Here is a 235,846-nt window from a genome sequence, read left to right as displayed (position 1 = left end):
ATCGAAGGTTTCTAGTACCTTCTAGTTTCATGTTAATTGACAGTGTGTGCTACATCACCAGCTAACAAATTCATAAACCCTGGGAATCCCACTCCCAGCCTGAGAGCTCATGAAGCTGAATTGATATTGCGCTCCTCTTTGTTACATTGGAGATGATTCTGGGCTGTTGCCAGGCACAACTAACCAGACCCTTGGCTCCAATAATCTGAGCCTGATTCACAGTGAACCTGGCACAGGGTAAAACAAACCCCCATAGAAACCTCATAACCTTGACAAAGAAAAAAATCATGCTTGCCTTAATAGCAAACTATTGATAAAAGATTTATTCTCCTTGAGAGAAATAATTAAAAGGAGGTAGAAGTCAAATGGGAGCTGGGAAAGTAACTGAAATAGGTGCTGTAAAACCTGGGGAAGACCAACAGAAAAGATGAGAGAATAGCAACTCCCAGGGGCATGGATTGTTCATACTTTGCAATGTTAGAAAATGTTTGGCTGCCACGGTGGTTCTGTTTAGTTCTGGACTATGAATCTGGTGAAAATTGTGCAAATGGTTCATCATGTAAGATGCTTAATAAAGATGGTGATGCTTTGCATCCTCTTATTTATCTGTCCATATGGTAATTATTGATGTTTTTCGGATTTCTTCTCTGGCTTTTTTTTTTCTCTCTCTCTCTGTGTTCTTCCTGGGTGCATGTATCCTACCCATGGCATCGAATGCCACCTACGTCTTAAATCAATCCCAATTTTCTCACCTGAGCTTCAGATTATCTGTACTACTATCTACTTGACATCCCTGTTCAGATATTTCCAAGACTTCTTAAACTCAATGTAAATTTAAAAATTTATACTATAAATTAGTGTTTCTCAATGGGGCCAAGCTAGGACTGCTAAATGGATCCTTCATGTGATTACTCATTTCAGGAACTGGCAACCACTATCACCCTAGTTGCTCTCTATATAATCCTTGATGCTCTCTTTTCTCTCACTTCCACATTCACCAAATCAGGACTTTCTCTTCTCTATTAAACGTATTGGCTCCAAGTCTTTCTACCCACATACAACTTGTCTTGGTCAGGCTGCTATTATATTTTATATGGATCATTGTGACAGTCTTTCACCTGGCCTCCCTCTCTCCAGAATTACTCCCCTAATGACCATTCTTCTCACAGTAGACACATTAATCTTTCAAAACTGCAAATATGGTCATGTTCTTACTCTCAGCTGTCTCCCCATTCCTCCCAGGATAAAATTCAGACGTATTATAGCCTCCAGGGCTCAGCATAAATGTCCCCCTGTATATCTTTATAGTCTCATCTCATCATTGCCCACCTCCTTACAAAATATTATCCAATTCCTGAACTTCCTTCACCTCCTTGAATAGACTTGCCCTTTCTTGTTTTTGAGCCTTTTCTGGTTGTGTTTTTTTACCCATTCATCTCCTCCTAACCTTTTACCTGGTTAACTCCTAGTCCTCTTTTTAGGTTGTAGCTTAGAAGTTACTTTCTTGAGGATTCACAAGTGTAAGGTATTTCTAAAGGACCCTATACTATTTTTTTCATAACACGAATTACTCTGTGATTTCATTGACTGTAGGCTTTTGAAAATATGTGGAAGATTTTTCGTTGTTACAGACTTGGGGCAGGGTGTTGCTGACATCTGGTAGGTGAAGGTGAAAAACAATAAATCCCCACTGAAAGAAGCCACTCAGAGCAATCAGTTTCCTTAATTTATTAAGGCATCATATAACTGTAAAGCCATTTCAGATACCTTTGCATTTTAATTTGCTTTGATGATAATGATTATGTTAATATTATCATCCCTTTCAAATCATGGGTGGGTCTATTTGTGCATCAATAAAAGCAGTCTTTGATTTCCCTTTCCAAGGTCAATAGATAAATAAATAAATAAATAAATCCCCGCTGAGTCATACACCATACAGACAAAACTATTTCTAGCACACCAGTTGCACTCACATCTTGGCCTTACCATCACACTGCACACTTTGGACTTCCAACCGTCAGCCTCTCTTTGCCTGAAGGCTTTCTTTGACAGTGAAAACTCTCTTTGCTCATAATCACAGCAGCCCAGAAATGCCAGGAATTGTGACCCTCCTCACTTCCAGTCTCTTCAGCCAACCAATGACCCATGGGAGCTGATATATCAATAGGCTAGCTCGTTAGATTTTTGGATGGGATAATTTGGATGTGGATGTCTTCTACTGGCTCCCAGAATTCTACAAAGGGATTATATTCCAGTTATCCACTTGAGGAACTTGACTGATACTACATCTGTTATCAGCTGTCTTTCCTTCCCTGACTCATTTTCCTCCTGACAGGCATTAAATTCTTGTCACAGGTTCTGCTTCTATAGCAATCCAAACTAAGATTCCACTAGACTCCAATGTATCCTCAACACCTGTCACGGTGCCTAGCACATAGCAGAAATTATATATACATAAATATATATAATACTGTATAAATTTGCTATATATATAATTTTAATTATATATAATTGTACCATATATAATTAATTATATCATATATAATTGCTTGTTTTATATATATAAATAATTATATATAATTTCTGAACAGAGATGTCAATTTATGTATAACTATATACAATTAAAATTATACATAAAAACAAACAATTATGGCATATATATGGTATGATTATTTAATTCTGGCATATACAAATATTGCAGAATAGTACTGACATTTAAAAGCCATGGTACGAAGATGTGTTGAAGGTTGAGGTGGAGATAAGGGAAAGTTGTTACAGGCTTGGCTTGTATGTAATGCAGCTTTAGGTTATATTTGAACATTGGATAGTAATGCTAAAGAGACACATTCTTCTCTATCATTTTTTTCCTTCTTGGAGTTTGTGTGAAAATTTCCCCAAAACATGAGGGTGGGTAAAGAGCATCAGTATGAGTCTGAGCCAGCCCTGACTATCAACATCATTGTGTAACCATAGGTTTAGGTCATTTCATGGTTGACATTACAGGGGGCTGATAGGATCAGCTTTATGCTTCTAAAAGATTTATTCGACTGAGTGTTGAGAATGAATCAGGGAAAGGGGAAAGAGCCAGAAGAAGACATATTCTGAGGCTACTGCAGTATCAGAAGAAAAGATACTTGAAAAAATGATTGGATGGTCATAGCATCATTTAGACCATTCTTTTCCAGTTTGCTGAATTTGGAGCAGGGAGCAGAAACCACTCTAGGTATTTTAAAGAAAACTTCATACAAGGCACGAAGACCAAGAGTGTATACACATAGCTAGGGTCCCAGGATTGGGAAGCTAGAATCAGAAGCTACTGCCCTTGCTGCCATGGTTCCAAAATTAGGTACTAGAACCCTGTTGCAGAAAAATTATATCTTTATAATCTTCTTACCAGCAGGGTCCAAGAGGGCAGGAAGAGGGCTTCTGTGAATTTCTGTCTTCTAAATCTGTGTAAGGGCATTTCCAGGGTAGCCAGCAAGTCAGAAAGCATGAATAAATATATGATAAATCATTTAATATTACATTATAATGCATGGTAAAATAACATTGTGTTTCCAGACCTGTGACTCCCTGTATGTGGTGGAACATACTTCATCCAGGACCCTAGCTGCGAAGCAGTCTGGGAAATAAGAGTTGCTAGCATTTTAGGCTTTGAAGTGTAGGAAGTGTTCTAGTTACTATTGCTGTGTAACACACTACCCCAAAATGTAGTGTCTTAAAACAGTAGTCACTTATTTTGCTCATCAACCTATAATTTGGGCATGACTCAGTGCAAACAGCTGGTCTCTGGTCCATGTAGTGTCACTTGAGATGTGTTGATACAAAGTTGGAGAATCCATTTCATGACAGCTTGCCTACATAGCTGACAAAATGGTTCTGCCTGGAAGCTCATCTGGAGCCGTGGGCCAGGGCCTTGGTTTCTTTGATGTAGGTCTTTCCATGGCTATGCAGCTTTGACACAGCATGGTGGGGCTGCTCCAGGAGCAAACATTCCAAGAGAATCAGGCAGAAACTGATTCTTTTGTGACTTGGGCTTGGAAGTCACATAGCATCACTTTCACCATAGATCCAAGAGGAGGGACCATAGACCCTGCTTCTCAATGGGATGAGTTTCAAAGAGTCACATACAGGACAGAAGATAGATACTGTCTGGCTGTTTTTGGAAAATATAATTTGCTGCAGAAAGGTTCCCTAGAGGGTGAGTGGCTGTGAATACACAGAGATTTACCCTAGTTAATCTTTCTCATTGGCCTTGTCAATATTTCCTCAACGGCCTTAATAATTATTTTAACAGTTCATTTTCTTCTCTAGGTGTTTTATTGATTCTTTTTATGTATCCCCTTGGACATAAAACTAGAATGCCATGTAGACAAAATGTGGAACTTTTTTCATTTAACATTCTTTAAAAAGCCCAGGAAACATACAGTTTTAACTTCCTAAGTCTCTTAAGTTACTTCCTTGAAGGTGCTATAACAGACTTTGCTATTTTAATATTTTTCATAAAGAACTTTAATGCTGATAGTTTTCACTACAAGGCTTTATTAAATAAATTAGCAATGAGGATAACAATTACTTGCATCAGTTCATCTCTTTGTATGGATAATTCAGAACTAAAGCAACTCTCCTAGGATTGAAGCAAGATAATAGAAATCTGAGAGATACTGGGAATGGCTCATGCAAAAGTAAAATATTTCAAATTAGCGTATTTGGAGCAGTTCTCTAAGGTCAGTCTGTGCTTCTTGTGGCCTGCTTAGAATGTGTCACAGCTGATGGACTGATAATTTTCTGTATGTAACAAGAAGTTTCAATTTAACACCTACAGTTTTTCTTACTCCCACTTCCAAATCTTATTTTTTTAAAAATGTTTTTCTTAAAAAAAAAAACAAAAAACCCTTGGTAACTACAATTTAATGTCAAGGATGTTTAGATTCTTAAAACTGGTGCAGTGTCTTACATTTATATGTCTTAACATTTAATGCCACCCTAACACACCCATATCATACTAATGAGGAAGAGATCTCTAATGTACCAGAATATGTTGCAATTAGCAAATGAATGATAATAATCAATCATGGTTTATAATATTAAAAAGCATGTTTTGTTTATCTTGACAAATGTGCAGATTTTCCATTTTCCCTAAAGAGTTAAGTTCAATTCAATAAATGCTTAATATTTCTGATGCGCTATTTGTAAGCAGAATTCAATTCTAATATCACATTTTTAAATTTATCTGCTAGTAAAGAGATTATAGTTTCCAAGTTTTGTGTATTAGAGAAATAGCCTGTCATAATAGGTACTAAGAGATTTGAGGCTTTCAGATAAGAAATACTAAAATTCAGTAAGATTTTCACTGTATAATTTGAGCAGAACATGCATCTGTTAAATGTTTGCATTGATTTTACATGAAGAAGCTGCTGTCACAGTATCTCAAGAAGTATCATATTGGAACTATGATGGACTCTGTAGTCCTTATGGAGGTAGCTAAAGGGATGGATTATGCTCCTGATTAATACTACTTTTGAGGTTTCAAAACTGCTCTCCATGATTTAAAACTGGAGATGCATTAGAACTTCCTTTTTCAACTGGAGTAATTTACAAAGGTGTTACCAAAGAAAAAAACTAAGAACAGATATTTTGCCAAAACTAGTAAATTTATTATGTTAAGTAACATCGCCTATAAAGTGTCAGGTTTACAAGGAAAGGACTATTAAAAAGAGTATTTTCCTTTTAGGTAAAAATCAATGCATTCCTTTTTTCATTCACCTAAAATACTGTGACTGCTGTTAGTGTGCCAGGCACCGTTCTACATGTGGGGATATGAGGTTAACAAAAGAATCAAGACTCCTCTTCTCATGGAGCTTATATACGAATGAAAGGGAAAAATAACAAACAAATATAATGTCAGAAAACAAGGAGTGTTATGGATAAAGATAAAGCATGATAAAGAGACAAAGAGGGCCTGATGGGAGTGGCGGAGAGACAGGCTGACATTCTGCTGGTGCGGATGACTCAGTCTCTTCTGATGGTTACTGCTAAATATTTTGAATCTCCTTCGTGAGAGGAGGGAATGCCACTTCAGACAGGCTGATCAGAGAATGCTTCTCTGAGGAGATATTTGAGCAGAGACCTGAACCCATGAGTGGAACAATAGGACTCTAATACCCTGCCAGTGGAGGTCTCAACAGCCTAACTCTTTTGGAAAGTGAAAGAGTAGTAAGGTAAAAATGTTCATACTATCTGCTCCCCCAAATAACACAACAATTGGTCCTGAGGAATAATCCTAAACCTGATGAAAAGCTTTTCTGCACAAATAAATGTTTATCATTGTATTGTAATAGGAAGGATTCGAAAGAGCCAATATTAGGGGCCGGGCGCGGTGGCTCATGCCTGTAATCCCAGCACTTTGGGAGGCTGAGGCAGGCAGATCACGATATCAAGAGATCAAGACCATCCTGGCCAACATGGTGAAACCCCATCTCTACTAAAAATACAAAAATTAGCCGGGCATGGTGGCCCGCGCACCTGTTGTCCCAGCTACTCGGGAGGCTGAGGCAGGAGAATGGCATGAACCCGGGAGGCGGAGGTTGCAGTGAGCTGAGATTGCACAACTGCACTCCAGCCTGGCAACACAGTGAAACTCCGTCTCCCAAAAAAAAAAAAAAAAAAAAGAAAAAAACAACAAAACAAAACAAAAAACAACAACAACAAAAAAACAAACAACAACAAAAAACCAATATTAGGAAAATGATTATAAGACCCATAGTGTAAGAACAGGGTTTCTCTGTCTTGGCACTATTGACATTGTGTTCTGGGTGATTCTTTGTTGTGAGGACTGTCCTATGCATTGTTGAATGTTTGGTGGCATCTCTGGCTTCTACCCAGTAGTTGCCAGTAGCACCCCTCACCCTCTGGCCAGTTGTAATCATCAAAAATATCTCCAGACATTGCCAGACAGTGTCAAATGTCCCCTTCTTTGAAACTGCTATACTGAATGAAATATTATATAGCCTTGGCAAAGGTAGGCTTATAGATTATGTGTAATAAAAAATGCCTATATCACTATAAAAAGAAGCATAAAAACATATTCACAATGAGAACACAATTATAAAAATAAAACAATATATGGAAAAAAGCTGTGAGTGTGTTAAACACAAGGAATGAAATTTTGGTGTTGGATGGAAAAATCGAGTGATACTTACCTGACCGACTTACCTGGCTTCATTTATTTTCATTTGTCTCATAGCTGATTATTGCCTCAGAGTTAAGGATCAAGGAAAGAGAAAATGTTGCTGTATCTGACAGGAATTTTCTTTTTAATCTGTTTCAGAATATATTTATTAACATTTATATAAGAATGCATAACTGATATGATATACATGTTACTGCATAATTATTTTCTGTTGGACAAGACTCTGTAAGTCACATTACTAAATAAATAACCTTAAAGGGTAAAAAAATTCTGTATCTCCTCAAAGGCTGCTTGTTCCTGGGACAAAGGCTAAGGGAAAAATAGACAAAATAATTGAGGTGATATGTATTACTGATTCAGATCAGCTCATGATTAGACATTGTGGGTGGTGATAAAACAAAACTGTAAAACAAGAGGACAAGGAGATAAGGTTAGAAAAGCAACAAAGGAATTCAAAATTAACCTTGTGTCCTTCCTCTCTGGGAGGAGAAATAAGAAGTACATTAATTCTTTTTGTACCTTGTAGAGTGGTGCTTATCACCATTTGGGGATTTGTCACACTACTATTTATGAGATTTTTTTGTGTGTGCCTATTTCTATTTCATATCTCCCATGACTATTGCTTTAAAAGAAAAGCTCCCATAAAAAGGAAAGCTAATTAATTTTAGCTCTATTTTAAAGACATTGTGAAAATTTCTTGATATTGCTTGAGGTAACTGGAGGCTCCCTGAAGTGTTGTTGCTATAGAGCAATGGTTCTGAAACTTTAGCATTCATTAGATTGTTGGGCCCTAGCCCCCAGAGTTTCTGACAGATGGGAATCTGAGAATTCCATTTCTAACAAGTTCCCTGATTTTGTCCATGCTACAAATCTGGGAATCATATTTTGAGAGCCACTGGTTTAAACAAAACTTCTCTAGCTTCCTGTTCTGGGCCCTGAGCTGAGCATTCTTAGGGAACAGTGAGCTCCTTTGTAGGTAGTATTATAAAACACTCCTGGCAGAGGCAGGGGACTGCTGCAAGCATCAAAGTCTGCTTGATACTAATGATTCCATTTTCCTGAATTTCAGTTCCATGTGGCTCTTGGATCTTGATGATTTGCTCAACATGGGACCTCTTCTCTTTTTCCATTCTGGAATTTTTTTTTACCTCGTAGTCCTTGTCTGTCTATGCCTTTTCCAATCCCCTCCTTGACCTTTGCTTATATTGGAGTCTCTGACTAGCAAATCTGCCTACTTCTAACTTCCAGCTAGTTTCTAAATCGGAAGTTCCCAACATTTCTTGGTACATGATGCTCTTAATTCATCAGTAACATTTTCAGAATTCTGTGTCTTGGTCCATTCAGACTGCTGTAACAAAATACCATAAATATGGTGGCTTATAAACAAACATAGATTTATTTCTCACACTTCTGGAGGCTAAGTTCCGAGATCAAGGTGCCCGCAGATTCGATGTCTGGTGAAGGCTTGCTTTCTTATAGACAGCTGTCTTCTCATCATAATCTCACACATCGAAAGGGGTGAGGGGTCTCGCTCAGGCCTCTTTTATAAGGACACTAATCTCATTTATGAGAGCTCTGCCCTTATGAACTAATCACCTCCCAAAGGTCCTACTTCCTAATATTATCACCTTGAGGGTGAGGGGATAAATTGTCGGGAGACATAAACATTCAGATCATAGCACTCCCCAAGCCAAAAGAAATACATAATTGTTCTGTTCATTAAGTAGTAAAGTTCAAATAATTTAATAGTAAAAGTTTGTGCAGTGTCTGCACATGTTGCTGTGTTTTCCTCACAAATGGAAAGTTTTGTACTTCCCTGTGCACCTCAATGCACAGTTTGGGACCCACCACTCTAAATCCTGTCCCATCCTACTAGCTGTTTTTTGTGTGTGTGTGTGCCATCATCATAGGGGGACCCACATCCACAATTTTCTGCCACACACGCTTCAGCACAATGCTCCACAAGCAAACACAAATTAATGGCAATATTTATATTTATTTTTGCAATTCCTTGGATAAAAACCATTTGAACAATGTTTGGTAAGGTGTTATTCTCATAAAAACTTCTTTCAAAATGAAGGTATTTCTATTTTCCACAAAAGTTAAAATTACATGCTGAAACAAAGTTAATGACTTAGGTAACACAATACAATGTCAGAAAACTGGTAGAGTAAGACCAGCTAATGAACTACGTCATTAAACTAAACAATTACACAGAACTAGAAAACTTGACTCAGTAGTAAAATATAAAAATCTACAATTATAAATATAAATTTGGTCCATGGAGACACTAGGGCAGTATTTACAATAAGTAACAGATTATTTCTACTTTAGGTGAATACTGCAGTTGTAAAATGTTGAATATCATATGGAAGAGTGTTTTATTTACAGGCTACTGTATTAAAAGTTATATTTCTAGCAAACCTGATAATTGCTACAAATACAGCTAAAAATTTGACACTAAAAACAAACATTTTCTGTAGTTTGGAATTCCTAACCTCTATAAATTGAAATTTTCTGTTAAAATCAATACAGAAAAAAATACCACAATTCCATTCTTAGAAATACTGTAAAATTCAATCATTTTAGTTCAAACATAATAAGTAAATTACAAGTCTTGCAAAAAGGCACACATTGTTAATGATATAAATTTGGCGGCAGAATCCTATGTCATGAAAGTTACTGTCAGGTGATGGGAAATCAACAGATAACAGAACTAGACTGATTTTCCTGCCTAATTTTAGGAAGAGGAAAACAATGCTCAGATGTGAGTTCCCCCACCCCTTTCTGTGTTAAACTAAAGACTCTAAGCTCTCAGCTATATTTCCATCAGGCAATGCTGCACCATTACTGTCCAGAGAGGTGGATGGATTCTCTTCCTGCCTTGTGCTCACAAGGCTGAGGATCACTTTGTAGAGAAACTGATACTGCTCCTAGAGAACAGAAGATGGGAGGTAATAAATGCGAAGCTCAGTGAAGACATACATTTGTAAAAAGAAGAAATATTTTTAGACACACTTCAGCACTGTTCATGAAAGGGCAATGTGTTAAGGGCACTGTTATACTCAGCAGATGCACACAACCTATACTGATGTCTCTTCTGATTAAATTAACGTTGCAATCGGCAGACCATTCACTGACCTAGAAAATTAACCTACATACATTTGCCAATAAGTACTTAATTCTTATTCATGAAATCAGAAGGTGATGAGACAGGGTTCTGTTAACTTGTGGGCGAAACCGTTTGGCACTGGACATCTGTAACTCACTCAGAAACAAGTTTCTTCTTTCTCTACTTGTTAGAAAATCCATTGGGTCTGCCTCTTTACGGAAAGATCTCAGGAATGACTGTACTGTTAGCCCAGGAACCCATGTAGAATGCAATCCTTCACTGTTCACCAATAAGAAGAATTTCACATTCTATCAGCCCAACTGGTCCTATGCCCTGCTATGAGCAAAGGTAAGTACCTTCTCTGCTGTGGTCTCAGAGCAGTGGCACATAGAAGCATGAAACAGTTTTTCTCTTACAGATGCCATCTCAGGCAGTTTGGGGAGAGGTAGCTACAGAGAACCTGAACCAGTGAGCAGCATCATAGCCGAAAACCATGAGGCCTACATGTGACGCAGTGCATAATTAAATGCTTTCGCGAACTGTGCATCTCCAGAAAGGAGTTTCATGCAGCACAAGCTTGATACAACTCAGCGGCCCCGAATAAGACTTATTAGGGGCTCCTCTGCAGTGCATGTGCATGAAGATAACTTTGACCTCCTGCCAACTGGTCTAGGCTGGAGCTTTGAAGAAGGTCCCTTTATAAGGCCCTTAAACAGACCAAAGAGCTGAAGGTGAGCCTATGACTTCTACATTCACCTAAGCTTATTTGCATTGTTTACTATTGTGCACAAAGGCAAACATGAGATTTAAAAGTTTTTATCCATAAATTTTCTGAAGTATAAATTTTAAATGTTGTTGTTCTATGGATTGTGGACTTGTAATTCAGCTTGAAAACTACATACTAATGTTATCAGTTAATAAGATCTTTCTTGATACATAAGATTTCAGCAGCCTCTAGGAAGTTAGTTGTACTCTATCAGTGAAAAATTTCGTTCACTGCCTTGTTACTTACAATGTCAGCAAAGACTCCTGGCCTCATCAGATTGATCATCTTGGCTACCTGGTAAACATCCACGGAATTTTCTTTTTCTAGTTGGTGCATAAGGGTTGTCAGAGCACAGAAAGTTCCTGCCGTCACTCCTCCATGCCTTGTAAAAAAAAAAAAGAAAAGGAACAAAGACTCCATTGAGATGCACCACTCACATTTAGAACTCACAAAGCATATAGCCTTGACAACTTTGCAGTGAAAACACTGAAACTTTTAATGAATTGTCTCTCTTCGCTTTTTGCACAAAGAACTATGATTTAATCTGAAATATTGCCAAGTGTTCATGATATCAATAGTGGAATACTTTACAGAAGTTTAGTATTTGCTTATGGTTTATTATTTGTATACTATGAAAGGAGTTGGCAATAATAAAAAAAACCTGAGAGTATCATATAAAGACATGTATAATACACATATAATATAATGTATAAATACATATATAACAAACTGTATTTTATATATTTATAACATAAGTTCAGCATATGCATTTTTTATTTGTCTATGATGGAATCCTAGGAAGATTTATTGGATGGTTTCTTGTTCCTGAAAAATAAAAATCATATCAATTTCACTTCTATGCCAGGAAATCAATGACTGAAAATGCCTCTCTGGTTGGCTCCTGAAAATTTCACTGCTAAAACACCGACTTAGTATACAAAGTGTTCTCAGCATCAAATGCAAGAGAAGATATTTGTGATCATGACCCCATTCTCTGTCTTCAACAGGGACTTCAAGTGAAGTAAAAAAAAAAAAAATGTTCTGTGTTAACTTTATTGATAAGATGCAGATAATCCACCATGGCTGAATCATCACAGTGGGTCCAAAGCATTAGGTTTGTCTGAAGACAACAGAAATATACATATGCCCAGAAAATGTGCAGGTGTGAAACCATCTAACACATGGAACTTACTCATCATGAACAATCATAGGCCCATCCCTATTGGCAGCTTCTTCTTTTATAACACTTATAAGTTCAAAAGTTTTACTAATGGGGCTATCTGGATTTGGCCATTTAGGACACTGAAAGTGCCTCACTTCAAGTACATAATCATCCTATAACAAGAAAACACAAAGTAATGTTAGTTAGTGACAGTTTACCAGGAGTGGAATCATTGAGGAAAATCAGGAATTACAGTAAGGTAATAAAACCCAATGGCAGGCATGAGTGAGCAGCAGTAGTTGCAGCACATTCTTCATCATAGAAGGAAGAAACAGTTGTGATGCCACATTTAACATGCATAGATTTACTAGTAGAATCAAAAAACATAATTTCTTTTTTTATTCTAAAAATAAACTCTATCTGTGGGTGAAATATGCCAATGCTTACAAACCATGAAACTATGTATCAAAGATGTATTTGCACGGCTAAATTCAAATTTATAAAAGGAAATCATTGGTGTTAAAATCTGTTTTGAAAATAGCATACACTTTCTTCACTTATCAGTAATCCTCAGGCTTAAGTAAAAGATTGCATGACACAGTGGAGAAAACGCCGACAAGGAGGTAGAGATCTAGGTTCAACTCGGATCCCAATTCTGATTCTTACTTAAGTGACCAACAAGACTGTGACTTGATAAATCCCTTAAACTTCTCGCCTCCAGCTTCCAAAAGTGTACTTTTTTAAAAAAATGATACCTTTTTTAAAAACAAGTAGCAGAACCTAAATTTTACATAAAAGTGCAAAGGGCCAAAATAGCCAAGATACTGGTAAATAAGAAAAACAATAGAGGAAATTAACTCATCAGATATCAAGAATTACTCTAAGCTATAAGAAGTAAAACACTGCCATTGTGGCTGAGGGATGAACAAAGTGACCAATGGAATAAAATAAATGTCCTAGAACAAGCACACATATATATATGTATATATATATGTATATATATACACACACACACACACACACACTATATGAATGACTGAACTGATATTGCTAATTCATAAATAATGGTGGGACAATGGGTATCACATGGAAAATAATGAAACCGAACCCTTGTCTCACAAAATATAATACAAAAAGTCAATTTCAGGTGGTACGTTTGGAAAACAGTGTAAGAGAGCATCTTCATGATTTCAGGGTAAAAGGTATTTTTTTAAGATACTAAATGATGGTTTCCTTTTAAAGGCCAGGAATAAAAAGATCAATACATTCATATAGATTAAACTTCAAAACTTTTCTTTCACAAAAAAAAAGACAAAAAAAAAAAAAAGAATCACAAAGAAAGTAAAAAATTCAAATCCCAAACTGGGAGAAAGTATTTGCAATATATGCAGCTGACAAAGGATTAGTATCCACAATACGAGACCTCTGATAAATCAGTAAATGATAAATAACCTAACAGAAAAATGGGCAAAAATCATGAACAGACACAGTACAAAAGATAAAATCTGAATGGTCAATTAATTTATATAAAAATATGTTTATGTAAAAATAATATGTATAAAACATATTGTATGTAAAAATATTATTTATGTAAATAATTATGTAAAAATGTAAAGTTATGTTGAAAACTTCATTTTCAACAAGAGAAATGCAAATTAAAACCAACAAGAGATGCCGTTTCATTCCCAGCACAAGCACTGATGAGGATGTAGTGCACTCATACATTCCTGATGAGAGGATACCTTTGTAGGATGACTTTGGAAAACAATTGAATTCATTTAGTAAAGTTAAAGAAAGTTGAAGATGATCCAACACAATAACACAGCAGGGGAATTCCCAGGATATCCCCAAGAGGAAATTTTGCATGTGACTAAAAATATTCATATCAGCACTGTTCGTAATAGCAACATCAAACCAAGACAAAACACAACAAACAAGTAATAATTTGCATGTAAAATAGAAAAAAGGATATGTATTATCTGGAATGCTAAGCAGCAGCAGTAAATGAATTTGAACTATACCCAAATACATAGATAAATCTGAGTAGCATAATACACATAATTTATATAAAGTTCACAGATATTTAAAAGTAAGCAGCACGCGTGTGAAGGAAAACAAAGACAAGGGTTAACTGATAAAATAAGTCAAGAGAACAATAAACACTAATTCAGGAAGAGGCTACTTCTGAAGTGAGGAGAGGATGAAGGGGATAGGGAGCAAATGAAAGACTTGATGGTCAAGGCCATGTTCTATTTCTTAAAGTCAATGGTGGGTAAAAGTAATTTAACATAATTGTCAAACCTTGCACATATAATATAAACATCTTAAATATATTCAATATTTAATAAATTCTTAAAAATAGTCCTCATAACAAATACATAAATAAAAGGCCCCTAGCTTTTGAGCTCAGTAGCATAGACCTTCACTTGTCTACTAACCTCAAATGTGATATTTGGTTAAAGTGCCTAAAAATGTCTGAAGTTAATGAAACTGTCCAGTTTAGTCTTTCCTTCTTTTTTGATCTTTGTTATAGAAATACTGTTTATCCCTGGGTTGGGCTCCTGGATTATCAAGTTGTCCATAATAGCTGATTTACATAGATGAGACATACTGAATTAGGATCAATCAGGAACCTGTATTATCTAGTTTATTTTCTGAATAATACTAGGAGAAAAACAGTGCTAATTTCCCAGTGCTGAGCAAGATATTAAACATGATCAGTGATCAGGATAATGGGTGTGACAAGATAATAGGTATATAATGATTATTACTCTTGTAATAGGCTTTCTTACTAACTAGGAATAATGAGAAGGCATGAGAGATGGCAGATCTAAATGGATGCTACTAAAGTGATCAGGGAGTAATCAGAGATAGAAATTAGCATGGAACATTAAGAGCTCTCAGGGACCTTACGAGCCTTCTAGTTTCTGCCCTTCATTTTACAAATAAAGACCTAAGTCTTTTTTGTTTTAATGAGATAGGATACTATTCCACTGCTATGCTGTTTACACTATTAGTTATTTGTATTATCAAGTTTATATGTATTGGTCATTTAAATATTCTAGAGGATAGAGAATCTTCTTGTATACCATATATGTACTAGTTTTCAGAACTAGAGAAAAGTGAAACATTCAAATTATTTGGAACATGATTTAATCTTTGTCATATTGAGAAGGTACTCTGAATCTCACATTCCTTAGACATCATTGTTAGTATCTTTTAGTATTTTACTATAGTTCTATGTAAATAATCATTGACAAATAATTCAATAATAGATATTTGCATATAATTAAGTTTAGTAAAACAATGTATTATCTTGTAGATAACAACAGTATCTTGTGTAATAGATAACCAAGACTTTAGTAAAATATTCTTAGTTTATTGTCCTGTGTGTTTTCAAAGCACTTCATTTATCAACTTACTACATCACTATCACTCATCAACTTTCTACATTGGTAGAGAATAGTAAGTTTCGGTAGGTAGTATTTTTCCCATTTTACTTAGGAGAGTTTAGGTAGGTAGTATTTTTCCCATTTTACTTACAAGGTAAGGGATTACATTAAAACATGAGAATTAAAATTAATAAATTTATTCTTTTACTGTGTTTATTTTTCACCTAAGTTCTGTCAACCACTAATCTGGAGTAAATGAGCTTTGATTTCCTGTGTGTGTAAAATTCAGGAATGACGTAGTGATGACTAATTGTTTAATGATTCTATATCATTTTGAAAATGAAAGTGACAAGGTAATTTGATTATTTGTGTATTTGTCTCAATGGGGAAAAAATCAGAATCATGCTTTTCATTTCTAGGACAGATCCTTAGGTCAGAATATGTTTAACATGTGTTTAAGATAAAAAGTTTGTCATTTAACTTATATCCTTACCTGTGTAGCTTCTAAGATAAAGTCCTGAATTATAAGTTTTTCCTCATTAGATAGACATTTGTGTTCTTCAGCCATAAGAGTGACCTTAAAGCTCTCACAATTTATAGGCTCATCTTTATTTGGCCAGTAAACAAATTCATCTTCTGCCTGCAGAATTGCAAATGAAAGAAGAGTCTAGATTTTAATAAAATGACCAATAAGTCAGATTGTGAAATAAAGTTAATTGGTTGGCACAGAAATTTCAACTCCAATTTTTCTTTGAATCTGAATATTTACTCTTAACATCTTTCTCGTGCCTTCAACTAGATTGATGTGCTGAATAAAATATCACACTTAGGAACCCAAACTATTGCTTTATTATTTTATGCTCTTAGCTTATCAACAATGATAAGCTTATTGCTTCTGTAATTGACAACTGAGTACAGAAGATTCAAGTGATTTTAAGAGCTCAGAAATTTCCAGCCTCATGTGTAATGGTCACACAATAACTTTATAGATAAGAACTGAATATCAAAGCTAAGTAAACATGTAAAGCCTAAATGAAATATTTATTTTACTTGTTGGGTTCTCCAAACATATATAAAGAGGGGGATGGGATATCGCTGCTTTTCTTATACTAAAAAAGTCCTTCCTATACTAGGAAATCACTTAATTCTAACTAGGTCTTTTTTTTAAAGAAAAAATTAGAGACCTCCTTAAACTCAGGGAATCTCTAAATATTCTAACACATTTTATTTTAAAAATGTAAATAGAAGCATATAGACTGATTTCTTTCATGGCTGTGATTCTAATTTTCTTAAGCAATGTCACAAAACACATACATTTAAGTTCATTTATATCTACTTTCATTTAAAACTTTTATTCATCACTTTGACCTAGGAGATTGTATAATGAAACCAAGCCCAACAGCAGAAGAGTATGCCTTCAATGACATTAGTTTATTAGTTGAAAACAAAATTACTTTGCTTGTTTGTATGCTGGACTTTTTGCTGTTTGTAACCTGATATTCCTCTGTAAAGGAAGTCCCAAAAGTGGTCTAAGGGACTTACCATGTTTTGGCCATCAGGAATCATAACCACCAGTTGGGCATTATGGTCCCATATCATCCTCCAGAAATCCTTGATGGTATGAAGGAGAGGGTGCTGGGTAATGATGAATTCATTGCTCTGGTAATAGCCCTACAAAACCAAAGAGAAGACAAAAACAGCACTGGCGTATGCCTTTAAACATTCAGATAAGCATTTATACATCAATGGACCTTAAGTCAAAATAGTCTTTTGAATTGCAGATTGTGTCTATATGTAGTAATATGATTATTATAGCCAATGCTTACTGGGCACTTTGTATGTTAGGTGTGACACTATGTGTTTTTTTTTCTCTTAAATCGTTTGTTCCTCACAGCAATACTGTGAGATAGGAACTGTGACCCCCATTTTACAGATGATTAAACTGAGGCTTTAGAAATTAAGCATTGTGCCCAAGTTTGCCTTAAGAAGTCAGATGTAGTATTCAAGGTTACCTATCATCTTGTAGTGAATGTTTATGATTTTTATGTTGCCTTGGCATTCCTTTTAAATATAAGTTGGACTTTGTCATGCCAGAAGCAGGGTTCAGTCACCTTGATACAGTTTCCAGTTCTACATCGTCCCATCCACCAGTTCCTTAAAGTGATCGATCCAGTTGTCTAACTTACAAAACTGCTCCATAGTGACCATTTCACTACAGAACAGCCTGCTTGGCTGGCCTCGCTGACCCTCACACCTACATGGACTTTGCAGATATGCCATAGTAAATACCTCTCAGTCACTACATAACCTCCTGGGACTTGTGCCTGCTTGCTTTAAACTCATCAAGTAAAACTCCCCATGGAAAACCTACTTGGATAATGCCCTGGACTCAGTGGGGGCATTGGTCCATGGGTCCTTTTCTCTCTTTCCCTGCTTGCTCTGCCTAAGCTCTATGCATGTGGCCTCCAGTGCCATGAACCCTTCAGGGTCCATAAATACTAAAAACTCTGAATTTTCACACTGTGGTTTTTCATTGAAGACTTTAGGTGAGACTGCTCAATGGAACCCATGCAGGTGAATCCCTTATTGGTGCTCTTTCATCTGGGCATCTGGTGGTCACTGAGAATGGTAGCTATCAGCTAAGCTGATAGAGAAACTTGAACAGTTTCATTAAAAACACACCTCTAGCTGTAGACTTACCAAACTGCTTTGTGGATACTGTCTCTTACTCCACAGAGAGTGGGAAATCTACAGGAGAGTTTACATTTCCCACTTTGGTGTCCAGACACCTTGGTTGCCTCTACAAGAGAGGAACCAGGGAGACATCTTGCATATTTTGCTACAGATACCTAGAAGCTAGAGCTATTGTATTAACTGTGATATTTATACTGTTACTAAAGTCCTGGCTCTTCTAGCCCCTTCTGCTTTCAGATCCCATTCCTATCACCCAGTGGCTCATTTGAAATGTGAATGTATTTAGATGCCACTACCACACATCCCTGTGTTTCCTGCATAGATATTCCTTAATATTTTCTTTGCTGGATAAATAGAACAGAGGTTTTGGAATAAGAATTAGGTTTTCATCAGAAGCCAAGCTCCGTGATTGATTGACCTTAAATGTTAATGAAGGTCACACAACAGCTACTAAAACACTCATCCCTCACACAAAAGATGTAAATGCAGAAGAAAAGCATTGTATCTTTAGAAATCCAGGTCCTAAAATGAGCCCAGTTTGCAGGCTAAAAATCATGCTGCAAACCTGAAGTAGTGATGTCAGTGAGGTTAGGCTTTGCTGAAGCCAGTGAATCCCGGGTTTGCTCAGGGGTTCTGCCTTAGTGAAGGAAATAAAGCCTTTTAGATAAGCAGGTATAAGTTTTATATCTACTCATCAGCCCTAAATGGTGAGTTTGTGTTCCTGCATCTGCTAATTGGTCTTGCTTGAGGTTTCTTCAGTCCCAGCACACATAAAAGCATGCCATTATTACAACTGTTGCTGTGGACTGTGGGCTTGCAGTCAACAGATTTAACTTAAATTTACCACTCATTTGCCCATGCCTGTAGTCTTTGCTTCTGGCAGCCCATTCTGGTTTTGATCCCTGTAACACAAGCTGGCAGTCTCCTCAGTGACTTCTCTGACTTACCATGATATAGGAGGCATTGATGTAGTCTGTGCCTTCTCCACTCAGGGATGAAATGCCAACCCTTGATCTTTCCACTGGAACACAGAACATTCATTGTAAAACAAAACAAAACAAAACAAAACAAAACAACTCATGCTCACAGCACTGTACCATCTTTTCCCCATGCCAGATGTAAAATATAGCTACATTTTTCAAGTTGAAGTGTCTCTGATCTGTAAGCTAATTTTTCTATACATTTTGCATATTTAGATAAGACTTCAAGGATTTATGAGTCCTTTGGAACAGTTACATATTGGACAAAATTAAAAATATTTGAATGTGCTCCATTTGCTCCAAAGGTATACAAATATTGCCAAATTTCCTACAAGGCTTTTATTATTTTAAAAAAGTTGTTTTTTCAAGGATCAACACAACTTACCAGGGATGATAGAAGAAGTTCGATTCTTTTCCCTGTTGCATTGCTTTAGGGCTGCAGAATAGTCACTCTGCTGTATATTTGACTGGCTCAGGAGCTGGGCAAGAAAGTAAAAAAATATATAGGTTATTTCATTTAAGTCCCCCAAATACACACACACACACATACATACAGACACACACACACACACCAATCAAGATAAGATACTGACTAAAAATATATATGAAATGTTTTCCAACAATTCCTTGAATTTAACCTTGTTTTAGTGAACTTCCTGGAGCTTCTGTGTTTTACACCAGGGGAGTTACAAGAAGCAAAGAAATCTCTAGTAATTCTTTTAGCATTGAGATAATCTTCCTCACGGCTTCCACTATAGATGTGCAACCTCCATTTCCTCTATTTAAATCTCACACAGACGTTTGGAGGTAAATTACATCGTGTGTGTGTATATACATATATATGTATATAATTCAATTTTATTTATTCCTTCTGTTACTACTCCATTACATGAATAATCTACATTCTGTTTATCTACTCCTCAGCTAGTGAATATTTGGGTATTTGCAGTGTTTTGCAATTGTATAGCTTTATAGATATGAGCATCTCCTGTATGTCTCTTAATGTGCACATGTGTGACGGTTTCCATAGAGCATTAGGAGTATTCAGTTATTCAGTGTTTTATTTTTGACAGTCGGGTAAATGAAAAATAGTATATCATGGTTTTGATTTGCATCGTCTTAATTTCTGTGAAATTGTGAATTTTGGTGCTCATTAGTCATTAAGATATCTTCTTTGATGATTGCCTTTTCATATTTTTACTTCATTTCCACTTATTAATTTGTAGGGGGTTCTTGCTGTCTTGAATGTAAATCTATAGTGTGTAAAAAGTTGGAAACATCTTCAGTTTCTTTAATCACACAGAGATTTACAGCCAATTTATTTTTCTTATTTAAGTTTTCTGCAAATTATCATTTTACGTAAGAAGTCCTTCTCTATCCTGAAGTTATTAAGAAATACTTTCCAATATATGCCCTGCTGTGCATTTTCCTCCCCTCCCCTCCTCTCCTTTTCCCTCCCCTCTCCTCCCCTTCAATTCTTTTTTGAGACAGGTGTCCACTCTGTCACCCAGGCTGGAGTGCATGCAGCTTCAATCTCCTGTGCTCATGAGTTCCTCCTGCCTCAGCCTCCCGAGTGGCTGGCACTACAGGCATGCACCACCACACCTGGCTAATTTTGGTATTTTTTATAGAGAAGGGGTTTCACCATATTACCCAGGCTGGTCTCGAACTCCTGGGCTCAAGCAATCCCCCTGCCTTGGCCTCCCAAAGTATTGGGATTACTGGTGTGAGCTACTGTGCCCAACCCAATATTTTCTTTTCTAAAATGATCTTACAATAGTTATAAAGGTTTGCTTTCACCTTTAGGTAGTTAATCCATCTTGAATACATTTTAGTGTTTGAGGAGTGGTAGAGATACAATGTTACTTTTTTTGACATGAAAATTTTCCCAATGTTATTTATAGATTAATCTGCTGTTTCTTCACTGATACGTAATGTTAACTCTACCACATAACAGATTTCCTCAAATGCATCATTCCTCTGCTAGATTCCTCCGTTTTCCAATACTATTATATCACATCATAAGTCTTCCATATACAGTACAACAGAATTCTTCTATTATTATTTCCTTTTCAGTATAGGTGAGATATTTTGGCTGTTTAATTTTCCATGCTAAATTAAAATCTGTTCTACATTTTCCATGAAAAATCCTGCCATAAATTCGATTGATACTGCATTGACTTCTATAGTCAATGTAAGGAGAAGCAATATCTTAATATTTCCATGTATCAACATTATATTTTATTTGGGCCTAATTTTATGCTCTTCAATTCACTTTTATAAATTTCTCTATATTTACTGCACATTTTGTTAAGTGTCTTTTTTGAGATGATGAAGTTTTTGCTACTGTTTTGTTATTGTTTTTGTTAATGATTGGGTTCTTTTTTGTTCTAAAACATTTTCTAATCACTCAAAGCTAACAAATAACAATGCTATTGATTTTTATGTATGTTTATTAAACTCTAACTAAAGAAAATTATTTTCTCTTTTGCTTCTCTTGATATTCTTTGCAGGTAGTTATATTATCTATCTGCAAATCCTTTTCTACCTTTATACATCTATCTAGTTTAATTCTATTTCCAGAATAATGTTGAATAGCAGGGCCAATAATTGACATTCCTTATCTTTTCTGGAATCTACTATGAGCATTTCCAATTTTAATTTTTATGTATGATGTTTATTGTAGTTTTATGACAGATACTTTCTAGAAGGCTAAGAAAGCTTTCTTCTATTTCTGGTTTACTAAGAGTTCTTTTTTTAAATGAACAATATAGAATTTGATTGACTACTTTTCCTGTATTAATTGACAGGGTCATAATGTTTCTTTATGTAAATCTATTCATATTTTCCAGTGTTAAACCATCATTTCATTTTTGGAATAAACCCTATAAACTCTACTTGCTCATGATATTAAAGAAATACACTGCTGGATTTGAGTTGCTGATATTTTAAATAAGATTATTGATACTGGCCTATAAGTGTCTTATTCTGTCTTTGTTCAGTTTTGGTATCAAAGTTATATTTGTCCAATAAAATAGCTGGGTTAGTTTTCCACCTGGATTTTTTATGCTAACATTTGGAATTTTCTGTGCCTTAAAAATTGGTAAAATGTGACATTAAATTATTTTGGGCCTGGTTATATTTTGAAGGTGGGATTTTAGGCAGCTGATTTGATTTCCTTAATGGCTATTGGCCTAGTTAAATTTTCTATATATTTTTAGTGTATTTTCATTATATTTTTCCTTTAAAAATTCTTTTTAGTTTTCATTTCTTTGGGTACATAAAAGGTGTAATATTTATGGAAAACATGAGCTATCTGATGCAGGCATACAATGCATAATAATCACAGGAGGGTAAATGGGGCATCCATCACCTCAAGCATTTAACCTTTCTTTGTGTTACAAACAATCCAATGATATGCTTTTAGTTATTTTAGAACATACAATAAATTATTCATTTCATATAGGTTTTCAAATGTATTGTCACAAATATATTCAAAGTATGCTTTTGTGTTTAAAAATGTTTCTAAATTATATCTCTTTTTTTAATCTCAATATTATTTACTCACATTCTTTCCTCCCTTCATCAATCTGGACACAGGTTTGTCTATTTTAATAGTCTTTTGATAGAACCTGCATTAGGTTTTGTTAAATCTTTATTTAATCATTTTAATTTTCTATTTAATTTTAAAAACTTTAAAAATGTTATGTAGTGCTTCTTTTGACCTTTAATTCTAAAGATTTTATAATTTCCTCTTAAATATGTATATTATTTAAAAGGGTATTTTTAATGCCCAAATATCAAAATTTTTATGGAAACCTTTCACTGTCAATTTCCAATTTTTACTGTATTATACTCTGAGAAAATGACTGATATGATATAGATTCCTTAAAATTATCTCCCTTTTCCCTCTGCATCTATTAACAGTTTTATTTTAGAGTATGTGTGCAATGGGCCAGGTGCAGTGGCTCATGGCTATAATTCCAGCACTTTGTGAGGCCACAGCAGGCAGATCGATTGAGCTCAGGAGTTCGAAACCATCTGGGCAACATGGCGAAACCCCATCTCTACAAAAAACATTTAAAAAATTAACCAGGCGTGGTTGTGTACACTTACTATAGTCCTAGCCACTCGGGAGGCTGAGGTAGGAGGATCAGTTAAGCCAGGGAGAGGAAGGTTGCAGTGAGCCGAGATTGTGCCTCTGCACTCCAGCCTGGGTGACAGAGTGAGACCCTGTCTCAGAGAAAAAAAAAAAAAAAGGAATATATGTAGCAACACACCACACACACACACTCACACACACCCACCTTCTCTTCACAGATAATAGAAACCGTAGAGTACTTCCTCAGCCTCCAGCCTTAGAGCCTATATGTGTACTACTGTAAACATGCACATAGGTTTTACTGATTTTGAACACTAATTCCTTTACCTGTGTCCTGAATCCCGCCTCTTTGTACCACCCAGGGTCTCTGTACTCTCCAATTATCTCCCTTCCCATTAGTTTTTAAAGAAGCTCTCATGTCTCATATTAAAACATAAGCAAAGAAACCCCAAATAAACAACCCCCAAATCTTACTAACTCAAAGTTTTCTTATAGTTATCTTAATCATTCTATCCAGAGTAAACAATTTTTAAGAGTTATATAATTGTCTTTAATTCCTCAAATCCATTTACTCCTTAACTCCCTGTAATCTGGTGTCAATGCTATACTTTTCAAATAGCTCTTAGACAAAGGTCATCAATGACTTCTGTCTAAATCCAACGGCCTCCTCCATTCCCAACATACTTGATTTGTCATTAGCACTTGCCATCTCTGTTCACTTCCTCTTTCAAGAAACATTATTTACTTTGGATCCTAGTATATTCCGCTGTCCCGAATTTTCTCCTACCTTCTGATGCCACTTTCCCCCCTTTCCTTTGTGGGCTGGCCATTCATAGGTTAATTAAAATGTTTTCTTAAGTAATCCTTTCTAACCTTTCTTAGACATTTCATTTTTAATTGGCTATTTTATCCAATTCCGAGGCTTCAAGGAACCATCTCTACGCTGATCACTCCCAAATCCATTTCTTCAGGCCAGACCTCTCTTATGCTTCAGAACCAGTATCCAACTGCCAAATATACATGTTTATTGGGACATCTCCCAGTAACCTAAAAATAAGGTAGATTTGGAAATATCTCACGTCTTCTCCCTCACCACACCTCTCAAGCATGTACCACCTCCTCTTCCTGAATTCTCGATCATGGTGAATGACATCACTACTTTCCCAGTGCCCAAACAGAATCTGAGTAGTTATGCTTGTGTCTTTTCTCTCCTCTCTCTCTGCAATGTCCAATGAATCACCAAATCCTGTGTTCAACTCTTAAATATATCTTACGCAATTCTCCTCTGGTAAGTTGCATCCTTACCTGTACTCCTACAGCATCCTGTTTTACCTCTATAATGGCATTTTTCACACTATTTTGTTTATCTGTTTCTTTCTTTCTTTTTTATTTTTTTAGAGACAAGGTCTCACTCTATCTCCCAGACTGGAGTGCAGTGGCACAATCATAGCTCACTGTAATCTTGAACTTCTGAGCTCAGGCAATTCTCTCACCTCAGCCTCTGAAGTAGCTAGGACTACAGGCTCATGCCACCCACCCAGCTAATTTTTTTATAGAGACAGGGTCTTGCTCTGTTGCCCAAGCTGGTCTCAAATTCTTGACCATGGTCCCCCAAAACAGAGGAATTACAGGTGTGACCCACTGCACCTGGCCTGTTTGTGTTTTCTTACCTGTATCTTCTAATAGACTGCAGGCACCATAAGACTAGGAGCTGGGTGTGCTTTATTTATTTATTTTACAAATTCTTGTTTGCGCCCTAATAACACAAAAGCCTGGCATCTGGCAGGTGTCTGATAAGTACTTGCTGAATACACAGATATTCAACTTATTTCAAGGAAATTTTCTACAGACAAACTCGAATAGATATCTTTTTATGGGATGGTACACACACATACACACAAATACATTTCCCTATTTATGATGTTAACAGGAAAGAGAGTAAAATATCTCTCTTTTCAATTGAATTCTGACCTTATAGTTAATATTTTCATTTTGATCCTGGATTATTTAGCTTACCATATCAATGTTTTTATGCAACTACACAGGGGCAAATCATATTTAAATGAGAGTTTTTTTGAAATGGGTAATATTGTGTGTGTGTGTGTGTGTGTGTGTGTGTGTAATTTATTTAGGGAAAAGATATCTTTACAACTTAATTACATTTTAACATTTCTTTATTATCTGAAAACCAACTGCATACTCTTTTCCCCCCTAAGGCATTCCTTTATGACTGAGATAAGCTTGGATGAGTAAAACATGTATGACTTTCTGACAACAGGTTCTAAACTCAGTATTGATCCCAATCTTTCTCTTACACCTCCAAAGGCACACCGTGCAGTAATTTAAAAGGCAAATGGCCCAAAGGAATTCATGGTGGCTAACATCCTATGCTGTAGACTGGGGAGCAAAGCAGGAGAAATAAGTGAAATCTCAACATTTGTTAACTCTCCTGGGTTTTTCTAAGGTCTTCCAAATTCTTCCCAGATATTCATTCTTCAAAATTTGGCCCTATTTCTCCAGGAACTCTGAGAAGCAAGCAGATAGCACAGGAACAATGTGGAGTGAAATAATATAGCCCCCATTCCTGTGGAAAGCTACGATTCTGCACATGCTTTGGTCTCAGCTGGCAGGTCCGGTAACACCTGCTTTCTGAATTCTTTGCCTACTGATTTCTGAAAGTCAGAGAGCTGGTATTGTGGGAAGTACAATATGGACAAAACATGCTCTTGTCTCTGGCTTATGGCCTTGAGACAGGGTGAGGGGGAGAAACTGGGGTTGAAGAAGCTATTATTCCAGTGTGTACTACTTTGGTCCAGGGGTTTCAAGTGAGACACAGATTTTTTCCAAAGAGTATCAGGAACAGCCTGAGCCACCGCACTCATGTTTAAGTGGTCTGTTTTTTTTTTTCAAAGTAAAAAGAGCACTTATATAGTATGTTTTACAAGTTCTTTCTGTTCATTCTGTTATGCTCTGTGCCCTTCTTTTCTCGACCAAGTTTGCATTTATAAAAGTTAGTTTAAGGTTTCTGAGAACTTTTCCTCTTGCTGCTCAGAATTATGTTTCTCCTTGAAATTTACCATGTGGCACTGTAGCCCACAGTAAGGAACAACGATGGCTCAAATACAAAGTCATTGTACCCATACTGCCCACTCAACGTGACCCTGTCAACTCAAATGAGAAGATGCAGGGACATTCAGTTCTGTAGTGACATCCAAGAGGCTTCCAAGAGGACTCACCTGGAATTGTTTCTCTAGCTTTGTTTTGCCTGCTGGTCCAGGAATGAGGAGTGCATTAACATAGGCATGAATATGACTGTCCAGCACCTCAGTTTCTTTACTAAGTATGGCCTCAACCAGTGTATCATGAATGAAGACATATTGCTCCTGGCAAAACAATGACAATAAGCAACATTAGTTCAAGTTTTCCTCATATGTATCTACCTACAAACATAGTACCTTCCATTGACAGACAAGGAGAGTTTTACAGAATGGGGGAAGACCCACACAAGATTGCTTACAAAACCTGGAAGGAAGTCAGACAGAGGAAAGGAAGTGGTCACAGAAGAAAGAACCTCTTCTCATTCCTTACCTCTTCATTTATTATGTATTGTTGGCAATACACAATAGGTTAGGAGGCAGGAAGAGTTGGCAAGGCAAAGGAATGTCCTCTCTGCCTATCCTTCAAACTTGACACCTCTATACTTCATGAGAGGGCTTTCTTGACTTCTACACTTCTGGTGGGCCTACCCCTTCTGGCAACGCCAACTCTCCTTTTCGCTTGTCATATACAATTTAACTCAATTTTATATATAGTTAATAGTTCTCTGATATTTCACATACGGGACTCTTTCTTGGTCTTATATGACCAGAATGTTATTTTTTAATGTTTATTTTAAGTTCAGGGGTACATGTGCAGGTTTGTTACACAGGTCAACTTGTGTCATGGGGGTTTGTTGTATAGACTATTTCATCACCCAGGTATTAAGGCTCATACCCATTAGTCCATTAGTTATTTTTCCTGATTCTCTCCCTCCTGCCATCCTCCACCCTCTGAAAGGCCCCAGTGTGTGTTGTTCCCCTCTATGTCTCCATGTGTTCTCATCATTTAGCTCCCACTTATAAGTGAGAACATGTGGTATTTGGTTTTCTGTTCCTGTGTAAGTTTGCTTAGGATAATGGATGGAAGGATGTTTGGTGTGGTTTCGTTTTGAAGCCCACTCAGCCATGTGTTTCTGATTGCTTTCAAGCTGCCATTCATAGGTTTCCATTTAAGTTCATTTTTATTTAGAAACAGTGAAGATAAAATGCAGATTTGCTGACACTGTTCTGTCACTTACGGGTAAACTATATGGGCTTAAAATGGATATAATTTAAGCATAATTCATATTTTTTTAAAAAATGAATTGATTCATCCACTATGTATATGAAGAACTTGAGATTTTTGCTAGCAAGGATGTGTGTGGACCACTCTACTTAGACTTTTGCTGTATCTTCTCTGTGACCAGTGTCATTTTAAAGGATATTCCCTATTTGGGGTCACAAAACAGATAAAATTTATCTGGCTCATTCATGACATAGCTGCAGTTACTGGTGTCATGGGTTGAATGGTGTCCCCCCACAAAGATATATTAAAGCTCTAACCGCCTGATAACTCAGAGTGTGATTTTATTTGCATAAAAGTTTGTTACAGATGTAATCAGTTAAGATGAGATCAACTGGAGGAGGAGGATAACTGGTATGCTTATAAGAGGAGGAAAATTTGGATACAGACACAGACACAGAGGGAAACAGCCAAGTGAAGACTGAGACTGGAATTGTGCTGCCACAAGCCACGCAATGCATGGGGCTACCAGGAGATGAAAGAGGCAAGGAAGAATCTTCTAGAGGCTTCTGGAAGGGCATGGGCCTACAGACATCAGAACTATGAGACAATAAACTTCTGTTGTTCTAACCCACCCAGTTTGTATTACTTTGTTTTGCAGTCCTAGGAGATGAATACACCTACATTTTAGTGACATTTCCATACCTTAGATGAATAAAATCATCTTTTTAAAAATCATACCTCAGTTTGTACCAAATAATTTCTTTGTGAACGGATGTGTTTTAAGAAGCCAAATATGTTGACAGTTCCTTCGTGTTGAATCTGCTGCAACATACTGTCTAGCACAATATATGTGCCTGTTCTTCCAACTCCAGCACTGAAGAGAAGACCAAGAAATAAATATTTCAATGTTAAGCATAAAATAAATTTGAAAAATAGATCACTACTGGTTGTCATGTTGATTAAAATAACTTCCTTCTTCAAGCGAGTGAGCCACACAATACATTTGGCAATTCAATATTGTAAACAGTTTAGTAATTAAGCGTAATGCTTTACACAACAAATTTAGAAGTACCCTTTCTAATGTTTTGTCATGTGTCTAATTGCAAAACAACCTCACTATATCTGTTGGAGATTTTAAAACTTTCAAAAACCATATTTATTATTCATTGTATATTGTACAATGAAAATATTATGTATCAGAGTGTGGCAAATAGACATTTAATCTGACAAAAGTGAAAGCTTTAACTTCACCAAATTCTGAAAAGAAAAAGTCCCTAGGTCTATGTTTCCAGGTAGACATGTTTGTAAAGATTTCTGCGTTAATGGGAAAAAGAATTTGATAAAGCTTTCTGCTGAAAATATCATTTCAGTGAGATTGTGAGGAATAAAGCATGACTTCAGTTATTTCTAAAGGGCCATTATCTATCGACTTCTTCAAAGCCTCTAGCAGAGGGACAGAATTCACGGACAGGGATTCTTTTCAAATGTTCCGACAAGTAGGAAGTGCTAGAGTGGAAAATTAGCACCTGCTCTGCACAATAGCCTGGTCCTTCTCCGTTTGCTAGGAAACAATCCCTGACCTTCAGCACTATTTTTCTTGCATCTTCCTGTTTTCCTCAGTTTATAATCAGGCTAACAGATTAAAAAGCCTCAAGATGGGTCTCTCAAATTTAACTCCTGAGATGGTAATTAGAATGTGTTAGATAAGCTATATATCAAAGGCAAACACTTGATTCTCTAAAAACACACTGCTTTGATAACAATACTTCACATAGAAACAAATTTGATTTTTGTGATCTAAGGCTTGGCACACAGTCAGCACTCAATAAATATTAACTGCTATTATTATTTTAACTGAAAACATTAAATAAGGATTTTCAACATTTTTCCTCTTTCATTGAAACATCATTATTTCTATTTATCAACCTAGTCTTGGAAATTAAAAAATCTTGGCAACAATGAATTGACAATACATTCAATGTAATGTATTAAAACTCAAGAAAATGAAAAAGGGATTCTGGTCCCAAAATGTTTAAAAACAACTTAAATATATTTTGCCAAATTTCTCACAATCTGTGTGCTTTGGCTTCTGTGATACAAGCCTGGCATAATAATTCTAAAACAGAATTTTAACTCCTAGGGACAGGGGTTGTAGCTCAAGCATTTTTATCCCATGGTATTATATGTTGAGGTAAATATTTGTTTAACAACAAAAACATTGTTCCACCTGCCTCAAATAGTTAATAAGCTGAAATGCAGTTGAACAATCAAATAAAATAATCAACATCAAAAAATATGTGGTGCTTAGAAATATTCAGCAATCCAATTCTGAGTCTGGCATGTTCATTTCCTAGTGATCAATACTTATGAAAATGAACATATAATTTCATCACCCTCATTTCAAGAAATCATTCCCATTTGGGCAAAAGCTTTGTTCCATTGATTTCCTTTTTGCAAGTATAAGCAATTCTATGGGTTTAGAGGCACATCTCTGAGACTCACCTGCAGTGGACGACAACAGGCCCCACTGCATGGCGCTTGGCATAGGCTGCCTTTCTCACAAAGGTCAGCACTGGCAGGGAGTACTCTGGTACTCCCATGTCAGGCCACTGCGTGTAGTGATACTGTGTGACCACACGTCCACTGGGTCTTCCTTTCTGGGAGCCCTGGAAAAGTTCAGACAGTTAATAACAGTCAAACACACACACACACACACACACACACACACACACACACACACACACACACACACGGTTCTTCAACAGCAAGTCAGGAATCATAGCTTGATTTGATGTTGAGGGTCCATAATGAATGAAAGAAAGTAGAGTGTCATTTGTGATGGTTAATTTTGTGTCCACTTGGCTATACTATGGTGGCCCATTGTTTGGTCAACACTAATCACACAAAATGTTGCTGTAAAGGTATTTTGTTTAGATGTGATTAACATGTAAGTCAGCAGACTTTGAGTAAAGCAAATCATAGTCCATAATGTGGGTGAGCTCCATTCAACCACTTGAAGGCTGTAAGAACAAAGACTGATAGGATAGGTTACCTGAAGAATAAAGAATTCTTCTCAACAGTGCAACGTAAAGATCCTACCAGAATTTCTAGGCTGCCAGCCTGTCCTACAGGTTTAAGATTTGCTAATCCCCATGATCATGTGAGTCAATTCTTAAAAATGTAAACCTCTCTATCTCTCTATTCTGTTGGTTCTGTTTCTTTGAAGAACCTGAGTAATACGTTATTCTTCGTGTTTCCTTTCTTTTTCTTGTTTCACTCTCCACTCTTTTTAGTTGAATATTGGGATTGTGTCAGGGCCATCCTATGCAGTTGCCACACAAGGTAGGAATTTCTGTTCATGTATCACATTCACTTTAAACATCAGCAACAAAACCAGTCTGGCTCCAAAGCCACAACAGGCATCTAGAGACCTGAAAGAAACCTTTAGGACTGACGGCAGCTGTGATAAGAATTCTTTTTTTTTTTCTTTTCTTTTTTTTTTGACAGAGTCTCACTCTGTTGCCCAGGCTGGAGTGCAGTGGCATGATCTTAGCTCACTGCAACCTCTGCCTCCTGGGTACATGTGATTCCTGTGCTTCAGCCTCCCAAGTGTGCACCACCACACTCAGCAAATTTTTGCATTTTTAGTAGATATGGGGTTTCACCATGTTGGCCAGGCTAGTCTCGACCTCCTGACCTCAAGTAATTCACCCACCTTGGCCTCCCAATGTCCTGGGATTACAGGCATAAGCCATGCACCTGGCCTGGTTACAAGAATTTTTAATGCCTTTAGTTATATGCTTTTTACCCTTTCTTGGTTCTATCGCTTATTCACTTAAAAAATGACCAAATGCATTGTTCACTTGATTATGCCCATCATTTTGTTGACTCACCTTTTTTATTTTTGTGTTTCTTAGAGTAAAATTCCTCACAGTATAATAGGCAAGCACTTGCACACTCTTCTGAGTGACCAGAAAGTTCCCGTACTCCTCACTCCCATCGGCAGGCCAGTACTGATCACATTTTCTCTGCAAAAGAAAATGTAGATGTTACTTCTGTATTTCAAATGCTCCATGTAAAAGTCATTCCCTGAAATCAGTAAAGGTCTGAGATGGTGACAGGAATGGACTCCTTCACTCTTCTAAATGTTTTATTTTCTTTATAAGTGACTGAAATTAGTTGTGGAGGAGGCTAGGGATAGAATCTGAGAGCTGAACGAGACTGAGATGAGGTACCCTAAAATTTCCCCTTTCAGATAAGGCAAGTGAGTCAGAAGATTCAGGTTACAGAGCCAAGACTAAAATCCATGTCCTGTGAATTAAAATCGATTTCACTCTACATTGCTTTTCAATGAGTCCCATTTACTTCTCCCACAGTATGAAGAATGCGTTTAAAAGGCAGATAGCATGATTCATAATGAAACTTTTTGACTAACAGTATTAACAGTTTCCCTTTAGCTGTCATATTTACTAAAAAAGAATCCCAAATAACTCTCAAAACTTTGGCTCCTTCCTAATGCTGACTCTATTAAAACTAATTTAAAGTACCTCTAATTACTTTTTTGGGGGTGACATAACAGATTATCTACATACCCTTCCTTTCTCCACGAGGTTTGTTATCATGACAATAACTTCCACATTATGTTCCCATATCATTCTCCAGAAATCTTCAGCTGTGGATTTCAGTGGGCCTTGGGCAGCAATATAAGCTTTTGGTCTGTTGTAGCCCTGAAGAATTAAATGACAAATGTTTCCTACTAACTGATTTATATGTCATCTTTAACTGTACAATGCCTAAGTTTTTAAGGTCAGCATAATTTTTCGTAAAAGAAAACCATAAAAAATAAACTTGCAAAGTTGGAGAAATTTGATGGTACCAACTAAGATAGCTACTCTTGGTTAGAAAATACTCTTGGTTAGGAAGCAGAAGGATCCCTATCATTTTTGTAAAAAAAAAAAAAAAAAAAAAAAAAGAATAGCTCTCTTTGCTTTGACACAACTATAATTCTGTGCATTTGTATTCCAAGTGTATTTAATCCATTTGCGGTCTACTTGCTATGCTTAAAATCAAGTCTTTAATAGCACTGCTTTGAAATGTATTTTAGGCACTGGGCTCAGATGTCTACAACAGCTTAAAAAAGCATCTGGAGTGTAACCTCCTTACTCTACTTCAACGTGCTGAGAAGTGCTAATCATTATTAGCAATTCGTCACTGTGTCCCATTTTGTACAAGATGTTTTATGGGCATAATATGGATTGGCTGTTTTCCCACCCAAATCTCATCTTAAATTGTAGTTTCCATAATTCCTGTGTGTTGTGGGAGGAACCAGGTGGAAATAATGGAATCATGAGGGTGATTTCCCCCACGCTGTTCTCGTGAGAGTGAGTGAGTTCTCATGAGATCTGATGGTTATAAAAAGGGCTTTCCTCCTTACTGGGCACTCATTCTCTCTCCTGCCATTCTGTGAAGAGGTGCCTTTCACCATGACTGTAAGTTTCCCGAGACCTCCCTAGCCATGCAGAACTATGAGAAAATTAAACCTCTTTTCTTTATAAATTACCCAGTCTTGGGTATTCCTTCATAGCAGTGTCCTTCATAGACTAATACAGAACGTGAACCTTAATCTTTCATCTATGCAAAATGGAAGCATCAACCCTGATGTGGAGATGAGGAACCTAAAGCTCAGAGGAGTTAAGTGGCTTTCCAAAGTCCCACAGCTAGCCAGTGGCAGAGATGGGATTCAAAATCAGTTCTAACTCCAGATCTCATGTTCATTCTGACATGCATATTTCCTCCTCAGGAAGCATGAAACAGTTGCCTGTAACAAACCCACTTTATACTTATGTACTCATTTATTTGAATTCAGTATTCCACACAGTATTAACCTGAAGCCAGCTAGACTGAGAGGTGCATCTTAGGGAAGTAATTGAGTTCTGCTGACATTCAGGTGATCACAGTGAAAAACCAATTTAGTTAGTGAGCGGTCTACAGTCTCTGGAGAGTCCCAGTAAGTTCCACAAAGCTGGGTATCCTGAGGAATACCCAAAATTATAAAGGTTGATAACTGGATTAATAATCATGTTTGCCTTTTAATCAGTACTACTATGGAAATTTTTTGTTCATCAGCTAAATGCACATCCTTGTGCCAGGAGCTATGGGAAACTTAAAATAAGCCTTGGCCCTGCCCTTCACATTTTTTTTTTTTCTGAGACGGAGTCTCACTCTGTTGCCCAGGCTGGAGTGCAGAAGTGCGATCTCGGCTCACTGCAAACTCTGCCTCCCGGGTTCACGCCATTCTCCTGCCTCAGCCTCCCGAGTAGCTGGGACTACAGGCGCCCGCCACAACGCCCAGCTAATTTTTTTTTGTATTTTTAGTAGAGATGGGGTTTCACCGTGTTAGCTAGGATGGTCTCGATCTTCTGACCTCGTGATCCGCCTGCCTCAGCCTCCCAAAGTTCTGGGATTACAGGCGTGAGCCACCGCGCCCAGCCCTGCCCTTCACATCTAAAGAGTTAGAAACCTATCTGAATCTACCTATTCCACCCTGAAGGTACACTCCCATCATGAATTCCTTTCCTCACTCAGGAGATAAACCAAGTAAAATAGCTTGAATGTCATTTAATATGAAAATTTTTAGTCATAGGCTCTCTTAAAAATTATTTACTGTTACTTTACCATTTTTATTCTCTATCGAATAACATGACATTAAGCACTAGTATATGTATGCATGTATGGCATTATGGTATAATAATTCAGTCTAATATGATTTCTATAAAATTTTCAATTAAAACATGCTTACATCAACATAATTGGCATTGATATAATCAGTCAGTTTGCCATCCTTTTCAGCAAGCTGTGCTAGCTTAACCCTGCTATGATCATCTGTAATATAAAGAGAATATATTTCATTGTAGCACAGACTACTTTTCAGCACAAAGATAATTCATATTTGCATAATAATTTATTTCATTCAATTAAAATCAACACAAGCAATCATTTACTTTCATAGGCTTTTTGGGGATACAGAGACAGCAAAGAAAACAAAGACAAATATAAAAAGAATCTCCACCCTCAGGAACATTTCTAAGGTAATAGGTGAAACTAGGGTATATACACAGGTGTCAAGTGAGAGGTGCAATGTAGTGGAGGGATATGAAAACAGAAATTGTTTTAGTTTGAGATAAAAGTTTCTATAGAGGTTGACATCTGAAGTTGGTCTTTTAAATGGAATTTTAAGGTTGGTTACAAGGGCTGTGAACAGTGGAGAGCTTCTCGAAGAGATAAAAATGTGATGGGTGGGGAGGCTCACAAAGCTAGGTAAGGATGAACAGGAGGCTGATGAAGGAAGAAGAGATAGAGAAGAAAGCCAAAGGTTCCCTAGGAAGTTTCTGTGAATGGTTACAGCAAACAGCTCTTTCAGGAGGAGCCTCAAAGAGAAACTGCTTCAAAAGGAGGCAGGAGAACAGCTGCTCAAGCACAGAGGAGGTAGATAGCACACTGCCAGTGAAAACAGGATGGATGCAAAATCTGGTAAATGATATAAGGTATAACTATGGTAATTCAAAGTATGATTACAGGAGTTTGAGATTAAATTCAGTTCTACAGAAAAACTATTTATTTGGAGAAAATACATATGAGAAATAAAGTATTACTTGAAGGAAACATGGCAGTTTCACTGAGAAGATTATTCTTTTCAAGGATGAAGAAGTGAATACAGACCAAACCAAAACAAGTTAAAGAGATACTCTGGGATATGAATACTTCTGTGATGGTAACAGGTCACACTGATACAGGAATGTATGTGCAAATGGAAGTATGGCAACTGACAGATGGGTCTCAATGTCAGGGTGACCTATTTTTGTAGTTTGGTTTTAATAGTTTTAGAATTTCTGGATTGTTTTTCTTTATCTCTAAAATTGGACAATTTCCTATCTTGCCTGGTTGTTTCAGGGATTAAATGAAATAACTTATTTACAGTGCCAGCCACATAGTAGGTAGGTGTTCATCAAATGTTAATCTCTGTCTCCTTCTTAATTACCTGATGCGTATGTTCTATTTAGCTTGTAGAGGAAAGTCTAATAATTTTATCTCAAGAAGCAAGTGAGTTTTATGTGTAGCCAGGATAGACGCAGTTCAGGAAGACAAACATAAAGCCCTCTACTAAAAAATAAAAATTAGTGTAAACTCTGTGGAAAGAATGGCAACATCTATACAAACTATATAAGAGATCATGATAGTAACAGGGAGAAGAGTGCAGCTCCATTGGCTTTCAGAACTAGAATGAAACCAGAATTTAAATAACCTCGTTGGTAATACCATGGTCCTATGAAGCCAGGAAGGGCCACACCACTGAATATATAGAAAGGGTATAAGTAGAATGTTTATTTGTTTGTTTGTTTGTTTTTGGAGTGGGGAGGGAGCACGAAGATGAATTTTAGGAGATGAAGGGGAATATAAACAAAAATAAGAGGGAACAAATGCAACCAGAAGTGCTATAAGAAGACAGAAGAAAGACAATAATTTCATAGAGAAATATTACGTAAAATTGCACTAATGAAAAAAGCCAGATAGCTGCTCATTGAGGAGAAAGGGAGAGAGAAAGGCTAAGAAAACAAAGAGAAAGAAAGAATTAAAAGAAAGAATCCAACTAATTCTTTATAAGACCCCAGGAAGAATGCCAAGAAAGGGAGGAAACAGGTAAAGGTAGAAGAAAAAAGAGAAAGTTTAAAGAAAATGTAATTCGGTTGGTAAATTCACATAAGAGTAAGCAAATCCTAGGTGAAAATAGGACCAAGTCATATAAATAATGACAAAAACCACCAAGGGAGATGAACAGTCTATGAAAGAAAGAACAAAAGAAAGAATTGGATTAAAATTCTAAGTTTGTTTTGTTTAAATAAAACAGATGTTATTAATTGCAGAAGGTATTTAAGTCAGAGTGATATAATGCTACATATTATCTAACACAAGTCTTATTATTCCCTGATAAAAAGGCCCCAAACAGCCACACTAAGGTCAGCTCTCAGATGACTTCAGGACACTTTTAAAAGGCACCAAAATGGCAATGATATTGAAGTCAGAGCTGATTTAAGAATATACTTACAGGCAACGATATTTATGTATCGATTCTTGTGCTTGTTGTCTGGGTGGTTGGAGCTGTCTGCTGTAATACCTAAGTCAACAGTACAGCTCTGCACTTCCTGTAAAAAATTATATGTAAATCATTTTAACACACATTCTTTCAAACAACGTGCCTTAAAATATAATAACGAAGACAAAACAAACAAAATAATCTATCAAATGAAATTTTTTAAAAGTTACAACTACTTCTTGGCTAAAAGAAAATGCAGTGAAATAATGCCTTACCTGGTAAAACTCTTTCAGTGTCTAATGAGGGAATGAATGCCAAAAAAGTAAAGAAATCAAATTCCACAGCACACGACAAATGAGAAAAAAAAGCGTTCATATTAGGTTTACAATGGAAAACTATGATCATGCAATAAATACATTTGTCAAATACTAACACAACAGAATGTTTCAAACAGTTGCATGCAAATCAAAATGTCTAATAATTTGGAACTTTAAAATTATGTAAAAGAAAACATAACACTTTTAAAAGGAGATAGTGATGTCATAATATGATGATTTTAAAAATGCAGATGAGAGGAACCACATATTCCATGATACATTTTGTCATATTAGTCAGATTGGCTAATATCCAAATTTTATTTTATTTGACCATAGTAGCACTATTTGAAACTCTGAATTAGTGATGTGCTTTTTTGTTTTTATTTTTTGGGGGGTTACTTTAAAAAGTAAACAGCTTCCTATTAGGTGGTTTGTAACAGATTTAAGGCTATCAAAACATTAATCATTTCCTAAAAATTTTAAAAATCATACACATTACATCATTTTGAAACAAAATTTAGATAGCATAACACTCTAAATATTTAATTAGCAGACCTCTTTTTGTTTAAACTTCAGTAAGTAAAGAAAATTTATTTCTGCCCATTTTTTTATTAAAAATGAGTTAATATGCTTTCAGAAATATTTTCTATCTGTTTAGAATTTATAATTATTTAGTATTATATAATAAAATAAAAGCCTTATAATTTCTGAGAAAGTAGATAACCAAAATAAAAATCTGATTCATCAGCAAATGGCCCAATCTCCCTCCACATAACCTTTTAAGGCTTCTTTTGCAGCAAGTCATTCTGAACAATTAAAAGCAATTTGATGTAAGAACCACTTAAAAGGTATAACGCTATTAGTTACTAAGCTAATTATTCAGTTAATGTAAAATTTTCTTGAATCAGGCAGTGAGTTAAAAGAGATAGAATTAAGAAAAAACTTTAAAAGTGAAAACATGAAGTTATTTTATTAATTTAATTATTTTGGACTGCTTAATAATATTCAAAATGATTTTATAGTTATGAAAACCATGAATTTGTATATGTTGTCAGTAATTTATATTATAAATTGTCTATTTTTTCTTATTTTGTTAGATGTTAGCCTGATAATTTCTATCAGTTAACACTAAAATTAACATTGAGTTAACACTATAGCATGCGTAACCTCTAGCCTGTCAAAATAATAAAAAATAATTTGATGTTTTAGACATGTAATTATTTATATTATTCCACCCTACTTAGTACTGCCTCACACTGCTTTCTTATTCAATGTAGCTATGATTTAGATTTCTTTTAGAATTAAATAAATTGGCTTCTATTATTTTTAAATTAGTAAAAACATATCATACCTCTCTTTCTTTTGATTTCTTAAAGCTTTCTAATCTATAACATTTTGCCTCCCTAAATAAATAATGATGGGTGTGAGTCCTGGGAAGCAACTGCTGGGTGCAGTGGGGAAAGAAAATCAGGAGAGAGTGGATTTTGTGATTAGGCTTACAGCTCAAAGTACTTCAAAGAGGGAGGTCCGCAGAGCCACTGGGGTTAGGGGAGAGAGAAGCAAAAATGCAATATGAAGCTCTCTAGTGGGGAATGGCCAGCGGGGAGGCTGAAGACAGCCTTCCTGCTTACAGCTACAGTGGAAAGGACATGAGTTTTTAAATCACAGACTTAGGTTTGAATGGAACTCTGTTATTTATCAGTTGTTAATTAAATTCTATGAAGTTTGATTTCATCAATAATATGAATAGAAATAATAACAAGTAATTCCCAGAGATGGGTGAAAGTTGAATGTGAAAGCATGTAGTCCACTGACATGTAAGAAGGTGTTCACAAAGGGTAGCTTTTATTTTTTGTGGTTTTTATTGTTACCTTTGTGCTTACAGCTCTCTATTTTGAAAAATCTACTTAGCTGATAGTTCAGTGGGCCATGATAAATTTGCAGTAAATTTCTCTGCCCTTCTGTCTAAGAGTATTTTAACAGAATATCATTGGAAAAAACTTACTGATTTTGAAGTTCAAATTTTTTTTAGAAATGCATATTTTCTTGAAAAGAAGATACATTTTTACCTGGTATAATGTAAGTGTTATCTAAATGCTTTTGCATTAACACTGGTGTACAAATCACAGTTAAGAATTTTTATGTAATTTGGCTGGAAATCATGAAATTTAGTAGTTTAGTATAATTTATAGAATTTAGAAAATTAAAAAGAATCATTGTTATTAATTCAGATTTTAAAAAAGAATATTAAAGATTTGTACTTTATGGAAGAAAATGAACAATGTTTTTTATGTTTCCACCAGTACAACTTGGCTTTTAAAATAGAAAACCAATTGTCTAAATTATATAGTAACTATAACACATCTCCTAAACACATATGTAATTATGGAACTCATATTTTTACTAGAAGTGCAAATGGTTGCACTGTCTTTAGGTCAAGAAATAGCCTATTGCTGAATCTTTTAAATTTTACTATTTTCTATATTATTTAAAATAGACATATTAAAATCATACCTCAAATTCTTCAGTAAACCCACTACTTGCATGTAAATCTGCAACATGCTTTGGAAAGTGCTTTATTGGAATTGCTCCGACATCATCTACGTGAATAAAAAAATTGTGTTAGAGAGCATAATTTAACAGAAATAAACGTACCTATCACTTATAAAGTAGCTTCTGAAACAACTTCAATTATTTGTATAATTCTAACTAAATCTCAGCATTCAATTGTTAAGCAACAATTACCAATTTTCTCTACATTTATTATCAATCAAAACCTGTATTTCAGAAATCTGATTTGTTCAGCAATCTCTTTTCCATCTATACCTAAAGATAAAATCACTTATTTTCAATGTTAATTTATAAATACCACCATAGCCCCACTCCTTATCAGTGGACTGCATCTTTTGATGGACAACTTTCTTTAACATGCCTGGATGTTGCATGTAAATTCTGAGAAAAAATGTAGAAATAATATAGTTTCAATTTTAGTGTGGACCAAGCATAATAAATAGTGTAATTTCGGTTTTGTAAAACTGTACAATTTAATGTCTTACAGTCAAATAGATGTTTACATTTGAAAACATTTTTTCCTTCTCTCTGTAAATAATAGAAAACATTTATATGGAGAATTTCATTAAGGATAATGTCAAAAGCCTTTGGGACTTTTAATCTGTAAAATTTCAAGAATTCTAACTTGAAAATATGCTATGTAAACAAAGTCATTGGATCTGTTAATTAATTGTGAAGGGGCCAAATTATTTTAACTGGTTCTGATTTTTTTTTCTTTTCCTGGAAAGACTTTCTTAGACTGAATATATTACTAGTTCACAGTATGCAATTTTACAAGTGATTTCTCTGACAAGGAAACATCAAACACATTTCACTAGAAACAGTTATTTATAGCAACAGATGTTCAGCATTTAGGCCATCTAATATTTTAAAGCTTCAGTTACCAAGAATTTGCTGATAAAAAAAAACTGGAATCCATCTGTTCTCTCTCTTAGATGAGTGGATCTGAATACTAAAATTGAATTAGTCAGTCAAGCTTAAGAAACACTAGACAAAGGTGTAATTCTACCTTCACACTTATAGAAGGATCTTGCTTAGAAGCTTTTATAATTAGATAAGAAAACAGAAATGATTTGTCACATGTAAGTCATTAGTCCTAGTAAATGTCCTTCAAACCCCTTGATGTTATCCTGCACAGCCAACCTCCTTTCATAAGTAGACTAGTACCTTTTATTGACAGTCAGGTATTTTGGTAATTTCTTTTATTAATTGGTCTGCAAGTAAGTGAGACTAACATTCATTTTGCTTTCTGATTTTTACACGAAAACATGCATATTCAGGTGATCAAGAGGGAATCTTTGAGAACTGAACAAGTGAAATAAGGAGATGCCCTTGAATCACCACTCTTTTGACACTCAAAACAGGGGAGTTTGGATCTCCTGGACTAGGTCTGATTTTGTATTATTTTATTTGTTAAAAATAAACCATGTTGGACTTTGGATAAAATTTTAGTTAATCTGCATACCCATGCTGATGGGGTATGCAGAAGAGACATGTTTGGAAGTGAAGGGAATCAAAATGTAACAGATAACTGAGAGCTGTTGGTCTAAAAATTCTGAATATGGCAATGAGACACTGTGGTACTAAAATAATAGTATTTTAATGTAAACTAGAAAAACAAATAAAACAGTGGTGCTTAAAGACACAGACTTGACAAAAGAGGAAAAATAGCAAACACAATTCCTAAGTTTATAAGGCACAAAAAGAAAATATCATAGTTAAATATATATAAATAATATATATAACATATGACATAAACATATAACAAACATCAACATATAAATGTAAAATATAAATAAAATGTTTGACTTTTTTTCTGTTTTTTAAGTCATGAGATTTCAGAAGATAACATCCTGTAGAACTTGAGCCTCTAGCAATGGAATATGGAGCATCAGTCAGAGAATTTAAAAAGTGCCATCTGTGAAATGATCCCATAGATGACTTTCTCCTTTTGTATCCCTACTTTCTTAACTTCTCTTTCCTTTTATTGTCCTCTATTTCCCAGATCACACAATTCTAGACCACTATTTTTTGTTGCCACTTTTCAATCCAAGATGTTATAAAATGTTAATTAAATAAGTGGCTTGAATATGCAACATGTCCATGTAGCAAACCTGCACATGCACCCCTTGAATTTATATTAAAAATGAGTGGTTATGATTTTACTTATAGTGTAAACTCTAGGATTAATGGATGTCTCTATCAAAATGACCCTGGCTACCTTTGAATACTGTTATTCAGATAAATTATGATAAAAATAGCTAAAGTCTTCCCAAATATTCAACTGTTCAACATTTTGAGAGATTATTTCAAGCAACCATATATTGTTTGTGTTCATGGCTTTTCCTGCTATTACCACCACAATTTTATAGATCTTTTCTTCTAATGTAGGTTAAAAAAAAAAAACCCTTTTCTCACATAAACTCAAGTAATCAGAAAGGAACAAGACTTTATCCTTATTTTTGTCATTTTTTTCCCATCCACATTTTCTGCATTGACTTAATCTGACTTTTGTTGCTTGGGTTTCCATTAACATAATAGGAATAAGTAAAAGTCACCATTATTCTTAACTAATATTTTATTGCTATAAATGTTTATGTTTTTAACATAATACACCTGAACAATTATAAACTATTTTTGCAATATCATCTGTATGATTAAGAACGTTTAAAATTAATGAGGACAGAATATAAACCTGAGTACCTGGAACATAATGTAATAAATATTTGGGGCAACACAAAAATTTACTAATCTACATTATAGCAATTTGCATAGTGTCCCGATAAAAACAAACCTTTCAACATTGTGCTTTTTGTTCAACATCTACCAGCTACTCATGGTCACACTTTAAGCCATTACCTGAAATTGGAAAGATAGGTGTTGGAGGTGTGGATATAACTCTAGGGGATGTACTGTCCTCTAAGTAAAAGTGTGCAGTCTGGAAGCATTTCCTGGAAATAAAAGAACACAATTTATACTACTAGTTGCTATGGAAAATAAGACAATTTCTGAGCTGCTTGAAAATTTTGATAGAAATCTCCAGAATTAAAACAAAAGCAGGTATATACCCAGAAGAGGGATTGCTGGATCTACATCCATTTTAACAAGTCACAAGATGTTAAATTATAAAATTTATCTCAGTTTTACCTGTAGCAGATGCAGAAGAGCAAGTAGATATCAGGCATGCTAAAAGCACAGACAGAATTTGAAGTTGTAGCTGGGTTCAAAGTGATACTTTGTTAATATAGGAAACCTCAATGCCCTACATATTCTTCCACTGTGGCTATAATACCCAAAATGTCCTGCCATCTTGGATAGAGCCAGAGAAGAAAAGAAATAATGTCCAAAGCCATTTTCACTCAACATTCACTCAAATGACCATGTTCTTCTTAGCATATACAGCTGCTAGCAAAAAGCAGCAAGCTATGTAGAAATGAACTATGTAGAAATTACCTACACAGTCCATAGTACATAGAAATGAACTATGAACTACGTAGAAATGAAACTACACCGTGGTAACATTTTGATGAAAAAAGAAAGTGGCTTCATGCTGTAATAATGCAGGAGTGACAGAACTTAAATGAGAAAATAATGAGCATACAACCAAAAATAGGGGCGATTTTCTTCCCAACAGATGCTAGTCTTGTTGATGAGGGTTTCGAGAATGAATATATTCAGATTCAGTGACAACTATGATCTACAATATCACCTGAATCTATTTTCATTCGGATAATAAGAGTAGCATCTGGTAAGAGCACACCACAAACTATCGACAAGAGCAAAGAACCAACTACTGCTATAAAGTAAAGCCAACCATCTTTAATTTTAAAAATTGAATAATTAAAACTGCTAATGACACTCTTTGATGTAGGTCATTTAATTTATTTGGAGCAATATTCATGAGTGGTTAAATTGAAACACTTGAATTCTGTTTGACTGAAAACGACAATCTCACTTTCCATCTAAACCTTCAAGCTACAAGGCATTTATCCTAATGAGTTTTAATGTAACATTTGTTCTTATATAGTGACACACCTAAATCTTTATTTTTTTCTAGTAAATTAGTTCCTTTAGATAAAATTCTTGAATGGCTTCTCGCTGCAATTAGAATTACATTCAGTTATGTTAGCAAGGGCTTTAAGACCTTTTTAATCCCTGACCTGGCCCCCAACCTACTTCAGTAGCTTCCTTTCCTGCAACTCTCTCCCTCACCCACCAGGATCCAGCCCACACTGGTCCTCTCCTTCACCTCTGAAGAAGCCCTGTCAGTAGCTTTTCAGGGCCTTGACTCTTGCCATTCCCCCTGGCTTCCTGCCTCCTTCCCATCACTTTTGCATTGGCCCAAATGCCGCTCCCTCTGAGTTTTCCCCTGATCATGACAGCTAAGTGTCAGGCTATCTCACTAAGTCACTACTCTTTGCCTTTTTGTTTGCTCTGTGGCACATCACTATTTGAAATACTATTATGTTTTTATTTGTTTTATATGTTTATAATTGGTCTCTTCTTATCAGAATATAAGCCCCACAAGGCAAACTACTTTGTCTCAATCATTGCAGTGTTAGTCTTTAGTGCTCGGGAGCATGTGTGTCATGTTGGAGGTAACCCCGAAGCATTTCTCTGATGAATGAACTTCTATAAGTAGGAGTGGTGTAAAATTATATAGTTTACTTATAACCTTGATGTCACAAGCAAATAAACAAAAAACTTAAAGCAATGACGTACATAGCAAAATTAGTCATCTACTGTGGTAGTATAAGCCTTTGATAATCACACCTGAGAGAAGATATATTGAGAGAACACAGAAATATCTTCAAGAGAGAGCAGGTCGAATAAGAGAAAGGTGAGTGGATACAGAAACAAGTGTCAAAGGGACCCTCCTAACTAGGTTAATATCCTGGAAAATGGAGAGTATGGTAGACTGATGAGGAATGAGAGACATGAGGGCCACAGAAACTATCCTACAGAAGGCCCACATGAGCAGAAATGAAACCAGATTGTGGCAGAAACTATACAGAAAGTTTGGCTTATCTGTGCAACTATGAATGGAGCATATTCTGACATATTGATATGGAAACACTGGACTTGATACATGCTTTTAAGGTCACAGAATTAAAATCCCTTTGATTTCTCCAAAATACAGTTATACAAGCTGGTGAAATGTTTTAAAAAATATTTCAACGAATCTTAACGTTGTAAAATGCCTTTAAAAAGCTAGTGCAGTATCACAGCTGATACAAGAATCCCTTCAACAGCATCTCTAACCTATGGTTAAGAAGGTCCAGTTTGAATACCTTCAGTGAGAAGGAGATCACTCCTTTTGAATCCTCCTTATTTCCTAGATTTTATTTTTTCTTCTACTAACTCAAAACTCATTCCCTTCTAAGTATTTACAAATGGTACTCAAAGAATAGGTCTTCTTGATCCACTGTTAACAGCTCTAACGGGTTCATATCTATCCCCCTTTTACTTTTGCCCATATATTCTAGTTATATATTTTACAGATATTTAGATTATAATATCCAAGGCTTTTCAATACTTAAACCCTACCTGTCTGTGGTCCACACCCTGTTAGACTTTTCTTATTGAAGTTTATACTCTAACAATATAATCACATTGTAGATAAATAAACCTGCCTTTTCTCTCCTGACTCAGTATTTATCTATTCTGCTTTAAACATTCCTCTACTTCTAACCAAAATATCTCACTGGCCAATATGCCAGACAAACACTGCCTTCTTTCAAGACAGCTCAGAGGTATCTTCTCTGTGAAATGGCCTTTCATTTCCTAATCAGCCTTTAGCACCACAGCTTCTCCTTTTCCACTGCACCTAACCCAAATTTCTATTCACAAAAGCCTACATAAAGACTGTTTTGGCTGGGCGTGGTGGCTCATGCCTGTAATCCCAGCACTTTGGGAGGCCTAGGCAGGCAGATCACCAGAGGTCGGGAGTTCAAGACCAGTCTGACCAACATGGAGAAACCCTGTCTCTACTAAAAATACAAAAAATTAGCCGGGCATGGTGGCACATGCCTGTAATCCAAGCTACTCAAGAGGCTGAGGCAGAAGAATTGCTTGAACCAGGGAGGTGGAGGTTGCGGTGAGCTGAGATCGCACCATTGCACTCCAGCCTGGGCAACAGCAGTGAAACTCTGTCTCAAAAAAAAAAAAAAAAGAAAAAAAAAGAAAAGACTGTTTTGAAAAATACACCTAATCAATCTAAGAGTAATCTTCATTTCCTGGACATTATTCTACATTATTTATTTTAAGTATTTTTCTTAATTGGTGGTTAGTGTAATTGTTTTGTATTATATTTGTTTTGTGCTTATATCTTTATTACATTTTTAAAAGATGGGGCCGTATCTCTTGATTTTATGTAAACCCAACTCTTAATACTGTGCCAGGAGTAGAATAGGTGTTCAATATTTGTTGAATGATTAGATGGATTTCTAATAGCAAGTAAATCCCACCAATCATATGTTGTTCAGCTGCATCCTGGATTCCCTTACCTACCTTAGCCTCAATTGGGATAACTTGAAATCTCAAAACATTTTGGAAGGAGAGATAAGATATATAGGTAGAGAAGGATGGACGAATGGGTGGCTGGATGGGCAGATGGATCGATAGAGGATGTACCAATAACTATGACTGAATGGGAAGAAGGCAGCATCTCATAGAATATAAAATGGTAAATTAAAACATGTTGGCATTGAGGTTGAATATGTTGCTAGTGTTCACAGTAGTGTGGGTAAACACCAATTCTACTCTTGTCACAAACAAATAAACAAATCTGTAATCAAATCTTTGTTGGTTCTAGAAAATAAGTAGCCCAATAACCCTATTTGGCATTAATTTCCCTAAAAGACCTTATAAATAATACCAAAAAGCTTGTAAGTAAAAAAAAAAAATTAAAATAGTATAGGCTAAATTATGGATGAAGGTCATTTGCATATTGGTTAGGTATACTTTGTAGTGCAGTTTTATATAGCAAGTGACACTACACTTAAAAGGCAATCTGGTACCAGAAGACCTCCATTCTGGGTTAGTAGACATCTTCAATGATCCACAAATTCAAGTTTAAGATCAAGAGAGAATTCATATTGCTTTTCATCTCCCTACCCCCAGCCAAAACAATTGTGTTTATGTGAAGTCCTTTTCTATATTGCTTTTGATAGTGTGCCATTTGGTTGGGTATACCTTTGGTACTTTTTAGGTTCCAACTCTTAAAAAAGCTTTCAAAAATTTGCCTTAAAAAAAAAAAAACTTTTGAAAATCTTCCCTGTTGAAGTCATTTTTGCATCTTAGAAACTTATGGTATGGCCCATGTAAATTATACCATAAAACATCTGGAAAATGATTTCAAGGCATATTATTTAATGTATGACAAGATTCAGTATCTGTAGTCCATCTGTTCAGTATAAGCAGTGAATGTCTTCACGTCTATGTGCTAAGTGTTGATAACTACGTCACCTGCTAATTATCCATCAGGCATGATGAAAAAAGTGATGACTGTCTTAAACTTGTAGACATAGGTCCTATCAATCAATGGTAATCTGATTATTTGGTTTACGCCTTTTCATCACAGTATTTATAATGAAAACCTAGAAATGTGTATTATTCTATTCCTGGGTCTGGCTACAATCTTTTTTTTTTTTATATATATATAATTATATATAAAATTATACATATAATATATAATTATATATAAAATTATACATATAATATATATTATATATAAAATTATACATTATATATATAATTATATATAAAATTATACATATAATATATATAATTATATATAAAATTATACATATAATATATAAAATTATATATAAAATTATACATATAATATATATAATTATATATAAAATTATACATATAATATATATAATTATATATAAAATTATACATATAATATATATAATTATATATAAAATTATACATATAATATATATAATTATATATAAAATTATATATATATAATTATATATAAAATTATACATATATATAATTATATATAAAATTATATATATATATAAATCCCAAAGTTTTGGGATTACAGGCATGAGCCACCATGCCTCGCTGGCTACAATCTTAAAGATGATCTAGTGAACCTACCCAAATGGTAAACAGGAGAAACCAAGTCCTAGGTGGGTAATTGACATGCCCAAGGCCATATAGCAAATGCCGGGCAGAACTAGGAAAGAGATCTGGATTTTCTCACTTTGAATTTGTTCTGTCTTTTGGCTAAAATCTGCTTCCTCTGAAAGTTTATACAAAAAATAAGGGGAATATCTTGAGTTAGGTAAATTAGGTGAAATAGCAGATTTATTATAAAACTTTGAGATTAATTTCTCATTAAAATAGGTTAGAAACATACTTAAATATTTTCTTCTAAGAATTTTATAGTTCTTACACTGATGTCTATGGTCCCTATGAGTTCATTTTTGTGTATAGTGTTAGAAAAAGGTTTAATTTGACTTTTTGTATGTGAATATTCAATTGTCCTAGCACCATCTGTTGGAAGGACTATTCTTTGCCCATTGAAAAGTCTTTGGATCCTTGTCTAAAATCCACTGATCGTAAACATAAGATTTCTGGGTTCTCAGTTCGATTCCATTGATCTATATGTCTATTCTTATGGCAGTACCAGACTCTCTTGATTCCTGTAGCTTTCAATTAAAGTTTTGCAACTGGGAAGCATGAGTCCTTTAATTTTGTTAAATTCTTAGACAAAAATCTAGGAGTAAATCCATGTGGTGCTGGGTTAGGCAATGCCTTCTTAGATATGATACTGAAGGTGCAAGCAATAAGAGAAAAAATAGATGAATTTGGCCTCATCAAAATTAAAAACTTTTCTACTTTAAAAAAGATACCATCATGAAAGTGAGAAGATAACTCACAGAATGGGAAAAAATAATTGCAAATCAGATATCTGATAAGGGACTTGTATCTAGAATATATAAAAACACACAACTCAGGTTCTCCTCTTTCAGCTTTGGAGGCCCCCTCCCTCTGTCTCTGTACGGGGAGCTTCTTCCTTCTGCCTTCTCCCATCTTTCTTACCTATTAAACTCTCTGCTCCTTAAAACAAAACAAACAAACAAAACCACAACTCAATAATAGAAAGACAAATAACCCAATTAAAAAATAGGCAGCAAAGGATTTGAATACACATTTATCAAAAAAAGATATACAACTGTCCAACAAGCACATGAAAAAACACTTAACATCATTAGTCATTATGGAAATAGTAGAACACTTTAAAAACCATTGAATCATACACTTTAAAAAGGTGAGTTTTATGATATTTCAATATTACCTAATTAAGCTGTTTAAAAAAGTTTAAATATATAAACTTGGAAAAATTCTTAAGGACTTCATTACCATTAGGACTGTTATTGGTACGACATTAGATTTTTAAACCTTTTCTCAAGCTGTAGCTTTTACAAAGGTCTAAAATGTTTATATATTGGCTAGTGAAATCATATTGTTTACAAATGTAGCTTCACTGGAATTTGAATAATTCACATAAACCTTGAAGAATTAACTAAAACTATCATCTTGTGATTCAGCACATAATACCCCTAGCATATGATGATATGAAAATTTATATTTTTTAGTGAATTAACTTCAAACAGATGTTAGTAGGTCAGATATCTAACACTACTTAACATTTCAAAATAAGTAAAGATTGACAATTTTTATCAGAACATTTAATAGATATAAAACATATACATAAAACCATCAAAGTGATTTTTTTTTTGAGACAGTGTCTTACTTTGTCGCCCAGGCTGGAGTGCAGTGGCATAATCACAGCTCACTGTAACCTTGACTCCTGGGCTCAAGTGATCCTCCAGCCTCAGCCTCCTGGGAAGCTGGGAGTATGACATGCCCTACCATGCCCAGCTAAATTGTTTATTTTTATTGTTTTTGTAGAGATGGAGGTCTCACTATGTTTCCTGGGCTGGTCTCAAACTCACGGCCTCAAGTGATCTACTTACTTCACCTTTGCAAATTGCTGGGATTACAGGTGTGAGCCACTGTGCCTGGCCAAAATACTCATATATATTTTACACTATGACACTCTGCATTCAAGGTACCTAAAGTGTTATTTGTGAAGAAAAAAGAAATATCTTATTGAAGGTCAAATTAATATATTTTTGACTGGTAATTTTATCTTTTCCCCATATAATGCAGATGAAATGACACATTATTAATAGAAGATAGAAACCTCTCTAAATTTTAATTTTCCATGAAATATCAAATTGTATTAAATAAGATACTGATTTCCAAATTTTCAGAAAATATACTTGAAAAGTAACACAGATTAAGAAACGAATTTCAATCTTATAATTATAAACCATCTGACATCTTTATTGGAACTTTGTACTAGCACTATTTACTATGAAGCAGAATTGGTCATATTCTCCATCTTATTTTCAATTCTTAACACTGACTCCCATTAATTAAAAAGGTAGTTTGGTAGGGAAAATCAGATTAGATAGAAACCTGTAATCTGAATACACATATCAATGTGGTAAAAAATTTGGTCAACAAGTTCAGTGGGGAACGGGGAGAAAAGCAATATTTATTTTTGTTGAACACACATTTATGGATTATGGATTAGGTTCAAAGCACTCTGCTAAGCATGAACCCTTTAGCAAAAAAAAAAAAGAATCTTTGGCAATTATTGGAATCACCGGGATACAGACTAAAGAAACCAGGTTTGTTTGTTTCTTATTATAACAAAATAGACTCCTGACCCATGTGGGGTAACAAAAGCATGATCTGTTCTCCATAGTGTGCAGTCTACTCTGTTCTAGTAAAGGAAGTCAGATATGAAATACAGTTGATCATGAAGACATTCTACCCTAGCCAACCAATGTCCAACTACATGCAACTATTAATACATGCTCCAGACCTCACTGTGTCCGAAACATCCAATAGCTTTTACTCAAAAGACAGCTCATTTCTACTTCCCGATCTTTGCACCTGCTGTGTCCCTGCCTGGAATGCCCTTTTCCTTTCCTTTCTGACTCCCACAGAGCTTGAGTCCTACATTTTAGTTTACACTTGCCCTGAGCATTCTGGCCTACCAAGCTTCTTTGTTCTCTGACTACTTTTAGCACTAGATTTCAACTGCTACGCATACACTTTTGTGTAATATTTTATACATTTTTATAACAAATTCTTCCCCCTCAATAAGCATATATTTCTTCAAATCACTGACTCTTTTTTCATTCATTTGTTCATTTTTGATATTTCCTGATGGTTAACACAGTACTAGGTATGTGGGAAACAATCAATAACAATGGTAAATATTTCAGAAAAAAACACGAGAATATATTTTGAGAGAACACATAAAGAGTGCTGATACAAAGTTACAGAATGATGTTGCTAAACAAAAAAATTATGTATCTTCTGAACAAAATTCTTTTTTAAAATAAAAGTATGCTATACTTTATAAAAGTACTATGCTATGCCCTTTCTTGGTTTACACATATGATTCCTTATATCATCATAAAGCCTTTGTTTTCTAACAGACACAGTTATACTGACCTATGTTCCTCATAAATACACTAATTTGCTGTGTGTTCTGCTTTCCACAGGATGGAAATTTTATGATGGGTACAATTATTCTTGTCTTTAGGGACTTAATAGATTATTGACAGCGAAGCTATATTTCATCCCCAAAGCAAATTATATGTATCTTAAATGCCTGTGCATCTTAAGATAGTCATTAGCTGTAGTCTCTAATTATATTTATAGTTTAATTGCTTGATTTTACTTTTATGCACAGGTTATCATTTTTATCAGTATGTGCAGTTAATACACATCTTGTACAAACTCTTCTGTCATTGAAAAACAATACTTGTTATTATATAAAAAATGTTTTCTTAATTTTTGGAATTATAACAACTAACGAGAAGCTTAGACTTATGTTAAATGCTATGATGATATCTATTAATTAGATTAACATGAAAGTACAACTGTCAAAATACTGTGTTAAATAGTAACGGGTAAAAGTTTCTCCATTTTATCTTTAATTGATGTATGAAGAACAATTAACTCCTTCATTATTGTGCCTTTGGATTCACAAATTTACCTTGAATAAATTAATGGCAGCTCTCAGGTAAAATACATTTTGAATATGCTTTGAAGACCTTTCAGATGAAATATGGGCAAAATCTGAGTTTTATGAATTAAATTTTCCAAAACAAATACTCAACTTACCTCCAGTAGATGAGAATACCCACAAGAACCACTAGACAGATAAAAGTCAGGGCTGACACGATCACAAGGGGTATAACTGCCTTCTTCTCGGATTCCAACCCCTCAGCTAGACCAATACGAGACTCATGGCTACTATTACTGGCCTCTGTAGTCAGAGAAAATTGAGAGAATTGATATTTAAGGTGAAGGAAAAGTCACAGCATTTTTCAACTGATTAATTGCAACCTTCATTGCTGTTACTTACCTTTAAAATTTTGACTCTTTGATGCAAAGAATGTCTACAATTATAAGCCAATTTAATTAAAACAAAGTTTAAAATGTAAGGCAGGCTATTAGACAAGAAGAACTACAACATCCCAGCAGAGATTGGCACCCAGATAGGGGTGCCTTGGCAACAGGTAAGCATAATATTGCCTTGAAAAGCCTTGCTAAATAAGAAAAATCAAAGTAGTGTAATTTAAAAATCACTACTGATTTAAAATAGAATGGTCAGGAAAAACAGCGCTACTTACTGAATCACCATATATATTAATTTTCTAAAATAAATTTAAATAGGATTATTTTTAACCCTGCATTAGGTAAATAGTTAGAAGCAATTAATAATTTCATGAAGAAAAAAATCTTGGGATAACTCTTCTTATATTAGGATAACCTTTCAATCCAGTAATCGATTTCAATTTTAAATATAGATTGGTTTTAAATGTTATTTTGAATGTTCTTCTTACCCATTGTTTTATTCTACAAAAAAAAAAAAATGCAATTTCAGGTGAATTGGAGGAATATGTAGATCTAAGAAATTCTTCTGAAATATGCAAGTGTAAATAATTAAAAATCCGAATTTGGTCCTTGAGTTAATTTTAAAAGATGACACATGATTATTTTGGGGGCCAGTCAGGTACATTACTGTACTAGCACTTTGAAAATCACTTTAACTAGAGATTACCTTCCAAGTTGTTAAAAAAAGAGTTTCAGAACAGTGAGTGTTTGTGGCCAATAACAATCCTTCCTCTTTGCTTTGAGGTGTGTTCAGTGGGAAACCAAGATGACTGAGCATGAGAACGGTTTCTAACATTACAGCATGCTGACAGTGCTACAAAAAGCCCTTATATCTACCTGCAGACATTCTGAAAGAACCACATTTGAGTTTCCCATCAAAATCTACATGCCTTCTTATGCACTTGGCACTTCTGATGCTTAAGTAATAGGAGACAGAGAAACTTCACTTAACTTAAATATGTATTTAAGAAAATTGAGACTAATATAAGTGCACATATATAGCATTAAAATATATCTAATTGGAGAGAACTTAAGATTTAAAATAATAGCTTTCTTCTGTTGATCAAGGGTGATAGCAGAAAGGGACAGGAATTTAATCCATTAATAAAGGGAATGTATCAGGCTGGGCGTGGTGGCTCATGCCTGTAATCCCAGCACTTTGAGAGGCTGAGGCAGGCGGATCACTTGAGGTCAGGAGTTCAAGACCAGCCTGGCCAACATGGTGAAACCCCATCTCTACTAAAAAAAATAAAAAATACAAAAATTAGCCAGGCGTGGTGGTGCACACTTGTAATCCCAGCTACTTGGGAAGCTGAGTCAGGAGAATGGCCTGAACCCGGGAAGTAGAGGTTGCAGTGAGCTGAGATCACGCCACTGCACTACAGCCTGGGCAACAGAGTGAGACTCTATCTCAAAATAAATAAATAAATAAATAAATAAATAAATAAATAAATGTAATGTATCACAGGAATATAAATGGCACACACACTTCCCAAGATGTTTGGTCTTATAACTATAAATGCATTTACTAGGAAAAATGGAATTCAAAGGTGTGATTAAAAATCATAAAACTGTATAAAAAGTGAAAATGTTCTAAGCCAACTCAGCCCTGAGTTGTAGCTAATATTCTTGTGAGAAAAGCCCAAGACTCCATTTTTTAAAATGTTAATCCTAAGCTCTGGCCATTATTTTGTGGAGACTCATTTAGAATCATCTAGTCACCTAAATAACCTGATGGTGAATGCAATGAGCATTTCCTTATAAAATTTAGAAAAACATCTTATTTTATACATGGTTGTCTTCACAGTTTTTTCTATTGTAACTATTGTTACCTAGATGGAAAGTAAGTGTGTCAGTAATAAATGAAAACATTCACTTAGCAAAGTCCTTGGTACCTCATTTAGTACAAATGGTGGTTAATATTATTATCTATATCAGATTTTCTTGACGTTTGATCCCCAGAATAGCAGCATCAACATCATCATAACTTAGAAATGCAAATTTTAGGCTTCGCTCAAACCATACAAAATCTTCTGAACCAGAAACTCTGTGTGTAAGGGTCAGCAATTTGTGTTTTGACGAGTCCTCCAGTTGATTTTGATCTATGTTAAAGTTTGAGAACCAGTGATGTAGATTAATATATGTACGAAGTAAGCTTATATAATTATGCAGGTCTTCAATAGCCACAAATTTTCAAAGCAACATGTATATGGGTATATATATATATAATTACATATTTCATTTATATATGTATAGCATACATATATATGAGATATGTCCTATCATATATGTCATATATGTAAGATATATAATGCATTATATATGTAAATATACCATATACACATATTTATATACAGACACTGTATACACACATGCACACACATATAGTCTTGTGTATAAACTTTTCTCAAAAGTGCTCTGGGATATTTGATCTTAAATCCTTTAATTAAGGAGTCAGAATGATCAAACTATGGCATGAAACCTAGCTCTTTTACACAAAATAGGATATCTTATGAAAGCACAGACAATCAGTTGGTTGCTTTGTGTACTATAATGAGGAATTAATTTTACTGATTTTATTTTTATTTATTTGAGACTAAAATATCTCCTTGAGATGGCTCAGTAGTATATATGAGTTACCTAAATTAAAATATTTAATTAATAGGTAATTAAGAAATAAAAAACTAAGATTAACATTTTAAAAGATGTTTTGAGAATAAGATAGTATAATTTTGGTATTACAATTTAAGCATTACATTTATTTAATTGGCCCCTAACATGAAAGCATAATCTTTAAGAGATAGACATTTCCAGGCTCAGTTTTGTATTTACTCATGTGACCTGGATCAAATAATCTAGTATCTTTGGGTGTCAGTGTACTCATTTATAAATTGTGGATACTAATATTTGCCTTATCTATAGTATTTTAAAGAACACATCCTGTAAATTGTTCTGCATTCTAGAAATACACCATAAAATCTTAAGTTTCAGAGCTAGTCTGCATGCATTTGATAAAGGGATATATTCAATTATTGGATAAGACAGATTACATATGATTTTATAGATACAGTTTTAAAAATAGGCCAGAATTTTCCCCTAATCTTGTTTGATCTTATTTACTTCACTAATTATGTTACTTGATAATGTTGGATGTCATATTCATATTGTTTTATCCTAATTAGTGGGAGAACACACTCTTGATAATTAAATAAAACTAATTAGTGCACTGAAGAGAAATTTGCTAAGCTTTAGTCAATAATTTTAGGTTTAGCATCTCATTATATATATCCTTCTATAATAGCATAGTCTAGCAAGAACGTATCAATGTCACTACCTGGTAAGACAGATAGATGGATTCCTGATATTTTCTTTTAACATAAATCTAATGAAAACTAAAAAGCAGCTACTATAATTGAGAACAGATAACAGTTCATATATATGACAGCACTAATGACTATAGTGACCTATGGATTCATTATTCATTCTCACATATCAGCATTTAAGTGTTTAAAATGCAATGTTAAATAGGTATCAATTCAGAATACAGAAAAAGTTTTCTATCAAAATGTACAAACTTTTAATTGCTGCTGCACTGAAGAAAAAATATACAACTAATTAAAAAGATGAAATCGCAAAGAGGAAAAATATTCTAATGAGACTGATGTCTATGTTCTGGATTACAAATATTCACTTTTATACAATGAGTGCATTTTGTTACATTAGCCTATCATTTAACTTGATGTTAAGATTTAAATAGTTTCATTATTAAACTTTAAGATACGTTCACATTTAATAAAAGCAAATTATAAAATTCTTATGACCAATTCAATGAAAGTATTACTTTTCTATACTTAATAGGATTGAACTTCCCTCTTCTTTCCATTGGCATTTAAAGCAGACATCTGTATTATAAACACTGCACATAATCTGCTCTAAGAAACATCTGGTCAGTAAGCTAATTTGCATAAAATACATTCACAAATGAAATTCATTTCTACAGAAAAATGTTTAGTGTTTTACATCTTGTGATACAATACCTATACATACTGTACATATTAATGCCCATTATTTAACTTAAAAAAGTGTGTAACAGCAGGCATAAAGTAAAATGTATTTTGATGGTTTACACTGCCCTCTTTAGGCAACATTAAGATAAAGAAAGACAAAAAAATTAAAATTTTTTTTAACTTCATTATTAACTCTCAAAACTTAGTAATAAAACTAAATAAATAAATAAATACATAAATACCTCCCTGGCCTGGTGCAGTGGCTCACGCCTGTAATCCCAACATTTTGGGAGGCCGAGGCGGGTGGATCACGAGGTCAGGAGATCAAGACCATCCTGGCTAACATGGTGAAACCCCGTCTTTACTAAAAATACACAAAATTAGCCTGGCGTGGTGGTGGGCGCCTGTAGTCTCAGCTACTCGGGAGGCTGAGGCAGGAGAATGGCGTGAACCTGGGAGGCGGAGCTTGTAGTAAGCCGAGATTGCACCACTGCACTCCAGCCTGGGCGACAGAGCGAGACTCCGTCTCAAAATTAATTAATTAATTAATTAAATAATAATAATAAATAAAGCTCCCCAAGCTGATATGAATGTGGAAATTAACTAATTCCTTTCTACAGGGGTGTGTCAGAGAGAAGTGCTTATGTCACATTACTCTCAGATTTAATAATTCATTTTATAATTAAATAGAATTAGTTTACAACTTATTTTAGAACAAAAGTATGAAAATTAAAATCATCTAAAATAGCATACTCTGATCTTGCTTTAAAAGCAGTGTACTAAAAATGTATTATGCAAACAGAATTGCCCCCACCCATAAAAGACATCCTGTAGAGTATGAAATATTGACAATAAATAAAAATTGTTTTGTCTATTTTGGAGAGAATTAAATTAAAAACCAAAATGTGTTAAATAATTGTTTGAAATAATAAATAAAATTATACTTCAGAAACTGGAGACTGATTTGTTGAATGTTTTGATTTTAAAAATGATGATGTACCATTTTACCAAATTTCTATCTTTCTATAATTTTCATTTTACTTTTAGAGCAAGCAAACCACCACACCTCAATCTGTCCTTCTGATCCGTAACTAACCTGCCTCTGAAACGTGGAACACTTCTGAGTTCTCGCTAGTAACAGATGATGTTGGGGACTGTGGGAATCCAGGAGTTATTTCTGAGTCACCTGCTGCCAGGATCCCATCAGCATCTTTTTCATTAGTGTCTGCAAAACTGAAATCTGTGGAAGTCTCATTCTCATTAAGGCTATCTGAGGTACCTTGCCCTGATCCACTTTCTTCATCACTTGTCAGAACTGCCCATGCTTTAGATTCAGGGCTGAGAGGAAGCAGAGCACTACCAGTCTGAATGTCATTTTCCTCTTTTCCATCATTGTGCTTTTGGGATAGCCCATTTGCTGATGGTGATTTACCAGGACTTCTGTCCATACCAGTTTGACTGTCTGAGGATACACTTGTGACTCTATTATCTTCTTCAGAATTCTCAGATAGTGAGTATGAGATTGGATTATTCTGATCCATAAGACTGTTTTCGTGGGTGTCTGAATCATTCATTACCTTTTCCTGTGATTCTCTATAGGATGAGCATGACATACACTTATGAATGGATAAGCCATCACTACCTCTGTCATCATCATCATCATCACCATCATCATCAGTGTCACCATCTTCACCACCACCCACTAAACCGGCATCAGATTTGGCACTATGACTCAGCTCAGAAGTTGCCTTAGAAGGAAACAGCAACTTTGTTGAGGTTACAGAACCATCTCTGTGGGGAGAAACAGCTGTAATGGCAACATGCCCATTTCCTATAGGAACAGAATGATCAGTAGATACAAATGTATCAGAAGCAACTGTTGGAATACCAGCAAATACCTTACCAGTAACAGAACTTTTGGTGGAGGTTAAAATTTCATCGGAATGTATAAGCTTATTTATTAGTGTATTTAATGGTTCATCAATTGATAAAACAGGTGTAGCAAATACATGCCTTCCTTTTGGGGGATGGGCCTGGTTAATCTCCAAATTGGCCGTTTGGAACAACTCATCATTACTGTACAAAGAAGGTACCACTTGGTGGGAACTTTCACTTTTTAACAAAACTGGTTCATATTTCTCACTTGCATAGGAAATGGTCAAACCTTGAAGTGAAGCAGAGTGCATATGAGAAGTAGGCGACACATCAAAAACTGGTACAGATGTAGAGTGCAGCATGTTTTCACTTGAAGCAGAATTTGATACAATGAGATGCAACATTGTAGAACTAATTTTATCAACTTTGGGGGTTTCAACCAATATTGGATCACTGGGCACAGCTGGAAGAACAGTTTTAAGCAAGGTGTCAACATCAGAAGCCTGAAAGGAAGGTTGTAGCAATACTTCAGTACTAAAAGAAGCTGAGGTCTCATAAAATAAGAGCTGAGTTGAAGGAGATAACATTTCACTAGAAGCAGGGTCAGAGGATGCTGGCTCTGAGTTTGCACTAAGCACAGGTTTAAGCGAAGTGTCACCAGATGCTTGAGAGACAGTATGTGTAGGTTGAACTGAAAAGTTATTTTCTGGAACTTGACTAATCTCATGATCAAAAACCTTAGTGGTGGTATGAGCAAGGGACCCTGGAAACATGCCCTTGGTGCTAGAAATGGAAACAGAGGTTTCTTGTAAAGACGCATTCAACTTATTTACATTATCATACATGTTGGGCATGACTGTGCTTTCAGAAGGGTAAACCATCTCATTGAAAGAAGGAATTTGCAGTTCAGTCTCATTTCCATATATTATTTCACTTTTAGAAAGCGCCTTATTATCATCACCAAACACAGATGTTGTATATGTAAATTCAGCTACAGAAACAGGTGAAGAAATGTTAAGGGCTGTCAGCCCATCTGTGTCAGGTAAAAGAAATTCACTATCAGAAGAGGCTCCAGACCATTCCCCATCACCAGAGAGGGCATGAGTAGGCTGCAGTAATGATGCAGTTGGGGTTATTAACGAAGACTTAGGTATTGGTATATGGCTAGGGCCGCTAAATAAGGAACCCTGATAAGTTACACCCACAGAATCATGCACAGGTATTGCAGAACTGTAAGAAACAGTGAAGATGTGTTGGGAGCCCTCATTATCAGACAAGGCATAAGAAGGTTCAGGCCCTGAAGAACGTGCATGCATCATGGCATCACTGCTGGGTGGTTCAACTTGAGAAAACATAAGCGTTTTATAAAGAACACCAGATTCACTACCAAATTCCAGCGTCTCTGAAGCAGCATGAGTAGTGGACAGCACATCAGAATACTGAGCAAGGCTGGGCTCTAATAGCAAATCACCCCCAGCCACTGGCAGAGAAGCATGCAAGGGCACCTTATCACTCTCGGTAGCTGAAGTAACTTGTGGAAGGATTTGAGAAACTGTATGCAGATGGCGAAACAATTCACTACTGAAGGAAGCAGAGGAAAATGGAAGCAAAGGTGCACCATCATAGGAAGACAGGATGGATTCAAATGACACATCGACACTGGGAAATACAGGCGTAGCATGCAAGGCCGAATCACTACTTGAAGCAGCAGGGGTAGTGTTGAGGATCTGATTGTCAAGCAACAAAGGGGTGACTAGAGGAAAGACTTCACTACTGTAGGAAGGTTGAAGAGGTGTCTCACCATTGTATACCGGTTGGGTTGTCTGCGAGTATACCACGTTGACCGTGGAGACCAAATCCTGTTGTCTGGAGGATGGGGTAAAAGCATGAGGTGTTACCTCAGTTGGGAAGTAGGCAAAGGTAGAATAATGTGGCATTTCCAGATCTGTAACTGAGGGACCCTGTGACATCACTGGGCCTGCAGAAAAGGACTTGGTTGTCTTCTCAGATTCATCAACACGTATCTCAGTGTAATTAGTCTGGAGAAAGCTCTCTCTGCCTGATCCAACATCGGGCTGTGCTGTTATGTCTGTAGAGCTAGGAAACCACACATTTCCCTCCATAGAAGGATCCTTTAGTGATTCTTCTGAACCTGATGAAGTTGAATCTTCGGAAGCATTTCTAGCAGATTCTGGTATAAGGACATCATATGTTATTGTCTCTGGGTTTTCGGAGGAAAATATATACCCTTGGGATATGTTCTCAGAGATGAATGGGATAGCAGAAGTTGCGGGACTGGAGCCTGAAGAATCTTCAGCTCCAGTATCAAGCTTGAAACTGGTCAATAAACTCTCCTCCTCATATTCTGTTATAGAAACTGTATTTAAGGATTCTGCAGTCCCCGACAAGTTCATATGTGGAGATCTAAGAACAGTTTTAGAGCCATCATTTAAAGAGGCTGAAGTACCTTCCACAGTGTGAGGTGGCAGTTCAGTCACAGTCTGAGAAGTCAAGGAAATATCTTTTTCTGTGGCTAATTTAGTGACTGGTTGGGAAGTGGAATTTAAAGATGTATTGGGAACATCACCCTTTCCAGAGAATTCACTTCCTCTTGTTGGGGATCGGTTAGTCTTGGCTTCATTGTATTTCGTCCCTATGCGATTGTAGTGTGTTGTGGTAGAAATCTGGGGTTCCTTTTTCCTGATTTGGTTTGTAGCACTGTCTCTACCAGGATTCACAATAGCGCCTTCTTCAATGTCTTTTCCCTCTTCCTCCTCCTTTGAAAAGCAAACAAGATTTAATGAGTCATAAGGAAATAAGAGAAAAAGAAAATCTTCATATCTTACACTGCCAATCATCACTTGTGGTATCTTGGGAACTTCTCATCCTCATAAAACACCATTCTGTACAATGCATACCTCTAACCTACAACCTTTACCATCCGCTCTACAGGGGAGTAATTAAACGTAATGAAAACACCTAATTTATGGCCGCCTTTATTTTAATGCTATGGAAAGAAGTGGTTAAATGAATAGATACCACATATTTAAAAGGAAGACACACTGTAGTTATTTATTGACAGTGTTATTTAACATGGCATTTATTTTATTGTTTTTATATTTCTTTGTTCATCAGGCATCAAGGTAAATAGCCATTAGCTTATTGTAATAAGAATTGGCGATGAAACTATTTTAAAGACCAAAGTAGTTGAACATTCAGAATATTTAATTATATCTATTTAGAGCAAATCATAATTTTAAGGTCATAATAAGGGGAAGATTTAGAACTAAAAGAGGTGTTTGGTTTTCTTTTCCTTTTGTTTTTTAATATTTTCCACTTAAGACTTAGGCAGATATTTCAAAGGCAACTTGTCAATATATGATTCTACTCCTAGTTTTTTAATTTTGTGTTTCCCTTAGAATCACCATTCAGGAGGCTGAATCTTCCATGCAATGACCCAGGAGGAGACGTCTAGTCTTCTAGCTAGAAGTTAACCAAGACCTATGCTTTAAGCATAATCTTCATTGCATGGAAGATTCAATATATGTATATATATACATATACGTATATATACATAAAACTGGGTATATTATATCTAATTATATACTTAGAAAACTCAATTGCCAAAGTTATCAAGTTTTTTTTTTTTTTTTAGTTCATGTGGGACATGATTTTGTCAGTATCTTTGTACCCAACAGCTTGTTAGAATTGTCATTTATTTGATCATCTATTAGATATTTTAAGGCCATGTTCCTTAAAAGAAAAAAATTACTGAGTACAGCCATTGAGAACTTGACCAGTATCAGTAGAAAGAATCTGAATCTTAAGCTGTGTGTGCTCATGAGCATGTGTCATACACACGGAAATCTGCACTGTATGAAACACACGATTCCAAGCTTAATGGCTGCCTCATTATTTACAGCTTAATTATTTGGCTGGTCGTGAGTATCTTCTGAAGCATAAGTGACAACTTTAGGAAGTTAGTGCACTTGATCTGAATTATATTGAGTGCTAAAAATGGCTACTCTCTCAGATTCCCTTGAAAAATTTCCTTACAAGTAGTCAGTATTCTTTATGAAGTTTTACATTCTGTGTGATACCTTGTTCACAAGGACCACCTGAGAGATTTTCCCAAATAATTTCCTAAATAAAATATTCCTATAATCTACAAACCTAAAAACTTAATGCAAAAGGAAATGAGAATAATTTGCCTTGACTTGCTTTTAGGGAAAATTGGTTGGTGCCAATTATCTCTTCTTTCCTTAGAAGTTCTCATAAATATTTGTTTTATAATGTGATGCAGAGTTTTGCTGGGGATCAATGTTAAGCTTGGCAGTGTGGAGTTTCTAAACTCTTCCTTGTTTTTGCAAACCTAAATATTTGCCTAGTTTTCTGGTATCACTCCACACTCCTTCTCTCTACCAAAACTCTGTCAAACCTTCATTTTCCTATCCTTTCCTCCCATTCTCAGCAGATGGCCTTCCTGTTTTCAGGGAAAATAGAAGCCACCAAAGACACACTTCTTCTTAACATAAAAACAGGGACCAACCAAGTTATCTCTGCCCCTCCTGTCCTGTTATAACTAAAGAGTTGTTTTCCTTCCTTTCTAAAGCTAATTCGCACTTCTGTGTTTTAGATCTAGTCCCTATCATGAACCTGGGAATTGAACATAATTGAGTAGTTCAGTCTATTTTGTGTTTCTGATTTGTTTTCTCAAATTCTCAAACAGATAATTCTCATCAGCTTAAATCAACTCTGATCTCTCTTATTTAAAGGAAACACAAAGGAAAACCTCTAATTCACCTTCTAGTTATCATTCTACTTCTCGTCTCTCCTTCACAGCAAAAGTTCCCCAAAGATATGTCATCCATTTTCTCTATATGATCTAACAATGTCTATTGACTTCCACAATAATATTACATTTCTTTCTCTTTGCTTATATTTCCACATAAACATCCTTTATCATATCCTCCTATAAGCAATGTAAATTTTCATAAAATTTTTATTGTAACATAATGCTACACACCTCTTCTTATTACATAGTTGGGAAAAAACTATGCACACATCAGATACATATGCGTTCTATAAACTTTATGAGGTTCAGAACCTCTCAGAACCCAGTGAGGGTGATTAGACCTTCATTAATCCTACCCTACCATATCTTGTTGATCGCTGTAAGGTCACATTGGCTATGTCAACATTTTAAGAAGAACATATCATTCATACCCTATGATTACTTTATTCATATCTGACTACAAATATTTTAACAAATACTCTTTCCTACAATTTCTTTATAGAGTTATTGTGACTCTTCCACTGTAGTTTTGATCTGTGTCATATGTTATCCTTCACAACTTCATTTTTAAAAGTTAGTGTAAAGCCATGATCATGCTACAGATACTTTGTCTTGCAAAGTCATACATTTCTGTTTGGAGAGGATCTAAGAAATATCCTTCAAACTCTTTATTTCTATATTCAGGGATTAAAAGTCATTATGAATATATTCCATGCATTTTCCAGCCTGTCATTCATTCCTGCATGAAGCAAAGGAAGTGAATAGTGGATTGGTTAAGAAGTGTTTTCATCCCATCTCATAATCATGCTCCAGGAAGACATATTGTGACATGGGTCTCTTTCGATTTGACAATATATTATTAATACAATAGTTAATTTCAATAGCAAGAACTACTACCAATTTACCAAGCCAAGCTTACCAATCACTGCTCCTGTATCCTTTATTTTAAATCCCCATCTGTGTGGTGGTAGCTGGTTCCCTCCCCCTTGGCAGTGCCAAGGATTCTTCCAGCTCAAAGAATTAGAGCTGCTGTTTCTTTGGGTACTACCACCATGGGTAAAGCCCCACAAACCAAATAAGCCTAATGTCATAAGAATTCTTTCTCCTCCTCATTTTCCTCTAGATCATAGCCTTCTACCAACAAGTAATGACATTGATTTTTAATTCTACTCTGCTTTCTCAGGTGACTCCTTCCTCAGTGTGTTGTATATTCTCATTTTGCTTTCCACAGCCTCTCTCCACCTGTCTCCATTCATTCTAGGCGGGTGGCCAGATAATGTGGTTATTCCTTGGGAGGTTCCTTACCTAACTGGTCACCACAGGATGGTGCTGTCTCATTACAGAGGCCACAGCATCTGCTGTGCCATTCTCTCTGCACCTTCTCCTTGCCCTCTTGCCTTTCAGTTTAGATGTAACAACGAGTCCCTGATATAATTCATACCAAATGTACAATGCCACCCCTTGTTTGTTTGCATTAAGACTTCCCACACCTGTGAATCATCCTTTTTGATTAAATTAACCTCCATGACTCCACTTGAGTGTGGCATCTGTTTCCTGTTGAGACCTGGGCTGATGCACTGAGGCTTTTTTTTTCCTCCTATCTAGGAACTTTTCTCTGACTACAACAAGCCAGCCTGCTCACATATCTTCACATTCTTCTCTAACAGGAAGATCTGCTTGTGTTTGTCATATATGTACATGGCAAGACCAGAGGCACCATGACAGGAATAGCTTTAGGTATCTCTATTGTAGAGTGTATGACAAAAATAAAGATATACCTCCATTATGTAAGTGGAATAAGCCAGGAACAGAAAGATAAATACTGCATGTTCTCACTCTTATGTGGAAGCTAAAAAAGTTGATCTAATAGAAGTAGAGTGTAGAATAGTGGTTATTAGAGGCTGAGAAATGTAGTGGCGAGGGGGCGACAGGCAGAGATTGGTTAAATGATACAAAATTACAGCTAGATAGGAATAATAAGTTCTAGTGTTTGATAGCACTATAGGATGACTACAGTTAGCAATAATATATATTTTCAGATAGGTAGAAAAAAGGATCTCAAATGTTTCCAACACAGAAAAATGGTAAATGTTTGAGATAATGGATATGCAAACTACTCTGATTTGATCACTATATACCTCATAAATATGTAGAAGTATTATATGTCCATTAAAAAATGGAAAATATTTTAAAATGCATATAAAGTCACATGTGTAGCCTATTCACACAGCTAAATATTATACTAAATACAATATTATAGTTTTATGTAGAAATTTACTAGTAATTAACATTGGAAGATTTTAAATAACTTTTGTAGGCTTATGGTAAAAGTTGCCTTAGGGTTAATGGCAATAGAGAAGAAAAATAACTAAACATGGATCTTGTAACTAAAGTAACTAAGCATGGATCGTGAATCATGGTAATGGGAATTACTATGAAAAATAATTGATTGTTCCTTGGTCCTTTCTAAAAAGTCTGTGATGTGTAATACTTATATAAAAGACAGAACTTAAACAGAATATCATTTAATACATGGCACCAATTACTGAAAAAAGGGCTTACATCAGTATGTCAGACCCATTATTTGAATTAACAACTCAGCACAAATATAATTTCTTTTTTGACTTAATTCTGTTGATCGCTTGTATGTGTGTGTATATATACATATATATATATATCTCCATATGCATGTGAGCATGTATGTACATATACAAATAAAGTTATTCTTAGCTGAAATCTATAAACTCCTGTTACAAAGTAGACTGGTCATTTTGGTAAAATAGTCCCTTGTAAGAGAGACTAGCCATAAGATACATAAAATATCAAGATAGTTTATACCTATGAAAGACCTAATTGTTATTTATTGCTAGATAACAGCACTAGTTGTCACACTTTTATCAGCTCCTACACAATCTATACACATGTACACATTCGTATTATCATCAACAATAGCACCTGAACTGAATATATAATTTCAGTTATGATGAACAGCACATTAGGGCATATGATGAAATATAAAAGATATTAAACAATCATTTTCTCTCTATTTAAAAAAATAAAATAATGTTAAAATTTATAGTCTCAAATACCTATACATTTTATCTTTAAAAAGTATAGACTACTCGTAGTATAAGTGCCTGTTGTCAGCACAATGTTCTTTGAGTAAATTAATATTTATCAACTTAAATAATAAACAATTTAAATGGGCAAAAAATATATATACAATTTATATTTTGGGCCACATTTAGCGTTAATCTATCAATCGTTGGTTATTTATATATAAACTGTAGAATGTTAAGAACTGGTTAAATATAATTTTAGTTTTTCAGAAAAATTTGGAGACTAAAAAAATTCCAGTTTATAGCTGTAGTGCATAGCTATAATTATTTTTAAAGTTCATTGTTTTTTTCTTCATCACCATTTATATTTCTTGTTTTTTAGTACTATACCAATCAAAACATCTTTCAACTTCTTCATAAGAGAATCATGTATATAAATTATGTGACTATCTATATATAAAGCTTAGCAACTAACCCCACAAACAGTGAATCATACACACAACTTCTATTCATGTGGCAATACCTAACACCCAAGCAACAATTCAAAATAGACCATTTAATATTAAAACATTTGAATATAAAAATGGCTATGATACCTTGATTATTTCTTCAGTTCCAATTAATTCAGGGAAAAGATCAAGTTCTACAAAATTAAAAACAAAATTATTAAAGTTTTTATTCAACTATTTCGGCCTTTGTGGATTTACCTTTGGGTGAAAGAGAAAAAATTAAAAAGAATAAAAAAGTTAATGTCAGCTTTGAAAATACAGACTTTCTCACAATAAAAATTCCAAATTTTAGTTTTCAACATTACTGAACACTACAACACAACACTACATGAGCTTATATGTAACTCTACCCAAATCTTGATCTCTACCTCCCACTCCACTCCCTTCCCCATTTCCCCTGCCCCTAAGTCTGATTGAAGCTAAGAACGGAGAGGAGGTCAGTGAAACTGATAAAACTGAGTGTAAAGAAACGCAAATAATTTTTCATCAGTACAGAGTTATTTCATCCTTAGCAGGGCTGATAAAAGCATGGTTGGGGAAATGCCAGGGATTTTCTGGAGAATTGGTAGAATTTATTTTCTTATTTAGCAACCTCTTCCTTAAGTTTCTATTTTGACTGAGGGACAAATAATTATCTTTACTCCTCAAATCTGGCCTCATACCTATTTCTATACTGGGTGCTGCACCAGGTAAAATGAAGAGTGTTTTCCAGCAGGTTCCAGCCTTGCTGTCAGCAAGAAGAACTAACAGAGTGAATCTTGTGCATTCTCCCCAGGGAAACTCAGCTAATGCTGTCTACTTAAAGAATCTGATGACCACAATCATTCACGTCTGTTTGTCCCAACAAATCAGAATCAACATATATCTCAGTTCTAAAACAGGACCTGTCAGGGAATGTCAGGAAAGACTAAGCTGGTTCTTTCTCTCCTAAGAAGGAATCTAGCCACTCTACCACGTTACTGAGCGGCCAGAGAATTTTTCTTTAGTCTTGGTCTGAGCTGCCTGGGTCATTAGGAAAATGGTAGACAAAGTAACTGTGAGGTTTGAGCATTATTATAATGATGTTCTTCAAACTCCCATGCCTTTATGGAATCTCAGGCTATCGCCAAAATTTATGCTCTGCACTATCCTAATGCTGCTTATGTTCTATGTTTTATGTCCTCAAAGGAAATGCATACTCTATAGAAATTTCAAGGTATAACTGAACCAACATTAAATGTTGATCATACCCAGGTCTGTTTTCCAATACAAAGTTTCTTGCGTTTATTTTTTACCAAGACTGCTGGGTATTAATATATTGAAAACCATAAAATGAGAATTTATGTAAAATCTATTAAGCATGCCTAGCTTCCAAGAAGATTCAGATAAAGTTCATACTCTTGACAACTTAGCTGTTTCAAAATTACTTACCCTAAACAACTCCTGTAATTTAAAAAGGAAAGTACTCACTAGAAACAATCACAATCTTACTTTTAATTCTCACTTTTTTTCTCGTTAAAACTAACCATGAAGGACTTTGGAAATTTTATTTTGATCATTAGTGGTCTCCCAGTTCTATTTCTCTTCCTATGAAATCCTTTCCTCACTGTCTGTTCTTCATGCTCTTTATTCTTTACGTTTCCAAACTAAAGTGATTTCAATCATCTCAAACACTTGTGTCTTTGTAATCGCCATGCAAATTAATACATTTGAATTTAAAAATGAGATGCAACTAAACTGTGACAGACAAATGACCTTCCTTATGATTTTCTAAAAGCTATGACTAAAGAAGTTCATGCATATAAAAAATCTTCAAATTAAGCCCATTAGACAATACCTAGTTTTATTGAAAATAATTTGAAGTGTAGCCACTCTTTTTCATAGACTGTTGAAATATTTAATGCTCATAATGGCAAATCATAATCAAATACTTATTAGTGGTACACATACTGTAGGCTTTTCCTCTGCCAAGAGGCTATACAAAAATATCAAGTATTTTCCATTTGTTTCAACATGCCTAAGAAGGTGTTCAAAATTTTTAAAAAATGGTCTAACTCCACCTAACTTCATACTTTTAATGGGCAAATATAATTTTCTTATTTAATCGTAATAAGGGTTGGGGAAGGGTATGTATAACTATCACATTGAGGATTTATTTCCCTTTTTCTTTAATATTTTTAGTGTGTATTGCATTAGACTTATTTTTATCATTTTACCAGAGCATCAACTAACTATAGGGATTATGGTTTCTATTCTAGTAAATTACAATACAGGGTTTTAATCCAATCACATCCCCTAAAGAATATTAATGACTTATAATTGGATTGCTGTTTACTGTAATAAAAGCAAGACTTTTTCTTTGGGCCTCCTTGGCTCTGGGAAAACATGTGTAGGCCTAGGCACGTCTCCTTGGCACTCTCATGGGTGAGCACCCCCAAGTGTTAGCACATTCATATTACTGCATATAAAACCACCTTGAAGGCTCTTTATTCTGGTTTCCAACTGGACTGAGATCATTTGAACTGACTGAAATTCCCAGGAATACTTCAATACCTCTATTTCTTAGAATCCAGAAGTCTTTTGCTGAGTCTCTTCATAACAATTTTGAAATAAAATAATTTGGAAGATTGTTTCTATCTTCCTAAAGATTTTGAAGCCATAATTCTGGAACTGTGAATTCAACATCCTGAACTCAAAGTTTAGCTCTGCTGATGGGCACAAGCTCTCATATTGGGTACCCCTAAACCTGCTGCTTTCTCACAAGTAATAACTGATATTTTAGTAACCACTGGTTTGAGTCAGGCACTACCAATATATTAAATAGTTCAAAAATTATACTGGCTTATAGAATCATCTCCCTTCATCAAAATAGACTCCATAAAGGCTAGAAAAAAGTCAGATAGTGAAGAACTATCAGTATTTTTTGTTTTGAGTGAACACTTAGAATTCACATTTTTGTAATAACTGAACAAAAACTGTTGACTCATTCTGGTTTTGTTTTGGGACACATGTAATGTTAAATTAAAAAAAACACATTAGGAACACATTAATTTTCTATAACACAAAAAAGCAACACTGATGTAGGTGAGCAAGCAAGGCTTATTTAATTGTTTGAAGATAAGCCAAGTTTCACAGTGCACGAAATAAAAGCAATGTAGACCGCAACTGCTTCAAACTATAATTCTGCATATAATAATGTAATAACACTAATAGGAAGGATGGTACAGGTAGAGTGAGGACAGATGTATGGTGACTTAAGACAATTGTTATACAACTGAAAGCACACAGTAACAAGAAAACTGTGGATTTAATTCATCATGCATTTAAATCTAACACATATAATTATCAAGGCCCTAAAACATGTACTTAAATAATCCCTCCAGAGCTGTATGTTAATTAGCTTTATCTTTATATGAGAAATAAACATAATTATCTTAGTAACAATAAGATAAATATATTTATGAAATTATTTATTCATAAATGTAACTAAGAAGTCTTTTAAAAGAATATACATTCCTTTTTAACATTAAAAAGGCTCCTTGATAAATTTAAATTAATTTCTGAACGCAAACTTACACATTTTTTTAAACGACAATTTGAAATAATACTTAATGAGCATAGTTTATGGTGATACTTTTGTACACAAGTGTAATTAAAAGGTACAAAGAATAATGTAAGCAAATTATTAATTTAAATGCATAGTTTTATCACATTTAGGAAGTTAAAGGCACTATTTGGAAGACTGAGTTTTTCTTCAGGGAAACTGATTTAAATATTTGAAATCTGGCCAGGTGCGGTGGCTCACGCCTGTGATCCCAGCACTTTGGGAGGCTGAGGTGGGTGGATCACGAGGTCAGGAGTTCGAGACCAGCCTGGCCCACATGGTGAAACCCCGTCTCTACTAAAAATACAAAATTAGCTGGGTGTGGTGGCGCATGCCTGTAATCTCAGCTACTCAGGAGGCTGAGGCAGGAGAATCGCTTGAACCCAGGAGGTGGAGGGTGCAGCAGGCCAAGATTGCACCACTGCATTCCAGCCTGGGTGACAGAGCAAGACTCCACCTCAAATATATATATATATATATATATATATATATATATATATATATATATATATATATATGAAATCTATCAAAGAATGACAGCAATTATAAATTATCTTTTTCATTTCTTTTTAACAAAAGCAAAAAGCAATACAATATTTAGTAAACAGTTTATCCTAAATAATAATAGAATTATTAAATAGGCTACATTACAGTTACCAAGCTAATAAAATAACATGATTAACAGAATGAAGTGGTATTAATAAAAACCATGAAATAAGCAGCAAACTCAAAAGCCACTTACATCTATATTAGTCACACAAATAATAAAATTCACTAATCTTGTAGGCACCAAATCTGTTTTACCAAGCCACAAGATAGTATTATTGTCAAGACTTTCATTGGGATATATTTACCAAAGAAACAATATTTAAGACAATGTAATTTCAATACTAAATTGTAAATCTGTGGATAAAAATGCCATTGCAGCCTTTCAGATCAGAAAGAGTAACTCCTAAGAGAACCAATCTTTTCTTTATAAAAAATAGGATAATCCCAAACTTTGGAGGAACAGGTTTTTGATGCAGGAATTTTTGGTAGAAATAATAGGGAATAATCTACCTAAGTTTGTAACCCTTAGTTTTTAAGAGGCATAGCATATCAAAACATCAAATCAAATACCATCTTTTACTAACACATCATTACTATACAAAATGCCTTAAGAGACTGAGGCATCCATGGAGATTTAATGGTGTATCCAAACAAGCATCTCATTATTACAACGTTCAATAGTGTCCCGGTCCTTTAAATAAATAGAAATTTTAAGTTTTAATAATATTTATTATTTAGTACAAATGTGAAAATACAACAAATGATAGAAGAATATTATACTTTGTGCCAATATAGAGTCAGTCTAACAGGATCACTCAGAAATCACTTATGGAGAAAATACATATTTAATCTGTTTCTTTCATATGCAATAAGTTTCTCCAAAATAAAAAAGAACAAAAAAATTCAGAAAGTTTAAAGCTTTGGCATAGCGAATAAAATAGGAAACAGTGTAAAAATAAATGGGTAAAAGTAATAATTTTTTGCAAACTCCTGAGAAATTGTTTTAGGTACGAAATTAGAGTAGCATAATTAAACCAAGGTAACAAAATTAAGTGAATGTGTTCAATATACTTCATACTCAAAATGCATAAATAAAGGTAGAAGAGATTTTTTTATATGCCATATTTCAATCAATTCACATATGGTGTTGGCCAACATGATCAATGTTGTATGGCTAAAGGTGTCATTTTCTGGGTAGCTCATTGTGAGGAACTTTGGTGATGGTTGCCATGCAATGGTGTAGCGTGATATGGCATAGTTAAAATCATGGTCAGTTACTTTGATACTCGCCTTTCTATAAGACTTAGAGCTCACATTCCATTAAAAAATAACCTGATTTTGAAAAACAATGCTAAATAAAGGCAATAAGAAAGATGATTATACCCAGGCCATGAGGCAGGTCATAAGAAATACTAAATAATGATATTGCCATCATGGTAGTAGTAATATTCATTAGTCGTTAATATCAAGTTGGGAGATACCTTGGCAAGTTTTGTAGCCTGTAGTTTGGAATGATGCATACTATAATATCTGATGCTCTCACATATAATCTTTAACTTAAAAAGTCAACTAGTAAGAACAGCTATGGTAAGGTGATCAATGAGCAAGTACTTTATTTAAGCTCATGTTGGATTAAAGTCCCTGCTACAGCATTTAGACAACAATGCAAACCGTGCACATCAGTTTTCCTGCCATAGGTAAAACTAAAATAGGCTATAATTAATATAATTTGTAACCACTCACTTACATTAAAATTTGTAAAAGTTTCAATGAGTAGGCTCCTAATATGGATGACCAAAGAATATATATATTTACGTATGTATTTATGCAGATGTATGTGATTATACATATGTATATATACATATATGCACGTCTATTCTATTATTTAAAACTGCTTACACTAACAAGAGGAAAACTAACTTAATTATGTAAACTTGTAAATTGTCAAATTATGATGGTCAGCATTTGATTCAGTTATTGCATATGCTCTAAGATCAAAAGATTTTCCCATACATTTAGAGAAGGTACATGCAAATAAAACACAAGTAGAAACAACTTTTGTTTGTCTTATTTTTGGGAAGAGTAAGGGCAATCAACCAAGAGGAAAACACCCCACTCCCCATAACCAAATTATAAAAAGTAGAAAAATAGATCTAAGACAAACTCTTGAGATGCTTTGTATAGATATTTGAAAGTACCTCACATGGTCTTAGGATCATGTATACACTTACTACATAATGCTTTGGGGGCTGAAAAGAGGAAATAAATACAAATTAAACCAACTCTTAATTATCCAAAATAACAGTCTCAACATTTACATAGCAATTTTCATTTAATGATTATTACAATGTTATAAATATGTTTAGTCACTCTTATTTTACAAATGGTAAACTCCAATATTAAGGATAAGTTTACTTATTGTCTGGCACCAGACCTGCTGAATGAGAAATGGGTCCCATGCCCCAAAAAATTACCCGGCAATCCAGACTTAAGAGAAAATCACTTTGCCTTTTGGCCAAAAGAATATAGAGAGAAAGCATCAATGCATACAGTAATTAAACTAACCTCATTTATTGAGTTAATATATAGATGTATCTGGTGGCACTTACCAGGATTATCAGTAGGCATGTCGACAATCAGTTGGTCGCTGTATTTTCCATATAAGCCATTAGTGCATATGGCTACTATCTGAAGAACATAACTCATATTGGGTAGCAAATTATTGAGAATAGCACCCTAAAAGAAAGATGTTAGTAATTATACAAATGTTATTCTCATAGGACTACCAACACACTAGGTATCTTTCCTAGAAAACTTTTTCTCCCTGGTCCGTGGAAAATACTTCTATTTTATTAACCTAAGGAAAAGTTTATGCAATGTTGCTTAGTTAAACTTGTGGTATTTGTGAATTATGAAGAACTGGAAAGCTAGGCTTTTTTTTTTTTTTTGCTTTTTAAAAATCAGATTTAGTTTCAGGAAGTTTCATTTTTAGCCAGAACTCATCAAATTCATAAATTAGTACTACAAACTAAAAATTAATATTTTAGACAAATAAATGGGGGGCATTTGCAAACAAGGAGCAATGTGAAAAAGTGAACAACTAAGTTATCTCTTTTTCTTGACAATATATATGCAAGAACAGTAATAGAATTATCTTCTTCACGTAATTATGAAATAAACATTTTTATTACTATTTATTTCACGATTTTCCCAGGTCATTGTGTCTCCATATTCCAGGCAACTGAATTAAAAGGTTACTAAAATTTTATCCATTTTGTCCACATGATATGAAACATAATTAATAGTGCATTTTTATTTAAATGCAGGTTCCCAGGACTTGCAGGACTCTAGGTGCCTGAGTGCAGAGTCCAGTGTCCTTTAACCTGCAGTGGGGACTTTCTGGACCTACATCCAGATGAAGGTTTGTCAACTACACCCTAATCTATGGCCAACACTTCCCTACCAGAGCAAAGTTTAATACTGACATGCTCAGGCCACAAAGGGAATCTGTACTTTATTCGCATGCGCTGGTGGAGGGAGGCAGGGGTGGATCTTTTTGTAAGAAATGTTTTCTTACATCCCCAAAGTTCTGACCCAATCATGACTTCCCAGCTGTTATCTGAAAATTTTTTGGTGCAACAAAGAGGACTTGTATGTCCCCTACTCTACTTTTCCTGTGCTGATATAGCGTAATGGAAGACACAATATAAAATGTATCAGGGCACTGAGATTCTGGCACTATTCTACAACTGAAATCTTAAGAAAGGCCACACTAAATGATCTCCAGTTCATAAGTCATATGTATCTACTCTATAGTGTTATTGTTGGCAAAGTTATGATATCCATTTAATTAAATGTAACTTTAAACATAATTTAGTATAGCTTCTAATTTAAAATTTTTTTTTAAATTTAAAAATACTCAGCCTACCCCACCTTCACATAAAGTCTAAAAGTAATGGAGGAAAATAATATACAACCATTTGTAAGTTCTTACCTTGGAAATTAAATTATAATGTTACCCTATGTAAAACAACTGATCATATAGTTACCAAGTCTTGATAGCCATCTGTCAAAAATTCATGCTTGGTTTGGTCCTCTCCATCCAACTGCTGGTACAAAACTGCAAACTTCTCAATCATGGTATCATAAACGACTCGAGGTCTTTCCCATGTAACAAGAAGGCTGGTATAATTCTCTGGGTCAGCCTGAACATTTTCTGGTTCTGAACTACAAACTTCAGAGAGAAAAAAGTACAGTTGTTGATAGAACTTAGCCTTGAGGACTTGAATAAATAAAACATATTCTATAAAAATTTTATTGTGTTTTATTTCAATGTAAAGTAAAAAGTTACACTTTCCCACTGTGGAGCTTTTGCTTATTCCATTTCCTATATCTAAAATACTCTTTCCACCCCTCTTAACTCTATCTGTTCAAATCCCAGCTTTCCATTCTGGAAAGGTCTTGGTCAAATGCTACCTCCTTCATTACTCACATTAATCTCTACTGAAGTGATCTCTGTCATTGTCAATTGCCTATTTTATCATTATTACTGCATTATTTGCATACTTTCGTATTGTATTTTTCCTGAATGAATCTTGACTCCTCTAGTGGATTATAAACATAAGAACCATAGCTCTGTAGTTCTATATTGCCTAGAACATTGTTTTGAATATACCTGGCATACAGATTCATTTTTAGAAATAAATGAACAAAGAATATCTGCAAGCTCATGATGACTTAATTTCTCTTGTTTGGTACCTGAAAATATATTCAGTTCAGGATGAGGATAATTTCAATTATGAAAGACATACTATTATCGGAACATTTTGTTATTAGACAATCCTTGAACTAATTTAAAATTCCCAACCAGAGAAAACCAAAGAAAACCTAAAATTGCCATTTCAGTATTTTTCAGACGTGCTGACAAAAATCCCATTTTGTTATCATAAGTAAATTAAGAAAATAATTTTAGGGAATTAAGAGACTTGTTTGTCTCATCTGAAAAAGTAGTATTATGAAAAATCATTCAGAGACTTCTTAAAATGAATTCAGGCCCATGCTGGGAATCATGCCCCAAATTTAGTCCCATCAGAGAGTGCCCTGGTACTTTCCAAAATGCACTTATAATGTGATAGTTTGGACTAATTTGGAAAAGAAAAACTATAACATTTTATGATATTTTACTAACGAAGCAGAGTAATAAATATCTCTTCATGGGCCAGATTTGCAAAGCAGAGGGAGAGAAAGATCTCTCAGGCTGAATATTAATTAATATACTTACTTGTTTTCAGGTGACACCTGAAGTTACAAAGCCACTCAATGAGAGCATGCAGTAGACTTAGGTAAATCAGTCATCACTGATACAACAATTACAAGGACTCAAAAATATGTTAACAACTGCCGCCGATTGTGACCAAAATGACTTGTCTCTGCTAGTTTGCAGTTCACCTCATGAACACCGGAGGGCACCCACAACTAACAATTGGTCTTACAAATGGAAACAAATTTTACATATAATACTTAGTAGTCACAATTTTAGCATATGTACAATATGATAGCAATGGCATAGCATATGTACAGTATGCTAGCAGTGGTACAGAAATTATTTAGGAAATATGAATATATATATATACCTTTTACAAATAAATACATGTATAGCTTTATATCAGTTAGAAATTATTTTTCACTTCAAACCTTTGATGTTATTTTTTGTTTAGGGAGGGCTTAGGTTGGGGTGTTCCTTTAGAAATAAAAGAAAAATTATTTCATTGTCAAAAAACATGAATTCAGAATAAGAAAATATATTTTAATTTAGGTGTATACTACATGATGTTACTCTACTGAGTGAGACTTCTACTGATGTCCACCAGATGGCAGAAGACCTTCAAATTGTCTCAAGTGAGCTATTCACGTTTCTATCATTGGAGCAACAAGCTCGTTCTTGCTTCTAATGAATCCCAAGTTCACTTTTAGAAAAGTTGGAAGTGACTCTGGACAATATCATTTGTAGACTTCGTCCTCCAAAAATCAATTCCACTTTTTACAGAATGGGAATGATTTAAAGTGAACTATACACTTCAAGATGAAACTGTTTGGAAATGCATTAATTTTGGCTAACACGGTGAAACCCTGTCTCTACTAAAAATACAAAAAATTAGCCAGGCGTGGTGGCGGGCGCCTGTAATCCCAGCTACTCGGGAGGCTGAGGCAGGAGAATGGCGTGAACCCGGGATGCGGAGCTTGCAGTGAGCCCAGATTGCGCCACTGCACTCCAGCCGGGGCAACAGAGCAAGACTCCGTCTCAAAAAAAAAAAAAAAAAAAAAAAGAAATGCATTAATTTTATGCATACATACAAAGCATAACAATCTCTTAAGAAAAAAATAAAGGATTCATTGCAAAACATCCAAAGGACTACTGCCTAAGCAGCAGAAACGACTTTGGTTGGATGTCTATGTTTGTCTCGCCTTAGTAGTAGCAATCAGTAGACGTGTCAAAATTTATGAATCAACATTAATATAAAGTAGAGCTCCAAAAAGAAAGTTATATTTTCTTGCCCATAAGTTTTCACTTCTTTGTTCTCCTCCTTGTAAATCTGTAAGAGTTTGTTAGTTATTTGTTTAATAGCTTGAGTTTATATTTTAATTAGAAATTTACTTTTTAAATACCTGTGTTTATTGTTAATCAACAATATAGTTGTATGCTATCAAGCTTCAGGTAAATCTTTTATTTTAGATGTGGAGACACAGGCTCTTATGGTGAAAAAAACATACATACTTTAGAATGTTATTAACAGAAAAGCCTATATTTCTATATGTAGTTTATGATCTTGCCAAAGGGTTTCCTTTCTATAAGATAGAGCTGAATCTTTTAAATAACAATTTAGTTAATTCCATACACACTATTTGGTGTTCAAACCATGGAATGACCATAGAAGAAGTGATTAATAGACACTAAATTTCCCAGGTTTTGCATATATTTCCTATTGAAATCAGCCCAATTATCTTTGTTTTTTGTTTTGTGTTTTTTTTTTTTTTTTTTTTTTGAGACAGTCTCGCTCTGTCATCCAGGTTGGAGTGCAGTGCCACAATCTCGCCTTACTGCAAACTCCGCCTCCTGGGTTCACACCATTCTCCTGCCTCAGCCTCCCGAGCAGCTGGGATTACAGGTGTCCACCACCATGCCCGGCTGTTTTTTTTTTGTATTTTTAGTAGAGATGAGGTTTCACTGTGTTAGCCGGGATGGTCACCGTGTTAGCCAGGATGGTCTCGATCTCCTGACCTCGTGATCCTCTCACCTCAGCCTCCCCAAGTGCTGGGATTACAGGCATGAGTCACCGCACCCGGCCAGCCCAATTATCTTATTAGAAGCATACCTACTCTGTAAAGTACATTTTCTGGATTGAAAATCAATAACATTTTTCCAGATCAATATGTACTCAGACATCAAATACAAGCTACTATAAAGTAAAATAGTAACAAAAATATAATTTTCCTGATCATGAGGAGTTCGAAACTGTTGAAGCTTCATTCTCTCCCTCAGGCCTATATCTCACATACTGATTCCTTTCCATGTCTACATGTGATCTGGGTCATAGTTACTGATTCTTCAGGGCACACTGGCTAAGAAGGAGAACCTAGTTACTGGTTAGTGCAGGCTTCTGGCTGTGAGTCTGGGGCCCACGTCAAGTCACGTAGAGTACAAGTAAATGGCACTGCACCATACATGAGCAGTGAGCAAAGAATCCTCACTATAAAGAATGAGAATGTAGTCTCCTTTATCAGGGAGCTATACATGTTCTTGCTTTAAAAACTTATTTTTGGCATTCCACTCTCATCTGCTTGGTTCTAGGCACTCTAGACATACAGAAGAAGAAGATAGTGTCTCAGCCTTTAGGATGCTCATTCCTGTGATAGCTTTCAAACACTTAGATTTAGTAAGCTCTCAGATGTAACGAGTGGTTTTAGATTCTAAATTCTGCACTCCATTGATAGAGGAATGTATAAAAAACTTATGAAAAATTCTGCCATTTAGGCCAAATTCTTTTCAAATTTATACACATTTCCTACTAAAAATGGTATAAGCTTCTTAAACTTTTAGCTGACACAAAGTCCTGTGCTTTATCATTCATCCTCTCATTACTTAAATGAAGAGTGAACACCTAGTACGTAGGAATGGATGTGATCTGTGGAACCGGTGCTAAAATATTAATAAGCAAAGCACTGAATGATGAAGAAAAAAAGAAAAGAGACAGAGAAATGCAAATGCATTCCTTGGCTGTGACAAATCTTTGTTAATCAAGAAAGTTGATGCAGATGACCAAGGGGAGATAGGAGATTCTTTCCACTTCTGTTCCTCTCTAGCCTGCCTTGGAAGAAGCACAATCTGCCCTGAGGGAAAAGGCGCAGTCTTAGCTTCAGGTATTCTGAGTAAAATATGGATTGATACGAAATGGCAGGGAGGTGATTCTTAGGGAGTGGCAGAGAAAATGTCATAATTACCTGAGACTACACTAGGTCTCACTCAGTTATTTCCCACTAATTTGAAGTTCTGTACAGTATAACACAGCTCATGCCAAAAGTGCTTCGTAAATACATGCTAATAAGTCCACCACTTCCTTATTTGAAGTTTATGAGCCTCATTTTTAAAAGTAGTAAGACAATGACTGCTGAGAGAAAAGCTGAATGACTTACAGACCCAGAAGGTAACCAATGAGGTTGTGACTTCTCCTCAGGCAGTAGCAGATCCTAAAACAACTAATGTAAACATTGACACAAATGCTGAATGTAATTGGAAAAGATCTATCCCTGTTTTGTACTTCTGAATGATTACATATTCACTTTAGATTAATAGCCAAAAGAAGTCTTTCTAATTCTACCTCTTTCACTCAGTCTTTAGGGACCCAGAGTGACTTCATCAACAGTTCAATTTGTAGTATATAATCTTCCAAGAAGTAAATAATATTCATTTCACTTTTTAAAACATAGGTGCAGTACAGTGTTTACATACATGTGACCTTAACAAATGCTAGTAACAACCCACTGACCTTCAAGAAGGTAAGTCTACTAATGTATAATTCATTATGACGTTTTTTCAGGAAATTGTACAAAATTTCTCATAGGTCAAAATATTATGCTACAAAGACACTCCCTTTATGCTACTCTGTCCTGACAACTATTTTATCTTTTATTGTTTTTGTTTTTTTAAGTTTGTATTAAATATATTACAATGCTAGCAAATGAGATTTGAAGTGCATCCATAATTCTATTCAACAATTATTTAAGAACACCTTAATCATGAAAAACTTGAATAGTATACCATACTCACTGTGATATCTTGGCTGTCCATATATACACATGACAATGATACTAGTTATGAGTCAGTAGCACGTTACATTCAAGGGACTGTACTGCTTTGCAAATTTTAGGTCATTTAAACCTCACCACAACCCTATAGGGTGACCATTTTTAACTTTTCCATTCTATAGGTGAAGAAACTGAAGCTTGGGGAGTTTAAGTAAGTTGACAATTTTTATATGACTAATAAGTATTGGTGCTGGAGTTTAAAATCAAGTCTACTGAACTTTAAGGTCTGATTTTCCCCCCTGTGCTTTAGCAGGTCCCCGCTTCTTAGCAGAAAAACCTTGTAAGGTGGTAAGAAGGCAGCATGAAAGCATCTGATGCCTGGAAGGCGTGCATACAGTTGAACTTAATCTACTTCATACTTTTGCTATGTTTGTACTGTTATTCACATGTAGTACTCATTATTTAAAAAACAAACAAACAAACAGTTTTTATTGGCCAAGCACGATGGCTCACGCCTGTAATCTCAGCACTTTGGGAGGTGAGGGCAGGCGGATCACCTGAGGTCAGGAGTTCGAGACCAGTCTGGCCAACATGGTGAAACCCCGTCTCTGCTAAAAATACAAAAATTAGTCGGGCGTGGTAGCATGCGCCTGTAGTCCCAGCTACTAGGGAGGCTGACGCAGGAGAATCGCTTGAACCCAGGAGGTAGAGGCTGCAGTAAGCAGAGATCGATACACTGTGCTCAAGCCTGGGTGACAAAGAGAGACTCTGTCAAAAAAAAAAAAAAAAAAAAAAAAAAAGACAGTTTTCACTAACTCTTTCAGGACCAGATGGTTCTATTAAATTCTGTGATCCTTAGAAGAGCCAGTGTCCATTCCATGATGCCAAAAAGAAATGCCTTCCTAATAAATGGCACTCTCCATACAAATGGAAATACAGATAAAATATGCATTAATTCACAAATAATCTATTGAGCGCCTGCTGTGAATGCAAAAAATGAATAAGGCCTGGTCTCTAACCTTACAGAGTTTATATGAATATATAAATCTCACATGGTTTTTGCGATTATTTATAATGTATTTCTAAAAATACATTTTCCTACAATGCATTTATTGAGAGCAAGATTTTGACAATTTTTATGCTAGCTTTTACTTCTCCTCTTGGTCAAAATGAGGATGTTAGATATTTATAATGGCAAAAAATATATGAACTGAAGGTCCAAAATTGAGGAACTGGTTAAGGTTTAATATACAGTTATAACTATATGATGGAATACAACATAAAATTAAGAATGATGTATTAAAGGTATAATATGAAGTAAAAAAAATCAGTAAACAGACATGTGGTATACTCTCATTTTTTGTGAAGTATAATAACATTTTTAAAAAATTTCAGAGAAAGATCTGGATGGATATTTACCAAAATCTTCATAATAGTTATCTCTGGGTAGTGTAATTACAGGGTATTTTTATTTTCTTCTGTGTGCTTATCTATATTTTCTACGCTTTATAATTTCATGTAATAAAAATTTTCAGATTGAATTTAATAAAAATCAAAACTGAATATAAATACAATCCTCAATTCTTATTCTCAAATTCAGTTCCGAAGGAGATAGTATATCCATTAAGAAAAAACTTTCGGTGGAGCGTGGTGGCTCATGCCTGTAGTCCCAGCACTTTGGGAGGCCGAGGTGGGCGGATCACCTGAGTTCGGGAGTTCAAGACCAGCCTGACTAACATGGCGAAACCCTGTCTCTACTAAAAATACAAAATTAGCTGGGTGTGGTGGCGCATGCCAGTAATCTCAGCTACTTGGGAGGCTGAGGCAGGAGAATCACTCGAACCCAGGAGGCGGAGGTTGCGGTGAGCCGATATCGTGCCATTGCACTCCAGCCTGGGCAACAAGAGTGAAACTCCAACTCAAAAAAAAAAAAAAAACTTTCATAGGAACACAGTATTTCTATGCACAGGACAAATGATAATAAATGCTTATTGAGTGTAAAGACTCGTGATGGAAACAGCAAGTCCTAGTTTGTGAAGAAAGAAACAACTAATTTCTGTGGGTCTAATCAGATTCATTTCTCCTCTTTTTTAACTGCAAAAATAAAAGCAAGTAGCTCACTTCTTTATAATGATTTCAGTAAATGCAGACTGTTATACAATGGACATCTATAAAAATTATTACATAATAAATCTTGATATGCTAGGTGTTCATTATTGTTAAGTACAATAATTTTACAGAGGATCAACAGAGTCAAAATGAAGAATGTAAATTATTTGCTATTTTTTTCAGTCACAGAGGAAACTATTTCATAACAATTCTGTCATAATACTGATACTATCTTTTTAAAATTAGAATCTTTCTTTTCCTGGAATGATCTTTAATTTTGAACATGAACTGTACACACATGCTAATCCTACTGTACTGTATTCTTCTGAAGGCTTTGCAAATTTTAAATTATTTAAAGGATGTTCAGCAAGAAGAACTTGGCTCCAACCTGTCTGGAAATCTAAAGCCAGTCATTCCTTCTGTGTTTGTTGCCAATAACACATATGCTCTTTTTAACCCCAGAGGCTTAGACATGAGTAAGCTTTGGCCAATGTTTTAATTCATTCACTTATTCACCATTCATCAAGGAATCAAAGGGCTCTTACTACCTGCCAGGTACTTTATCAGATGTTACAGGTAACACTGAGATCAATTAGACAGGGATCTACTAAGAAACTAAGGCATGCACATAAACACCCCTGAAGCAAGGCAAGAAAGGCAAAGTGCCACAGCTGCAGGTCAGGGATTATGATGGTTCAGAAGAAAGAGGAATCAGAAAGGCCCTATACGCATAAGGGCATATTAATTATTTGACAGTGGTTTGTATTAAATCCAAAAAAGAATCGACTGAATATGTAACTGTATGGATGAGACTCATCCAACCAACATGACCTGACTTTTCTATTTCATTGCTGTCTCAAAATGATATATTTTGACAATGATTGAAACTTTAAAATCATAAATGTGCATATTAGTCTATGTAACCAGAAAAAAAAAGTTCTGTATCATCTCTGATCCCCCCTAGAAGGGGATATGTTTTGGCAAACGAAGGGCCCCTTTTAAAAAATATTTATGTATTTATTTATTTTTACTTCAACTTTTATTTTAGATAGAAGAGCACATATGCAGGTTTGTTACATGAGAATACTAAAAGATGCTGAGGTTTAGAGTACAAATCCCATCACTCAGCTAGTGAGCATTATATTTGATAGGGAGACTTTTTAACTCACCCACCTCTCCACTCTCTCGTACACCACAGTGTCTACTGTTCCCATGTTTATGTCTATGTGTAATTAATGTTTAGCTCCCACTTATAAGTGAGAACATGAGGTACTTGGTTTTCTGTCCCTGCATTAGTTCACTTAGGATTATGACCTGCAGCTCCATCCATCTTGCTGCAAAAAAACATGATTTCATTTTTTATGACTGTGTAGTGTTCCATAGTGTATATGTACTACATTTTTTTAATCTACCACTGAGCACATGGGTTGATTCCATATCTTTGCTATTGTGACTAGCACAGCAATGAACATATAAGTGCATATGTCACTTCTTAGAAGAAGGCATACAACTGCTAAGAAACATATGAAAAACTACTCACCATCACTAATCATCGGAGAAATACAAACCAAAACCACAATGAGATACCATCTCATACCATTCAGAATGGCTATTATTAAAAAGCCAACAAACATTGCATCTAGTGAGGCTGCAGGGAAAAGGGAATGCTTATACACTGTTGGTGGGAATATAAATTAGTCCAGCCATTGTGGAAAGCAATCTGGAGATTTCTCAAGAACTTAAAACAGAGCTACCGTTTGACCCAGCAATCCCATTACTGGGTATACACCCAAAAGAAAATAAATCATTCTACCAAAAAGGGCCTTTTTTGATTGCTGAGCTCATTAGGATGAGCACGGGCAGGCAAGTTTGAAGGACCTGGGACAAAGCTAATTTTCCTGCCTTAAGAAGACGTGAAGACTTGGGTGGGATGAGGGTAGCAGCTGAGACTCTGTGAGGGGAACTGACCAAAGAGGAGGGTCAAACAATCTGAAGGCAAAGACTCTAAGGCCCAGCAAGGGAGACTGCAGAAGAGATGTGTTTCTGCTAACATAATTTTAGAATAAAAACTGATGGCCATAAAGATACAAAACACTAATAAAAACTAGGATTGTCTTTTGAGCACTTTTATTTATCCTAAGGATATACAATATAAGCGGATAACACTATATAAGCAATATTGTCTAAGCTGTAGGCAGATATTTTGATGAGATGCTGAGTTTTGTAGCCTCTCCCCATCACTCCATAAATATTTAGTCAAAAATACAAACATAACAAAGTAGTTGGTGTGACTGGATTTTCTTGAGGAAGCTGGGGAAGGCACACATATAGGATAAGTAGACAACAAAAACAGCCTGTAAATGTGCATTTTTATTGTTAAACTTTCTAGTTTTTCCTTAAGTATTGCATATTTAAGTCCCTTCAATTTAAATGAGTGAGTCTATTTTGAGTTGCTGTTTTTCTAGTTAGTTCTGCCATTTATTTTGGAACCAAACCACAGACAAATAGGTGATAAATAAATTATTATTACTATGGCAGTCATAATAGTATTGCAGCAGGGATGTGAAATTCTGTGACAATATACACACATAGTCTAAGGGAATAAAATCGATTCCTACAAGCTCCATTCAAGAAAATTATTTTCCTTACTTTATAGGTCCTATCATGTATTTCTAGAACCCAAAACACCAAGTAGTTAAGAAAGTGTTGTTTCTGTGTTTGACCTTAGGATAAACAAAACACTCAAAATCCATTACTATTTTTTTGAAGCTTCATGTCTTTAAAGTCATCAGTTTTTTATGTAAGCAGAAATTATGTTCCTGTATAAATGTCAAGTACAGTGGACAGAAGTTTGCAAAGCTTTAGATTCAGGGAGACTTGGGTTCAAATACTGACTCCATTCCTTTCTAGTTGTGTAAACTTGGGCAAGCCATTTAATATCAGCTTCCCAAACTGTAAAATGAAGACAATGAGGCCAACTTCATAAGAGTGAAGTGAGGTCTACGTCAAATATTGTCTGGTTCCAATGCCTGGTAGAGTCACACAATACACAGTAGCTATTACTGTTTTTGTTATTATGGATTATTACTTTGGGCCTTTAACACTTAACTGTGAAAGCAATGTTCTACATTAAATCAGAATTATATACAGATCTACACATTAAACAGTGCAGGAAGCACCCATTAAGTATAACTTGCTATGTTTTTATTATGTGGAAATGGAGTCTTTCAGCCATGCAGTGAATATTTAGTGAAAGAGAGCTTTACTTTAGTTTGGCCATGGAGATAAAGAGATAAAAGACTTATTTACTTCCATTATGGGGCTCAGAGATTGCTGGCAGAGACACAAAAGTAAATAGACAATTACCATAATGTGGTAACTGCTATGAAGTCTGGAGAAGCTGAGCACATCGTACAACCTCCAGAGGAGCACCATTTACCATCTATGGGTATGGTGTCTCCTTGAGTGTGCAGTCCTGTGGCCATTGCCAGGGCCAGACTTAGGGGGACAGAAGCAGAGTCAGAGATGGCCTCCTAGTGGATGCAATGCTCAACTTGAGTCTTGAAGAATGAGGAGGCAGGGAAATGAAGACAGTGGAGAGGAATATGCCATCAATGGGGAAGCCAAATGTACAAATGCAACCTGGAAGAATGTGGTCTTGCATCTTCAGGGGACTTCATGGAGTTCAATGTAAGGGAAGGATGCTAGTTGGGGAGGCTTAAGCACTAAGACTAGTAAACCTACACAGAGCCTGCCATGCAATAACAAGCAGTTTGAACTTTATTCCAAAAGTGATGCAGAACCAGTGAAGGGTTTTAATAAAACAGAATTGATAAAACTGTGTGACAAAAAAATCATATTTATTTAATTAGTAATTTGGTCTATTATATTTAAGAAGAGGGGATGGTTAAATCCACTTTCTTTTTTCTAATCGATTGTCTATTATTTACTGGACAGTATGCTATAGTATTTAGTACTACTGATAGAAATGTAATTAAATTTCCTCACTTTGGGGCAATTTAGTTTAAAATTTAGTGTCATAGTAAATATAGCTATTCATCACTGTTGTCTTGAATTCTATTTTTTTGTTAAAGGATAAACGATTCTTGGAAATATCACATTAAAACAATAAAAGCTTGTTGTTTTAATGCCTAATCTTCAAAAGCAGATGATTATTAAATTAATATTATACATGGCAAAAAAAAATCATTGAATTCATTGCAGGACTGATATCAAAGAGGTCCATCTACTTGGAAAGGTTAGAAGTCCTTTCCAGTGCAAAGGTCACTTCAACGACTTCTTTAATGAACAAGTGACAACCTCAGTAAAAACTGAAAAGGACAAGTCAGCAGATGTATCTGATTGTGTTCTCTGGACATTTAAAAATGCTTTTAACTACTGTGTCAGCTTCAAAAAACAGACGGCATTCTAGAGACACCCCTCTGGTGTCATTTCCCTTGGCTGTACCTAAAAAGAGCAAATTTCTTTTCCTCCAAAGAAGGAAACTGGGAAGAAGATTCACTTCTTATTCATTAATAACTCAGTGCATTTATTTTCAGTACTGATAAGGTGCTAGGCTCCTTCTTGGGGGCTGCCAACACAAAGATGAGCACTTTAAAACCCAAATACTGTGTCAAGACTCAGTTCAAAGGCGGTTCTCCCATAAAGTTTTCCTTATTATCCCAACCAGAAATGATCTCCCAAGCTCTGAACACCTCAGCCTCTTATTCATTCCTTTCTCATACCTCTCAGCCCAGGCAAATACCAGAAAGTGAACTTGGAGGTGTGTACTTTGCTTTGCTACTTATTACTGTGTATTCTGGAAAAATGATTTTCCTTATTAAATCTCAGTTTTTCTCATCTGTAAAATGGGGTTATTCTTATGGGAAGAATAGATTTTTTTAGTTGCCATTTTATAGATGTGGTATCTGATATTCAGAAAATTAGACAGCTTATCTAAAGCTACAAAATTAATAATTAAAACATTTCTAAAGCTCTAAGTCCTCTATATTTGTCAGTTTACCAAAATTACCTCCTATAACACTGCATCTATGAGAGTTGTAGAAGATTATATTTAAATACATACCTGCTTCATGAATCTCTTCCTTTCCAGTGTATGAGGAAAACACCTGTCTAGAGAACTTGTACTGTTGCTCTCGAAAATTGTTTTGTAAGTAGTCCATCAGCATGACATAACCAGATTGTTGCATTGTAAGAACTTCACAAAAAACAGCCAACTGAAAAAAAGATCAAATAATTTAACATATCTGCTTCAAAGGCATTGGTAAATGCTTTAAAATGGATATTTTATAGCAAACTTAGAACATAATGTTTTTTAAATGGCTTTGAATTACTTGATTTGTTTGAATTTCTAAGATTACCTGGCTTTCAGAGATGCTAACTGTATCTTTAAAAACAATCCAGTCAACTGTGTCTGTGCAGGGAGGAGATGTCAATGAGCCATTGTAAATGTAATACTTGTCAGTTGAGTTTGGCAGAAGGTTCAACAGTATGAATGGATCTAAAGCAGCCTGCTTCCCTAAAAAGGAATAATATACATCTCAGCTGGAATCTCAACACTGGAACTTAGCTGTTCAAAACTTCTATGAAACAGAGACACATGCTTTGTTATGTATTTAATCAAAACTGAGATTTTGAAACATTTTAGATATATTTTTAAATGGTAATAAAGCTGGCATGCCCCAAATTGTATTACACATGTCACTATACAGTGTTAGATGACTTATCTTTACATCAAGATGGTGAACAGAATATTTTACATATAAAAATACTCAGAAATCAGATGATCATCTCAATAGATATAGTTATATCATTTCATAAGACTCAATACCAGTTCATGGAAAATAAAAACACAACCTTATTCTGGTGAAGATGATCATCAAAGCCTGTACTAGTCATCATATTTAAGAATGACTTATTGAAAGTGTTTCCCCTAGAGATCAAGAATGACACCAGGATTTCCTGCCATCACCACTTCTATTTAACATTGAATTGGAAGACTGAGCCAGTGCAATAAAGAAAAAAGAAACGAAAATCTTAAGATTGTATAGGAAAAAATAATACCATCACAGTGTGCAAATAACATGATTGTGCATGTAAAACATTGAAAATTATTTACAGGCCGGGCGTGGTGGCTCACGCCTGTAAAGAAGCCAAGGTGGGTGGATCACGAAGTCAGGAGTTCGAGACCATCCTGGCTAACACGGTGAAACCCCATCTCTGCTAAAAATACAAAAAATTAGCTGGGCATGGTGGCACGTGTCTGTAGTTCCAGCTACTCAAGAGTCTGAGGCAGGAGAGTGAGTCGCTTGAACCTGGGAGGCGGAGGTTGCAGTGAGCCAAGATGGCGCCACCGCACTCCAGCCTGGGTGACAGAGCGAGACTGCATCTCAAAAAAAAAAGAAAGAAAGAAAATCATCTACAGAGAATGAGAAATAATAAGTGAAATTAGCAAAGTCACTGCACGTAGATCAATATACAAAAATCAATTGTATTTCTGTGTACCAGCATCAAACAACAGAAAATAAAATTTAAAGCAATATGATTTAAAATAGGAAAACATTATCAAATACAAATAAATCTAACAAATAATGTGTAGAATATCTACACTGAAAATTACAAAACATTCTGGAGAGAATTAAATAAATATTAAAATGGCAGAAAGATTATGTTCATGGGTTGGAAGAGTCAGTATTGTGAAGGTGTTGATTTTCCCCAAATTGATTCATAGATTCAATGAAATCCTAATTAAAATCCCAGAAGGTTGTGTGTGTAATTGACATATTGATTCTAAAATCTCAATAAAAATCCAAAGAAAAGTTAAGACAATCTTGAAAAATAATAAAGCTGGAAAACTTTCACTACCAGATAGGAAGAGCTGTCATACTGTTACATATAAAGCTGTAGAAATTATGATAGTGAGGTATTTGTGCAAAGATCGATGAAGAGAACAATGGAAGAGAAAATAAAAGAGAAAAATATGATCATTTGATCTATGATAGAAAAAATTATTATGGAATGTGGAATGGATGGTCTTTTCAATAAACAGTGCTATATCAATTGAATATCCTCATGGAAAAAAGTGAATCTTGATTCCCTACTTCACATCATAAGCACAAATCAGTTCTAAACTGATTGCAGATTTAAATGAACATATTCATAATGCTTTTAAATGAAAACATTAAAAAATTATCATCATAACCTAATGGTAGGTTGAGGTTTCTGAAATGGCACACAAAAAATATTACTTATAAAAGGAAAAATGATAAAATTTAGTATATGACAATCAAGATCTATTCATCAATAGTCATTAAGAGAGTTAAAAGGAAAGCCAAAGAGTGGAAAAAAATATTTTTGATACAATATACACAGATGTGTTTGTGTGTGTACACACACACACACACACACACACCAATAAATATGGGTTTATTCTTATATATAAACTTGTATACAGATTATAGAATTTCTATCCAAAAACTGGTAGAGTTTTCTTAGGTGGGCCATCTGGCCTTCAAACCCTGAAACAATCCAAATATATCTGTCTCCTTGAATAGTCTCATTTGTATCTGTCCAATAGCACTTACCAATAGCAATACCTTGGTCATTTAGCTATTTGTGAACCAGCCCTCACTCATGTAGGCAGCAATCTACTTACCAGTGAGATCTGTGTCTAATTTGTTTTCCTATCTCCTGAACTACCCAGCCCAGTGCAAGTCCTCTGCCCTCTCTATGAGATTAAGGCCATTAAGAAATAGTCCCTGAAGCCAATCCGTGTAGTCTAAGTGAGGTGGCGGAGTGTAGAGCAGTGGTGTTAATCCTTATGTGAATAATCCAGGGAGTTTTAGAAAAATACCAATGCCTCAGGCCCCACGCTAGACCATTTGCATTAAGATCTCTAGTGGTCAGGCCTGGGCATCTAGATTTTTAAAAAGCATCCCCAGGTGATGCAAACATGCAGGGTAGTAGGCTAGTGTAGAAAATCCCAAGTAAAGTGAAGCCTTTTCAAGGTTTTAGTCTTTCTTTTCTTTCTTTTTTTTTTTTTTGAGACGGAGTCTCGCTGCCGCCCAGGCTGGAGTGCAGTGGCGCTATCTCGGCTCACTGCAGGCTCCGCCCCCCAGGGTTCACGCCATTCTCCTGCCTCAGCCTCCCGAGTAGCTGGGACTATAGGCGCCTGCCACCACGCCTGGCTAATTTTTTGTGTTTTTAGTAGAGACGGGGTTTCACCGTGTTAGCCAAGATGGTCTCGATCTCCTGACCTCGTGATCCGCCCGCCTCGGCCTCCCAAAGTGCTGGGATCACAGGCGTGAGACACCACGCCCGGCCTAGTCTTTCTTAACCACACTTTCCACATTAGAATACGAAATGACTAGACTATCTGATCTTAAAAGTCTATTCCAGCTGTAAACTCTATGAAGACTGAACATACTCAGAAAGCCTCAAAGAAAAATAAGTTATTTAAAAGTTAAATTAGTAAATGTTAACTTTTCTGTAACAGAAACTTCTGAAGGGAAAAGGAGTACTGTTATTAACTAAAGTTACAGACAACTGCTTCAGTCTGAATTAACAACTGAATCTTAGAAATAAAAACCTTTTCTTAACTGAATTGATAGTCACGTCAATATGTCCTACATGTAGTTTTAATCCATTAGAAAGTTCAAGTTTTCTTTGATTTAACGGATTCATTAGTAACTTCTAAAAGTATGTCCTCCTCTTCTCCAATGCCAAGATAACATGATCAGAATTCAGATTAGATTCAAGTTCTCAGGAACTAAGAAGAATATTTTTTTTTAATCTGTGAATGTTTTTTAGATTTATGTTTTCAATACTAGAAAAGTGTTGTAGTTAAATTACCTCCTTAACTGACAAGTGGACTGTAATTGTTCCTTTTCCCACTGAAGACTAAATTTATCTTACAAATATTTCATGAAAAATGTGTGTGTTGAGAATACTAATTAGGTAAAGAGCCAGAAATTGACTCGCTGCTAAGTTAGGTGGAAATGAATTGACCCCAGGAGAGCCAGGGGCCCGGAAGGGAAAGCAGAGGTGAGACCTGAGTAAGGAGAGTGAGACAGAGAATTTTCCTATTATTGGGAAAGAAATTAAAGGGGAAAAAATTTAAAAAGAAGCAAAAGAATCAGAAGAAGATTTTTTTTTTTTCATTTTCCTCTCCCTATCCCCAATGTGGAATCCATTCTTCTGCCTCTGGACCTCAATAGCAGTCACCTGGTCTCTCTTACGGATGTGGTAACTAGATATCACAAGATTTTTAAATTACAGAAGTGCTTTTCAGTTACATTTTCTTCTAACAAAATTTCACTACAGTGTTTTCCTTTGTTTGTGTTTGTGGTTTTCATTTTGTTTTGTTGGCTTGAGAAAAAAACACCTGCTTCATCCAAGTAACCTCACTATTGTTAACACAAGAGAGAAGCACAGCAGAGCCAGTGCTGCTCTATTTGGGGTCAGTCATTCATTTTTGCAATCATTATTTGCTTGAACATGTAATGATGATCAACCAACCAACTAATCAGATCCGTCCATGAGAAGGCTAATGGTGGAAGAAAAAAGATGGGGAGGAACAAAGATGAAGAAACCACAATAGGGCCAAGCACTAGAGAAAGGCTGGTAACTACATAAAACCAGCTCCTATTACTTAGGACAATGATATTTAGCATGGGGTCACACCAATGCCTATGAGGACTTTTCAGTACAGAAATTTCTGGGCTGAAATTGTGATTAAGAAAGCACTATAAATCAGTCTGATGAGAATTTCCATCAGATAATCACTGATGATGTTACCTGGGATGTGTCTCTTCCCTGCAACTCGAAAGATTGCAACTAACGTCTTTTGTGGGCTCTGCTTGGAAAATATTAATTCATTATCTCAGTATTGCTGCAACATCATGCTCTCTCTCTCTCCACTCCATGGATAGGATAATGCCTAACATAGAGTAGGTATGGTGGATGGGAGGGAAAGAAAGAAAGAGGGGTTGAGGGGAGGAATGAGAAATGGGCTTTGTCCTTTAGAGAGGAAACAGGAAATGAGCAACCAGCCCACAGCATAGTAAGATAGATCTTATAATCTGAATAATGGTTGAAAAGGTGTTTTTTTTTTTAATAACTTACATTATATGGTGAATACAGAGCCAAATTTGGGGATTTAGCTGTGGTTCCAGAATCACTGCCTAAAGACAAGTCCCACCTTTGATCCTCAAGGTTGCCAGCAGCAATGTCTGATTGCCAATATGGGGGAGCCTTCAGTTTATTGGGCAGTAGGGGATTTTCTAGAGTCAGAAATAGACTGGATTTAATTCAAGAACTCTCAAAATGGAAACGTTTGACTTTAGAAAGACTTAACTTATTTGGTTTGGGTAGTTGTCCTTGCTGAGTATATTGAAATACTAAGTATCCAGATGAATGAGTGGATAGGCATGAAGGATTTTGGTTTTTGGTAAATGAGGAAGTTGGTGCACAAATAGTGGTGATATGGTTTAGCTCTGTGTCCCTGCCCAAATCTCATCTTGAATTGTAATCCAAATTGTAATCCCCATGTGTTGAGGAGGGACCAAGTGGGAAGTGATTGGATCATGGGGGCAGTTTCCCCCATGCTGTTCTCATGATAGTGAGTGAGTTCTCACGAGATTTGATGGCTTTATAAGTGTTCCGCAGTTTCTCCTTTGCTCACACTCTCATTCTCTCTCTCATGCTGCCATGTAATACATGCCTTGCTTACCCTTTGCTTTCCACTATGATTGTAAGATTCCTGAGGCCTCTCCACCTATGCAGAACTGTGAGTCAATTCAATCTCTTTCTTTTACACATCACTTACTCTCAGTGTGAAAATGGACTAATACAAGTGAGGTAGAGAGACAGAGAGAGAGGGGGTAAAGGACTAGAATCCGTCCTCAGCTAATCCAAGAACTGTTCTGCTTTCAAATTAAGAGCCAGAATATAGGCAGAATAATGCTGTTAGGGAATCCATATTCTCAGAAAGGGAGAGAATATGTAGTCACAGTGTATCTGACAAAGTATCTTCCTGAATGGCTTTCAGACAGTAGATATTAGAAAGGAAATTTTAAAGAACATGAGCAAGTTTATTCTCAAGCTCGTATGAGTGCCTTCCAAGGCACCCCCAAAAAGTAAAGTACCTGGGAAAGTAAAGAGGCCTTAAGAGAAAGTCTCAAAGGTCCCATAGTTGCACAAGTCAGGGTTAACAACCCAGTGTTAACATCTCTTTCATTGTCCCCACAGGCTGGTGCAAGGTCTGGAACATTCAGAATTCATATCTTACACATTTTTTTAAGTATAGGAATTCAAACAAGTTGTTTTATTTCAGTCTGGATAGAATCTACTTTGTGACTCAAGTGGGGAAAATTAAATGTGACTTATCGCATTCAATGTAGAATTTTGCAATCTGGGTTGATGGAGGGAGGTAACAGCTTCATCTTGTGCTGTGTCTCTAAAAAAAAAAAAAAAATAAAAGCTACCCTGCAGGAGTTCACATATTCCTGACTTCTGAAAAGTTGGGTCAATTCAGATCCTCACATGTAATTGACAATGATAAATCAATCCTAGGCCAGGCTTCTGCTTTCAAGAAAAGGATCTACATGAGTTTTGTTTCTGATTTCAAATTTTGCAGCTTCCAGAGAGGAATAATCCTCATTTTATTGGTAACTCAGGGCAGCATTAAGATCCTGTGTGTGAGTGCTTAATAAAAATAAAATAGTAAAATTAATAGGCTTACACTCCTCTGCCCATGTTGTTAAAAGCATTTGTTGTGACAAATTACAAGATCCATGAGATAGCAGGCAGAACAATGTCAAAGCATATTGCATCTTCTTCTATGTAAGTGTTGACCTTCTTCCAAAAATCTCATCTCCTCATGTTGATAAAGCAAAGGATTTATCAAGGAAACCACCAGGGAATAAATTTTAACTTGAGTAACAATTCCTTTTCTACTTTAAAATATGATATTTATAAAATTAGCTGGTTTCAGATTAGGAATTAGTCTTTAACGGATGTATAATGCAGAGACATAATAGATAAATAGGCTTTAATTGCATGATATAATTAGATTATTTTCAAGAATTTTAAAAACTTCAATTTCCTACTTACATTAATGTTTCATGCTTTTGATGTAACAAAATTTTCTGATAAATTGTTATTTATTTGGTGAGAAATGTATAAATTATCAAGTGTGGAAAGTGAGAGATTGCTCCTCTTTAAAAATGTAGTACTTTCCACCTTTTGGAACAAGTGACTTTTGTCGTATTGTCAACATTCTTATCCATCCAAAGCAGAATCCTGAAGAAAGATAGTTCCCCAAGTAGCTTACCAAAACGACTAACACTTTCGACTCCATCAATAATCGCTTTGAAATCCAAATTTTCTTCTGTCCCAACCTGTTAAAAAAGAATCACATTCTAAAAAAAGAATAAAACATTTGGATAACTATTCAATAAAAATGTGAAGATTAATGAATTCCATTTTAAATATGTGCATTAAAAAATAGTAAGTTCCAAAAACACTTTTTTTATAGCTAGGTGAAAACAAATAAAGCAAACAAAAACCAGGTAACTTACATATTTCACTAAGAAAAGTAAATTTTAAAATTTTATGATTCATAGTTACTGATAATAATACATAATTATTAATATGATGCTTTTATGTACTATAAGCAAATCTGTGTACTTAATAGAACACTTTGCCCCAGCTAGAAAAGATTCACCCAATTAACAAACACAAGAGTCTCCTTTTAAAAATACCAGGCAAGGGTCATCTTTTTTTGAAAATGACCACCAGTTTTAATTTTACTTGTGAGCTCCTCTCTTTGTTAGAAACTATGTCTTGATATTTCACGTCAATATTTAATGTGACTTAAAAAGGAATTACATTAGTGTAAAGTGTATATATATTACCTCAAACAAAATGGATAAAGCTCTTAACTTCCCTTTTCCTTTGACTGCTTCCTCAAAACTTGAAAATCGGTCCGCATCAAAGCAGTAGATTTGCATCTATAAAAGTAACAATGATAGTTTTATGATACACAAAGACTTCATAAAAATCAGCAAAGAGAATTCTACATTCTAAGTATTTCCAAAATCTTTTATAAATTACATGTATACAACTACATTTGCTATCATTTACCATCCTTCAATAAGGAAGGGAATAGAAAGTTAGACATATCTAAAACCAAAATGACCATTTTGAGATTACCAGGGGACTGTGCCGTAAAATTTATTAGAACAATTACATAAAATAAATAATCATATATTACTTTAACTGCTTTATGGAATTATTTTAAATATAATTTTCTGTCTTTCTCAAGAGTGCATGCCTTTCTTGAGAGTCCAGAGTTACCATTCTTTGATATTCCCATATTGTGGTCTATTAATATTGAAACTCTCAAGGACTCTCAGCTTCTACCTAAAAAATACCAAAAGAGTTTTAAGTTTCATATTTTGATTCTCCTTTCCAGCTGTGAGGCTATCCCTTGTTAATTTCTGCTTCAGTCCATATATGTATCTCTCTGTAACAGCCTCTATATAATTTGGTGCTTCTCCTGTCTGGGTTTGGAAATCAGGTGTCTCAGGCTAGATAGAAGTAGACTTAAGGTAAGAGTAGGAAGCCTCTGAGAGCATAAAGCATAGTCAGTGCTCTGATGGGAGAAACAGAGGGTGTGCAACAGAGGATAGCAGTGGCTCCTGCTTTGGGCGAGTCACCAAAACCTTTTCAGAGACAGGATTTCTAAACTGACCCTTCAAGAATGAGCAGCTTTTAGCCAGGTGAAAGGCAGAAGAGAAGGGCATGTGTTCAAGTCAGAAGTACCACCTGGCAAAGGCCTATTAGGCAAGACAGTATGACAAGCATGGGAAATCGAAAGAAATATGATTTAAAACTTAATAATTATTAATTTAATAATCCAAGTAAGCAAACTTTTTTCTGACCTCCCATATGGTATTTAGGAGAAAAACTGATAAGGCTTTTGTTTGTTTGTTTTGAGAGGGGGTCTCACTCTGTCACTCAGGCTGGAATGCAGTGGCATGATCATGGCTCATTGCAGCGTTGACCTCATGGGCTTAAGTGATCCTCCTACCTCAGCCTCTGGAGTAGTTGGGACAACAGGTGCATGCCACCGTCTTCAGCTATTTTCTCTTATTTTTTGTAGAAATGGGATCTCACTATGTTGCCCAGACTAGTCTCAAACTCCTGGGCTTAAGTGATCCTCCAGCCTCAGCCTCCTAAAGTGCTGGGATGACAGTTTGAGCCACCATGCCTGGTGAATTGAGAAGACTTGATTGTGAGATGTAGGAGATAAGAAATACGGAGCAAGCCAGGGATGATCCTTGGGTTTCCTGCTTACACAATTACATAGAGAGTGTTTTAAAACAACAAAGAAGACTGGGCATGGTGGCTGATGCCTGTAATCCCAGCACTTTGGGAGACTGAGGTGGGTGGATCACGAGGTCAGGAGTTCAAGACCAGCCTGGCCAACATAGTGAAACTCCGTCTCTACTTAAAGATAGAAAAAATTAGCTGGGCATGGTGGCATGCACCTGTAATCCCAGCAACTCGAGAGGCTGAGGCAGGAGAATTGCTTGAACACAGGAGGTGGAGGTTGCAGTGAGCCGAGATCATGCCATTGCACTCCAGCCTGGGCGACAGGGCGAGACTCTGTCTCAAAGCAACAACAACAACAACAACAAAACCCCAATACCACTGAGAGACAATTTGAGAGGCTTTTGCATTAAAATAATTGTATTAGGTTTAGTGCATGGATTCTGTACCATGTATTTTGATTGCTCAGGGCTCTTGTTGATAGAATTTTTCTTGAACTTCATCTTTGTTCTAAATAGGTAATATTGTGAGTAAGCTAAACTCTCAGAAGTGATATGTTGCTTAATGAATTGACTTTGACTACTTTGACAAAGCAAATTTGATAAATGTGCTTTTCTTTAAAAATATTGAATAAAGAAAAAATCCATAGTATAAGCTGTAAATGAATGTCGATATCCATCTTTTAAAAAAAGCTTTTTAGTCTTTTAAGAGGTAATTCACCCTATCTTATTTTTATTATTAATAACTTTTGAATTATAAAATGAATAGTTTCATTCTAGGTATTTTAGAAAACATGGGAACTTGAAAGGAGAAAATAAGAGGCACCTATAATGCCATCACCCAGAGAAAATCATTACTAGCATTTTCTTGAATTCCATCAATTGCTTTTTTTTTTTTTTTTTTTTTTTCTTTTTTGAGACAGCGTCTCACTCCATTACCCAGTCTGGAGTGCAGTGGTGTGATCTTGGCTCACTGCAACCTCCACCTCCTGAGTTCAAGTGATTCCCATGCCTCAGCCTCCTGAGTAGGTGAAATTACAGGTGAGTGCTACCATGACCAGCTAATTTTTGTGTTTTTAGTAGAGGTGGCATTTCACCATGTTGGCCAGGCTGGTCTGGAACTCCTGACCTCTAGTGATCTGCCCATCTCGGCCTCCCGAAGTGCTGGGATTACAGGCATGAGCCACCGCGCCTGGCTCCTCAATTACTTTTATGAGTAATAAGTCAATCCCTCATTTAATTTCCATAGTAATGTTATAAGGCAGGTGCAGCTACTATGTCAATTTCACGGAAGAAAAATGGAAGCATTGGTAAGTTAAATAATTTATATATTGTATGTCATGTAACCAATAACCAAATGGTGGAGTCAAGATTCAAACCTAGTCCATTTGATTCAGACTCCACTCTCAGTCAATATTTAATTAATTTTAATGTATTAAAAAATTGCAAAAATAATACTGGTTATACCACTTAACATGTTTCTTTTTAAAACCATTAATACCTTATCATGAGCCTTTTATATGTATATATATCATTCAAAAACATGATTTTTGTGAAATCTATAATATCCATCATAATGTATTTAAATAATCATTGCCTTTTGGTTCAATATTATATTTTAAATAAATTTTTGCAATTTTTAAATTTTTAGACTAAATGGCTTTAAATTTAAATGTTGGGTATTTAGTGTAAATCATTTAAAATTCTTAATAAAAACAAGCAAACTGCTTCCCAGAAAGTCTACCAATTTAGACTTTCTCTAGACATGTAAGAAAACATTTCACTACACACTCATTTTTTATAATTATTTACTTTGCCAATTTTAAAGCTGAAAATTTTTCTCATTTTAATCAAAAGATTTAAATCAAAGGATTCTCCAGTATGTTAATGAAATTGTCCCCCTTTTCCTTCCTTCATTAATTCATCAGCATTTATTGATTACCATTTTGTGGCACTTTGGGTTGCTACTTACCAGCAAGTGGCAAATCAAAGATAAGTCTTACATTAATTTAGCTTAGTCTAGTATATTAATCAAGTAATCAAAATATCACTTTATAAATTTTAATATTGGATTTTAAAATTAATCAAATTATATGCTAAATAAAAACATCAATTATTTAGAAAATAAAATAGTACACAGCAGATCTCCTGACTTACCTCAAGTGGAAATTTTTGTCCTTCTAAACTATGCTCTGATCCATCAGATGACATATTGCATTTTCCCCAGTGAAAAGTTATCTTGCTTGCTTTAAACACCATTTCTGAAACTCCTCCGCTGACACGGTAGTCATTAGTGAGATTAATTTCCACTAAAAAAAGAAATACAATTGCACCTAAGCTTCTGAAAATCAAAATTTTAAATTTCAACTAAATTTCCATCTACTTAAGGTACATTAAGAAAAATCATTTATTTGATAAATTTACAAAATATGAAGTCGCCATTTTGGAAGCCAAACTTTGTAGGTCTGCACAATATACTTATATCTTATTGCCACAAATGCAAACTAAGCTGAAGATATTGACTAGTGTATGACTTCAAGGGCAGAAGACAGCCAGTCCACCTGCTCTGTTTGTTTGGTGTCCTAAGATAGCTGTTACTTGAAAGCTCTGCTTCCCTAAGATGTCAGATGGTAATAAGAAGACAGAGCAAAGGGGGAAGGAACTGAAGGGTTAAAAGAAAAAAAAAAATAAGTCTTCTCCTCAGAGTTCTCTCACCTTCCTATTTTCAGCCCATTTCTACTCCTTATCAGGCTGCTGCTTATCCCTCCATGTATCACCCAGGCTTCATTAGCAAGGTCCAGAACCTGGGTCCCTGGCTGTGGCAGGAAAGGCAGGAAACTCATTCTTATGGAGGAGTTTTGGCCATCTCATGTTTGAACCCTGAGTGGCAGAAGCTTAAACTCCCCTGTATGAGTTCCACAGCAGATATTATCTGACTATATTTTAACAGTCTTCTGGAGAGCTCTCTTGAGAGCCCAGTGAAAGATTTGGATGTCCCTCAATAAAGTTTAAATAGTCTCTGTTCCATTAGGGATAAATCACTTTGGCATCAGGGACTGAATACAACATATTGGCCAGCCAGCTAGGGATACAAACTCCAGCTAATAATAATAATAACAAGCACAATAACAACGACAGCCAACATTTACATATCACTTACGATGTACCATGAACTATACTAGTTACTTTACATATATTATCCATTTGATCTTCGCACAACCTTGGTAAGTAGATACTGTATAAACCTTATTTTACAGATGAGGAAATTGAGTCACAGAAAGGCTAAGTAGGTTGCTCAAAGGTTCCCCACTGTCATTTCAAGAGCCAGTGGTGAACCCAAGTAATGTGGCTCTATTAGCTCAATAATCTAATAACCACTCTCCCCTAAGAAAAACAAAACCCTCAACACTCCCCATAAAAATAGCCGCCTTCAGACCTACTGTCACCCTCTGTCATTGAATGATTTGGTTTAATTTCCATCTGTTTGGGATCTTATTTATAAAAACATAATCATCAGGCTATCCTTGAAATACCTCCTTCCCATTTTTCTCTGGTTATAAAGCCTAGCACATTTTATTGTTTAACAATAAGAAAAGGAAAACAGGGATTTCTATAAAGATTTTTGCTTACAATATATAATAAAGCAGAGGTTCCCAAAACAGTATGGTACTGGTACCAAAACAGAGGTAGAGACCAATGGAACAGAACAGAGCCCTCAGAAATAATACCACACATCTACAGCTATCTGATCTTTGACAAACCTGAAAAAAACAAGAAATGGGGAAACGATTCCCTATTTAAGAAATGGTGCTGGGAAAACTGGCTAGCCATATGTAGAAAGCTGAAACTGGAGCCCTTCCTTACACCTTATACAAAAATTAATTCAAGATGGATTAAATATTAAAATGTTAGACCTAAAACCATAAAAACCCTAGAAGAAAACCTAGGCAATACCATTCAGGACATAGGCATGGGCAAGGACTTGATGTCTAAAACACCAAAAGCAATGGTAACAAAAGCCAAAATTGACAAATGGGATCTAATTAAACTAAAGAGCTTCTGCACAGCAAAAGAAACTACCATCAGAGTGAACAGGCAACCTACAGAATAGGAGAAAATTTTTGCAATCTACTCATCTGACAAAGGGCTAATATCCAGAATCTAGAAAGAACTTAAACAAATTTACAAGAAAAAAACAAACAACCCCATCAAAAAGTGGGCAAAGGATATAAACAGACACTTCTCAAAAGAAGACATTTATGCAGCCAACAGACACATGAAAAAATGCTCACCATCACTGGCCATCAGAGAAATGCAAATCAAAACCACAATGAGATATCATCTCACACCAGTTAGAATGGTGATCATTAAAAAGTCAGGAAACAACAGGTGCTGGAGAGGATGTGGAGAAATAGAAACACTTTTACACTGTTGGTGGGACTGTAAACTAGTTCAACCATTGTGGAAGACAGTGTGGCGATTCCTCAGAGATCTAGAACTGGAAATACCATTTGACCCAGCCATCCCATTACTGGGTATATACCCAAAGGAATATAAATCATGCTGCTATAAAAACACATGCACATGCATGTTTATTGTGGCACTACTCACAATAGCAAAGACTTGGAACCAATCCAAATGTCCAACAACAATAGACTGGATTAAGAAAATGTGGCACACATACACCATGGAATACTATGCAGCCATAAAAAATGATGAGTTCATGTCCTTTGTAGGGACATGGATGAAGCTGGAAACCATCATTCTCAGCAAACTATCGCAAGGACAAAAAACCAAACACCGCATGTTCTCACTCATAGGTGGGATTTGAACAATGAGAACACTTGGACACAGGAAGGGGAACATCACACACCTGGGCCTGTTGCGGGGTGGGGGGAGGGGGGAGGGATAGCATTAGGAGATATGCCTAATGTAAATGACAAGTTAATGGGTGCAGCACACCAACATGGCACATGTATACATATGTAACAAACCTGCATGTTGTGCACATGTACCCTAGAACTTAAAGTATAATAAAAATATATATATAAAAAGAATAAAAATAAAAAAACCAAAGCAGAGGTTCCATGCCCTACTGCTTTCTAACACCCTTCAAAACTGAAAATAATAATGTCAAGATTTGGGACAATATACTTTTAGGTAATTATTACATGTAACATAATAATTTTAAAAATTATTCATTCAAGAAATACTTAGTGTTTATTACATATCAGGCACTGATGTAGAAAAATCTCTACTTTCATGAGATTTTTTTTTTTTTTTTTTTTGAGACAGAGTTTCGCTCTTGTTGCCCAGGCTGGAGTGCAATGGCACAATCTCAGCTCACTCAACCTCCGACTCCTGGGTTCAATCAATTCTCCTGCCTCAGCCTCCCGAGTAGCTGGGATTACAGGCATGCACCACCATGCCTGGCTAATTTTTTTATTTTTAGTAGAGGTGGGGTTTTGCCATGTTGACCAAGCTGGTCTTGAACTCCTGACCTCAGGTGATCCACCCACCTTGGCCTCCCAAAATGCTGGGATTACAGGCGTGAGCCACTGCGCCCAGCAGGAGTTGTTTTTTGTTTGTTTGTTTGTTTTGATTTGATTTTTTGGATAGGATCTCACTCTGTTGTCCAGGCTGGAGTGCAGTGGCATGATCTTGGCTCACTGCAGCCTCCAACTCTTGAGTTCAAGTGATTCTTGTGTCTCAGCCTCCTGAGTATCTGGAATTACAGGAGTGTGCCACCACACCCAGCTAATTTTTGTATTTTTAGTAGAGATGGGTTTTTGCCATATTGGCCAGGCTAGTCTGGTACTCTTGACCTCAAGTGATCCAGCCACTTCGGCCTCCCGAAGTGCTGGGATCACAGGCGTGAGCCACAGTGCCTGACTACTACTCTCTTGAGTTTTGAAATTAAATTATTATGTTCAAATAATTACATTACCTAAATATAGAAAATATAAAAAAAATTCACCAATGATAAAGCTTATCCCCATAGAGCTACTATTATAATTTTGAATATTTTTCTAATCTTTGTCTTACGTGTATATTTGCCTTTACATAATTTCCCAAAATACAATTTTTAAAAAAACTAGAATATCAAAAAAGAAAAGGTGTCACTTTTTGGAAATTATTTATCTATGTATAGCTTATTAGAATTTGTACTTAAATTTTAATGTATTATATTTTGCTTTTTTTTAAAAAAAAAAAAAGATAGGCTCAATAAAAAGACACTTAGAGAGGGTTTCCTAAGGATGGGATACAACTTTAAACCTTCTATATAGAAGAGCTAGGAATTTATTTTCTTAAATTTCAATTATAGCCAATTGCTTTTTTCATATCCAAATACTGACTATAACATGAGGCTAGGCAGAAAAGATCAAACTATAATGCTCAAGAAAAAGAAATCCTGATTGACTAAGTAATTGACTAAATTATATTAGCTGTAAATCACATTATCACATCTTCTAGAGGCAGCATCATTATTGTTACCTTGTAGGAAAACATGACATGATGACATTGGTCATTTTTTTTTTGTACAAATTGTCAAAATATTGTCTAAATTTCCCATTTTCTCTGCTCCATTTGGTTTCTTCTACATGTAACTTCTATCTAGTTCATAGTACACTATTCAAAGGAAAATGAGATGAAACTAGTCTAAACATACTCCAGGTCTGAAAAATATATTAAAGGCAAACAGAATGCAAATATTTTACCTGTTTTCCCAGTGTTATGAATGAATGTGTTTTCCAATGATGTTTTATCCCAACCCTGAAATTTAAGTTTCTTAAGATTCACATTTACTTGTGTAAGATCTTCATCAATATTGATAGGAGATTGTTTTGGGCTATTACATGTTGGATATTTCTTTCCCCAATTTTTTTGATTCAGTGCTCCTAGGGAAAAGAAGGAGTAAGAAATTTAGTTTCTTAAATTACCATGCAAAAATTAAACTTTACATTATAGTTAATACATTACATAAAAATAGATGCAATAGTAGAAAAATGTTTGACATCTTTGAACTAATGCATGAAATAATTATGCCTGTATTTAGATTCTGGATTTCAATACGAAACACTACAAAAGGTCTGTAGAACAACCATGCCACTATAAAAAAACAAGTCTATAGAACAACAACCAAGGTTTGGTACAACTTTAGTCTACAACATCTTCTTTTTGTGATCAGGGAGTCAATGAGAACTAACTTTTATGCAAGCTTGATCTAATGGCCACCTCTCATAATGTGACAAGTTCAGGGTTCAGCAATGGCTTTGTCCAGTCATCACAATTCTTTCAAATCAACAAAAAGCTTAATTGTCCTGTAAGGTAGTTAGTCCTAGCCCAGGATTCCAGATTGAAAGGAATCCAGATATAGGAGTAAAGTTCTGACTTCCTCAACACTCTCCATAAAAGTAGCTGCCTTCAGACCTACTGTCACCCTCTGTCATTGAAAGATTTGGTTTAATTTCCATCTGTTTGGGATCTTATTTACAAAAACATAATCATCAGGCTGTCCTTAAAATATCTCCTTCCCATTTTTCTCTGGTCGTAAAGCCTAGCACATTTTATTGTTTAACAATAAGAAAAGCAAAACAGGGATTTCTATAAAGATTTTTGCTTAAAATAAACTAAATTTTCACATGTTCCACAGTATGAAGCGTCCTCTAAACCCAAACTGCCCTTTGTTGCCTTTATTTCACCCCTACCTGAAACCATGAATCACCTCCCGTAATCTTATTTCACTGCATGTTAACTTAGCACCCAAGCAGTGCTAAGCACAGGTATATTCTACTTAAAGTTCTTTTAAAACATTTGAAATATTGAGAGTCCAAGTCTCTGGTTAAACGCTAGCATTTCCATGGCCATCACAAGGAAGAAAGGAGTGGCAGTGTAGTTTTCATTTTATATTCTTCTGAATGCTTTTCTTTCTGAAAATGAGAACGGGTAAGGCCAAGATTTTACATGATTGAGGTTTAGGGGATTATAAGTAAATTTATCTTTGATAAAATCCTAGTCTACACTGTCTTCTTTTGTGATAAGTGAGTCAGTGAGAACTAACTTTTATGCAAGCTCTATCTAATGGCCACCTCTCACAATGTGATGAAAATAACATTGCATAATTTTGCCCTGAAAATAAATAATAATTAGTCACACCATGAAGCCGTCTATACAGTCATGGAAAATCTGGTAATACATCTCATAGTGAGGCATCAACCAGAATCAATAGGTACTGAAAATCATCTTAAAGTCTAGGTCTGTACCCAAAGAGTGTTTGAATACATTGTGTTTTAAATATGCACAGTGATGTGTATTTTGGATTCTAGGAACAGTTTTAATGATTTGAGTAATGATGTTTATTTCACTGTAAGGAACTCTGGCATAGGGACAAGAAAACACTGCTTATTTTACTAATGTCAGTGCAAGAGAATGAAAGAGAATCTGCAGCACAAATCAGTTAGGTCCTCTTCATTGCTCACATTTTTAATACAATATAATAAATTCTAAGCACACTTAGAAAGAGTTACATAGTTGTGGTGCACAGAAACAAAATTTTAAATCTTCAATAACACTGAATATAATGTATAAACCTGCTATTTTCCATCGCATTTTGTGATTCTCTCTACTGGGAACCTAAAAGGCATCTTATACTTAGCATATCACAAACTGAACTCTTTTCTGCTCTGAAATAAGCTCCTTCCACACAGTCTTTGACATCCCCTGAAGTAAGAAGTTATCCTGATGCCTTTGTTTCTCCTTCAGCAAGCTCTTTAGGGTCTGCCTTCAAAATATTTCCCTAATCAGACCTCTTCTTATCTCTACTATTACCACCCTAACCCAAGTCACTGTCATCATTTGCCTGTACCTTGCTACTCTGCAAGCAATATCGCCATCACCTAGGAGTTTGTTGGGAGATTCAGGCCACTATTATAGCCTTATGAAGTCTGAATCTACATTTTAACAAAATGCCTAGGATATTGATATACACATTAAACTTGGGGAAACACTGGCTTAGACTCCACTAGTGCCTTCTATCTGGTTTTCAGAATCTTCTCTTGCTCCTTTCACAATTCTGTAGTAGTACCACCTATGTAGTAAGTGGAATTATGACTTGGCTCCCAAAATTTCCACCCTATGATGTAATCATCCTGTACAATTCCCTCCAATTGGGCATGAACAGGACTTATGAATATGAAGAGAGAGTCGCTTCCTTGATTAGGTTAAATTTGTTGGCAAAGAGGATGGTGGATTACTGCTGTGATTGATTACATTATGTTATAGAAAGCTCCATTTCAGCAAATTGGAGAAAGACTCAAAATGTAGGAGATTTCCTTGCTAGTTTTGGAGAAGTGACCTACCAGGTTGTGAGCTGGCGTGTGGCTAAGAACTGAGACCTGCCTCTGGGAGCTGAGAGCATAACCAGGCTTATAATCACAAAAACAAAAAACAAAAAACACCCAACCAGTGAAACAAACAAACAAACAAACAAACAAACCACAACAACAAAAATCAGGGACTTTAGTCCTACAACTTCCAGGAAGTGAATTCTGCCAACAACCTAAGTGAATTTGGAAGAGGACCCCAGGCTTCAAATGAGACACCTTAATTTCAGATTTGTGAGACCCTAAGCAGAAAAGCCAGCTAAGCAGCCCTTCCTCCTCAGCTCCTGACCCACAGAAACTGTGTGATAACACATATGCAGTATTATAAGGTGGTAAATTTGTAGTAATTTGTTATGCAGCAAAAGAAAACCAATTCAACTCAGTAACTAAAGTACACTTTAAAAATATATGCCAGATCACATTACTCCTTGGCTACAATGCTATTTCATCTCACTCAAAATAAAACATGAGCTCCTTGTTATGGCCAACAGATCCTATATGATGTCCCCGCTCATGTCCTCTCTGCTCCGGTTCTCTACCATTCTGCTTTGATCACTCTGCTCCAGCCACACTGGCTTCCATTCTGTCCCTTGAGCATGCAAAAGCTTGACACTGGCTATCACCTATTCCCGCAATACTCTCCACAGATGTCTGTAAGGCTCAAATGACTTGCTTTCTAACTTCAATCAAATCTCTCCTCAAAAGCATCTACAGGAGAGACTTTCGCTGAACCACCCTGTTAAATAGTATACTTCCTCCCTTGGTAACTCTCCTTGCCCTCTCCCTGCTTCATTTTTCTTCTTTTAACATATTAATTATGCTCATTCATTGTTTCTACATCCCAGTACTTCAGAAAAAAAAAAGACTAGCACATAGTCGGTGTTTGATATGGTTTGGCTGTGTCCCCACCCAAATCTCATCTTGAATTGTAGTCCCCATAATCCCCACATGTCATGGGAGGGACCACGTGGAGACAATTGAATCATTGAGGCGGTTTCCCCCATCCTGTACTCATGACAGTGAGTTAGTTCTCATGAGATCTTCTGGTTTTATAAGGGGCTTCCCCCTTCGCTTGACTCTGATTCTTCTCTCTCCTGCTGTCTTGTGAAGAAAGACATATTTGCTTCCCTTTATACCATGATTGTAAGTTTCCCGAGGCCTCCCCAGCCCTGCGGAATTGTGAGTCAATTAAACTTCTTTCCTTTATAAATTACCCAGTCTCAGGTATGTCCTTATAGCAGCATGAGAATGAACTTATACAGTGTTCAATAAACATTTGTTGAATAACTGAATCAAACCAACAAGAAGTGGTGGCCTTTTGTTTTATGAGTTTGAGCTCGTAAGGATCAAATATAACATGGCATGAAAATGAAAAAATAACCAAAAAAATTTGATCAATAAGAGAAGCATTTCTTTACTCAGCTGTAGGTCTCATTTGATTGTTACATGATAATTTAGTTGAGTAGTCCCTACTAAACTTTTATGGCTAGGTATCAGAGATACCTGAAGTCTGAACTACACGAGGTTAGGACAACATATAGCGCAATGACACCAGGTAACTAGATTATGTTTAAAGTGCATGGAATGATTACACTGAGTGTGGACCAAATTTAAATCACCTACTAGATCATAGTGAGGCAGGATAGGCAGTCAAGGAAGTGACCATGTTCTTGGGATGGGGCAACCATGGTGATCATACAGTCAGCACAATAAACCTCAGTATTTGCATTGTAATTGAGCTCATTCAAGCAAAGCTATCTTCAATAGGGCCTTTCCCTTCTAGAGAGCATGCATATTTTGATTTTACCTGTCCCCAAACTGACCCTATGCTCATTATAATAGTAAAAACCACACCCCTGGGTGGAGTTTTAAGATGCTAATGAAACATGCAACATATGAACAAGCATGTACAGTTACTGCACATGTGCACCAGAAGACCACCCAGAACATGCTTACTAGTAACACCTCTTCCCACCTCCTTATGAATCATCTTTTAAAACTCCCAAAAAGGGAGTCTTATGCTTATTCATTATTTCAACATCCAAGCACTGAAGAAAAAACGAATGACACATAGTAGGTGTCTGATATGGTTTGGCTGTGTCCCCACCTAAAACTCCCTAAAAGGGTGTCTCCCTAGTGCCAGTTTTTGCTGTCTCACCCTTACAAGCAGCCTGTCCTGACTTCTTTCTCTCTCAGGGTATACTGTTTATTCTGCACCTAACTTTCAAAATATCTTTATCCATTGTAATAAATTACTCTATGCTACACCTCCTTTGCTGTGTAGCTCTTGTTTAAACTATTTTAAACCAAGAAGAACTGAGGTATCACTTCAGCTGTCAACAATAGTACTTAGTACCTTGTGGGCTCAACATGCTTTCTTAATTTTCATGATTAAAAAGCAAAATAAAAGAGGCCAAAATAAAACTTAAAAAATGATTTTTTTTTTAGTGGAAAAACCAACAAACAGAAAAATAAACAGAAGTTGAAAAAATAAGAACTTGAGATTCTTCATGCAAAGCACTCTAAAAGAAAGACTGTTTCAAATCACCACGAGTAGAAAAACAAAGGAAATAAACTAGTGAAGTGTTAATATTGTGCACAGGAGCTGGGTGTGGTGACTCACACCTGTAATCCCAGCACTTTGGGAGGCCGAGGTGGGCGGATCACGAGGTCAGGAGTTCGAGACCAGCCTGGCCAATATGGTGAAACCCCATCTCTACTAAAAAATACAAAAATTAGCTGGGTATGGTGATGCGTGCCTGTAATCCCAGCTACTCAGGAGGCTGAGACAGAAGAATTGCTTGAACCTGAGAGGTGGAGGTTGCAGTGAGCCAAGATTGCACCACTGCACTCCAGCCTGGGCAACAGAGCAAGACTGTCTCAAAAAAAAAATTGTGCACAGGAATAAAACAAAGACAAAAGAACCATTAAATACATTTTATCTGCTTTAATAATGAAACATTAGACTAATCTTATTCTAAAACATTATTATTATTATTATTATTATTATTATTATTTTGAGACAGAGCATCTCTCTATTGCCCAGGCTGGAGTGCAGTGGTGCAATCTCTGCTCACTCTAACCTCTGCCTCCTGGGTTCAAGTGATTCTCCTGTCTCAGCCTCCTGAGTAGCTGGGATTACAGGCAAGTGCCACCACGCCCAGCTAACTTTTTGTATTTTTAGTAGAAACAGGGTTTCACCATGTTGGCCAGGCTGGTCTTGAACTCCTGACCTTGTGATCCTCCCGCCTCAGCCTCCCAAATGCTGGGATTACAGGTGTGAACCACTGTGCCTGGCCTTAAACATTACTTTTTTGAATTCCCAAATTAATATGTTTAATGTGGCAACTGGAGACATCAGTTCATATAGTGGTTAAAGGCCAGGATGATGCATCTGAGAAAGCAGGTATACAGAATTCACTATATTGTAGCCACCTGAGTGTTATTAGGAACTATTGTGAAGGAAGAAATTAGGACACTGCCTGTAGTTGCAGCAGATTATCAGGCTGATTAACACATAAAGAGGACAGCAGAATACTAAATAGGAGCTCCAGAGAATTAACCTAAGTTATTCATTTACATATTTATCCATGCTTTCATCCACTCATTGACTTACCTGAATTAGTAACACTCCTATAAATTTCCCATGCTTACCTCCACTGAAGCACTTAACATACTGTATTTTGTCTGTTAACTTGCCTATTTCATCTACATGCCATTGCCAAACTCTGAGTCTGGCATATGTTAGAAATTAAATGCTTGTGAAATAGACTTTGTGCATCAAATGAATGTCTTCAATATTTGCATACGTATGCATCCTCTATTCCAAGCGGAATGGAAAGCAATTCTAGGCTCCGCAGGGGATACGCATGAGTTCAAGTTTGTTAGCTTGCCTGTGTGTTTATTATTACATTCCAGAAGGGTGGGGGTCTGTTAAATAAATAGACAAATGCTAAAAAGGAGTAGATGCAATGAAGGAAAGTAAACATGGATAACAAGACACACTAATGCAGGCCTTGAAGGATGGACAGAATTATGACAGGCAGAGGAGAAACCAAGCACATATCTTGCTGAATGATGAGCCTGAGCAAACTCATGGTGGCAGAAAAGTTCAGGCAATGCTGACAGCAGTGAGCAGGCCAGCTTAGTCCAATGAGCAGAGTGAATGCAGGGGTATTCTACAGAGGGAGACAGAAAGGCAGATTATGATCCATGTGCCTGGGGAGACCAGTGAGAGGCAGGGAGGCTTTGGAAGAGGAAGGAGCTCATAGATGTCTCATCAGAGAAACTAAGCAGGCAGGAATGCAGGATAGGCAGGAAGGGAGAGGCTGCGTAATGACCATTTTCATAGACATCTCCTATTTGTCTTAATTTGATTTTTACAGCATCACTGTACTTATTTAAACTACAATATGTCTGTCTCTTATTTATGTTTCTTTAATGGAAGAAAATGTTTCAGTACCTTTCTTAGAGCCTGGCACTTAAGAATTAAATCAACGTTTGCTGAACGACAAAAAAAAAAAATGCTTCAGTGAGATAACCGTAGTTAGCACCCTTTAATGTTCATGTGCTATACATATTTGACCAATTAGTGTTCCAGATAGAAACATACCTTAAAAAACATTGTGTGTGAGGAAACGTTACTCCACCAGCCATTAACACAAGAATATGAACTAAGAAAAACTAAAGTCTAACAGGGGAAATGTGTCAGAAAAAAATACCAATGCAGGTTTTTGAATATTTGAAGGAAAAAATGATTAAATTATGCAGATGAAATAAAAGTCAAAGAAAAAAATTAATGTTTCCCTCTTATTTTCTCTCATTTTTGCATTGTTCTTGTTGAGTCTTACCTTCAAATATCAGATTAATGGAAAAATAATTATAATTGTTTGTAAGTTATTCAGCAGAGATCCACTGAAAATTAATAGATATATAATAAAAATCTCAATGTTGATTTCTTTTAAAGATTCCTATAAATTGCTATTTAATCAGATTTTAATAACAGTATACATAGAACTGATTCTTTAAAGATCAAGATATTGTTAAGAAAAAATATATATTACTTTCATTCTTAATGAATTTCTTGTGTAGTCCAGGTTTTGAGGTAAGAAAATGTTTGTGTCTCAGCTAGGCGTGGGTGGCTCACACCTGTAATCCCAGCACTTTGGGAGGCCAAGATGGGCAGATCACCTGAGGTCAGGAGTTTGAGACGAGCCTGGCCAACATAGTGAAACCCCATCTGTACTAAAAATACAAAAAAATTAGCCAGGCGTGTTGGCGCACGCCCGTAATTACAGCTAATCGGGAGGCTGAGGCAGGAGAATCCCTGGAACCTGGGAGGCGGAGGTTGCAGTGAGCCGAGAGCATGCCACTGTACCCCAGCCTGGGTGACAGAGCAAGACACCGCCTCAAAAAGAATGTGTCTCCACATATTCACATATAAAAATATTCTGAAAAGGCAAAATAAGTGTAATATTGAAGTGAAGACTACAGTAATCTTCATAGCATCTAGCACCAGTTGCCTTGAATAAACTCTACTTAGTGCTCCATACACTGTAAGTCATAGCTTTATAAATTACCTTGGGCTTGCTTTCTACATGCTAACAAACATACCCAAACACCAAAATTAAAAAGTCATTTAAACAGTATAAAGCTATCAGTGGTGAGTGACTTGGATTCAAATTTTAGTTTAATAAAATACAAAAATGAAGTAATTCAGTATTTTTTCAATGATAAGTAGCATAAAATTTAGAATTCCAGCAAAATGGAAAGATGATATACTTAAGAAGACACTTTTTAGATGCAAGAGTTAGCTGTTTGAAAAAAGGGGCTTCCTCAAAGATAAGAAACTAAAACCAAAAGCTGCTGAATAACAATCACTAACAGATTATATGTCTTAATGATAAATGCCATCACATAAACTGACTCAAAGCAAAGGAAGAGGGATGTCTGTGACAACTTCTCATGTTGAAAATAAGAATGAGGATGTGTTTCCATGCACAAATCAGTGTGCCTTTTTGTGTTTTTGGCCAGAGGTTTCTGCAGCTAGAAAGAGCAAAGCAGTTGCCCAACGTTGATTATAGCTGCTATTAAAACTGAAATAAAGGCAGATCAAATGCAAACAATTTCAGAATGAGAACCTGTTTCGTCAAACTACATTTTCCTTTGTTTTCTGTACTAATGGGACAATCACATCAGGACAGCAAAAAATCTTTTCAAGTCTGGCTGATATATGCTATTGGCAGGGGGTTACAGGTCAGAGAAGGTAGTTATCAATTTATTTAGGAAAATTCTAGCACAAATTCCTTTTAGCATTATGATATTTAAGAAAGTCATTAACTAGGGGCCGGGCGTGGTGGCTCATGCCTGTAATCCCAGCACTTTGGGAGGCCGAGACGGGCGGATCACGAGGTCAGGAGATTGAGACCATCCTGGCTAACATGGTGAAACCCCGCCTCTACTAAAAATACAAAAAATTAGCCAGCCATGGTGGTGGGCACCTGTAGTCCCAGCTACTCAGGAGGCTGAGGCAGGAGAATGGCTTGAACCTGGGAGGCGGAGGTTGCAGTGAGCTGAGATTGTGCCACTGCACTCCAGCCTGGGCAACAGAGTGAGACTCTGTCTCAAAAACAACAACAACAACAACAAAAGATGTCATTTTGAAGGTTAGGAATGTTCCAGAGGATTCTTATTTGGGAGTGAGGAAGGGAGAATGGCAAAGGATGACTTCTAAAATCCCGACGGGGACATACCTGAGTGTATCATGGTACCAGTCACGTTGGTAGAGATTATGAATAGAAAGACTTTGAATTTCGTTTTGAACCTGCAGACTTGGAAATTTCAATGGAAGTTCATTAAACAACAAAAAATATGGGTCTGGGAGGCACTGGTCTGGGGAACATCAGTGTACAGATAGCATACATTTATAACCACAGATATGGGTGAAATACTTCAATCAAAGTTGACAAGCAAGAAGAGGATCAGTGATAAGATGGTGGAAAGCACTAACATTTAGGCAGCATAAAGGGGAGCAGTGGCACCAAATGGACTTAAGAATGAGTGGCCTGAAAGGGAATTGCAAACCCAGGAGAAAATGGTATCATGAAAGTCATAGAAACATGGTTTCAACAATGAGTATCCCAAAGTGGGTATCATACACAGCAGAGACCGTCTAAGTGTCATGAGTGAAGAATGAGTTTGGATTTGGTTATTTCCCAACTCCAAACCCCACATTCATAGAATAAATCAATTTCCGTGAAATGATAGACTTGCAATTCAGACTACAGAGTGAATTAGAGGGAACCAGTAGAATTAAAGCACTTTTTAAAAACAGTTTGCTGTGAACGAAAGAAGGATGATAAGGTGGCACACAGAGACAGACGCAAGGATGAGAAATGGATTTTTTTAAGACAGAGGGAAACATAAGTATGTGTATATATTGAGAGGAAAGAATTATTAAAAGAAAGAGTTTGAAGTTATGGAAAGTTGATGATCAAATATCCCAAAAGAGAAAAAACAAAGCATGAATAGACTATTATTAGCCTAACGGAGGAAAGAAGCACAAGAGAGTCATGGAATATGTATTCATATGGATTTAGCTATATTTAGAATAGGGAAGTGAGAAATCTGATGTTCATGCCCTAGTATTTCTGTTTTACAGCTGCATCCCATCACATGGGAGGAGAAGTTTGGCAGTTGAACTAACATGAGCTCAGTCTCAGCACCACCACTTACATGAGCCTCAGTTACCTTATCTGTAAAAGAAAGAATAATCTCCACATCTCAGACTGTGCAAATTAAATCAGATAATATATGTAAATGGGCAGGCAGACAGTACAATCTTTTCAGCGCCTTTCCCTATTTTCTCAGAAAAACTGGAATCAGTATCATTCACTGCAAGGGAGGAGCAGGTGTGAGAATAGGCTTGAGGAAATAGTGAAGAATAAAATCGTGGACTTTTAGGCTGAGGGAAAGCACTGAGGGCTCTCCTGATGTGGGAGACCATAGAAGCACCATTTAAAAGTGTGTATTGGAAGAAGCAGTGGTGAGAATGACCCCTGGACAGACCAAAGCTCGTGCAACGCTGCATTCCGTGCCCAGCTGCATCCCACACCCAGCACCTACATCCCACCACCATCGCCGCCACCATGCCCAAGAGAAAGGCTGAAGGGGATGCGAAAGGAGATACAGCCAAAGTGAAGGATGAACCACAGAGAAGATCCGCGAGATTGTCTGCTAAACCTGCTCCTCCAAAGCCAGAGCCCAGGCCTAAAAAGGCCCTGCAAAGAAGGGACAGAAGGTACCCAGAGGGAAAAAGGGAAAAGATGATACTGGCAAGGAGGGGAATAACCCTGCAGAAATGGAGACCAGGCACAGAAAGCTGAAGGTGCTGGAAATGCCAAGCGAAGTGTGCGCATTTTTGATAACTGTGCACTGGTGACCGTACAGTTTGAAATATTTTTATCAAGTTTTATAAAAATGCAGAATTTTGTTTTACTTTTTTTTTAAGCTATGTTGTTAAGACACAACATTTCATTATTGTTTTTTGGGGGGGAAGGAGCATATGTCACTAATAAATGTCTCCAAATCTGGATTGATGTGTGAAACACCTTTCCCTTCTAGTTTTGAGAGACTTCCTCTTGGTTCCCAGGAGGAAAGATTTCCTGACTTTGACATACATGGCCACCTTGGTGCAAAAGCCTTGTGGTATGGAAAACAAATTAGTTCTTATGTTTTCTTCTCCCTTTCCACCTTCCAGCATAGACTTAACTCCCTTAAACCCAGACATCTGTTGGGACCGGAATCCCATTAATTGGTCACCAATGCATCAGGCAATCTGGACTTTCCAGTGGTGCCACTGAGATGGCGTGCCTCAAAAGAGCAGTGGTTATGTTTCTAGATTGTGAATCTTCAAATAAATTCTGCCATTTTCATTTCATTTCTGAAAGTCAGGGTCGGTTGTGAAAAGTTGTTAAAAACATGCTAAATGTGAAATGTCAACCCTCACTCAAAACTTTCCCTGCTCAGTGCATCAGATGAAGACTTCATTGAGTTTTATAGTGGCTTTCTGATTTTTGGTAGTCCATTAGAGAAGGATTTTTGAAAGTTGTTGTATACTGTTAATAATTGTCTGCCCATGTCCTGACTGAAATTCCAGGATTGTTTATGGAAAGTGTCTTTAATAAAGCTGGATACAGTTTGGCTTAGAAAAAATAAAAATAAGAAAATAAAAGTGTGTATTTTTGGTTTAACTTTTCAATTTTTAAGAAATGTTTGGGAAAGTCAATATTCCTGATGGACAAGCAGAGAGGACGGGTAGTTGCAGTCCTAAGTGGAAATCAGTAGGACGAGTGTGAGTAGGATGTATAAAAAGCTAGAGAACCGGAAGTTCTGGCGAGAGGATGCTGAAGCTCTCTCCCCACCACCCCCATCTCTAATCTGGTATGGGGAAAGAAAGGTAATTTTTAAAAAGCTATCAAACCGTCAGAACCCCAAAGTCCTCCTATCTTTCACTTTAAATTATAAGATGATAGAGTGATAGTGCTGAAACCCAATACAGCAGTGTTTCTGTTGCTGCAGCCTGGTATCAAGTATTTAATTAAAATTGGAAAAATCGCAGATAAAATTTAACAAACTCCCATAACAACAGAGAGTTCTTGTTGCTCTATCACCCCACTGACAAGACACCACTTCAGAAGAAAGAAAAGGCTCAGAAATAAGGTGACACTGTGACTAATGTTATGACCTTTATATTTGCCTGATTCTGTCTAATTGCACCTACTGAATTTTAATACTCAGATTCAGACTGAAGGCAATGCAGGTTGATTAATTACAGGACTTTTCTGTAGCTCTTGCTGTTAACTAGCTGCCCTCAATGTTAACTAACTGCCCTCAATGAAAGGCAGGCAAACTATTTATGGAATTATGAGAGAAATGGAGTGAGATTTCTTTCCTTTGTTGCTGCAGTCTTGTTATTACCAATGAGACGGCAAATGCAGAACAAAACAAACAAACAAACAAACAAACAAACAAACAAAGCCCTGGTGGAAATTACCCCCTGGTTTGGGAAATAAAAATCTCTCTTCTTGCAGAATAGCTCTGAAAGTTGCCTTAGGGTCATCATAAGCCCTCTTGTGGTCATTAACTTTCCCCCTTCTTCAATAACTGATGAGCTAAGTTCTCATAGCACAGAAATAGCAGTGCAATGGAAAACAACACAAGTCTCTGACAGTGACACTACCATCAGGGCTGTACTCGATGCTTATTATCCACATACTTATTATAGATATGGGGCATGACTACAGCTCTGTTTCCTACCTTTGGTAAAAGGGTCAATGACACAGAGTTGCAGTCTGAGACACAGTGGCAACCTGGTATCCTTCTATTCATGGTAGGACCTCTGCTAAACCACAGCACTGTTTCATTGTTTTGGTTGAAGTCCATGCTGCCCATATGGCAGAAGCTTCTGGCTTGATTCCTATTTGAGTCATCGGTTCCTCCTTTCTGTATACACTTATCACAGAATACTCTTACATCAGATCTCCTAGGTGCATTGTTACTGGTCACATTCAAGGAACAAGAAAGAAGCTGTGGATCCATTATGATAGCAATAAATCTGCTGCCACAGCTGGGAATTCTGTATTTTATATTATCCACAGATCCCATGAAAACTTAACGCTGCTGATTGCAGCTTTTATTTGTTCATTTGTTTACTAATTTATCAAATATTTATGATGTGTCTAGTGTGAGACAGAATATCTACCTGGTACAAAAGATTCAAAGATGAATAAAAGTGCCATCATCAAAGAACTCATGTTCTAGTGAGAACCAAAGATATAAAAACTGTCAATTATAATATAATCTAATGAATATAATAGCAGAAATATGCATAGGGTATTCCAGGGACACCAAAGAGAGATACCTAACCCAGATGGGATATGAGACAAGTAAGGCTTTCTAGATAAAAAAGGTACTTGAAATAAGTCTCAATAAACAGGTATCCAACTGAAGGTAAGGAAGAAATTCATGGCTGAAGGCATCTAGGAAGACAGAGTGCATGGCTGTTTGGGAAGAATAGTAGGAGGTTCTATGTGCTCAGACATGGAATGCAAGGCAGTGAGTGGAGGGGCTGTAAGAATAAATGGAAAAATTTGGGGGCTTTGCATGCCAGAACAAGGGCTTTAAAATTTTTCCAGTAAGCTATTGAAGGTGTTTAAGATGCAAGTGTCACGGTCATATTTAAATTTTATGGAAGTAACTGTGGTTACAGAGTTAAGGAAGACAAAACTGAAGGAGATAGGTCAGTTAGAAGGTTCTACCAATTGGTAAGGTGAAGATTATTACGGATCTAAACTAGGGCAGAGATAAGAAGAAAGATAGATTTGAGAAAGATTTAAAAGTTAAGATTTAATATTTGAGAAAAAATTCAGAACTGGTTAGTTGATTAGCTGTGGGGTGGAGACAGAGGAGGGAGTGAATGGATGAATGATCACTTTGATGACTCTGACTGATGACTGAGGATGATGGTGCCACCAGCCAAAAGCCACAGCATCATTTCCTCCAGGAACTGATTGCTGAGTCCCTTGTCATCCTTTACGGCCATTGTACAATGATGCATTAGGTTCAGATGGTGGGTGGCTGGGAAGAAGGGGAACAATCACCGAATCACCGTTTTCTTTGATCTACACCGTTTTCTTTGATCTACACTGAGCTCTCCTCAATGGCACTGACAACCAATGAGTAGCAAAAAATAGCTGAAGTGAACTATTCCTTAGGTGAATTATTTGTTGTCAGTGTGGCCAGAGAGGCACCACTGGCATCCCGGAATCTCTCAGATGTCTCCAAGGACTGAAATAATGCCAAAAATTTAGCCTGATGATTCTGTACAAGAGAAAAGTTAGTCTTCACCTTGCTTTCTTTGTATTGCAAAGTGATAATAAAGGCTGACATAAAAAATAATTTAATGACAATGGATCTTTTCAAGTATGTACATAGCTGAATAATAATAAACATTATGTGACACCAGAGATCATCTGCATTGTTTTTCATAAAGACCTGTTTGCCTTTTCCATTCATCTACCTTTTCCCAGTCTGACTATTGCATCATTGTCTTTTCAAACCAAGTGAAAGTTTGATAGACACTCATACAGATATCATTTGAGGAAAATTATGACACCTAAAATGTATTTCTTCACAAGCAATTTGTAACAAACAGTCTAATGAGAGCAATACAACCTGTGAAATATAAAATAGATGAAAAATTAATACCCAAATTAAAGACCTAAAATGAGAAAGTAAAAAAGTGCTTAAGTGATAATTAAACCAAACTCCTATTTAAAGATAGCAAATTTATGGCTTGACTTTTTAAAATCTTAAAAGTGACTTCAAGAATTAGAGATAATTTTTTCAAATGTGACATTAAACAGCTTGCCTATTGCTGCCTCTAACCTCTTTCCTGAATTTCCACTTATTTTTTTTTTAATTAGTGTCAATCAAGAGACTCATAAGCAGGGCAGAAGCCTGAATACTGACCCTTTTCCTTTTTTCTATCTCATTTCTTAAGGATGATGTTTAAATTATGTGTTTTAGTATAAGTAATTCTGGTACATGGCAATTTATAAATCAGCTAAAACAAGCTGATCATCAGCTTACATTGCAAATAGACTCATTGCAATAGTTCATTATATTAGCATGTGCCTCTGCTCTTTAAATGTATACATAAAAAGGCTAAGAGAAAAGCTTTAAACTAAAATGTTAGGAGTCATTGCCAAGGGATTATTAATCTCAAAGTAAATTATTAAACTCATTATGAAAGCCAACTATATTTGATTTTTAATAAATTGATTCTTCAAAACTTTTCTTTTCTTTTCTTTTCTTTTTTTTGAGACAGTGCTCATTCTGTCACACAGGCTGGAATGCAGTGGAGTGACTGTAGCTCACTGAAGCCTTGAACTCCTGGGCTCAAGTGATTCTACTGCCTCAGTCTCCCAAGTAGCTGAGACTACAGGCATGTGCCACCACGCCTAGCTAATTTTTAAAATTCTTTTGTAGATATAGAGTCTCTCTATGTTGCCCAGGATGGTCTTCTACTTCTGGCCTCAAGCAATCTTCCTGTCTTGGTCTCCCAAAGCACTGGAATTACAGGTGCCAGCTACCTTCAAGTCTTTATTATGCTAAAAAAAACCAAAAACAAACAAAAAAAAAAACACTCACCGGGCGCGGTGACTCACGCCTGTAATCCCAGCACTTTGGGAGGCCGAGGCCGGCCAATCACGAGGTCAGGAGATACAGACCATGCTCGCTAACACGGTGAAACCCTGTCTCTACTAAAAATACAAAAGATTAGCCAGGCATGGTGGTGGGCGCCTGTAGTCCCAGCTACTCGGGAGGCTGAGGCAGGAGAATGGCGTGAACCCGGGAGGCGGAGCTTGCAGTGAGCCGAGATCGCGTCACTGCACTCCAGCCTGGGCGACAGAGCGAGACTCCGTCTCAAAAAAAAAAAAATAAATAAATAAATACACTCGCATGGATTTAAAGGTATCTAAACTTGTGTCTACTTTTTCAGCCCAGGGGAAGATTCTCTAACAGTCTATTCAGTAACAGTATATTTAAGTAGTTTCTCTTTTTGGATGAGGAGGTTCCTTGCCTTTGTTTAACTGGACAGAGAAGGTTTATCAGGAAGCTGGGGCAAAGGAAGTGAAGCAGGCACTAAGAAGTGAAAACCCCTGAGAAGTCACAGAAATTCTAAGGAGGGCTTAGGACTTCTACAGGTAGTGGAATTTGAGGAGATGAAGAGGCAGGCTGGCTTTTGAGCATAACTCACATCTTTGAAAGGTTGAGAACCCCAGCTGACACCTGTTTGAGACATTTTTAACTCATTAATACTGAGGAAGGGTCAAAGTTAAGGACAAGGTAAAAGTCAACAATGCACTTACAGGTCAGCAAATTCTCTGTTCGCTATAGTTTAGTGAATGCAATGCCTATGTTTTCACATTTGCCACTACCAAATAATAAACACCACACTTCTGAAAGGTGTTCACATCAGAGTCATATTAGGACATTTCTTCAAATAAATCACTCTTTTTCACTACTCAAAATAAAACTTTTAAAAGTGATACTAGTAATATCAAAAATTATTACAAAGTATTTTTTCTTCTGTGGTAAAGGTAATGCTAGTAGCAATGAGGTTGTATCTCTCTCAGCTCCAAGAAGACAGCAGTATCCTTTGTTTAAGAAATTGAACTAAAATTTTGGAAGTTTCAAATAAGTTGATTCTAGATCATATCTCTATAAAAACTGACAAACTGATTTGGAATAAAACATTTATTCTCAATTAATTCATTGTGATTTCACTTGGTAGAACTCTAGAACATAAAATGGAAGAAATCTTCCAGATCTAAAATCTAATTTGATCATAATTCCTCATGCCTTGTATTGACTCATTTGGATCTTATAATCTTCTAAATCAAAATTATATTTTATGACTTAGTCTTCTGATACCATATTCAAAGCATACATATCTATAACTTTGATGGGTAATTAGAAAATAAATTATGGCCACAAATACGTTCTGTTTCTAAATTTGACTTTGTTTGAACTTCTCTTATTCCCTGGATATTCAACAGTCTGCTACTTGTTGTATTAGTTATTACATATTTTCTAGTAACACTCCTAAGTCTGAAAATACAAATATGAATTTTCTTTCAGTGAGACTAAGGGCTAAAAGAAGAAGACATACAGATAAACAAATCAATGCAACGAGAATTACAGGTAATCTAATAAGGATTGTGCACATGATCACTTCCCTGGGGTCTCAGTATAGGTTTTGAAGAGGAGATAATATTCAGTGTAGAAATTTGCATACATACTTACTAAGGCAGGGCAGGGCTACTCCCGCTTTCTAGTCTGAGCCAGATCACCAGTCCCCTTGATAACTAGAGAAGACATGGCAGTTTCTGTATTTCATTGCAAGCCTACTATCTTGGATTTTACTTTGCTTCTTTATCACTATCTGGCATCAGGTTTCTATTCCATGCTCTGTCAAATCAAGTATGTTGAATTCTGATTATCCTGTCTTCTGATGATAACTTGTCCATCAAAGAATTTCAGGATTGGGAAAAACCACATTAGTTCCTGACATGGTTTGTCTGTGTCCCCACCCAAGTCTCATCTTGAATTCCCATGTGTTGTGGAAGAGACCTGGTGGCAGGTAATTTAATCATGGGGGCAAGTCTTTCCTATGCTGTTCTAGTGATAGTGAATAAGTCTCATGAGACCTGATGGTTTTAAAAGCAGGCATTCTCCTGCACAAGCTCTCTCATTTTTTGCCTGCCACCATCCATGTAAGATGTGACTTGGTCATCCTTGCCTTCCGCCATAATTGTGAGGCTTCCCCAGCCATGTGGAACTGTAAGTCCAATTAAACCTCTTTCGTTTGTAAATTGCTTAGTCGCGGGTATGTCTTTATCAGCAGCATGAAAATGGGCTAATACAGTTCAATTACCCATTATTGCTTGAATTCACTATAGGACACTCTCAATAACAGGTTTTTCTACTTATATTTAAATACCTTTGATATTGGAGTCTCTATCTCTCCCAGAATACTTTATTCCAATTTTGGATTTTTCAATGTGAAAAAAAATATTTCCTCTATCAAAGTAGGTTTCTGTAGCTTTTATATTTCTCTCCAAATTGTACCTACTGGGGGCCATCCAAAATGCTTAGTTATTTTTCCATATGAAGGCCCCATAAATATATCAATACTGGCATTGATGTCCCATGTCTCCCTAGAATGTATAAAGCCAAACTGTGCTCTGACCACCTTGTAGTTTCCTGAGCCTTATCTTTTTCATGATACAGTCAAAACTGCTCCTCATATGTCAAGATTCTACCAATCAAGGGGCCTTCTGCCAAATACTCTCCGATTTGTCCATAATCTTTTTAAAGTTTAGCACCTAGAGTTGGGCACAGTATTTTGAATGGAGCAAAATATGATAATATAGATGAGTTTTCTAGGCTATAAAACATGCCTTCAACTTTATCATTATAACAACAGTAATTCATATGTGCGTGGTACTTTCTTTGGGAAATGTGAAAGGAAAAAAAACTTGGGGCCCCCAAATCACTAAACTAAAGGGAAAAGTCAAGCTGGGAACTGCTTAGGGCCAACCTACCTCCCCTTCTAATTAAAGTCACCCCTCTGCTCACTGAGATAAATGCATATCTGATTGTCTCCTTTGGGGAGGCTAATAAGAAACTCACAATAATGCAGCCATTTGTCTCTTTTCTACCTATGACCTAGAAGCCCCCTCCTTGCTTCCAGTCTTCCCACCTTTGCTTCGAGTTGTCCCACCTTTCCAGACAGAACCAATGTTCATCTTGTGTGTGTTGACTGATGTCCTATGTCTCCCTAGAATGTATAAAGCCAGACTGTGCTCTGACCACCTTGGGCACATCGGGACCTCCTGAGGCTGTGTTATGGGCTTGCATCCTCAACCCTGGCAAGATAAACTTTTTAAATTAACTGAGACCTGTCTCACATTTTTAGGGTTCACAGGAAGTAACACTATATAATGTTCAGAATGCATGGGTTCTGAAGTCACACTTTCTGGGTGAAAACACTGTCTCTACCATTTATCAACAAATAACCTTGAGTAAGTCTCTTCACTTCTCTATTCCTCAGGAATATTACCTAAAAAAAAAAAAAATGGATTGTATGAGGACCAACCTCACAGCATCACTGTGAGGTTTAAATAACAAAATAATGGCTGCTGGACTCTCCATTTTATCACACTCTGCTTTCTCTTCCATAAGCAGCCACTTTTCTTATCTCAGTGCCTTCGCACTTTCCCTGCCCTTGCCTGAAACATTCATCCTCTACTTGTCACCAGATGGCTACTTTTCTTTCTTCATACCTCAGATGAAATGTCTCCCATTTGGAAAGGTCCTCCCCACCTTTGCTAAGCTATTGTCTATCATATCAACATGTTTATTCTTATTTATTTATATTTCTAAAATAGACATGGGGTTTCACTGCATTGCCCAGGCTAGTCTTGAACTACTGGGCTCAAGAGATCCCGCTGCCTCAGCCTCCCAGAGCGCTAGGATAACAGGCATGAGCCACCATGTTTGGCCAGGTTTATTCTTTTCACAATAGCTATCATACTCTGCAATTATTTATTTATTTGCTTTTTTTGGTCTTTTTCTTTCTAATAGAATGTAAGCTTAATTAGAGCAGGTACTTACTTACCTGTTCTGTTAACAGACAGGTGATACTCACCAATTTATTCATTCAATATTAGTCCCTGTAGTTAGTATTGAATGAATAAATTAGTGAATATCACCTGTATTTGTTGTTGTTATTGTGCTTATCATCATTTCCCTTAGCTCTCATGCCTGTTCTCTGAACAGGCAGGTAAATGAATTCACATTTTCAGAATAACTAAAATAACAGCAAAATGCATTTCACAAATGTGAGGGGAAATATGGTCACTAAAATGGATAAATCCACTAAAACTCCCCAAACATTTCACAGCAGCTACCGAGAATTCAGTTCAATAGTGCGTGAAATTCCATTTCATGTGTCCCAGTTTGTCATGTGAGAAAATTTCAGTATGCACATTAAAAGGAATCACTTATTTAGAACCCAAAATGATATGTTACCATGCCAGATCTATTTAATTTAGTCTGGATTTGGCCTCATAAAAAAAAAATCTTCAAATAGAGGCTAATAAACTGGTAAAGAGCTACAAAGCAAATCCTCAGTGCAACATCCTGCTTCCATTTATTTTAGTTAGAACCGCTGGCAGACATGAATAAAGGGAAGCCCATATTAAATGATATATTTCTTAGACTTTTGTATTGTTTTATAAGCCAAATAATTTTTATGGAAAAATCATTAAACTGGATATAGAATTACTAATTGATTTATCTTTGTTTTTCAATTTAAACTACAGGGTAATTCAATAGTTGAAACTAGTATAATCTAATTTCTGCTTTGGTAGGCTCATATTTGTGAGCTCTATGATATTATCTTTCCCTTTCTTTCTTATTAAGCAATTAAAATTTTCATGCATCGTCAGCATAGCAGAGCAACACATAGGACTATGGAGTTAAATATTAAAAGGCTTCATTTTAACCTTCTTCAACTTGTACTTCTCTTTTAAAATGCAAGTCCTATTAAGTAATTGTTGTATATCTTTTTTTTTTTTATAATTTTAAACTTAGAGAAAAGGTTCAAGTACAGAACAGACTTTTTTTTCTTGAACCACTGGAGTGAATAGTGCCAACATCCCACTGACACTGAGTACTTCAGCCTGAGCTTCTTAAGGACAAGAATATTTTCCTATATAATCACAATATACTCTTCAAAATAAGGAAATTAACATTGATAACATTAGTACCATGGAGTCCTTATGCTTCGTTCAGATATTGCCAATATAATAACCTTTAGGGAATAAGTTTCCATTCAGTAACACATGTTGCCTTTACTTGTCCTCTCTCGTTCAATCTGACACAGTTCCTCCATCTCTTCTCGACTTTCGTAATCTCAATCCTTTTGAAGACTACAGTTATTTTATAGAATGTCCCTCAATTTGAGTTTGTCTGATGTCTCTTCAGGTTATGCATTTTTATTAGAAACGTCACAAAAAATATGCTCTTTTCTTCTCACTGTATCTTAGTCAGTGGTACAGGATCTCTGTAAAGGTAATTTTTGCTGACGTTTACTTTGATCACTTGATTAAAGTATCTGTCAGGCTTTCCACTGCAATATTATTCTCTGTCTTGTAATTAGAAAGTATTTTGAGGGGAGGTATTTTGAAGTTATAGCAATATCTCATTCTTCATTAAATTTATTTTTTTCAATTCTCAATTTATATTAATTTGAACTCAAGGTTTCCTATTTTGTTCAACAGGATACAAAATATTACTACCACTGTTTATTGGAGCTCTATGGGACCTTCTCGCTACTTTGTTGTCAGTTGTCTCTTTTCCAGGAAATGAATTAAGAGTGATGACAACTGTTTTTAGGATTAGTATAGGGAGTAAACCAGTTTTTTACATTTCTCAGGCTCCCAGAGGAACAATTTGAATTCCCTCTCTGACTTATATTCTCTCTCATTATATTCACTGGGGTACAGGTCTTAGGATTCAAAAGCTGTTCCCATGTCTGTGGTTATTACCACATACAGGAATACCTAGGGATGTGTTAAGATCCTCCATGCGGCCAAACAGTGGCTCTATATAGTTGAACAGTTCCTTAGGTTTTTACAGGCAATCACTAAATCCTTTCCCATTTCTCTGGTTGAAAGAAAATTCTTGTTTCAATTTCAAGAGCACTGAACAACTATTTCCCACTCAGATCAGAGCATGAGTACTTCTCAGGCTTCTCTTACTAGCAGCCAAGACTCCTGAGCAACTTCCAATACTATATACAGTGTGGGTGTGGTGCAGAACTTTTAATGAGTGAAGGAGATTTACACTTAGGGAATGGTGCCTACTGAATTCTACTCTGAAGGTAACTTCCTGTACTTAATGGTAATAATATGACCAAAATGACAAGCTGCTTTTTTACAAACTTTTGAGAAAATTACCCCATCACTAAGTCTAACATTCTTCCTAGGGAGGTGGAGAAGAGGCTGTCTTTAAACTACGAGGAGTTTTCCATGGCTTTAAAAAGAGAGAGAATTCCTTCTTGCATTGGGCATAGATTAAGATGTTATGCTTGGCACACTGTCTCTAGGGTGTGTATAAGAAGAGGTACAGAATTTAAAGGAGAAGTAGGTATGACTGGTTGCAAATATCTGTGAGAACTGGGATGAGCTCAGTCATTTTTCAGGAGTTCCCCACATGAACTAGCTCATTATTAGGCATGGCTTGATTGGAGCTACTCATGTAACCTGGAGGTATACTGTGAATCCTCCTAAGCCAAGGGGGAATATTGAGTCTGAGGAAATGAAAAATAAAAAAATGAATTTGCAAAACTTACAACTTTGAAAATGTACCAAAAAAATTACCTACTTAAAAAAAGACAATGGCTTGATCTTCAAAATTTAGTAGCTGTTGATCTACATGTATCAATGGTTTTAATCTCTATAATTCTAGAATATCTCCAGAGAATAATAGTCTAAAATGACTGTACTCAATATTCATGAATGAGACTGCATCTTACACAGTATAGTTTAATGTGTCACTGTGAGTCATTTCCTTTACCTATAGATATTTGTTCTCTGTTATTTTAGAATTCAAGCTCCATCTGGGGCACTTAGTCTTTTTTATTTTCTGCTGGCAGATAGGAGTGCTTAATTAAGATGTGTTGAATATATGAATAAGTGAATGAAATTATTACACAACAAATGCAGGCTCTACCATTCATTATGAGATTTTCAAATAAATCCTCTGCTAGAGTAATGGGAACTGACAGATAACATTTTTTTGGACAACTATTAAAACTTTCAAACATACTCCCCAGGGTTACAGACTAAATTTCAAGAAAAATGGAGCCCAATGACAAAAAATGTAATCTGGGCCGGGTATGGTGGCTTGCGCTGTAATTCCAGCGCTAAAGGAGGCCGAATCAGGTGGATTACCTGAGGTCAGGAGTGAGAAACCAGCCTGGCCAACATGTTGAAACCCCGTCTCTACTAAAAATATAAAAATTAGCTGGACATGGTGGTGCCTGCCTGTAGTCCCAGCTACTCGGGAGGCTGAGGCAGGAGAATTGCTTGAACCTGAAAGGCAGAGGTTGCAGTGAGCTGAGATCACCCCACTGCACTCCAGCCTGGGAGACAGAGCAAGACAAGACTGTCTTTAAAAAAAAAATGTAATCTGTAAGTATGGCACTAAAATAATTTGTCCTGTGGGGTTTACATTATTGACTTGAAAAGTGACAATTACATGAGTTGTTTAACTCCAAACAGCTACTGAAGCAAAGAATGAATAACAACTTTTACTGAATAGAAATCCAGAAATATTCAGATCCTATTTTAAAAATTTTGGATATACCCATAAATTACATTACCAACAGCCAAAAATATTAGAAGGAAATTATTATTATTAGGATTATTAACAACACAATTTAAAAGGACTCTACTACCAGGCTTTAAAAACTTAAAAATATATATATAAGAATGAAAAACACAATCTTAATATTTTCAGGACCCAGGATCTTCTGGAGTCAGGTAAATACAAAGATTATAAAAAAGGAAATTTCCTTGGAAATTGCTAGGGATAAATGTGTCAAGAGTAGTGTAAGGTAAAGATAACTTACAGCCAGATTCAGTAATGAAGGATTTGCTGGATCCACCTAGGCCAGGAATTTCCCTATGTAGGTAAAGAGGCCCCATCCAGATGGGGAAATTAATGCAAGTTGCATTAAAAATTGTCCAAAAACTTAACTCATCTCTATTGATGCAGATAGCAGCTTTTGAAAATAGCATTTTCAATGTTGTTACATGTTACACTGAGGCAATACTGCTACTTTTTAAATGTCAATATACCTCATCCAGAGAGCTGAAGCACTTTTACACAAATAAATATATTCATGCATGTGCTTTCTCTTCTTCACTCCATCATTCATTCATTCCCCAAATTAAGATAACATAAGCTGAGATTGACCTAGAGTCTAGACACTGCAACGTTTGGCTCCTCAGATCTGCAGTATCAGGAACACCTGAGAATTTGTTAGACATTAAATTTGTGGCTTCTATCTCAGATTTACTGAATCAGAAACTCTGAAAATCAGGACCAGTAATCTTTTTTCAGTAAGCCCTCCAGGTAATTCTGATGGTCTCTAAAATTTAGGAACCACTGCTTTAAATTCTCCATTATTGGCCGGGCGCAGTGGCTCACGCCTGTAATCCCAGCACGTTGGGAGGCCGAGGCGGGAGGATCACGAGGTCAGGAGATCGAGACCATCCTGGCTAACACGGTAAAGCCCCATCTCTACTAAAAATACAAAAAAAAATTAGCCGGGCATGGTGGCGGGCACCTGTAGTCCCAGCTACTTGGGAGGCTGAGGCAGGAGAATGGCGTGAACCCGGGAGGTGGAGCTTGCAGTGAGCCGAGATCGCGCCACTGCACTCCAGCCTGGGCGATAGAGACTCCATCTCAAAAAAATAAATAAATACATAAATACATTCTACACTACTTATGGTTTCATTCTTTATCATTGTGATTGCTCATTTGACAATTTCACTGTCAAAAAAAGAACATACTGTAAAAGTTTAAGAATATTCCAAATAAGGAAATAAAGTTCCTCACTAACACAATATTTAATTATCTTTAATGTTATTTAAATACAAAGCACGCTTGTAAAGATAGTCATAGGAGTTTTTATTTGATGTGTCTTCACATACTATGAGCCGGCATGCATAGATAGTATACAACTATCCATGATATTTTAGCATGAGTTTTAACAATACCAAACAGATAATAAATAATTGTTCAGTATGAACCTGTAACATACAATCTTCTAAAGTATATGATGTCAACACATTTTGTAATCTATTCTAATATAGTCCAAATATGGTTAAAAAACTTGCATATATCTACTTGGCAAAGTTTAATATTTATCTGGCCAACAGCTGCTAGCTGTTTAATTGCTTAAAATTAGGAAATTGGAAAGTGGTGTGACTATCTATTTAAGGCCAAATATTAATTAGGATCAAATAAATATAGTTCCTTAGATCTCTGTGGTATCTAATCTATATAAACACCTTGCAGTGATAACTCCAAAATCATTAAATGAAGGCCAGATAAAGTAGAGGAATTTGCATTATATGCCAAAATTAGCTTTCTACTAAATTTACTTTTTAAAATGATGGTGGCATAAAAACTCATCAATGAGACTTACGTTTTAAATCAAGCTTTCTCTCTTGTGCTCAAGCATGAACAAGCAATCACCATAAATGAAAGTAAAACAGTTATTGCAATTTACCTAAACATGTACGTTTTGAAGCTAAAGAATCATATTTAAAAGTTATAGAATTTTCTCCCCAAATATACTCTGAAACCTCATAAATATATCCTAAACTGGCTTTCTTCATTATCTCCACAGAAATTAAAGATGTAATTATTCTGCTAAAAAGCAAACAATTGAGGCTGCTCTCTAAAGATGAACTTTTCTTTCAAAAGAGAATGAACTCTTTCATGTCAATAGAGACTCACTTAGAAAATGGTGAATTGAAATGGGGAATCCTTTGATTTACAGGTCAGTAACATTGTCAATCAATTTGCAGAAGACTTTGAGTTTCAGGGGTGGGTGACCCCTCTGAAGAATATTTTGAGGGCATATTCAGGTTCTGGGTTACCTGCACAATTGTTCTGACTTTTTAAAAACTATACTTCCTGGTAAATGATGTAAAAAATGTGGCTGAGCTGGCAGTGATTCAGGCAATCATCTATGAGAAATTGATTCTCACTGAGCTTGGATAATGATCCCAGATTGTGAAACGAATGCAAAGTGAGGCTATTGTGTCACAGCAGAGAAGAAAATCAAGTTGTGTGATCCTTTAAGTGCCCTCAGTGGAATCCTGGCTAGATGAAGTCCAGATAAAATGCAAATGTATAATATGACCGTTTTCCTAAGAGAATATATTTTCACACTAATTACTATTTATTATCACTCCTTAAGGACATAGGTGATTAATATACCATTTCTGACTTTATTGCTTGGTAAAGAAGTTCACCTGGTACAGTGAAGTAGAAATAGGCCCAGACACAGGCCCCTCAGATACATAAAAGGACCATTATAAAATGAGGAAATATCAAAAGGCAGAAGACATTCCATGATGCAAAAACAATCTCTTAATAATCCTGGAATAAAAATTAATTTAGACATTTAAGCTCCCTTTTCCCACACCTGATTATAAAACAAATATATGTTTAGTCTAGAAAAACTAGAAGATGCTGGACAAGCAAACAGATGAAAATAAAGGGCACTTGCAATTCCACTTTCCAGAAATGACTGCTCTTACAAATTTCCTAAGAAGACATGCATAAAGGCTAAGAAGACCATACACAAGGCTTTGGAACCAGAAGTTTTTATATTTACACAAGAACTCAAAGCCTAACAGCTTTATATCTTATATTATTTCCCACATCACTTAAACAACACAAAAACAAACAAACAAAAAATCAGATGTGGCCACAGAAATTCTCTGGCCAGGGCCCTAGGAGTCAAAACCCAGGTCCAAGTTTCCAGTCTTCTGCTTACTTTGTGACTCTAGGCAAATGACTACGTCTCTTTATTTCTCCATTTGTAAAACAAAAGCTCAATCCACGTAGCTTTGTCCATTCATGCCATACACACTTCCTGAGCACACATGAGGTACTACATTCTGAACAAGGGAAGATGAGTGAGACATGCAACCTGTTATGCTGCTGCACTGCAACAAAGAGAGAGGGACAGGGACAGTGTATGAAAGCAAGGGATGTGCTCTGGCCTGCAGAAAAGAAGAGTCAGGAAAGAAGGCTTCACTTGAAGAAGGTGCATAGTCTGCTATTCAGGCAGGATTATAAACAGAATCGGAGAGACCTGCTTTTGAAAAGGCTGGTATAGCAGCAGGCAGGGGGAAGGTAATCATGAGGAATGAAACAGGATAGGTGGGCCAGCTCATTAAAGCCATTATATGCCAAGCTAAAGAGCCCTTTTTTTTTTTTCATTTGGCAGGTGATGGGGAGAATCATATAATTATATCTGTACTATTGAAAGATAATTGCGTGATGGACATAAACCTGTCAGAAGTCCTGAATATGACAGAAGATTTATCTGACTTTAAATAATAATTTTATTGAGCACTTTATATGCACCAGACACTATTCTAACTGCTTTGTATATACTTACACATGTAATCATTGCAGCACCTGCTGAGCTTGGTACTAACATTAGTTCTTTTTACAGGTGAAAAACTTTGGGACAAAAAAGATGACATGTAAGATGGAGCCCAGATTAGAAGGAAAGAGTAGGACTGTCTCTGGAGCTTGTATTCCCATCAGACAAACTAACAAAAGAATCCCCACTACAACCTGCTTCATTAAAATACATCCAAGTCCATAGTCTTTATCTCACTATGAACTCCCCAGAACTATGTGTGACAATGTTGATTAATCCTATCAACTTGAAGCTGTACCCCTCTTGGAGTAGGTAAAGCTCCTTTTCTCATACCCCTCTCTTTTGGACTCTTTTACTAGTCCCTTTTCCTTTCGTTTCCTAACTAGTGTGCTGATGTAAAATCATGCCTAACATCTCTTAAATGCAAAGAAGTCAACAGTTAAAATGTAAGCCATTGCCAATCAAACTATGGCATAAATCTTGTTATCCAGAATTTTCAATAGGGTAAGTGTATGGGAATTAATTCAGTGGGCCCCAAGAAGCTTGTCTCATCACATTCCTAATTTTCTGTCCAAAAGCAGGAAGAATGCGGTAGAGGCTGGAGCACAGTGATTTCTCCTTCACCTACAGATCTTAGGATAGCTGCTCCCTTTGCCTGGCACAATTTTTCACCCATGTTGATTTAACTCCTATTTATGCTTTATCTGAATCTAAAGTCGCTTTCTCTGGTAAGCCTTCCCTGAAACTCTTAGGCCAATTAGGGTTCCGTACCTTACATTAACACCATCTCCATGAGGTATTTACCATGCTTTAAAAAAAAAATCACGCTTAATCACTATTGTTTGCATACTTGTGATTACTTACACTCATCACTGCATCTCTGATGCCTAGTACAGTGTCTGGCTTACGCTGTACAATCCAATGAGTATTGATTAAACTAATAATATCCACACTTTAAATTTTCCTTTGTCAGTAAGTTTAAAATATCATTAAGGTAGAAGGCAAGCTAGGGAGTTGATGAGAAGTTTACTCCTTCATATTCTAACACAAGTTGACTGAACATAAAAATCTGAATGATATATGAGTATGTTATATGCATAAATACAACTGATCTTCAAGAACAAACTTTTAGGGTCTTGGAAAAGAAAAACTACATGTCATTTATTTATTTTTTTCAAAGTGCTGCAAATAGATCTTACTTCCTAGATATGCTAATGAAGTATGAAAGAATGGAAACTACAGAGTTTAGAGGTAATATATTTTGGCATATGCCAAGTTTTGGATTTGCTTTGGCACTGGTTCTAGGTGGCTCTGCCTTTGTTTCAATTTCCAGGTGGCAAAGCACTATAAAATGCAGCCTTCCCTGTTTTCCAATTCATTACGATTTTTAGCTACTTCTTATATGCTAAGCCTTGCTCTGAACTCACTCCACAGTGTTTATCTTTTGTATAATCTATTTGTTGCAAGAAGGATTTGGGATGATCCCCTGAAATTATGTTATTACTAGTCACAATTCCTCTCAGGCAAAATTATTTCTGTTCCCCATGAGACTGGAAATAAAGTAACAACTATCAAATATATATTGGGCTCCTACTATGTGTGAGTCTCTGCCTCAGACACATGGATAGTCAAAGTTTTGCCCTGGTAGAAGCTTATTTTTTCTGTTGCCCTCACACTGATTTAGTTACATTTACTTAGAAAGATATTCACAAACTACTATTGAGATAAAAGCAGGTACTACTATTGAGATAAAAGCAGTACATCTAGTAAGAGGCCATCAGAATTCAGGATGCATAATTAGGAAGTGTAAGGACAAATAAAAAGTAAAAGTAAGAGGCTTAATTCTCCCCATTGAAAACCAGGAAGACACTTTTCTCTCCACCCCCACCCCGTCCTTTTTTAAAGAGCATTTGCTTTAGAAAAGAGATCGTTGTAAATACTTTCTCCTTGTTTTGCAATGTATATCAATCCTTTTGAAAGCTAGATAGGCCCTTTGTCAGCTTTATGATCCAGGATGTTTTTCTCAAGGACCCGGGGGCCATCCTTATGAAATGCAAACATCGAGGAAGATGGTGCTCCACTCTCCCAATTTCTATGGGAAGGCAGGAGCTTAACTTCCATGAGCCTCTGGCTCCAACTTGTAAAGCTACCTCTTGTCTCAAAAATATGAAGTTTATTTTCCCTCTGGATGAAGCCAATAGGGTAACACAAATAGTCACTCCAATTACCAGTTAAAGTTTAGCTGAACCATGTGTGACAAAGTTGCTGCCAAGTCCTTCTACTTAAAGACAAGTTATTGTTTATCTTGAAAACATGCAATGGGTTGTACCTATTTGGCTATATGGGGGGGTGAGATTTCTTCCTATCTTCGCAATCTTTCAGTGATTGCCTATGATGTGTATTACATTCTGGTTTAATGCTTGTTTGATAATAAAACTGCTTTTTGTTGTTGTTGTTATTACATTTATGGAGAGGATTTCTGAGGTGGGAGATTTTGTTTTTAATTATATTTCCCCAACAGAAGACATTAAGAGTAGTTATCTCTGGAAGGTGAAATTATATAGATAAATAGATAGATATTAATAGATAGGTAGATAAATATATATAAACATATGAAATATGAAATATATGATACATACATGATTTTCTTAGATGAACACACTTTTATAATGATAAATAAAAAAGTGTTTTCCTTGTGGGAAAAAAATATCAGATTGGCACTTACAATACTTGTGAAGATAATGGCTCAGATCTCTACACTTTAAGGATCTCGGCATTAATGGAATCCGATCAGAAGGCATCTACCATCTTATCACACTAAGTCTCCTCAGCCTGTGTGTATATAGGCTCCTTTTTATTGGTCATCAGAAGTTATTCTACTAAATTAGGGAGCTGAATAGCATCCCCTAAGGGAATGAAGTTTAGCTTGCATGGACCAGAATCTGATTTTGTTGAAGGTTGCTGCTTCTTCCTCCAGACCATCAGTCTCCACCCTGACTCTGGGTGCCTGTTTAATTGGACTGAATGCCTGCACCACATGCACCTCGGCTGCTGAACCCCCAGCATCTTCCTCTTCTCATTTCTGCCTCTTTCAGAAGAGGAGCCCCACTATGGAGTTGCTGGGGCTCTGTTGTTTCCAGGACAAAGCATGTAGGCATTTGAGAAAGAGGAACACTCTGGGTGGGGAAGGCCCCAGGGGAGCCGCCAGGTGCATCACAATGAACTGGGAACCTGCTCCTCCTGGTGCCAGGCTCCACTCTGCCCTCAGTCTCTGCTGCCATATTTCTTCCTCAGTCCCCCAACTGTCTCCTGTCTCTCAGGGGCTCCTCCTTGCCTCTCCCTTGATTCTGGCTTCCAACAGGCCCACTGTCCTGAGGTTATCAAACACGGCTCTTCTGGTCTGGACCCTACCTCTCAATAGGGTTCAAGTTTCCCTCTCTTCCAAAGAAACTTGTGCAATTGTGCAATTGCACAATTATGCAATTGAAGAATGAATACGTGCAGCTGTTGTAAGCATACCAGAATATTCTGTGGTAGTTAGAAGCTCTATAACAGTCTATAACAGTTTGGATGCTGGTGTAGTAAGGGCCACAGACGATCTCCAAGATCCTCTGCATCCAGCCAAGAGAAGGCCCAGCTCTGGTTCAGTCAAGCGGTTATCTCATCTGAACAAAACACTATGTGGCTTAAGCAGAAAAAGGTATGAGACAAAGTGGTAAATGTAGGAAGGCATGTTTGCTCGTTTCTGTTTGCCACTGTAATTTCACAAGCTCCTGACTCTGCGACAATGTGCAACTCTCTGGAGGGAGGCTTTGAAGACAAAAGAGGATACAGCACAAAGCCCCCACGTCTCTTGCCTAAGTCACTGTATTCCCTAGAAGACAAATGACCCCAATCTTTGCCTTTTCTTACAGATAAGATAACATCTGATGGGGTTAGTGTTTATGCTTCTGTAATCTATAACCAATGTACTTTAGTCATCTGTAGTTAGATAGACTCTCACACCCAAACCTCGATGTGTTTCTACTTTAACGTAACTTTTGAGTGAATCTGATGTGATTTTGCACATACTGAACCTCCACAACCTGTGTAAAAGCCGTGGCTGCAACAGTGTGCAGCAGCAGTGCTCCCGGCTATAGGCCTCAGTCTATAGTCCTCAGTCAGGCTTCGGAATAAAACTAACTTTAATTCTTTAATAGTTTGATATTTTTATTCTTTAGTTGTCACATGGTATTCACAGATAACAGGATAAACAGCCATATACACATTCCTCCTAAGGGATAAAGGAAATAAAATCCCTAAGTCAAAATGTGTCTCACTATATTTCAAAATAATTTTTGTGATTCTGTGCCTCAGTCATTAAAATATGCTTCACTTAATAAAAATTTGTCTGAATAATAGAAATGATTTTTCTATCTTTTTGCTCCTTGATAATGATTTTTTATCTTTTTGCTCCTTGAAAATTCTTGGTTTAAAGAGTCAGAATTACCATACAGAAAACAAAGGAAATTGAAACTAAATAAGCCTTCCACTAGGCCCTTACTGATGCATGAAATTGGAGGGCAACACAGGTCAACATAAAATTATTATAATGGCATTTTGCCTAAAAGTGTAACACATTTAAGTGAATTTTGTGTGACAATGCAAACTGCAGCCTAGACTTAGATTTCTTTTAATTAGCCATGTAATTTTCTCTTCCCTTTTTCTTTTATGAAATGTGTCTATTTCACGAACTAGAGCCCTACTGAGTAAAGAACACAGAGAGTAGGCTCTGCGAGGTGGCTCATACCTGTAATCCCAGCACTTGGGGAGGCTGAGGTGGGCAGATCACGAGGTCAGGAGATTGAGACCATCCTGGCTAACACGGTGAAACCCCATCTCTACTAAAAATACAAAAAATTAGCCGGGATGTGGTGGCGGGCGCCTGTAGTCCCAGCTACTCAGGAGGCTGAGGCAGGAGAATCACTTGAACCTGGGAGGCGGAGATTGCAGCAGCAAGCCGAGATTGCGCCACTGCACTCCAGCCTGGGCGACTGAGTGAGACACTCCTTCTCAAAACAAACAAACAAACAAACAAACAAACAAACAAAAAAAACCCCAAAAAACAAAAACAAAAACAAACGAACAAACGAACAAACAAAAACCACAGAGATTGAAGTAAAGGAGGCCCAGCAAGGGGAAGAAGCACAATGCGTCCTACACAAAGCCCAGACAGTTCCAGCTCAGACAGAAGAAGAAGGGGCCAAGTTTCCTCATTCTGAGCTGCTAGGACTTGCCCATCCCATTGAAGCTTCTACTAGATGCTACCAGCAATGATACTTGTGAAGCTGGACTCAGGAAAGAATCTATGCAATTTTAACTTTTTTTTTAATAGGGGAGACACATTAGCATTTAGTTTTACTAGCAGAGAAAATAAACAATGATTATCTAATTGCGATGCTATTCTGTAGCCACATCTTAATTTTTTTAAGTCCATACTACATAAGAGTTGCGACCAAATAAAATTGTTAAGCATATTTATTTATCTTTTGATCAACAAACACACATTGTATATATTTATTGTATACACATGTGGTTGTGAAATATGGATACACGGTGGAATGACTAAATTGAGCTAATTCAAATATACGTTACCTCACATCCTTATCTGTTTTGTGTGTGTGTGGTGAGAACACCTAAAATCTACTCTTAGCAATTTTCATGAATAGAGTCAATACACATAGGTTCTGAGTTTCAGATCACTTAACTGAACCCTGTTCAGCCTCCACAACGAGGCTTGCTTTAGTCACCATTATCTAGCATAGAAAAAGTTTGACCAGAATATAAATCTTAGCTAAACTTTAAAAAAAATCTACAGATGATAGGAAATATCTGTCTATAATATCCATTCAAGCAAATCAACCACTTCTAAATCCTCTTGTGAGATTATCGGATGGGCCCAGGCTTGTTCAATCTGTTTGGGATCAAGTTAAGACACTGTTCAATAATAATTACTTGGATTCATAATGTACTTGCTCAAAGAGCTTTTCTGCAACAATGTGAAGCATCTATTTGATCTGCACACAATTAAGTTGGGCATTATTAAGAAGTATTTTACAAACGGGAAAATCGAAATGCAGAGCTTTTTTTTTTTTTTTTTTTTTTTTTGAGACGGAGTCTCGCTTTGTTGCCCAGGCTAGAGTGCAGTGGCGCGATCTCGGCTCACTGCAAGCTCGAAATGCAGAGCTCTTAAGCAGCCTAGTCAGTCTGTAGGTTAATGATGATCAGAAAACCTGCACTGAGCACTGTCCATGCTCTTGTTAGGGTCTGTGATATCCTCTCACTGAGATTCAGCCAAGCAGAGGCCCTACATTTTGACAGGTGACTACACGAAGCTACGGTTCTTGTCCAACTACCTTTGCCCTTCTTGCTAAAATTAATTCACGTTAAGTTGAAAATATTTTGTGTCAACATATTTGTCAAAAATTATTTTTTCCTCCAGTATGAATAGTATACAGTGAGAAGTGAAGCTCCTGCCTCCTATGGTTTCATCCACATCTAGAGACTCACTCTCCAGGGGTAACCATGGTCAACAGGGTAGAGTATATATCATTCCAGCCTTTCATCTATGTCCATATAAATACATATTTTTTAACAGAAATGAGATAATTCTATAGTTAGAGTTCTGGAACTCTCTTTTCTACTGCTCAATTGGAAATTAGAAAGGAACAGTCTGTTTATATAAGAAGTGGTGAATCAAAGAGGAAAATATAATATGTTAAAAGGATATTCTAGATTATAGAAGTTAAAGAAAGGCCAAAAATCCGTCATTATTCTACATGGATTCAAATTTTCTTTCTGAGTAAAATTTGGCTTACTTTCTCCTGGGCCAAAAGAAATAAAACACTAAACCAAAAATAAAAGCCAAACACCAAACTATACTATACACAACCTTAAATTATGGCCTTTTTGTTTTCTATAAGTAGCATTTTCTACATACAGTTATCAAAATGGAAAGACTATTTAGACAGGATATTCTATTTACAGAAATAGAATCAATTCGATATTTAAAGACTCTCTCATTCTAGCATATCCAGCGAGGTATAACAGACTTGTGTGTGACCAGAACAGCCATACTTTCTTATTTGAATCGAATGCATTCTTTAACTAAAATTTTAAAGGTGTTAAGGTTTTAAGAATACCTGAGAACATATCAATATAAAATTTTCAATTTCAAGCTGCTTTAAAGATTGGTGAAAAAGAAATAATATAATATTTTTAAAGTCCAGAAAATAAAGATTATATTTCTGTCGTACTACTTCTAAGAATAAAGCAGTTAAAGTACTCCCATTTCTGATGATCTTATCATTGCTTGAGGTTGCAATCAAAGATCTAACAACTCGAAAAGAAGATTTTTAACATCTCCTAGGATAATCTTGGGCTATGTGTTCATGAGATTAAAAAAAATAAAATGACTTCACTTTATCTTTTTTTTTTTTTTTCACTGAACTGTCTTTGTTTAGGAATTGTCATAGAAAACTTAAGGTTACTAGGAAGAGTGACATTTATTTTCTGAAACCCTTAAATGAAATGAAGTTGTTACAGAAAGAGTCAGATTCTTAGTGCTGACATTCCCAGATTTACAATTCACTCTTTCATCACAAAGTGACAAGCAAGCCTTGCTCAACCTCCTATATTAACTTTTAAAAATGGGACTGTCAACTGTATTTACCAACCCTGTCATTTCTTAGCATAATTGTAGCATACATCCTGAATAGAAAGTTTTTCTTAACCTATGCATAAAACACAACTAAAAGAGTATTACCTCTCCTCCCTTTCTCCACCCATCTGGTAGCCAGCGGGGATTTACATTGTTACTTCATATATCATAATTGTGTAATTTTTTTCATAATTACTTTAGCTCAAGTGATTGCATTTAAATAATGTTTGATGTGTAATGTAATATTTCTAAATGGCTTATTAGTTCTTTTACAGACAAGCCTTATAATGTACTTAGTAATTTTTATTAATAGAATCCTATATGTTCAGACACTCAAGGGCAAGCCATTTCTTCCGTGATTGCCACTAATTTGATAAATTTAAATGATGAGACAATATGGGAAGGAATACAAACATACAGCTCAACAAGATAAACTGTTAAGGTGAAACTAGAACTGAATGTGGTCAAGTCCAATTTCCTCAAGCCATTCACAAAATTAGTTACATTTAAGAATGATAAGACTAACATTTCATTATTTTCATACAGTTATTTCAAGCAGTTAGCATAGTCGTTCATTTTCTAAATGGAAAAATAGCATAGAAATTAAAAAATACTACCAAACTTTAAATATTTGTATTAAAAATAAAAAGTGATAATTCACTTTATAGTGAATAATCCACGTTAAAGGTTTGGTTTTAATGTAATTTGCTTGGGTGAAATACATTTATTTGGATAAAGAATTTCATTTATTTGTTTTCTCTTTGATAGTCTAGTAATTCAGACAAAATAATTATGTCATCTCAGTTTTGAGCTAAACGAAGGGTTGTAAAATGTACTCATCTTTAGTTTCTTCCTAGGATCCTCAAATATTCTAGGAATAATTTTCCAAACCAATGGGAAGCACTAATATAAATAAAGCAATTCACTCTTTAAAAAACTTTGGTAAGCTTCCATCCTCACCCTGACTCTGGAACATCCCTTTTTGAGATCTGCCACCCCACCCCCCTACAACAAATACCACGCTTTAATGAGTCTATCCCTTTGATCACTAGACTTTCCTGAAAGAAGCTAAAGCCAATAGGCCTTAGGTTATGAGCAAGATGATTCAACTTGATTTTAAAGCAAAGAACTACACATTGTTTCTTCAAAGACCCATCTGTCAAAGCCTAGCCACTCTATAGGTGCTGTGTCTATACTCAGCCCATTAAAAGGAGCAGCTCTGTGGTTGCCTCCTAAGATAATAAGATATTGCACAATGGTATGTGCTGTTGCTATCATATCTGCTGAAACCCTGGTAAAACTGTTGTCTTCTCCTGACCTTATGAGGCACACCCAAGATGCATAGGGTCCCTGGGCTGCTGGGAAACACACACCACCATCACTCCATTAGTCAACATACATCCACCCTTGCTTGGAGCTGAGAACTATAATTTTCTTATTCCCTAGGCAGTAGGTCCTCTGTTTTCTAACTCTGGGTTTAGGGAGAGTGGAGGGTGCATTAAAGTTTGTTTTTCATTTTACTCATACATACTTGGTAAATATCTGAGTTCTCTGTTTGAAAATTGATTGGTTAGAGGAAAATAACCTCCTTCTAGTTTCACTTCTGAAACTAGAAAGTTAGCTGTTGACAAAACTAAACCAGGCTGACTTTTATTCTGTGATAACATCTCTATGTATCACGTTTTTAAAGCAGTTATATATTACTCTTAATGGAGCAAACATTATCTTAAAAACAACACAATAGTGAATTTTTAAAAGATGGCTTGTGATATTCTTAGGAATTAAAAATAAAAATATAAACATAAAAGGCCCAAACATGTAGAACTTTAATACTCATAAAGAACCTCTTGGGGAAAAGCTTATCCTGGAAGTAGCATTCCGAAACCACAACTAGCAATATTTAAATGAATCATTTAAAAAGATGTCCTGCATTAAATATTGCCCAGATGGTGACACTGGCAGATATTTTCCAGGAAAACTAAGGATTTCACCTTGTAATGTCATCTTCCATGGTTAGGGATGCACTCTAAGCATTCTTAGTCCCTCCTGACATGTTTCTCATAATTATTAGGGGCATTAAAAAACAGTCATGATTTTTATAAAATACTAGGATTTCTCTTTCGTAGGAAAAGAAGACAAAATGAGTTACAATTGTCAGATGTAAAGTTATAAAGTATATAAAATTATAAAGTTTTTTAAAAGACAATACTACATTATTTAATAAACATATACCCAATTGGTAGTACATACAAAAACATAATAGAAAAATTTGTAGGTAATCAGGGAAATACAAATTAAAATTTAGACTCCATTTTTGACTAATCAAATTGACTAGATTTTTAGAGTCAGTGTTAGTGAAAATGTGGGGAAATAGATAATTTTAACACAATTTTCTGAAATTAATTTGAACATATCTGTTAATATTATAAATAGGTAGGCCCTTTGGTCCAACAACCTTTTTGATTAAACTTCATGTTTTCTGAAAAAAGAAATTCCTCAAGTAAATAGAGTTTGCTGATGTTTATTAAATTGGGTATAATTTGTTTACATAGAAAAATAAAAAAGAAAATTCCATTTAATTCAAAATGGAGTCAAATTATGAATAATTTTTGCTTTTATGTATTTTTTAGGATTTAAAATATCAAAAGTAGTATTTTATAGATGTATGGGTCCTTATTATAAATGAGTAAATTAATAGTAGGTCTTTCTGTACAATATTACAGAGGTCTACCTCATACCCATCTGCAGAGTACTCCACAGTCGAGATGTGCCTTAATTTGTTCACTCTTCCTGCTCTGATAAACATCTTGATTGTTTTCCAGGTTCTAATTTAACTTATTGCACTGAAGAGGTATAGTGCAAATGGCTAATAAAAAATTAAAATCATGACTTCAGTGGTAATAAAAAAAAAGCAAATTAAAGTAACAAAACATGATTTTTAAAAATCTGTTGAATTCATAAAGATTTTCAATATGACAATCATCAATCTTGGGTAGTATACAGTGGGGTAGTCATTTATATGACAGATGAGTGTAACCCATCTAGGAAGCATTTAGGCAGTGTGCATCACAAATCTATTTATTTATTTATTTATTTATTTATTTATTTTTTATTTTTATTTTTTTTTTGAGATGGAGTCTTGCTCTGTCACCCAGGCTGGAGTGCAGTGGCGTGATCTCGGCTCACTGCAACCTCCGCCTCCTGGGTTCAAGCAATTCTCCTGCCTCAGCCTCCTAAGTAGCTGGGATTAGAAGCATGCGCCAACATGCCTGGCTAATTTTTTTGTATTTTTAGTAGAGATGGGTTTTCACCATGTTGGCCAGGCTGATCTCGAACTCCTGACCTTGTGATCTACCCACCTCAGCCTCCCAAAGTGCTGGGATTACAGGCTTGAGCCACCACACCTGGCTTGAAAGTTTTTTTTTTTTTTTTCCTACTCGGTAATTGCATATCAATAATTCTATAGCACAGAAGTAATAAAAATAAAAACACATCTATCTGTCAATTCATCTGTCATTGCTTATAGAAGCTTAAATATACAAAAATAAGGAAGTGGTTACATAATAAAAAAATTATTCAATGGATTAGTAAGCAGATTAACTATCATGATCAGCAGGAATATTAAAATGAGGAAATAAATATAATTTTAAGAGTAAACTGCATGCATAACTCTATAAATAAAATATATAAATTTTGGATAATAAAAACTGTCTAAAAGGACTATAGCAGTTTTTTAAGTGGCTATTCCTGAGGGAAATAAAATAATGATTTTATGTTTTTCTTTGTACTTGAACCTATTTCTAAATTTTCTACAATGAATATTTACTACTTTTAAAATAGCAATTAAAAAGAAGAAAGAAAATACATCCTTATCTACAAAATTCAGCATGCTTCTGCACTTCATCTATTAAGTAAAATTGGCCAGGCTCATGGTAAAGCCCTTGTAATCTGACTTTATCTTATCAACCCAAGTTTACTGCTAATGAGTACCCAACTCTAATGCTCAACTCCATCCCACATGGTTACTAGGCATGTCATGGTTCACCCAAATTCCACTCATATTCTTCCACTCAGGGCTAGAACTTTCTCTCCCAGAGTTTCTGCTGATGATTTTTGGTTGTAACTATTTCAAGCCAACTTCAGATGTTCATAATGTTCTAGGCAAAGTCTAGTAATGTGACAAAATCATTTTTTACTCTAACACCAATAAATTAACAACAGTAATTCAGAAGAATGCCCCTTCTGAGAGCAAGAATCCCATCAATATTTGTTAAATGAACAAAAATAATCATTAGCATGATCATAACAACTCCAGCAGCTAACATTTGTTGAGAGCTTTCTGTTTAGAAGCAGGCTCTGTGACAAGTGCTTCACACTTTATTTATCTCATTTAATGCTCAGAACAGCCCCCCATTTCACCGTTGAAAAAAACAGAGCCCCAGGTTATGTTATTTCTTGAAGGTATATAGACAGCTTGGGCCTGAGCTTCAAATACAGTTTGGGTGGATGTCAATAAGCCCTACATTACCAAATTTGTTTATGGAAAGCCCATAAGATATCGTTTTATATTTTATATATCTATTAATTAATCTAACTATCCATTTAGCTAAGTTGACATGATGTGTTGTGCTACAAAGCTTCCTTTTATATATAAAAATAGATACAAAACAATAAAAGTTTCTGCTAAATCTCATTATATAAGTAATATGTTTACCTGTATAGGACCAGCCAATCTCTTCAACAAGTTTTCTCTGTTGTCTGTAGTATCCATTAGCCCAATCTATAAAAAAGAAAAACCAAGTAATCAGTATGTAGAAAAATATATGTCCAAAAATAAAAGATGCCCAAATTATTCATACCATAAATAGTTCTTGATTACTCCTTTCCATGTCATCTTCTCAATGTGTTCTCTCAACCTCAACCACCACCATTATATTATACACTCCAATGCCCTAGTTCTGGTAGCTAGTGCAAATTTTAGAGGGTGTGTTTAAAGGATGCTGACATTCAGGCAGAAACAAAGTACATATTTAGGTAATGAAAGAGCAGCTTAGAGGGGTTCAGCCCCAAAGAGGGACTGGAGTCAGAAAGGACAGCTTGTCATGCCTCCAAATTTTTGTTACCATTCCCTAAGTCTAATGCCTGAAATCTTATTAATTAAAGATACCTTTATGTTTACAATCCAAGTTTTATCTGAAAATGCTTCTAGTGTACCCAGAGTTTATCACGCTTTCAAAATTTGCTTCCTTCCTAATGCAAAACAAAATTAGCTGCGGTCAGAAAGTAGAATTTAAATGTTCATATGTTGTTTCGGAGAAATGTTACGTCAGATAGCGTGAGTGAATTTGTCACTTGGAGGAACAGAGATGCTTGAGTTAGGTAATGCAATGGGAAACTTAGGGCCATAAAAATAGTCAATGCCCCATGACCCAGAGAGAGTCTCTAGATCTAGAACATGGGGCAAGGGATAGACAAAAGAAGATGGGTGAAAACCAGTCTCACTCTGCATAATTCAAAATTTTGCCAGGAGCCATGCCTGCTTCCAATAAATGGGAGTGTTCAGATTCATTCTCCTCCTTCCTGTATGATTGTCCCTTAATCCCTGACTGTACTAACATTAATACTTCATTTCAGCTACACTGTGGGTAAAATAAATCTTTGCAGGATAGGTTTGGAACCTGATTGCGGATGGCAGAACTGTTTCTGTAGAGAAAGCTACAAATAGCTAGTTTACAAATGTACTTGTAGAACATTATTCATTCATACATTGGCACTCTGTTTATATAGTATGAAATTACTTCTTATTCTCTTTATACATTTGTTTTCTCTATTGGATGCAAATATCTCAAGGACATTTCAGAATTTATTTTTCTTTCTTTCATGTTATATACTATCTGATTATTACAACATGGTAATAAGTTACTATTTTATAAAAACTAAAAGGCAGGCCAGCTATCAGAAATGCACACTTAAAATTCACAGGTTATCCAAAGCCAAAACGTACTTTGGAAAAATAAAGGTTTTGGTTGTGTTTAAATTTGTAAAAATCTATATATTAAGTAAATATTCTATTGGCTATATAAGACATTTCAACATAAATCTATATTTTACAATAGTTTTATTAAAATATAATCTACGTATCACACAATTCATCCATTAAAGTGTACAAGTCAATGGCTTTTAGAATATTTACGAAGTTTTGTAATCATTCCTGCAAACAATTTTAGAACATTTTCATCACTCTAAAAAGAAATTCCATACCCTTAGCTGCCACCCCACACCCACGCCCATCCCCCAGCCCTAGGAAAACACTAATATTTTTGACTATATAGATTTGACTATTCTAGACATTTCCATATAAACAGAATGATACAATACATGGCCTTTTGCGACCACCTTCTTTCACGTCACATAATGCTTTTGAGGTTTATACATGGCATAGCATGTATCAATACATCATCCTCCTTCACTGTCCAAGAATATTCTATCATATGGTGACCAGGACAGCCTGAAAGTTCCCCTTGGTTTGACTAAACTTTAGAAAGGGTTGTTCTTGACCATAGGCCCTTGATTTCCCTTTATTATAGAATTTACTTTAAGAATATTGTAATTGTAATCCTTTTTTTTTTTTTTGACAGAATCTTGCTCTGTAGCCCAGGCTGGAGTGCAATGGCATGATCTCAGCTCACTGCAACCTCCACCTCTCCGGTTCAAGCGATTCTTCTGCCTCAGCCTCCTGAGTAACTGCGATTACAGGCGCATGCCACCACGCCTGGCTAATTTTTTTGAATTTTTAGTAGAGACGGGGTTTCACTATGTTGGTCAGGCTGGTCTCGAACTCCAGACCTCGTGATCCGCCCGCCTTGGCCTCCCAAAGTGCTGGAATTACAGGCGTGAGCCACTGTGCCCGGCTTGTAATTCTTTCTCTACTCCTGTGAGGCGTAAATCTTTTTAGTAGCCACTTGGTAACTTTATAATCCAGAAATGTACCTCTCAAGGACCTGGGAACTACCTCTTTGAAAAGTAATCAACAAGAGAGACAGCACCTTTATCTTCCAGTTTAGGTGGGAGGGTAGGAGCCTAACTTCAGTGGGGCACCTTGCTCCAAGTTGTAAAAGCTACTTCTTGTCATAAAGATATGAATTTATTTAGATTTATTTAGATAAACTTAAATTTATTTAGATAAACTCATATCTTTATGACAAGAGGTAGTTTAGATAAAGCCAATCAGCAAATACAGATAGCTTATGGCCCTGAATGTCCTGCAGTTCTTTTCCACAAGCTCACTCCAGCACTTAAAAACCTGACCCAGTTTGCTTCATGTGTGTTGAGTTCAGACTCGGATCCAGCTTCTCTCCCCTACTGCAACAGCCTTGAGTAAAGTATTTCCTTCCTGTTTAACTTTGGTGCAATTTTTGTTTTGACAATTGAATATACCATATTTTATTCATCCATTCATCAAGTAATAGACACTTGTGTTGTTTCTAATTTTTGGCTATTATGAACAATGCTGTTATGAATATTCATACATTTTTGTTTCACTTTCTACTTACAAATGAAATCTTAGGCTCACAATTTATTTTTCAAATATGGTTGTTCCATAAAATGCTAGTTATTTAAGACTAAACTGATTTAAGTTAAATTCCGGGGTTAAGAGTTTCTTTATTACAAATGAATATATACAACTGGATATTAGAAAGGGCCATAAAAGGTTACTGACTGAGACTTAACAGTCTAGAAAAAAGTAATTCTTATTTTAGAGATAAGAAGATTTATGCCAAAAAACATAAGTGGTTTGTACAGGCAGCAAGTGATAAAAAATGGAAACCATAATGCGGGGTCCCTGCCTTCCACTTCATTTATCCTCCCTCAATATCAACGATTCCTAAGAATCCTGAGCTACTGGTTACTCTCCTAAGGTGCTCCGCCTCAGCAGGAGCCTCTATAGCATGCTTGCCTTCAAGAGACACAAAATAGTGCAAAACAATAGAGCGGGCTACAGATTCATTAGCAGGAATTACTTGGACAAATAAATTATAAAGAATTGACTATATACGTGATTTAACCTGGCAATCAATTGAAATTTTCTCTGAAACTGCACTGGCCATAGGAAGAAGATTCCTTGACATTTTATATACATTTTAAATATGAATATTTTAGAAATGTAAGACATTTTTGTTATGCATTGTGGTGACTTCAGGAGATCAGATACCATGCAAAACCTGTATTTAACAAGCATTTTATTGAAATAAATAAAAAAGTAAGCTCTTGTTTTAATGATTCCTTCTAAAGGATAACAGCAAAACATCAGCAGAATTTTAGCTTTCCTTGTAGAGTTTTATCCCTACACAATGAACATTTATCCTTGGTTTTTAATTACTTACATTAAGAAAGCTTTTTCAATACAAGATTCCCAGGTGTTGGTAGCTCTCTTCAGTTCCTTTATGTATTGTTCCCTTAATTGTTACTTCAAACAATCCGTTACACATTCATATGCTAATTACATAGTGCTTGGGCGTGAGAGAGTACCCCACTTTAAAAATTCTACTTAGAGGTCTGATAGATGAGATGTGATAGCTCCAATGAACAAGAAAAAAAGAAGCTGGGTTCACTTTTTTGTTGCATTATATACTTTGAAAACCAGGAAATCCTATATAAAAAAGAATCTATCAAAGTGCTTACGCATTTTAGGATCCATTAAAATAATGAAATATAGAATTTTTTTTCTGTTTCTGTGGATTTCAGTTTCTTTGTAGTTTTTATATTTTGTTTCTTTCCATTTAAAATCTTTGACAAGGCGGTTATGGTGTGACTATTTTGTAGTGATAAAACTAAGAAATTTCAGGAAGTGATTGTTCACATGATATACAAGAAAATACATATTAGCAAATCTTTTTTAAGGTTACCTTAAAATTTGTCCCAAAAATATTCTTCATGAAGTAGCTTTCTAACCTCCTAACTAAATTGAGAGGAATTTGGTTTATATTATTTCAGATAACCTAAACATTCTCCTTTCAACCCATTCCACCTTGAACTTACCTCAAGCACTTACAAATATGCAAACAGGTATGTATACAAGCATATATAAAAATACATATATTTATTTAGTATATGTATTATAAAGACATATTTCTTCATTTCTGTTTACACTTATGTAAAGGAAATCAAAGTTTTGTTTTCCTTGATAACTCCCTATCAAGGAAACCAATTTTTCTCAAAATTTTTACCACCCCCCCACCAAGTTAAAATCAGGGTGCTGATTTTCTACTAAAAAAAATCATTATAAATATTTTGAATTCTAAAAATGCTTCTGATTGTGGTCTTACCCTAAAGAAAGTCTCTGTTTCATATTGATTAACAATTTATCAACTGCATTCTACTAAAAATTCTAGCAGCAGTGCTCTGACAAAATACACACACAAACACATACACACGTTATTGCCATAAGTGGCCAAAATATTACTGTAATAGGGAGAAATACAGTGCTCCTAAGAAAAATAACTTTCAGATAGAAAATAACCACAGATCTAAGTTTGAATTCTAGGATTCCATATCTCTTAAAGTGAATTTGTTCAAGGTAGATGATACTTCTTGCATATTTCACGTCCTTTAAAGAAGTTACTAAAGAATATCCGAGGACATAAAAAGGAGATCAGTTGATAGCAGAAGTCTAGAAATGTGGCAAAGAAATGATAGAATTAGAGATGAACCATTAAAGACCTTGAAGAAGACTGACAAAGAAGAGACCTGAGAAAAGGGACTGAATGTTCCAGGTAGAAGAAAAGGCATGAGGATCAAGAGGTGAGAAATCACAGAACTCAAGATTTGACAGTCCAGGGAGCGCTCATGTAGGATCTTCATAGATCACTAGGAACTTATTTTTGGTGACAGATCACTATCCATCTTCACACTTTTAACTTTCATCCTACTCTCTCTTCTTACCTAGATTTCTTTTAAAAGTGAGGAGGTAGTCTACTGAGTTGACTGAATGGCATTGAATGTATTTCATATGTTGCATATATTTTGAGGAAAAATTTCAAAGAAGAGTATGAAATAATCCAAAAAATATTTTAACTGAAATGAAAGGGTTGGATGTGTGCTTGTGAAGAAATATAGGTAGTTTGTGAAGGCTTGAAGAAGGACTTAGAACCCTCTGGAGATAGTATACTGTCATCAGAGTGGTTATCATCCACCAAAGAATTTGAAGCAAGACATGCTTAAGACTGAAGTGGCATTGATAAACAACGGTTGATAGTGACAGCAGTCACAATCATCTGTCACTGGAAACAAAATAAGTCTTTTCTCTGAGAATAAAATAAAAAATAGGAATTCCTTTAAGAAAAGAATCAACTTTTTTTTTTGAGGCGGAGTCCCGCTCTGTCACCCAGGCTGGAATGCAGTGGCATGATCTTGGCTTACTGCAACCTCTGCACCTCACCCCACGCCTACGCCCTGGGTTCAAGCAATCCTTCTGCCTCAGCCTCCCGAGTAGCTGGGATTACAGGCATGCACTACCATGCCCAGCTAATTTTTTTATTTTTAGTAGAGACAGGGTTTCACCATGTTGGCCAGGCTGGTCTCGAATATCTGACCTCAAGTGATCTGCCCGCCTTGGCATCCCAAAATGTTGGGATTACAGGCATGAGCCACCGTGCCCAGCCAGAATCAACTTTTGATTAAAGAACACCTATGAACACATCACCTGGTTATTAAATACTTTGTATCTTCAGATGTTCTATTTTTGTTGTCTTTCTCCATTTGATAAGAAAGCTGAGTTTATGACCCAAATGATCTAACCCAAAACCTTGATTTGCTAAGACAAACTTTCCAAGTAAAATTAAATTTGCCCACGAGTACAGAGTCTACAAAATTATACATGGCAAATTTTCTCTGTGGATCTTCCTGTCATTCAATGTTAAGGATTGGCTTGCTGTGAAGTTAAATTATCATACAGCCTATCTTTACCCATCTGGAATTTAAACTTTTATTCAGTATACATGCAACGACATTTATGAAACCTAATTTAGCTAATTATGGTAATTCAGATAGTATGGTTTGTTTAGGCTATAATACTAGCTCAAACATTGCACTTACTGTTAACCACTTCAGGTGTAACCAAAAGACCTAAAAAATACCACTTTTTATAGTATATATATCAAGCCATTTGTTTTCCAATTTCAACTACCTTCCAGTGTTAGGAAGCAGAGTTTTGGTTTCCTCCTCTCTTCAAAGGCTTCAAAATAAAAGTACTTTTGAATGTCTCAAAACTTAAATAGAAACTTTATGCAAAATAAGAGGATATTTTAATTCATATCATTAAAAAGAGGTAATTCTGGAAAAATATGAGTTATAAGAGTCCAGGTAACCTCTTTATTTAAGAATAAGTTTAAAGAGATAAAAAGTAGATGCCTGAGGCACTATATAATCAAAATGGTAAAATCATTCAAGGAGATGGAAAGTTTGAACATAAGGATAATGGAAAAGAACAAAGGGAGTCATTTCTTACATATGCTTATTTTGGTAGTGAGACATCCAATTAAATGCATATGTCTCACAGGACCAAGGAGAGTCTCAAAGGTGAGCAATTAGATTTTATGTTTCTTAGACACTGGACATGCTTTCAGAGAGAGAATTTCTATGTTGGTAATTTGTTTACTATTCAAACTTTTCAATGAAAGCTCAAAATATTCACAGGCTAATCTTGATAAGTAGTTAGTATATTTTCCTATACTTAGATGCATTTAAGCTAATGTAATTTATCTATCTTTCTAAAGTTGAGTTATTTTTTGTTAAAACATATTAATAATTTTGATCTTTATGACATAATAATGCATGCCTATTTCAAATAAATTAGAAAAAATACAGGTAGGCAAAAATACTTTAAAAATCACTTGTAATCCTATGCCCTACAAATAACTGCTATTAACAGTTTTGCCCATGCATGTATGTTTCTCTAGATGTTATATATTTATATATAATAAATTTGGACTTTACTTAAATTCAATGACACTGTTTGGTAACCTATTTCTTTACATGATAATGAATCACTGACATATTCTCAATTTAATAAATATTATTTTACAGCATCATAACAGTTCACTTAAAGCATTCTCTACTTTTTGGGTGCTAAAATTAAAAGTTGACAATGTCAGAAGATTTATTTCTTGAGCTTAAACGATATGCATGAGGATAGCTTCTATTAAACTAGCTTTACTTGAGCTTCAGGTATAAAATAAAATCTGTGGATGAAGTACCACATTTTTTTCCTGTCAACCTTCTATAATTTCAACAAAACACTAAGCACAAACTCATTGTTATTGTACTACAATCATTATAGTTACCTAGTTTTATGTCTATAACAGTGAATTTGTTCCATCATAAGAGAAAAACCCAATGTTGACTGCTCAGTGATAATAGGAACAGAGACAAAAATATCAACGTATATACAAATAACAATTAAAGGAACGAGCTAAAAATAATATTAGAAGTGAGAAGAAAACCCAATCTGTGTAAGAAAAAGTATATAAAAGGGAGTAGCAAACACAATTCATCAAATGACAAAAATAATGTGTTATTATATTTATGTATTATGTTATTATATGCTACTAACTTATCTTACCATAATAGTATTATTTAGCAATGATAAGATTGCTGTTTTGAAATCTTATGCCCACGTACTTTCACTGAAAGCTGACGCAGAGCAAGAACATCTGCTGTGCCCCTTTCTGATTGGGGTCACTCAGGAAGTTCTGGACAACTGGCACACTCAAATAACCAATTAGAGGATACAATGGGATTCCATTCACATTTACCGTGAAAAGCACAAAACACCAAGCAAGTTCATAAAGGAACAAAGATATGAACTATTTTTAATATAAAAGAAAATGTGAATAAATGAAGAGATCTACTACATTCTTCAATGGAAACAGTGAATTTGGGGAAGTTGTGATTTTTTTTTCCATATTAATGAATAGGTCAAATCTCACTGGGATGTTTCTAACTGGAGAATTTTTTTGAAAATTTATATAGAATAATAAATGGAGAGTAAAAATTGACTAGAACATTTAGAAGAAGTGTGAATTAATAAAGGCTTGGTTAATCAATTACTAAAAAAATGAATTGATAGACAGATCAATAGAAAAAAGCAAACAGCACTAACATAGAACCTACTATAGATGCAAATTTAATATATGTTAAAGGAAACATCACAATTAGATAAGGAAAAGTATGAAGGTTCAAAGGTTGGGAACACTATTTGTGAAAAAAATTAAATTGTACTTGACACATACATAAAAATAAATTACAAGTGGAATAAAGAATGTTTTTAAAAAGATGCATAAAAACTATTTACAAAGTGAACATTAAATTAATCATAAGATGGGGGATGCATTTCTATGTATGAAGAAAAGGATATTATGAAGAAACATTTATAGCTTTGATTATATAGCATTTAAAACTTGTATAGAGAAATGTATAATGAAATACAAATTGTAAAATTAAGCTATTGATAAATGTTAAAATACATTAAACAAATATTACAATATATTCCACACATACAAAATTATCACAAATCAATAAGGGCAAAATATGAGCACAGAAGTTTTAAGAATGCAAATACAATTAATAAATTTATAAAGAACTGTGAGACTTTACTGGTGTCAAAGAAACAGAAACTAAAATAATGTGAAGATAGCAGTTTTCCAGCTAACCAGTTGTCAAAGGTTTATTATTACTTTTTAAATATTCAATGATGATCCAGAAATCTTGATATGTTTCTTTATATACAGGTAGAAGAATGAACTACTATAAACTTTCTGGGAAGTGAGTTGACAAGGGTTATCAAGATCCTTAAAACTCTTCATATCTTGGACACAATAATTCTATTCCAAAGAACATATTTTAAAAGATTAACAGAGATTAACATGATGTACCAAGATGTTTACAACATTGAAAAAATGTTGAATAACTATAAAATATGTTAATATACAAAAAGTGGGGAAGTTTAAATAAATTATATAAGGTTCCTAATATGAAATGACGTGAAGCCATTATAAGTATATTTTCAAATATATTTATTGATTTTTTTTGAAATATACATGATATAAAATATCAACAGTTATGATACTATTTTATAAATAGTACATATATACAGAAATGTAAATTTATGTGGTGCCATTGGGAGTGATTTTTATTTTTTCATATGTTTTCAGGTTTTCCAAATATTTGATGAGTTTTTGTTAAATATTCAAAAAATTTAAAGTGTCTATGCACTTTAAAGAATGTCTGAAAGAATGTATCTGATTCTACAACTAGATAAATTAAAGATAGATTGTAAATATGTTTTAAGACTGTAAAGAAACATTTGAAATCCATTTTAAAATCTTCTTCCAAGAGACTGCATGATAGATGCAGCATTAACAGCATTTTAAAGTTAAGCTTATGAAATAATAGCCAAGTTGACACATAGTAGGCAAGTTAAGTACTTCAGCTACCAAGATAATGAAAAACAAGAACCATAGCAAAACAGGAAACGCAACAAACTCACAGATCATCTTATTGGCCATGATGATCAGATGCACTGGGTCTGCATTTTGTGGGTAAACCTTGAAATAGTCTTATTTTAATTTTTATCTTATTTCTAAAACAGCACATTTTGCTTAGATAAAATTAAACCCAAATGTCACTGTCTATCCATTAAGCAGGACAATCTGGCAGCTTTATGTGTTAACAACCTGTTCTAAAATAGGTGCGGGTCATGTTAAGTTGCTGTCAGGATGCTGACTGATTCACTGTGCACTTATGTCTGGACAAGGCAGAGTTTCTTGACTCCTTTCCCAGTATATTGACTGAAAATTCATTTTTGGCATGAATTCCTTTTTTTTTTTTTTTTAGCCGGTCTAGAAATAAGAAACCTTTATTCCCAAGAAGCACATTTACTATAATAAATTGATAATTTTTCAATGGATCTTCAATGATTTAAGACATTTTCAATTTGCCAGTATCTTTTATAAGCCACTTGCTATTGCTCATTAAAACTACTTAAGCTTGGGCAATATTACAAAAAGAAACCAGGATGAGCAAGGGAGATCTGACTAATTTTAACTATAAACACATATTTTTTTATGCCTCTTTTCACTTTATTTTTAAGATCGGAATCTTACATTCTGCCTTTAAGTGATGACCTTGGACAAGTCACATCTCTTTGCTTGTATTTCCACAATTTAAAAATAGGGATATATATTTTTACTGTAAGTAAACTCCTGTTTACTTACAATAATACCGTAACAAGAGATAGGGCATGTGTAAAACCATTTTGAACTCTTTGTAAAAAATGTGCTTATAACGACAATTATCATTTCCTGAATTTTATTTTTCAGGCATTTGGGTTTTTTCTTTCAATAGTGAAGCAATTTCGTTTTAAATGCAACAGCAATGTGACATTTATCTAATGTGCCCTGCATGTTTTTTTGGTCATAAATTATTCACTTGTTTTCTGATGCTATCTGATTCTTAGTCTGAAGTGCTCTTTAGTTTTAAGGGTAAGTATGGACACTCACTGCACATTGAAAATACAAATCCTGATATTCAAGGGTGAACCATTTCCCCACTAGCAATTTAAAAAAATTAAACACTTTGATGACATCTCTAATTAGTAGGCTTTTCATTGTTAACGAGCACCTAGCTATATTCATCACTGATTTTGCTCATAACTGTACAAAAAAGATTACATCTACTGCTTTATCGGTACATAAAAATCTTTCATTGCCAGTAGACTATGAAGTGATAATTACTAGTTATCATTTTATTTCCTTGTATTGTACAGTTTATTTGAAGTGAGCGGAAACTGTGCAAATCCTATTGTCTCAATTAGTACAGCTTAAGTACGGTCTAGCTGGCTAGCAGAATCATTTTAGTGGCTTCACATTCCTCTGCTGGATACTTTTAGTCCCCATCTCATGCCTCTACTCTTTGCCTAACATCTCACTTGTACTTTCTTTTCTTTCTCAATTTAATAGTTGCATTCTCCATGGAACTTGGGGCCTCCACAATGCCCATTCTGTGAATCCCCAAAGTGAGGCCTTAAGGAGAGGGGATTCACTTCAACCACCAATCACAACATGCTTATCTTCAAGTCTTGTAATTGGTGACCTATCTTGACCAATGACAGCACTGGGTCTTACTGGGCCACTGCTGCAACAGCATTTCCCAAATTTTGCCTGAAATTTGAATGTACTCTGCAGTGGCAGATGCTCAAAGATGCTCATTAGGTAGCCTAGATTACACAGGTTTATTGCACTCAGAGGAACAACATTTAAAAAGCATTCCTGTTCAGTACATAATTAATAGTCTTGGAGAATACATCCCATTAGTTACTTTTTATACACAATTACAAATTCTTGGCCAGGGGTTAGATATTATTTATTTTGGAATAGTTAACTCATTTGGAACAAACATGTTTTCTCTCCAGGTTTACTGTTCTGTTTGTGAGGATGTCAAGAGACTGAACAAGTTAATGTAGTGTTTTTGGCCAGGACTCTGCTGGCATTTTGCCCTGGACTTACTAGGCCACTGGGACACCTAGAGATAATTAACATACTCCTGCACTGTCTAATGTGATAATGGTAACGGTTAAATAAAAATGAACTTTTTTTTTTTTTTTTTTGAGATGGAGTCCCACTCTGTCGCCAGTCAGGAGTGCAGTGGCACGATCTCGGCTCACTGCAACCTCCGGCTCCCAGGTTCAAGTGATTCTCCTGCCTCGGATTTCCAAGTAGCTGGGATTATAGGCGCACACCATGACGCCCAGTTAATTTTTGTATTTTTAGTAGAGACGGGGTTTTACCATGTTGGCCAGGATGGTCTCAATCTCTTGACTTCATGATCTGCCCGCCTCGGCCTCCCAAAGTGCTGGGATTACAGGCATGAGCCACTGCGCCTGGCCAAAAAAGAGCATCTTAAAACAGACCACAGGTAGCATTATTGCACATCAAAGGAGCTAGCTCTGTGGGCAAGTCAATGTTTCTCTCTAAGTCTAGGAAAAAGAAAAAAATGTTTTTATGAAAGGATTTACACCTTGGAATTTACATATCATAGAACACAAAGACAAAGATATTGAAATGTAACCTGTTTTCCTTAATAGATTTTTTAGCATCTAAGTGATCATATCTTTCTGAAGTTTATACTTCTGCCATTAATTTCATTAATGGCAAATATTATTTTGACAGAAGATGTTTATCTGATAAGCTATTATAGATCTAGCCAAGGATACACTGATTTAACCTTGGAAATAAGATCACATAATATGCATTTTGTGTTCAAGCGGATCACAAACCAGAGTATAATGCCTAAAGTTCTTTAATATGTCATTCAAGTTCATTGGTAAATTAAGAAAATAGTGACTGCTGAAATACAATTTATTTTAAACTACCTTGTTTTTTAACTTCAGAAATGGCTTGCAGAAACTGTCATCTCCTGCCATTTTAAATGATATGCACCTCTAACTAACTTAAATGTCTTGCTTCACATACTATTTAAATGAAATGAATGTTTCTTGTGAGGATAAAATTCCCAGAAGCCTCTCCGGTCTCAGAGCAAGGGGCATTAGTAGGCAAAGAAGTTCTGCATTTCCCAAGAGGACCTCCACCAGACCCCTTGAGGCTATGCACTCACTTCCTACCTGAACCTCCCAAATAATACAGTAGCTGGAGAATGTGCTGTTCCCTCCTGATCAGGGAGTGTCTGGTGATTTGGGATGGTGATCCATTCCAAGGAATCATGATAATACCATCAGCCTGACACAGCTTTCTCATCTCACACAAAGCTCCTGTCATTCAGAAGTATGTGTGCAGTATACGGCGGTGCTCTAGTGGGTCTTGATTAGCAGGGAGAAAGACTACCCCCATCTCCCTGACACATCCAAAAAGAATTGATGCAGTTTTCTAAGCCCTTCATGTAATTTTGCCCTCGTTTCCAGTCCCCCAAATTACTTACGGGAAACTTAGCAGTAATTGTAGACGTAACAAGAAAACCTTGGAAACTTTTCACATGTAATGTCAGCATGGTGCCTGGCACATGAGTGAATAAATGAAAGTTACACATCTCACATCATGTTCAGTTCTGTAGTTAGGAGAGGTATAGGTAGAGCAAGTATCCAGTAAAAACCCTCAAGAAGAAAAGGCATTGAGGATATTATTTCACGGTCCTCAACAATCCCATTATGTTGTTACTTTAACTACATTTTTTACAATTTTGGTCTTTAAAATACCATGGACCACCAAGGATATTTCAACAAAATAAGATTAATAGATGATTTATGATTTTAATGAACTTGATTCTTTAAATTCAAGGCACGTCCCAAGGATTTTTCACAAAAACAATTGATCCTTTTCATGGCTTAATGCCACTGTAACTTCCTCCACACAGCTAGCGGATTGCCATGGACACACACTCGGACGCCTTTCATTCTCTCCAGGTCTCCAGAAGTTTACGTTTGAGGACAAAAAGAAAGAGCAGAGGAACCTTTTCTATACATAAAGCTTACTTGGGACCTTAAACAATATGCACCTTTGTAATACAAATTATTACCAGAAATTTATAGTATGCTAAAACGTTACTTCTACACCACTTAAAAAAAGAAGTAATGTTTTAAAAATCCAGAAAATATCAAGTAATCATAAACCAGTGATTTAAGACAGTGGTAAACACCTATGATTTCACAGAGGTGTAGCAACCCACAGCTAAAAACAGAAATGTCTGGTTTCTGTTTCTTTCTTTTACATATTTATTTAGAGACAGGGTTTCACCATGTTGCCCAGGCTGCTCTTGAACTCCTGGGTTCAAGGGATCTGCTCGCCTCGGCCTCCAAAAGTGCTGGGATCAGAGGCATGAGCCACCACACCAGGCCAGGTTTCTGTTTCTTTTAAATAGGTGCTATACACAGAGATAAAAAGGATAAGGTATGCAATTAAAAAATGAATACAGACTGTGTAGCTGGATAATTCTAGGCAGAGTTCCAGTTTTTTTCCCGGGAATTAGGTTAGACGGTTTTTGTCTGAACTTTATTAATGATTTTCTGAATTCTTTACTTAATATATATGTGTGAATAAGTTGAGAATTCTTTTGGTTGAACATTAAATAATTTGAAATTTCACTCAATCTTATTCTATTTTACTGACAATACTCAATGGAAAAGAAATGAGAGAAAACTTTCCCCCATACCTGCTAAGGTAAGATAATTTTTTAAATCTTTTCATAAAAAACCCCAAGATAAACTTCCATATTGTGGACCGTCTCTGTGTCAATTTGTAATATTTATAAAACTAGCCAGGTTAAATGCAGTGTCATTTTATCAACTACCTATTTGCTGAATAAACCAATTAATTCAATGACTATAAACACACAAGAAGGGCCAAATTAATAAAACATCCAGATATTTTATTTATTCCATGCACCTTGCTGGTGCTACAGATGAAAACTTTCTGAGGTCACTTCCCCTAATGCAAAGCTTCTCAAACTATTTCATATTATGGCTCAGTTAGAAAGTGATAATGTTCTTTGTGCCTTGGAATAACACATAAGAGCTGAGCGGATGAATATTTGACACACGTGTAATTCACGAGTGGCACCAGAGCACACTGAGTGGGAAGCCTTGCCTCCCTCAAGCACCTGGTCTCAGGGCCTTTGCTCAGCCATTTCTCCAACTGGGTATCTCTACTTTCTCCTTTCTCTGCCTCCTCACCCAATCCCAAGCCTTCTCATGCATCATATGGTATCTTAATACCATTTCTTTAACTTTTACGGTCTTTCTCACAATTATAATTGAGTAATAATTTTTTAATATTTGTTTACTGTGTCATGAAGGCATGAACTGCTTAAGAATTCAAAATGTGCCTATCTTGCTCCCTGCTGCATATTCAACACCTAACCTAGGCAAACGTGCTCTGTAAATATTCATTACATGAATAAATGACAAATTTAGGATTTATAATCTTAGAGGAATGTTCCCTGACACCCATAATTCATTTACCCGTCTCTGTTCCCCAACCTTTTTCAGATCAGTGACTGCTAAATCCTTCCTTTTATGATCAGGAGCAGACTGAACATTCTGTTCTCACCAAGAAAACAGAAAACGGGAAATTTTGCAAGTTCCCTCCTCTTCACCTTTTAACTAAGTTCTATTTTCATCATCGTCTTTCTCATTGTATCTCATAGAGACAGATGCCACCACTCTTTTCCCATCCTCCTACCTTCTCCAGGATTTTCTGGACTTCAATCTCTCCTTCACTGAACTGTTCTTTTAAGCCCCTGTAACATACTTAAGCACTGCTACCCTAAAAATTCCCCTTCCCTTAGTCTCACCCGCTTCTTTACCAAATGCACTAAGCATCTATATTTCCATGCATTTTTCAAATGGTAGCTGTCATATTTCAATGAACATACACCTGTATGTCTCTCTTCTGCCTATGGATTACTTTAAGAGCAGAAACTAGTACACTCTTCGATCCTCTACATCATAGTATCAGACACAGAGTAAGTGCTCATGAATATTTAACACAATGAATAAAAAGAGATTCCTGGATACAGAATGAGTACAAACCAGTGCTAAACACGTTATCAACTTCATAACCATCTCTTATATTGTTTCCCATACTTGACTGCTATCAAAGAACAGTGGATAGGGACACTATATTGATAATGAAATGTAAGCTTTGCCTTGTTATAATTTTCATATAAAATGGTTGCAGTTAACAATAAATATATGAACTTTATTTCTAATTCCCTCTAGGATTTACTGGGCTTTCTTGAATTTATCTAATACTTCCTGCTGTTCAATTACGGACATCTTCAACTACACATTAGTCCCTTATGGATAAAAGAATCTTAGTTTCATACACTGGAAAATGCTTCATCATAATTTTTTATTTCAAATATAACAAGGAAACAGACACTTCTGTTTTCAAAACAGGTCTACTTTTATTAGAAACTCATTAACAGAACTTAAATTTTTCCCCGTTAAGTTCTTACACTGAAATAAATGTAATGACTGACCTTTAGTTATCTAGGTGCCTGTAATATTGAATAGCTTATTGAGATATTGAATAGCTTAATAAAGTGAAATGTATTTCATATGAACATATTTCATATATATGTGTATAAAATTAAAGTTTCCAAAATATAATGCATTTTCTTATATGATATGTGATAGATCATATGACAGATGTAATGCTTTTACAACCATACCTTCCTATCTCCCATCTAAGTTTCAGAAAAGGAAGAGGCTCTGAAAGGATAAGAAAAGGAAAGAAGATAAGATAAGGAAAGGATAAGAGAAGGAAGAAGTTAAGAATCAGAGACAGTGGCAAGGTTGCTGTTCATATTTGCTAAAGATGTGCATCAGAATTAGACATGAAAAGTTATTTTAAATGTACGCAATCTAGAAACATTTATATGGAAGAAAACCACAATATACACGTAACTAGTTATGACTACTGAGACAAGAAAAAAGGACTTTATTTCACAAAAATGGCCAGTTACAGTGCAATCAGATTACTCTGTCATCAGTATTTTCAAATATACAGTCAAAATGAAGATATGGATTTTTAAATTATGCGAAAGCTTAAATCCATGCAGGTCATAACTGTGCATATAATTATTAAGAAATATAATTTATTTTCAAATCAAACTTTATAAATGTTAGTGAAATTGGTTTCCATAAAATTATAAATAAGAATAGAATACTATGTTTTTAATAGAAGAAAGCACTATTAAATAAGTACAATATTAAACCTTTCATTACTCTTAGGTATGAGCTTTTATAGTTCAAAGCACAAAAATCCTCGTATTTGTAACTTACAGGCAAGCTAAACTGTAAAACTTGTAGGAAAACTCTACAAAAGCTTTTATTGTTGTCATTAGCTAAGTTATTGTATCATTCTTATTTTTATTCGATGTCTAGAACTTCTGTGGCTTTAAATAGCATTTAATAATTTAACTTTATTTTCCATGACTATGAATGCCATTCACTTCTAATAACATATACTAGAATCTTGACATTCCTTATTTTCAGGTATTTCCTGCTTATAAAACAGATGAAACATTGGTTTTAGAAATAATCATATTTTTCATTATAATGCCAAATTTATGTTCAAGCCTATTTCAAATTCATTCACTTCTCTCCATTTATCGTGCCTCTACCCAAACTCAAACCACCACCATCTTATGAAATAATGCATTTGCCTCCTAACTTGTGTCCCTTGTTTTGTCCCACCTTCTCTTTTTTCTTCCCTTCCTTTTTTAGTCTTTTCTTTCTTCATTTAGTTAATTGATACCTTCAACTAATATATACTGATTACATACTGTATGCCAAGCACCATTTAATAGCTTACTGAAATACTGAATAGCTCATTAAAATAAAAAGTGTTCCATATATATGTTTCATATATATATATAGGCACTTGAGATGCACTGGTGGACCCCCCAGCCATCCAAACCACAAACATGTTGTCCTTGTGTAGTTCACATTGTAGCAAGGGGAGATAGAAAGTTAACAAAAACCATAATAAATGACTTAATCATGCAGTATTTAAGAAGGTGATAAACACTATGGAGAAAAGCATTAGAGCGGAATAAGGCAGATGCATGAGCAGGTGCAATTTTAGACTGAGTGGTCAAGGGGAACCTTGCTGAGAAGTGACATTCAAGCAAAGCCTTGAAAGAGATCAGCGAAGAAGTCTGCAGACACCTGAGGGAAGAGCAGTGCTGGCACAGGCGCAGAGTTCCTAAGACAAGACCAAGCCCCATGTGTTGGAAAAACAGCAAAAAGGCCAGAATGGCTGAAGCTGAGAGCAGGCAGGGGAGATTACCAGGAAATGAGCTTCAAAAGATGAAGACAGCCTCTTCCATTCTTTTCTACATTGCAAACTGTCAAGAGTTATCACAGTATTTTTTGCCCTTTTAAAAATATTTACTTTTTTGTTAGACATGCATGTAGTTTAAAACTTCAAGGACTACTGCCAGACTCATAATGGAAAGCAGCTGTACCCTGCTTCATTTCACTCCACCTCTCCAGTCCAGTGTCCCACAGGTCACATTTTCAATTCTTTCAGCTATCTCTTCTGTAATTTAACTCCATATTTTCAGATAACATACTCTTATTGTAATTTTTGACTTCTAAATTTTAGATACTATATATTACCTTTTTACTTTCATGTATAAGTATTTATGCTAACTTAAATAGTTCTATTCTCTCCAAACCTAGAGTATAAATATCATATTTTAGAGGTATTCAACGTTATCATTATGTAAATATTCATGACTGTTGAGCAAAGTAGTGTATTATGATTATACTTTCTACTCGACTTTTTCTTGCAGTTAATTAAGGTCTTTTAAATTTGATTATTTTCTCAGGACCAATTGCTAATTTTCTCCAAATCTGTAAAACACTTCTAGATTTTCAAAACACATATGGATTAATATATTGTCTGATGCAGTCAATGAATAAGTAATATAGAATTTCCACTTTCCTCCCCGAAATCCTCTCATTCCAGTTGGACTGGAACTCGTTCCAGTTGGACTGAGGGCAGCAGGCTCTGCCTAGCTTGTGTGCTCAGGTCATTTTGATTGCTGTTTCACTGGCTGCAACTCTGGTTTCCTGAATCCCATGAATCCCCTTTATTGGTTTATTCCCTTATTTTGGTGAGCACTGGAGCATATACTCCAGCAGCTTCTGAAAAAAGAGTCACAAGATAAAAGTTTTTAGATTGTCTTGTTCTATCTTCACAATTCTAGGCTAAAAATAACTTTGTCCTCCAGTTTTTTAAGGCATGTATTGTGTTGTGCCATTATACTCTAATTTTAAGTTTAATTTGAAGGTAGAAGAGAGCAAGCAAATTGATTCCAAAATTACATTAGCACATATATCTAATACATCGAATAATCAGAAATAATCCAAAATGTGACAATACTAAAGTCTAACATGTCTGCTAAATATTCTGCAAATCCTAAATGAATTCCCATGAGATATTCAGGCACCAATGAATATTCAATAAAAAATTCCACACTATATATTTTATATATATTTCCATATACAAAACTATATTTGGACTTTCCCATTCCTTATCCAAGAGTATCTCACATTTATCCCAGAAAGATGAGTAGCACTATTAATAAAGTGTCATTAGTAATGTTATTCTAGCCTGAAATGTACTTATTGAAAACATTTTTAGATTAAAATTATTCAATAACCCATTTTGAATAGCAATTTATTCAAGTTTTTAATTTTTAAAAGCTGCTTACTTGAAGTATGGTTACTTGTAATTAAAGGGTAATGGAAATAAAGAGAACATTACAGACGTAAAAGATACCATTCTAGAGGAGAGGACCTGTAAGACTGGAGTATGAACATCTGAAACCCCATTAGAAAGGCTAGGTAAAAAACAAATCTTATGCAGAAACTAAAATATAACACAAACAAAAAGGAATATAAAAGTTGGATACATTAGTATTCTTAAAAGAAAGAGAAAAAATAGGATAAAATTAAGAAATACAGATGATGTATAGTTGATATTCTTTTCCAAAGGGATTGATCTACACATTTTATAAAATCTGCTACTTACAATGCATATAGCTGCTACAGGAGTGGTGGAACTAGAAAGATATGGAGTTGACAACAGGTGACCTGTTGTATAACCTGACCATATAAGGTAACTATGTGGTCAGGTTATAGTTAACTAACCATCACTAATACATTTCACTGGCACCTTGAAGAGAAATTATTCTACAGACAAATGATTAACCCTTCTTAATATAAAACATGGTATCCTCTTCCTCTATATTTATTTGGCAACACTTGACACATTTGGTTAGAGCTTAGTATGTTCAAAATTAAAATCATTGGTTCAATTTTCACATCAGCCAAACAACTTCTTCCATTCTCTACTCAGAGTCTGAATATCTAAATTTGATTATTATTTTGCAGTTGGATAGCTATATTTGCAAGTGTATCAGTTTAAGCTAAGAGCATATAGCCTTCAAATGGTGGCTAAGTTTTATTTTCATTTGAAAAAATAGTAACTTTTAGAAATAATCAAGGTAATTCAGAATCTCATTAAATTACACATTTGAAAAAGAAAGGTGTTTGATATTTTTAATTAGCTTTTATTAATTTTATTTGTGAAGTTTATTTATTTGTGAAACTTATACATGGAAAAGCTAATGTAGATATAAAATAAATTAGATCCTAAATATATTAATTTACATAATTTCAAAACACCCTGAGTTTAGGCCTTTCCAAAGATTTTAACGTATAAATATAAATACTCTAAACCTTGAAAAAATTGAGGATATTTTCTAATCATTTAAAATATTCTCTTAATCCTATGATTAAATGAAACCATATGAAAATTTAGATGGATACTGAAATCACTCTTTAATATATGGTCCTGGACTATCAGCAAATAATAAATGGTAAAAAGCATTAGTATATACATATGTCCTAAAAAAATGTGTCTTATGGTTTTCACTTGTAAAATATTTGTTCCTAGTTGTTCAACCACATATAATTAGGTAAAATAAATGTCTTGGAATTATTTGCCACATTTAATTCATTTTGAACATAAGTAAGTTATTTATTAGGGTGTGTAGTTCTTCAGGAAAACTAACATGGATTTTAACAAATGTGCCAATCAGTTTATTTTCTAGACTTGTCACTACATATTTAATAAAAGCAGCATAATATTACTCCAGTTATTCAATTAATGTGATATTTGTAAGCAAAAAACATAATTTAACTTATTCTTTTTATCATGCATTAGTCACATTATTAATTATTGATGAAATTGAACTCTATGAATAGTGTTTATTTTGATAATAACAAATAGAGATAAAATATTCACACATAAGAGACTTGTTTTTAATTCCAATATCACATTGTAGAATTAAAACCGAGGAATCTTGTTCTGTGAAAAATCTATCTGCAAACATAATATATAAGTATACCATTACATCACTGTCATCTTTAAAATGTAATAACTTACTATTCCATATGTGTACTGAATACAACTCAAGTTTATTTCACAAAATTATGGATCATAAACTTCATTTTAAAAATAGTGTGAGCAAAACCTGACCATTTATTATTTTAATTGATACTAGGAAACGAAGAATAAGCAAGCCACTGTCCACATGATGTCAAGCCAGTGAATGTCTTTAACATCTTTGACGTGTAGTCAGAACCCACTGCCCTTTCCCAAGCCCCATCCAAGACATAACCTTGAAATTAAGGGAAAAACCCAAGCCCCTTCAAACAAATCTTATTTTTGGAAAACGTGGTGCCAGCCAGACACCTACCAAACAATGCCAAGCTTCAACTTAATTATATTTCTTATGAAGCTTAATTGCAACTATGGAAGCCTACCTTAAGACATTGGTTCTAAAATACTGAACCGTATCTCAAATTGATACAATCAAACAAAATTTATAACATTTGATGAAAAATTTCTTTCATTTAGCCTTTAGTACATTAGTAAGAAGGCAATTAATATAGTTTTATTTTAACTACTACTACCAAACATAAAATAACCATGTTGTATATCAGAGAGTGAGCAATACACACCCACATGCCTCCTTAAATCTAAAATTTATATTTTGAACACAAAAGTTCATAAGGCAGGAAATATTCCAGACATAATCTTTCATCCTTGATACAGTCTTTAGTCAACCAGAGATCCTGTGCTTTTGGAATAATTGCTTCCTTTAAATGGAGGTAGAGACCTTTTAAAACTGTTACCACTAGGCTAAGTTCTAAGACCAGAGATTCCTGTATAAAATTAAGTTCTCCAGTTTCCTAGAAAAAAAGTACCACTGAAACATTACAGGGAAGGTAAGAGTATTACCATATACACAGAAAACCACAGCTTTTATTTGAGAAGCAATCTCTCATGCAGTCAAGGTTTTTTTGCCCTTTGTTTAGTGGAGGCAGTTGAAATAGAAATAAACCTACTTGTACTCACTATCATCAGTGCCTCTTGTAAATTATGCCAAAAACCCAGGAAAGGGATACCAACAGGGTGATTGAGCAAAACTGTAAAAGAAAGAGCAAGTGGTAAAATGACCAGGTGATCTATCAAAAAAATGCTTCCAGATTTACTTGCGGCCCAACCATACAGAAAAGATACTGTATTTTTACAGCAGGTCTAAATTTGAATTTATATCACAGACCCTTCTTTTTCTTTCACCTTTAAAGCACAGATGCCCACCATTTGTGTGTGTGTGTGTGTGTGTGTGTGTAAAGAATAGAACCCAGAATTCGGCCGGGTGCAGAAATCACTGTTAAGTGTTACATGTACTTCAGATTAACTTTCAACAAAATCTTAGATTTGAATCTCCCTATAGATGTCAATTTCCACTTGTTGCAGATATTTTAGATCTTTCTGAATGATTCTCATGCTCATGCTCCAATTTCATATCTGCATGGCCTTGTTGAAGCTGAAGTGGGAAACTGGGGACAAGACCCTTTACCAAAGCATTGTGTGAAGCAGCTGTCCTTGATGACTCTCCTCGTCTCCTTTGTCCACGACTCTTCTCATAAGGCCTAGGGAGAGGTGTGAGGGATGCTGGGGTAAAAGTTGACAGTAGTAGGATCTGTTCTTTTAGTAAGACCTGGAAAAGGTGCTACCTTTTACTATGGTTGGTGGTTTGCTATAAAACATGGAATTCTTAGACATCATTGTGTTCTCCCAAGGACCAATAGCAGTGATTCCAAGGCAAGAGAAAAAGTCTTCCTCAACATCCTGCTATGGAATCAAATTATCTATAGTTTCTTTGGCAAAATAAATATGAAAGCATATACGAAGGTTCAAATCAGTGAAAGAGCACAAGTGTTTTAAAAGCAGACGTAAATCTACATAATTATAGTTCATTTACAATATCTTTAACTAAACAACTTTCGTAGACAGCAAAAACGTAATTACTTTAAATCTACCAAACTCAAGTTAAAGACCCAGCTTTAATTCTTAGGTTCATGTAAAAGCTAAAAGATTGTAGATTACCTAATATCATTATTTTTCTAGGTAGCTGAACAAAATTGTGCTTGCATTTATTAAAGTAGAGCTGACATGAAAGGTTATGTTTTCTATGCTAAGTCAAGTTCTCCTTATTTTTTGGAACCAAACAATAAAACTCTGGAAACTACAGAAGTAACAACAGAAGTTATTATTTAAATTCTAGAAACCCCGGAATCTATCCTTTCAAATCTTACTAAATAAGACCATCTGAGTCTCTTCTGATTATAAGGTCCATAACATTTTTATAAATAAGGAATTAAAGTACATTTCCTGCTTCATGAATATGGCAAAAAATGTTGAGATTACTTACTGTGTTAAAACAAAAAAGATCAAAAATTAAAAACTCAAAATAATTGTTATAGTAATTATGATCATTTAAGAACATGAAACCAGAACAGGAAGATTCTGGTCCACAAGGTGAATATCTTTGGGGGCCTATGTCTGCTTTCTTTGAGTGAGGCTGTGAGCACCCCCACTGCACAGCTCCCTGATATGGGAGGCCTGGTTCCAGGCTGCCATCTGCGATCCATCTTAGTCCTCCTCACCAGTGATGTGCCCTTCACTGTCTTCCTTCTGGGGTGTCCTTGATTGGCAGCCAGCCTCCTGAGTGAGATACTTGAAAAACGGCTCAATCTCCCTTGTCTCCCCATTCTGTTTTCCCCTACTTGGAGGAACTGGAGGTGCATGCACTCTTGCTAAGCACATGTCCAACCAACCAGAATGGGAAATTATTTGGAGATCTATCAGGGAAGGTTTCAATACTTACTTATTTCACAGACTAACACAGAAAAAAAGTAACTTATATTCAAAGGCAGTCTTCCACTGTAATTTGAACTTTTTGTTCAAATTTTATTATCGTCTAAACACCTACTATTGTGTGTGTGTGTGTGTGTGTGTGTGTGTGTGTGAGATTTAAAGACTGGAACAGAATCCTGCATACATTTCAGATTAACTTTTAGCAAATCACTGAATTTAATTTATTCTGCTATTTTGTTCATTCATGCTTTCATTTGATATTTAGAGAATGTATACTATGTGCCATATCTTTCTTCATTTCTCAACCAAAAAATGAGCAACAATAAGAGGCTTACTAGGATTAACTCTCTTCTTCTTGCTTTAGGACTCGAGCTAAGGGATGAGTAAAAGGTGAAGTTTGAATTGACCTGGAGATTAATCTTTTAGAAAGAAATGGACTTTTAAAAACCAAAGTGAGCCGAAAGCACAAAGAATGCCATTGCAGGATAGAAAAGTAGAATTCACCCTAGCCTGGTTGGATACAATGGCTGGGTAAAAAATAAAAATCTTCATATTTATATTCCATTGATTTGATGTGCCTTAATGCTTAAAATTTCATTCAAAAGTTAGCAACAGAACCCTGGCTTTTCTTTCAATTTGTTTGATAAACTAATAATTTTGAACAATTCAAAGTGGAAAAATCTAGTGCTTTACCAACAGTAGAAGCCTGCAATAAAATGCATCTCTCCCATTTTTTCATTGTACAAATAATGAACATGACAACAGCTTTTTAAGTGAATAAATGATACTGTAGTTGATACAGTCTAACTAGAGAATTTCTAGCAAATTCATACCTGCCAGAAAAAAATATGCATTTTTATCAAATGAGATAAATTCATTTTAAAAATCACAATGTTACATGGTACCTAACTATAATAACACAGTTGCCCAACCTTAATTAAGTGATGCTATCATAATTGGTATTGCTCTAGTACTAAGTGCAACAGCAGTATTCTATGCAAGCAACGGACTGGACAGTCTTGTTCTCCTCTATATTCCCAGCAGTCAGCCCAGTGCATGACATGTAAATGTTCCATATTAAACAAATATATAGAACTTTCAAAATAGGAAATTTGTGGTAGACAGCTGTTATCTCTGTTTATTTTTTTTTTCTTTCTCCTACATCAAAAAGTAAATCTGCTGATTTTTCAACATTACACTGCATGGCTATGGAATCTTGAAGAAATACAGAAAGCAGTATTATAAGGTTTTGCTTCATTGTAGGCATGAAGGCAGATATTATCAATAAACATTGATCAATAAACTAAACAAAGAAATTAATACACTATCTTCTTGACACTGGATTGTAATAGGTAAAAGAAAGTTCAGGAACTCAAACAACTCAGCAGTAAAAATAATAGTAATAATAATCATTTGATTAAAAAACAGACAAAGATCTGAATAGATATTTCTCAAAAGAAGACATACAAATGGCAGATAGGTAAGTGAAAAAAATGCTAACATGACTACTTATCAGAGAAATACAAATCAAAACCACAATGAGATTTCATCTCATCTCAGTTAGGATGGCTATTATCAAAAAGACAAAAAATAACAAATGCTGGTGAGGATATAAAGAAAGGAGAACTCTTATTCCCTGTCAATGGGAATGTAAACTAGTATAGCCATTTTGGAAGAAAGCATGATGTTCCTCAAAAAATTAAAATTAGAACTACCACATGTGTCAACCATTGCACTGCTGGGTATATATCCAAAGGAAATGTAATCCAAAGGAAATGTAATCAATATGTCAAAGATATATCTGCACTCCTATTATTGCAGCACTATTCACAGTTGCCTAGATATGGAATCAATCTAAGTGTCCATCAATGGATAAATGAATTTTAAAATGTGGTATATATACATCACAGAACATCAACCATAAAAGAATGAAATACTGTGATTGTGACAACATGGATAAACCTAGAGGATATTATGTTAAGTGAAATAAGCCAGGCACAGAAAGACAAATGCCACATGCTCTCACTTACATGTTGGAACCTAAAAACATTGATCTCATAGAAGTAGAGAGTAGAAGAGTGACTACCTGCTGGTGAGAGTAGCGGGGACAGTCGGGAATGGAGAGGGATTGGCCAACAGGTACAAAGTTACAGTCAGATAGGACAAATAAATCCTGGTGTTCTACTGCACAGTAGGGTGACTATAGCCAACAATAATGTATTGTATTCTTCAAATTAGCTAGAATAGGGAATTTTTAATGTTTTTGCCACAAAGGAATGAAAAGTGTTTGAGGTGGTGGGTATGCTAAGTACCCTGATATGATCATTATACAACGTATATACGTATTGAAACATCATATTGTAGCCCATAAATATGTACAATTGTTATGTGTCATTTAAAAACAAAATAAAACTTTATTCAGGATAATAAAATAATCTTCTACACTCTGATAGGCGTTTATGAAATAACTCCTAGAAAAATTATTTCAGTAAATAGCATCAAAGGCCAAGTAATTGTTACATTCTAAAAACACTAATCTGTAATAAAATATCAAGAGATTAATTATAAATAAATTCTGATTTGACTTGTGTAATACTTCATCAAATTTTAGAATATACTAACAGTGAAGACATTTTTGGTAACTCTGTAATTGTGTAATAGTCACTGAATCATTTCTTTAAAAAGTGATCTATATTTTATATCTTGAAACAAACATACAGAAAAGATTTTAAGGCCATTTTAACAAAATACATCTTTTCTGCAATAATATTTACCTAAATCTGGCTTTTATTACATTTTTCCTGAACTTTACATAACATTGCCTCATCCCTATTTTTAGCTCTGTTTTCTCACTTTGAGTAGGTTGTGAAGACGAAAATGAAATTACTGGCATGCATAATGTTTTTGCTTGAATTATGGAAGGGGCTTTTTATAACATTGCTCTCTGTTACTACTTTCATTCTCAACAAAGAATCACTCAGAATCTAAGGGCATTCATGGTGTTAAATATCAGAAACAGAAAACGGGGTACATAGATCAGGACATATACTACTAAAATTCTTTTTCTTTGAATTCAGACACACTAATCCAAGCTCACCTACTTAGCAGCTACATGATATTGAACAAGTTATATGACCTCCCTATGCCTTATTTCATTTGTAAAATGGATATAATAAGTCTTACAGGGTTGTTATGTTGAACTACATGATAAATGGAAAACAGCAGTGATTGGCACATCGTTCATGTACAAGAAACAGTGGTCATCATACTTATTATTAGACTTTGAAGGTAGAGATTTCATTGTTTTATTTTGCATCCCAAACACTGATCACAGTGCCTTTTACAGTGCCTATTAAAAGAATACATAAACATATTCTGGCTTCAGGTACGTCCTTATGGTCCTATGTCATTCTCCTACTGCAAAGATTTAGAGCCAGGCAGGAAGAGGCGTCTGAATAAATTGGGCAGCATGACTTACCCTTATCTATATCCTAGAGATGAACCACTATATCAAAGCTGTTTGTTGGTGGGTTCCCCCTACAAACAGATACAGAGACTCTCAAGATCTCTTTGCCAATTGTACATCATTTACATATCATGTGGTAAGTTAGTCTCTGGTGCTGAGGACTTCATGGAGTAGAATGGGAAGAGAAATGTATAAACAATTACCATAGAATGGGTTCTAAACCATCAATGGGATCCAATCCAATAAATAGAAGAGGCACATCAAAACAGCGTGATTTCACAAAAGGAGTGACCTTCCTGGGACAGACAGAAAGGTATCAGAGACAAGGCAAAGTTTGTATTCTGTTGTAAAGGGTGAGCGGCCTCTCCTGGGTTGAGCAGTTTTCTTGAGTTGCCAGGGCTTTGATCCTTGTTCACGTTTATGACCTTGTGTCTTCAGCATCTAGTTTCAGTTCACCCCTTCTGCTTACCTTCTCCCTGGTCATGTTTCTTCCTTCTTCCAGCTCCCAAACTTGACCTCTGCACTCTGAAATCCAAATACAGGCTCTCAACCTGTCTCTCAGGTTTCAATACCTATTCTCGTGCCCTGTTCTGTCTCAGTAATTGACCCTCTCACATCTGCTCAGGCTTCAGCCATGAGAGTATCTATTGACTGGGCCAGAATTTTCTTCAGAAAACTGATCTGTGTCCATTCCAATAGCTTTGCAGGCCCCTAGGTTTAGCCACTGGAAACAGTGGTCACTGCTATTAGAGAACTAGTTCCTAAGCATAAATACTATTGCTAGAGTTTCCCTGTACTTTAAAAACTCTCTCTTGTCCAAGGCCTCAAGCTTGGTCTCCAATAGTCCATAAAAGGAACTCTGAATACGTGAACACCATGTAATACTCTCTCAAGGGATCTGTCAACCTCCAGTTGAAGGCTGCTCCATAGCCCCAGTCTGACTTGCACAGAGCTATAGGGTCTTCCAATCAGATCTGGTCCTTTCCCCAGGTCTAGGGCATGGGTATTCACCTGTCCCAAGTTCCCATCTTCTCTGTGCTCAGCTGTAATTCCAAAGAGCTCCAGGACTCAAGCTTTCTCAGGAGAGAGATAGCCTGAAAGAAACTAGATAATGTCCCTACAATACCATTCTGTTCAAATGAAATCTGAGCTTTCAGTAACTTCAAAGATATATAGAACAAAACTTCTGATAACTTAAAAAAATATGAACTTTTATAGTTAGCAGAATTTATCTTCCATATATTTTATGTTACATATAAAATATTACAAATATGACAAAGCAGGAAAGATACAGAAAATGTACTTGAGAGATCTTGAAATCACATATGAATATACTTGCAAGTATTAGAAGGTAGAAACGTTGTGAGTCATGAATGAAAATAAATATAATCGATTTGAACTGGGTAATAAGCTTTAATGCCTAGTGGAATTTGCCAAAAGGAAGAAAAGAGAGATATGTTCTCATAATTACAGTTTCATTTAAAACAACTAGTTTTAAAAAAAAATCCATTAGTACTGAAGGGCTTTTGAAACTACAAAATGTTTACTGTCCTGGGACTTGAATAATAAGACCAGCTGAGAGATGGAAAAGAAAGCAGTGATGGAAAAATTTTATCTAAATTATAGCAATATACTTTAAATTACAGCAATAATATCAGGCTTTATATATGAATAAATAAAAGTTTACACTGGACTTGCTGAGTTATTTCTGTAGTCTCATCTCATATCAATTCCTCATGCACTGCCACCATTAGTGATTCCATGCCCTATTTTACTTCTTGAACACACACTCTGTTCTAGCTTTTTTCCCCTGAAGCTAAGTAACCTCAGCTACTTACTAAGAGCTTCCCTGAACTTTTTGGTAGATTTTAAGTAAGTATATGAAATACTTCTCTTTGTAGCAAAATGTACTTATTCTTAGAGCAGCAGATATACCACCTTGTTCTGATGTATAGGTTAGCAAGCAAAGCATTCAGTAGTACTCCCTGAGCAGACTTCTCAATTTCCTCAAAAGAAACATATTCAAGATAATTCCCTCATCTACGTGAAGGAAGTGTAGACAACATACATGAAGTTGGCATTATTCTGGCAGGGAAGAAAAACAGTATATTAAAAAAAATGAAGGCTGACATCAGACTCCATCTTCTCATTCTCTAGAAAATACAATTTGAATACAATGGAGACAATATCTATTACATTTATATTACAGCTATTCAAAACAGCAGATAAAAGATTTCCAAGAAATTCCTTTAACAGCAGAGCCGCTTTCTGGAGTGTATGCAACAACAGCATTTTTGGATTGTGAAAACATCACATCCTGCTTCTTCTGAATTTCTCCATTGAAGGCTGTTCCACAGCATAGAATCATTCATAGAACATGAAAAAAAAAACCCATCACATTATTCTACAATTAAAAGAAATCTTCTCTGAAGTGAATTCAGTGAGTAGGATGAAACTTATGAGAGCTGCACATATTCCTGAATGTCTCTAAGTACTTACATGGTTTACTGTTTTGTTTTTGCACCGAGAGGACTGATAGCTCTCTATATACATTATCAGGTATCATTTTCTGCTACTGTAGTATTTAAATGTACCACCGAAGTGGTACATTCTACATTTGGTAGGATGTTATTTTCCTCCTTCCTGAGGGCAAAGTTCTTTTTTCCTTCTTTTAATTTAAACTAGATTATCTAACGGATCCATTATGATATAATAAGGTTTTAGGGAAAAGAATCAGTGCTTAAAAACTCTAGTTGAATGGCCAAATAAGTAATAAGTCATCAATGGATAATTTTGCCTTATATATACCATGATGTCCTCTGCATTTCTGGCCACCACAATCACTTAGTGTTTCTTGATCACTCACTCTGCCCATGGAGCCGTAAATATATTCACTACATGCAACCTTGGAAAGGAGGGAGAGAAAGCTGCTGTGCATAGTTTTGGGTAGAGTAATGCTGTGAGATTGGCAGGAAGACCACGGGTCAGGTTTCCCTCTTAGTGGAGAAAGTGAACAAGATCTTCTAGCTAGCAGAAGGAGGGATTTTGGTGAAATATGTATATTAAGATGGGCAGTGACAGAGAGTGCAGACTAACCAACCAGATAGCATCGTGCATTGCTGGGCTGTGGGGATAGAGGAATGTATAAAACAAGGTAGAAAAACAAGAACAAATGTCCATACTCTGAAAGCACCATGGCAGCAGAAAGCCTCGAACCCACAGTATCAATGTAAAAAACTTGAGATTCTGGCTTTGAAGAAGTCATGTTACATTTTTTTTTCCATAGAGACTAGTTCTTAGGAATGTGTACGCTAAATCTATGTCAAACCTATTTCAAACTGTATCTCCACCATTATTATGAGTAAAGCCCGTTATCACTGAAGGGTATGAGGTTAAAAGCAGAGGCTTTGAAATCAGTAGACCTGGGTTCAAGTCCAAGTTCTGTTACCTTCCACTTATGACTTTAAGGAAGCTAAAAGACCAATAATAACAAGAAAAACAACAATAGTGTCTATCATTGCATTATAAAGATTATATGAGAACACAAATACAAAGTGTCTGGTACTATGATTGTCTTGAGAAATGGTTATTATTAATAAGGACAATACAAACCAAGCTAGTCTCTTTCTTTGTACAAGAAATGTTCATTATCAAATACACCCACTGACAATTTAGAGATTAAGGCAAATTGCCAATTGAGGGAAAAATAGATTAAAGCCATAAGCACGGAGCAATGAAAAATATCTCACCCCAGAAATATCTCACCCCAAGCCCTCAAAAACATCTAATCTATACAAGTGGAATCATACAGTATTTATTTTTCTGTGACTGGCTTATTTTACTTAGCATAATGTTCTTGTTTCTTTTTTTTTTTTTATTTGAGGCAGAGTCTCACCCTGTCACCCAGGCTAGAGTGCAGTGGCGCGATCTTGGCTCATTGCAAGCTCCGCCTCCTGGGTTCACGCCATTCTCCTGCCTCAGCCTCCCCAGTAGTTGGGACTACAGGCACCCACCACCACACCCGGCTAATTTTTTGTATTTTTAGTAGAGGCGGGGTTTCACCATGTTAGCCAGGATGGGCATACTGTTCTTAAGGTTCATCTATGTTGTAGCATATGACGGGTTTTCTTCCGTTTTTCAAGGGTGATTAATATTTTATTGATACATATACCAAATTTTCTGTGTCCATTCATCCATTAATGGACATTTAGGTTGTTTCCATCTCTCAGCTATTGTGAATAATGCTGTAGTATCTAAAGTAGGCAAACTCTTAGACACAGAAAATAGAATGGTAGCTTCCAAGGCTGGTGGAGAGGGAAAAATGAGAAGTTGTTCAATGGATATAGAGTTTCAGTTATACAAGATTAAGACATTCTAGTTAGATCCTGTACAACGTGCATATAATTAACAATTCTATACTGTACACTTAAAAATTTAAGAAGGTAGATTTCAAGTTATGTGTTTTTATCACAATAAAATTTTAAAACATCTACTCTATATCAATTACAGAATCATTGCTGTTAATGTGTTCCTTTTTAAAAATGTACATATGTCCTTATGAAGGTTGGAAATTCAAAGTCCAGCATAAATTACGTTGATCAGATAATCAGTGAATATATCTATAAATGAATACTCATAGAAATGGATATTTGATTGGGAAAATAGGCAGAATGACTAGGGAGCCTGGTAACACTTGGCGAGAAGGAGGACCCAGACAAGGGGCAGAAAGGGGGATTCTAACCTTCCAAGTGCAACGAAATAATATGTATCTGGGGAGGATAGGAGAAGAATACATCAAGGAAGAGGGAAGATGCTAAGCCAAACTTTTATTTCTTTGAGAACTGCCTAATATCTGAAGGATCTGGTCTTTTGCATTTCACTGACAATTATTTTCCTAACCGGTTTAGTGTACAGACTGTAGGCTGCCAACGCCTTTTATATCCTTTCCTCATAAGGCCAATCTGAGTCGTCTTGAAGACTCTCATATGATCCTTTACGAATGAGAGATCTTTATTTCTAGTGTGTAACACTAGAAGATTCATAAAATTGTAGCAATGTTTACAATAAAATAATTTATAAACTAAGCCTTTACAACTTGTAATAAACAAAATCTTTACTTTCTCCTGTAGTTCACATTTCCTTTAAAATATTATTTTACATCTCTCTTAATAAAAATCTAAGAAAAAGGGCATTGCTATTTTTGTTGCAAATGGGCTGCAAAAATTCTAATTAGCTTATGAGATCAATTCTACCCAACACTATCAACTTCCTGGAAGTCCCCTTATTTCTTAAAAGCCTACAATTCAATAATCTAGCTCCCAAAAAAGAGAAATAAGTATGATTATCCTACACCTGCAAGACTTAAAGAGGGTAGGGGAAACAGTACTAGAAGAGAACAGACAGGAGAGACAGGTCATAGCTATTTTTCTCATTAGGGTCACAGCCAGACTTTCAGGCCAATGCCTATTTTTATGGGCTCCAAAAACCAGGGGCACATCCTCTGTTTTAGAAGAGAAAGAAATAATATACCCTTTTAAAGCATTTGGATATCAAAATAGCTAAAGATTGTTGATCAAAAGATATAAACAATTTATGCAAATAAAAGCCTTCAGAGGACACATTTTCCTTCTGTCTTCTCTTCTAAGAGAGGGATTATCATTTTTAAAATTAAGGTGATACTCTCAAGTAAGAACTAACTATGATGACATTTAGCGTATCTTTCACTTTTAAAATCTATCCACTTCCATAGTTATAAATCCCAAAATTATCTAAAAAATTATATATGACAAAGACAATGAACATAATACACCTTCCCCCAAATCCAATAAAGTCTATCAAAATCCAAGGAAATGTCAGGGGGAATCCAAACTACATATCCTTAAGACAAAGAATTCTAATAATCTATAAGCAAAAGAGCAATGATTGAATGGGATAAAAGGCAATTTAGGACCAGGTGTGGTGGCTCACACCTGCAATGCCAACATTTTGGGAGGCCCAAGTGGGCAGATTGCTTGATCTCAGGAGTTTGAGGTGAGCCTACGCAACATAGCAAAATCGTGTCTCTACAAAAAATACAAAAATTAGCCGGGCATGGAAGTGCGTGCCTGTAGTCCCAGCTAAACAGGAGGCTGAGGTGGGAGGATCACTTGAGCCCGGGAGGTGGAGGTTGTGGTGAGCCAAGATTATGCCACTGCACTCCAGCCTGAGTGACAGAGGCAGATCCCTTCTCAAATAATAAAAAAAAGCACAATTTAAACAAAAGATTTGTACAAAAAGCAGTTCACAAAAGAAATGGAAACAATAATAAATACCAATGTAAATGTTCAACCATATTATTCATCAAATAAATGTCAACTAATGTATTAGTTAGTGGTGTATTAGAGTGGTGTTTCTGTTCTTTTGGTATGTTAAGCATTTAATGCTGGGAAGGGTTTTGGCAAAGGGGTCCTTCCGTATACTGCTGACAGGAGCACCAACTGGCACCTGCTTTTCAGAGTGCAGTTTGACAATGTGAATCAACAGTCTTAGAAATATGCCTAACTTTGTGGCAGAACTTATCCTTCGAAAAATTTTTTCTAAAAAATGATTAGATAGTAGGAGTTAAGGACTTGGAATTCAGACATAGATCTGAGTCTCATGTCAATCAACCATTTACTAGCCCTGTGCACACGATCGGGTTGTTCAACACTTTCTCATTTAACCTATTATAAGTCTAGACTTCCTCAGTCATATCCCTGAAGGAGGATAAAGAAGTGTAGCTACCTAATAATATCATTATATTCAGTTGAAAAAATACATACAAGATAATTAAAATACTATCTGGAACCCTATAAATATTTAGGAAATCTTGGCTATCATTAAGAAGTTGTTACAGGGGAACCAAATGTAAGAATATTCATGAATGCATGGTGAATAACAGAAAAAAACCTGTCAAAACATATTTTAATGAAATACTAGTTTGACAGTGATTGCCAATTGCTCCCCAATAACCATTTCCCCCTTTTTCTACAGTCACAAATTGTTTACCTGAGCACCTGGCCATCCAGAATAAATGCTAAATTTTCCAGTCTTCTTTGTGGACTTGCGGCTAAGTTCTGGCAAACTGAAGAGTGCAATTTCTGCATTGTATCTGTAAAGGGAATACACAGGCTTTGCCATTTCTCCATTTCTCCATTTCATTTGACAGAATACTGACAGGATTGTGAACTAACCAGGAAATATGGAAGAGAGTAATACTTCCAAGACAGTGGAGCAAGATAAAAGAACATTGGATGTCGACACCACGGTGCAAACCATCTTGACTGACTTTGTAAAAGAGAGGTCCACCAGTCTGGACTGACAAGGAAAAGAAAAGAGAAACAAATCTATTCTTGTTTGAACCACACAGCCATTTGGGGTTTTTTTGGGCATGCAATCAAACTATATTCTAACTGATACAGTGACTAAAAATGATGTTTAACGACATGACAAAGTTTCAGTATATTTTAGATTCAAAAGGCAGATCACCAAGCCATTTGTATAGGGCAATCATTGTTAAAAATGTACACCTCTCTCTTCCTCTCTCTCCCCCTCCCTCCTTCCTGCCTCTCTGTGTGTATATATGTGCATGTAGAAAAATGCCAGGAAAGAAGTTAAATAAAATGTTAAAAATTTGTATCTCTGATGGAATTGTGGATAAATTTTATTTTATATATTTTGTTATTTCTGAATATTTGCAATGATTGTGTATAATTTTCTAATCACAAAAATATTTTTCAAAAAAACAAAGATACCCACTACCATGCAGAAAATGATATATTTGGTTGAAAAGCTAGCATATTGCTAAGTCTTGATATATTATCTTTATTTTCAGGTAAATCCTAACTGCCTTATTATGGAGAACTGATTATTTTCTTAAGAGTCACTGCAAGACATTTATATAAACATTACATATATATATATATATATATATATATATATATATATATATATATGAGATGCTTGAAGAACTCTAAGATATATCAGGCAGAATGATTTTGCCCTTTAAATGGTGAAACTGAAAAGCCAAATTTAATACTTGTGAATAATCTTGTTAAATATTAAAGATTCAAATACATAAATTTTAATATATTTAATTATTTTGTTGATGGAGAGAAAATTAAAATACTCTTATGGTCTAATACCTCAACTAGTCAGAGTTCTGTGTCTCTTCCTTTTACCAGGCAGGTACTAAGTTTTGAAGATTTCCTATCCCACCACCCCACCTCCTCTTGCAGCCATCAAATATGCCAAATCTGGCATAAAAGAAGTGACCTTGAGGTGGAACTTTCCGTTCTTTTCTCAGTAACACTAAATGCCATAACATAAAAAAGCAGGGACCATATGTTTTGTAAGAAAAAACGTTGTAACCAAATAATTTTATTTGCATCCAGGTTGTCTTGCACATGTGAAGAGAAAAAAGACATAACATATATGTCTTACACAGAAAACAAGTTATCTAACAACACTTCAAACAATTGCTTCAAGGAACAGCCCAACCCCAAATGCTAAAATTATGGTATAAAGCAACAAACTATAAGCGCTAAGACATAAAAAATACAAATAATTTTTGTTAGGCTGGCTGCTGTATGACTATCCAAAGAAAATGTAAAAAACAAAAAAACTTAAGAACATTCTTTATTTAAAATAACAAATTTGTATTTACATTACTAAATGACAGTGACAGAGAAGTTAGAGGGAGCTGGAAGAAAGCTGCTGGTGGTGGGTGGTAATGCATTTCTTCTCTGCTGTAGTGCAGGACTCAGAAAACAGCTTCACTTTTGACAATGACAGAAAAAAAACTTAAGGCATTTTACTAGTTAATGTCTAGAATAATTAAAAATGTGACCTAGAAACGATAAATGCAAAGACCAGACAGTGCAGAAAGCAAAAACTGGAGAGTATGTAACACAATTAGTATGGATAAATATGAAAAATCAAACAAGATGAAGAAAGAATGTTGAAAAAGTAAACTAAGATTTCAGACAAGGTCAAAAAATGTGATTATATGATGTTTGCAAGGTTCATTTAACATTAATAAAAAGTTGCATAAAATGTCAAAAATAAAATGACAATGCAAGTTATATATGGCAATACAAGCTAAAAAAAGAAGCAGTGATATCAGCCAAAATAGGATTCAAGCAAAATCAAACTAAAAAAAAAAAAAAAAAAAAAAAAAAAAAAGAGGTTGTTTTATTCAACAAATATTTACTAAGCACCTATCATATACCAGGCATTATGCTAGGGTCTGGGGCTCCATGGTGAACAAACACAAAAACCTTCAAGGGGCTTACATTCCAATGGGAAGAGATAGAGAATAAAATAATTTAGAAAAATGCATGAGTGATAAGAACTAAGGAGAAAAATAAAGAGGGGAAGACAGAGGACATTTGAGAAGAGAGGTGGTTGCAATATCACTGCAGTGTGTCCAGGGAAGTCCTCAAATGAAAAAGTATCATTGAACAAAAACCAAAGGAAGTGAGGAAGTGGATCATAAATAATTATAAAAGAAAGGCATTCCAAATGGAGAGAACAGCAACAACAAAGGCGTTGAAAAGAATGTGCCTTGGTGATCCAGAAAGGCTAGGAGGACAGTGAGGCCAGAAGAGGGGAGTGAGGGGAGAGTGGAGTGGGAGGTCACTGAAGAAGTAACAGGAGAGCTAAGCATGGTGGCTCAAGTTTTTAATCCCAAAACTTTGGGAGGCTGAGGCAGGAGGTTCACTTGAGTCCAGGAAGTCAAGACTAGCCCAGACAACATAGATAAATTCCGTCTCTACAATAAATTTGAAGAAAAAAAAAATAGCCAGGCATGGTAGCACATGCCTGTAGTCCCAGTTACTCAGGAGGCCGAGGTAGGAGGATTGCTTCAGCTTAGAAGGTCAGGGCTACAGTGAGCTCTGATCATACCACTGCACTCCAGCCTGGGTGACAGAGGGAGACCTGTCTCTAAATAATAATAAAGTAATTTTTTAAAAAAATAAAAAGAGAAATAATAGGAGGCCAGAGCATTTGGGGCTTGATGGACACTTCATGAGTAGAGATTTTGGCTTTTATTCTGAGTTAAACAAGAAATTGGAGAGTGACATAATCTGACTTACATTTGAACAAAATCACCCTGGCTGATTTGTATGGTGAAGTAGGGAGACCAGCTGGGAAGCCAGTGAAATAACCCAAGAAGACATGATGCAAGTGTGGATAGGTGGTAGCAGTGGATGGAGATCATGAAAAAATGTAACCCAGGAGCAATACTGACATTTGCAATGGAAGATTATGTGTAGGCTGTAAGAGAGATGGAAGAATTAAAAGTGGCTCCAAGGTTTTTGTCCTAAACAACTGAGTGCAGTTGTTATTTATTGGGATAAAGAAGACAGTGGAAGTAGGAGTTGGGATGGGAGGAAGATCAGGAGATCAAGTTTGAACATGTCAAGTTTGAGAACTGTGTTACATATCTAAATGGATAGTTGAATATATGACACTGGGGTTCAGGTACAACTTCTGGTCTAGAAAGACAAATTTGGGAGTTATCAATGTAGAGAATACAGGGATGAGATAGTCATGCAAATAGTGTAGATGCAAAACAGAAGTAGCCCAAGGAAGAACTCTCAGGACTACAATGTTTAGAAGTTGGGGGGATGAGAAGGAACTAGAAAAAGAGATTGAGGAAGACAGTGGAGTACAATGTATGTGGCTAGTGAGATGGCAGGAAAGCCAGACAAGTATGGCATCCCGGAAGTCAGGTGAACAAAGCATCTCCAGAATGACACAATGATAACAATTGAAAGCTCTTGGTAGGTCCATAAAGTGAGGACCAAGAACACTGAATATTGGATGTACCAACGTCAAAGGCACTGGTGAGACTGATAAGGTATTTTTTTTTGTTTTGGAATGGTGGGAGCAGAACCCTTTTTAAACTGAGTTCAGGAGCAAAGGACAGGAGAGAAAATAGATAGTGACTATAGAAAACTCTTCCCAAAAGTTTAGCAGGCAATGGAAGGGGAGAAATGTGGAAGAAGTCAAGAGAGGAGTTTTTGGTTTTGTTTTATTTTTCTCTAATGGTAGAAATAATAGCATGTTAAGAAACACCTATTATTTTAACCACATTTGCTGATTAACTTATCATATGCTAAGCTAGTAATTTGAAATAAAACACCAATGTTTCAATTATGAATGGATATAATGCAACAAAATTGAATTTTGTAACTAAAGATGTGACAGTCAGCTGTAAACATTCACACAAAACCTTGCTTCAGGATGGCAAGAAGTCCTTCCAAAGTAATTTATGGTACCTTTGTCTACATTCTCTAGTATTTTACAGCCCTTTCTGCTTTTGCACAGAAGATATATCCTTATCAAAAACTTCAGAAGCCAAAGTAAATTTATCCTAATACAAAGACCATACATAGTTTTATGACTAATACCGTCTCCAAAGGACCATAACTACAATAGCTAAATTTTGTGCAAGGCTTCTCATACTGAAATGTTTGACTCAGGCCTCATTTTAAATACTTTTTTTAAAAAATAAAGCCTTTTGAAAGTGGGATGAAAGTATTCATTCTTAAAAATTAATTTTAAACCTATATAATTCCTTTCTGTGCTCATAATTTTAAAACTTCAATAATTTAATTCATTCCCTATATAATTGTGTTTTAAAACCTGATTTATCCAAATTAAGTCCTGCAGAAGCCTTAATCATTCCTTATAGCTATTTGCCAATTCTTCATTAGACCAAATATTGCTGCTTTTAGCTATTATGTAATAAAATAATGGATTTTAAGCTTTTAATAACATAGCTAATATTCTATCAAACATCACTATTTCAACAAGTAGTCTGTTTTTTAGTGTCTCTTAATTAACATCTGAGCACTGTAATTACTTTCCTCAGATGTGTTGTTTTCTCTTAATTATGTATTTCTTAAATTATAACAATTACATTTTGTCCTGGCATATTAAAACAAACATTTCAAAATAATTTCTTAAATCACCTATTATTCAATATTAGTCAAATTCACCCTAAGTTAAAAATAATGGCTATTCTTTCAGTGTAAGCAATCACATATTTTGGTGGATCCATTATCCTAATTCTAATTCTGACAGGGATAAGTGTTTTCTGAATTCGATTTTCCTATTGTTTTTCACAGAACTGGGCAGTTACAGAAGTTTGTGTAAATAATTTCCATTTGTCTATTAGTCTCATAAGTATTTCAGCCATCTTTTATTGAACATAACACTACCTTTGATAGTATTCCCCTAAACGTTTGCCCCATCTTGATAGACTTTTATTTTTCACAATCTATTTTTTTCACAGTCCCTTACTGTTTTACATGTCTTACTGGGGAGTCTTCATCTATACTCTAAACAATGTCAGCAGCCCAAAGAAGAGAAATTGATTCGATTCTTGACACAAAATGTATGGTCTCAGAATGTCACTCAAAACCCACCAAGCAGGGCAAGGCATAACTCTAATATTCCTACATTTTTTAAGACTTTGAAGCATCAAAAAACACTGTCTCTCGTTTCTAAGGAAAATAGGTTTTCCTCTACAAATCTTTTATGCTGCTCAAAAATTTTAAAGCATTCAATCCATGATAAAATGCTGACAATACAGCTATTGACAGCAACAGGTAACCAATGGCTGTAAAATATACAGTGCTTTCTCCAAGCTTGAATCAAACAGGATCTCACATATCTCAGATCTTGTTCTTGGTAGAAAGGGATAAAAGGAACTGAGAGAAATGCTCTTGGCTGGCACTAGCTGGGGTGTTGGGGGGATGAAGAGGTGTTAGCGAGAGGGATCCGGTATCTTTTTGTTTCATTAAAACCCCGGCTTGACAGGAAACACAGGGAAAACTTACCCATAGAAATGGTGCATCCGCTGTGCAGGCCAAAAAGTAGATTCTCCCACCGCTACTTAGAATAAAGAAACTTATAGTTCTCTTTCTCTCGTGTTTCTGGCTACAGTCATCTTTCTTCCCTTTTTCTGCATTCACTATTGTACTCTATTCCAATCACTTAATTTTCTTTCTTAAAACTCTGAATGCCATGAGTAAAAGCCCTTAGGAAGTTGTCCATGATTGTGTGCCAATTCAGTTCAAAATCTATATAGACTCTTGGACCTGTTAAAATGAGAATGTGATTTGATTGACCTACTTTCTGTTTACCTTTTTTTAAAATAAAAAAATTAAGAGAGATTGAGTGAATTTGAGGGTGAACTGAATTCTAATTCCAAATGCTGCAAATGTGATCTCGAGTTGCTTACTCTGCCAAATGGGGGTACAGAATTAGTTGAGGTGGTAGCAACGTTTAACATTTGATTAGGCAGAAATGATTGTATTTTCTATTTTTCAAGTGATCACTTTTGAAGTAATTTCACTCACTCATTTATGCCACAAATATTTACTGAGCACCTACTATATGAGCAAGAAGTCTTTAGAGCCCAGTGGCTATATCCCATGAGGAGACCAGACTCCTTGAAGATACAGTCATGGAAACAACAGACACGCAATGTGAGTGCTGTGCCATCATGGGTGAGATGATGTTTCCCTTCCTGTGGAAGGGGACAATGATGTGTTAGCACAGACAAAGTAAAAGACAACAGGAATGCATGGGGCCCAAATCCACCCCAAGACGAGGAAAAGATTGAGCCAAAGGGAAGGAGCACACGTGTGGAGATTCAAGTAAAGCTGGACAGGTAGCTTGAGTTCAGGTTTTGAAGCACTTTGCATGCCCTGGTAAGAGTATCACATGACATCAAAACTCAAAAGAACCTATAGGTCCTTTCCCCTGATGAGTAGAAAAAACATAAAATTTTGTTCATTATTTTCTCAAAGGTTTCCATGGATGGGGACCCTGGCATACCTGTATTGTGTTTTGTTATTAAAGTCAGTTGTAGAATTGCCTTCTGAGAATTACAGAAATACATTATGTAAAAGGAAAGTCCTAAGAATCCGATTCCTTAAATCATTTCAACAGTCATTGCTATAAACTTGCAAAAAGTCTCTTAACATTGGCCTTAGGCAATAATTTATGTCAAATAAGTAATAATTATAAAGTGTTTATTGAACAGTATATATCTTGGCAAGAAAGTAGGCTGGTGAAGATTTCCTACTCTGATAGTAGATGGGTTTGTTGTTATTTTTACGGCTGTGTGTGTGTGTGTGTGTGTGTGTGTGTGTTACATTTAATAGAGTGGAATGTTTCAGCTGTGTTTTTGATGAACTAACGTATGTGTTTGGGATTTTTAAGTGAATGAACAAGAACATATATGATATATAAAAAACTTTCCATTCTTTATTACTGAATACCAGATAAAGAACCTGTGAGGATTAATCAGTAGGAATTTAAACTCCAGTCTACAGATCCCAGGTAGGATTATATGTGCACATATTAATATTTTCTCACTGAAACTTCATAGTCTGGCATATTGAATTGTAACAGACTGCAATAATCAAGCATAATTACTTCCACACAAAAAAGTCTATATCAATCTTTTCTTGATGACCTATTTTCAGTGCATTTTCCCCAGTAGCGCAATCACCCAAACACATCTCCAGCAAACTGTGTACTACAGTCTCAAAGCCTCATGTTTTAAAAACCAGCACTCCCCTTGTATTTAAGAGTGAGAACTCATCGCATAAAGATACACTTCCTCTGCCAGTAGAAGACCCAACCCATGTCACCATAAAAGGGTTTATATGTCATTATCATTAGCAGAGAGACTATTTGGCTGAATATTTGATCTTTGCTTGCCTGAATGCCATCAAGTCTAATACAACTTAGACTCTTGTGATGTTTGTAAAAATTATAAGTGTTTTCTTCCCTCTCCAAATTGACAGATGCTATAGAATTCTAATTTTAAAATGTGAAGTAAAAGAGGATGTCTTGAAAAGCTCCTTCCAAATAGGGAATTGAAATACTTTCTTATGGGCATTTTGCCATTTTGGGGGTGGGGAAGGGTTGGTATAACATTTTGAATAATTTATTGAGAAACATGGAAGCATCTTGTGTTTTCTTGATTTCTTATGCCAAGAATACTGAATAGTTAAAAAGTAATGAGAAGTTAGGAGAAAATAAGCTGGACTCACAGGTAAGACAGAGGCATCATTGGATACATTCTTGTGGGATGGACGGTGCCCAGATGTGCTGTAATTTAAAGGATTTAATGGCAACATACACTAGCCACTCTTGGCTAATTAAATGTGATTTCACGCTTTATGCTTCTTTCACAGGGATCCATTTTTCAGACAGCATTGCCATCTACGTTCAAAATTCTCCAGAGTGGCCAAAAATCATATGCATCCTAAACATTCTTGGAAATTTTGGCACCAAGAGTTTACCTTTGTCGCAAAATAGCAGCTGCTACCACCAAAAATTAAGGCTCAAGTTGGGATAGACTTAACTGTGGAAATTATGTGACATTTTTCTAGTGGTTGGTGTTGAACAGAACATATAAGAAGAGTGTTTTAACATACACATTTTGCTTATATCTTTTCCTACTTACCCAATTATTTTGAATGTGATAAAGTGGAATGCTGGGGAACCCTAAATGCATTTTGGAGACAAAAACCAACAAACTTCCATATTCAAGCTTCTCCTTAACCAAATAACCTAAAGTGAGTAATACAGGCTTATTGTTATTTATTGTTATGTTTCTTGAATGTAGTAAAAATGACGGGGAGGGACACAAAGGAGGCTCGTAATACTGAATGCAACTGCAAATGGTCCATCCATGTTCAAAAGGAAGAAGTGCTGCTCACATGCTCAGAGACTTTTTTAAAAAAATGAATTCATGTCTTTGTGTTTCCTTGTTCTGAATTTCCACAGACTTAAAATCTCATCCAAATAGTCTAGCATTTACATTATTATTCTCTTTTCTGGTATGCTCCCACCAGGGTACAATTCATATCTGTAACCAGATTAACTCTTCAAAGACAAAAAGAATTTATTAAAAAAGACCAAGGAGAGTGTGGAGCACACAGTAAATGTTCAACAAACATGTGCTGAACTGAGTTTCACTGCTCTAACTGGGCCCAAACCCTTTGGAGAGGGCTGACAGTGTATTCAGGTCACAGGAAGAAGCGGCATTCTTTCTGTCCTTTATGTTGGAGGCAGGAAAATGTCAGGCTCAAAATACCCAGAATATATGCTACAATTAAACATAATGATGTTTCCAAAGGATGTAATCTTTTAACATTCAAAATAAAGCAGTATCAGTTTTTAGCAGCAGGAAAAAAAATGCATATATATGAAATATACACGTGCATTTGTGTATATATATGCACTTACATATATGCATTTATATGTGTCCTTATTTAGGTGTGTATATAGATGCATATATGCACATATACATATATGTTTCCATATAACATACTTATATAAATGTATTTATATATATAAACCATTACATGTCATTTCCCCACCTGAAAGCCATCAAAGGAAACTTTACAGTAACCAAATACTTCTATTGAAAATCGATTCAGTCATACTTTTAAAATAGACAAAAGTTTGGCATTCAACTCATATATAGCACAACTGTCTATATTTTTTCATTACATAAGGAAAAAATATGCTTACATTTCAGTCTTGACAGCTGCTGCCTTCTCTCTTTCCTAAACTTAGTAATTGATTAATTTACCAATTCATGTATCTTAATGTATCTTAAGAGACATAGAGTAAACAATCCTATGTATTTTTCATGAATTAAAGAAAAAGCTAGCCAGGCACAGTGGCTCACACCTGTAATCCCAGCACTTTGGGAGGCCGAGGAGGGTGGACCACCTGAGGTTGGGAGTTAGAGGCCACCCTGACCAATATGGAGAAACCCCATCTCTACTAAAAATACAAAATTAGCTGGGCATGGTGGCACATGCCTGTAATCCCAGATACTTGGGAGGCTGAGGCAGGAGACTCACTTGAACCCAGGAGGTGGAGGTTGCAGTGAGCCAAGATCGCACCATTGCACTCCAGCCTGGGCAACAAGAGTGAAACTCCGTCTCAAAAACAGCAACAACGAAAACTGCCAAAGTCAATTTTTAAACAAATTCTGAGAAGCCTAATCTATGCATTATTTTCCATTACACTATTTTTATATAAAATACAAGTTGTAAGCAATTTACAAAGATGCTAGTTTATGGACATAAATATGATGGCCTTCAAGTAATCTGAACTTGTGGTTAAGAAAGCCTGTGTACTGGCAGAATGCTGGCTGAAATGTCCCAATAGTACATGTGTTCACTGTAAAAATGACAAATACAAGGCTTTGAAAGGTGAATGAAGTAAGTAGTTTTCATATTGGCATTTGATAAGATTAACCTGAAACTATAAATATACTAAAATCCTCCTTTAAAAAAGTTTGCTTGTTTTAGTTAAGTTGTGACTCTAATCTCTAAAAAAAATAATCATTTTTAGCAGCACTATTTCCTCTTATTTCTACTCAAGGCACTGAGTTAATCTGTTCAGAGAAAATGTCTAGAGTCAATTACTGCCTTGTCTTAACAAATTTAAGAGTTTCACCATTCAATAAATAATCAGGTTTCAAGCGATCATCCTCTGTTTCTCTCTCTTCTTTCTTCCCTCCAAGTTATCAACTTCTGTGGACTTGTATGTATTTGCTACCTTCTCTTTTCCTTCCTGGATATTTCTCTGATTCCCTGTGTTCCATGCTACATCTTCACCTTCCCAGAGAAGACACTCCCTTAAGGATCACCAGTGACTCACTCCAGAGAATGGCACAATGTCCTACCAATTATACCAATTACATTCATATCAAGTGAGATAATGTATCTGAAAGTGCTTGTTAAACATTAAAGAATTCTATAAAGAGGATGATATTATTATATCCCAAATGATCTATAAATTTCCACTGTGACTGCCACCGTGTAAGAGGCTTTTAACCAAGCTTCCTGATTCCCTGTCTCCCTCGGCTTCAATCCATCCTATGCTCTGATACCTGAGTTATCTTCCTGAAATAAAGAGATCTATTCCAGTCATTTCACTGCTCAAAACCCTTTAGTAATTTCCCATTGTACAATGAGTAGATTTCAAACACAAAACTCTTCAATTGGCCATTGTAAATCCTACCTACCATTTGAGACCTTTTACTGTTATACTCCTCTCCCCACTGTCCCCTCCCTCCAATTACCACGTTCTCACTTTCAGTCCATGTTTCTCTGCATGCCAACCTTAATCCCTCTGATGCCTTCTGCTCCCATGGTGACCCCTGAAGCTCTATCCATTTATCCTGAATGGTCTATATCCAATCCCATCTCCTACTAGAAACCTTCTAAGAGGTGAATTTAAGACTAAATATATCTCCACACAGCTCACAGTCTCATATGCCAGAAACTCCATCATGTATGAGACCTACTTACGTATGCATCTTTCTATCTTGTAAAAGTTCAGCTGGCCATGAGAAGAATAGTCTCTCTGGAGGAATATTTATCCCAAGGAAGATGCTCAAAAATGATTCATTAAATTAATTTGTACTTGCATCATCACTAATAAGTATATTAAAGGAGTTATTTGAAACACCTAGAAAAGTTCATTGTTAATTTTTAAATGGAGTTATTGGTGCTTTTCAAATACAGTAAAAAGAAATAGCCTATACCTGATTAATAATTTCATAAAACACACAAATTGCTAAAATGAAAAAGCAATAGCTAAATCTTAATATTTATTTCATAACAGTAAACAAAAAGCCAAGTTCTAACAAATTATGCATGGAGAAAGAAAATAAATAACAGAGAACAAGAATATGTATCATTGATGAAATGAACGATATTATGTGCTTGTGTCTGGATAAATGTCACTTGGAGTCCCCATCTCGGAAGCTGGTTCATTTACCCTCCTACCAGCTGATAGACTTGAATCTTTGGACCCACTCCAAGACTGCCTGGCCTCCTAAAGTTTCCCTGGCTTTAAAAGACTATGAGGTCAATCACCATAGAGCATACTCCTCCTTCTAGGGTTACTCTGAAGCTGAAACTGCCTTAAGAAGAGAGAGAGAAGGGAAAATTTCCAGGACCTTTGTCTTGTGGCACTAGCTTTGTTTTAGGACAGCATAAGACCTGCAAATATCTCCACCTTAAGAAAAATGAACTAAGATTAGTAGTGTCATGAAGTTGGCCTAGATCTGTGGTTTCAGTCCCAGGCTGTGCTCTATAATCACCTGGAGAGTTTTAAGAAAATGTCCATGTCTGGGCTCAGCACCCATACATTATGAAGTACTTGATTTGATGCCCAGGCATCAGTATGATTTAAAAGTCTCCCAGGTGCATAGTCAGCTTGGGCTACTATAACAAAATACCATTTACTGGGTGGCTAACATAACAGACATTTATTTCTCACAGATATGGAGGCTGGGAAGTTTAAGATCAAAAGGCCAGCAGATTTGATTCCTGGCGAGGGCTCTCTTTCTGGATTGCAGATGGCTGCCTTCTTGCTGTGTCTTTACATGGTGAATAGAGAGAGGATTCTGGTCTTTTTCTCTTCTTATACAGACACTAAACCCATCAATGACAGCTTCACCCTCATGACCTAATTACCCTGCAAAGGCCCTGTCCCCAAATACGATCACAATGGCAGGTTAGGGCTTCAACATGAATTTTGGAGAGGACACAAACATTCAGTCCATAACACCAAGTAAGTTCAAAATGCAGCCAGGATTGAGAATTATCAACCTAGATAAATGGTTGTCAGCGTTTTTGTGCACTAAAACACACATGACAATAATATCCCACATGCTCCTCAAGGGTATCCTTATGCTCCTTTGGGCAGATCATGATTTTGCACAACTCTGTGTAGCAGCTGAGACAATACCACCTTGACATATCCTATTCAAGAAAATGTGTCAGAATGCAAGTGGGTAAAAATTTAATAATAGAAATAATTTTCAATCTGATGACAATATGAATAAAAACCATTAGAAAATCTAAAAACTTCCTTATATCTGGCCAGCATGTTCTAAGCATGTAATCAAGACTCTGTTTATTACCATGATCTCTGCTTAAAGGAGTCATTTTAAAAATCAATGTTTTATTTTATTCCTACTCAAGGTACTGAGTTAATCAGTTCAGAGAAAAGAGCTCATAGTGAGACCCATCCTTAGGTAAATACATTAGAGCTTTAGGATTCAAGAAATAGGCAGTTCAGTCAGTAACAGTGAAAAAGTAGAAAATTTATCCAGTAAGTGCTAAAGGGGAAGGCAGAGAGAGAGGGTAGAATGTTTCTCCAAGAGCAGGAAAATATCTGTATTCTCATCATAGTTATGGATATTCTAACAGAAAATCCTTCTTTCTTACTAATGAATAAATTATTTCCAAGTACCCAAGTACTACATTTCCAAGGAAACTTGTAAAAAAAACTATCCCCTGTTAGCATGCACATAAATTGACTTGTACTTATTGAATAAGGCCAAAAACTTCACATTAACCAGTACCCAAAATAACTGAGTTTACTTTAATATCTGTGGGCAAATATCAGAAGGGGAAAACAAAGACAATCAGCCCATTTTACCACACTGGAATATTTAGGCAAAAACATCTGCCAACTCATACTTTAAAAATTTTGTTAACTACAAAGACCCCCAAATGATATTAACACAGTAAAAATATTTTTAACTAATGGTTTCAAATAGCATTAATCTCTTCCCTATCAAACTTTTCATCAAGGTGCTGAGCAAACTTAAGTTTATTTAATTATCTTAAACTCATGCTAAAAGAAAGTGAAGCTGAAGAGGAAATAGCAACAAAAAAAGAAAAAGAAAAGAAGGAAGGATTAAAGGAATGAAGGATAAAAGGAGGAAGGGAGGGAAGAAGGGAGGAAAGGGGAAGGAAGGAAAAATAGAAGGAAGGAGGGAAAGAAAAAAGGAAGGGAGGAAGGTAGTTGAGAAGAAAATAAAGCAAATATCCTAACAAAAGATCATCTCCTTTTTTTCTGCTTTTGACTCCTATGAAGATTTTTAACTGATCCCATGTCCCATTCCATTTGAATTCAACTCAGTTCAAATATTTGCTATGTGCAGAGTTAAACTTGTGTAGCACATCCTCTCTAGGATTAATGATAAAACTATTGACAAACTCCAAAAGCACGTACATCCACATGATAAAACTGCACTTCCCATCATTTGCCTGGTTTTCAAAACTGTTTTGTGTCACTATCTCTTACGGCCTTCTTGACTAGAGAAGACTTAAACCAATATGATAGCTTTTGGCTGACTGAAAATACAGTGTTCATGGGCTCAAGATACTTTATTTACTCATTACTGACCATCCTGCATCCCTCATTGCCCTCTCCTCCCCAACACCAGAGCAGCACAGGCGCATGCACTTGTACACATACAAAGTGGCACACTAGCTGACTTGATGTTCTGGCCCCCTGGGATGTATCCAAAACTCATTGGTGCCAACTCCTCTAGAATTAAAAGCTCACTCAAGACTGCTTCTGTAAGTACACACTCAGTATCAATCACAGGAACTTTATTTTCCATGCACAGATAGTGTCTGGATCTATGTAATGCTTGTACAGGCATTAATCACATTCATGACAGCTCCAACCTCATAGAGGATGCCTATATGCTTACGTGTATTTCTGGGAGAATCAGTGAAAGTGAAGTTCGCGTACCAGAAGTGACATTAAAGATGGACAGGTCAAGGTGAATGCTGACCTTACTCCCGGACTGAGATCATAATCAAAAGAGGGAAAGACCAGTGAAAATTGGCCAGTCTCAACAACAAACAACTATTTTTTTTTCTAAGAAGCTTCATGGTACAATCTTTCTATAACCTTATACATTAAAGATTTATTGGCACCTACTGTAAGTGCTAAGTTCAAGAATGCAATGTTGACTGAATTTTTCATTGAATTCTTCAATGAATGAATTTAACAATGAATGAATGATGAATGTAAGAATGGATTCTTTACCCTCAAATAATGTGGTCGAGTCAAGGAGACAGATAAATTGAAAAACAATACAGTGGATAACAGAACAAATTATGGAAAATGTACTATGGGAGCAGAGCACTCACTCCCGAACCAGCAGTTAATCTCTTCTGTTCAACCTCAGTCCATAAAGGCTACAAAGTGGCCACTGAACTCTTTTCACCTATTACTGCTCTACCAAAGGCCCCATCATGTTTCTAGGATGTTTGCAGGCTAACACAACACAAACCATAACTAACTCACATGCACGAACACTTCAAACAATTTCAATGACTTTAGAAATTTTTCTAGTTGAGTTGATGACTCCTCATGAGTTCTATCAATCATTATTTTACCAGCGTTTTTTGTTGTTGTTCCAAAACAACACTGCCAGATGGAGATGTTCCATGTCTGCACTGTCCCATGTGATTGCCACTAGCCACACAGATTACTGAGCACTTGAAATGTGGATGGTGTGATTAGGGAACTGAATTGTTTTATTTTAATAAATTTTAAATTACATAGCTACATCTGCCTAGTGGCTATGGTATTAAACAGGACATTTCTAAAATACAAGTGTTTTAAGATTGTGCTATATGATATTTTTTCTTTCTTTAATTTCTTTAATTTCTTTAAACACAGAGAAAAATTGGTTTCCTTTTGTAATCTGAAGTTACTTCTAGGAATTAATCTCAATAAGACACTAAAAGTTGAAATACAATTTAAATGTATATATTTTATATATATATACACAAACACATATATATATATACACTTTTATGTATATGCATATATATACATTTATATATGTATATACACACATATCTCTCTCTTGTTTAAATTGGCTCTGACTTTTACCATTGGAATTCTTAATGGAGCAGGAAGCATTTTAAAGTATTTGAGAGTTAACATATTCAACACATTAAGAGATATTTGGAAAAGACTTATTTTCGACTAGTTGTGAACAGAAAAAGTATCTTTAAAACAAGATTTAAAGAAAGTTTTCATTGTGGGATTGAATCAGATTAACTGGGTTGTGAGCATCATGAGTTTAAGTCTCTGTATGTTGATGCATAGCTGAATTATCAGCGCCTAGCATGGTGCCTTGCAGATGTCGGGCACTTAGTGAACATCTAGTGAATGAGTAGTTAAAGTAGCATGGCTGGAACGATTCTGTATCTGGATCACAGTGATTGCTACATGACCATATGCATCGGTGAAAACTTTCAAGATGGTAAAAATGTAAATTATGCCTTAATTTTCAAAAAAGGATAAAAAAGTAATACAAGAGTACATGGGCAAAATCATGAAAGGGATCCTCAGAAAAGCAAATGGGACTGTGAAATGTACCATCACATCACATGAAAGCAAGCTAGTGAATGCCAAACAGCAAATTGATCCTGGGAATGAAAAGAGGAAAAGCCTCAGGCTCTGGATTGGGAAGGAATACACAGGCTGAATCAGGATTTGTGATGTTAGGCAACTTATCTGAGTTCTCTGTGCCGGGTTCCCTCATTTGTAAAAGGTGTAAGATGAAAACACCAATATCAAAGGGTTTTGAGGAGAATGAAATGAGAAAATGTACATAAAATGCTCAGTGCTGAAACTGCACCTAGTAGACACTTGAGCAGATGGTAACTGAAAATGAAACACAGGCTCATCTTCTTAATTATGCCTTCCTTTGAGATCTTCTGGTCCTGACTGAGGGGGTTCCATTTCCATGCAACAGTCTGAACGGTCAGCAAATGGGTGGTCAAGCAAATCTCTCACTTTAGACAGTACTCAAATCTTTTCGGAGTTAAAGGGAATGAGAAAACGCAGCTTATGCTTCCAGAAAAACCTGAATTTTTGCCAGAAGCAAAATTCCCACAACATAAAATTTTAAGCAAGATCTTGAATCTCTAGTGCAGACATGAGAGTAGAAATGAATTCATCAATGAAATGATTTCTCCTGGCAAACTTCCCTGACTGGAAGCAACCACAGTATACGTAAAAAGGAGAGAGAAATGAAATAAAGAAAATTGCAACTCTGCAATGAAAAGGAATTAATTTTCTGAATAGAGGCTAGTTATTATTTGGGAAAAAGGCATGAATATTTTTTATATGTGGTTACAATTTGTTTTCAGAGGATAAATAGATCAAACTGAGAGTCACAACATATTGAATTTCAGACTCTATAACCAGCATAAATTAAGAAGTTAATTCTTCCAGAGGAGTTGGGTATAATTTATTGTTAATGTGGCTCTTAAAGCAGTAAGATGTGACTGAGAAGTACAGAATCTGATTCATTACATATTTAATAATAATACTTAAACATTTGAACTTAGTGTACCTTGCAGCACTATAATTCACTTAATTCAAAGATCCTGAATTCCTTCATTAATTGGAAGAAATTATTCCTTAAAAGCTCTTAAAATATCTACCTCTCCTCTATGACTCATAGTTAAGCCTCCTTACAGGAAAGCCACTGTAGTTTTTCCCATAAGATACACCTGTTCAGTGGGTCAAGAAAAATTTGTTTTGGTTCATGTATTCTGATAAATTTTTTGTCTGGAAAGTTATTTGAAAGAAGCAGTTGGTCTATTATGTCCAGTTCAAAACATCAGGACATTTTAGATACAAAATGATCTGATCTGATCACTAAGACATTCTTAATTGCCAATAATCAATATCTTAGTGAACTCTACAACTTGTTCCTGGATAATGGTAAGAATGACAGCCTAATGTTCAAATTGTATTGAGCTCTTCTCCTGTACAGCAAGTTTTAGTCAGTTGACAGACCCTTACTGAGCACTTAATACATATGTCAGGCTACCTCATTGGCTCTAAGAACACTGAAGATGAGGGGTAAACGCATCCACAAACACTGAAGTAGGTGCTGAGTGAAAAATAATTGAAATGGAGCCTAACTTTTTCATTTGAAGATAATGTGCCTCACTTTTTCAAAACATGCTGCCCCAAGATCAAGATATTTATGTTACTTGATGTTGCCAATGCCTCCAGGTCAGCCTGTTGGCAACTGTGTAAAAGGCCAACTTTGTTAAAATGGTGAGGAATACAAAAGTAGTCACCTTCCAGTCTCAACAAAACTCACTTGGAGTTCCAATGCAAGCTTACATTCAGTAGCATTACATAAGCTTGTGATAGTCTTTAAAAGTTAATTAAATTCTTTACACTTAAATTTTACATCACCAAAGACTTAAAGAAAATGTCCAACAAACTGAAAACTATACAACCAAAAATAGGCTACAAATAATGCTTTACAGAGAAAAACCTTTGCAAATGTGATATATTTAGTATATTGGCATAATGGAATATTACTCAGCCACAAAAAGGAATGAAGTACTTATACATACTATAACATGGATGAAACTGAAAACATTATGCCAAGTGAACAAAGACAGACAGAAAAGGCCACAAGTTGCATGATTCTATTTATATGAAATGTCCAGGATAGGCAAATTTATAGAGACAGAAAGTAGATTAGTGGTTGCTAGGAGCTGGGGTCATGGAGAATGGGGAATGGCTGCTAAGGAACATGGGGTTTCTTTTTGGGGTCATTAAAACATTCTGGAATTAGTGGTGATGGCTGCACAACTTCACGAATATATTAAAAACCACTGGACCATTTTAAAAAGATGAATTGTATAATGTGTGAATTTTATCTTTTTTTTTTTTTCAAAGAGATCCGCAACATGCTCTGGGCATGTGGTTTTGAAGACATACAAAGCAATACTCTCTGGTTTATTTCCTTGCTACTGTGATATTTACTTACATAATTTAATTACTAAGAGGACCTGCCTTCTTTGTTAAAATAGATCTACAATAGAAATGTGAATTCAACAGATGTTTGATGACCACGTACTTTTTAAAGCTGTCTTCCCCTCTCCAGAACTGACTATAAGGTTTTAGAATCAATGGAGACCAGAGATTCCCTTGCATGTCTTATGTGTCAACTATGCATCACACCACCCCAAGCACTTTCATAAAGCCTTTGAAATTTAAATTATGTCCGTGTGTGGGGGTCTATGGGCAATTATCACCGTATTTGCAATGTAATTTTCATTTATTAGAACTTAAAAATAGTTTCTGTTTGTAAAGGTTACTGTGCCAAGAGCAGCACCATCTATTGGATGAAAATGTACGCTTAATATCTACTCTACTATGAACCATCTAAAATTGAAAAATTGGGAGCCTCTGAAAAGAATTAAATATGTGTACTCACAAAGCGAAGTACAACACTTTGTAACTTTCAGGTTAATGCGTAAACCCATTATATTCTATCGCGATGGAAAATCATGAAGGAAAAAAAGCATTTCTTTAATAAAACGCAAAAGTCCAATCTTGCACTTCTCGAAAATGACTGGAAAACTTGAGTCTGCATCGCAGGTAAAGGGAATGCTTAAACTGGCTATTGCTGAATGCAATTTCAGTTTTAAATGTAACCTGGAGGGTGCAGATGAAAAATGAAATCTGTGAATAAGTATATCAACCTGCAGCTCTCCTCTGACTTTGGCAGCACTGACCAAACCTAGAGATTTAGATGGAACTTTTTTTTTTGTAAGTAATTGCGCAGACTTGAATATGACTAAATTGAAAGTAATAAAAAAAACCCTGAAAAGTCAGGTTGGTGCTTGTGCCTGTTACTACCTTTCAGGTGTGTGTGTGTGTGTGTGTGTGTGTCTGCAATTCACACCAGACACGTGTACTTTCCATTTAAGCCCATCATACCTATAGCATAAAAATGAACAGCAAAAAAGACAGTACAGTACACAGCCCCGCACCACAGCTGTATTTCTGGTCATTTATCTTCCTATGTATATCTAAAAGGCGATTTCTACACTTTGCAAAAGAGGAGAGAAGAACGGTGGCGGCAGGGATCCGAGTAGCCCTCCGTCTCCAGTAGCTCCGTCTCCTGGGGCCCGGGGCACGAATGCCCGCGGGCCGATGGAAGGGGCGAGGGCGCGGGGCGGGGAGGGGGCGCGCAAATCCCACGCAGCTGCCTGCACCGCGCGGCCGCCCGCTCCGTGGGAGCCCAGTTGGCTGTCCCTTTTTCCTCCTGGCTAGATGGCGGCGGCGGCGGCAAGTCGCGGACACGCTGAAATGCTCCCACCCTCATCCCACCGATCCCGGAGCTGAAACCCCACCGAGCTCTTCTCACTCACCCAGGCGGCAAACACAGAGGAGCTGAATGCAAGCGAGGAAACGCTTTAGGATTCGCATTTCCAGACGGTCTGCGGCCCCTCGCCGTGCGGCTCCTCTGCTTCTCAGAGTGGAGAGGGAGGGGGAGCGAAGGAAATGTTTTTTTTGTTTGTTTGTTTTAATCCTCCAGTGTATAGATCGAAGTGAGATCGTGCGTGCGTATGTGTGTTTGTGTGTGTGTGTGTGTGTGTGAGAGAGAGAGAGACAGAGACAGAGACAGAGAGAGACAGTCAGAGACAGCGAGAGAGGAATAATCTGGAGAAAGCCGCACGGTGGTGGGGCCCGGGGCCGCTAGCCGAGGCGCATGTCCTCCGGCGTGCGGGACTTTGCCTCTTTCGCCGGCTGCGGCGGCCGCGGTCTGAGCGCTCCGAGAGCAGCGAAGCCTCAGTGCCGGGTGCGCGCTCCAGCCCGGCTGTGCGCGCCGCGGCTCCTGGAGGGGGCGGGGGCGCAGGACCGCTCCGCTGGGAGCGTGCCTCGGACCCGGGGTCGCGCGGGGGGCGGAGGGGCGCGGCTGCCGCTCTGGGTCCGGATCCCAGGGTAGCAATTCACACACCGACAATCCTCCCTCTGTCCGCTGCCAGTGGTTTCGCTGCCCTGGAGTTAGAGGGATCCGCTGGGGTTTCCAGTGTTCGCAGAACATTGGAACTCCTTCATCACTTCGGAAGGGAAGGGAAGGGAAGGCCGGACACCCATTGTCCCGCACAGCCAGAGGTTGACCTTTGAGTTTCACCTCTAAGAGTTTTTTTCATTTTATTGTTTTCTGCAGATGCTTAAGTGGGTCCAATCAGAATGCGGTGGGGGCGCCTGGGTACATTGTTTCCCTCCCTTTTTTCTTTCCATTTTCCTAATAAAGCAGTAGACCCCATTGCCTTTGGGAGAGTTGACTCCAAAAAATCTCCAGCCCTGATTGTGACCAGTCTGACCCTGCCCTTTCCCTAGACCCCAACGAAACTGCCGTGCTGGGCACAGCTGTCTGGGGGGACTTTCAACACGGCGGTGGTCCTGCCAGACCGAACCACACAAGTGCCTCCTCCCACAGGGTCGAACGGGAAGATTTTTTATTGCTTGATTGAAGGGTATGCAAAAAATGTATAATGCATACCTTCTGCTGCCTTAGAGCTGGAAATGTCACCCTCATGTGCTCTTTTCTTTGGTGGTGTTCAGAATTAGACTGTGAGCGCCTTGATGGCAGGGAGTTTACCTTTATTACTATAACCCCAGATCCTAGCAAAATGGCCTTAAAAAAAATCAATAGGTGTTCCCTGAATATTTGTTGAATTAATTTGAAGCCAAAAGGAAATAATGAGAAGGTAATTGGTGGTAGTCTCTACACTGAAAATTTATGAGATTTTCATTTATATGATATCCTTTAACTATTAGTACATGTTTTTCGTATATGAGACCCACTTTAGAGCCTTTTAGGAGTCCCATCTAAGGCACAGAAAGCCAAGTTGTGGAATTATCCCATGTATTCTTAGTAACAATTTGAAGTAGGTATCTGTACAGTGTATACTCTTGTGTCCTGTTCTTGTCTCAAAAATAGTATTCTAGCTTTAAAAATTTTAAAGAAAACTTCCTGCACATAAAATTGGGTTCTGAATGTATTTCAAGTGTTACTACGAGTTCTTGCTAATATCCCAGCCTGTGAACATTTGGCTAAATGTGCAAGCTAATGGCAGTTTGCTGTTGCTTCAGGAATAGATTATAGTCATGTAATAACAGATTTTGAAACCATTTAGTGTTTATTCAGAAACACATATCAATATTAAGAAGTTGATCCTTGATCTTATTCTTTCCATGAACAGAAATAGAAATGCTACAACTTTTACAAGAATTATGATGGGGATTGATGGCTGCTCATGTGAGTTTCCATATAGGAAGAAAATTTGGGGGCCATTTTTTTTTGCTAGCATTACAAGAAGTATGCAGGTGTATAAACTGACTGTGCACTGAGAGTTCAGAGAAAGTTTTATTTAATATTGACTGGAGTAGGCAGGAAAGCTTTCCTAGAGATGTGTAGTTAAACAAGAAGGACTAGCAGGGAAAAAAACCATGTCAAAGGCAGTGAGGACAGGAAGGAAAGAAGCAGATGTCATATGCCATTAAAAAAACAGTGTGAATTACATTTGAGCAGATTGAGTGGGGTCAGACTGTGACAAACATTGATTTCCCAGTGGAGCAGCTTATATGTGAAATACAACACAGGAGGGACCACAAAAGAAACTCCTAAGAACTTCTGCTATTTAGGGGAAGCTTGGTTTGCTTAGGGGAATTATGGTGTTCCAGTAGGTTCCAATTATCAAGGATACCCCAGTAGCCTGCAAGAATAATCCAACAACCACCATAACCCTGAGTTTTCTCTTACTGGACAAAAAAATCACATCACTTGTCAATCTTTTGAATTAGATCACCAAACAACAACACTGTTGAAATAAATTTCCCTAGTAAAAAGGGAAGGGGAATATGTGATTTCTGCTAATTTTGTTCTCATAGTTAATATTACTGTCATTCCCTGGGAAGGCACAAAAGCCACCTGGAGGGAGTAGTCATGTTGCTATTGAGGTTTGTATGGGATTCAGGATAGAGGCCAATTCTGTGAGACTGAATGACAGCTGTGGGAAACTGACTGGAGGACCAGTGAATGTGGTTCTGATGATCTCTGGGAGGGATGATGGAGTAGGAGGTTGAGGTCCTTGGAATATAGGTCACTGTAACAGCCAAGGCATGGGAGAAGAGAAGGCATCAGCAGAGCAGAAACATCAAAAATGTACTGTATCTCACAGTTCACAGTGTTACTGGGGTCATAGTCATTTCTGAGACATGGTACCTGATTAATGTGCATTAGCCATTGTGAGTTAAAGTTATGAACTTGCAAAACCACACACCTTCATTCAGAGTATACATATATATATAAATTTATGTATACATGTATTCAGAGAGAATATATGTAGAAAAACAGAGACAGAACAGAAAGAGGCAGAGACAGAGACAAACAGAACCTATATCTAAAACATTAGCTTGGTAAACTAGGTACATTTTATCCTCACCTACATACCATCCTGGAGCATTTTGTAAATCCAAACTCATGTATAAGCCAAAGCTCTGGGAGTCTTATCACTCTCAATAAATATAATATACTGTTTCATATGAACAGTTTAAACAAAGAGATGAGAAGAGATTATATTAGTTGAACCTACAAGGAAAAGGAATATTTCTGGAGGTAGATAGCGGTTGCATAATGGAAGATTTGACAAAAATTTCAAAACTCAAGAGTTTTCTAAAAGAGAACAAATTTGAGGGTCTTTAAAATTTGTTCTTTACATTCAGTTTTTCATTTAATACAATTCTGTTGTGTGTGTTCATTATGTATCACACACTGATGCATAACGAATTATTTCATCTCTGCCATAAAGGGACTCACATTCTAATAGGAGAGAAAAGCATCACTACTAAAATGTCTCTGCATAGTATTGCCTGATAAAAGAGAGGATGCCCAGTGAAATTTGAATTTCAGACACACAATAAATAATTTTTATATACTCTCATGCAATATTTGGGACATTCTTATATTTAAAAAAATTAATGTTTATCTGAAACCCAAGTTTAACTAGTTGCTCTGTATTTTTATTAGCAAAATCTGGCAATCTATTTTGTTGTGTCTGAGAATTTTCTAATATCAGGGTTGGTCACTTGTGATTATAAAATGTCCATAGTTTTCCATAAGTTTCCTTACTCTACAAATTATTTCCAAAGTGTCCCTAACATAAATATAGGTAGATGGAAATGGGGAAAAGGAGATGTTAACTTTGCAGAATCTGTTTGACTTAAATTTGGTGGAAGTGCTTCTTACAACACTTCCATGTTATAACACAGTGACTATAGAATATTGTATAGTCACTGAATAAACTATGAAATTAAATGGGAAGTGAAATATCTGTTTTTCTTATAACAATAAATTGTTTATGTTAGGCTCACATACATTTTTGCTCATTTTTATCCATTGTCATTGAAAAATCTATTTGAACAGATGTTAAATACGAACAGAAGTCACTGAATTGAATCAAATGTTTACAAACTGAGAAAGTCATAGTTATTTCTTTTGAAGTAAAATACAGCTTTGGTAATTATAAGGTGTTTGTCAGAAATAGATCTCATTTTACATGGAACAATGTATTTTAGACTATGAGGCTAGATTTATCTTGTGTTTTACACCTTAAAAATTTTGTTCACATCTGATTGACACAATGACATCTACTTAGTATTCTTGTAATGTGAAATTTCTGAAAACATTAAAGACTAATTTTACTTCCTGTAGCATAGACAAATCTTTTATTTGGATTTGTCCTACTAGAACTTTCTGCTTAAAAAGCAGTTCATTCCTACCTGCCTGAGCTTTGCATCTTTGTTCCTAGTGGCCCAGATGGCCTGTTATTGCATTTTTCCAGTATCAGGCATAAAACAAGTAGGAGGGTCCTCACTGATAGCTCCAGAGCTAAGAGTGATGTGGCACCCTGAGTCCATCTGAAGGAGGCATAATTATGTTTGATAGGAAAACCACAGCATGTTACATTCTTAGCCTTTTAGTATCTTGTCAGGATTGACTGTAAAGTAATTTAAACCTGTTATATTCAAGAATTCAGTGAGAACATTATATTAAAAAACACAAAAAGGTAGGAATCATTTTTTCCATTTCAGGAATATTTGATACAGTACAAGATTCAAGATAATTCTTTCTCATCGTATCAGTAGAATAATATTATTCTGTATTTTGTATATTTTCAATGAAACAGTGGTTATAAAAGATAATCATAAACTTTGAAAATTACTTCTGGATGAATATTACTTAGATTTCAGTTTTTTCTCCCTTAAAAAGAAAACATGTCATCATGGCAAAGATCTTGGGTTTATTCTAAGTTCACTCAGGCAGCTAAAACAAAATACTAGTCTGAGTGGCTTATAATTAGGAATCTATTTCTCACTGTTCTGGAGGCTGAGAAGTACAAGATCAAGAAATTGTTAGATTTGGTGTCTGATGAGGGCCAAATTCCTGGATCATGGATGGCCATCTTCTTGCAAGAATCTCATGTGTTCAAGCGGCAAGGCAGTTCTCTGGAGCCCCTTGTATGAGACATTAATCCTATTCACGAGGGCTCCACCCTCATGACCTAATTATCTCCCAAAGGGCCCACCTCCAAATACCACTGCAATGGGGATTAGGTTTCAACATATGAATTTTGGAGGAAGGACAAATATTCAGCCTGTAGAAGCCCTCCCAAACACAGGATTTGTTAAAATCCTATCTTGAATTGAAAATTTTCATTTGTTGTATGGATAAGCTCATTTGTGTATTTCTTAAAATTAAGGATATTAAGGTTTTTTTGAGGCTCTATATTGAACTAAACTGTTTAATTGATTGACTCATTTTTAAATATTTTGATTCTTTTCAATAGACTTATTTTTTAGAGCAGTTTTTGGTTCACAGCAAAATTGAATGGAAAGTACAGACTATTCCTGTACCTCCTGCCCCAAGACATGCATAACATGCATGGCCTCCCCTCAATCATCAATATCCCACATCAAAGTGGTACATTTGTTACCACGGATGAAGCTACGTGGACACATCATTGTTACCCCAAATGTATAGTTCACATTAGGATTCAACCTTGGTGTTGTGCATTCTATGAGTTTTAACAAAAGTAACATGACATGTATCCACCACTATATTATCACAGAATAGTGTCCTAAAAATCCTCTGTGCTTTGCCTATTCATCCTGCCCTCCTACCTGACAACTACTGATCTTCTTACCATCTTCATAGTTTTGCCTTTTCTGGAATGTTATATAGTCAGAATCATACAATATACAGCCCTTCAAAATCAGCTTTTTTTTTTTTTTTTTTTTTTTTTTTTTTTTTTTGAGACGGAGTCTCGCTCTGTCGCCCAGGCTGGAGCGCAGTGGCGCAGTCGCGGCTCACTGCAAGCTCCGCCTCCCGGCTTCACACCATTCTCCTGCCTCAGCCTCCCGAGTAGCTGGGACTACAGACGCCTGCCACCACGCCCAGCTAATTTTTTGTATTTTTAGTAGAGACGGGGTTTCACCGCCTTAGCCAGGATGGTCCGATCTCCTGACTTCGTGATCTGCCCGCCTCGGCCTCCCAAAGTGCTGAGATTACAGGCGTGAGCCACCACGCCCGGCTAAAATCAGCTTCTTTCTTAATAAGAAGTTATGGTTCCTCCATGTCTTTTTATGGCTTGATAGTTCATTTCTTTTCAATGCTGAATAATATTCCATTGTCTAGATGTAGTACAGTTTGTCTATTCACCTACTGAAGGACATGTTGGTTGCTTCTAATTTTGGCTGTGATAAATAAAACTGTTATAAACATCTGTATTCAGGTTTTTGTGTGAGCATAAATTTTCAGCTCATTGGGGAAATACGAAGGAGCTTGATTGCTGGATCATATTATAAGAATCTGTTTAGTATTATAAGAAACTGCCATTTTTTAAGTGGCCGTACCATTTTGCATTCCCACCAGCAATGAACGAAGGTTTCTTTTGCTCCACATCTTCATCAGCATTTGGTATTCTCAGTGTTTTGGATTTTGACTCTTTTAATAGATATGTTGTAGTAGTATCTCATCATTGTTTTGATTTGCAGTTTGCTAATGAATTATGATCTTGAGCATCTTTACATATGCTTATTTGCCATCTGTATGTCTTCTTTAGTGAGGTGTCTGTTCAGGCTTTTTGCGCATTTTAAAATCAGGTTTTATATTTTGGGTTTGTTTTTTTATCTTTTCATTTTGAACTAATTTCAGACTTACTGAAAAGTTGTAGAACTAGCACAAAGAAATTCTGTATACCCTTTATCCATACTCTCCAATTAATATTTTACCTTTGTTATTCTCTCTACTCTGTTCTTTCTTCATTCTGTATGTCTATGCCTATATCTATCTCTCTAACCACATATCTATCTATCTATCTATCTATCTATCTATCTATCTATCTATCCATCCATTCATCTGTATCTATAGCTATAAACTTAAAAGACCTTCTTGGCAAAGTAATTGGATTCATTTAACCTTCTTCACCAACCACTCCTCAGGCTGTTGTTCTTCGGTGGCTTCTTGATCTTATCAAAGAAGCTTTTGTTGATTCTAGAATGTTTATTGAAAACCCAATTTATAATCACTTAGAAGAGGAATTAATTATTATTAGGAACCATCTTGGGTTATTTAAGGATAAGCCTTACTAGAGTCATATTGCTTCCTTAGAAAAGTTGCTCTTAATCTTTAAGATGTTTATTCTCAGGTACAAATCCCGTTCTCCAACTCCCATTCATCTTGTTTCTGGCTGTGTCCCTCTTGGATAAAACTTTGCACCCGCCTTCCTACTGAATGTGCTGCCATTAGTCTTTCTATGTTTTAGTCCATGCCCAATACCAGAGTAATCTTTATAAAATGAGTATCTAATATGGAATATACACCAGTAAATAGGGACCAGCGTTAGTAATTGTTTCCAGAGATTCAAAAGTAGTACCCAAGGAGAATTAATCTGATTCTATAGTGGGAGCTTTTATTTGAGGAGATTATGTAAGTCAGCAGTATGCTATATTATTCATTATCGGTTGTGTCAAGATAAGTATTCGTCGTACTGATAGAATTGTATATTTTAGAATAGGAGAAGTGATTCCTCTTCTACATTATGCTGGTCCTGAGCTAGCGATGATATTTCAACACGGGCACAACTTGCTCCCTTCTCTTTGCCCCACCACCACCTTTATTATAGATCATGATGGAAGAATCATATTTTTCTTCTCTCCAAACACCCCTGATCTTAACTTCATTATTGAAATAACTTGCAAGGCAATATATCCTCAAATTTGTATGAAATTACAAAGATCCATATGACCAAATATAGGTTTATTGCTAATTTCATTTATTTGCCATTTAAAGATTAAAAAAAAAACCCTTCTGCCTATTATATCAGAGACAAACATGAGATTTAAAGTCTTTCTACAAGCTTAATTTAAACATCAATATCTGCCTGCTCACTAGGCCTTTGAAAAATGTCCAGGATATTTTAGATTAGAAAGTAAATGTATAAAACAAGATCTATAAATTAAAGAATCAGCACTGGATGGGGTCACTGGAATGAGTTGCTCTATTTCAGATTACAGACATTTCTGATAAATGGTCATTTTGCTGTTTTGTTTTTTGTTTTTGTTTTTTTGCCTATCTCCAAGCAAAAATAATTCACAATCACCCTAGATGATCCACTATATTTTTGACCATATTAAAAACCATTCACCTTTATATTTAGCCAAAGTATTTTTCTCTCTATTCCTGCCATCCATTTAACTTTAGGGACCCGGAACAAATCTTTCCCCTCTATTTGTAAAGAGAACTTTCCTTCTAATTCCAGATGTTGTAATTTTTTTCTCTTGCTAAATTCTAATTCTCCCAAGCTTGATCTGAACTCCCTGACTCTTCTGGAGGCAATAGTCCATCAGTTCTTTCTTTTCTTTTCTCTATTTATTTATTTACTTATTTATTTATTTTTGAGACGGAGTCTCGCTCTGTCACCCAGGCTGGAGTGCAGTGGCACACCTCGGCTCACTGCAAGCTCCGCCTCCCAGGTTCACAACATTCTCCTGCCTCAGCCTCCGGAGTAGCTGGGACTACAGGCGCCCGCCACCATGCTCGGCTAATTTTTTGTATTTTTAGTGGAGATGGGATTTCACTGTGTTAGCCAGGATGGTCTCCATCTCCTGACCTTGTGATCCACCCGCCTTGGCCTCCCAAAGTGCTGGGATTACAGGCGTGAGCCACCACGCCCGGCCTATTTATTTATTTTCGAGATGGAATCTCACCCTGTTGCCCAGGCTGGAATGCCATGGCATGATCTCGGCTCACTGCAACCTCCGCCTTCTGGGTTTAAGCAATGCTCCTGCCTCAGCCTCCTGAGTAGCTGGCATTACAGGTGCATGCCACGACACCCAGCTAATTTTTGTATTTTTAGTAGAGACGGGGTTTCACCATGTTAGCCAGGCTGGTCTCAAACTCCCGACCTCGTGATCCTCCCACCTTGGCCTCCCAAAGTCCTGGGATTACAGGCATGAGCCACCGCACCCGGCCCATCTGTTCTTTCAATCTCTCCCACTCCCTATTTATTTTTTTCGCCAAGCTATCATTATCTTTTTCCGAAAACAAAACAAACGAACGAAAAAAAAACACCTCTCTTGTCACATTACAGCTAGAGTTCCAGATGCCTTTCTTCATATTTTCTGGTAAGGATAGAGTTTAGTCATTATCTCCACCTCTTAATTTCCCTTCAAGCCACTACAATTAGGTTTCTGCCTTTCTAATTCTATTAATAGTGGTCTTTAAAAGATAAAAATATCACATTCTAATGGTCTTGCACATGCGGGACACTCAAAACAAAAACTCATCATTCCTCTAAAACTGGTGCTTTCCACAAAACCAAGAATTCTCCTAGCTCCTTCTTCCTCAACATTCCCATCTAATCAGTCACTAAATCCTACAGTTTACTCTTAATTTCCAGTCTGTTTCTAGATATTTTTTTCTTACATATTCAACAGACCTGGCATATATTCAGTGTTTTAAAAATATTCAAATATATGAATGAATTCATTGAAGAAGGGCAGCTGCCAAGCCAGTATTACCAGCTCCTCTTGCCTGCTTATAACAAGGTTCTGGCACATGTCTCTGAAGTTTCTGTCAGTTTCTGGACACTAGATTAGGCCCTCAGATTAAGGCATCTTCTTTCGCTTGACTTACAGGCTGGTTTCCTATAACAGTCTTAGACTGTTCATAACCTACTTGCCTTGACTTAGAACTTAGTGGTTTTTGAGTTTGCAGTTCTTCAACTGATAGTGTGGGCTAGCAGACCTAGAACAACTCCAGAGGATTTCCTGGCTTATTTTAATCTTACCCTCTATTTTTTTCTTCACAATTAAATCCTCCTCCCCTGATTTTGTTCAAGCAAAGAGGCAGCCAGACCTGAAGACTGTGAACTTTCCCTGAAGTGTTGCCAATATTCGGCCTTTAGTTATTTTAAATTTGAGAGTTAAGAAATATCTCTATTTCTAGGCTGTTTCAAAACTCTGACATTTGCCATTGGTCATCTTCTCTAAGCATCTGCTTCTCCTACATGATTTCTAGACAGCTTCTCTTATTCGTTAAAATAAGAACAGAAGCTGAGGAGGCTTACAGCCCTAGAAAATTCTCTCATTACTCTCATAAGAAAGAATATAACTCAAATAGAAAATGTGCAATTGAGAAACTAGTACAAACTAAGGTTCCAGAAAATTAATTATCAGTCCTCTACTTTATCTCCTTCTGTCATACTAGTGACTATAGCCACAATTTCATGGCACATATTGGGTGCCAAGTTTTGTTATAAAAGCGTCATATATAACTGCTTAATCTCTATAGCAAACCTATGATGTGGGACTTATTACCATCTTTCCAATCTCACAGGAAAGCAGAGGCAGAATGATTTGTCTAAAGTCACACAGATCGTAAGTGACAGACCTTGGATGTGAACTCATACTTAATCACTAATCTACACTGCTTCTCCTTGAGAACGCTTAGGAGGTTCCACACCAACTAATTTGTTGCCAAACTCAGACCAGAAAATGTGTGCCTACTTTGTTTTGCTGATATGTAGTACATTTTACAAAGCTTACCCAATGTCTAATGTCAGTAACACGTGTGTGATGTGAGAAATAAACAGTATTCTGGGAATTAAAATATGCTGTCTGCCCAAATAAGATTATTATGAGCTTGAAAAGGATTTCTGGCTTTTATTTCTTTTCAGTTACCCGGTAGAGATATTTTGGAACATAATCCCTGAAAGGACTTGGGAAGTCAATATAGCAGATTTGAGCAGAAAAAGACATTGCCTCTCTCAGGGATGGTGAGACAGTGCAGGCTCTCTCCTAGTCCTTGCCTCATACCTGAAGTTACTAGGGACTGAGAGTAAACACAAGAATAGACATAAAACTCAAGTGACATTAAAGGATTCACTTATGGGACCACTCATGCCTTTAAATTTTAAATAAGAATACCCTGAGATCCCATGCTGTGTGACTGCAGAAAGTCATTGCACAGCTAGACTGTAGTGATTATAAAATTCACTGAAGACGTGAGGAGACTGTGAGAGAATTACATTGCAGAAAGGGACATGTAAAGCATGATATCACTGAATGTTCTATGTAGTTTTATAGGGAAGGTATTTAACTTGCTGGCCACCTCTTTAGATTGCAGCCTAACACCTTTCATTCTTGCAATTCATTCATTCCACAGGTATTTTTTCAGCATTTATTTGTGCTAGACATTGTGTACACAATGGAGAAGTTTATAATTTAGAAAATTTTTTCATTGTACTTAAATTTAGAATTAATTGTCTCATACTCTCCTTTCCAGATTAGGGCAACGACCTTAACTTTATAAACCAAAAGTCCCCTAAAATTGTTTTACTTAACTAAAGACCAATCAGCACCCAAAGATAAATTCTACCTGTTGTAGCCGCTGAACAAATGTTTTGAAATAGTCTCTGTGTCCCCACCCAAATCTCATCTTGAATTATAGCTCCCATAATTTCCATGTGATGTGGGAAGGACCTGGTGGGAGATAATTTAAACCTGGTGGTTACCCCCATACTGTTCTCATGGCAGTGAATAAGTTTCATGAGATCTGATGGTTTTAAAAGGGGAAACCCTTTTCACTTGGTTCTCAATTCTTTCTTGTCTGCTGTCACGTAAGATGTGCCTTTTACCTTCCACCATGATTGTGAGGCCTCCCCAGCTGTGTGGAACTGTAAGTCCACTAAACCTCTTTTTCTTTATAAATTACCCAATCTTGGGTATGACTTTATCAGCAGCATGAAAATGAATTAATACAGTCTCTTGCACTATGAAATCAGAATTACCCAAGGTAGAGCAAGGACCTGATACATAACAAAGGAAAGAATTAAGGCATAAAAGATTAAAGGTGGGCTGATTAACACCAAATGTACTAAAACATAAGAAAAAGATTTTTAAGACTTTTCCATTAAAGTAACAAAAATGCTAGCACTACAGTAAACAAAAATAAAAAGAACATATTAATGCAAACATTGAGATAAATACATTATATAAATAAGTTCATATTTATAGAGGTAATAAGAGGAAGTTCTAAAAGCTAATGAGAATGAAGATAAAAGGAGAAATATTTTAAGAATAAATAGATACCAATAATAAGGGAAATATAATAAATACATAAATAACAAGGGATCTACAAGACCACAAGGTACAGAGGTGGCAAAAGATGAAAAGAAGAGTAGTTTTTAAAAAATGCACAGTATGCTAAAAATATTTTAAAACTACATAGACAGTGCCAAGCTAAAGCTTTTAAAAATAAAATTCTAAGAATGTGAAAGAGATAAGTAAAGTAGGCAAACTACCCCAGTGTTTCACATGGGTCTCTGATCCTTTACAGCTTGCAAAGCTTGGGTTACCTTATTCAGGTCCTCAAGGCTGGAGAACAAAGGGGCAATATTGGGACCCTTTTTTTCTACCCTGAAGCTTTGAGCATCTGATTAACTTCCAAAATCTTATCAGAAAGACATAATAATAGTAATATTTATCCTTTATTGACTATCAACTCTATGCCAAATACGTTAGCATCTGTTATCTTTAATTCCTCCCAAATTCTGCCAATGAGATAGATCATTTCCCCATTTCATGGATGTTCCCCAGGGCTCAGAGTTTAGCATTACTCAGAACCAAAGAAAATGTGGTGGTGGAATTGTAATTAAAACTCGAGATTCTCTGATTCCAGAGTGTATCCTCTTTCCATAAATACACCTTGAATTTAGTCGGCCATAGGAAGGCACCTTTCTTAAGCAGCAGTACCCGCTTCTTACCATATCACCGACTGAACACCTGCAGTTCAAACTGAATTGGCAAGTTTCCTGCTAGCTTCATATTCCAGTGATACTGGTTCTTCTTAGCATTTATGTCTTTATATCTTTAGATAGATAGATAGATGTACATATATACTTATATATACACATATATTCATATATGTATAGATATATATCTTCATATGTATATGAAGATATATATCTTCATATGTATATGAAGATATATATCTTTATATGTATATGAAGATATAAAGATACATATCTCCTTATATACATAATATGCAACTGAAAAATTAAAATTTGAAGATCAAGCATGTTTAACAACATGAAGGAGTGCCTAAAAATGAGGATAAATTAAAATAACAAAAAATAAAATGAGGGCCAGGTGTAGTGGCTCACGCCTGTAATCCCAGCACTTTGGGAGGCCGAGGTGGGCGGATCACGAGGTCAGGAGATTGAGACCATCCTGGCTAACACGGTGAAACCCCATCTCTACTAAAAATACAAAAAAATTAGCCTGGCGTGGTGGCAGGCGCCTGTAGTCCCAGCTACTCCGGAGGCTGAGGCAGAAGAATGGCGTGAATTCAGGAGGTGGAGCTTGCAGTGAGCCGAGATCGCTCCACTGCACTCTAGCCTGGGCGACAGAGTGAGACTCCATCTCAAAATAAATTAATAACTAAAAATAAAAATAAAATAAAATGGGGAAATAGGTCATGCAAAGTATGTCAGTCAACACTGGCTACGTAATGTTGCAGTAACAAGGAGTGTCTTGCTAACTTGCAGCCTGTTATGTGTTCAAGTAACTCTACAAACTACCTGTCTTGGATGTGTTTATTCAGTAACCCAAGGTGCTTTCAGCTTTTGGCATTTTCTTTACATGTGTTGTCGTCATTTCAGAGAAACAGTGTGCTGGTTGTTCTTGCACTGTCAACTTAAATACCTCCACACAGATATGGCATATATGGCTTCCCTTCCAACCCACTGGCTTTCCAATGTGCCTAGAAGGAGAGGAGAAATAAATATGGAAAGGAATAGAGATGTCCCCTGCATAGAAAAGAGAGAGAGAGAAGAGGGAGGCAAGGATAGGAGAGAGTGAGAGAAAAGAGAGAGAATATGAGAGTACAAAATAAAATGATATGAAGAAACCCCAAATCAATAGAGTACACTTTGTGATTGCATAATGGTTTGATAATTGCTTTGCTATCTTAGGTTTTGAACATAAAACAATTCTAAAGTCTTTCAGAGAAAAAAATATGAACAATCTCCAGTGTCAAAACTGAAACAGCTCACAGAATGTTAACCCACTTCCTTTATTAATCTTTGAGATGTTGCTCTATCCCAGGCTTCTGTAGGAGGTTGAAGAGAGTGGATGAATAAGGGCGAAGGGACTGAAAGTGACAGCAAAACAAACAGTATGTATTAAAAAAGCAAATCACTTCTCTGATTATTTCTTACTTTTTTCACTTTTGAGAAGAAAAAGTTGATGTCATTTATATAATTTAAGATCATGAAGGCATGACCTGTTGTCAGCTTGTATTTATAGCAGCACCAGTCATTCTATTGCTGCTTAGAAAAATTTAAAAAATGCTTTTGCCACTTTTAACTTGAGCCACATTTTCTTCATTCCACAGTCAGATTACAGTTTTAAAAAGAACTATTGCTGGAAATAAGAACTACTGCTGGAAATAAGAACTATTGCTGGAAATAAGAACTACTGCTGGAAAAAGCCCGAGGAAAGAACATGGTGCTTCAGCTCAGTTGAGCAACATGGTGTTCTTATTGGTTACCTCCCAGCACTAATATGATCTTGGTTAGATTACAAATTGAATTGTCTTTCCAGATTTTTATGTACTTGTAACAGGTTATTGAAGAATATAGACTCATAGAGGTAAAAATATAAGAGAGTTAATTTTTTCCATGAACTGTTCTCTATAATTACCAAGTTGCAAATTACTTTTCACATCCCTTATTGCATCTTGGTCAGAGTTGGTAAGGTTTCTGGACACTTTCGTTTTAAGAAAACTTACTCCAATAAAATCTGCAACTTCAACATCATATAAAGTCAAACTTCTTCTTTCCCTCCCTACCTTCCTCCCAAGGGATGGTTAGACTCAAGTGCCCTCGTCATGGAGTATTCTTCTTACAGGATTTTCTAAATTATCTAAGAGCTCTGACTCCTCTGGACTTGGAATAGAGTGCCAGAGAAAAATGGCCTATATCTCCTCACTTATCTTTACAATGACACAATCCTCTTCTTATTGATTCTTGCCACTTCTCTATCACTGATTGGCTGTCTGTGTCTTTTGAAGGTATTCAAAGTCTAACTCTTGTGGGTTGGGTGAATATGTGGATTCTTTGGAGCTTCCGTACTGCAACATTTTCTGATGTACATGATCCAGAGTTGTCTCTGCCTTTCCCCCTTAAAGCCTACAACCATTGATCCATCCCAGAGACCCTTGTGGCTGGCTACCCTATAGCTTACCATGGGAATCCTTTTTGGATAAAGTACTAGGAAGATAACTGAAGCCCAGTTACCTTTTCAGCTGTCCATTCCATCCCTAAGAGTGTTAAGCAGAATAATGGTTCCCTTCCACCCCACCAAATATTTCCACATCCTAATTCCTGGAAGCTGTCAATAAGTTATGATATATGGGAAGAGTTAAGGTTACAGACAGAATTAAGGTTGCTAATTGGCTGACCCAAAGTTAAGTTGATTATCCTAGATTATCCATGAGAGTTTGAGTAATCACAAGGTCCTTAACAGTGGTAGAGGGAAGCAGAAGCATAAGTTAAATTGATGTGATGTGAAAAAAACTCAACCAGCTGCTACTGGCTTTGAAGATGAAGAAGGTCACCAGCCAAGGAATGTGGGTGATCCTTAGAAGCTGGAAAGGGCAAAGAAATGGGTTATTTCCTAGACAGACCAAAATAGAGGGCAGTTCTATTGACACCTTGACTTTAGCCTGGTGAGACCCATGTCAAACTTCTGACCTACAGAAATGTAAAATAAATCTGTGTTGTCATGGCAATTTGCTATGACAGCTATAGAAAACTAACATACTAGATATCCCTTGTATCCTTGCCATGCCCAACGCTGGTGTCTGCTCCACTTGGCTGTCTAATGTTCTTTTAGCCTTGTGTTTACTTTCCCTACCTCAGGTAAACATACAGACTAGCAATTCTGCAGCCTGGGCAGATATCTGAGCAGGGAACAAAATGGCACTTTCTCATTCATGTAGGCAGTGCCCATCTTTTTTATTTTTGAGTTTGCTTTCCGTTAATATGTAAATGCTTAGTTAGTACAAATATTCTACAAAGTTCTTTGCAAAAAACACAGCAACCTCTTTCCGTCAATGCCCTTCACCATTACCTGCTTTCAAGAGGCAACCAACTTTAATTTATTTAGCTCTCTCTTTTGGTGGTTGTTTCTAAACCTCTATGTGGCATGCTCATATGGCTACTTCTTAATCTTTATAAATATGCTGATTTCCCCAAATGAAAAACTTAAATATGCCTTAGCTACATCCTTGTCCACCATATACAAACTTTCCTCCCTCCCTCCCATTCTTCAAGAGTTACATTAAAATTTTCATTTGATCAATGTTAAGAATTTTTATTTTTATGACCATGAAAATACCATTCATATATGATTGTTTTCTTTCCTCATAATTTCTGGAATAATTATTACCTTTCCTTTTTATTTTTCCTGATTTTCTATCTCTGATTTCTCAATACTTTCAGACTCAATAGATGTTCTGATTTTTGCTACTTCTTGAGAAAACGCTTCCATAAAATTCTGATCTGCTTCAATCTGGACTAGTTTCTTCCAGGTCCCTGAAACTTTTCCTTCTGGGACCTCCACTGACCTTCTTCCTGGAGATTCTTGTCACCTCCTCCTTGTGCCAGATTACCTGTTTCCAGGGTTCACTACTGAGAAAGTGTGCACCTAAGGAGAATTCTGAGGACTTTGTCTATTTAGAAACATCTTTACTCTTATCTTGAATTAATTTTGGCTGAGTGTTGAATTCTAAGTTTAAAATCATTTTTGATCAGAATCTTGAGGTAACTGCTCTATTTTTTTTTTTTTTCTGGTTGTCAAGCTCTTGATGCTTCCAAAGCCATTCAGATTTGTGGTATTCTGTCTCTCCCATATCAGCACATATGATTCTGTGTGACAAACAATGGAAGTATTAAGGTTTATTGGATAAATACTTATGTAAGACCATCAATCAAATAAATCACACATTATATTTTAAAGGATTTCAATTTTTTTTTTACTTTTTAAAATATTCAATTGTTTAAAACATTTTTAATGCTAGTTCTAACTCCTTAACATATGCACATCATAAATTCTCAGGAGTCAAGGTTAAATGGTATCATAATCAATGATTTACAATTCTGTAACATCACTTTCCTTTTTAATGCTCTCTGATTCTATTTAAGGAATTCGCCTTGGAACTCCATCTATTTCCAGCAACAATCATTTTTATTCCTTTTCATTGTTTTTTTTTTCTTTTACATCTTTCTGAATTTATTCATCATTATAATTTATTTTTCTATATGATGAAACATAGACTTGTTGCTCTATTAATTTTTGCATACCAGGATCTCCTATTTTTTACTTCCTTTGCCTTTTTTTCTGACAGGATGGTACTGTCAGATTTTCTCAATGACAAGATTATACAAAAGACAACCCCTTTGTTATAATGTTTAGTTTGTCTAGGACTCTTTTTCACCACCGCTTTTGGTCTTACAAGCTTACTGCAGGTGAGATGTTGGTAAAATAGACTTTTCTTCTCCTAGATATCTTGCATATGTCTGCAATCAATATTTTATAATACCACTTTTTGGAAACGTTTAAAAGGTTAGAGTTATAATTTCTGTAAGCCAATAACCTCACAGCAAAATAAAATAGTAAAATTGTGTTATACTGCCATAAATTGATAATTTATATTAATCAGAGAGCTTACATAGCAAGGTGAAGCTTCCATCTCTGTTTAAGATGATAACTACATTTTGTAGATGACCAATCAGGAAAGCAACGTAATGGGAGTAAGTGCTGGTTTTGCCTGGAATTGAGCCATTCTTGTTCAGAGCAAAAGGGAAGAAAGAACTCTAGCAGAGTGATATCAAATAATGAAAATTTTTCTTTAAGTGCTGTACCTATGATGTTATAGTTTGAGACGCACCTCTGCGGAGCACAGCTTAATGACAGGCCACTTGGTGTGGTGAGCTGGCTACTCCCTTCTGTGTGGGCCTAGGACCTGGTACCTCAGTCAAGGGTATCTGCAGTTTGAGAGCACTCTTGAACAAATAGCCAAATGCCATAATCTACCTTAGTGGTGTTTTTATATTCCATGAAGCCAAAATCCATTAAAAATATTCTGCATTTACATTTGTGTTCTTAATTTAATGGTTGAGTTATCATGTCTATTGTTATGAGTATTTTTTAGCCAAACAAATATACTAAACAATATCTACTATTGGGGGCATAAATTAGTATAGTCACAGTATAACTCTAACCCAGTTAACACGAAAGAAAGCTTAGCACCAAATAAAAAGCTATTGGATTGACAAAGAAATGTTTGCCCAGCCATTGTCAACTCAAATAAAAATATTTATTAATCGCCTGCTTTGTACATTATACTAGAGACCTTACAGATGGGAGGAGAAGAGTAGTACCAAGAAGCATGAGAAATGTCTCTCTTCCCTCAAGGTTCTAAGTTAATGAATGCTGGTTAATATTAGCCAGTTGGACATTAAGTGAAACACATATTGTACATGTATGCATATGTTGCTTTTTTGCTCTCTGTAAATATAGTGTAGGAATGTTAGAGTCGTTGGTATAAACATGCATACGTATAAGCAACTGAGTTATAGCTGCAGCTATAATTCTTATAATGCTTTTGTTTAAAAATTTTTGAAGTGGTTTTGAATATGCCCAATAATATAAAATGTACTCTACATTAGGAAATTGAATTTTTGATTATTATGGGCCCTCTATTATCCTATCTGATGTGCTGATTATTTTAAGCTGTCATTCAGGATAAATGAATTGCAAAGTACAATGAGCCAGGCCTGCATCGTAGGTGAACTAAAACAAGTGTAAATGTGCACTGAAATGGTATTTTAGAGCAAATTTCACAGGGCTAATTGTGCTTCCAAGTTATCTCTTTTATGAGTCAAATCTAACCAAAGAATTGAATATCATTTAGTTATATATTTTAAAAATGCAAGCTAAATCAAAATATATTGCTATAATATAGGGAAATACTAAATAAAATAAGTACAAACTTTTCTGATAATTATGCAGATAAGTTAGAGCATGTTATATAAAATGCATATGATTATTGTATTTTTCATAAATTTGAGAAATTTGCCACAGAATATGCAAGAACCCTGTGGGATTCACTCAGTTTTATAAATAAAGACAGCTCTATATTTTTAATATATAATCCTTAAGCGAGATACAAGGGAAACATATACGTTGTATATGTAGAGGGAATAATCATGATATTATCTAAAATTTTGGTTGTTGTATGTCACTACATTTTATACAGATAATGGTAGGAAACTCCATGTGGCAGGATTTTATTTTTATAAAGTGGCTATTATTTTATTAAAATTCACTTGGGAAATTCTCAGTGCCATGAACTGTCTTAATTTAATACTCTTTAAAAATTTTATTCTCAAATTTTTGCCTAAAATATCTGTTGAAAATTACATTCCCATTTAAGAAATAACAGACAATATTCCTTCAATTCATTTAACTGTTTTCTGACAAACATAATAAACTTCTAAATATCATTTAGTATAATCGGTTTTATCATATAATGCTTTGTTTTTTAATCAATGCCATGAATAAATACTCGATTTAAGCAGAAATTGTATTACATCCAGTACTAATTATCTCTAAAGTTAAGTTCCCAATTTATCTTTGGATTTGTTACTATTGAGGCTTTAATTACTTAGAATTAAAAATGGGATGAACAAAAGTAAGCAATAGTGGAGCCACCCTATGCTGAAAGTACATTTTCTGACTTTTGCGAATTATGACATACTGACTTGCTTTGCTTATGAGAGAAGCTGAAAAACATGCCAAATATGGCAATAATTCAATGGGAATTGGGAAACCACTACAATTTCAACATTCTTTATACCTTCTGTATCAGCCTAGACAATATCTCATAAAACGAGGGGAAAATGTCATTATGCCATAATTTAGTGGTATGTTATACTTCTGGATGCAAAATTTATACTTCTGATTTTTTTATTACTAAAGTGAGAATATCAGATTCTTAAAATTATTATGATATAGAATAAGGAGAAAAGATATTAATTCTGATTCTATGCAGAAATGGGGGAAAATAGCAAAGGGAACAAGTTCTGAGACATCCAATAAAAATAGCTTGCCATCCATATTAGTTATCTGTTGCTGCATAACAAATTACCCTAACATCTTATCAGCTTAAAGAAACTAACGTTATTATTTCACATCATTTCTGAGGATTAAATATCTAAGAGTGACTTTGCTTAGTGATTCTGGCTCAGGGTCTTTCATGGGATTGCAGTCAAGCTGTTGGCCAGGAGGGCTCCAGTTTCTGGAGACTTAAGTGAGCCAGAGGATCTGCTTCCAAGTTCATTCCCATAGCTATTGACAGGAGGCTTTAGTTCTTCACTACGTGCTGCTCATAACATGACTTTCCCCAGTGGTCCAAAATGAATGCTGCATACTGTTATAAACTACCATCAGAAGTGACACATCTTCACTTCTACCTTAGTATTGAGGTCACACAGACCAACCCTGGTACAGCGTGAGAAGATACTACACAAGGATGTGAATACCAGGAACAAAGCTCATTGGGAATCATCTTGGAGGCTGGCTACCAACACCATCTTTCTTTCCTTCCTTTATTTATTTATTCATTTATTTGTAAACATTCATTAAGTCCCTTTCATGTGCCAGGAACTGTGCTAGATATTGGAGATACAAAAATAAACAAAGTAGACATGGTTTCTATGCTTATGGAGACTCAATGATTAAAAGTATGTTTAGGGAGCCCACACACTATCTCAAAGTCTCTCACAGTATTATGTATTTCTTTTTTTTTTTTTTAACTTTTATTTTAAGTTCAGGGGTACTTGTGTAGGTTTGTTACATAGGTAAACTTGTGTCATGGGGGTTTGTGGTACAGATTATTTCATCACTCAGGTATTAAGCCTAGTTCCTATTAGTTATTTTTCTTGACCCGCTCCCTCCTCCCACTCTCCACCCTCTGAAAGACCCCAATGTATATTGTTCCTCTCTATGTGTCCAGGTGTTCTCATCATTTAGCTCTCACTTAGAAGTGAGAACACGAGGATTTATTATGTATTTCCTCAACATGGCCTTAGTGCCTATCTGATTCCATGACTGTGGGAGCCATTCCTACCTCAACTAATACACTTTTTCTTTTCTGATAATTTTCACTCACTTCCAGCTTTTATTACTACACACTCTATGCACACCATGGAACTTTTCTTCTTTTAATGCCACTTCACCTCCAAAAGTGCTAATTTAAACAATCCACTCTTTAATCACAATTGATATTCCAAATTCCTTATTTAACTAGTTGTATTGGGATTGTGCTTCCACACAATTATGATTTCTAGTCCATTTATCTTTATATTTCTTTCCGTCTCTCAGACATCTCCTGTCTTCACTTCCCTTCCTTTCCTTGGTCTCTACAATCTATTATTTTAAGTTTCCTATTGCCAATATTCCAGTTTACTTCCCCTTGTTAGGGAAAACTTCAAACCAGGATTAACCCAATTATCTCTTTTTTATTATGCCTTTGGGTGACAGATACTACAAGAAAAACTCAAAGCAGGGTAAATAGGTTTCCCTATTACTTTGTATTAATCAAAGTCAAATGTATTCCAACTATATCAGAAGCCTGATTTCATTTTTCAAGTCAGTTTGTTTTCCATTTCCTTTCCACTATCCTTACTCACATCCTTAGCTTTCATCAGAAAACTTCCAAAGAGGAAATTGAAGCCACCATCTGGAGTTTCCTCAGCTTTGTTCCACTGTATTTCCAAATGTAATTCTGGTTGATCTCATTCTGTCTTCCATCTTTCTTCCTTTAATGATGGAAATTCATGGCTCTGAACTTCAGGTGAACCTTCCCCATTTACCTGGATCACATTTCTTGCTCTATGTCCTCACCTCATCAGTTACTATCTAGCTATTCTGGTTTTCCACATCTCATTATTAGGTTTTGCCTTCAGTATTATTTTAAGTCTAGGATATTTTTTTTGAGTTAAAAAAAATTAAACCAACCCTTCTTGAACCACATTTCTCTTTCATGCATGATTTTTTCTCCTTTATAATTTTTTATTTACACTCACACCTCATCCATTTTCCTTAAAATTGGATTTTGCTAAAATTAACAGTGTCTTCTATGTTACTAATTCCAATGAACACCCTGTTAGTTTTTCTTAACCTCTGTCAACTCTCAACTCAATTAATGATTTCATCTTTCTTGAAATGCTCTTTTTCCTTGACTGCAGTAATATTGCATTTTTTTAAGTTTCATTCTTATCTTAGTGGAAATTATTAATCCACATTTTGGGGGCTCTTTCTCCTCTACTATCTGACTATAAAACGTTAAAGTTCTTAGTTCACTTCTCTTCTCTCTCTACAATATCTAGGTGATCTTAGTCCCTCTTGATAGATTAAGGTGATGAAAGCTTCTGTAGCACATAAATACCAGATTTCAATGACTTGTGTTAATAACCATTAATATTTTGGTCACATTGTATCCCATTATGGGCACTTCCAATCAGTAGGTCTTCTACATATTGATCCAGAGATTCAAGTTCCTTCTATCTTAAAGATTTTCTCTCTTACAAATACAAGATGTTTCCATTCTTTTGGCAGATGAAAAAGAAATATTTGCAACTCATGTAAGACTGTATGCTATTTTTAAAATATATAGGGATCTCATTCAAATCAATAGGAAAAAGACTAGGAACTCAATAGAACACCATGCCAATGATATAAATAGTCTTAATCCAAGCTCCAAAGACTGAGTGGCTAAGTGGACTGAGAGTTGTGGGCAAGAAGTCAAGGGAAAAATATCTTCAACCTTCCCAAATCTCAACTGAAGTCAATGGAGGAAGGGTTGAGGAGAGGTCACTGGGCATTAGTTTAGAATGTCATTGTTGACTTTTGACAAAGAAGTGTAGGTAGAGCCTTTGAGAGTGGAAGTCAGATTTCAGTATGCTGGTGAGTGCTGCAGAGTTCAGTAAGCAGAGGCAGGAATGTTGACCATTGTCAATAACTTCACTTTTTAAATAAAACAATATTTTATTTGATAAAATTGCTTTGTATTCTATGAATTTTTAAGTTTTTTAAGTTCAGGGATACAGGTTTGTTATATAGGTAAACTCATGTCAGGGTGGTTGTTGTACAGATTATTTTGTCACTCAGGTATTAAACTCATTAGTTATTTTTTTCCTGATCCTCTCCCTCCTCCCATCCTCCACCCTCTGGTAGGCTGCAGTGTCTGTTGTTCCTCTCTAGGTGTCCATGTGTTCTCATCATTTAGCTTCCACTTATAAGTTAGAACATGTGGTATTTGGTTTTCCGTTCCTGAATTAGTTTGCTAAGAATTATAGCCTCCAGCTCCATTCATTTTCCTGCAAAGGATATGAACTCATTCTTTTTTATGGCTGCATAGTATTCCCTGGTGCATATGTGCCACATTTTCTTTATCTGGTCTATCACTGATGGGTATTTAGGTTGATTCTATGTCTTTGCTGTTGTGAATAGTGCTGCAATGAACATATGCATGCATGTATATTTATAATAGAACAATTTATATTCCTTCGGGAATGTACCCAGTAGTGGAATTGCTGGGTTGGATGGTAGTTCTGTTTTCAGCTCTTTGAGAAATCACCACACTGCTTTCCACAGTGGTTGAACTAATTTATGCTCTGACCAACAGTGCATAAGCATTGCTTTTTCTCTGCAACCTTGCCAGCACCTGTTATTTTTTGACTTTTTAATAAGAGCCATTCTGACTGGTGTGAGATGGTATCTGATATGGTTGGCTTTGTCCCCACCCAAATATCATCTTGATTTGTAATCCCCACAATCCCCACATCATAGGAGGGACCCAGTAGGAGGTAATTGAATTATGGGGGCGGTTTCCCCCATGCTGTTCTCCTGATAGTGAGTGAGTTATCATGATATCTGATGATTTTATAAGCATCTAGCATTTTCCCTGCTGGAGCTCATTCTCTCTCCTGCCACCCTGTGAAGAGGTGTCTTCCACCAGGATTTTAAGTTTCCTGAGGCCTCCACAGCCATGCAGAACTGTGAGTCAATCAAACTTCTTTTCTTTATAAATTACCCAGTCTTGGGTATTTCTTTATAGCAGCGTGAGAAGGTACTAATACAGTATCTCATTGTGGTTTTGATTTGTATTTTTCTAATTATCAGTGACGTTGTGCTTTATTTCATATGCTTGTTGACCACATGTATGTCTTCTTTTGAAAAGTTTATCTTCATGTCCTTTGCCCACTTTTTAACAGGTTTTTTTTTTCTTGTAAACAAGTTTCTTATAGATGCTGGATATTAGAACTTTGTCAGATGCATAGTTTGCAAATATTTTCTACTTTTCTGTAGGTTGTTGGTTTAGTCAGATGATAGTTTCTTTTGCTGTGCAAAAGCTCTTGCTTAGTTAGATTTCATTTGTTAATCTTTGCTTCTGTTTAACTTGCTTTTGGCATCTTGCCTGTTTCTATGTCCAGAATGATATTGCCTAAGTTGTTTTTCAGGGTTTTTATAATTTGGAGTTTTACATTTAAGTTTTTAATCCATCTTCAGTTGATTTTCATATATAATGTAAGGAAGGAGTCCAGTTTGAATCTTCCGCATATGGCTAACCAGTTATCCCAGGACCATTTATTGAACAGGGAATCCTTTCCCCATTGCTTGTTTTTGTCAGCTTTGTTGAAGATCAGATAGTTTTAGGTGTGTGGCCTTATTTTTGGGCTCTCTACTCTGTTCTATTGGTCTATGTGTCTGGCTTTGTATCAGTACCATGCTGTTTTGGTTACTGTAGTCCTATAAAGAAAGTAAGAAGAGAGTGAGACTAGGAGAAAAAGAGGGAGGTATATTTAATGAAAGTTTTTGTTGGTTTTTTTTTTTTTTTGTACAGGAACAATTAAGCATTTTTGAAGATGGAATAGAAAGAGTCACCATAGAAAACGAAGCTGAAGACTTCAAAAAATAATGGATGATTAACAAAGCGTATCATCATTGTGAATTGCGGAATTCACAATTCCATCATCCACTACTTACAAGCCTCTCCTGGGCAAGAGGCATAGGAAAACCTTTGAGTTTTAGGTAAAGATTAAGATGGTATAAGTTTAAAGCTCTCATTAAAAATTAGAGATGTGCAAATTCATGATTTAACCTAAGGAGATACAACTAAATTTGTACTCCTGCTATGTTCTCGCAGCACTCCTCACCTCCATCTGTCCCCCTCTTTCTCCTTTACCATTCTGAACTGTGGAATTGTACCTATTTACAAGCCTATCTCATCAGCCTTCTGCATCCCCCTGCTGTTGAGGGAGTGTCTGAATATTGGGAAACAAATAGGAATCCTTAATATGGCTCATAACCTTAGCAAGTGTAGTTGTCCAACTATGAGGCCAAGTGTTATGAGTGAAGTAAAGCTGAAAAGGCTTCAGGAGGAGTCAACAAAAATAATGCAGTCTGGGAAAATAGAACTTATGTGAGATTTTTTTTAAATCCTGAAACAACTCACCCCACCCTAAAAACAAAAACAAAAACAAAAAAACAGTGAAGTAAGGCAGAAATGTGATAAAACAAGGAAGGAAGTTAAGAAGTTGAAAAGTATATTAACAATTACTAAAGATAAAGGCTTTAGTGTAGAAAGTTAGTGAATATAAATGCTTGGTCTCTCAAGAAATATTTCTCAAATTATTAAAAACATTGGCTTCTGGCTCAGCATGAGGGTTCTTCTCTTTCTGCAGCAGAAGGCATATTAAAATGATTGCTACACCTCTCTACTTGTTATTTTATAACACTGAGTTAGTTTAAAGAAATCTCATGGGTTCTATTTATTCTTCAGTGGTGTGACTGATTTTACCGTGGGGAAATAGCCTCAGGAGACAAATAAGAGGTGGATATTTACCATGATGGTAAATTTGTTTTAATTTTTTTAATTGCTTTTTCCTCCCATTGACTTTGAATGAAACAGATGGGAAAACTAGAGTTGAGCTCGGCAGGCCTTTTGTATGTTCTGCTATTTGTGAATATATGCACATGTGTGTGTGCATATGGGTATGTGTACGTGTTGAGGGAACAGGCTTAACGACCTCCTGCTACCATATTTTTCTCATCATCCCCCAACTTTCTGGATTTCTGATATAAGACAGTTGGTCAATGTTAAAATACAAAGCTAGCAAAGACACAATATTAAGAATCTATTAGGTGGGTTTAAAATTAAATTATATTCATAAAGGCTGACAATGTTCATATTTGCAAAAGGCAATGTGATAAAGAAAAATACAAGAAATAATGAAAAAAAGTGAAAAAACTAGAGAAGCACCTAAAATAAAACAAAATGTCAGCCTAAGTGGGGAGGGTTTTTGGAAAATATTTGCGGTCAGTCTAAGTCAGATCTAATAAAAGCTTTGAGGCTTAAGTTCTAAAAAAAATTGATATGGTGCTTGTTTTTAGTATCCATTGAAGAAAAATGCTCTATTGAAGACAATCAGAAGATGTAATCAACTTGTAAATAATAGTGATGTTTTGCAAGGCTTGTTTTTATTTTCTGTTTCCTGATTTTACCTTTCCCCCAATATCAACATTTTGAATTCTGAAAAATTAATGTTTTGTCAATAGATCCATAATTTATGCTGAACGGTCTTCACAAAAAATTGTTGTAAAATAAATGATGAATACTCTTAGAAACATTTTCCATAAAATTTTTAAAACTAAAACAATCCAGAGTTGAACTTAAGGAGACAGGTAAATTCTTTTTTTTTTTTTTGTTTTTTTTTTTTTTTTTTTTTTTGGGACGGAGTTTCGCTCTGTCGCCCAGGCTGGAGCGCAGTGGCGCGATCTCGACTCACTGCAAGCTCCGCCTCCCGGGTTCACGCCATTCTCCTGCCTCAGCCTCCCGAGTAGCTGGGACTACAGGCGCGCGCCACCATGCCCGGCTAATTTTTGTATTTTTAGTAGAGACGGGGTTTCACCCTGTCAGCCGGGATGGTTTCGATCTCCTGACCTCGTGATCCGCCCGTCTCGGCCTCCCAAAGTGCTGGGATTACAGGCGTGAGCCACCTTGCCCGGCCAGGAGACAGGTAAATTCTAAGTGCCAGAAAAAAAGAAGTTAAACCAAAGCAATAAACAAGTGCTGATACAAATGGAATTTGTGGGAATTGAGAAGCACGGGGCATGAGAAAGGGGGCCTGGGATCAAAGTGAGCCGGGAAGGGAGAACTGACCTATTCTCTAAAGCTCACAATCTAGAAAAACAGACTGTACTACCTCTACATAGTATCCAAGAGGAGCCTAGTAACTAGTAGGTTTATTATTCATTATTATGTAAAGATAAACCAATGACCATTATTAAGTAGATTTTTTTTCTTTCTAAAGGAGAGGAAACTAGTTTAATGATATAGTGTTCACAGCAAGAGTAGCTGTCAATGTAAGGCCATATTTGTTCCATGGAAAAAAATGATCAAGCTCTTCTTCCCTCCCTCCCTCCAACCCTCCCTGCTTCCCTCCCTTCTTTCCTTCCTCCCTTTTATCCCCATCCCTCTTTCCTTCTTTTTCTCTTCCTCCTCCTCCTTCTCCCCTCTCTTTCCTTTTGTTTTTCCTTTTTCAGAATAGCACATTTATTTGATTGAATATTATAATTCAGACTCAATTTCTGGGTAGCACAAGCTTGAACATGAATAAAATCAAATGTGGAGATAGTGATGTTTTTTACTGAGCAACTGAAGGAACAGCAAGAGTAGCCCCAGTAGAATATTAGAAATAAATAAAATTAATACAAAAACTGGTACAGGATTTATTAATACCCAGGTGCTTGGACATTTTCACAATTCAAGTTCCATAGGATATACACTTTCTCTTACACATTTGCATGCACACACACACCCATGCACTCAAGTTATACCCCCAATTAAAAAATACACACAATAGAAAAAAACAAACAACTACAAAAGAGAATTATCAAAAGTAAATACAGGAATTTTGCAACAAGATCCAGAAATATTAGAATAATTCAAAAGACCTTAAGAATCATACTTAAGTACTTTATAGGGGCGGTTCCTGTGACTCCACCCACTAAGGACCAACTCTCTGCCTGCCAGGGTGGAATCCTGTACACTCACTTATGGAGGTGGATGTACTGCAGAGAGAGGGGACAGTGTCTAGAAATGTGGCTGTGAAATTCAGCCATAGCAAACCAGGAACACCTGCTGGAAGACTGGCCAGGTTTGTGGATGGCTCTATTGTAGTATAGTCAGATGACACTGCCGTGATAGTCACAGTGATCAATGAAACAAAATCTTCATGGTCTCTGTTCATGCCTTGATAGTCACAATAGAAAGAAAGCTGCTGCAGCGGTGGAATTCCCACATACTCTCTTAGAAGATAAGTTGCTTTCTCTGATAAAGAAATGGCTACGGCCGGGCGCAGTGGCTCACGCCTGTAACCCAGCACTTTGGGACTGAGGCGGGCGGATCACGAGGTCAGGAGATCGAGACCATCCTGGCTAACACGGTGAAACTCCGTCTCTACTAAAAATACAAAAAATCGGCCGAGCGTGGTGGAGGGTGCTTGTAGTCCCAGCTACTTGGGAGGCTGAGGCAGGAGAATGGCATGAAGCCAGGCGGCGGAGCTTGCAGTGAGCCGAGATCAGGCCACTGCACTCCAGCTTGGGCGACAGAGCGAGGCTCTGTCTCAAAAAAAAAAAAAAAAAAAAAAGAAATGGCTACAAGTGAATAATAGATGGTTCAGTCAAAACATCTCTTTCCAGCTGACTAGTTCTAAGATACACAGTTCCTTTGTAATTTTTGTTTGCAGTAGATGGTGTTAACGAACTGATGTCCTAGCAAACAATGGAGCTTCTGTAACCCCTTTATAGGAGGTATTTCTTGGAATGGGCATTGTTGGGGCAATACAATTAGGAATGACTAAAGGAAAATGTCTTAACACAATATACGTGCAAAAAATGTCATCTCATACTTTAAACTTGGTGGATGCTGAAGCATCCAAAAAGTCAGACTGTGATATTACAATGCCTGCAAAAAAAAAAAAATTATATATATACATATATATATATATACACACACACATATATATATATATACATACACATATATATATATATATAACATCAGGATTTCTGCCACAACATTAATCTGGGAGTGAGGTTTACTGAACAAATAGTTCATACCATACAGCAATGAGTAAAAGAAATTGGTGTTACCAAGCAGACAAGTTCGACATCACTTTCTTCTTTATAAGAGATTGTGAAATACAGTCACACATTGGCTTTGGAAAGATTATTCAGTTTTAATTTTTAACATGTAAAAATTTCTAGAGATAAAGTTATTAACAAGATGATGTTGGATAATGTAGTGGTACTAAATGAAAAATTTCTAGAGATTATTCCATATTAATAGAATCTTTCAATACCACTTTAAAAGAGGCTTTAAAAAGTATTATTTTGAATGACTACAAAGGTACGATAGTTTAGATATGACTTCATTTAGGAATGTATTGTAAGGCTGACATATTTCAAACTCTTCATTGGATCAACACTGCTTTAAAAAAGACAATAGCTAGTACTTTGTATGATCACACCTGATTCATTAGAATTCACTCTGAAGTCTGATTTTATTACAAAAGCAATAAATGGAACAAGATACAAAGTTTATATTGCACTGTTTCCTACTTACACAACTAATAAAATTGACTAGGTCATATGTTTAAATAGAAGAGAACCTGGGCATGATGATCTGACTGATTAAGCTTTTTGAAGTATTATTTACAAATATTTTGCTTTCACTCTGAGAGTTGCAGTTGAGATCCTTGAATCGAATGGGTCTTATCTATTCAATAACACTCTCTGCAGTGATGAAAACACTCTATACCTGCATTGTCCCATATGGTAGTCATCAGCCACACATGGCTCTTGAGCCCTTAAAATGTGGCTAGCGTACCTGAGAAATTGAATTTTTAATTTAATTTATTCTGGTTAAATTTGAATTTAAATAGCCACATGTGACTAATGACTACATTATTGGACAATGCAAGTTTATAGCATAGATCAATAGTGGACGTTTAGAATTAATAGAACCAGGGGTTCCAATTTCACATGCCTTTGCAGAGTAGGAATGTTATTATTTACCAAAAATAATATTGAGGACTATAAAATAGATTATCATTTGTTGACAGAATTCATGAGAATTAGAGATCAAGATGGTGGCACTAATTTAAAATAGCTGACATCAAAAACGAAGTAGCTGTAATACAGCCCAATATTAAATTATCAAGGACACCAATAAAAATTTAATGGAGGCCATTCAACAAGTCTCAGGAGTAAAGGAGAAGCTATAACAGGAAATGAAAAAATAACTCAAAAGCCTCCAGCATCTAGAAAATAAAACAGACCTGTTGTAGAAACTGTCCAGATTTCATTACACAAAAATGATCCAAGTGTCTCAGACCAGGTAGATGTAATTTTTAAAACTTCAGGTAAAAGGAGGAATAACTATTCATCAGTTGGGGGGAAGAGAATTTCTTTATATTTGCATTACTTTGTAGTGCCATGCATGAAGCTAAATACCTCATTCCTAATATCTGTAAAGATAATAAGGGAATGCAATTAGAATCTGCAGCAGTGTGTACTGACACAAGAAGTGATATCGGAGACACTGGAACAACGGTAAAGCTGTATTAAAGCATGATTTCAATATACCTCACAACATCCAGCCTGATCAATGAAAGGTTGAATATCATACTGTCCTACAATTAGCAACTGCCCAAAAAATATAGGTGAAATATTTCAGATATTATCTAGCTGATGAAAGAATGAGGTATTATTATCAAGTAATTCAGTTGTCTGCTCTAACTTCTGTCAAAACTTTAAATGGTAGAAGCAACATAGTAATAGCAGAGGCAATTCTTCAATTATTGTTTATTATTTCCCATGATTTCTTAAATAACTGCAGAGTAAAATTTGCCTCATTGAAAGAGACAGCAACATTTCAAGAATTCCAGTGTGTGCATTTATATATAAAATAAATATGTACTAATATTTTGTTTAAAATGCAATAAAGGAATTTTTAAAACAATAGAAACAAAATAGGCAGTGTGAAAAAATGTAGGCAGTGTGAAAATAGGAGTACTTAAAACATAATCAATGAATTTCTTTAAATGAAAAATAAGTTATTTAATTTAAAATAAAGAAGTCCAGGTCCAGTGGTTTGTGCTTGTAATCTCAGCACTTTGGAAGGCTGAGGTGGGAGAATCGCTTGAGGCCAGCAGTTTAAGACCAGTGTGGATGACATAGTGAGACTCCATCTATACAAAAAATTTTTTAAAATAAAAGAAACTAGCTTGACATGGTGGCATGTGCCTGTGGTCCTAGTTACTCAGGAGGCTAAAGTAGAAGGATCCTGTGAGCCATGAGTTCAAGGTTGTAGTGAGCTATGATCATGCCCCCACCACACTTTAGACAGGGCAATAGAGTAAGACCCTTTCTCAAGAAGATAATATAATATAAATATTTTACATAAACATAATATATAATATAAAAAACTCAGTGGGTAGTTGGAGAGCAGATTAAATAGCTGAAAAAAGAATTAGTAAATTGGGAAATAGATATAAGGAAATTACTGAGTGACTAACACGAAGAGTTAAGGGATAGAAAAGTATGAAAGATTTGTTATGAGAAAGATAGGCTGACAAGAACTTTTTATTGAAATAATACATCCTCATCTACAGTCCAACCCAATTTTCTTAGATGCAGGCCAGGAGGAAAAATGACCTAACAATTTATCATTTCAAAACACAAGAGGACATAAGCTACTATGAACAAGAGTCGGTAGAAGAAACCTAGCAAATTTAGACCCCAATGACTCAGATAGTCTCAAGATCAGAAAGAGATTACAAAATAATTTATGAATGGAAAGTTCATGAAGCCACAACATAAACAAGTAATAAGATTTAAAATAACAAAACAAATCTGAAGAACAAACCAGGATATTCAGAAAAAAATCCCTGAAACTGAAGGATAGATTTAAAGAAATTTATTTAGATTCAGCAAAGAGACACAAAGAGAAGGAAAATAGAAGACATGTTAGAACACATGGAGGCTATAATGAGAAAAAGTTGCACACATCTACTCCGAGTTTCAGAAGAATAGAAATGCAAACATGGGAAGAAATAATATTTTAAGAGTGGCTGAGAATCCCAAGAATTAAGATTGTCAGATTCAGAAAGCATCCCAAATCCTGTAAGGATAAATAAAAACAAATCCAAGTCTACACACGTTTAGCAAACAGCAAAACTCCAAAGATAAAGAGAAGATAGTAGAAACAACCAGAGAAGAAAGACACATTACCTATAACGTACTGTCAGCTGGATTCACTGAAGGTGTTTCAAAAGCAAAAATAAAAGCCAGAATACGTTACAGTGTTATCTTAATAGAACTTAGAGAAAATAACTACAATCAGGAATTGTTTACTCAGCAAACTCACTCTCAAGACTGAGCAATTCCAACAAACAAAGGCAGTTTATTGTAAGTATACATTCTTATGAGGAAATATTACAGATAGAAGACAAAATAAATTGAGCTCAGACTAAAGAAAATTTAAGATCCAAATAGAAACTAAAAGTTAAGAAATGAAAAACATGTTGGTTAGCATCAAGTGATAAACCATAATAATTTCTAACTTGTGGGATTAGTAGACAACTTGTTATATATATATATACACACACACACACACACAAACATATATATATATATATATATATATATATATATATATATATAACGTGTTACTGGAAACAGGTGTTACATTACATAGGAACGTGCTATAGAAGTTAAACCCTATGTATTAAGTGTGTGTTAAAAAGAAGATAGGCACTGATTAACTTTGATCTTATTAAACTAAATATGCATGGCATTTTTAAAGAATACCCGTTAATAACAAAAACAGAGTACATAACACTCAAGTCTGTACAGGAGGAAAAAATACAATAAAAAATGACACTAGAAGGCAAGAAGACAGGAAACAAATTAAGGTTAAATGTATCAGTATCAGTATTCCCAATAAACGTAAGTAGACTAACCTTCCCTTTATCTCCACACACAGAGTTAAGAGAAACTGTTGGGTTATATGTTGCCTACAGAAGATACACATAAAGACATAGAAAGTTAAATATACTTTTAAAGATGGCCAGGTAAGTTCAGGTATTTCTCTTTTTCTCTGCCTATAAACCATTCAAAAGCAACAAAGAAAATAAAAAATGAAAATTACAGATACCAGGGAGTTTTGGAAAATTAAGCAGCAACAAACCCCCTAAATCCCGAAAGTGGTGAAGGCACTGGCAAAGCATTAGAGTCAAAACAGGGGTAGAAACAGAGTGGACCCCACATCTGCCAACCTCAGAAAATGGTGAATGGCAAACCTGTTCTAAACCCTTTGTCTGCAACAACTGAAATACACTATACAAACTGTTTTCATGACATTCCTTTGATCTGAATTTTTTCCAAGAATTAGAGGCAAGGTTGAACTAGGAACCATACAATGAAGAACCCAAATGGGAACTTGTGTGATAAATATGTCATCTTAAATGGTAGATTAAAAAGATGAATTATTGTTCAAATGGTGTTGTGACAACTGGATACTCATCTGAAAAACAAACAAACAAACAAAAACAGAACAAGAAGTCTTGAATCCATACCTTACATCAGGGTAAATTTCAAGATAACTAAATATTTAAAAAAATAAAACCATTAGCATACTCTAAAAACCTTAGGAGAAAATTGTAAACATAATTTCGTACTGAGGATAGTCTTTCTAAATACAACACAAAACAAGATACAAAAGGAAAGCATAGAATTTTTTTCCATGTGAAAAAGACCATTGGCAAAGTAAAAAGACAAATGACAAAAGGAAAAACAATATTTGCAATTCGCATCACAGATAAAAGTTCTCTACCCACTTATTTTCTGTGCCACAACAAAATTTTACCTTCATCAGTGTGAGCAAAGAATTGACAGAATGAACATATGACCAGCCAGGTAACAGAATAGGAAATACAAATGGCTTTTAAACATAAAAAAGGTTATCAACTTTACTCAGTACAAAAGAACTACAAAGTAAAACGACACTGAGGTATCATTGTTTGACCTAACTGATTGGCAAAGATCAAGTTAGAAAACACATTCAGTGTGTTAGGCAACTGGAAAATAGCCACTCTCATACCTTGATGATAGGAGAAAAAATTGATAGTTCACACACTTAGAAACACGTCAACTCTTTGGCAAGTTATTCTGCGTGTAGATATTTATCATGTAGGTTTGCTTTTATAAGTGAGAAGTTATATTCGCAAATTACACATCGCAGAATGGTTTGCAACGCCAAAGTTTAGAAACCACCATAATACTTAACAATAAAGAATGGATTCTATAAATAATAGCTTTGATTCACATAAGGTAATACTGTATAGCTTTTGTGACTTGACATGGAATAATCTCCAAGCACATGCAAAACAAGGACTCCTTATTGTTTATGTCATTTGTTTCAATCATTTATTCACATATGCATTCAGTCATACATTCCTAGGAAGCATTTTTATGGTTGCTCATGTATTGATTCTTAGAGAATATAAAAATTTATACATATATAATATGTATGTATAAAATGGCCTATATATTAAAGGCAGTATAATTTAGTGGCAGAGGATTGAACGATGGAGAATGAAGACAACATACACAAAAACATTGAAAACAATTTAGACTCCAGAAGGAACTTTCTCTTCAATATAGAAAAATAAGTATCTCTATTAGAATATATAAATCAATTTTAATTTTATTTACTTTAAAAGCACATTTAATGCAGCCTTTACAAAAGATGCTAATTTTTTTTCTGACATTAAAAAGTTAATTAGTAAGTCTGAGTGCCTTTTTCGCTATCTAAAATGCAATCTGTTCGTTTGTGGGCGGAATATGTTATGATTTTATTGTGTCATGCACTGACCAGCTGCTAATTTATATTAAGCCAGGTATATTTGTTCAAAAGAGCAAAATATTCAAGGAATAATCAAAACAGTCCCCCCTAGTTCCAATAAAGTTTCATCCTAGAGCTTTCTGTTAATTGCCCCTGACTTTATAAATGACAACAGATGGACTCCATGGCTAAAAGGAAAAAAAATAATGCAGTCTATGTCAATTTTTGTAGAAATTCTCAAAGACAAAACAGGCAGACATAAAAGACACATTTGAAGACAAAACTGTATGAAATTTACACAATAGTATTTGTGGATAAACATAAATATTTTAGAAGCATACAGACGGAAATAAATACTTTTCAAAGTTTTTGATAATAGAAAGAAAAGACAAATTTTTAAATCAGTAACTTATCTGTAGTTTCATGTTTTTAAACTGCATTATATTCTTTTGGTTCATAGATTTATTATTCTGTTAAAACTCAATGTTTATTTGAGCTACATATTTTTGTCAAGGTTCTTGTTCTATGTTTGAGAAAAAGGGCACCTCTAGTGCAGTTCAACGTTTTTATATTAAAGGGTGACTAATCATGCCTTCTCTTCTTGTTCACACTTTTTACTAGGCAGATGAAATGTTTTGCAAATTTAGAATCCATGTGCCATCTGGCTTTGTTGTACATAATTCATGCACTGAAAGGCAGTGCAGTTACATGGTTAAAAGCATCTATTTTGGAGTCAGACATACCTTCTTTTGTCACAGGCTGTGTGAATAGGAGCTAATTACTCACCATCTCTGGGCATCTACTATTGACATTAGGGCCACAGTTTGGTGGTCAAGCAACTCTGTCTAATATGATCCTCACACTTTCTCCCAGGTGAAAGAACCTCTGTGGACTGCATAAAACATACAAACTGTATTTGCAACTATATTGACTGCTAGCTATATAGGGTAGCACTGTCTAATAGATACATTACATGAGCTACTCGTGTGTAATTTCAAATTTTCTAGTAGCCACATTTTTAAAAATACACAGGTAAAGTTTATTCTAAAAGTATATTTAGTATATTTAGTTTAATACAACTTATTTAAAATATTATCATTTCAACATGTAATCAATTTAAAAATCTTATTGAGATGTTTTCATTATGTTTACATATTGCCTCTTCAAATTTAGTGTGTTTTATATTCATATCACAAGTCAACTCAGACTAGTCACATTTGAGGTGCTCAATAGCCTCCTGTTGCTAGTGATTTCCATATTGGACAGCACAGATAAAGACAGCTGCAGCTGGATTTGGAAGAAGCAACAAGAGAATGCACTGGCATAGAGACTTGGGGGAGAATAGAACTAAACTGATTAAAGGAAAAATGTGGTTACACAAGGAAAGATATTCTCATTATAGAATTTATGATTTGTACTGATTCTTATTTTAAAATAACTTTCCAAAATATACAAACTGGGCAGGGGATGTTTCATCTAGCACATGATATTTTACCTTTTTAAAATTAAAAAAAAGTTACCACCTAAAGATTCATAGCATAGCATTAAATACCATAACATGTCAATGTGATTTCCATTTGAAATTGATCAGAAAGAAAAAAAATATATCTTAGCCTAAGAAGACTCAGGAAAATATATCCTTAAATATGTAAAGCAGTCTCAGAAGATGCTCCCCCCAAAAATGCCCTTTGTTCAAAAGAAATGGCTCTTAAAATTTATAAACAACTTTAGCAAAGTTTCAAGATACAAAATTAACGTGCAAAAATCAGTAGCATTTCTATACATCAATAACTTCCAGGCTGACAATGAAATCAAGAACACAATCCCACTTACAATACCCTCAAAGAAAATGAAATACCTAGGAATACAGCTAACTAAGGAGATAAAAGATCTCTACAAGGAGAGCCACAAAACAACTGCTGAAAGAAATCAGAGGTGGCACAAACATGAAAAAACATTCCATGCTCATGGATAGGAAAAATCAGTATTATTAAAATGGTATGATGTACAAAGCAATGTACAGATTCAATGCTATTTCTAGCAAGCTACCAATGTCGTTCTCACAGAATTAGAAAAAAAAAAAAAAACTATTCTAAAATTCATATGGAACCAAAAAAGAGCCTGAATAGGTAAAGCAATCTTAAGTAAAAAGAACAAAACCAGAGGCATCACACCACCTAACTTCAAACTATACCATAAAGCCACAGTAATCAAAACAGCTTGGTACTGGTACAAAAACAGACACGTGGACCAATGGAACATAATAGAAAACTCAGAAATAAAGCTGCACACCTACAACCATCTGATCTTTGACAAGGTTGTCAAAAACAAGCAATGAGGAAAAGACTATTCAATAAATTTTGCTGGAATAACTGGCTAGCCATATGCAGAAAAAAGAAGCTGGACCCCTACCTTTTGATATATATATATATATATATATGTGTGTGTGTGTATATATATGTGTATATATATGTATATATATATATAAATTAACTCAAAATAGATTAAAGATTTAAGTGTAAGACCTCAAACTATAAAAATCCTGGAAGAAAACCTAGAAAATACTCTTTTTGACATCAGCCTTGGCAAGGAATTTTTGTCTAAGTCTCCAAAAGCAACGGCAACAAAACCAAAAATAGACAAGTGGAACCTAATTAGACTAAAGGTCTTATGCACAGCAAAAGAAACTATCAGCAGAGCAAACAGACAGCCTACAGAATGGGAGAAGATATTCACAAACCATTCATCCGACAAAGACCTGGTATCCAGAATCTATAGGGAACTTAAACAAATCAATCAACAAAACACAAATAATCCCATTAAAAAATGGGTAAAGGACATGAACATTCAAGTGGTCAACAAAGATGAAAAAAATGCTTAGAATCAATAATCATCAGAGAAATGCAGATCAAAACCATGATGAGATATCAACTCGTAACAATCAGAATAGCTATTT

At 35.7% G+C, this 235,846-nt stretch overlaps 1 protein-coding gene and 1 pseudogene across 5 annotated transcripts, besides 7 other annotated features; one reads left to right on the top strand and one right to left on the bottom strand.

The window, feature by feature from the left end:
* On the bottom strand, nt 9,169–198,044 carry PTPRZ1 (protein tyrosine phosphatase receptor type Z1). Of its 5 annotated transcripts, NM_001369396.1 has the most exons (31): nt 197,648–198,044; nt 177,579–177,681; nt 142,984–143,049; nt 103,075–103,254; nt 98,513–98,664; nt 94,937–95,032; nt 94,354–94,420; nt 87,383–87,540; nt 87,088–87,238; nt 74,639–74,823; nt 73,199–73,325; nt 66,545–66,591; nt 57,316–60,871; nt 51,937–52,081; nt 42,562–42,653; nt 39,646–39,731; nt 37,090–37,110; nt 36,827–36,923; nt 34,523–34,605; nt 32,316–32,450; nt 31,617–31,751; nt 30,226–30,389; nt 28,462–28,597; nt 26,637–26,783; nt 19,684–19,777; nt 19,266–19,339; nt 17,167–17,295; nt 16,118–16,264; nt 12,263–12,405; nt 11,317–11,452; nt 9,169–10,125 (listed from the first exon to the last, which is right to left on the bottom strand). In NM_001369396.1, the coding sequence occupies exons 2-31, from the start codon at nt 177,592–177,594 to the stop codon at nt 9,985–9,987; spliced, it is 6,906 nt and encodes a 2,301-aa protein (NP_001356325.1). In that variant the 5' UTR covers nt 177,595–177,681; nt 197,648–198,044; the 3' UTR covers nt 9,169–9,984. The 5 variants fall into 5 exon arrangements, with proteins under 5 accessions (NP_001356325.1, NP_002842.2, NP_001193767.1 ...); NM_002851.3 differs by lacking the exon at nt 177,579–177,681; NM_001206838.2 differs by lacking the exon at nt 177,579–177,681 and having other exon boundaries at nt 59,896–60,871.
* Nucleotides 68,723–68,927: a silencer, noted in NCBI's record as "fragment chr7:121642332-121642536 (GRCh37/hg19 assembly coordinates)". NCBI's record gives its function as "represses an EF-1alpha promoter that drives an FKBP-Casp9 reporter gene in an ReSE screen in HepG2 liver carcinoma cells {active_cell/tissue: HepG2}" and the evidence as "EXISTENCE:reporter gene assay evidence [ECO:0000049][PMID:32094911]".
* Nucleotides 117,198–117,871: an enhancer, noted in NCBI's record as "OCT4-NANOG hESC enhancer chr7:121593388-121594061 (GRCh37/hg19 assembly coordinates)". NCBI's record gives its function as "activates a minimal SCP1, AML or CMV promoter by ChIP-STARR-seq in primed H9 embryonic stem cells {active_cell/tissue: H9 hESC(primed)}" and the evidence as "EXISTENCE:reporter gene assay evidence [ECO:0000049][PMID:30033119]".
* Nucleotides 132,074–132,610: an enhancer, noted in NCBI's record as "OCT4-NANOG hESC enhancer chr7:121578649-121579185 (GRCh37/hg19 assembly coordinates)". NCBI's record gives its function as "activates a minimal SCP1, AML or CMV promoter by ChIP-STARR-seq in naive and primed H9 embryonic stem cells {active_cell/tissue: H9 hESC(naive and primed)}" and the evidence as "EXISTENCE:reporter gene assay evidence [ECO:0000049][PMID:30033119]".
* Nucleotides 132,611–133,147: an enhancer, noted in NCBI's record as "OCT4-NANOG hESC enhancer chr7:121578112-121578648 (GRCh37/hg19 assembly coordinates)". NCBI's record gives its function as "activates a minimal SCP1, AML or CMV promoter by ChIP-STARR-seq in naive and primed H9 embryonic stem cells {active_cell/tissue: H9 hESC(naive and primed)}" and the evidence as "EXISTENCE:reporter gene assay evidence [ECO:0000049][PMID:30033119]".
* Nucleotides 135,057–135,556: an enhancer, noted in NCBI's record as "H3K27ac hESC enhancer chr7:121575703-121576202 (GRCh37/hg19 assembly coordinates)". NCBI's record gives its function as "activates a minimal SCP1, AML or CMV promoter by ChIP-STARR-seq in naive H9 embryonic stem cells {active_cell/tissue: H9 hESC(naive)}" and the evidence as "EXISTENCE:reporter gene assay evidence [ECO:0000049][PMID:30033119]".
* Nucleotides 135,557–136,058: an enhancer, noted in NCBI's record as "H3K27ac hESC enhancer chr7:121575201-121575702 (GRCh37/hg19 assembly coordinates)". NCBI's record gives its function as "activates a minimal SCP1, AML or CMV promoter by ChIP-STARR-seq in naive H9 embryonic stem cells {active_cell/tissue: H9 hESC(naive)}" and the evidence as "EXISTENCE:reporter gene assay evidence [ECO:0000049][PMID:30033119]".
* Nucleotides 197,587–198,088: an enhancer, noted in NCBI's record as "H3K27ac hESC enhancer chr7:121513171-121513672 (GRCh37/hg19 assembly coordinates)". NCBI's record gives its function as "activates a minimal SCP1, AML or CMV promoter by ChIP-STARR-seq in naive H9 embryonic stem cells {active_cell/tissue: H9 hESC(naive)}" and the evidence as "EXISTENCE:reporter gene assay evidence [ECO:0000049][PMID:30033119]".
* Nucleotides 225,993–227,757, top strand: PNPT1P2 (polyribonucleotide nucleotidyltransferase 1 pseudogene 2; annotated as a pseudogene).

This window comes from Homo sapiens, chromosome 7 (assembly GCF_000001405.40).
Source record: "Homo sapiens chromosome 7, GRCh38.p14 Primary Assembly".
In the NCBI taxonomy this organism is placed as follows: domain Eukaryota; kingdom Metazoa; phylum Chordata; class Mammalia; order Primates; family Hominidae; genus Homo; species Homo sapiens.
Note: the sequence above shows the minus strand (reverse complement) of the source record. Positions and strands in the feature narration are given on the sequence as shown.

Bases quoted from the DNA above. Each gene is read 5' to 3' on its own strand.
- PTPRZ1 (NM_002851.3), bottom strand. From the start codon at position 197,705: ATGCGAATCCTAAAGCGTTTCCTCGCTTGCATTCAGCTCCTCTGTGTT. The intron at 143,050-197,647 runs GTGAGTGAGAAG...TCTTTTTTATAG, and splicing joins CCTCTGTGTTTGCCGCCTGG to ATTGGGCTAATGGATACTAC. The intron at 87,239-87,382 runs GTAATCTTAGAA...TCTTTTTTTCAG, and splicing joins TTAGCATCTCTGAAAGCCAG to TTGGCTGTTTTTTGTGAAGT.